This window comes from Schistocerca serialis, chromosome 11, assembly GCF_023864345.2.
Source record: "Schistocerca serialis cubense isolate TAMUIC-IGC-003099 chromosome 11, iqSchSeri2.2, whole genome shotgun sequence".
Taxonomy (NCBI): domain Eukaryota; kingdom Metazoa; phylum Arthropoda; class Insecta; order Orthoptera; family Acrididae; genus Schistocerca; species Schistocerca serialis.
In genome coordinates, this window is record NC_064648.1 from 190,727,538 (window position 1) to 191,015,895 (window position 288,358).

Consider the following 288,358-nt stretch of genomic DNA (forward strand, 5'->3'; position numbering starts at 1 on the left):
GCTCGGATAGCCTAATGGCAAGGCGGCCACTCGCGACGAGTGGGACGTCCGGGTTCGAGTCCCGGTCCGGCACAAACTTTCACTGTCATCATTCCACTCCACAGCTTATGGTTGTCCATATTCGCAATTTCGAATTGATATAAAGCACAAAGGGCGTTATAAAGTATTGCACAGTCGTCTCTTTTTTTTATTTTTTGAAGGAGGAGAATGAAATTTTTTGTGAACATACTTGGAACATTTAGCTCTACATTGAGCCTACACTGTGTAGCCTCCATCAGCTGTGACGCATCTGGCCCAACGTTCTTACTATGCACTTTTGTAAAATTCTGGGGATTGACTATTAACCATCGCGTGACACAGGAAATAAGTCCCACTATCAAATGTTTTACCGCGCAGGCGGGCCTTCTGACGATCAAAGAGGTAAAAATCCGCACTGTAGGGAGGATGAGGATCAATTTTCCAACCCATTGTCCTCATTTTTTTCTGAGGCATAAGAACTGTATGGGGTTTGCCATTGTCACGGTGTAGTCTGAAGAACTGACGTTGAAGCTGTGGTCTGTGGGTCTTGATGGCACGTCGCAGCTTGTCCATTGACAAACAGTAATGGTCCCGATTAACTGTGGAGCTAGGTTCCAAAAAGTCAATGAAAACGACACCACACTGATCCCGGAAGAACGAGGTCATCACCTTTCACCCTCTTGTTCGTGAACGTCTTTTTTTCTTCTCCCGAGGGAAACCCGGACGGCGCCGCTCCATGGATTGTACTTTGTTCTCAGGTTCGGACAAAAACAAGCATGTTTAATCCTATGTAATGATGCCGTCAAGACACTGTTTCCACTCTTCGGTAAAGGTCTTCATGAGACCCTAGCACACATTCTTCCTCATCGGTTTCATTTCGCTTGTCAGTAATCTAGGCACCCAACGTGCAGAGACTTTTCTGTACCCTAGTGACTGTACCAGTGATACCACACTACCCAATGACAAACGAGTCATTTCACCAATCTGTCGTGTCGTCACACATCTGTCTTTTGGATGATTTGGTCAATGGTCTCCTTATTCACATCACTCACTGCCATGGATGGTCTACCGCATCGTGGATTTCCCAGTAAAGAGAAATCAACTTCTTTAAACCTCTGCAACCACCGCTGGATACTGCTGCGATTCACAGTATCCTCCCCATTAACAGGGAGAAACTTCCTCTGAATCAATGTGGCAGAGTCATCGCCTGTCTTGAAAGGGGAACTCCATCATCGACCGTAGTCGCCACCTGACATCTACTTCACGGTCCATTATGGCTCACCTGTAAATGAAAGGAAATACTTTTATATACCAAGTTATAGCTGAATGTTCCAAGTACGTTCACAAAAAATTTAACTCTCCTCCTGCAAAAAATAAAAAAATTAGCGACCACTGTGCAAAACTTTTTGAACGCTCTTTGCAGATCTACAATGAAGCGGGAAAGAAACTGTTATGGGCATGCATATTCAAATACAGAGATATGTAAATAAGCAGAACGCGGCGCTGCGGTCGGCAGCTCCCATGTAAGACAACAAGTGTCTGGCGCAATCATTATATTGGTTATTGCAGCTACAGTGGCAGGTTATCAACATTTAAGTGAGTTTGTCGGCGTACGAGCGATGGAACACAGCATCTCCAAGGTAGATAGGAAGTGAGGAGTTTTCCCCGTACGATCATATCGCGAGTGTACCGTGAATATCAGCAATCGGGTAAAACATCAAATCTCCGACATCGCTGCGGCCGACAAAACATCCTGCAAGAACGGTACCAACGACGACTGAAGAGAATAGTTTAACGTGACAGAAGTGCAACACTTATGCAAATTGCTGCAGATTTCAGTGCTGCACCATCAACAAGTATCGGCGTGCGAACCATTCAACAAAACATGATCGATATGGTCTTTTGGAACCAAAGGCCTACTCGTCTACCCTTGATGACGGCACAACACAAAGCTTTACTCCTCGCCAGGGCCCGTCAACAGAGACGTTGGGCTGTTGATGGCTGGAAACATGTTACCTGGACGGACGAGTGTCGTTTCAAGTTCTAGCGACGGATGGATGTGTGCAGGTATGGAGACAACCTCATGAATCCCTGCGTGTCAGTAGCGAGGGTTCAAGCTGCTGGAGGCTCTGTAAGGATGTGGGGCATGTGTACTTGGAGTGATATGGGACCTCTGATACGTCTATATACGACACTGACAGGTGACACGTACGTAAGCACCTTGCCTGATGACCTGCATCCATTCATGTCCATTTTCCATTCCGACGGACTCGGGCAATTCCAGCAGGACAATGCGACGTCCCACACGTCGAGAATTACTACAGAGTGGCTTCGGGAACACATTTATGGGTTTAAACACCTCCGCTGGCCACCAAACTCCCCAGACATGAACATCACTGACCACATCTGGTATGTGCTGCAACGTGCTACCCAGAAGATATCTCCACTCCCTCTTGCGGACTTATGGTGTTCATTCCTTCCAGCACTGCTTCAGACATTAGTCGAGTGTATGCGGCACTTCTGCGTGTTCGCTGGTGCCTTACATGATGTTAGGCAGGTGTACCAGTTTCTTTGGCACTTGAATATGCATCAGTTCCCAATTCATTATTAAAGACTGGCACGTCATGAGATTTTTGTGTCGGAATAGTAAATCAGTACGCCTGGACATCTGCTACAAGTCTCTTAGTGTAACTCGATGTCGTCCTAAGTCCACGTTGCAGGCGTATTTGTGAATCAAATACTCTTTTGTGACGAATGCGTGTCCGCAGTTGATGTCTGATAAAGTAAAGGGAAAAATGAGCGAGTCACGGGTGGGAGACGTCACGCTTCCTGCGGTTTAACCTTCCTGCGGAAACACTTCCGCTGCACGTAGCGCACACTCAGTCAGTGCTCCCTGCGGTACGCACCGCCTGTGTTCGTTCGCACCTCTGCGTGAGTAGCTGACAATGGACCCAGCGGGCGTAGCTACGTCGCTGCTGGTTTTGCTGGCAGCAAATAACACCTCGGTGCTCGACTGTGTCTGTAACCACGTCGCCAGCGTCACCGACGAAATGAGTTACGGCGATGGACTGATGTGGGAGACGTACTGCCAAGACCTCGGTGAGTACATCTTCGTACAGCGTCGATTCACTCGACGTTACGCAGTTGCACAGTTATGTACTCAAACAGGCGGCTTGACTTGCACATAGTGCTGTGAAACAAGGTAAAACGTTCACAGGCCACCAGTGAAGGACTACCTGTACGTCTATATCTATATGATCACTCTACAATTCATATTTAAGCAGTTCATCGAACTACATTGTACCTTCAAGTTACGTGGCTAGTGTTCCACTCTCAAACAGCCTGCGGGAGAAATGAACATTTAAATCTTTCCATGTGAACCCTGATTTCTCTTCGTCTTCTCTGTGTAGGTGGGCGCCAAAAAAGATATTCCCACACTCTGAGGAGAAAGCTGGTGATTGCAGTTTCATGAGAAGAACCTGCCTTAACGTGAAAGGTCTTTTTTTTTTTTCATGGCAGCCACCCCAATTCCTGTATTATATCCGTTCAAGTGATTCAAATGTCTCTGAGCACTATGGGAGTTCTTAGAACTACTTAAACCTAAGTAACTTAAGGACATCACACATACCCATGCCCGAGACAGGATTCGAACCTGCGACCATAGCGGTCGCGCGGTTCCAGACTGTAGCGCCTAGAACCGCTCGGCCACCCCGGCCGGCTATTATATCCGTGGCACACTCTCCCCTATTTCGTGCTAATACAGAACGAGTGCCCTTCTTTGGACATTTACGATGTCCGTCAATTCTACCTGGTAAGAATCCCACTCAATACAGCAATATTGCGGAAAAGGGCGGACAAGTGTAGTGCAGGCAGTCTCTCTAGTGGACCTGCTGCAGCTTTATAATCTTCTGCCAATAAATAGACGCCTTTGGTTAGCCTTCCCACACACATTACCTATGTGACATTTCCAATTTAATTTACTCATAATCCTAATCTCTAATTGTGTAACTCAATTAGATTTCCGCAATTTATCGTGTTACTGAAATTTCGCGGACATATTTTACTGCTCATGTTAATGACTTCACACTTTCCATTATTTAGAGTCAGTTGCCACTTTTCAAATCACACAAATATCTTGACTAAATCATTTTGAAATTTTTTTTGATCATCTGATGACTTTACGACAATAATAAATTAAAGCATCAGCAGCAAGTGGCTTGTAGTGAAATAGCGTGCTGACGGAATATCGTTTCAATTATGCGACTGGATTCGTGATTTCCTGTCAGAGAGGTCGCAATTCGTAGTAACTGACGGAAAGTCATCGAGTAAAATGAAGTGATTTCTAGCGTTCCCCAAGGTACTGTTATCGGCCCTTTGCTGTTCCTCATCTACGTAAACTATTTGGGAGACAGTCTGAGCGCCGGCGCCGTGCGGTTCTAGGCGCTTCAATCTGGAACCGCGTGACCGCTACGGTGACAGGTTCGAAACCTGCCTCGTGCATGGATGTGTGTGATGTCCTTAGGTTAGTTAGGTTTAATTAGTTCTAAGTTCTAGGGGACTGATGACCTCAGAAGTTAAGTCGCATAGTGCTCAGAGCCACAGTCTGAGCAGCCGCCTTGGCTTTGTTTCCAGATGATGTTTATCGATTAATAAGGTCATCAGAAGATCCAAACGAATTGTAAAACGATTTAGAAAAAATATCGGTACAGTGCGAAAATTGGTAATTGTCGCTAAATAATGAAAAGTGTGAGATCATCGACATGAGTGCTATAAAGAATTCGTTAAACTTCGGTTACACGATAAATCAGTCAAATCTAAGCACCGCTAACTTCCACTATATAACTAGGAATCACAATAACCAACAATTTAAATTTGAAGGAACACATAGAAAATATTGTGAGGAAGGCTAACCGAAGACTGCGTTTCATTGGCAACACACTTAGAACATGTAACAGGTCTACTCAAAAGACTGCGTGCACTACGTTTGTCCGTCATCTTTTAGGATACTGCTGCGCGGTGTGGGATCCTTACCAGATAGGATTGACAGAGTACATCGAAAAAGTTCAAAGAAGGGCAGCACGTTTTGTATAATCGCGAAATATGGGAGAGGGTGTCACTGAAATGAACAGGATTTGGGCTGGACATCATTAAAACAAAGGCGTTTTTCGTTGCTACGGAATCTTCTCACGAGATTTCAATCAGCAACTTTCTCCTCAGAATGTGAAAATATTTTGCTTACGCTGACCTACGATAACCATAAGAAAATAAGGGAAATTAGAATTCGCACTGAAAGATATAGGTGTGCGTTTCCTCCGCGCTGTACGAGATTGGAATAATACACAATTATTGTGAAAGTGGTTCGATGAACCTTCTGCCAAGCACTTAAATGTGATTTACCCGTGTGGATGTAGATGCAGATGAAAAATCTTTGTGGGCTGTTCAGATTGTCTCCTAAATGATTCATGTAGATGAGGAACAACAGAGGTCCTATAAATATTCCTTTGGAATTACTCGAAGAGTTTCCGTCGATTACTACGAACTATGACCTTTCCGACATGAAATCACGAATCCACTCGCACAACTGAGACACACGTAATTTGATAACATTCCGTCTGTGGGGAACAGTGTCAAAAGCCTTCTGAAAACATAAAAGTATTAAATCAATTTGACATCCCCTTTCGATATCACTTATTACTTCGTGAGGATAAAGAGCGTGTTGTTTCTTCACAAGAACAATATTTACTGAATATGTGTTAGTTATCTCTCGATAAAACGCCTTCTTCCAGGTGATTCATGATGTTCGAACACAGAGCATCTTCAAAATCATACTGCAAATCGTCGCTACTAATGTGGATCTGCAATGCACAGGATTACTCCTGCTTCCGTTCTTAGTATTGGTGTGACTCGTGCAACTTTCCAGTCTTCGGGTACGGATCTTTCGTGGAGCGGGCGGTTGTACGCGACTTCTAAGTACGGAGCTGTTGCATCAGCATACTTTGTAAGGAACCTGGCTGGTATACAGTCGGGACTAGAAGAGTTCCGTTTCTTAATAGATTTGAGCTGCTTCGCTACAGCGAGGACAACTACTTCTAAGTTACTCATGTTGACAGTTGTTCTTTATTCGAATTCTGGTATATTTACCTCGACTTCTTCGGTGAACGAATGTCGGGAAACGATGTTTAGTAACTCTTATTTACTGGCACTGTCATCACTAACATCACCATTGTTAACGCGCAGTGGAGGTATTGATTGCGTCTTGCTGCTACTGTACTTTACATACACTCCTGGAAATGGAAAAAAGAACACATTGACACCGGTGTGTCAGACCCACCATACTTGCTCCGGACACTGCGAGAGGGCTGTACAAGCAATGATCACACGCACGGCACAGCGGACACACCAGGAACCGCGGTGTTGGCCGTCGAATGGCGCTAGCTGCGCAGCATTTCTGCACCGCCGCCGTCAGTGTCAGCCAGTTTGCCGTGGCATACGGAGCTCCATCGCAGTCTTTAACACTGGTAACATGCCGCGACAGCGTGGACGTGAACCGTATGTGCAGTTGACGGACTTTGAGCGAGGGCGTATAGTGGGCATGCGGGAGGCCGGGTGGACGTACCGCCGAATTGCTCAACACGTGGGGCGTGAGGTCTCCACAGTACATCGATGTTGTCGCCAGTGGTCGGCGGAAGGTGCACGTGCCCGTCGACCTGGGACCGGACCGCAGCGACGCACGGATGCACGCCAAGACCGTAGGATCCTACGCAGTGCCGTAGGGGACCGCACCGCCACATCCCAGCAAATTAGGGACACTGTTGCTCCTGGGGTATCGGCGAGGACCATTCGCAACCGTCTCCATGAAGCTGGGCTACGGTCCTGCACACCGTTAGGCCGTCTTCCGCTCACGCCCCAACATCGTGCAGCCCGCCTCCAGTGGTGTCGCGACAGGCGTGAATGGAGGGACGAATGGAGACGTGTCGTCTTCAGCGATGAGAGTCGCTTCTGCCTTGGTGCCAATGATGGTCGTATGCGTGTTTGGCGCCGTGCAGGTGAGCGCCACAATCAGGACTGCATACGACCGAGGCACACAGGGCCAACACCCGACATCATGGTGTGGGGAGCGACCTCCTACACTGGCCGTACACCACTGGTGATCGTCGAGGGGACACTGAATAGTGCACGGTACATCCAAACCGTCATCGAACCCATCGTTCTACCATTCCTAGACCGGCAAGGGAACTTGCTGTCCCAACAGGACAATGCACGTCCGCATGTATCCCGTGCCACCCAACGTGCTCCAGAAGGTGTAAGTCAACTACCCTGGCCAGCAAGATCTCCGGATCTGTCCCCCATTGAGCATGTTTGGGACTGGATGAAGCGTCGTCTCACGCTGTCTGCACGTCCAGCACGAACGCTGGTCCAACTGAGGCGCCAGGTGGAAATGGCATGGCAAGCCGTTCCACAGGACTACATCCAGCATCTCTACGATCGTCTCCATGGGAGAATAGCAGCCTGCATTGCTGCGAAAGGTGGATATACACTGTACTAGTGCCGACATTGTGCATGCTCTGTTGCCTGTGTCTATGTGCCTGTGGTTCTGTCAGTGTGATCATGTGATGTATCTGACCCCAGGAATGTGTCAATAAAGTTTCCCCTTCCTGGGACAATGAATTCACGGTGTTCCTATTTCAATTTCCAGGAGTGTATGATCGGAATCTCTCAGTTTTCATTCAGATTTTTAGAAAACTATTCAAGACATGTTCCATCGAAGTTCCCGCTAAATTTCGAGCTTCTGTATAACTTTGACGATCTAGGTGTTCTTTCGTTCTTTTAAAAATTTGTGTGCTTTTTTCTGTTGCTTCTGCTACACCGTTCTGATATGTTTTGTGTATCGTGGGGAATCTGTTTGATACGCATCTCTCAACTGCGGTCGATGCCATTTCCTGGCATTCAAACTCCGTCTTGTCTGTATTTAGATATTGCGATCGAAAAGAGTGGAAATTGCGTGAAGCGGATTTTTATCTGCTTGTTTAAGTAGATGTATTTTGCATGTACACTATGTGCTCAAAAGCATCCGGACATGCCAAAAACATGCGTGTTTCATATTTGATGCATTGTGCTCCCACCTACTGCCAGGTACTCCATATCAGCGACGTCAGTAGTCATTAGACATCGTGAGAGAGCAGAATGGGGCGCCTTGCGAAACTCACCGACCTTAAACGTGGTCAGGTGATTGGGTGTCACTTGTGTCATACGTCTGTACGCGAGATTTCCACACTCCTAAACGTCCCTAGGTCCACTGTTTCCGATGCGATAGTAAAGTGGAAACGTGAAGGGGCACGCACAGCACACAAGCGTACAGCCCGACCTCGTCTGTTGACTGACAGAGACCGCTGACAGTTGAAGAGGGTCGTAACGTGTAATGGGCAGGCATCTATCCAACCATCACACAGGAATTCCAAACTGCATCAGGATCCACTGCAGGTACTGTGGCAGTTCGGCGGGAGGTGCGAAAACTTGGAGTTCGTGCTCGAGCGGCAGCTCATAAGACACACATCAGACCGGTAAATACAAAACGACGCGTCGCTTGGTGTAGGGAGCGTAAACATTGGACGACTGAACAGTGGGAAAACGTTGTGTGGAGTGACGAATCACGGTACACAATGTGGCGATCCGATGGCAGGGTGTGGGTATGGCGAACGCCCAGTGAAAGTCATCTGCCAGCGTGTGTAGTGCCAACAGTAAAATTCGGAGGCGGTGGTGTTATGGTCTGATCGTGTTGTTCATGAAGGGGGCTTGAACTCCTTGTTGTTTTTCGTGGCACTGTCACAGCACAGGCCAACACTGATGTTTTAAGCATCTTCAAAAATGGTTCAAATGGCTCTGAGCACTATGGGACTTAACTTCTAAGGTCATCAGTCCTCTAGTACTAAGAACTACTTAAACCTAACTATCCTAAGGCTATCACACACATCCACGCCCGAGGCAGGATTCGAACCTGCGACCGTAGCCGTCGCGCGGTTCCAGACTGTAGCGCCTAGAACCGCTCGGCCACTCCGGCCGGCTCTAAGCATCTTTGTAGTTCCCACTGTTGAAGAGAAATTGGGGGAATGGTGATTTACGCTTAAAACACGATCGAGCACCTGTTCATAATGCACGGCCTGTGGCGGAGTGGCTACACGACAATAGCATCCTTGTAATGGACTGGGCTGCACAGAGTCATGACCTGAATCCTACAGAATACCTTTAGGATGTCTTGGAACACCGACTTCTTGCCCAGCCTCACCGACTAACATCGATACCTTTCCTTAATGTAGCACTCCGTGAAGAATAGGCTGCCACTCCCCAAGAAAACTTTCAGCACCTGACTGAACGTACGCCTGCGAGAGTGGAAGCTGTCATCAAGGCTGAGGGTGGATTCCAGCATTACCACGAACTTGTAAGTCGTTTTCAGCCAAGTGTCCAGATACTTCTGATAACATGGCATATTTTTGGTGGGTTTAGGTGTTACGGTATTCAGTCTCACTACAACAGCCTTGTAGTCACTAATCTGTGTATCCGCTATTGTGCTCTCTATTGGTTCACCTTTATTTGCTGCTAAGAGTTAAAATATAGTTTCTAAACCATTAACACTTCGAGTGCGCTCCTGAACTAACAGTTCGAAATAGTTTTCTAAGAAAGCATTCAGTGGTATTTCGAAATAAGTTTCTTGCATGCCACCGACTCTAAACATTCATGAGGTTGTCTCCATACTCGTACACGTTCATCCACTCGATACAATTTGAAACGGGAGTCGCCCGACCAGAAAACACGTTTCCAGTCATCAACGGCTCCAGTGTATATTCTCTGCAATTCCTGTCGGTATGTACTGGTGTGCATTGAACAGCTACAGCCGTTTCCAGTCGCTATATTAGTTTTCCAGTGCCCTCTGTTATTTCGAGCAGTGGTTTGTAGAGCTACCAGTGTTTTCCAATGGCCGGTGAACGTGCTTAGCTGACATGGCGAGCCAGACTGCGTGGTGCTTACAGCAGGCCGTAGCTGTGAGGGGTGGAGCGGTACTTGAGAAGACCTCCTGCCTGCATACAGTCATGTAGATCGCGGATCACCCAGAGAAGGGGCGGCAAACATCATAGTTATAATAATCTATACACACACACACACACACACACACACATATATATATATATATATATATATATATATATATATATATATATATATATATTGTGGATCATAATTACTAGTGTAAACGTATGTAGTTCAAAGTACACGACACTAGAAGTAAAAAAGTCTCAGTAAACATAGCGTCGTAAATGTATACCTTAAGAGCTACGAGCAATTCTCCATCTTCGATACTGTGAAGCAGGTCTCACCTACTGCAGGCTCTTTGCTTTCCACATTTTGGGAAGTATGTCTAGTAACATTTGCTATAAAATGCAAACCTGTAAAGTTATAAGCAATTGTTCATTAGAAGAGTTGTGTTTCCAAGTAGCGAAGAGGAGCACGTGTTCATAGCTCTTAAGGTGTGCATTTTAGAGCCAATGTTTACTGGACACTTTTTCTTGTTTTGGTCCCTACTACTACTTCCCAAAATGTGGAAAGCAAAGAGCTTGCAGTAGAAGAAATTTGCTTCATAGTATCGAAGATGAAAAACTGCTCGTAGTTCTTAAGGTATCCATTATCGACCCCATGTTTCCTGAGACTTTTTTGCTTCTAGTATCGTGTACTTTCAACTGTATGTGTTTACACTATTTATTATGATACACGGTGTATAGTGTTCGTTTCATTGTAATTCATACAAATCTACAGTATTATTCCGATCTTCATGAAATTTTGCACACTTTACCTTCAAGGGAAGAGGAAGGTCACTGTCTGCATAATATTTCGTAATCTGACTTTAAATATATGTGTTTGTGGTACATATAGAGGAAAGGTTTTTGCGAAATAACTCTAAAAGTTCTTCGCCGATCTACTTCAAATTTCTACATGATGCCATAGTGAAAATTTGGGAGGACGTAGGCTACATATATTTTTATCAAGAGCTGGTATTGTCATTTGGAGAGCGAAACCGGTAGATACATAATACTAACTGCGACCTGTGGCTCTTTTCAGAAACTTGTACACATACCTACACACGAGCAGTGGCGGATACAGGAAAACCTCAAGGAGGGGCGCTAAAGCTATCTTGAGCTATCTTTACTTTTAGCTTAATATTAAATAATCGCCGGCCGGAGTTGCCGAGCGGTTCTAGGCGCTACAGTCTGGAACCGCGCGACCGCTACGGCCGCAGGTTCGAATCCTGCCTCGGGCATTGATGTGTGTGATGTGCTTAGGTTAGTTAGGTTCAAGCAGTTGCAAGTTCTAGGGGACTGATGACCTCAGAAGTTAAGTCCCATAGTGTTCTGAGCCATTTGAACAATTAAATAATCAAGTCACACGGAAAGTTTAAGAAAGTATCATTTGAACTGATTTATACGCATATACAACAGCATGCCATCTTACGATATAAAAAAGTTACAAATGTGGTTCTCTTCCTCAAATGAAGAATTGTATGCGCAAATTGATTAATTCGCATAACATACATTACTGGGCAACTGAAAATCCATGTTGGCTGCGGCAAGTTGCACACCAAAAACCGTGGTCGGTTACTGTACGGTGTGGGATTCTGGACAGAATTACAGGCCCCTATTTCATCGAATGAAATCCTAATGTTAGGAAGTACACCATGTTACTGGAAGAAACATTAGGTCTGTTATTGGAAGAAATACCTTTAGGAACAGAATGTAGTATCGACACTTTGCGTGTCCGACACATTTTTCGCTGATGGCCAGAAATGAGTTGCAGAGACAATTCCCAGATGGTTGGATTGGACGCGGAGGAGACGAGTCGTGGGCGGCTCGTTCGCCAGACTCGACACCCTGGAGTTTTTCTTGTGGGGATTCATAAAGGACATTGTTTATAAAGACGTTCTACTACAGCTGAAGATATGCGAGAGAGAATTGTCAGAGCATGTGGTTCGACAAGTGCCGAAGTGAGAAGGAATACCACTCAATCCATGATAAGAAGATTGCAGCACTGACTTGATACCAATGGTCATCAGTTCGAACACCTTCTGTACATGGACGTTCGTGCCGCGTTTTTGACCTTCGTTGATCTTCAAAGACCTTACTGTTACACGTCATTCGATTCGTCTCGATAGCCGCTGTGAGCTAATAAGTGCCAAACTATAGCATCCCATTTAAGAAAACGAAGTTGTCCTTCATATCTCTGACGCGACACCACCTAGCAACAAAACACCAACGTCGTATTATGGCCGCCGTTGTCCCATGCAACATCTGCCCCACAAACTTTTCAGCTACTATCATACTTTCGGAGTTATTCTTGGTGGCAATAGTTGGTGACTCACCCTGTATATTCGTATGCGACTCTCATTTTCGATTCATCTGTATCTGTAATTTAATTAATTACTAAATCAACTTCCTGTATTTTGACTTACACAGCTGTCGATCTGTCTTTTATTGCAACTGCTTTTGTAATACTTTTCTAAAATTTTTCCTCTCATGTGACTGAAGCCCGGCAAATAGTATCCCCTGACGATCCAACCAAAGCCCATACGTCGGGGTGGGGGGGGGGGGGGGGAGGAGGGGGAAGCAACAGTAAGGAAGAAAAAAAGTTGATTGCTGTTTCCCAAGCGCGGTTGCTTTCGCTGTGGGTATCAACAAGTCACAGGGCCAATCAATTTCTTGACAGATATTAAACATTTTGGGCAACGTCGGGAATTACTTACTTACAAGTATTAATGATTAATTATGTTGTAAAAAATGTCAGGCAATGTCTTTCAGCCACTGTGACGCTACTCCGATCCAGTAAACTTCCAGCCTTCTCCAAACAAATGACGAGGACATTGATCAGACGAGAGGCCACGCAGTCGTACCAAACTACACAGTGGGCTGTGCTGCGTGCGAAGTGGATTCGCTGGCTCTTGGACACAATGCAGCCAAGATCTGTGTGTCGATTAGGACCTCGAAGCTTTCTGCATTTACAAGTTTATTAATATCTCATGCACATTACTGTAAAGCTCGCACTGATTATCTGCAATGTACACACTATGATGGCATCCCGATGTTTCGGCTGTTGATGATAGCTGCCTATCAGAGGCCTCGCTTCGTTAGTTTACTTCACGACAGTGCTACCGACTGCGAGGAACATCGCAACGAACAGTAACACGGAGCAGGTACGAAACAGCTTAAATGTTCTCTCGCGAGATTATCTCTCAACCGAGATAAACTTTATCGGAAGGCTCCGAGGTCGCTTCTCACGGGCTCAGCGTTGTTTGCTTACAGAGACATTAAATCTTCTCCTGTATTTCTTAATCTAGGGCTCTTATTGCTCTTTCTCGGTGCTTTTCCTAAAGGGGACTTGAGTCGCCCTTTTAAAATATTCTCCTATCCTTCGTAACGGAACTAGCGGGGAGAATGTCTTTTGCGTGGTAGAATAATCTGACCATAAATTTTTAGGCAGATGAAAATAATTTTTTTCTTTTTTTTTTATTTACTGTGGGTCCACTTGCTGCCATTCAGTGCTCTGACTGCTGCTTCATTTCCGGCGTGTACTCATTTGTCAGCCACACTACTACACATAAAGGCAGATCCTGTTGGATTATTGTTTTAACCGATCCGAAGACTGTTGAGTAATCAGCTATCGTATTAGCTTACTGTCAAATGTGTAAGTGTAGGTGGAAAAACACTGTAACACTCTGACTCTCTTACACGAGTAAAAAACAAGGAATGGCGGCAGATCGTCAAGTAAATATACGTGACGAGATATTCAACGTATGCAGCTCAGAGGCGTATCACTGAAATTAAAACCACTACACTAGGGGCGTTCAATAAGTAATGCAACACAATTTTTCTCGGAAAATTTTGATTGAAAAAATACGGACTTTTGTATGCTACATATTGGAATATTCCCGCCTATTGTCTCATGGAGCTCCGATAGGTGGTGGGGGATAATACGTAGCCTTTAAAATGGCGTCTGTAACAGAGGTGCGTTCCAAGCAGAGAGAATTTATAATTTCTACTGGCGGAACACCAGAGCGTCGCAGACACTGACAGGCGCGTGCAGAATGTCTACGGTGACGTGGCAGTGTGTGACCTCCCCACAGTAGAATAATATGAATAAGATTCACATTTAGTGTAACCTCTCAACAGTAAAAGTTCCGAAACCTCGCAACAGTAAAAAATGTAACCATAACATTGACATTTAGCGTAACCTACCAACAGATAAATTCCGTAACCTACCAATAATAAAAATGTGACTAATCTCTCAATAAAATTGTCGCTCATTTATAACCTTTCAATAACGACTGTGAATTTAAACTGGTAAATTTTGGACGTCAGCAGTGCTGCGTCATGGCCCTGAAAATTCATTCTGAATAAATTGAAAAATCTTACCTTAATTAGGTCGCCGGATAACGCGTATATATCTGCTCCTATAAGAAATTTTTCTGGCGCAGCCAAGTGCAATTCTGGCCGATACATTTGTCATGTATAAAAAGAAAGAAATGATTTTTCTTTTCAATAATCGGGATGACCAAGGATTGGAGAAATTAGTAAATTCTTTAAATTGAAATGAATGATTGTCAAAGTTACTTTTTATGAGAAAGATTATTATTAAGAGATTTTTTTTAAACATTTACATGGGACTTGATATAACAATACTACAAATGCGCGAGGCTGCTTTTACCTTATACTACAACGCTCAGGCTCCGCCATCGCTCCACCACGACCGGCCCAGCCAACACGATACACCAGACCAGACTGCTCGCTAGCAACTACTTACTCCTACTGCTACACAGTTCCTACTGCAGTCAACACTGCTCTTTGGTCTGAGATTCTCCTATAGCTTACATATCGCAGGCAGCGCGAGCAATCCATCGAAATTACATCTGCTCGAGTGCGCCAGCAACAAATTCCTTAATCGTGGACCTCTTACAAGTAAACGAAAGCACGGGGAGTCGTTGGGCGAGGCATCTAACGTCATCGCAACAAGGTCGCACAAGACCTTCGGATCTGCCGCGTGCCGGCCGTCCACACACAGCTGTGACTCCTGCAGTGTTGAAACGTGCGGACACTCTCATTCGAGATGATGGACGGATCACACTCAGACATCTCGCTGCAGAACTGGACGTCCGTGTTGTTAGCGCTGACACACTCGTCCACCAGGTGAACTACTCAAAGATGTGCGCCTCCTGGCTTCCTCGTCGCCTAACAGAAAGAGTGTTCTAGCAGCAGTGGACACGGGAAGATCCTGAAGAAGATCCCAGCAGAGGGGTCGAAACGTCGATTATTTTAGAGGAAATATGAAGTGGCCTAATAGCCCAGAAGATTTTAACTTCATGGAAGGACCGTCTGTGCGGAAATGCTTGCACATTACGTAACTGATAGTTACAATTTTTTGTCGGACATCGGCACATGCTATGAAACTTGGATTCATCACTTCGAAACGAAGAAAAAACGGCAATCCATGGAGTGGCGCCACACAACCCCACTTCTGAAGAAAAAACTGAAAGCCATACCGTCAGTTGGTAAAGTAACGGCGTCCGTCTTGTCGGATTCTGAAGGGGTTATTCTGTTTGATCTCCTCCCTCATGGGGCGAAGGTCAAATCTGAAGCGTACTGCGCTACATTCAGTGAACTGAAGAAACGACTTCTGCATGTTTGCCGTCACAAAAATCTACATCTACATCTACATGGATCCTCTGCAGATCACATTTAAGTGCCTGTCAGAGGGTTCATCGAACCACCTACACAATTCTCTATTATTCCAATCTCGTGTAGCGCGCGAAAAGAACGAATACCTATCCGTATGAACTCTGATTTCCCTTATTTTGTCGTGGTGACCGTTTTTCCCTATGTAGGTCGGTCTCAATAAAATATTTTCGCATTTGGAAGAGAAAGTTGGTGACTGGAATTTCGTGAGAAGACTCCGTCGGAACGGAAAACGACTTTGTTTTAATGATGTCCAGCCCAAATCCTGTACCATTTCAGTAACACTTCCCCATATTTCGCTATGATAAAAAACGTGCTGTCCTTTTTTCAGCTTCTTCGATGTACTCCGCCAATTCTATCTGGTAAGGATCCCAGACAGCGCAGCAGTATTCTAAAAGAGGACGGACAAGTGTAGTGTAATCAGTCTCCTTAGTGAATCTGTTACATTTTCTAAGTGTCCTGCCAATGAATCGCTGTCTTTGGTTAGGCTTCCCCCACGACATTTTCTATGAGTTTCTTACAATTCAAGTTCTTCGTAATTGTAATTCCTAGGTTTTTAGTTGAATTTACGGCCTTTAGATTTGACTGATTTATCGTGTAACCGAAGTTTAACGGATTCGTATCAGCACTCATGTGGGTGACCTCACACTTTTCGTTATTTAGGGTCAATTGCCAATATTCACACCAATCAGATATCTTTTCTGAATCGTTTTGTAATTTCTTTTGATATTCTGATGACTTTATTAGTCGATAAACGACAGCGACATATGCAAACAACCTAAGACGGCTGGTCATATTGTCTCCCAAATCGTTTATATAGATATAACACTAACTTGGGAACGCCAGAAATCACTTCTGTTTTACTCGATGACTTTCCGTCAATTACTGAGATCTCTCTGACATGAAATCATGAATCCAGTTACATAACTGAGATGATATTCCATAGGCACGCAATTTCACTACAAGCCGCTTGTGTGGTACAGTGTCAAAAACCTTTCGGAAATCCAGAAATACGGAATCAATCTGAAATACCTTGTCAATAGCACTCAACATTTCGGGCGAGTAAACATCTAGTTCTGTTTCACAAGAACGATCTTTTCTAAGTCCATGTCGACTGTGTGTCAATAGGCCGTTTTCTTCGAAGTAATTCATAATGTTAGAACACAACAGGCTATATGTTCCAAAATCCTGCTCCATATCGACGTTAACGATATGGGCCTGTAATTTAGTGGATTACTCCTACTACCTTTCTTGAATATTGGTGTGACCTGTGCAACTTTCCAGTCCTTAGGTACGGATCTTTCGTCGAGAGAACGATTTTATATGATTGTTAAGTATGGAGCTAATGCATCAGCATACTCCGAAAGGAACCTAATTGGTGTACAGTCTGGACCAGAAGACTTGCTTTTATTAAGTGATTCAAGTTGCTTTACTACTCCGAGGATATTTACTTCTACGTTACTCATGTTGGCAACTGTTCTTGATACGAATTCTGCGATATTAACTTCGTCTTCTTTTGTGAAGGGATTTCGGAAGACTATGTTTAGTAACTCTGCTTTGGCAGCACTGCCTTCGATAGTATCTCCGTTGCTATCGCGCAGAGAAGGCATTGATTGTTTCTTGCCATTAACATAATTCAAAAAACTGGTTCAAATGGCTCTGAGCACTATGGGACTTAACAGCTGAGGTCATCAGTCCCCTAGAACTTAGAACTACTTAAACCTAACTAACCTAAGAACATCACACACATCCATGCCCAAGGCAGGATTCGAACCTGCGACCGTAGCGGTCTCACGCTTCCAGACTGACGCGCCTAGAACCGCACGGCCACACCGGCCGGCAATATAATTCACATACGACCAGAATCTCTTTGGATTTTCTGCCAGGTTTCGAGACAAGGTTTCGTTGTGGAAACTATTGCAAGTATCTCGCATTGAAGTCCGCGCTAAATTTCGAGCTTTTGTAAAAGATCGCCAATCTTGGTGATTTTGCGTCTGTTTAAATTTTGCATGTTTGTTTCGTTGTTTCTGCAACAGTCTCCTCACCTGTTTTGTGTACCAAGGAGGATCAGCTCCGTCGTTTGTTAATTTACTTGGTACAACTCTCTCAGTTGCTGCCGATACTATTTCTTTGAATTCAAGCTACATCTGGTCTACACGGATATTATTAATTTGGAATGAGTGGATATTGCCTGTGAGGAAGGTGTCAAATGAATTTTTATCTGCTTTTTTGAATAGGTATATTTTTCGTTTATATTTGGAAGATTTGGGTGTTACAATATTCTGTCTCGCTACGACAACCCTGTGTTCAGTAATCCGTGTATCCGTTATGATGCTCGTTATTAACTCAGGATTATTTGCTGCTAAGAGATCACGTGTGTTTTCACAGCCGTTTACTATTCGTGTGGGCTCACGAACCAACTGCTCGAAATAGTTTTCAGGGAATGCGTTTAGCACAATTTCGGATGATGTTTTATGCGTACCTCCGGAATTGAACATGTATTTTCGCCAACATATCGAGGCTAAATTAAAGTCACCACCAACTATAATCGTATTAGTCGGGTTGGTGTTTGAAATCAAACTCAAGTTTTCTTTGAACCTTTCAACAACTGAATCATCTGAATTGGGAGGTCGATTAAAGGATCCAATTATGATTGTATACCGGTTGCCAACAATGACCTCCGCCCACACTAGCTCACAGGTAGTATCTACTTCAGTTTGGCGGCAAGTTGAACTACTTCTGACAGCAACAAACACGCCGCCGTTGTTATCCATGATTGTGTAAGGCCTTAGACAATTCTACACACCCGAAATGAGCTCACAGACCATCATGGGACTGTTCTTCCTCGTGCATACTACATCACGGAACTCACACATTCCGATTGCCATCTGTTTGTCCCAATGAAGGATAACCACTACAGGAAGCAGTGCGTGGATGACGGGGAAATTATCGATGCAGCAGGAGGCTGGCTCCGTCATCACCCAGTAGAGTGGTGCCATGAGGCCCTCCCAATGAGGCGGCGTAAGGGTGTCGCACTGAACCGACGTTGTGTTCAGAAATAGAGTTTAGGAGCCAGAGAACTGGGGAATAGTATGGTGTCTTGGTAACCTGAATAAAACATAACTGTTGGCAGAGAAAAAGTGTTGCGTTACTTACTGAACACCCGTCGTATGTCCATTATAATGATGGGGATTTTTGTTTTCCTGTATAAATGTGGGCAGACAGGCCATGGTGGGGGATGTAAAGAGGGTGTCATTCCGGGAGGTGAGAGCGTGTTGGAAGGCAGGCGGGAAGTCGACGGCAAAGGCTGCAAGTCTGCAGAGCAGGCCGGACTGAAGCTCTGGAGTTGGCAGCACCCACCCCCGCTGGCCGCCAGCGTACAGACGAGCCAAGTCTTGGGGCTCCTGTGAGCGGCAGTTCAGGTGCCACAGGTGCAGTCCAGTGTCTCTCATGAAGCCTTGAACAGACCTCTCGCTCACTGACGTACCGGTATCTCATCTCTATCGTTCTGAAAAGTTTCCCATCGGCGCGTGCATACATCTGCCTAGCCAGCTCGAATTCTCCAAATTGCCAATGAAATCAGTGAACAATAGCTACGTTTTCGATTTGGACAACACACTCTGTGCTCGCGTTAGATATTGCACTAGTACGAGATATTTCGGATAACGCTGCAATTCTGATAGACACCATATTATCGTGTATAGACAGCCAGTCGAAATTCTCCTGCTCCGTGCCATCTGAATCCATTACGACAGTGGGTATTAAAATTATCTGTTTAACACTGTCCTGTATTTAGTGCATACTTTCTCGAAACGTCTATCAATATTTAATGCGTGTTGTCAGCCTGGCTTCATACGTGGTGAAACCAGAGTGAAACCACACCCAGAGGTTGGGCAGCCACCCCTCATTACCGGTGTCGGACATCGTAGGCTGGGCAGCGAACTGTGGCGGAACTAGCGTCAAACTTCCATGTTGGGTAGAAAATATATAGATACAGCAATGAGGAAGAGCTCAGTGGGCAGTACAGTTGAAGAGGAATGGACGTCCCTAAAAAGGGCGACAACAAAAGCTGGGAAGGAAAATACAGGTACAAAGAAGGTAACTGCGAAGAAACGGAGGGTAACAGAAAAAATATTTCAATTGATCGATGAAAGGAGGAAATACAAAAATGTTTTGGGAAACTAGGGAATACAGAAATACAAGTCGCTGAGGAACGAAATAAATAGGAAGTGTAGGGAAGCTAAGACGAAAGGGGTGCATGAAAAATGTTAAAGAATCAAAAAAGAAATGATTGTTGGCAGGACTGACGCAGCATACCTGAAAGTCAAAAGAACCTTCGGTGACATTAAAAGCAAGGGTGATAACATTAAGAGTGCAACGGGAATTCCACTGTTAAATGCAGAGGAGAGAGCGGATAGGCGGAGAGAATACAATGAAAGTCTCTGTGAGGGGGAAGATTTGTCTGATGTGATAGAAGAAGAAACAGGAGTCGATTTAGAAGAGGTAGGGGACCCAGTATTAGAGTCGGAATTTAAAGGAGCTTTGGAGGACTTAAGATCAAATAAGGCAGAAGGGCTGGATAACATCTCATCAGAATTATTAAAAACGATGAGGGAAGTGGCAACAAAACGACTATTTACGTTGGTGTGTAGAATGTCATCCACACAATTCCGAAAACGTCAAGAGTTGACAAGAGCGAGAATATCGCACAATCAGCTTAGCAGCTCATGGATCCAACTTGCTGACAAGGATAATATACAGAAGAATGGAAAAGAAAATTGAGGATGTGCTAGATGACGATCAGTTTTGCTTTAGAAAAGGTAAAGGCACGAGAGAGGCAACTATGACATTGCCGTTAATAATGGACGCAGACTAAAGAAAAATCAAGACACGTTCACAGGATTTGTCGACCTGGAGAAAGCGTTCGACAATGTAAAATTGTGCAAGATGTTCAAAATTCTGAGAGAAATAGGGGTAAGCTACAGGGAGACATGGGTCATATACAATACGTGAACCAGCCAAAAGGGAATAATAAGAGTGGACGACCAAAAACGAAGCGCTCTTACCAAAAAGGGTGTAAGACAAGGATGTAGTCTTGCACCCCTAGTGTTCAATCTGAACATCGAGGAACCAATGATGGAAATAAGGTTCAGGAGTGGAATTAAAATTCAAGGTGAAAGGATATCAATGATACTACTCGCTGATGACATTGCTATCCTGAGTGAAAGTCAAGAAGAATTACATGCTCTACGGAATGGAATGAACTGTTTGATGAGTACAGAGTATGGACTGAGAGTAAATCGAAGAAAGACAGAGGTAATGAGAAGTAGTAGAAATGAGGAGAGAAACTTAACATCAGGATTCTTGGTCACGAAGTAGACGAAGTTAAGGAATTCTGCTACCTAGGCAGTAAAATAACGAGTGACGGACGGAGCAAGGAGGACATCAAAAGCAGACCAGTAATGGCAAAATGGGAATTCCTGGCCAATAGAAGTCTACCAATATCAAATATCGACCTTAATTTGAGGAAAAAATTTCTGAGAATGTACGTCTGCAGTATAGCACTGTATGGTAGTGAAACATGGACTGTGGGAAAACAGGAACATAAGAGAATTGAAGCATTTGAGAAGTGGTGCTACAGAGGAATGTTGAAAATTAGGTGGACAGATAAGGTGAGGAATGAGGAACTTCTGTGCTGAATCGGAATGGAATATGTGGTAAAAAAGTGGTAAGGAGAAGGGACAGGATGATAGGACATGTGTTAAGACATGAGGGAATGACGTCCATTGTACTAGAGGAACTGTAGAAGGCAAAAACTCTATAGGAAGACAGCAAATAACTGAGGACATAGGTTGCAAGTGCTCCTCTGAGATCAAGAAGTTAGCACAGCAGAGGAATTCGTGGCGGGCTGTATCAAACCAGCCAGAAGACTATTAATATTTTCTGATGGGTAATCAACATATAGTTTGTACAGTAAGGCTCGTGGTAATGTTCCCTAAAGATCATACTGTTTATGCAGTGAATTTCTTTACGTCAACCAGCAAAGAATCTGAAATATGTGGGACGTGCATGAACAGACTAATCTTTATATATGTGTCAACTCAAAGGCTATGACCCAGGATATCAGGTAGCGTATTTACTTATCTTAAAATATATTTGAGTAGTCATCAAACCAAAATATATTAAAAAGAGTACCGTGATGGGGTTTCATTCAGGCTGCAATAACGCAGCTAGGACTGAGACGAATTCGACAGATGCAGAGGTAATCACAGCGAACTACACTACAAAATAAATACGACGCACCAAGAATTATGTGAATGGGACGGAAATCGGTAGATGTGATGTAGATGGACCGACAAACATGTAATTGTAGTTTAAGAAAAATCGGATGATTTATTGAAAAAAAAATAACTTCACAAGTTGAGCAAGTCTGTAAAACGTTGATCAACCTCTGGCCTTATGCAAGCAGCTGTTTGGCTTATCTTACCACTGTCTGGGGCGCCTCCAGACACCTCTCCACTGGCCATCGGGGCTCAGTTCGAAGCAGAATTCATCAGTGAAGACGATTCTACTCCAATGACTGAGCTCTCAGACCAAAGACGTGTCTACAGAAGTCCCGCGCAATGGCGGGACACCAACCAGAATGTCGCCCGCCGCGTGGCGCGGCACCCAGGAGTGGTCTGGGGCGACGTTTCTTTTCTCTTCGTAGCAGGAACTCTTTGGTAGGCATCTGCACCGCCTTTACTGCACAGTAGTACGTCGACGATTTTCTACGCCCACTTTTGTCGCCTTTCATGGAAGACCATCCTGGGCTTATATTTCAGCACGATAATGCTCTCCCGCAGACGGCGAGGATTTCTGCTGCTCGTATTCCTGCTTGCCAAACTCCACCTTGGGCAGCAATGTCGCCGGATCTCTCCCCAATAAAGAACGTAAGGAGCATTGTGGAAAGAGCCCCCCCACAATCTCGCGGCTTTGGCGATCTAATTTGCCAGCTGAGCAGAATTTCGCACGATGTCCCTCAGCAGCCCATCCAACAACTCTGTCAGTCAGTGCTAAGCCGAATATCTGCCAGCATGAGGACCAGAGGTGTACAGCACGTTACTGACTTGCTCAGTTTGTGAAGCTCTTTCTCTTGAAAAAACTATCAGTTTTTTTTCTTCACTTGTCGTCACTTGTTTGTTTATATCTGTACACCACATCTACCGATTCAGATAATTTCTTCGTGGTGCGTCGTTTCTTCTTTGTGTTAGAGTGCACTTTGAGAAATTTATGTTCGTATTGAATGTTGATTACGCAGTGGAAAATATTGATATTAACCTCCCATGGCGCAGTTATCTATAATGAAGTGCTACCCGAAAGAACCGGCACAAACATCTAACCATATGTTGAAAATCGATATGATTTCAAACTGGCACAAAGAATGGCAACTTGCATTAAACGTTCAGAAGTATAAAATCGTGCACTTCACACATAGCAATCACTCATCTCGTAGAAATAACTGGGTGTTACAACTTGTAAACATATCGGAATGATCACATGTGCTCAGTCATATGCCAAGGCGGTGGTGGACAACGGTTAACTGGTACGGTACAGGGAACGTACAACCCATACATATATTACAGATGTAAAACTAACTCTGTATATTACATTGTCATGACTAAATCGCTGAACCAATTTGGATAAAATCTGGTATGGAGATAGCTTGGAACCCGAAGGAAAACGTGGTAAACTCAGGGAAGAAGAAAAAAAATCGTGTTAAATTGTGTAGCTGTTGAGCACCTAATGTTTCTTTGCTTCTCTAACACTATCTTTTTTTTCAGCTTCTAAAATGTTTTCAATATTATCTATTTGTAGAACATCCTTTCCATCTTTTTTTAAGCTGCGTAGTTGTATTATCTTTAGGAGTATTATTCACATTTTTAAACATGGTATACGTTAGTATCACGCAGACGACACTCCTGCAGATGTCGACGACTACAAGTGTTTATAGATTAAACCGTTACAGTGCGAAACCGAGGTCTGCTCATGCGTGCGGTTTCTGCAGTTTTAAAAATAACTGCTACACCACCTGGTGAAGCCATACGATTTTTACGGCGTAATATTGTGGTGATGCAATGATAAAATGCTAATGTAAGCCCGAGAACCATGTTTAAAACTATTACACCGGTTCAAATGGCTCTGAGCACTATGGGACTTAACATCTGAGGTCTTCAGTCCCTTAGACGTAGAACTACTTAAACCTAACTAACCTAACGACATCACACACATCCACGCCCGAGGCAGGATTCGAACCCTCGACCGTAGCGGTCGCGCGGTTCCAGACTGAAACGCCTAGAACCGCTCGGCCACCCCGCCCGGCTATTACGCTGCGAAAGCTATGAGAAACATACCACTAGCAGTGGAAAAATGGCTCCTATCGGAGCACAAAAAAATCATTTCCATAAAAGGCTCTCATTCAAAAGTGGGTTAGCAGCTACTGTCTTTGCACCTGTAAAATTTTACCCAAAAATATAGGCATGCGAACATATTCGCTCTTTTTTTTTTATTGACATGCAGACTTCAACAAGTTCCACTACCTGTAACTCGCTCACATCCAGTAGTCCTCCCCTGTAAACGGCTAATATCCACTTCCAGATGTCCTCCGTCACCCACCCATTCAGCCCATCTCATCGCTGTTATAACTTTGTGTATCTCTGTCATTCTCTCCTCCCTCACAGCCACACTCCCCTTCATTCTGTCCTACTACTACACCCTTCTGTCACTGTCTCCCTCTTGATCTTTCTTATTGCTAATATACTATTTCTTCCTCCCCACTGCTTGTGTCTCTTCTTCTTTGTCATTGTCATACACTTCATTCTGTCTGTCTCTTAATATCGCTGGCTCTCATCCACTTCCCCCCCCCCCCCGCCCCACCACCCTGGGACTGTCTCCTTCACTCATTTCAAAGAACTGTTCTGTCACTCTCATTTCTGCTCTACTGGCTCTGAGCTTCTCTGTTCCCCCCACACTGCCACTGTCTCGTTTGAATTTTCTATAGCACAACCACTTTCTACCATCCTTCAGTATTTATTACTTTTCTGTCTCTTCGCCACTGTCACTTTCTGCTTCTCTCTCAGAATAAAAGAGCGTGAGTATGTATGCATGTCAACATCTTTAGAGGGGCTGAGGAACGTAGAGTGGCCAGATAGCACTCAGTTTTCAGTCAAGAGACTTTTAATTAAACAGGGACATATTCGCATTTTTTCTATCGGATACGAACATTTCTCAGTTGTTTTCTTTCCTTTCCCTGCTGCAACAGGGCATGTAACTTATATGAAAATAAAGTTATTGGCCAATAAAATATAGATACTTCACTTACACTACGTGATCAAAAGTATCGGGACACCCGGAAACCATACGTTTTTCATATTAGGTGCATTGTGCTGCCATCTACCACCAGGTACTCCATATCAGCGACCTCAGTAGTCATTAGACATCGTGAGAGAGCAGAATGGGGCCCTCTGCGGGACTCACGGACTTTGAACGTGGTCAGGTGATTGGGGGTCACTTGTGTCATGAATCTGTACGCGAGATTTCCACACTCTTAACGTCCCTAGGTCTACTGTTTCCGATGTGCTAGTGAAGTGGAAACGGGAAGGGATACGTACAGCACAAAATCGTACAGGCCGACCTCGTCTGTTGACCGACAAAGACCGCTGACAGTTGAAGAGGCTCGTAACGTATAACAGGCAGACATCTATCCAGACCCTTACACAGGGATTCCAAACTGCATCAGGATCCACTGCAAGTACTACGAGAGTTAGGCGGGAGGATTTCATGGTCGAGAGGCTGCTCATAAACCACTCATGAGGCCGGTAAATGCCAAACGATCCTTGGATTGGTGTAAGGAGCGTAAACACTGGACGACTAAACAGCGGAAAAACGTTGTGTTTAGTGACGAATGACAGTACACAATGTGGCGACCCGATGGCAGAGCGTGGGAATGGCGAATGCCCGGTGAATGTCACCTGCCAGCGTGTGTAGTGCCGATAGGAAAATTCGGAGGCGGTGGTGTTGTGGTGCGGTCGTGTTTTTCATGAAGGGGGCTGGCACCCCTTGTTGTTTTGGGTGGCACTGTCACAGCACAGGACTACATTGATGTTTTAAGCACCTTCTTGGTTCCCACTGTTGAAATGTAATTCGGGAATGGCGATTGCATCTTTCAACACGATCGAGCACCTGTTCATAATGCACTGCCTGTGGCGGAGTGGTTACACGAGAATGGCATCTCTGTAATAGACTGGCCTGCACAGAGTCCTGACGTGAATCCTATAGAACACCTTTGGGGTGTTTTGGGACGCCGACTTCGTGGCAGTCCTCACCGACATCAATACCTCTCCTCAGTGCAGCACTCCGTGAAGAATGGGCTGCCATTCCCAAAGGCCCCTGATTAAAATTATGCCTGCGAGACTGCAAGCTGCATCAAGGCTAAGGGTGGGCCGATACCATATTGAATTCCAGCATTACCGATGGAGGGCGCGACGAACCTGTAAGTCATTTTCAACCAGGTGTCCGGATACTTTTGTCCACATAGAGTATGTGAAACTGAAATAACGCAAAACTGAGTTTCGCCTTCAGACCTGATTTTTAGGAGCAAATGGATTTTAGTTTTACAACATGAAGTTCCCAGATGATAACGGAGACACCTCACAGCATATTTCTTCTTGTTACGTCACTTTATGTACCATGATTTCGTCTCAAACCTGATTATAGGTGCGTATTTTGCGTGTACAAGTAGGATATCTTTTAACCTCTCTGTATCTCGGAATGTAAAAAGTTATGAAAACAATTTTCAAGGTTGTTCGAGGCCGGGATCTTTGGGATATTTGCTGTGCATCGCTGTCTTCGAATCCTCGGCTGGGTTCTGGTCAGCCAGTGCAGGCGAAAATATAGTAAAAAGCCTTTTTTGTATGGTTTTCCAAGGAACCGCATATAAACTAACGGTGCCTCTGTCAGTTTCATCAAACACATTATAAACACTCCGTCTTCAGGCCACAACTGCCCCATCGCTACCATCCGACCGCCGTGTCATCCTCAGCTGAGGTTGCGAATAGGAAGGGCGTGTGGTCAGCACACCGCTCTCCCGGTCGTTCTCGATGGTTTTATTTGACCGGAGCCGCTTCTATTCGGTCGAGTAGCTCCTCGATTGGCATCACGAGGCTGAGTGCACCCCGAAAAATGGCAACAGCGCATGGCGGCTGGATGGTCACCCATCCAAGTGCCGGCTACGCCCGACAGTGCTTAACTTCGGTTGAAACGTCCCCTTTGGACAATTATACGTGACTGTGCTTAAACTGATACACAATATTTTTAGCGCAACGCAATCTGACTTTCAAAAATCCCTGCAAAAGAATGGCCCTGACTAACATTAACCTATACATTTCACAAATCACTTACCTCACAAAAATCTTCGTTACTCGAACTACTGCAATACAGCGAGCGCCACTACTACCAGCTAAATAAAAGATTCAAACTACTGAAGGCACTAACTACTGATAGGCATAGTTAGCAAATGAAAGATTTTAATAGAGAACAAACAATGTATTTACCTTAATAGTCATAATATATATAGCAGTTCATGACATCCAGTCTTACAAATTTCAAAACTCCGCCATCTCTCTCCCCACATCCACCACTGCTGGCGGCTCACCCCTAAATGTGCAACGCTACGCGATGTTCGCATCCAGCTGCCCAACAGTACAATGGCATACAACAATGCAAACTAGCCACAGACTGCACACAGCACAGCCAGTGATTTTGATACAGAGCGCTACGTAACGTTGGCAATAAGAAAACATAAACAGCCTACTTACACGGTGATGTGACGGGAACCGGTGTATCCACTGCGGCAAGGCCGTTGCCCAAACACATTATAGACCACGTCAAATGCAAAAAGAGCCAACCGATTTGCTCCATTTGCCTAAGCAGGATGAAGTGTGTACTATTCGTACTTTGATCCTGTACTGTAGGATAGTGGCACTGAGAGGAACCTTCTGCTGGGTATGCAAATGGCCTCTAGCCCAAGGTCCATCCACAACACTAGGCCCTACCTTTTTATCATTAACATAATCTCAGGTACGAGAACATTAAAGGTCCTGTTTTTATACGCAGAGTTCTGGAGTATATTAGGTTCGCGTGCTGCAAGATGCGCACTGATTATCGTTTATTTCATGCTACGCTTCGTAAACATAAGTGTGATTTAGAGTATTTTCTAAGATAGCTATGTCTGCGAAAGTTTCTCGAACTCATCAAGCCTCGAAGCAGTCTCAGAGCCGCCGGACCTTACATGCAGAACATCACGCGGCAGTAACAGCTGCAGAGGCAGACCAGTCACTGACACGCTGCATTTTAGACCCTGAGTGTCGCAGGTGTCTTACAGCTTCCGAGACGCTTGAACGCTCTGAGCGACGGCGTTATTTAAATGCGATATAAGAAACAGAGAGACTGCGTACCTTTACATGTAAAATGTGAGAAGCATTTAGTGAGCTGCATTTAATTATGAATCATTTAACTGACTACGTTAATCATCGATTGGTCATCTTAGCGAAGGATACATCAAAAATGTAAACATCGTAACGCGTTGAAATCGTAGGAAGAAATAGTTGGTCTGATTTGCTCTGGACACGAGCTCTCACTTACATTCCTAGGAAAGCCAGAGGAACCCCTAAAAACTGCACTTTTGACGGAATGTAATTAATCAATGTGTTGTTAAAATATAATTGGGAAATGCAATGCATGGTTTGAGACGACTTCATTTGATACGGGTACGGAGGAAAAAATGCTAGGATTCACCTACTCTTACGATTCAAGGTGAAATTTACCATAATTGCCTCTTTGCGTCCTCCACTTAACCATCAACATCAGTCGCTACAGACAGACATAGTGGGGAATGGAACCAATGAAGCAGCCTGTAGGGATAAATGCGAGGCGTGGAAAAAAGAGAATGTTGCGTGAATACAATCACCTAATTACCAATTTTAAAACTGCATTGGGGAAAATGCTAGGAGGAGATTACAAAGAAGTGATTCACCCTGTCCATGCACCGAGGGCCGAACTGTAAGGTCGGTATACTGCTCCGTTACTCATCACAACATAACCACGGGTATGGGAGTACAGCTGTGTCTAACGACTAATTAGTCTATACGGGAGCTTCCTTACAAAACGGTCGTGCAACCCAGCCCTGCTTACTGGTCAAATAAATGGGATGCATACCAAAAAGGATTAAGTGGGGATACAGAAGGTAGGCGAAGAGAGCAAAGGAAGTTATAAGATGAACATCAACAAAAGGAAAACGACGATAATGGAATGTAGTCGAATTAGATGGTGCCGAGGGAATTAGATTAGGAAATGAGGCACTTGAATACTAAACTAGAAATTAGTTTTGCTGTTTGGGAAGCAAAATAACTGATGATGGTCGAAGTAGGGAGGATATGAAATGCAGCCTGGCTATGGCAAGAAAAGCGTTTCTGAAGAAGAGAAATTTGTTAACATCGAGTATAGAATTAAAAGTCAGGAAGTCCTTTCTGAAAGTATTTGAATGGAGTGTAGCCATCTATGCAAGTGAAAAATGGCTGGTAAATAGTTTAGACAAGAAAGGAATAGAAGCTTTTGAAATGTGGTGTTACAGAAGAATGCTGAAGATTAGATGGGTAAATCATGTATCTAATGAGGAGGTACTGAATAGAAAGGGGAGAACAGAGATTTGTGATACAGTTTGACCTAAAAAAGGGATCGGTTGGTAGGACACATTCTGAGATATCAAGCGATCACCAATTTAGTACTGTAGGAAAGCATGTGGTGTAAAAACCGTAGAGGGAGATCAAGAGATGAATACAGTAAGCAGATTCAGAGGGATGTAGGTTGCAGTAGTTACTCGGAGATGAAGAGGTTTCCACAGGATAGAGTAGCATGGAGAGCTCCGTCAAAACAGTCTCAGGACTGAAGACCACAATAACAACAACAACGAAGAGAGCAATTCGAATGGCCACAGGCTTCTCTGAGTCGCATAAGAGCATCAGGGGAACGCTGTAAAGGCCAAACTAGTCTCAGCTATTACTCGAAATCCTATCTATATAGGGTGACGATCCAGTAAAAAGTTTGGAATCAGAGATTAAACTAGAGCCACCTACGTATTTCATTCTTCCCGTGTACAATACGCAAAGCATTGAGGAACCCCTCGTGTGTAGTTCAAGGGAAAGCAGCCTGTAACAAGCATTCCATCTACATCTACGTACGTAATGCCCAGGCCAATACACGGTGAATGCAGGAGGGTTCAGTCCGCCACTATTAGTCAGTTCCATTCCACTCGTGAATTTCCTCAACAGGTTTTCGCGAACAGAACATCGTCTTCCCTCCACGAATTCCCGTTTGACGTCACCAAGTATCTTAGTAGCACTCGCGTGTCTATCGAACCTACCGGTAACAACTCCAGGAGCACTCCTGTGATTTGCCTCGACATCTTCCTACAGTTCGACTTGGCGGACGTACCACACACGCGACCAGTACTCAAGAATGGACCGCACAATTCTTCTATACGCGGCCTCCTTTGCAGGTGAGCTACACTTTCCTGTAACCGAAGTCGACCATTCGCCTTACCTGTTACCGTCCTTACGAGCTCCCTCCATTGCTCATCGCTTTGCAGCGCTACTTCTAGGAATTTCACTGATCAGTTCTTCCGTTACTGCTTCAACATGGATACAGGTTCTCTCTCCCAAAATGTTAGCTAACCACACACATAACAATGTAGATTACAAACAGACGTTACGAAAATTAACATGGAAAATACCGCCAACAGTTCCCTATCCACAACAATGCCAACCACAACATCTCATTTCTTTTACACTTAAGAGACGAAGAAACTGGTACACCTGCCTAATATCGTGTAGGGCCCACGCGAGCACACAGAAGTGCCGCAACATGACGTCGTATGGACTCGACTAATGTCTGAAGGTGTGCTGAAGGGAACTGACACCATGAATCCTGCAGGGCTGTCCATAAATCCGAAAGAGTACTACGGCGTAAAGATCTCTTCTGAACAGCAATCGTATCATCTAGACGTATCAGGGGTCCCATATCACTCCAATTGCACGCGCCCCACATTACAGGGCCTCCACCAGCTTGAACAGTCCCCTACTGACAAGCAAAGGTCCGTGGATTCATGAGCTTGTCTGCACACCCGTACACGTCCATCCGATCGATACAATTTGAAACGAGGCGCGTCCGATCAGCCAACATGTTCCCAGTCATCAACAGTCCAGTGCAGGTGTTGACAGGACCAGGCGAGGCGTCAAGGTTTGTATCGTGCGGTGACGAGGGTACACGAATGGGCGCTCTGCTCCGAATGCCCATACCGATGACGTTTCGTTGAATGATTCGCACACTGACACTTGTTGATGGCCCAGAACTCAAATCTGCAGCAATTTGCAGAAGGTTGGGGCTTTTGTCGCGTTGAGCTATTCTCTTCATTCGTCGTTGGTCCCATTCTTCCAGGATCTTTTATCGTTCGCAGCGGTGTCGGAGATTTGACTTTTACCAGATTCCAGATATTCACGGGACACTAGTGAAATGGTCGTACGGAAAAATCCCCACTTCATCGCTATCTCGGAGATGCTGTGTCCCATCGCTCGCGCGCCGACTGTAACGCCACATTCAAACTCGTCTTGATTAACTGTCATTGTAGCGGCAGTAACCGACCTAACAACTGCGCCAGACACTTTTTGTTTATATAGCCGACCACAGCGCCGTATTCTGCCTGTTTACATATCTCTGCATTTGAATACGCATACCTATACCAGTTTCTTTGGCGCTTAAGTGTATAATGCTTCACTAAGCTGAAGCGTTATGTGTCGGAGATAAAAGGTATGATACTGAACGTATCGTTAGAACCGACACTGAAGTGTTTTAACGAATGATGACATTTGAGACTGTTCTTGAAAATGCTGCAGTATTGAACAAGAATTTTGTTTAAAAAAGACGGGTAATTCATGTCACACCTCAAAATCTGCAGAAAATGTGCAAAATCAGAAAACTGGATGAAGGAGTGCTAATCCCGTAAGTTTCGCAGGAAAACTTCTATGAAGTACTGGCAGAGGTAAAGCTATGAGGAGGGGTCGTGAGTCGTACTTGGGTGGCTCTGTCCGGAGAGCAAAAAGTAAAGTTCCAGAGTTCGAGTCCCGGTCCGGCTCGCAGTATCATTCCTTCAGAAAATTCCACATAGCTGGTTTGCTGTACACCAAAGTCGTCGCTAAATTATGGATGTAGAAGCCCACATTTGGTTACTAGATTCGTAACAGCAGAAAGTACAGAAAATAACTAAATTGTACTTTCTGTGTGTATTTAGAATACAGGCAGATTATATGATTGCGTTGTTAGCTGATTGATGACTATACAAGCTGTAGTACACAGAGCCTCCAGTTGTGCCATCAACAGTGGCTGTGATCTGACTGAACACTGAGTCGAACTAAAGCTTAGATGACAGGTATAGTTACATTCTACCCTTCTTCAACTCTGTACCAGAGCTCAATGCCTGGTGAGTTTTGACGTGCCCGTTTCTTAGCAACACGTGACAAGGTGCTCTCAATGGGTGAGAGGTCTGCAGGACGTGCTGGACGTAACAGCCCAAAACTCTCTGTATTGATGTACGTTGGGACAGCATGGGAAACATAGAATGAGATTTTCACTCTGCAGTGGAGCGTGCTCTGATATGAAACTTCCTGGCAGATTGAAACTGTGTGCCTGACTGAGACTCGAACTCTGGACCCGAAACTTCCTTGCAGATAAAATCGGTGTGACCGACTGGGACTCGAACTCGGTACCTTTGGCTTTCGTGGGCAAGTGCTCTACCAATCGAGGATTTGCCCGCGAATTCAAAGGTCCCGAGTTCGAGTCTCCGTCCGGCACACGATTTTCATCTGCCAGGAACTTAATATTTTGCTGGAGACAGAATGATGGAGATCTCGAAGATAGAGAACTCTGACTGGTCTTAACATGTCAGAAATTTAACGATTGTTGTGAAACTTGCCAGCCATTTACTCTGTAGCAAATGGCTCCGCGTACGATGACGCCAGGTGCCAGGCATAAATGAGTGCGACCAGTTCAACCTGGCAACCTTCGGTCTCGGTGGAGTCAAATTTTTGTGTTGAAATTTCAATGGCTGCCAGTGACTGTCTAGACCAGGGATTCCCAGAGTGGTCGATATAGACCCCTTGGGGTCGATGTCGGGTTCCTAGGGGTCGACATAAACGAAAACTGATTTTGGGGGTCGACGAGGTCGAAAAATCGACCCCTATTAAATTAACACAAGTTCTTATTTAAAACTTTCAAGGTAGGCAGGTACTGTATTGCTTATGTTGTGTTACGTGTACTAAGAATAATTAATATATTTGTAGGAAATAGCATTGTTGTAGTAATGTAAAGTCTCAAGTTCGTACAAGATGAAGAACTCGGCAAGTCTGTGTGGACAAGTTTGTGCAAGATAATGAGTTGGAGCGTACGTCTTTTTATTTTTTTTTAATTTTGATGAGAAAATGAAGTCAACTTTACTCACTTAACCAAGTGCAAAGTTTTCCAATTGGTACCTTAGTACCTAGGTATTTTGTATCAATAGGAAACAACTAAAGATAGCTCCCCTTATTCATAATAGTCTGCTAACTTGAAGCATTGCTAATTCTCACTCTCTCTTCTTCTATTGACCTAAGTCAGAATGAAAAATAACACTCTGTAGCAGCTGTTTTAAGTTAGCGCACCATTATGAATAAGGGGGTTGATCTTAAAAGCAGGTAATTTGGCCATGGGGGTCTGAGGTAACAGTTCATTTTGGAAAAGGGGTCACTTGTCCAAAATAGTTTGGGGATCCCTGGTCTACACAGTACTAGTCAACAAGAACCTGTCTGATCTGTCAGTGTGCCAGCCTAATGGGTACTGGAAATCGCTTCGCAGGAAATTACTATCTGTTCGAAACGTGCGAGAACCTGGAGGCGCCGTCCGTCGCGGTGCCGGCCGCCACACGGCTGGTGCCGCGCAGAGGCCACGAGCCGCCGCCCGCGGAGGACGAGGAGTGCGGCAGCGCCCTCGCGGAGGTCCGCCACCTCACGGAGGACAGCTCCAGGGAGCTCACCAGGGGCCTCATCCGCGGCGTCGCTGCCGACTGCATTCGCTCTTGCTCCGTACAAGGGTACGTACGCCACTGAAAGAACCAACCCCTCTTCTCCAGTTCTCATATTTGTTCTCTAAGCTACTACCTCTATTTTCCGAGACTAACATTAGATATTCAGCAGACGGGACGAAACACTGGTCATCTAGGAGACATCAAGGTAACACCTTGTGACACCGCCTGAGGACTTGATAATGACCTCTGGAGTTCATAAGACTCTTCAGGTTTTTCATATGGAGCTGAACTCCCCTTAAATTTACCAGTTGAGCAGGTGGGACAGGGGAATGGCAAAGGGAGATGAGAAGAAAAACAGTAGTAAAGGCATTGATGAAACAGAAGGCTGTGTAGATCTGAAGTGGGAGCAGGAAGGAGGTGCGAGTGTGGAGCAAAGGCTGGGCCAGGGGGCTTATGGGAAGGTAAGATAACTGCAGGAGAGTTCCCACCTCCTCAGTTAGGGAAAAGCTGGTGCTGTTAGTAAGGATCCAGATGGCCCAGGCTGTGAAGCAGTCACCGAACTGAGGTCCAATGTATTGGGCAGCGTAATCAGCAACTGGGTGTCCAGCTGCCTCTTGGTCACAGTTTGTCATGCGGACTGACATCTTGTTTTTTGTCCTGTCCCCATCATTTTCCTGCGTGTTCCCACAAGCGACACTGCACCCTCCCCCACCGCTTCCTTGCTATCCTTCCTCCTTCCCCACCCTCCTCCTTACCACCAGCACTCACAGATTGCTTCTCCCATCAGACACAGTGGTAGTCATATGTGTGTAGATGAGTTTACAGTTCTACCCTGCAACAATACTTCTGTACTGAGTGGTCCACCGAATGGGACTTAAAAGACCACAAAGTCCACATGATTTTGGATCTGCTGGCAAGTAATAACATGAGACAAACTGATTTAAGCCTGTCATCGTGACCAAGAGGCCACTCACGATGATATAGTCACAACATTGACCCAGTCGACAACTTGGCACCCTACATCGTCCCACTTACCATTTAGAGTTGGGGTGATGATGTATTCCACTGCGTTAGCTTTGCTCATTATGCCTCATCTTTTAAGTCTGTGTAGATTGTCACAAAACAAAATATACTTCATCAATGTCAAACAGACTCACTTCCTATGAAACTGTATTTGATGGCAGTTTGTTAACTGGGAATGAGCAAGAAAAGCTTGTTATGCCATAGAGGTGCACCACCAATTTTTTGCCTGTCCAGTTTCTTCCAACACCTGGCGCCTTCTCACTGAAGAACTGGTTGCCAACCTCTCTGCTCACATTTTTTGGCTGCAGTGACGTCATACAGTTCAGTGTAGGACAAATAATGCTTTTCATACTATAATGGCCTAATTCGATGGCCCCACTGAAACACTCTCCTGACCATCCATTAAATAATTTTTTATACCTCCCATCGCTGACAACGTGCAATTCTATGAGGGACTATTTTTCCTTTCAGTTCTACACTGCCTGTGACTGTTTCACCTGTTAGCACCTCAGGAGGTGTCTGTCTCTGCAAACTACACAGTATTTTTTCTCCTGACGCCACATTACAAACTACTGCCATGTTGACTTGGGACTTTTGTGGGCACTGTCTTCCAACTGCGCTTCACTGAATTCTTGTAGCTGTCGCATTCTGAAAATTAAGCAGTTAGTAACAAAATTCTAATCCCTCGTGATTCCAGGTTTGGATCATGATGTACTTTTCGCTAACCTCTATTTAATAAAAGTTTACACCCATCTACATACACTATGTGATCAAAAGTATCCGGACAAACCCCAAAAACATACGTTTTTCATGTTAGGTGCATTATGCTGCCAGGTACTCCATATGAGCAAACTCAGTAGTAATTAGACAGCGTGAGAGAGAAGAATGGAGCGCTCTGCGAAACTCAGGGATTTGGAACTTGGTCAGGTCGTTGGGTGTCACTTGTGTCATACGTCTGTACGTAAGATTTACACACTCCTAAACATCTCTAGGACCACTGTTTGCAATCTTATAGTGAAGTGGGAATGTGAAGGGACACGTACAGCACAAAAGCGTACAGGCCGACCTCTTCTTCTGACTGACAGAGACTGCCGACAATTGAAGAGGATCGTAGTGTGTAATAGGCAGACATCTATCCAGACCATCACACAGGAATTCCAAACTGCATCAAGATCCACTGCAAGTACTATGACAGTTTGGCAGGAGGTGAGAAAACTTGGATTTCATGGTCGAGAGACTGCTCATAAGCCACACATCACACCAGTAAATGCCAAACGACGCCTCGCTTGGTCTAAGGAGCGTAAACATTGGACAGATGAACAGTGGGGAGTGACAAACCACGGTACACAATGTGGCGACCGATGGCAGGGTGTGGGTATGGCGAATGCCCAGTGAACGTCATCTGCCAGCGTGTGTAGTGCCAACAGTAAAATTCGGAGGCGTTGGTGTTATGGTGTGGTCGTGTTTTTCATGGAGGAGGCTTGCACCGTTTGGTGTTTTGCTTGGCACAATCACAACACAGGCGTACACTGATGTTTTAAGCACCTTCTCGCTTCCCACTGTTGAAGAGCTATTCGGTGGTGGCTACTGCATCTTTCAACACGATCGAGCATCTGTTCATAATGCACTGCCTGTGGCGGAGTGCTTAAACGACAATAACATCCCTGTAAAGGACTGGCCTGCACAGAGTCCTGACCTGAATCCTATAGAACACCTCTGGGATATTTTGGAACGCTGACTTCGTGCCAGGCCTCTCCGACCGACATCGATACCTCTTCTCAGTGCAGCACTCCATGAAGAATGGGCTGCCATTCCCCAAGAAACCTTCCAGCACCTCATTGAACGCATGCCTGCGAGAGTGGAAGCTGTCATCAAGGTTGGGCCAACACCATATTGAATTACAGCGTTACTGATGGAGGGCGCCACGAACTTGTAAGTAATTTTCAGGCAGTTTTAGTGATTGCCACTCCGATTCACGTATCATATCTGTGGTACTATCTCTCCAATTTCGCCATAATACAAAACGAGCTGCCCTTCTTTGAACGATTTAGATGTCATCCGTCAGTCCCACCTGATGCGGACCCCACACCGCACAGCAATACTGCAGAATAGGGCGGACAAGCTGGTGTAAGCAGTCTCTTTAGTAGACCTGTCGCACTTTCTAAGTGATCTGCCAATGAATCGCCGTCTTTGGTTTGCTCTACCCACAACATTATCTATGTGATAGTTCCAATTTATGTTATTTGCAATTGTGATCCCTAAGTATTTAGTTGAATTTACAGCCTTCAGTTTTGTGTGACTTACTGCGTAATCGAAATTTATCTAAATTCTTTTATTGCTCATGTGAATGACTTCAAACTTCTCTTTATTCAGAGACAATTGCCACTTTTCGCACCATACGGATATCTTATCTAAATCATTTTGCGAGTCGTTTTGATCATCTGATGACTTTACAAGACGGTAAATGACCGGGTCATCTCCAAACACCCTAAGAAGGCTACTCAGATTGTCTCCTATGTCGTTAATACAGATCAGGAACAACAGAGGGCCTATAGCACTTCCTTGGGGAACGCTGGATTTTACTTCTGTTTTACTCGATGACTTCCCGTCTGTTACTACTAACTGACCTTTCTGACAGGAAATCACAAATCCAGTTGTGTTTCACAAGAACGATATTTTCTGAAGCCATGCTGACTATGTGTCAATAAATCGTTTTCTTCGAGGTAATTCGTAATGTTCTAATATAGTATATGTTCCAAAACTCAACTTCAGATCGACGTTAGTGATAAGGGCCTGTAACTGAGCTGATTACTCCTATTTCCCTTTTTGGATATTGTTGCGACTTGAGCAATTTTCCAGTCTTTAGGTACGGATCTTCCTGTGAGCTAAATGTGGGGCTATTGTATCAGCTTACTCTACAAGGAACCTGACTGGTATACAATCTGGACCGGAGGCCTTCCCTTTATTAAGCGACTTAAGCTGCTTTGCTGCTGCGAGGATATCTACTTCTACGTTTCTCATCTCGGCAGTTGCTCTTGATTGGAACTCAGGAACATTTAGTTCGACTTCTTTGATGAAGGAGTTCCGGAAACTGTGCTTTGGCAGCACTGTCATCAGTGACTTCCCTGTTGTTATCGCACAGTGAAGGTATTGATTGCGTCTTCCCACTGGTGTGCTTTATGTATTACCAGAATTTCTTCGGGTTTTCTGCCGGATTCCGAGACAGAGTTTCGTTGTCGAAATTATTAAAAGCATCTCACATTGACGTACGCGCTATATTTCTAACTTCTGTAAAACTTTACCAGTCTTTTGGATTTTGCGTTCTTTTGAATTTGGCATGCTTTTTTCATTGCTTCTGCAACAGCCATTTGACCCGTTTTGTGTACCATGGGGGTCAGTACTATCACTTATTAATTTATGTGTTATATATCTCTCACTTGCCATCGATACTATGTTTGATATCATTCCACATCTTTTCTACGCTTACATGATCAGATGGGAAGGACTGGAGACTGTCTCTTCAAAAGGCATTAAGAGCTCTTTTATCAGCTTTTTTAAATAGGTATACATCGCGTTTCTTTTTGATCGTTGTAGGTGTTACGGTATTCAGCCTAGCAGCAACTACCTTGTGGTCGCTAATCCCTGTATTCGTCATGATACTATTTGTGCAGGATTTGTTGCTAACAGGTCAAGTATGCTTTCGAAACAATTTACGTTTCGAGTGGGCTTATGAACTAATTGTTCAAAATTATTATCTGTGAAAGCATTCAGTACAATTTTGGATGACGTTTTATGCCTGCAGCAGGCTTTAATCGTATAATTTTTCCAGCATATCGAGGGTAGATTAAAGTCACCAACGAGTATAATTTTATGAGTGGGGTACTTATTGGAAATGAGACTCAAGTTTTCTTTGAACTGTTCAGTAAATATATCTTCTGAGTCGGGGGGTCGGTAAAACGAGCCTATTAATAGTTTAGTACGATTGTCAAGTACAACCTGTACCCATACAATTTCGCAGGAACTATCTACTTCAATTTCGCTACAAGGTAAACTACTCCTGACAGTGATAAATACTCCACTACCAACTGTGTTTAATGTATCCTTTTTGAAAGGTGCATTGAAAAATTTTCGGCTGAACTTATTTCCGGCTTTAGCCAGATTTCCGTACCTATAACTATTTCAGCTTCAACGCTTTCTATTAGGGCTTTCTGATTCTTTCCCAAAACAGCTACGACAATTTACAATACCGGCTGTTGCTACAATTGCCTCACTGTGTTTTACCTGCCCCCTTTTAGCAAACTCCTTTTCTGTTGTTTCCTGATACCCTCTAACCTAAAAAAGACCTTCTAACCTGAAAAGGAGGATGAAACAGGAATCAATATAGAAGAGATACGGGATCCAGTATTACTATCGGAATTTAAAGTGCTTTGGAAGACTTAAGATCAAATAAAGCAAAGGGGATGGATACCATTCCATCGAAATTTTTAAAATCATTTGGGAAGTCGAAAGTAAACGATTATTCACGTTGGTGTGTAGAATGTGTGAGTTTGAGGACATTCCATCTGAGTTTTAAAGAAGCATCATCAACATAATTCTGAAGATTGCAAGACCCGACAAGTGCGAGAATTATCGCACAATCATCTTAACATCTGACATATCCAAATTTCTGATAATAATAACATTCAGAAGAAACAAAATTAATATGGAGAATCAGTTAGATGACTATCACCTTGGCTTTAGGAAAGGTAAACCACTAGAGAGGCAATTCTGACGTTGCGGTCGATAATGGAAGCATGGAAGAAAAAAAGACACTTTCATTGGATTTGACGACCTGGAAAAAGCGTTCGATGGGGTCAAATGGTGTAAGATGTCCGAAATTCTGAGTAAAATAAGGGTAAGTTATAGTGAATAGCGGGTAGTATACGACATGTACAAGAATCAACAGGGTACAATGAGAGTGGAAGATCAAGAGTGAAGTGTTCGAATTAAAAAGATTGTAAGACTGGGATTTACTCTTTCGCCCCTAATGCTCAATCTGTTCTCCGTAAAAGCAGTGATGGAACTTAAAGGAAAGGTTCAAGAGTGGAATTAAAGTTCGAGGTGAAAGGATATCAATGATAACATTCGCTGATGACCTTGCTGTCTACAGTGGAAGTGATCAAGAATTACAGGATTTTCTGAGTGGAATGAACAGTCTAATGAGTGCAGAACATGGACTGAGAGTAAGAAAGACGAAAGTAGCACAAATTAGAACAGCAACGAACTTAACATCAGAACTGGTGGTCACGAAGTAGACGAAATTAAGGAATTCTGTTACCTAGGCAGCAAAATAACCCATGACAGACGGAGCAAAAAATGCAGCCTAGCATTGGCGAGAAGAGCATTTATGGCCAAGAGGAGTATGTCAGTATCAGACATAGGCCCTAATTTGTGAAAGAAATTTCTGAAAATTTACATTTGGAGCATAGGATTGTATGGTAAGTGAAATATGGACTTTCGGAAAACCGGAAAAGAAGAGTATCGAAGCATTTGAGATGTGGTGCTACAGAAGAATGCTGAAAATTAGGCTGACTGATGAGGTAAGGAATGGGGTGGTTCTCTGGTGAGTCAGTTAGGAGAGGAATATATTCGAGCACTGACAAGAAGAAGACACAAGACTGTAGGACATCTTTTAAGATATTGGGGGACATCTTCTATGGTACTAGAGGGAGCTGTCGAGGGCAGAAACCACAAAGAGAAGCAGAGATTGGAGTACATCCAGCAAATAATTGAAGACAAACGTTGGAAGTGCAACTCTGAAATGGAGAGATTAGCACAGGAGAGGAATTCATGGTGAGGTGCATCAAACTTGTCAGAAACCTGGTGGATTAAAAAAAAGTGCCTGTCGTTTAAGAATATAGTATACCACCAGACACGAGAACACACTGTGTCCTGATGCATTACTCACACCACCATTGTAGGAGTTGAACACCAGGAAGGACATATTCATTCACAAGAAAGTGCATGTACCTACTTTTATTTTATCAGCTATAAACGAAAAGCTACTTCCTCCAGAATATAATTTATTCAGCTCCTAATTCGAGTGTGTAAACATAGTGTCTATCCCCTCCACAAGAAAAACGTCTCCAGAGTCATCTGCTGAAGTTGCTACATTGTCATTAAGGTATATTAGAAAAAGAAACGGCTCTAGCATGTCAAGTTACTTAACAACGTGTTCCATAAATCATAGTCACGATAAATAAATAAATAAACGTTTTGATGGGAAGCGTCTCATTTGAAGAAAAATAGCACACAATTTTTAAACCAAAATATACTATTCACATGAATATGTGCTACTCAGTTGAAGAAATCCTCTGTGGAATAAAAGGAGTTGTTAAGGAGACACATCTTGAATCTACGTGGAAAAACTCTTCTATGATCTGAAATTTTTTCAGATGGTGTATATTGCAGTTTTTCTGTGACAAGGTTGCATGAAGGGCAAAGCAAATGTTTCTAGTGTTATGAATATCTCTGTTACTTTCAAACTCGGATTCACTGATTGTAACAAATTGTAAAGTTCATAAATGAATTATGAGGCTGTGATTAATATTCTCGGATTATTAGAGGGATACTTTCTGGATGTATGTGTGAGGACCACTCACATAATTGTAAGTAATTTCTTTGGGGAAATGATACTTTTTGCCTCTCTGAGGAGTTAGCCAAGAATATTTTCCATTAAGACATCAGTGAATGAAAATATGGAAAGCATATCAACTTACTGACTTCTATATCCCCAGAGTTGGAAATTATTCTCATTTCAACAGTAAACAAAGCTAAACATTTTAGCAAGTCTACTCAACGGGTTTTCCCGTTCAACTTTTCATCAGTATGGGCACTCAACAACTTAAAACTTCTACACTGTTAACTATTTCTGGTCTGTATTCTCGGTTAATCAGTGGTAGGATGCTTTTGACAGTACAAAATTAGTTGGTGTGTCTGTGTGTGAGTGTGTTTTCAAATTTTAAAGGCAGCCCATTAGAGGCTACAAGTCAGTAACTTTTCCAAAAGCACAATTTACTATTTTTTCTGCTCATGATTTTTTACTAGCCTTCACAATAATGCATGTATCACCTGTGAAAATCACTAATTCTGTCTGCTGATGCCAGTAAAATAATAGACGATTAACATGAAGCGAGGACAGCAGTGAGTACATTTATCAGTCAGTTAATTAGAGCAGAAATTGCTGTGTTCATGAGCATGGGTATGTACCGAGGAATAAAAATATCCAATAGATTGCTTAAGAAGACAAAAGAGACTAGAAACGAAAATATTTACAGATGCAGTTAATAACCACCTGTTAAACAGTAAGTTCTATACAGTGAAGTATTACTTGATAACACAGAGGTTTCCTAAGAATGTAACACAAGTAAATAATAATAACACACCACAGTCATCTGCATTTTGTTTTTGTGTAAAACTTCATCACAATGTTCTGTACTGGAAAATACTGACACACCTCTGAGCCCAATATCTCACTCATTGTGGAGGGATGTTAGCTCAGTATTTTCTGGCAAGCCAATGGGAAGTTATGGTACATGAAATTAAAACCTTACATCATCGTCATACTGTTGATTGCAGTTGATATTGTGTACATAGAGTATGCAGGTCTGTTTCTAAGGGATGAACGGACAGTACACCACCAGTCTGCTCTATTCACCACCCAGATATTCTAACTTCAGTATTCTGTTTCCCCTAAATCACTTCAGGCAAATGCCCATATGGTTTCTGCTCCTCCCCGGAATTTACGGGAATTGGGGATTTGTGTGTGCAGATGTAGTTCCAGCTACCTGCAGAGGCCTAGAAAGGGCTCACTGCTTCCATACCATGATAAGAATCTACTATTATCCATGCCAAACGTGAACATACAGGCTATAAGGTCATAATGTTCCGGCTGATAAATGAATTTCCAGTACTGAGACACATGGGTGCCTTTGTCATTTGCCATCATAAAGTATGCCACTGTGATCGTTTTGCCTGTTTTTGGACGTATCGTTAAGTCTTGTGTTGCGGCACATTCACAGGAGTTGTTCTTGTTACACCTCCATTTTCTCAGATTGGTATTGCAGTGTGTGATGGTAGTTCTTAAGTGGTGAAGCACCTGCCATGTCGGAAACAACAGATGATTCGCAGCAGCCAGTGGTTCTTCAGGCTTTATTAGCATCTGATCAGTACAGTTTTGCAATAATTTTTTTCTCCTATTTCAGGAGGCTCGTTTACAGAGTTAGTCCTTCGCATTAAACTCCACTGGGATACCAGTAGCCTGTGCTGTATTTCGTAATCGCATAAATGGTGCCGGTGATAATCGGACTGTAACTTACCTTCTGTTTATGGGTCGAGCTGTGTCGAAAGTTGAGTAAATTTGCCGAACTAGCGTTGATTTTAGGAGACAGACACTACGCGCTCTTTCTCATTGTTTGCCACGTCGGCATAAGTGGCAACTGCAGAATGGTACCAGGCATTTGTCGCATTCTCAGCTGCAGAGAAACATAGCACGATAGCCGATGTTCTCAGAATTTGAGGATGAACTCCCCATTTCGTGCCGCTGAATTTTTGGATGATGTTGTTATTCGCACACACTTTTCCCTTAACGTCCAAAATGTCACATTGTTGTCAAGTCGGATACCCAAATATTTCAGCGGTTCATCTGGTTTAGTTCTTGACACAGCCTCGCCACTTTAAATTGTGTATGTGCGTCTTTATTTGTAAAGTGAAAGTCACACATCAGAGTTCTAATGGGATTTGATGTGCGGAAGTGTTCTCCATAGTATGTCTTTGAGAATTCACACCACAAACGATTTTCCTTGTGAGCCCATGGCAATATCGTCGATATATATATATATGTATGTGTGTGTGTGCGTGTGTGTGTGTGTGTGTGTGTGTGTGTGTGTGTGTGTGTGTGTGTGTGTGTGTGTGTGTGTAGACCGGCCGAAGTGGCCGAGCCGTTCTTCGCGCTACAGTTTGGAACCGAATGACTGGTACAGTCGCAGGTTCGAATCCTGCCTCGGGCATGGATGTGTGTGATGTCCTCAGGTTAGTTAGATTTAAGTTGTTGTAAGTTCTAGGGGACTGATGACCTCAGAAGCTAAGTCCCTTAATGCTCTGAGCCATTTGAGCCAATTTTGTGTTTGTGTCATTTTTTCGCCTTCTCCTGTGCCTATTTCTTGTTTGTAGCGTCACATAAAAAGTCTATTTTGAAATAGACGTTCCCCTAATTTTGTCATTCGGAAGTCCTTGTTATAAAACTTAATGAGCAGCCGTTGGTGACTGACAGTATCATAGCCAGCCGAAAGATCTGTAAAAGCGAGTCCCATTATCTGTTTCTGTTGGAGGCCGTCCTCTATATGTTGAATGAGACTATTTTACCACAAACACCAGGCATAATTCCTACTGGTTCTGGTATGAATTTGGTCTCTAACGCTACAAAAAGTCTTTCAAAAAATATTCTTTCAATGGCCCCATAGAGATGACACGAATGTGAGAAAGGCGAGAAGTTTGAGTATCTGTAGGGTTTTTAGCACGGCTACCACTCTGGCTTTCCTCTAGAGTTTCGGAATGTGCATGCTAGTGATACAGCTATTCATTAACCGTACATTACATTTTAGTGCTGTAGTACCAAAATGCTTTATTCCTATATTGCAGATATCATCCAGGCCAGCACGCCTGTGTTCCCTCCATTTCTTGGTGTGGCAAAGACGTCTGTTTCATTATTCATATCTCGTTCGATTTTCAGTCTTTTTAATTTTATGCTTTCCCGTTTAATTGAGGGCGGTAAGATGATCTGTAGGGAGTTGCTCTGGTTTGATCAGGTGCTGGAGTTGTAGGATGTCAGGATGTGGTTTCGCCTTAGTGTCGCCTCGCATTGAAGACACTCCCGCAGCACTCCCGGAACATCCGTCGAGTCGTGCAGTTTCTGAAATGCTCGTGCCGAGCCTCTGCGCCATCACAATCCGCCCTTGGAGGAACTCAGATGGGCTGCGTGCCTTCCCATCCTACACACAGACAGCTCGCCCACTGATACCACATGGTGTGTGTGTGTGTGTGTGACTAGCACACGTTCCTCGCCAGGTAAAGCTGCTACAGTCTGGACAGTTTCATATCGATAGTAATTTGGTGGTCACAGTGCTTTGGTTGACCAGTGCGCTGACCCTGTCCAAACCCAAATAAAATAAAGATCATAGCGTTACATCTGCACAATAAAGAGGTTCGCAGCAAGTTCCAGATGCTACTAAATTAAATAAAAGTCTCCTTTAACTGCTTCCCGCAACACCTACTGTAGGTGTCTTCTTTTATCTATCTCTGTCATTTGTGCTGCACTTAACGAACCTGACAAAGTTTGGGTCAACAGTAAACCAATTTTCTGGAAACGACTGGGGATTAAATGCAGATATGCTACGCAATGCCACAGCATGAAAATGTAGTGACGATTATGCACAATGAGGCCTTGAGAACCGTTAATGGCACAGCCAGATCAAGTGCCACTCAATGGTTGCCTGTCCTATCCCACATTGCTCCTGCTTACCTGATATGTATAGTGACCGAGGTGCAAATTTTTGAAGCTCTGTATGAACTCAGTTCTAAATACCATATTCCATAAATCCACTGACTGCACACCTGAAGAAAGTCACACACGCCACTTTGTGTTTATTTGCGTATTTATCTTCGATGTCACCGAGATGTAGAAAGAATGTGGGAATGAACATCCACCCAAAAGGCGCAGCTTATTCAGAAACCAACGGTGAAGCGTCCAGAGTCTGATCTTCGTTGTGGTGAATGCTCATGACTCAGCTGCATCCGAGCGGTGCAAGGGAGATGTGGCCACCTCTTTATGAAGTGGTGGCTTTATAGTAAAAGTGTTGCATGTGGCTGTGCTGTGCAGGAACAGACACTTGTAGAGAACTGTCAACGGCATGTTTCGAATCTTAGCCTGAAAGACTTGCGTCAAGTGCTATGATCTGATTATGAAATTTGAACATTCACCAATCAACATAATGTATATGTTTGTATGTTCTATAAGGAGTACGTTAGTAATGATCTATCTGTACTAGAGTTTGTACTTGTTCTATCATAGTATTGGATGAATTTGTGCACAAGTATTCTTGTTAAAAAAATGGCTCTGAGCACTATGGGACTCAACTGCTGAGGTCATTAGTCCCCTAGAACTTAGAACTAGTTAAACCTAACTAACCTAAGGACATCACAAACATCCATGCCCCAGGCAGGATTCGAACCTGCGACCGTAGCGGTCTTGCGGTTCCAGACTGCAGCGCCTTTAACCGCACGGCCACTTCGGCCGGCTAAGTATTCTTGTATTTCAACAAAGACCGCTCACCTTACCATAACGTGTCAACAGACTCGCATACCATTCACAATTCACGCTGGAATAAGTCAGTCTAATATCTTGATTCATACCTAATGACCTGGATGTCAGTGTCGAAGGGCGACATAAAAACTTGAGAAGTGGCTGCCTGAGTTTGGTTTCATTGCTCTGTTCAAGAAAAGACGGTCTAGTACCAAAATGTCACTTGTTACATCAGGTGACCGCATTTCATTGTTTAAGGTTGGATAACATGGAATGGAACCTGGAGACACTGCAAAAGGATCAGCTGCGGAGTGCGACCCTCACCAAGTTACTGCACGCTGTACAGCAGATCACAAGAGCCATAAACCACAGGAATCGCCTTGTCTTGGATTATAATTGGGAATTTCTTCATAATGACCAGAACCTCAGCAAAACTGGTGAGTATCTCCTTTGAAAGTTTGTTATCTCTGTATATGAAGGGCCATGTCCTGAGTGACTGACTCGTCACGACCCAGCCTTAACCACCATGGACAGAAATTCGAAATTCGGAGAGGGTAAAGAAACAGTGTTTCAGCACTTTTGGGAATTGAACTCCTGTGGGGGGGAGAAATAGTGTGTGACTGTCTTTTCAAAAAAACCAATCGTTATTAAAGAACTATTGAAGTAATTATTGAAGCTACATCTATGTTAGTTGAATTTTTGCTTAGAAATAAAAAGAAACACGGTTTTCAACGTATTTGGAAATTCAACGCCTAAGGGGGTGAAATAGGCGGTGAAATGTTTTATGAATTTATTTCATTATTAAAGCATTTTTAATCTAAATTAATGAAAATTTGTATTTGGATTCTCGGTTAGAAACAAGAAATACGTCTTTTGGTGTTTTTTGGAAATTCAGTCCCTAAAGGGGTGAAACAGACGATGTAAATTTTTATGAAAGTATTTCATTAATCCTATTTGAAGCTAAGTTTAAGAAAATTTGTATTTGCGTTCTTGGTTGGAAATTAAAAAAAAAATGTGTTTCGGTGTTTCTGGAAATTCAGCCGATAAGGAGGTGCAATTGGGAATAAAAATGGTTCTGGAAATATTTGATTACGAAGGAATTTTTCAAATAAAATGTCTCAAAATTTGTATTTGGCTTCTTGGTTAGACGTAAAGAAATTCATGTTTAAACGTTTTCTGGAAATGCAACCTCTAAGGGGGTGAAATAAGGGACGAAAGTTTTATAAAAAATTCTTTATATTAAAACATATTTCAAGTTTAATCTATAAAATTGGTATTTGACTTGTAAGGCAATATGCGTTAGGCAATGAAAGTTTTGATGAAAGTAAATATCACCACAAGAACTCACAATGGTGGATTAACGAGGATCTCTGACTCCAGCTACCAGAATTGATTTCTGGTCGGAAGTAAATTCGGAAAAGACCATGCTTCTACGGCCTTAATTAGCGTGGAAAGCTTAGAAGATGTAGCGATTTTTGAACGGCGTAAAAATTCGATAAAGAAATAATCTGTTTAGACCATACACTCCACACAAGAGAAGCAGTGGGTGCTAAGATAATTGTTAAATGAAGCGGAATGTACCCTTTAAGTTATGTTAGGAAGTAAATCTGGTCTAAGATAGAGAACACATAGATTATGGGGCTGTGTTTACCGCACACTCCTCGAAGAGACACAAATGGCACACTAGTCCCTTGCCTACATGTGGGTGCTTCTATACCCGCGTCAGAGTCATGCTACACTGCAGATATCCTGTAGCAAGAGCTTTCAGATGGAAACTTTTTGATCGTCCCTTATATAACTGAGACATTATTTCTGGTTGTACTTGCCCTTTATTTGTCTCTACCACTTCTTGCCGCACTGCAGTTATCTGCGTTTTCCTGAGTCATTTTCGAGGAAACTTCTCCCTACTGCCCCATACCTCTTTTTCTCCTCAATATACACTACGTTTTATACTATTTTTATCCAATATATCTCCATACTTCATCATTATACTGACCCCTTTCAACGTAGAGGGGCGTCTACTTCATGCCACATCTTCAGTTCTTTTAAGTAATACCTAATAACTACACTTAGTGGCATCTTCAGGCTTTTATTAGCGTCATCTTCAATGCAACGAACATAGATCTGATTTAATATGGGTCTGTGCCTCCATACACGTCATATTCTCTACTATCTACATAAGATATAAATGTATATGCGACAGTAAAGTAATGAGACTGATTTTCTTTGCAAGATGTGGCAACCCTGCAGTATCTTTGACTTTGGTCTATGTTTCTAGTCCAAGTGGCATATCGATGCAACTGCTCAGTCGTGAGTTGTGCTGTAATAAGTTAACACGTGTTTGTGTCTCTCGTCACGGAAATGGAACCAGATAATATTGCGCAACGGTATGTCATTTCTTTTTGCATGAAATTGGGTGGGAACGCGTCGACAACTTACGGTAAGCTTCAGAAGGCTTTTAGAGAGGAGGTTATGTCAAGAGCTCAAGTTTTTCGTTGGCAAAAAATGTTGAGTGAAGGCAGAACCAATGTTGAAGATGAAGACTGCAATGGACGACCATCAACCTCAAGGACGTGTGTCAACTTGGCCAAGCTGCGTGAACTCGTACGATCTGATCGAAGATTATCTGTGAAAATGATTGCAGAAGAACTGAACATCAATCGAGAAACGGTTCGTCTAGTAATAACTGAAGATCTTGGTAGGAGAAAAATTCCTGCAAAATTGGTCCCCAAAAATCTCACACCACAACACCGAGAAACATGGAAAAATGTGGCAGCCGATCTGTTAGAGCAAACAGAAATGAATCCAGAATTGTTGGGCCGTGTTATCACTGGTGACGAAAGTTGGTTTTTTTCAGTACGGTCCAGAGACAAAAGGCCAAAGTTCGCAATGGTGCTCAAAGGGATCACTCAGACCAAAAAAGCTCGCATGTCCAAGTCAAAAGTGAAATGCACGCTTGTGTGCTTCTTTGATTCCAAGGGAATTGTTCATAAAGAGTGAGTGCTTCCTGGACAAACAGTTAACCGATATTACTACAAAGAAATTTTAGAAAGACTTTGCAAAAGAGTTGTTCGTGTCCGTGCCAACATTGCTAATAATTGGGTTCTGCATCACGATAATGCGCCATCCCATACTGCTCCGTCAGTACAGCAATTTTTTACCTCAAAACAAATTTCAGTACTACCACAGACACCTTATTCACCAGATATCGCTCCGTGCGACTTTTTTCTATTTCCAAGAGTCAAAACGGCGGTCGAGGTACACCATTTTCAAACAAAACAAGACGTCAAAAAGCTGTGACGAGGGTCTTGGAGAATATTACAGAAGATGAGTTCCAGAAATGTTACCATCAATGGCAGAAGCGCTGGAAAAAGTGTGTGCAATCAGATAGGAACTACTTTGAAGGAGACAACACTAAACTTGACTAAAACGGTAAGCAACATTTTTTTCACATCAGTAACATTACTTTATTGTTGCAACATGTATATTTGTTTACGTAGTTCTCAGATGCAAACTCTCTTTTCAGATTTCTGTCTTGATTCAGAGTGGTCAGTATCAGGTAACTGTTTCAGCTGCGCCATTCTAATCAATATAGTCAAAAATGAAGACAAATAACACGTAATTATCAAGAACGAAAGATGAATGGAGGTATGAAACTTGAATTTGAAAATAAAGTTCCATCTATATCAGATCTCACTGGTCGCCAAACTGGTAACTACCATGCAGAAACACCTTCCCAAAAAACTCTTAGTTACAGTTACTTATAATTTTTTCAGGGCTATAATGTTCCTGAGTTTCAATTCCTTCCAAATTTTCTGATATTCGAGAGACATTCATGTGGGGCTTCGTACAATTCTGAATGGTTGCTGATATACCTGCATATCCATTTTAGTTTGTGCTATTCTGCGTTTTTCATTACTAGTACCAGTTATCCCACTTTGAAACTAGAGGCAGGTGATAGATTTTACATCATATCACCATTTCGCATCTAACACTCTTTCCCCTATATTTACTCTTTCTTGTGCTTGATTGTTGCCTAATGAGATATCGAATAAAACAAGAAAAGTCAGTCAGCTCTGGTTCATGGTTACATATTAATTTGCATTCACATCTACATCTACATCCATACTCCGCAAGCCAACTGACGGTGTGAGGCGGAGGGTACCTTGAGTACCTCTATCGGTTCTCCCTTCTATTCCAGTCTCGTATTATTCGTGGAAAGAAGAATTGTCGGTAAGCCTCTGTGTGGTCTCTAATCTCTCTGATTTTATCCTCATGGTCTCTTCGCGAGATATACGTAGGCGGGAGCAATATACTGCTTGACTCCTCGGTGAAGGTATGTCCTCGAAACTTCCAAAAAAGCCCGTACCGAGCTACTGAGCGTCTCTCCTGCAGAGTCTTCCACTGGAGTCTATCTATCATCTCCGTAACGCTTTCGCTATTACTAAATGATCCTGTAACGAAGCGCGCTGCTCTCCGTTGGATCTTCTCTATCTCTTCTATCGACCCTATCTGGTACGGATCCCACACTGCTGAGCAGTATTCAAGCAGTGGGCGAACAAGTGTAATATAACCTACTTCCTTTGTTTTCGGATTGCATTTCCTTAGGATTCTTCCAATGAATCTCAGTCTGGCATCTGCTTTACCGACGATCAACTTTATATGATCATTCCTTTTTAAATCACTCGTAATGCGTACTCCCAGATAATTTATGGAATTAACTGCTATATTGTAGCTAAATGATATGGGATCTTTCTTTCTATGTATACGCAGCACATTACACTTATCTAGATTGAGATTCAATTGCCATTCCCTGCACCATGCGTCAATTCGCGTGGTGCAAATACTGTTGCATCATGCTTGTGGTTGTTAAGGATGCCTTCTAAATACCTAATATTATTACGCCATGTGGAATGTTTCCTCTACATCTCCTGCAAAGTCCCCTGTAACCCTACCGCTCATATTTATCCAAAGGAAACCCCTAAGATAATTATGTATCGTGTCCCGACAACATTTCATAAATTTTTTAGCACGAAACTGTTTACCATTATTCAACACAATACTCTCAGGCATACCTAAATCAACAAAATTGTTGTTACCCAGCTTTTCTGTAGGTTTTGTGGCATTAGCTCTTCTGTCTGGAAATAGCTTAATGTATTTACTGAATCCCCTGACGTAGACCAAAACAAACTCCTCTAGAACTACGTGTAGGTCGAAAATGATCTAATGCTAATAATTCCACTGTGTTAAAGGGATTGCATATTCCTTTGCACAATGATACTTACTAGTCTCTAACTCAAAACGCATATTTTCAAAAGTTACTGTGTCACTGAAGTTTGCAATACATTTCTTAGTCCCTTAATGCTCTTACTGTAAATACACATAGTCTATTAAAAGCGCAGTTTTTTGGAGGGGAAGCATAGTAGCCGTTCTGGCAAATCCATGTTCGTTCTCCTGAACCAAATTCCTTGATGGATGTAATATTGTGTTATCATGAGATAATTAGGGTCTCGCAAATGACATTTTTTAATCTCCGATGAACACCCTATTCCGTTCTCTTTCAGAGTACTGACATATTTTCTTCAAAGCATTTTCCACCTTGATTTAATTTATAGCTAAAGTGAGTACCGAATCGTTTTCAGTTAATGTAATTTCAGACGCCTTATATAGCTCAACATTTCTAGGCAACCTGTTGGACGCCAAAGTACACTTCCTTCATATGTTTTTAATTTCATGATCGAACTGTTGCAGGAACATAGCTCACCTTGCATGTTTCAACTTACAAGTTTACAAAAATGTTAATGCTTTAAGACCATTGCATATTATTACTTGGTGATTCAACACAGAATGCTCAAATTTCTGCATTCCAAATACGATGGCCACTGCGTCTAGATCTGATACTCCGTTATTATGCTCCACTGATTGTCCTGATTAAGTCTTAAAAACAATCATCTTATGCACTTCAATATCCCCTTCTTTTTTATTTTAAACACCTACACTCTTATACCATATGCATCAGAGCTCACTAAAATAAAAGAAGTCTTCTCAAAATCTGAGTGATTCAGCAGCGGGTTATTTAAGAAACAATTTATGAGCTTTCGAAATGTGGGCTGATATCCTTCAGTCTGAACCCAGGGGCTATCCTCTTTTAACAACTGATGTGTGTAAGGAGCGTAGAATGACTCCTTCCACAAAACGCCGATCAGACACAAACAGGCCAAACATGGCTTTACGTTGTTGCTTTTTCTTTGACGTTTCAAACAGCTCAGTCACTGCGAACCTGGATGGTTTCGTTAAAATACGTTCTCTGCTAAACACATGGAGCAAGAAATTCAATTGATTCTTAGTGCATGCCATACTTTCTTAATTCAGTTTTGTGCCACCTTTTCCTACTTCATCTCATACATTGTCATGAAAACTAAAATACTCTTCCCAAGTAGGACATGCAACTTCATGTTGTCTACGTAAAATGTCACTTTCCCTAATGGTTCCTGCCCCTGTAACAGCGCAATATCTCTTAAAATGGCAAAGACCGATATATTAAAGACAGACGGAAATACTCCATACCCACGAGAAAATCCATTATATATACGGAACACGTATTTTCTTCAGTCTTTTGTCAATGGAAAATTCGAGTAACCACAAATTATATCGAACCATTCATGTGAAACAAGTAGCTCCTCTGAATTATTGCAATAACTTTGTATATTTTGTGCGCTGACCCTCATTAAATTTTGTGTAAAGTATGAGCATCTAGTACCAGCCTTACAATTCTATAACAATTCAGTGCTACCGCCAGTGGATTTTTAAAAATATGTATTGCGTGTTACAATATCCCCCAATCTAACGTTCGTTGAATCGTTTCTTAATAGGTTCTTGGCAACTGGTCATCATTGGATATGGTTTCTTGAAAAATATTTCCAAAGTCTTACATTTAAAATGCATTAGTAATATGTTTCCATACATTTGAAAACGCAATGTTATGCTTGAGTAACACTTGCCTAAGCTTTTCTCTCTGTTTACATGAAACTAGATGTACGGATTGAGTTTTTATGTTCAGTACACAAGGGCTCCTAATATTTTTAATTCTATTATAGGGTGGCTCAACTTATTATGAACTACACTGAAGCGCCAAAGAAACTGGTATAGGCACACGTATTCAAAAATGGTTCAAATGGCTCTGAGCACTATGGGACTTAACTGCTGAGGTCATCAGTCCCCTAGAACTTAGAACTACTTAAACCTAACAAACCTAAGGACATCACACACATCCATGCCCGAGGCAGGATTCGAACCTGCGACCGTACCGGTCGCTCGGCTCCAGACTGTAGCGCCCAGAACCGCACGGCTACTCCGGCCGGCTAGCGCCTAGAACCGCTCGGCCACCCCGGCCAGCACACGTATTCAAATGCAGAGATATGTACACAAGCATATGTAAACAGCAGGTCTGTACTTGTAACTATGAAGTACATTGTGTTTTGTAACGGGTTATTTTCACTTTCTTAAGCTGGTTTTAATAATGAAACTAATACAATATTTAAAAATGTGGTCTCCGCCTCTTTTTGTTATACTCAAGCGACTGAGACGAAATCTTGGATGGACGAATCTTTTATTTGCTTTGAAAAATTTTGAAGTTCGAAATGGTTTCCATGTTTGTTTAGGACGTAATACACTTCAATCATGCACATACCCTCGATAGTGCATATGTTAATATCATATATGTTTTTGTACTAGGTAATAACAAAACAAGTTTTAATCTGGGCTTAAATTCGAAAGCTGTAGAAGTTTAAAAAGCTACTGAATAAGAGTGACGGAAAAAATTGCAACACAAAAACCTATTTAATGTAGAATAATTAAAATTCGGGAATATACATGTCTAGGTACCATATTTAGATGATTAGCGCTGGTAGATAACAGCTTAATGTAAGCATGGCGAAAGCCATTCCAAATGTGAAATGCTGGTACATTAATAAACGTGTAACTGCCGGAATTTAGAATGCAGGCATGCAAACGAGCATCCATTGTGTTATAGAGGTGCCTGATTTCAGTTTGTCGGATGGAGTTTCGTGCCTGTTGCACGTGCTCACTGAATGCAGGGATGGTTAAAGCTTGGTAAGGATGACGCTGGAATCGTCGTCTGATGATGTCTCATACGTGCTCGATCGGAAATCTGATGGTCGAACAGCCCAAGGCAACATGTCGACACTATGTAGAGCATGTTGGGGCCACTACAGCGAGCGTTATCCTGTTGGAAAACACTCCTTAGGACGCTGTTCGTGAATGGCAGCTCAATAGGTCGAGTCATCAGACTGACGTACAAATTTGCGTCAGAGGCATGTGATAACCACGAGGGTGTTCCTGCTACTATAGGAAATCGCACCTCCTACCATAACTCCAGATGTAGGCTGAATGCGTCTAGCACACAGACAAGCTGGCTGCAGGCCTCTGGGCTCCTCCTAACTGACACATGGCCGTCACTGGCACCGCGGCAGAACCAACTCTCATCAGAAAACACGACAGATCTCCACCCTGCCCCCAGCGAGCTCTCTCTTGACAGCACTGAAGTCGCAAATGGCGGTGGTTTGGGGTGAGGAGAATGCACAGTACAGGGAGTTTTGCTCGGAGCTGTCCTTGAAGTAACCAATTTGTAACAGTTCATTATGTTACTGTTGTTCCAACTGCTGCTCACTTTCCTTCAGCCATCTGCTGAACACGATGGTTTTCCCTCCCCATACAGCCACGTGGTCGTCTGGAGCCCAGCCTTCTCGAGACCGTGCATTCTCGTGCCCACCGTGGCCAGCAGTCATGTACAGTGGCTACCTACCTACCTGTCAAGTCTTTCTGCAATATCACAACGGAACATCCAGGTTCCCATAGCCCTGTTACAAACGCTGTGAAGTGTTGATAATAGCGTGTCTGTCGCCTTAAAGATATTCTTGACTAACGTCAATCTACCACATCCAGTCTCAAAGGCAACTGACCATCACAACCGTTACAGTGTGTATTTAAATAAATGTAATTTGTATCGTCATACGCGACTGGCGCGAAATTGGAATAGGCGTCATCATTAAGATATAGAAACACTCCTACTTTCGTTTATGTCACACAATTCTTTCTTGGCATTGCGTTTTCTTTCCCCGTCAGTTTATGTGGTCTGAGACCTTACCAATCCTCCAAAAAATGATTTTAGCTTCCAATTTTTTTACTTTCTTCAAGGAGATCTCCCATTTAGAGTCTTTTATGATGTAAGCCTACCTATTTGGTCCCCCTCCCCCCCCCCCCCCCCCCCTGGAATTTAGTGCTGGTGACGCCAGTGTTTAAAATGCTAAAAGTAAGCTGACATAGAGATGACATTTCCATCAACATATGATACAGGCACAGATATACTACTCGTGTACCGCTTCGGTCCGAAAAAGGTGTCCATACTGTAGTGTGACTGTAGTCTGACAGTGTATACATATTTAGTAAATTCTACCTTCATACCCTCTTTATCCTTGTGAATGCAGAAAGTGAATGTTGTGCTCGCATAGAAATCTGATTCACTGACCTCTTCACCACTTTGTCGTCCGTCTTCTTGTCCAGAATTCCAGGCCGAGATACCGGTCTTCCTGGAGCACCTCTCAGACTACTGGCGGGACTCGGCGCAGCTGCTCTCACTGGGTGTCAAACATTTCTCTCAGCTGCTCGTCCCCCTCGCTTTCGAGCAAATGGTAAGTGGAGATTCTTTTCGTGTTTTATGTTATATGTACGCGGGATGAGAAAGTGATACACACAGCCACGAGTACGTGGTCAGTCCTCTTAGTCTGTTTACTGGCTTACGTGGCTCACAGTGTCGCTGTTTCCGCCGCTCTGACTGCAATGTTAACTCACTGCAAGAGATCGGACCCCCTCTACCTTGTGCGGTTATCAGGCAAAGCAAGCACAGTCGGAACGGTTAAGGATAGCCAAGAAAATCATCCGTACCTTTCTTGTTCGTAGTTTCTCGTAACTTCCTAAACCAGCTGGAAAACTTCCTGTCAGATCTTACAGTACAAGCCTAAGCCTGGTGGCCACATATTTCTTAGGCAATGGTCCAGATGTTAATAAACCGTCCTTTATCTCACTATCTGAGAATCTGCTTATTTGGAGTCAATTACTCTGTAGGTAATACGCGGGAGAGAGGGGTCAGGGATTACGGTCTGCTATAAAGATCACCTTGCGTAATAGAATTTGACAGCCTATGTTGATTTTTTAAAGGCTTCATCGTTCGGAAATAACTTGGAGAATGTCTATCCACACATGAAGAATTTAATGGGCGCAAACTTAAGCTTATGCACCGTGGACATCATGACCAACCACTACCTACCTCACACTCCAGTATTCCTGCTCCTTCTGCGAAATTACACTGAGGTGACAAGGCACGGGGTAACGATGTGCTCACTTACTGACGGTGGTAATGTCGCGTGCACAATGTGTGGAAGGGCAGTGCACTGGCGCAGCTGCCAACTGTACTCAGGTGATTCATGTCTGACGTGGTTATGATCGTACCACGGTAATTAACACGCTTTGTGCGCGGAATAGTAGTTGGAGCTAGATGCGCGGGCAATTCCATTTCGGGAATCGTCAGAGAATTCAGTATCCTGCTGCCTACAGTATAAAGACTGTGCCGAGAATAGCAAATTTCAGGGATTTCCTCTCACCACGGACAATGCAGTGGCTGACACCCTTCACTTGATGATCGAGAGCAGCGGCGTTTGACTACAGCTGTCACTGCTAACAGACAACCAGCACTGCGTGAAATAACGGCAGAAAGCAGTGCGGGGCGTATGACGAACGTATCCATTAGATCCATTTATAATCTGTTTAGGGAAAGTTTATCTATAACTACCCATACACATCCATAGCTAGTATGTGTTAACGTCGAATGTAGGTGGTGGTCACATTAATTCGACTCCATTGTGTACAAATAAATGCAACTCTCTGAACTGACTTTGTAGCTTGAGAATCGTGTGTTTGATAAGACATCAATACAACCCACTTTGCATTAATGTTATAATATGTTGTACAAAACTGTATATTTAGTCATAAGCTGGCATTAACTTAAGCATTATGCAATAGTCGCACCTACACGTGTAACTTAAAGTTGGCTGCTAATTGTGAATATTGTAAGTAATTTGAACCTCCTTCTGTGTGTCTCAGGGTATCCACTCAAATGATCTGCAACGCCATGAATGGATTAACAGCATGAAACATCTGAGAGACATGCTGCACACGAGATTAAGCGGCTGGGTTCATGATGTGCAATCCGTCAGCGAGCAGATGGCGTACTACAAAGTGGAAGAACACAAGAACAGGCCTGGGACTTATATACTTAGGTAAAAGCGAGTATACTTTGTAACTTTTGTCGAACTAATTACGATTCATGAATTTTTATTCCATTCCTTCCCCTCGTACGTATTTTTTACAGTTACGTAAACAGCTGCGATAATTTAATTCAGGACTGAGCAGAAAATGTGACTAGTGGACAACAGTCAAATACCGTTGCTGCCAGATACTACATAAGTTTACATAATTTATGGAAACAGTGAGAACCTCTGAAAATTTGTGGTACTTGACACATAAACCTAGTATAGAGGTCAAACAGGGCTAAAACAATTTGTCTAATCGAGGAAAGTCATGCTAATAACGTGTATTTCCACGTCTAGCCTAGATGATGGCACCAGTTAGGGAAGGAAGAGCGTACAAAAGTTATATTAATCTAAGGGCTAACCAGCGATAACGATTAAACAAAAGATGAAGAGGTGTCGATAGGAGGGTGTGGGGTGGTAATTGGTCATAGTTTTCATGTCTTACACTGTGACGTGCGGTTTTAAATCCGCTCATAGCACAGTGCATAAATACTGGAAGATAGAAGTGAGAGGTACAACGTGTATGCCTCTCCACCACTGGGCATGTGGGGTCAGGGAGTGGCCAGCTTGGGATTGTCGAGGATGGTGAGTGTGTCTTGGAGGTGGAGGGCGACAAGTTTTACTATACTTACGACGACCCCATTGAGTGCGGGGTGGCAAAAGGCCAATGATGTTTGTGGCATTCGACTGCTCACATATTGTCTATCGTGCAACCACAATATTGACTGCCAATGGCAACAGGGGTGGAACTGGAGGTCTCCAGCTGCGAGCACAACATTAGGCTATGGAACATAACTGATCTGCTCAGTCAACGAGTAACTCGCAATAGTGTTACAATGCTAGTGGTGCTGATATGAATCAGAGCAATGGCAACAATAAAGAAACAAACATTGCAATATATCTACAACAACACTTCACGAAGTTGATGATTCGTCAGAAAGAAACACAGGGATTTTTGCAGAGTGAGAAAGAAGTGGCAGATGAAATATTAAGTCTTCTGCAAGATGATTCAGTGGGATGTGTGGCATCGTATATGTTTGACTGTACAGATGGTATAAATAACGAGTGCAATGATGATAATATGTGCTTAAGAAGTGAAACTGATACTGAAACGAGTCCCAGCTATGTAGTTCATCACACTTGTAGGGCAGGGAGCCAGAAATCTCGGCTCCATTGAAACGTAGTAAAGGCCAATCGTTGTCCAAGGAGCTGGTATTAAACATAATAACATACATGGAAGATCATCCGCAGGATAGGAATAACGCATCTGTGAATAGATTTCGAATAATTCCACAGCAGTATGACCGTGTTCTGCATAAGAAAAAGGACAAATATTCAGGGTAGAACAAGAAGGACTTTTTACAAAAAGTGATCTCCGCGCGTTTCAAGGTTTCTTGATAAAATTTATGGGATGTCCATGATAGTTACCTACTACGTTATGCACATCAAATTGTGTGTGACGTAGATTACAGTGATTTCAAGGGAAGTAGTAGACGGTAGCATAACTTGAAACAGTGCTATAGAATTGGAAGACATAAGATAACGACATTTCAAACGAAGTGTCCACGTGATATGCACTGCAAAATACGGAATCGACCCGAAAATTTGTAGATGATTATTCTATCCTTCAGTAAGGAATTTGTTTGAAGAAGAAATGCATTTAAAAGGAATCCAGGAAATTAGAGGTACTAAGAGAGTTGTGTCAAAGTCGAGTAAAATCAATGCCTCAATACATTAGTATACAATTATACCGATTGTTTAACTTGATGGTAAATCGGCTATAAAGTTATTTATTGTGCTGCGACAAGCTGAAGGTGCTCTGCTCCCTACGACTCTTTCTCGTGTGTGTGATCTTGCAAGGGCAGTAGGATATATTTATGTCACAGAAAGCAAGAATGGAATAGCGGCGTAAGAAAACAACAGCTATGGTAAGAGCAGTGGTTTGGGCCAATCGCTGGTCCATTTAACTTGCTTTTGCTTGATTCCTCGTCTCCAGATAAAAATCATGCTCCTTTAGAGCAAACTATTCCTCCCAAAAAATGTGTGACATTGCATTTCACACCACCTGGAACCACTGTGTAAATTCGACCTCTGGATGTCTGCTTTTTGCACGTCTATAAACCATATTATAGCACTTTCTGGAGCTATGTCTTCAAGGATATCAGTTTCACAACAAGCTCTTCGGCGTGCTGTTCTGCATTAGGCTGGATGAATCACATTCCATCTGTTTTCACCACCCTATTACACCAATATGATTCTGTATGCTTTCTTTAAGAGTGAATATGCAGTTGGACGTCCTTTTCGGTTTGTAACCCCAAAGAAGTTCGCCTTGGATCTTGATGTTTGGCACCTCTTTGACGACTATGACGCACTATTTTTCATTTGGTGTTCATAGTGCAATTTCATGGTTTGCTTTTAACATGTCTTGAACATCGACAATGTCTGTCTGTGAAGCATAATACATACGTGCCATAGAAGTATGACCTGTGCACCTCCTGGACACTTATTTTCTGTCACCCTCCTGATGCACATGGTGAGTCATTTGCAGCTAATGTTCTTCCTGTCAGAATTGTTAACACAACGCTTTGAAATTAGCTTTACTAAAGACTGAAGTTGTGATCTTGGACTCAAGAGGGTCCTTGTTAGACTGTCAGTCAGGGGTTGATTATTGAGAAAGAGAGGGTAATGTTGAGTGGATCATGGCTGGTAAGTCAATAGAAAGCTTGCCAGTACTTGAGTTTATAGTTGGTATACTCAGAGCTTGTCTGTCGTCAGTTCAGGCGTCTTTTTGTATGAAGTATATTGCTGTGGCATCTCTCTAATTCCTAGTGGCGAGTTAGTGTGTTCAAGACATTGGTGAGGAAGAAGGAACAGTAGTACCCATGAGATTCTTTGAATATTTCAAGAGGTCAAGGAGTAGGGAGAATTTAAATGGGACTGATAGCTGGGATGAGTGTGTGTGTATGTGTGTGTGTGTGTGTGTGTGTGTGTGTGTGTGTGTGTGATAGTGACTTTCGTTGAAATTTGCTGCAGGAAGGAATTTGTATCGGATATACCTTCAGGATATGGAGAGTGACAAGGTATTTTCTGATTTGAGTCTGTACAAGCTTCCAGTAAACGTCCTAGATTTTATGGTACTATTCTAGAATTATTTTACGTGGGTTATTGTGGGGTGGATATGAGATGGAGTGAGAATAAGGGTTGACTTTTGCATGAACTCGTGATCACTTTCAATCAGATGAAGGATATGTGCAGTTATGCGTCTGAGGAGGTAGACAGACGAATCATTTCAGTGATAGGGGAGTTGAGACATGAAAGGAAGTAGATCATTTGCCCTCAGCTACGTTCAACATGGTAACTGCTGTGGATATACAGGTCCACAACGATAATGTAGGTGTCGAAGGGTTAATCAAAGTGAGCAAGGAAATAGTGTACGACAACTCAGAAAGATATGGGTGGTGACTGTTAGGTAGGGTAGATCACATAACTAAAGACGAGGTACTGAACAGAAGTGGGGAGAAGAGGAGACTGTGGCACGACTAGAAGAAGGGATCGATTGGCAGGACATGTTCTGAGGCACAAAGGGATCACCAATTTAGTACTGGAAGGAAGCGTGATGGATAAAAATCATAGAGGGAGACTAAGGGATGAATTCAGCAAGCAGATTCAGAGCGGTGTAGGTTGCAGTCGTTACTCGGGCATGAAGAGGCTTGCAAAGGATAGAATAACATGGAGAGATGCGTCAAACCAGACTGAAGACCACAGCAACACCAACATGGGGAATGAGTCCTCCTACCCAATATCCTCTTACTAACTTGGGAGGTGGCGAGGCTTACCTGAACACCTACAAAATGAATTCGTTTTAAACAAGTGCCAGTTGTTTATATTACTGGATATTCTCTCACTTCCTTCCCCTTCACATATCTTATTAATCTGTAGTCCACTGCAAGGTGTTAACACTGTTTAGTGTTCTGTTACTTTCGACTCCTTTATACACTTTAATGACCGGAACTGCCTGCTCAGCTGGTTTCCTCCCAAGTCCTACTTTTTTGACTTATTAACGCAAATATCTACTATCCTTATAGTGTTATTCACTTACCTGTTCTTTGCCTTTTACCTTCTAATCCTTATTCTTTCACGTTTATTTCTGTATACTCATCAAACTTTAGTGTCAATTACGTCACCATAGGGGAGTAGTGATTTTTTAGGTGCTGCGTCGTTGATACTACAGGATATATTTTGCGTGTTTCTGAGTACATCTTATCCACCCATGTGACTTTTTATTTTCACATATATGCACCTGTCAAAGACTATCGTGTCACTTGATCTATTTTATGTTCATGATTTCTATGACTTCCATTTGTTTAGCATTTTTGTTATTAGGTATAGTTAAAAGAATTTAGGTTTATGCTTTAAAGATTGACACGATATTTGAAGAATGCATTGCCATACAAAAAACCTAAATGGAGAGATTACCAAACATGACCTTGAGCCCTTATGCTCCTTATCCGCATGTTCTGTATAGCTGCACAGCGCAGAGATTTTGTTTAATGCTGAGACTCAATCTATTACTCCATAATTGAGTGTCACACTTACTTCTACTTCAGTCCCATTAGATCCACGATTAAAGAGTACTCTTGATAGGAGAGTTGGCAGTAGTGCAGAATTGTGATATAAACTAGATAGCACCACCGTAGCTATGGGCCCTATAATGGCGAATTTCATAGCTGCAGAACAGTTGTGCGTCCCCTGAGGTTGCTTAGTATAGACTACAGGGATCGGTTTAAATTTTGTACTCATCACTAGTTTCTAATAAATACTTTTTCTCGTCAAATGTATCCATTTTCTCTTCATCAAGTATCAGATCGCTGTAGCTTCGACTTTACTTTTGTTTCTCGTTTGTCATTTCTTTATAATCTGATTTATACTTCTCCCTTCTCTCATAAATATCATTTTCTGAATTGCAAATGTTTAGCGACTTATCTTTCAGTGGATTCATTCTTGGCTTGTTGAAATATACCTCTTTTGCAACACAGTCACATGAGACAATACTAGTGTCCTCCCTGTCTTTAGCAGACTCCTTTATTCAATCCCCATACACGTATTTACGATGTCTATGTTCTCTTCACATGGGTGATTGGTTTCGTTTCCATATGCGTTAAACCATACTATTTTCTTGGGCCGTTTCTGTTTTACTCTCCTTGGTACCTTCAAGAATTTTACTTTGTGCAATCCCTTTGTCGTTAATGTACATGATCGGACTTCATACGAACCTGATACGTTACCCATCACCCTCCTGTCTCCATTTGTATTTCCATGTGGTGTGACGTGTGTAATTTTTGACTGAGTCAGATAAATTTAATTTCCGGTAATTGTACGTTATTCCATAAGTGCACAATGCTTCGCTTTTCAGGGTGCCTTAGATAGCTACCTAACGATGGCTGGCGAAAATAGCTATCAAATCCATATCTCTATTTCACCGCAATCTTAGATCAAAAGACAGTTCACCTGCAACCTCATTACATTTGATTTTAAATAGATCTCTTATACTAGAAAGAGATTTGCATACACTTTATCCAGTGAATCACTGCTGCTTATGTTAAATGTGACAATTCTCGTTTTTCATTTGTTTTTTAATTAACTGAACGTCATTAACTTCTAAAGCCACCAGTTTTTGGTCATTTCCTATGAAATGCTGATGCAGTGTCTACAAGACAAACTGAAATTTCTAAGTGAACTTCATTCGGTAACAACACCACATTAGATTTAAACAAGCTATTGTAGGCTTGTATGCCTCAAACACACTCTAATCTTACATAATATTTCGGGCATGTTGCACTGTCCTACTGGATTTGTCCAAGTCTGTCAGAATGCACAATGGACATGAATGGACACAGGTGAACAGACAAGCTACTTATGTATGTGTCACCTGTCAGAGTCGTATCTAGACTCATCAGGGATCCCACATCACTCCAACTGCACATGCCCCACACCATTACAGAGCCCCCACCAGCTTGAACAGCCCTTGCTGTCATACAGGGTCCATGGATTCATTAGGTTGTCTCAGTAGTTCCTTTCACGTTACATACATTTTTTTTAAAATCGAAATTTTCTGCCTACGTTCAATAGAGTATTCCCTCTTTAACCTACATTCACTTTAATCGACATTTACTAGCAAGAAGAACAACGAGTACTCCAGCAGCGACTCCCACGCCGCCTTGGTGCGTGCTAACAGCTACTGCCATGCACCACCGCCACTCCTTCAGTAATGGTTATTCTTCCCATCTTACTGGCCCTGCTAATTCATACCGATAAAACGTATGTCTCAACAGGTGCCCTAATGGGCGCATAAAACCCCTATTCTAAAATTGTTTTGAATGTAAAGGAAAATAAACAGACCTTTGGTGAAGTCACTGGGCATCTCATGATTGACATAACGATCAGCTACTTCGCTCCTCTCCTAAATGGATACTGTTACTGCCGCCTTACCCCAAAATATTCCATGCATTATGTGTATAATTTGAAGGGTGTGTTGATAAGGGTAAATGTTTGCATTGGAATTTGTACTCTGAAGAGACTAAAGTCATGGGATACCTAGTAATATCGTATCAGGTCTCCATTTGCCTGAAGTAGTGCAGCAGCTACATGCGGCATTGATTCATTGGAAATCCCCTGCAGAAATATTGAATCATGCTGCCTCTGTAACCATCCATAATAGCAAAAGTGTTTCCAGTGCACGATTTTGTGCAAAAACTGACCTCACAATTATGTTAAATTAGTGTTCCATGGCACTCATGTCCTTGATTGTCCAGAATGTCCTTTGAACCAGTTGCAAATAATTATTACCTCATGACATGAGTAGTGGGACAATGGGGGTGTGGGGCCATTTTGTTACTGCAGGTTGCTTCCATCAGGGGCAGGTATGCACTCAGAGGCAATCCTATTGTTCTCCTTTGATTGACGCATACTTAACCCAATGTCCCATTGAGCGGTTTTCCAAGTCACTGCAGATAACTTATTGTCCCCCCCCCCTCCCACTCCAACTCCCCTGCCCCTTTCACTGCTACAGGTACACTTTGAAGTCTGAATTACTGGAATATAAACTGTCACTACTATTTCACATGATGACACAAGTACAATTAGAGCTATGATGTCACAGACACACTGATTGACCTCCCATCGCAAATCCAAGATGGCTGCCGTGATGGCGCAAGTATCGTTACCCAAAATGGTCGTTGTGGGAAATTCAAAAAGTGCCATACCCCCTCACAGATGGCAAATTCAAATTTTGTCAGTTTTTCGAGAGGGTAATGCTCACCTAGATTTAGAATGAGTTTTTGTGAGTGCCATACCCACCTAGACTTTGAAGGAATTAGTTAAAGCCTCCACCACGATCTACAACTGACCACCACATCCTTGGTGGTCTAATGTGTTCTAACGTGCACTAACATGTACTAACGTGCACAGTGCATAGCGTCATCTGAGATGGCGGCTGTGACATCAGTTGATGATGCAAGTGCCACACCCCACTGGCGGGATGTTGAAATTTCGGTGGGAAGATAGGTCAACTGGGCTACCTCCCCTAACATAACCCCCCTCCCCTCACTCCAGGCCAGCCGCGGTGGCCGTGCGATTCTGGTGCTGCAGTCCGGAACTGCGGGACTGCTACGGTCGCAGGTTCGAATCCTGCCTCGGGCATGGATGTGTGTGCTGTCCTTAGGTTAGTTAGGTTTAAGTAGTTCTTAGTCTAGAGGACTGATGACCTTAGATGTTAAATCGATCTGTCACTAACTCTGTAAACAGCACTCCTGTCGGGCAAATATGTACACTGGGAATGCAGTATCACTAACTTAGTTATGACGCTGAAGTCTATATTTTACACCCAATATGCGGCAGGAGGATGGAGTACATCACATAAATCAAAGTTCATTTACTGGGATGTGTCACGTCTCATCACACATGAGATGGAAGTCCTCTGATGACAGACAGGTTTACTGTTAACGATCGGAAATGTTATGCTGCTGCTTGAATGTGAAGGTACCATGGCTTATGTTCTGACATACGTTTGTGGGACGTAATCAAACTACTATTCATGTATAAAGAAAAAAGATTGTGTATGTCTAGTCATAACAGAATGATGGATTGAACATGGTGAATTGTGATTTCAATGCATCGGGAAGTATATCCGAACATAGGTGGTGATAGATTCATTTCCTAAGCAGCTGCACAATATAGCAATTCAAGTGTTCATCTGGACCTGCTATAGTGTACAAACAGGACAGTCAATACAGCTGTTACAATACGTCCCCTCATCGGCACCCCGTAAGCGTACCCTAGTATTTTCCTTGTTGTCTGTCAGAAGTGATGTTGATTCAGTACGCCAACCCGTGTCTGTGACGCCTTTCTTAGCATTACATCCGCGGATGGGGTATTCATTACCACACAGTGCCAGGCGCCTGTCCTTCCTAACACTTGTTTGAAGAATCTCGGCAGGGTGCAGCACCTTCCAGAAGTGATGATTCGACGACTTTGTCGGGTAATTTCCTAGGACTGAGGAGAATCGAGACATATAGCCAGTGTGAGTGTGGGCCTTTTTTTGGATGCTGTGCAGATACAAACGATAACTGCACTGTTTGTGCAAAATGTGTATATACTGCATTGTAAAGTTACTGTGGTTTATGGTGTGGCATGACTAGAGAAGATAACTGTGTGTCCTATCGTGAGGAACGTAAATATTAGGGACATCGATAACCACAAGCGATTTTTTACATGGGAAATTACAGTATGTGCACTGTAGATAATGAGATTCGTTCCAGAGGAAACATTAGCTGCACATCTATCGGTGTCAGACTGCAGTTGAATCGTAATATTTAATTGTAGTTAGACTGTTAAATATTCTTGTGAGTCTTGTATGTATTTGACGATCTGTAGACAATTTTTGCAGGGTTTAACTGTCAGTGCAATGTAGCGATCTGTGCAAAATAATTTTGTCTCTGAAAGTCTCGTCTGCAGGAAACAGTGGCAGATGGTGCTCCCAGACGAGCAGTTTTACAGGTAAGTTCACTGGTGGACAGGATCTCCTGTTAGGAATGTGCCCTGGGAAGCATTGCAACATCTCTAGGTGGTGGACTGAACTGCAGCTATGTGTCATCACACCAGCAATGGTGCCTAGGTGAACACGTATTTCGGTAGGAATTTCTCAAGTGCAAAGTATGAAAGAGATGACAGCGTCTCATACTCACAGAGCCCAAACTATTGTGTCATAGCTTCGCTGGGAGTGCCAGTGCAGCGTCAGGTGTCAGGTGGTGGGATGTGTTTTTATTATTAGCAATCTTTTATTTAAACTATAGTCCATCTAAATATATACTCTGCTAGCCACCAAGCGGTGCGTGGTCGAGGGCACTATTCACACCAAAGTTATATTTCCCTCCTTCTGTTCCACTCTCAGTTTGAGTGTGGGAAAAACGTCTGTCTGATCACCTCAGTATGAGCTCCAATTTCCCTTATCTTTGAATGGTGATCATTGTTCGATATGAAAGTTGGTGGTAATAATATATGCTCTGCATCCTCGTCAAAGGTAGGATTTTGAATTTAGTGAGCAGCCCTTCCATTTAGTGCGTAGTCTATCTGCAAGTGTGTTCCACTTCAAATTTTCAATGAGATTTGTAACACTCTCGTGATGGTTAGAGGTACCAGTCACGAATCTTGCTGTTCTTCTCTGAACCTTCTCAATCTCTTGAATCAGAACCCTGGTAAGAACCCCCATACATAGAAACAATACTCAAAGACCAATAGGATGCCACAAATTACAAACAACTACACCATACATGTGAAGAATATCGATTTAATTAATTTGCATAAATTTTTTATGTCAATGTGGTATTAGCGGTACAGTAGTTAAGGGGAGGCAGTGTATGCGTGGGTGACATGGAGCAGAGCAGCAGGTTAATTGCAGCACACTAAGTTAATTTGAATACTTTTTATGTGAAACGCAGTTCAATAGTTTAAGGGGATGGGGATGACAATGAAAACCATTTAACAGAACAACAGGTTAAGTGCCGACAAAGGGCCAAACATTAGGTTAAGCAACCAGAGTACAGTGCTGAACATTACGTTACACAACATGTTTTCCCCATGTAATTGATTATTACAAGACCTAGATGTTTCTAAACAGCAGAGAATGATGAGCCAGAGAAATCCAACCCCCACAAACTGAATTTCTTATAAATAAACAATATACCTTTTCCATATATTCCATAAATTTTCTTAATTGTTTAAACAATATTCCATACAGAGCAATCAAATACCCTCCAAATGATCGATCAACTGAGTCTTTTTCCTACCAATTCCTAGAAAGAGGTGTTGGTTGGGTGAATTAGGTCAGTGCAGGTGCTCTTTTTTCCTGCCATTTTCTTAGGTATGTTGCATTATCCTGTTGCAATTTGAACTTCCCACCATTTTTTTGTGGGAAGAGGAGGGGTGTTAGGTTAGCAGAGGTAGCCCAATTGACCTATCTTCCCGTCGAAATTCCAACTTCCCACCAGGTGGTGTGTGGCACATCCGTCATCAACTAATATCACAGACGCCATCTTAGATGACATCATGCGCTGTGTACTTTAGTACACGTTAGTGCACGTTAGTACCTGTTAGCCTGCTAACATGGGTTGGTAATGGGATGTGGCAGTTGGTTGAGGTTCGTGGTGGAGACTTTAACTATTTCCTTGCAAGTCCAAGTGAGCGTGGCCCTCGAGAAAAAATGACAAAATTTGAGTTTCCCACCTGCAAGGGGGGAATGGCACTTTTTGAATTTCCGCCGCCGCCATCTTAGGTAACGGTACGTGCGCCATGATGGCCCCCATCGTGAATTTGCGATGGGAGCCCCATCAGTATGTCTGTGACGTCACAGGTCTAATGGTACTTGTGTCATCATGTGAAATAGTAGTGACAGGGGCTATTCCAATAACTCAGACCTCAAAGTGTACCTGTAGCAGTGAGGGGGTGGGGGAGTTAGTGTGGGTGGGGAGGGGGACAATAGGTTAACTGCAGTGACATGGAAAACCACTTAACAGGACAATAGGTTAAGTACCTGTCAATCAAAGGAGAACAATAGGATTGCCTCTGAATGCATACTGCCCACGATGTAGGTAACCTGCACTAACAAAATGCGTCAGCATCCCCTTCCTGAGGGGGAAGGGGAGTGGGAGGGGCTGGAAGGGACAATAGGTTAAGTGCCGCAACATGGCAAAGCATTTAGCAGAATAATATGTTAAGTACCTGTCAAACAAAGGAGAACAATAGGTTTCCCCCTGAGTGCATACCTGCCTCTGATGTAGACAACCTGACTACCCCTCTGTCCCGCTACTGACATGGTGCATGGTGCTCTATAAAATTTCCAACTTTGTTTGGGAACATTACTGCATGAACGACTGCAAATGGTCTCCAAGTAGCCGAACGAGACCGTTTCCAGTCATTTATCAGTCCAGATGGACCAGAGGACCCTGTTCATTCCATTACGGAGCCACCATCAGCTTGCACACTGCCTTGTTGGGAACTTGGGTTCACGGCTTTATGGTGTGTGGTCTACACTCAGACCCTACCATCAGCTCCTACACAATGAAATCGGGAAACATCTGAAAAGGCCACAGTTTCCCTTACTCTAGGGCGCAACCAATACGGTCACTAGCGCAGGAGCAGTAGCAGCATCTTCTACTATCGTTCCCCATTGACAACAAATTGCATTGCACTTTCCTAACGGATACGTTCGTCTTACGTCCAACACTGATTTCTGTGGTTGTTTCACACAGAATTGCTTGCCTGTTAGCACTGACAACTCTACGCAAACAGTGCTGCTCTCGGTGGTTGAGACCATCGGCCACTGTGTTGTCCGTAATGAGAAGTAATGCCGGATATTTGGTATTTTTGGCACACTCTCTTGGAACTGTCAATCTCGGAATATTGAATTCTCTAACGATTTCCAAAATGCCTATGCGTCCAGATCCAACTAGCATTCCGTGTTCAGAGTCTGGTGATACCTGTCATGCGATCGTAATCGCGTAGAAACCCTTCTCACGTGAACTGCCTGATTACAAATGACAGCTCCACCAAAGCACTCCCCTTTTAAACTTCGTGTACGTGATACTGTTGCCGTTTGTGCATGTGCATATCGCTACCCCCAGACTTTTGTCACCTCCATGTATAACACTGTAATTCATCGTAATTCATCACAATAAACGACTTTTATTTGAGCAAAATGTTCTAGTGACAGACCGACACACAATTTTAATTTGCCGTGAAGTTTCATACCAGTGCACCCTCCAGTGCTGAAAGTAAATACTTTGCGGATACCTCTACATCACACGTGAGCTGCACATGATCTGGCACGCTGAATTAACTTGTTTTTAACTTTTAACGTCGCAACTTTTTTTGTTACAGACGACCTCTGTTGAATCATGACCTACTGTCCTACCACGAACGGTTCCTCTCCTTCAGGGACGACTTTACTGCGCTGTGCGTCGCTCGACATCGACGGGCGTCACAAATGTTTGGTCTCGCCGACGCACTGTATTCCTTCTATTATTACAACTGGTTCTTCGACCTACAGTTTGTAGGTGACATCGAGAGTTTAGGTAAGAATAATTTTCTCAGTCAGCCACTTCATTTTTGTGCACTGGTGACTCCCTACTGTATTCCAGGTCGAGGACTGAGCCTCGTAAACAGCTAATGATGTGTGGTTTCACATTTTCCGTAATTTCCCATGTGACCTGCGTTAACTACTGGTGTGCTTTTCATTGCTGGTTCCTCGACTGGTTGGCAACTCTCCCCCTAGTTCTATTGCAAGCTGATTACTCCAGTTCGACGTATCTATAGACTCCTGCCCAATAGGATGTAAAAACCTACATATAGCAAATATTACAGTGTTTGGAAGAGATAAAAAGAATCACTTTAAATGTTACAGAAACGTCACTGGAGCGTCGGTTCCCCACTAGGCGTCCGTGAATTTCGCGACGCTGGTGATATTCACAGACGTTGTTAACACTGCTGCTTGACTAGTATGGTTTTAGAGACGTTGCTGAAAACGTCGCGCAATTACATTTACCCATTGCTGCCATCGCCATAGCAATGCCCAATTCCATCAAAACAACCAACTGACTCGTGTTCACTAATGCGCCAAAGGAACTGGCATAGGTATGTGTATTCAAATGCAGAGATATGTAAACAGGCAGAATACGGCGCTGTGGTCGGGAACGCCTATATAAGACTACAAGTGTCTGGAGAAGTTGTTAGATCGGTTACTTGTGCTGCAATGACAGATTATCAAGATTTAAGTGAGTTTTAAAGTGGTGTTACAGTCGGAACAATGGACACAGCATTTCCAAGGTAGGGCTCAAGAGAGGATTTTCCGATACGAGCATTTCAGTGTACCGTGAATATTAGGAATCTTGTAAAACATCAAATCTCCGACATAGCTGCGGCCCAAAAAGATCCTGCAAGAACGTACCAACATCGACTGAAGACAATCGTTCAACGTGACGGAAGTGCAACCCTTCCGCAATTTGCTACATATTTCAATGCTGGGCCATCACCAAGTGCCAGCGTGCGTACCATTCAATGAAACCTCATCGATACCGGCTTTCAGAGCTGAGGCCCCAATCATGTACCCTTGATGAATGCACGACACAAAGCTTTATGCCTAGCCTAGGCCTGTCTATACCGACATTTGAGTCTTGATGACTGCAAATATGTCGCCTGGTCAGACGAGCGGATGGACGTGTACGGGTATGGTGAGAACCTCATGAATCGGTGGACACTGCATGGTCGCAGCGGTCTGTTGAAGCTGGTGTAGGCTCTGTAATTGTGTGGAGCGTGTGCAGTTGGAGTGATGTGGGACCCCTGATACGTCTAGATTCATTAACCAAATGAAAAATCAACTCTTCTGGAGTGTCTATCGTTGCCCCATACACCGAAGGCTTCATGTCCCTCAGTACGAGATCAGCAGCATCCTGAAAACAATATTCATCACACAGCCATCTGAACATGGTCTCTGAACACAGATTACGTCAAAACTTCATGGACAGCTAGCGGGATAACGGTACGTCTGTGAGAGTTCTGTCACATGAGAGAAACTTTTCTTATCATCTTCGCTGAACAGTGTAAAGCTTTGCATACACAGTTCTTTTGAGACCGAACAAAAGGCTGGTTTTAAATATGTTTGTTTTCTGTAGCTCAACAGCTACAGATATAAATTTTTTGCTAAGCACTGAACTGCTGTGGACGAGCTAAATCGTCGTGTTCCGCTGCACCACAGTTACTGAGTGTGGAGTCTTGTACCGCAAGGAAGCAAGGGAGCAGACGTTGTTATGGATGGTTGGTATCCTCTTTCTACACTACAAATGCACACGTGGACTAATATGGTTCTTTATTTACATGAACAGACTTTTACTTAATTTCGATAGAGTTCATGTGTTTTGGTACAAGTTCATCAGTAATAGTCCTCTTGCACGCAATATCGGTAACCTTGATATTACAAACTTTAGTGTCATTGCTAGTCCCACTATAGTTAACAATCTGGTCACAATGTACTGTCATAGGCTGTGATGTGCTCTGCAAATGTACTGACAGATGCCAAACAGGAGTTTGAGTTTGTGAGTGAGGCCTAGAGGGCATTGGCGACATCTTGCTTGTGGGTGTGCCTTTGGCCTCTCTCGTGACAGGCGCGCTTGATTCAGCGTGCGGGCGTTCTCAATAAAAATGTGATAATGTGAATGGATGGCCCTCAACTATGTACCCTACGACAGAGTTGCAATATGAAAAGTTTTGGCTGGTTTCGTTGTCTAGGAGCTGGGATACGTAGTTGTCGCATTACAGGCCAAATACAGCTGAGTCTACAGTATACAATATGGATGTACACATGAATCGAATGGTCGAAGCTTCCTATGACTCAACAACTGCGAATTTAGGACGTAAAAAAAACGTTTATAAATGAAGCATTGCAATTAAATAAATCTGCAGATTATCTTAACGACTTTAAATGATGAGTACGACAGTAGAAGTTCTTTTGACAGTGTGGTATATATTTCTGGAGAACACTTATTGGTGTCGATGGTCCAATAATTAAATAAAATATAAGTTGAATAACAGGAAAACAATAGATTCCTACTGCACGTAATTAGTTATGAACGACAACATAGCTCGTGAGATATTCACTTCTACAGGCACACTACGTCTTCACTGTAGAAGCCACGGAAATCTCACAAGTGCAAACGTCGGCATTCCGAAGCATTTCTATCTGTGGCGACCAGGCGCAAACCGCTGCCCACTCTCCAAGTCTCTGCCTCGACTGCCGCGTCAAGCACCTCCCCCGTGTCCTCTGCCGTACCCCTCTCCCACTTCCATCGAGTCTCCCCATTCACGAGCGCTGTGATTGGCTAGAGCGCTCCCGCCATGTCTTCAAGCCAAAGTACGCTCACAAACATCAAACACTCTCGAAATACTGGATTTACATCTAAATAACTTGAAATTAAATAAATATTCCTACGGCTGGACTATAAACAAGCTCTAACATCCATTATTAAATACGTCAACAAATTATATAAACATATATCAAAGGAATAGCGAGCCAAAGTAACCCAGTAGCCTAATGTCTCCGTGCTTTCTAAAACACGGTAAATAATTGACCATTTTCTTCACGAATAGCATATATCGGATTTAAACAAAGACATAGATGAATAAATATATTTATAAGCATGCTGTGGAGTACTTATGGCCTGCACTATCTATAGTAATCGGCTATTTTTACCTCCAATAACTCATGTACTATTGACTTTAGATGCCTGTAATTCATGGGACTTTAGGTTTAATCTAGTAGCTTTCTAAAGACACGTCGATCGACGAAATCGAATGAAGGGTTTAAATTTTGGAAATTCACTGCTGGGTGTTACTTGTACAATTTACCCGCAGATACTAAACTTTAAACTAATAAAGATATTGAAAATCTAATTACAGCGTCAGAATCGTCGTGCAAATGATAGTAATTTACATGTTTCTTTTTGGGGTATCATGATTCATCTGGCTACTATTAATATCTATACAAACTGCGAAATGTCTCCCATGATGGTTTCACAAAGTCCGCCACCTTTGGCACTCTCGGCGTGCAAGCCTCTTTCACTGACGCAGCCTCACCGTGGAACTGCCAGCCTCGTGGCCGGGCTGCACCCCTCTTGCTTCGGCCAACGTCCGGCACAACGTGGTCGGCCTGCCGAGCGGTCCACGCGACCATGCCAACTCCGAACTTGGAATACTTTCAGGGCGCCACAATCCGCCTTTTAGAGGCGTCTACTATTGAACTTTGCATATCATCTTTGCCAATTGCTGTGCTGGCGACAGCTTACACCAGCACACTGAGGGCACGTGTAAGTGCGCTCCCTGGGATTTCCTAAAGCACTGTTGACGTATTTATGTGTCCCACTCTGCCGACCTCTCCCTGCTCCATAGCAGTTACTTCATCTCGATTAACAGAAAAGTTTCGATTATTCATCATACAAACAATGTACGTCTTTGAGTTCTGTCGTTTGCGTAAACCTTGTTTCACTATCTCGAACGGTTTATGAAATATTATGTTGATTACGATCACATCACTATGATGCACAGGGACGGAAATGAACGCATTTCACGGAAGTGTCCAACAGATATTAAAATCAATAACTGGAGGACGGAATGAGATAACGATCTGTTCTAAGTTTGAAATCAAATTTCCATATTTTATCTACATTTCCTATAATGCAACGAATGAAGTGAAATTAAACATACACACGGTTAATGCAATGTGTTATTAGTTATGGAAACTCTTCCATATTTCGTGCAATGTTTTACTTAATTTGACGTAGTGAAATATGACAAGAAGGAAATGAAATTCTGTACCTTATGGAGATGAGATGTCAAACGGTAGCATGTGCAAAGACGAAACTTCTTCACGCAATACTTTTCCAAAGATCGGATGATAAGTATTTCATGACAGCACAGGTATAATAATTTGGCCAGCAGTATCCACATTACACCCAGCACGTCTGAGACAGTAAAGTGTTAATATTGTAAATGCTGCAGTTATTTTAACGTTTCGTATATGATCTAAGTATAATATTTCTTATAATTTTCTATTTTTCATTAATGATTAATATTTTGATTTAAAATTGAATAGTTAATTATGGAATATAAATTGTTAATAATTTTCTTATAAATGTTGATTCTGTGAATCCTAATAATACTGAGAAAACTTTGTATGAATGATGTGTATAAACAGTAGTGTTGGTTGAAAAAATCATTTTAAAAGGTCAGTGTTGCTGCATTCTGCGCAAGGAAAGTACTGGATTGTACAGTATGATATGTTCATGATGAAAGAGGTGTTATGGTCGTTCTGACCGTTAGAAACTTAGTACCAGACAAGGGTTGCATGTATAACTAACTGATCACTGGCCTAAGGAGGAAGTGCAGTCGGATGTAGGTATGCCAATTCATACATGACTAGCTGCAAACTTTGCTGTGACATTCTGCTAATGCAGCACCTGCATAGTACCTCTAGGACAGTGATAAACATGAGTAATCATCAATATTAATATTGATATAATATACCTACAAAATATGTATAAGCCAATATTACCACCTAACTAGTGTATATGAAATCATATCAAAAGTGCTATCCTGACAGGGACACAAAATAAGACATAACTATTACTTTCACTTTACTGGAAATGAGATTTCTTGACAGGATCCAACTGCCTATCAAAAGATTCTGGCAGTGTCAATTAAATAAAATGTAAGGACTTACTGGAGACAGACCTGAGTGCCTGCCAAAACGTTGTACCAAGGTTTATCAAATAAAACGTAACCATTGAACTGAATGACTCGGTTTATGAACTATGACAATAAGAGATTTTCGAGCATTATCAGTTATATCCAACATGCTGGTTGCGGTGACCCAAATGCAAGTTCACTAGCATTGTAATGGGACACCATTAATGAGATTAATGCTCAATGGATTTAAAAGCGGCAATGGGAAACAATTTACCCACTGACTTCTTGTAGACAAGGGTAATCAAAATGAGTACCTTTGGTCTCCACTGGCCAACACCAGCTGAAGTAATATTCTTTTCAAACAATGCATAGCAATTAGGATCAGTATTTAAAGTAAAATCTTGATACTGATAGCTGTAGGAGTAGATTTCTAAGGAATTTCACACAAGATCATCTCAGTTGTCTACTTTTGAAACCTGAAGTTAAGCAAGTAATTACGAGATCACAAAACTTTAGAGTGAAGAAGTTCAATTACTGGGAGGTTTTCACAAAGCTACACTTACATCCTCTTCAACTTTACCAAAATCTACATTACTTTTAGGTAACCTATTTCACTCAATTTTGAACAAATTTTACTAGTTAATCGTCTTTCTTTTTTTTATAATCATTTCTAACAATCTGGACACTCAGAAATCATTGTTCAAACAGAGAGGATCCTGAGAGATATTTAGGTGAGGAACAGAATCAAGTTATGTACATAAATTTTGGTATGAGTTAACTTGTATTTGCACATACTAAATGTGCTGATCCATCACTTCATAATTCCTCTTCTCTGTTAATGTGATTGCCCAATATTGGTGGCGAGTATATGATGGCAGAGGGACTTGCCATTCGAATCGAATACTCTGTTATTTCTTCATGGAGGTCATCAGGTTATATAATACTTACAGGCCACAGAGCATTATATTAAATCCATTCATCCACCCAAGGCTTTGGCATAACAAATCCAAGCACTAAAAGCGTAACTCGACACCTGCACAGTTCACTTCCCGACCACTAGCTGCCAACTGTACAGTAGCTATCCTCCAACTGACTCTCATGTCCATCTTTTCACTCACACAAATCACATTTTGTACATGCTAAATAACTTCTGTTTAGAGGGGAACCACTCCATATTTTACCATAACATGGACCAAGAGAGCTAACTTTGGATCAGCAGTTACAAATATCAAGTTGTAGTGTACCCTTCTCCTCGGGGTTCTGCCGTGAAAAATATAAAATAGAAAATCTGATTGGGTTTGGAATTTTGGTGGTTTCAGTTACGGATAAGGGGAACTTCGTATTATTGATTGAGATCGTGCTGTAATTTGACCGTGCATGGCAGACCGGGTCGGCAACACTACAAAAAACGACTGTACGGAAATAGCATCAGAAACTAATTGAAATTTACCTTATAATCTTGTTAGATACGCAGTATTAATTACAATGTAGTCTTCATGGCTGCCCTCCTAATTTCTCTTGTAGGACGACCCATCTTTCACTTTTCTCCGTCTGTTGAAAACTTCTTCAAGTTGTCGCTGTCATGATCAATTTACAAATTTGATGATAACCACCTCGAGTCACTATTGAAACAACCTCGCTTTGTAATGTAATTTTAATTTCCACCCAAAAGCACATTCAACACATCGCCGAAAAATACACGTCTTTAGTATGAAGACAAGAGAGAGAGTCTAATCAATTAGTTGTTAAAAACAAAAACCTACGCAAAAGTAAAAAAAAAAGAACAAAATTATTTATAAAAATCGGTCGCTAGCGCAGCGCTCTTCTGCGTGCGCGATCATAAATTATATCTTTGTATTGACGGAGGCGCGGTAGTCAAAGTACCATTACAAAGTAAACATTTTTAAGTAAACATTGCATTTACCTGTATTAACAAATCAATACAAAATTACTTAACCAAAATCATCCATTTCCAAATACAACCAAAGCTATTAGTCAATGAAGAGAAAACATAGTACAACATATCAAGAGCACATACTAAAGAAAACACACTTTATGTAAAGCATAATAATCAGAAGAACAACATTACATAAGATCTTACTATGGTGTTACACATGCCCCATGTTTCATTGAGGTTTCCCAAACATCTATACCACTCAAGTAGTACTGGCTGAAAAAAAATTATTCCATCCAACTTTCGTTGGGTAAGAGAAAACATGTGACATACATACAGTAAATACACTAAGAAGAATCAAACATTTCTTCCAAAAGATTGTTCAAAAAGAAGCATATATATCATTTACTTTATGAATAACAGGTTTATCGTAAAACAGGACATCATTAACCATTATCATCTTATACAGAGACTGTCCAAATATTTTCTTTACTACAGAGAAAGTCATTTTAACATTATTATAAACAGACAAAAAAAATCCATCGTTAAACAGGACATCCTTAACCATATATTATCCATTAACAGACAACCAGTTCATAAAATAACCTACACATTTATGAAACAAGTATAGCATTCTGGAGAAAAGCAAATATACATATACTAAGACATACATTAACCAAACACAAAAGCATCCTACATTGCACATTTAATTAATAGCAATTCAAAACTTTTGTTCTAGAGAAGCACATAAACACTCTAATATATTTATTTAGAACCTAGCCTTAATTTCCACTGCCCTCATGTTACAACCAGACAGTCCATTTTTGGTTGATTGCACAGACATACCTATAGTTACATCAGATTTAATATTGTTTTTCACTGACTTCTATAGAAATAGTCAGTCCATTTCTGCAACTCATAATTAAAACATACACAACATTAATCCAGAAAATTCAGCTTATTTTGTTGCCTGCAATAACACTCGGCAAACCATGTCTGTAAACATTTAGGTACACAGAAACACGTACAAGTTTTCTTTAAAAAGGAAATATTTTAACTGCATTCTTGCCCCTGGTTGGCAAGTCTTTGTTATTGCCTGCTGCAATTGGCAGTCCTCTGTAATTAACTGTATTGTATTCTCTTTACTATTTTGGTTTGTTGCCCGACAACACATTTTTGGCATTTTATTTTATTTTATACTGCAGAAATTTTATCCTTGCAGTCCCCATTACATCATCTCCAGTATATATTACACATTTGGTTCAATATATCTTTTTATATTATACAGAATGTGAAACTTAAACACATATATTAGACACTGGTAACAAAAAACATTTCTTTTCAAATGACTACATCAGGTAGCGTAAACATCATAAACCTGTGAATTTAAATGTCATATGCGGGATTAAGTCAAGAATGAGATTTTTTCTATTCATTTGTCATTGCTTTTTCACACGCTTCTAGGTCATTACACATATCAACTCAGGAAATCATCTTATATTTTATTGCAAGTGATTTCTGTCAATTCCTGTGGTTTAGAAAAAGGAACATCTCACTTCTAACTCATACACATATAGTAGATACTTTTCCCTTGTTTTTGACAAACATTTTTCATCACCATTTTTATACAAAAACTTTTAGACATTAATCATACTAGAGTATCCATTGAAACTCTACTTTTACTTATTCCTGTACACCTTTCTTCCAAGAACTTTAGTCATTCATTTCCATTGCGTGCTTCTATTTCCTATTACAGTACCCACTTTACTTACAACATGTTTAGTCATTTTCTAGTGCATGTGTATTACTTATTTACTTCTTTATCCACAAACAATTACTGTATTTTGCATTTCTTTATCACATCCCTTTTGCATACACACATCTATTTATTCTGATATTTATTCTGATAGGGAAGAAGGAAAGATGATAGTAGAAGTTCTGAATGCTAGAAGAGGAAGATTGACAACAGGAAAAGAAAAGGAAATAGTATTGTCAATAACTTGAGTACCTGGTGTTTGCCAGACACCTAGCATTGCATAGAGTGCAGTGCCCTCTGAGGGTTTTGATTTCATTCATTATTTGTTTCTGTGGACATACTATTTTAGGTTAACAATGTTTGTAACTCCCAAAAGTTTTCTTGATCTAGGGTACAGAAGAAAATTAGCTCTGGGATGTGGAGTTCCTTGCACTTCAAATGGCCCATTGTAAATGTATTTAAATTTAGAAATTTCATCATTAATTTCACTAGATTTTTCATGTGTTTTCACCAGAACGTAGTCACCAAGTTTAAATTTAGTTGTTTTGAGGCACTTATTATGCCTTTTAGATCTAACAGCCACTTTCTCTTTCATTCTCCTCCTAACTAGTTCTTTTTGCTCATGCAAATTAATCCCTAAAACAGGTGGAAATTTCAAGATCTCTTCAATAACACTTTTGCTTTTATGGTTCAACAGAATTTATTTGGGTGTAAACCCCATTGTCTCATGGTAGAGAGTGTTCATGGCGTTTTCAAAATCTGTCACAAATCTGCCCCAGGCCTTGTGATTATGGTGGCAATAGGTTCTACCTAATCTTCCTAATTCCCACACATACCTTTCGACAGGGTTACTTGCAGGGTGGTAGGTAAAAATATATTTCACTTGTATACCATGTTATCTCATACCTTCTTTCCATATTTTAGAAATAAACTGAGGTCCATTATCAGATAGGACTGCTGTGGGTTTACCAATGGTGTTAAAATATTCATTCATTTTACTAAAGATTGCTTTTGCAGTAGCTTTTCTGATAGGGTATAACTTAATAAATTTAGAGAAAACTCCTAGAAATACCACAATATAAGACCTACTTCCTTATGTTTTAGGGAGAGAACCATACAAATCTACTGATAACAATTCCAAGGTGTCTTTTGGCACTGTGTTTTGCATATACCCTGGTTGGTCTGGATAGCAACTTGTGCCCTATGACACACATCACAAGATTTAATTCTGTCAGCAATTTGCTCGGTGGCACCCACATTAATCACAATTACATCACTTAATTTCTCAATACACTTTTTAGACCACAGTGCCCTAAGGCAAAATGGAAATAATCAATAACTTCATTTTCAAACTGCATAGGCCAATAAACTTTCCATTCCTGAGTACTTGCATCTTCCTCCTATACAATATTCCATTAAAGATCTTAAAAAATTTACTGATTTGTGGGAAGTTGGGGTTAATGAAATTTGTTTTAACAGATTTCCAGACCGCATACTTTTACAAATCTGTTCAGTTCTTTTTCTACCTGGAACGTCTTTGATACATCTCATGTGAAACTTACCATCTTTATTACATTCTTTCAGTAGGTTATTCATATCCTCTGGCAATGGAGATAAAGCATTGGCCACACGACTTTCAGTGCCTTGATATACAAAATTTCATAATCAAACTGTTGTAAGTACAGAGCTCATTAACTTAACCTGCCAGTAAATAATCGACAGTCTTTCAAAAAAGTTAAAGCTCTATGGTCATTATGAATAATAGTTTTGTGCCCCATAAGTAATTTCTAAATTTCTTTAAGCCCCAAATTATGGTTAAAGCTTCTTTCTTTGAAATAGTGTTATTTTTCTCATATTTAGTTAGAGCTCTACTAGCAAAAGCTATAGTTCTATGTTTTGCTTCCGCAAATTCTGTGCTTTCTTGAAAGATTTCAATACTAATCCCCTATGCGCTACTGTCTGTCATCATGTGGAATGGTTCACTTAAAATAGGATGATGTAAAATAGTTTCTCTTATTAACACAGTTTTCAAGTCTCTGAAGTCTTTCTGACATTCTGACGTCCAATTATATGCACTGTTTTTCTTTAGCAATCTGTTCAAATGTGTGCTATTAGAAGCTTACCCCTTCGCAAATTTGCGATAAAAACCACAAAGACCAAGAAATGCTTTCAGTTGTTTTCTGTTCTTAGGTGGAGAACACTTTTCAATTGCATTTAGCTTCTCTGGGTCCTTGCCAATCCCAGCTGTAGTTACGATGTGTCCTAAAAACTTAATCTCCTGTTTTACAAATTCACATCTCTTCAACTTCAAAGTCATTCCTCCTGCTTGAAGAGCAACGAGAGTTTTGTTCAATAGTTCACAATGTTCTTCCCAACTTTTAGTAGCAATCAACAAATCATCTATACAAACAGTTAATCTGGCACAAAGTTCTTTTTCTAACACAGTATCTAATGCTCTTATAAAAACTGAAACAGAAGTATTTAAACCAAAAGGTACAACTTTATACTGATAGCATTTCCCTGCAAACACAAATGCTGTGTGTTTCTGGGAATCTTTGTGTAATGATTATTTGCCAATATCCCGCAGTGAGGTCAAGACTAGTTATGTACATTACATTATGGAATTTTTGCAACAGATCACCCACGTTTTCTGGCCTGTCTACCTCTCTCCTGACAATCTTGTTCAGTGTTCATGCATGAATAACAACTTGCATGCCACTGTATTCCTTATTTACTATAATAAGTGGACTATTATATTTACTGTTGCTTCTTTCAATCACTCCCCATTCTAACATTCTGTGAATTTCGGCCTGTACCACTTCTTTCTTAGCTATTGGCACTGGATAGGGTCTTACACAGAACGGTTCATGTTCAACAGCATCGATATGGTATTCAAAGTTCGTGACAACACCTGGTTTATCAGAGAATACTTCCCTGTTGTTATTTAAAACAGCAAATAGTTCATCTTTCTGTTCACACAAGAGTTCTTGGATAGCATCAACAATTTCCTTAAAATTGTCAATTTTTTATTCATTCAGTATTAAATTTTTCACATGGTAGATTTCATATAAGTGGGACAAACCATCATTTTCAAATTCTATCTCTAGCATTATGGATTCTACTTTAGCACCATGTACATTGTCATTTTCTGTAAATTTAATTTCTAATGTATTAGGCTCCCTATTAATTTTAACAATTCCATTACGACAATCTAAAAACACTTTTTCTTTGTCCAGTCAATCAATACCCGAAATCATCTCAGCACTTAATTCAGGTACCACTAAAATGTCATGTTCAAATTTCTGTCCTTGCATTTTAAATTCAATCAGTACATTTTTCCAAATGGGTTTACTGGACTTGCCAGCAGCTCCTACAATCTTCACTCCACTCACAGACATTATTACTAACCCTGGCTTACTTGAAATATGTTCAAAAAATGATTCTGATACAGCACAAATTTGTAATCCTATACCCAAAAATACTTGCAACTCAATATTATAAACATTACTGGGGATAATGGTTTTGTTTGACAGTTCTAGAATCTTTCACCTCCTGTTCTTCCCACAATAAATTATGTTCAACCATTATGTCCTTCCAGGAAATGTTACCTACTTATTTCTGTTGTATACTGGGTGGCTTTTTACGTTTCTTGATCTCTATATCTCTAGCGATCTTTAACAGTTCTCGTCCCTCTATGATTTCATCAGGTAGTTCTTCTGGTTCCTGCAATTCAAATTCTTTCATGAGATTAATTAAAGCATGCCCCAGCATAGTATCACCAGTGGCTCCTTCGGTTTTGCTTCACATTCTGGATTCTGTTTGGAAAGGATGTCACTCATTCTTTTGTATCGTCTTTCGGTAAATGTGTACTCACTTTCCTCTACCTCCGAGAATTCATTCCCATCTAAATCTATTCATTTCTAGTTTCTTGTCCATTTTAGTTAATATTATATTCAGATATCTTTCACTTTCAATCTTAGATAACTTTCTGCTATTTACTCTTTCAAATTGGCTGCAAGTTCGTGCCGCTGGACGTTTTATGCTCACTTTACTTTTGTAAAACACGTAATACTGCAAAGCTGTAAAATCAACAACGTCCTGCCACAGGGGGCCACATATAACATTAACTGCCTACTCGTGTGCCATCTATTTACCAAATTTGGTTTACTATACCCTATCCATTTGCACACTGAGACTGTCACAGACCTTATGAAAGAGCCCTTCCAATCATTCTTCCTACTTGGAGACTTTAATGTCCTAAAAATCCTGTGCAGATCAATCTCTACTTGTCCTCTCCGTCGCGTTTCGGAGAGCTTTCTGATGTCTCACGAGCTGCAGATCTACAACACAGGCACTCCCACTCCTTTCTGTGCTGCCACTGGGTCACTGTGAGCCAGCGACCTCTCTTTCTGCTCTCCAGGCTTCGCAGACCAGGTTCAGTGGGAAGTCACTGACGATCTTCACTCAGTGACCGCATCACAGTCTGCTTTCATCTACTGGATGGAGCATTACCTGCACAGAAGCCACCAAAATTGTTGGTCAGTAGGGCTAACTGGATGCTTTTCGTCCATCTGGCTGTGTCTGAAGACTGCAACAGTGTCAACGAATAGGTGGACCACATCACACGATAGATCCATCACACCACTGACTTATCAATCCTAAGGTCCTGTTGCTTGTTGGACTGGTGTGTGTCGCTCAGCAATCCAGGACGGGCGTACAGTTAGCTCTTCAACGATTTACGTACAGCCCAGCAGCAAACAATCTCACAGCCTATCAGGTCACGAGAGCCAATACTTGACACATCATTAAGGAGAGCAAGAAAACGGCGTACCAAGCGTTTCTGGACTTTGTCAACCATTCCACTTCTTCTGCAAAAGTACTGGAACCCATTGAGGGTTTCTGGCAAACACAGTCGTCTACCAATAACACCAGTGCTGAAAAAGAAGTGTCTCCAAGCTATACCCAGAAACATCACTCAAACTCTGGCAGATCATTTTGCAGCGACTACTGCTGATGCCAGCCTTCACAAGCTGTGAAGGGAAGACCCTCGAGCGAATAGTTAACCGTCGTTTGGTCTGGCTGTTAGAAACCAGGCAACTGCTTAGCCACTCTCAGTGTGGATTCTGGAGGTTTCGATCCACTGTTGTCAACCTGACTCTACTAGAGGTGGCTATTCAGCAGGCCTTACTATGTAGACAGCACTGTCTTGGCATATTCTCCGATATCGGCAAGGTGTACAACACTACATGGAGATAAAGTATTCTCGTGCAACTCCACGAATGGGGCTTTCATGGTCATCTCACCATCTTCATATGGTCCCTCATGTCTAAGCGCTTTTTTAGGTCTTGATTTCGTAACACGCTGTTGGAATGTTTTGAGCAAGGGAATGGTGTTCCTAGAGGAATGTTTTGAGATTTAACCTCTTTTTTTTTTTAGCGATAAACAGTATCACATATACAGAAAGGAGCCTTGTACAGTGCTTCTTAACTGTGGACAATTTTGCTGTTTCATGTTCCTCCTCCAGAAGTGCTACGGCGACCCACCAGTTGCACTTAGAGTGCGGAAGTTAGGGAGGTGGGCTGCAAAGACAGGTTTTCAGTTTTCTGTAGATAAGAATTTTAATTATTCTCATTGTAATTTTAATTTACCTGACTTGCATGTGAGGGATACAAGTCGACATTTTTAAGACTCAATCAAGTTTCTGGGCCTCAGTTTTAACTCCAAATTTTCGTGGTTGCCACACCTGTGAGACCTGAAAGCCAGAACCCAGAAGGCACTGAATATTGTAAAGTGCCTTAACCAAAGGTCTAGGGTGTGAGACAGGGTGTGTCTGCTCCAGTTTTATAGGACTGTTGCGTGTTCGTGGCTATACTATGGATGCACAGTGCACAGGTCAATGAGGTCTTTTTACCTGAAGATTATTGACGCATAAGGATATTAGGATGGCCAGATGCGCTTACAGAACCAGCCCCATACCCAGTCTCTGTGCTAAGGTTGGGAAACCGCCACTCACCATCTAGCGACACCTCCTCATGGTGAATCAGGCATGAAAGTTTCTTGTAGCTCCAACTTCACATGCGTACGATACCATTGCTCCTCCACCTCTGGAATGCCTTTTCTCCATGAGCAACATGGACATCTGGACACTAGGTAGGGCATGTGCTATAGTCACCTGGTGTGGAGCAAGTGCAACCCGAAATCCAGGGTTTTAACAGTCTGCTACCCTGATTACTGTAGAGGTCCAGAGTAACTTTAGATTTAGTGTTAGTATAGCAGATGTAGCACTCCAAAGGACTTTGTTAATGGTCACCAAACCATTATAACTGTCTTTATGGACGGGTCGAAACAGGGGGACACTGTTGGTTGCACTATTGTTTTCTCTGTTTGTGTACTCAATGTCTGACTGCCTTGCAAGTTTTTTTGTCTTTGATGCAGATTGACATGCGACCTTGCAGGCACTGTAGCAGACGAGATGTGCTTAACGTCATAAATTTCTTGTCTTGTCTGATTCGCTGAGTGTTCTTCACTCTCTACAACGTTTGTACCCAGTAGCTAAAGTAGTGCACAATATCCAGGACGTCCTCCTCCTACTACAACGGCAGTGGAAGGAGAAGTCAGTCTGCTGAGTGCCAGGGCATGTGGATATTGCTGGAAACGATAGGGCAGGTCTAGCAAGCAGGGAGGCGTGCCGCGCTGCTGAGTTGGCGCGGTGTGCCATCCACCTGCCTGCTGTCTCCTTGCTTTTGGGTCGGTGGGAGGATGAGCGGCTGCCCAGTCGTCTTCACACAGGCCACAGCCCTGTGACACGTGGCTTCCTGCTCCGGTGAGGACTCCGTCCATTGTGTAGTACTTGTGGCATACAGATCATGGTGCGCCAGATTTTATCACACTGTGTTTTATTCTCCGACCAGTGGGCAGCGACTGATTTACTGATAGATCTGCCCTCCGTTTTAATTAACGTTCAAACGAATGTGATGAGAGTCTTATGGTTTTGTAATTTGTCAACTATGTTTCCGAAAATTTTAGGGAGATGATTTTAACGTATTAATTGTGTGCCCAGCTAACCCATCTTTTTCGTATGTGGTCAGCCAATCAGATTTCTTAGAGTCTCTTTTTTTAGCTCACCTGTCGTTTTATTTCCGTTTTAATCCCAGATATAGCACCTTTCACCCTTTATCCGTTGTCTTAACTGGTGCGAGACAGAGTGCTTGTGTGGTCAACGCGAGTGAGGTAGGAGAGAGAGGATGAGCGTCACTCTAAAGCTTTCCTCCTCACTGTGTGATACCATTTTCTTAGTTTTATCCACATTTGTTTCTTTTAATGTGAGTAAGGGTGCTGATAATCTCGCTGTTGACCGACCGTAAGCTCCAGACACACACACACACACCTGCAGCAGTTACTGAGATTAGCGTTCACATATAGACAGATAAACGTGCCATGGTAATCGCATGGTTTTCACTCAGGCAAGGGCTTTAATTTATCAATGCTCAGGAAGTTTGCACTAAAAATTTACAGATGATATACAAAAACCTATTTCGTGAACCTGTCTCTCTGTTAGTGGAAATTGCGCCAAAATCTCTACAGTAGAGCCTGAGATTAGGCTTCGCTTCAGACTCCAAAATGCGGCTAGAGACTATAAAAAATAACACTTGTTGTTAACACTCTTGGGCGAGAGACGGCAGGTCGCAACTAGTCGCTCCAAGCAGCAGTCAGATTCTTTATTCATTAACTTCGGCCTAAATCCTTTCATTATCAAATATTTTTTAATGTGGTCATATGTTGGTGACCACAATGTTTGAATGTGAGCAACTCTTTTGCGAAAGGATTTCATTCCAGATTTGATATATTATTAGTTCTCTGAAATTCATGTTACAACGCGCATTAACATCGACAAAGGGCAACATTGATATCAAACGCTCACTCTCACAACATCATCATCATCATTTAAGACTGATTATGCCTTTCAGCGTTCAGTCTGGAGCATAGCCCCCCTTATAAAATTCCTCCTGATCCCCTATTCAGTGCTAACATTGGTGCCTCTTCTGATGTTAAACCTGTTACTTCAAATTCGTTCTTAACCGAATCCAGGTACCTACTCCTTGGTCTGCCCCGACTCCTCCTACCCTCTACTGCTGAACCCACGAGTCTCTTATGTAACCTTGCTTCTCCCATGCGTGTAACATGACCCCACCATCTAAGCCTGTTCGCCCTGACTGCTACATCTATAGAGTTCATTCCCAGTTTTTCTTTGATTTCCTCATTGTGGACACCCTCCTGCCATTGTTCCCATCTACTAGTACCTGCAATCATCCTAGCTACTTTCATATACGTAACCTCAACCTTGTTGATAAGGTAACCTGAATCCACCCAGCTTTCGCTCCCATACAACAAAGTTGGTCGAAAGATTGAACGGTGCACAGATAACTTAGTCTTGGTACTGACTTCCTTCTTGCAGAAGAGAGTAGATCGTAGCTGAGCGCTCACTGCATCAGCTTTGCTACACATCGCTTCCAGTTCTTTCACTATGTTGCCATCCTGTGAGAATACGCATCCTAAGTACTGGAAACCGTCCACCTGTTCTAACTTCGTTCCTCTTATTTGGCACTCAATCCGTTTATATTTTTTTCCCACTGACATTACTTTCGTTTTCGAGATGCTAATCTTCATACCATAGTCCTTACATTTCTTATCTAGCTCTGAAATATTACTTTGCAAACTTTCAATCGAATCTGCCATCACAACTAAGTCATCCGCAAATGCAAGACTGCTTATTTTGTGTTCACATATCTTGATCTCACCCAGCCAGTCTATTGTTTTAAACATATGATCCATAAATACCATGAACAACAGTGGAGACAGCCTTGTCTTACCTCTGAAACTACTCTGAACCATGAACTCAATTTACCGTCAACTCTAACTGCTGCCTGACTATCCATGTAAAGACCTTTAATTGCTTGCAAAAGTTTGCCTCCTATTCCATAATCTCGTAGAACAGACAATAACTTCCTCCCAGAAACCCGGTCATATGCCTTTTCTAGATCTATAAAGCATAGATACAATTCTCTGTTCCACTCATAACACTTCTCCATTATTTGCCGTGAGCTAAAGATCTGGTCCTGACAACCTCTAAGAGGCCTAAACCCACACTGATTTTCATCCAATTGGTCCTCAACTAATACTCGCACTTTCCTTTCAACAATACCTGAGAAGATTTTACCCACAACGCTGATTAAAGAGATACCTCTGTAGTTGTTACAATCTTTTCTGTTTCCATGTTTAAAGATTGGTGTGATTACTGCTTTTGTCCAGTCTGATGGAACCTGTCCCGACTCCCAGGCCATTTCAATTATCCTGTGTAGCCATTTAAGACCTGACATTCCACTGTATTTGATGAGTTCCGACTTAATTTCATCCACCCCAGCTGCTTTATTGCACTGCAATCTATTGACCATTTTCTCCACTTCCTCAAATGTGATCATATTTCCATCATCATTCCTATCCCATTCTACCTCGAAATCTGAAACATTGCTGATCGCATTTTCACCTACATTGAGCAACTCTTCAAAATATTCCCTCCATCTGCCCAAGGCATCCACAGGATTCACCAACAGTTTTCCTGACCTGTCCAAAATACTGGTCATTTCCTTCTTACCTCCCTTTCGAAGACTGCTAATTACACTCCAGAATGGTTTTCCAGCAGCTTGACCCATAGTCTCCAACCTGTTTCCAAAGTCTTCCCAAGATTTCTTCTTGGATGCTGCAATTATCTGTTTGGCTTTGTTTCTTTCTTCAACATAACTTTCTCTGTCTACTTGAGTTCTAGTATGTAGCCATTTTTGATACGCTTTCTTTTTCCTTTTACAGGCTTCCTTGACTGTGTCATTCCACCAAGCTGTTTGCTTCGTCCTACCTTTACACACTACTGTTCCAAGACATTCTTTAGCCACTTCTAGTACTGTGTCCCTGTACCTTGTCCATTCCTTTTCCAATGACTGTAATTGACTACATTCAACTAACTGGTACCTTTCTGAGATCGCTGTTATGTACTTGTGCCTGATTTCCTTATCCTGAAGTTTCTCCTCTCTTATCCTCCTACATATGGACCTGACCTCCTGCACTTTCGGCCTCACAATCCCAATTTCACTGCAGATTAAATAATTATCAGTGTCATCAAAGAATCCCCTGAATACACGTGTGTCCCTCACAGTCTTCCTGAATTCCTGATCTGTTATTATATAGTCAATGACAGATCTGGTTCCCCTGCCTTCCCAAGTATACCGGTGAATGTTCTTATGTTTAGAAAAGGAGTTTGTGATTACTAAGCCCATACTGGCACAGAAATCCAAGAGTTGTTTCCCGTTCCTGTTGGCCTCCATATCCTCTCCAAACTTACCCATAACCTTTTCGTACCCTTCTGTTTGATTTCCAATCCTGGCATTAAAATCACCCATGAGCAGAACACTGTCCTTGTCCTTTACTCTAACAACTACATCACTGAGTGCCTCATAAAAACTATCCATCTTATCTTGATCTGTCCCTTCACAATGCGAATATACTGACACAATCCTAATTTTCTTGCTAGACACTTTCAAATCTATCCACATCAGTCGTTCATTTACATACCTTACTGCTACTACGCTGGGTTCCATTTCTTTCCTGATGTAAAGCCCTACACCCCATTGTGCTATTCCTGCTTTGACTCCTGACGGGTAGACCTTGTATTCTCCCACTTCCTCTTCTTTCTCACCCCTTACCCGAATGTCACTAACAGCTAAAACGTACAGCCCCATCTTACTTGCAGCCTCTGCCAGCTCTACCTTCTTCCCAGAGTAGCCCCCATTGATATTAATAGCTCCCCATCTCATTACCATTTGTTTGCCAAGTCGTATCTTAGGAGTCCCTGGTTTGTCAGTTAGAGGTGGGACTCCGTCACCTCCAAAGGTCCGAGGCATTTTGCTCTGATTGTTGCCAGCATCGTATTTAAAGTACCAGGGAAGCAGGTTGCTAGCCTTACTTGCCCCGAGTCCCATTGGGTTTTACCCCTAACGGCTGAGGGACTAGCCGGTGGATTTGGTAGTCTTTGCCGTATGAGCACAAAGGTGACCACGACTCAGAATATGTCCGAGATGCCCAGCCTTATTCCAAAGTAACTGGTATCCCGACTGTCGGGACCACTTACTTGGCCACTCACACGTTGCCCGTGGTTCATGAACTAGGACATGACTACAGGAAGCCACACCATGGACCACTCACTCTCACAAATGTTAGAAAAATAATTAATAGACATGAAAAATCCCTTGCAGTGAAAATTAAACCCTCTTTAATGAAAAATCTCAATTTACTTGATATGGCTGTCTAATTGAACAATGAATGTAGCTACGCACGACTGCAGTGCCACAAAATAAAAAAATGTTACCTTCATTCCCCTTCATACTCTCTTCTAATATCCTTGCATCTCACTTCATTCTACATCATTGATCGAATCTTTCTCCACTGTTTCACAACATTCAGATACAAATCACTTTACTTAAACACAGGTGCACTTAACTTTACGTCTACACTGCCCAGAGTCCCCTGCTCGCCGTCTAACACACAACTACCTTCCTAACGCTGGAACTCCTGCGCCCACGCTCCCCAGCAGCGATGACGAAAACGAGCACACCTTCCAGCGCCACAGTAGCTCTGAGCAAAGACGGCGAGCGAATAGTAAGCGATTCAGAAGTGTCTCTTAGCGTCTGAGACATACGTAGTACGTACAAAATCCAGAAGTGCAAATAACAGACTCCCAGTAGACCTGTCCAGTGACAGGTTTGTCCTCCTGCTCTTTCTCGGCAGGTTAAGCTGTATGTTCTGGCTGCCACCATTTACTCTGCCACCTGCTGGGTTTTAACTCCAAATAAAGATGAGCTACTGGAAAACTGGCACTGAGATGCAGTCAATGAGAACTTCCTTCTTTCATTCGTAAGTAATTACATTTGAGTAACGATTTCAATATTATATTCTGCAACTTCGAATGCTGTCTACAGAGTCCTATATGAAATGTATCACTGGGTTAATGAGCGTCTTATGGGTGCCGCCATTTACTCTGCTGTCGACTACGTTTTATTTTCAATGGGAACACGCCCTGCTTCAGAGGAGGCTTCTAAATGTAGACAAATGACTACTTCCGTCTAGCGTTGGATAAGTAATAACATCTGGTTAACGATTTTTAATAATACATTCTGCTACGTCAAAGGCTATCTACAGATTCCTATTTGGAATGTAATAACACGGTGCTTCTCCTCTACTTCATCAAAGCAGGTTAACGAGCGTGTTTTGGTTGCTACCATTCACCCTACCATCGACTGGATGTTTCCTTTAAAGGAAAGCTCATGGCTTTGAAATGTAAAGAAATGATTATGTCTTTTTTCATTTGAAAAGTAATTACAACCTATTAACATTTTAAACATTACATTATGCTCCTTGAAATGTTGCCTACAGATTCCCATATGAAATGAAGTAGTAGGGCTATTCTCCTGTTCTTTATCAGCATGTTAACAGACGTCTTTTGGTTTACTCTGCCGATGACGGCATTTTATCTGCAAGTGGAAGATGCACTACTCGAAAACTGGCTTTGAGAAGTAGGGAACATGAGTACCTCTTACTTTCATCTGATATGTAATTACATCTGGCAACTACCTGAAACATTACATTCTCCTACTTCAAATATATCTGAGCATTGTACATGAAATACGGTAATACCGGTGTTCTCCAGTCTTCTATCAGCAGGTTATTGAACATCCTATGAGTGCTGCCATTTACTCTGTCGATTATTGTAATTTACCTGCAAGCGGAGAATGCGTCACATGAAAGCCGGCTTTGGAACATAGGAAACAGCAAAGTAAATGCAAATATAAGTGCAAATCCCAAGTTATAAGATATGAAAAGACAAATAGGCTGTCCGGTAGTAACCCAGATCACAGTGTGTGTTGTCTGTAAAGCTGTGTATGTGTGTCCTATTCATAGAATTCTGTGCAAGTTACAAAATCAGGGAAAATCGAACATTATAAAACAATAAATAAAGTAGGCTGTGGTCATAAAAATCACACAGTAAAAAAATTCTCGGTGTAGGTACGTTGTCTATAAAGCTGTGTGTGTGTGTCCTGTTCGTGAAATTCTTTGACATTCATAATGTGGTGTACACCCATTCTACGTCTGGTTCACAGACTTCCCGCTTCCAAAGCATTCGGATGACAGATATGAGGAATTCTGTATGGTCCATCATTGAGAAGAAAGAATTTTCTAAACAAGCGTTTTCCTTTATGAGACCATCTACAAGTCTGCAGCTCGTTTGATATTGCGAAAAGCTGTTTCCTCAGTTTCGTCATGTGGTAAGCAACGTGACTTAGGTAACGGTACAAGTTCTTTGTTTCTGTCAGGTGGCAGTTTGTTTTTCAGTACAAGGTGCAGAGAAAGTAAGGTAGAAAAGTTGGGAATAGAGTTGATAACATCTTGAAATGTGTAAATGTATTTGTCCCAATCTTTGTGTTTCTTGTGGCAGTACAATCTGCATAGTTCACTTATCTCTTTCATAATGCGTACAGCTGGATTTGAAGAAGCATGATAGCGGAAAAGTTTGATTTTCCTGCTTGAGAGAGTGCGGGTCCAGTAACTTGACCTAAATTGCGGACCCTTGTCTGAAATGACCTTGTCAGCGTGACCAACTTCAGTTAAAAAATTCATTACGCAAAGGCGTGACACAAATTTCGACATGAGCTCTACAGCTACGAAAATATAAGAGGAGCCTTGTCTGCTGGTAACAACAGCACCGTATAAGTCAACGGCTGCTAGATGAAGTAATATCACAGGAATGATGGGATACAACTGAACATGAAAGGAAGATGTTGTTGTCTAGGCTTCCTGGCATAGTTTGCACTTCATAAGAACACGACGAATGAGTTTCTCCGTATTAAAGAAATAAGACGTTTGACGAAGAATGTAAAAACTTTTGCGGGCTCCATAATGAGCGTAAATGAGATGCATGTACCATATAATTATATTAACTAGATGCCTGGGAATGCAGACAAGCCAGGTTGTACTGTCAGGTGTTAACCGTTTAAACCAGATGTTGTTCCGAACGAGATAGTAGAGTCTGATAGAAGGTTTGGTTTTGTCGCGCCATTGCCGGTTGATGTCTTTCCAGATAGGATGCTTGTCTTGCTCTTTAGCAATGTCGGTCATGGCCGAAGAAATAAAGTTTTCGAAAGCTACCTGTTCAATGTATAACACACTGAAATTGGCGTGACGAAATTCTGTTGAAGAACCAGACGGAGTAACACCTAGTGAGCGAGATAATGCATCAGCGACAATATTTTCAACACCGAGAATGTACATGAGCGTACAGCGAAGTTCTTGTAAATACATAGCCCAACGAAGTAAACGATCGTGAGAAAGTTCTGGTGACATATAAAACTGCAACGGTCTGTGATCAGTATAAATCTTGGTATGCCTAACAAATAAGAAGTGACGGAATTTGAAAAGGCCCTCACGACTCCTAAACATTCAAGTTCTGTTGTAGAATAGTTACGTTCAGCTGGAGACAGAACGCGGCTAGCGAAACCAATGCTTTTCTTCACAACAATGCCGTCTTCTTCGATCTCTTGAAACACACCAATGGCCGTTTTAGAACTGTCAGTGGCCAAACAGAAGTCATGTGAAAAATCGGGATGAGAAAGTAGAGGAGCGTTCAATAAAGCTTGTTTTAAATTGACAAATTCTTGTTGAGCTCGGTCGTTCCAGAACCAGCTGGAGTTTTTGCCGTCAAGTTGGCACAAAGGTGCGGGATCGAGAGCCTTATAGCGCACAAAAAGCCGGAAAAAAATGACCAAACCGAGAAAACATCTGACTCGACGTTTGGAAGTAGGTGTGATGATGTCACAGACAGCTTGCAACTCATTCGGCTCGGGTTCAATGGCAGAGACACATATCACGTGATCTAAAAATTTTATGTTAGATTTGTCGAATTTAGATTTGCTGAGGTTCACTGTAACACAATGGTCGGAAAAGACTTGTAATAAAGAATTGAAGGTATCATTGTTCTCATCCCAGGTCTTTTCGGATATGAGAATATCATCGACATAAGTGGTAATCTTATTTTTCAAATGCTCTCGTAAAATAGAATTTAAACCTCTGATGAATGCTGCAGACGAAATGTTTAATCCAAAAGGAAGTTTACAGAATTGACAGGATATTCCAAAACAGAGAAAGGCCGTATGTTTGTGGCAATTAGGGTGCATTTCAATCTGCCAGAAACCAGCATCAAGGGAGGAGAAAACTGGGACGCCATTACATTTCTGAAGAATCTCTTCCAAGGTTTGCGATCTATCGATTTCCGTATTAATAATTTTGTTAATTTGTCTCGAATCGAGAACGAGCCTCAGTGAACCATCTTTCTCTCGCACAATATGAAGCGGGCTGTTATAATGGCCCGTCTGCCGGCTCAGTAATACCTTGTTGAAGCATGGAATTAGTTTCTTCTTTAACTTTCTGACGATAAACAAAAGAAATGGGGTAGTGTCGTCCAACAAAAGTATTGTGTGGCTCAACTTAAAATTCATAAAGAACACCACGAATAGTGTCAGGTACATTATCAAAAACGTGGGCATGAGTTTGTAAGATTTTCTGTAATTGTTGGTTATGTAAATCAGAGGTGGCTTCACAGTTGTCAACTTTGTCCTGAATCGTGTCGAAAATGTCAACCAGAGTGCCGACAACGGTGTGCTCACAGTACGGGTCAGCAGAATCAAATTGTGTGGTGTACCAGTCGACGTTTCTATTTGAAGAAAGGAAATGCTGGTGGTTGATATTTTGTCCCTCGCTAGATAGGCTCTGATGAAAATGTTAAGATATATTGTCGTCGTTTTGTAACGTAATACGAAAATTGTTAAAATCCAGCACTGCTTTACGTTTGTTTAAGAAATCGATGTTTAGAATGACTTCAGTGGTTAATAGTGGAACGATAAGAAAGTTGGCGAAAATCGTGTGACCTTGAGTAGAAAATTGTAAATGAGTTTTGAGATTTGACTGCAACCCTTTTACCAGGTGCAGCACTATTTATTTCGATTTTGTTGGGAGGCAACATCGGACAAGAATCACCAGAATAGCAGCGGTCGAATGCTGCGTCACTCATGACAGTATCGGGAGAAACAGAACCCAGAACTGCTTTTAGCACGTGTTTGCCTACTTCAGTGGTGACAACAGGATGATAAAGATGCTTCAGAGGCAGTTCAGTTTCACATAACACTGAATCCCTGGTATCATCTACTAAGCGGATCGTTATGCTCTACAATGTTTGCAGAATACGACGTGACCCGTGACCCGCCGGCGTCATCTGACGCCTGACCCGACAGTCATTGTTGCGTAGCGTCTGCACCGTTCTGTGAACAGTGCGCTGGGGTTGTGAAGGACTTCGATTACCTTGATGCCTATGAAAATGTGAGTCTGGTTCATTTAAGCATAAAGACTGGTTGTTATTAAAATGCCTTTTAGTCCTGAAATTATGATTAAAATTTCTACTTCCCTGCTTATTTCCATTGTGACCCTGAAAATGCTGGTGATTGCCACAAGAGGTTTGCTGGTATGGCTGTTGCCTGTAATTACGGAAAGTGTTCGTGTGAATAAAATTATTACTAGAATCGTTTTGCGACAACGATTGCTGAGTAGTCTGTTGAAAATTGTGATTTTTGCTGTTGATAGTTATTAGGACGACTTCGGTTCTGCTGCAAATGTGGTTGCTGTTTACCATTGAAATTCTGGATGCTGTTGTCAAAATTCCTGTTACGTCTTTCATTTGCAAAGTAGTCACTATTTTTGTGACTGAAAAACGTATTAGAATGACCACCGTTGTGTCTGTAGTGAAAATTGCGGTTGTTGTTGGAAAAGTTATTATAATTATTTTGCTGTGAAAATGACTGATCAATCTCAAGTGATTGTAAAACGTCACGAAAAGCATGTTATGTTAGATGACTGTTGAAGTGCTCTTAACGCACATTTAAAATTTCCTGGAAGTTCCGAAATACAGAGGTGCATCAAACCTAACGGGCTGAATGGCTCAAGCAAATGCTGGTTTTGTTGCACCACGCATTCAAAGTTCGGTGTTAACGTTTCAAAAAATCGGCGTCGATTTGTCTTTTACAGCAGGCTGTGTCGTCTCAGACCAGTACGCTGCGAGGAAAGTGCTTCGAAATTCTTCAACTGAAAAACACTGGAGTGCAACAGGTCGCATTCTCGTCGACGGTTTCCCTTCCTAGAAGCTACAAATAAATTCTAATTTATGAGGAACAGGCCAATTTGGAGGTAAAGGAAACGTAAATTGCTGAATGCATTCCAAGGGATGCAAACAATTAGGACCATTACGAAATACTTTGAATTTTCTGACAGATAAAAAATGCTTGTAGTCAAATCCATCGTTTCTAAAATTATCAAAAGAATGTTGTGGACTGAGAAAAGTGCGAGACTTGTTATGTGAGTGTCAAAAAGTCTCTTTCTCTGACCAGTAGAATGTTCTCTATCCTGATCGATACAATGTGTGGCAAAGTTATATGAGCAGTCCTGAGAAATGGCACCGAGCTTATTGTCAGACAAGCGAGCATTACGTTTATTGAGTACCTGTTTGATTTGACGATTGATTTGCATCTGCCCCTGTCGAAAGTTTTCAAGTGATTGAAATTCTTCAGTGCCAGCGAAGTGTGCCGGTAGTGTACTTTCAGAGTGACTGCCATGATTTAATCTTAATCGTGCTACTGTGTCGTCGAGTTCATCACATTCAGCTTTCAGATTGTCGTACTGGTCGTGAATTTTTGCAGTATTATCTTTAAGTGATTATAACTTTACAGCATGATTACGCGTTTTCTTTTGCAGAGTAACAACAATTTCACTGGATTCCAACTTTCTAATTTTGGCGAAAAGTAGGACTTTCTCTCGCCGCTGAGTTTCAGCAATGGTATTAAGTTGTTCATCAACGGCTACTTTCCTGTCCGACACAGGGTAGTTAAGGTTGTCATAAGCTGTAGTTAGCTCGCTTAAACGAGATGTGACATTGATGTCCTCTGTTGTTATATCATTTATACGGTCTGTTAAGGTTATTTGGCTGTCTTTTAAGTCGTCAAGGGTGCTTTTTGACCGTCAGGGAGCGCATCTAAGGATTCTTTTACGATATTCGAATTCCAAATGAGTAGCCTGTGCATCAAAACTTTCTGTAAGACATTCATGATTTTTAGTGCATTTGTCATTAAGTTCTTGAAATTGCATTGTAAGGGACTCGTTGCTGTTTTTAAGGTCCTCAAAACGTTTCGTAAGTGTGTTGTTGCTTTCTCTGAGCTCCTCAGCAAAACGAGCGGATTGTTCCTCAAAACATTTTGTCCCTTGTTGTCTTCTTTAAGTTCGTTATTGCTGTTTTTAAGTTCGTCAAAACGAGTGAATTGTTCATCAAAACGTTGATTATTCTGTTTTTGCATTTCACCTAAGAACTGAAACAAACAATCGAACTGAGGTTGTGGCAGGAAATTCATACCGAGTATAGTCAAATGAAGCTGTTGCGTAACAGTAGTGTCGGAAAAATTCCGAAAAGGCTGGGTGTCGGATTTTCGCAAAGGTAGTGAATCTTCCGTAGTAATATGTGTGATATTAGTATTCTCAGAAAATAAAATATCAGAATCACCACAAACTTTGTTATCTGAATGCTGAGTCTTGTCAGTACAAAGAGCGTCTACAATGTTCGTGACTTGACTATCCTGTTGCAAAGACACACCATCTCGCATTATTATGTCAGAAATATGGTTAGTACTGTGTACTGTGTATCAAACCGGGGACCTGGAAACGACGGAGGGGCTTCGTCCCCGCCGTAGCCCTCAGCGGTTCACAACGGGCCACAGCAGTCCACCCACCCCGCTGCCGCCCCACACCGAACCCAGGGTTATTGTGCGGTTCGGCCACGTGCCCTTAGCGAGCAAACGTTAAAACCTGCGAAGATCCCAGCGAGGATCCCCCCCACTCTACCTCCCTGCCACACTCACCCCGCACTGAGCTCGCCCACGACGGGTCCTCACCCCACCCCCATACCTCGCTCACGAGCGGGACTTCACCCCACCCCCTATAGTTCCCTCACAACGGAAGACCGGAAACAGTACCTGCATTTGCGTCTCGAAAATACGACTGTCTTCATAACGTTTTTGTTATCAGTATGATTTTTATATTCTTCATTTCTTTAGGTCTAAAGAGTCAAGCTATATTTTATAAACATAAAAATATTGAGTCAAGTGAGGATATTCTAAACAAGTAGGCCTGTCTATTCTTATTAGATTATTGCTTCTATTCCGTAGCAGAATATTTTGGATGTTTGAAATACAGAGACTAGAAACAAGATAGTGAAGCAAATGCAAATAGTGCAAGCTTTTTGATGGCTAAAGCTTACATTTATGTCTCTACTGACATAACACAGTATTTTTACTCTGCTGTTTTGGTTTGTGTTTGTTCTGTGTCTTATAATCTGGAAAGATTTTTTTGGATGAATAAAAGAAATAAACTCTGTTGCCATCTGCGGCATCGTAAGCTTTTATTACCGACATACGTAACATTTCCAACCACATTATTTGCGAAGTGTAGTTTTCCCGAAATATCACGTTATATTAAGCGATTAATTTGATGATAATTGTCTCACATTGTAATTAACAGACAGCACGTTTGTACTTCGCTTTCATTTATTACTTTAAATCATTCGTGATTTTTTGTTCCGCTTGTTGTAAATACCATTAGGTACCGGAAATCCGTTTTAAGTTATAGACACTTCTACTTCATCAATAACACACAGTGATAATCGTAGTCGTGTCTGTAAACGTTTACATTAATACCTGAAACTTAAAGTCTTTGCATTATACGTTGGAAATTGTTCATTTTCTAGTTCTCGTTCTAGGAGTAACATATCTGCGACGATGTGTATCGTTTTGCTCCGGTTGGGCGGAGCATCTTGCTGATCAGGGGTGGAGCTTAAGTGGGGTGGGCGGGGACTATGTGTCGGGATCTTCGCAGGTTTTAAGCTCATGTCCCTTAGCGCTAGGATTTCACCCGGAACAAGTCCCGCCCATTCACCCCCCTCCATGCCTATCCGTAGTGTAAGGCCCTCCCCTAAACAGCCGCCAGTTCCGCGAACTGGAAGCTACAGCGAAGTTGCTATCGTCTCAGTCCAACACACGTTAGACTGCGATGAAATTCAGCAATCATAAGAAATTTAAGTTTTTCTGGATAGTAATATAATATGAATGTGTATTAATAAAGAAATAAAAATATTTATAGAGAATTGAAAGCATCACCAGCAAGAGAAAACAAAAAAATAACGTGATGTTATTTAAGGGCAATAATGACAAATTTTCATTAACTAACTCACTTATTATAATACGTCCATTTGAGGGATACAGCAGAGCAAACATACGATGCGAAAACAATGGTCTTCAATCTGTTATGTTGGTAGTAAAACTACGGAAGCAGTCGAATAACTCTACTGACTAAAGTCAACATTATACAGATATAAGTCAAAGTCGTTTTGTTTATGTAGGCCCTCATAGTAGCTCACGAACATTAAAGAATATAAGAATACCGTAAAGTAGATATGCTTAATGAAAGCAGTAAGATATTTGCTTAAATGTCACATTTCGTTAGTATTTGTATGGGTAATGGGTGAATTTTAACTTGTAAATTCTTTCAATGCCATCCCTGCGCATTATAAACGAGGTTATAAAGAATTGTGGCTGTTTCTGTGTGATTAGTGTCCTATATGCAGTTGAAAACGTTTCAGGAAAATAATCTGTCGTTATTCTCTGCCCTGTCTGTTTTTAACCAACAGATTTATTAATTTCGTAAATGTCATTCAAACCATTTTTACAAATAATAATGATGATGATATGTTTGTTTGTCATGGAGTAGCTATGGAGGAAATACATGCTGCAGTGTTTCACATATGTAAAACGTCCTTCATGCGGTGCAAAGTAATTTTGATGCCCTTTGGAAGTATAGTGAACATTGGTGCTTGTTTCACATATATTGTCTGAGTTCTGAAACTGAAGTGTCAAGTATACTGTGATTCCACTTACTCCAAGCAATTTATTCTTTTAAGGTAGGTTTTTCCAGTTTTAGTTTTGGGTGCTTTTTTTCGCATAGAAGCATGTTTGTTCATAGGCTATTCATGTGAATACTGAGTTCTCGTATTTAAAGAATTCATTGCTAACTTGTTTTCTCTTACGTTTGCTGTGGAAGTAGCTGGCACAGCTGAGACCAATTGTGGACGTTTTTTGTAACATGCCTTCTAACTATCTGGCAAAATTTAACACCTAAGAAGATATTAATTTAACATTCACTCCAAAAAGTCTGAACATTATGTCTGTTTGCATAATCTATTGTAAATCTATTGTAATTTCACAATTGTGCCTTGAAATCAATTTTTAATGTACTGGAAAAACTTTTGAACTGTACATATATACTTCGGCACAATATGAATAAAGAAGCACTTCTGATTTTTAATTGTTTGTTTTTATATGTTAACGAGTACCTGCATCATTGTATGTTCTACAACTTAAATTAATTTCAATGGCAAAGTGCTGATAATAGGGTGTGAGGGAGAGATAGGTTGTATACTATAAATTTTTTTAAACATCTGTGGACAGTTCCATCCTTACAGACATAACATTTGTACAATTGAAAGTGAAGGAATAACATGAAAATAGAATCCATATGCTACTTAGTTTTGTATGGAGATACCTCAATATGAACAACATACAACCAAGATCTTATCAAGCACTCCACACACTTCGTTTCTCCTAAAAAAAATAAAAGTTAGTGTTAATATGGAATGAGGGAATTTAATAATTCTACTGGCTCTGTGTTGGGCTTGTGGAACTCGGTATATGAAATGTTGCAGATGCAACATGTTTAGTATAACTTATTGTGAAAGACTGGATTATATACTTGAAATGTTAAAATAATTGTGCAGTTTAAGGTTTATGACCAAATGAAGAGCATTAAAATAACAGATTTAATAGGAAAGATTTAATTTCGGTACTGAAAAATTTAATCTTTCTCTATATTGTGTGATAGGTTCTTGTCAACTTGTATCATCCTCTTTTGGCCATACAAATTATTTCCCCTTTCTGTCAGGCGATTTAACTAAATTTTTTTCACATTGTTCCTTGGCATGTTGTCCAACAAATTAGTGCTAATGTCCTCATTCAGAATCTGGTTTAATAATAACCCACTGCACATTAAACAATGACAATTTTTCACTAATGTAACACACAATGAAAGAATTTAGGAATGTTTCTTCTTGATTACTCTGGTTGCTGTTAGGTATGAACTGGAAGTCTGTGCCATTTCCAAACAACAATCTCATTTACTGTTCATTTCCTGATGGTACAAAGACTGTGCACTTGAGTGCTTGGGAGAGACCTGGTGTTATTCCGGTGCAGCTGTATCTGGTCAGCTCAGGTTTTCACCTTCACCACTGGAACTTACGTTATTACAACTTTTATGTAGGGAGTTTGTACACTGCACAGAAGACGTGCAGTCAGTAGTGAGAGTTTGTCTAGCTTTCACACGAAGCCAAACCTGATGATCTGTTTCCATCACAGAATATTCCCATCACTTTAAGATAATAAGTTTTTTTTCATGAAGTACTCTTTTCTGATTAATAGCATGAACACCTAGCTTATCATCTTGTAGACAATCAGATACAATGGCATATGAAATTGGACTGACAGCTGTGTAAATAGTGATTTGTTCATTACTTCAGCGTGTACTCCTTGCCTCATTCTGATGACCAATATGATCTCGCTTAAATCAGTCTGGAGAGCACAATAATGTTTCCCTCAAACACTCTGAATGCTGCATGCACAGTGATGGATGTTTCACCACCATGCTGGCAAGCACACAGCATCAGCCTCTGTTGTGGGAACCTGCAGCCATAGTGTTAAATATAAAATTATGGCAGTAAATGAGTTAAAAGAACTACTTTATTGTATCATTTCTAAAATATAATAAGGTGTTTCCAAATATTGTATGAAATTTTTTGGTGGTCTCTAAATGATTTACTAAAACAATGAAATAGCAAAGTAACATTTTATACCAAATGCAGTGTACCAAAAGTCATGGTTTTTATCCATTTTCAGTAAATCATCATCTGCCCATTTTCTATAAAAATATAAATTATACCTCTTTATAGTGTTAAGTATTGTATAATTTCAGAAATTGTACATTATTACTTTTGAACTGATGCACAGGAAGACAAGCTTTTTTATTTGACTTTTTGTGGAATTACAAACCACCCGAATGGATTGCTGTATCATCTATGCATTTAAGAAAATAAACTGATTAAAAAGGCAATTATTTATTTTCAAATGGTTGAAATGGCTCTGATCATTATTGGACTTAACATCTTAGGTCATCAGTCCCACAGAACTTAGAACTACTTAAACCTTACTAACCTAAGGACATCACACACATCCATGCCAGAGGTAGGATTTGAACCTGTGACCGTAGAGGTCCACGGTTCCAGACTGAAGGGCCTAGAACTGCTCACCCACACTGGTCAGCTATTTATTTTACTGATGAAAATGGAAGTGAAAGATATCATACACTCCTGCATGTTATTCAATTAAAGGAAACCACAGAAGAACAAATTGAAATTAACAGAGGTGCACCACACCCGTGGCCATTTTTATTCTTAGCCAATAAAAATCTGTAGTAGGGAGGGACATAGTGAAGGGTAACTGGAGTAAGTGAATCCATGTATAAAACCATGCAAATTTATTTTTCAGTAATAGAATTTCCATTGCTGCACGTGTGTTAGAATAATAATTATAGTCATTTATCTTGAGATGTCTTAATTTGTTTCCAAACTTGTAAATTTCCACAGAGTTGCCATATACTTCTACAGATTGTTAGTTTTTCATCACTAACCATGATCATTGAACGCAGCAAGTGTGAAAGAAATCAGATATTTTAGTTGAAAATGTTTACCTTTTGTGTTGTTTTCATCGAGTGAATCATTAATGAATGTGATCATGACATTTGTCAGGCAATTGACCAAATACACAGTTCCAACCCATCTGATATAAAATGATCTTCTGGAAGTGAAGTATGTTGTCAATATTTGCTCTCATAGAAGCTGCCACTTTTGGAACAGCTGCAGTCAAGGTATTAATGAATTGTTGATACCAGTAAATGCACAAGTAGGTACATACAAAAGAAATTTATTCTTTCTCTGATATGTAGCCTACATAGTAACTCTGGATTAACATAGTCTTTTACAGATCCATAACTTTAAATGGTGATTACTGAGTTATGCAGTTAGCTTGGTTTTAAATTTATGTTGGTTCAAAACTCTAACTTTCACATGTGTTGTAAGTATATTGTAACACAACAAAAGCACTTCCCTAGAATTTGAATATGGGTGGGAAGCCCACGTGTATTGCATATTGTAACTTGTAATGATTATATATTTCATGATTTATCTAAAATTTATTGTAACTAACAGAGACAAATATCACTAGTATTGCCACTTCTCTTCAAAGGCCTTCTGCATAGTGCTCCAAGTGTCAAAAAATTGCTTGTTCATGTCAAAGTGAAAGGTTTGGTTATTTTAGTAAATAATAAAGTTTTTTGAGCTAGTAAAATATTTTGAGAATATGAAAATTTTTGTTATTCCAGATTACATCCAGTCACACCTAAACCATATAAACAGGCTCTTGTGTAGCACTTTCATTTCTCTGTAGCTAATGAGACCACTTGCCATACTTCAGGTGCATAAGTGCAAACTTGTTACAAAGATCATCTGAAAAAGTCAGCTAGTAAGAAATGGTTATGAAGTTATTTGTCATCCAAAATAACAATACTACTCCAAATGAAGGGGTCTTCAACTACTAGTGTCTTTTATGCAGAACAAAATCACAAAGCTATTACATTATTGTGAAGTTTCAGCAGCACCACTTCAGATCTCCCACACAATTACTAGCTTGGAACTATGTGAAATGAGCAAGGAAATAAAAAAAAGCACAAATTCTAATACGACATACTTTTATTGCCTCAGTAAAATTTTTATAACAACTTAATACATCAGAATCAAACAAATGTGGAAACAAAGTGTAAGTGACATACAAGTGGACATCTGATAGGTCAAATAGTCAGTTGGCTTTGGTAGTGTGATATGCACAACAGTAATGCAGAAGCTCAACAGTCAGAAATAATTTTGGTGTGTAAACTCTATTATAAATGATTAAAAGATTTTCAGTGCTTACTACAGTGAAACAACTCTGAACATTTCCAAAGGGACAGAAGCATGTGTTGCAGCTTCACCCAAAATAATAATCTTTCTTGAATGTTTTGAAATAACTCAGAACACCAATTAAATTATGATTACTGTTTATTGAGGGAGCCAAATATCATTACTGGCTCACTTCCCATTTTCCAAAAATACTCTGAGACTTAAGCAATGAAGACAATACTGATGAGTCTAATTATATAAAACGACAAATAACTCCCAAAGGTCATTTAATAAAAAAAAGTAACAGACACAAATAAAAAATAAATAGTGTATACATTAAACTATATCCTACAGTGTGCCAAAATGTAGTAAATGACGATATGTCCTTATATGGACATTACACAATCAAACAAAAATACTGGGCACCAATAACATAGCAAATCTAGAATGAGATTGCCAAATTACACTGATCAAAATGTGAGAACTGAGAGATGTCATAATATTTTTCATTTACACAGAAACATACATTCATACAAACTCACAGTGAGAACATACATGATACATCTATTTACAAAAGAATAAATATGCTAATACATCATCCACAGATTCTATGTGAAGTGGTTTTCATGGACATGAAGTAAATAAATAAGTCCTAAACATATCATCATTTAAGAAGTAATAATAAACTTTAAAGACAATATGTAAATCCACAATATACTGGAGTACAAAACATTCTTAACCTTTTGTAGACACGCACCATCAAACAGAAAATCAGAGTCCACTCTTACTTATGCAGAATATATTACTCATTCGAACATGTACAGAGGTAAAATTTTCCAAACAGTTTGTGTTATTTGGTAGACTTGGTACATCAGTTAGTTCTACAAATAAATTTGTGAATGGAGTTGAGGAAGTTAGCCACCAGTAACCCATTTAACCTTCCCTTAAATTGAATGTATTACTAGTTACATGTTTTGAAGAGACAAATTATTTAAGTGGTGTGTTCTTGAACAATGAAAACCTTCAACACCAAAGTAACTACATTTGCATCTTTACTGTAGATTACTCTTATTTCTAGTAATGAACCATGAACTAAGCTGTTGATTTAAGCCAGCCGGAGAGGCCAAGCGGTTCTAGGCGCTACAGTCTGGAACCGCATGGCCGCTACGGTTGTTCGTTCGAATCCAGCCTCAGGCATGGATGTGTGTGATGTCCTTAGGTTAGTTAGGTTTAAGTAGTTCTAAGTGTAGGGGACTGATGACCTCAGAAGTTAAGTCCCATAGTGCTCAGAGCCATTTGAACCATTTTGTTGATTTAAAGAGATACTGTACATTGTGGCTGCTTTTACCACTTGTAGCTGTATGTTGTAATAGTGTTTAATAATGAGTTCTTTTAAGTGTGAAGTTTGCGGCAACGAGTACAGTTACCGCAAGACTCTGAAGAGGCATATGTCCACAGCCCATCCACAGAAGCTCAGCGAAATGATGCCTCCTGTTACAGATAAGCAGCCTTCGTGTACATACCAACGCTACATATGCGACAAGGATTTTACTTGTAAAGGTAGTTTAAAACGCCACCAACAAAATATTCATGGCCAACCGCAACAGCAAGAGTTTAAGTGTACAATGTGTGCATTTGAAACCGATTCAAAAAAGTGCTGGATCGATCATTTCCAGTCTACACACGGATTATGTGTGAAACCAGAAGTCCTGGAATTCTCCAGTGAAGAAGAATTTTTAAAATGGAAAGAAGAAATGGAATGTGCTACACATTCCAAATTCATTAAAAGCTGTGGCACTAAATTTTACGATGAGGGCCCCACATGTTATTACGTTTTCCATCGCTCAGGTCAGTTTACCTCCAAAGGTGATGGGAGAAGACATCTGAAATTGACAGGAAGCAGCAAAATTAATGGCAAGTGCCCTGCAGAGATTAAAGTGCAATACAAAGAAGGAAAATGCCACGTTACTGTTGTGTCCACTCACGTTGGTCACGATCTGGACCTAAGTCATCTCAACCTGACGGAAAAAGAACGGATGAAGATAGCTGAAGACATTGCTGCAGGAATCCCATTTCCTACCGTCCTCCAAAAAATTCAAGAAACAGTGCAGAGTTCGAATTTGGAGAGAGTGCATCTTACAACGATGCAGGATTTGCATAATATTGCAGCTGCGTATAACCTGTCTTCAAAGTCAGTCAGACATTCAAATGATGCGATCAGCGTTGTAGCTTGGGTGCAAGAAGTGCAGCAAAGTGACAATCCATGTGTATTGTTCTATAAGCCTCAAGAAACAATTAATGATCTGTACCCTGAACTGAAAAGTGAAGACTTTGCATTAATTATAATGAACAACGCACAAGGCGAAATATTAACAAAATATGGAGGTGACTGTATTTGTGTTGATGGAACTCATGGCCTAAATGGCTCTGATTTTGAAGTTACAACATTACTTGTACTGGATGATATGAGGCAAGGATTTCCATGTGCTTTCCTCATATTTAACAGGAATGACTCAGATGTTTTGAGTATATTTTTCAATTGTGTTAAGTCTCAGGTTGGACAAATTTCCCCAAAAGTATTCATGACGGACCTGGCAGAATCGTATAGTATCGCTTGGAACAAAACAATGGGACATCCTGAAATGAGACTTTTCTGTACCTGGCACGTCGATAGAGCCTGGAGGGTCAATATTAAGAGCAAAATTAGAAGTTTGGACAAGAGAAACGAGGTGTACAAACTTGTTAAATCGTTAATGCAGGTAAGAGATGTTGCTGTGTTTCAAGAATCGTTGGTAAAAGCATTGCAGAAACTCAACAGCGATTCAGAGACTTCAGAATTTGGTCACTATTTCAAGACGTATTATGAAAAAAATGTGAAGTGTTGAGCATATTGTCATAGGATGCGATCCGGACTCAACACAAACATGCACCTGGAGAGCATGCATAAGACATTGAAATATATACATGCTAATGCAAAGCAGGTAAAACGTTTGGACAAAGGTATATCAGCTTTGATGTCGCTTGTAACAGCAAAGCTGTTTGACAGGCTCATTGTCAACGTGAAAGGGAAGCTAACAAGTAAAATGAAAAACATTCGCCATAAACACAAATGCAGCATTCTGATGAATAAGAACTCAATTAGGAAGGTAGGCAGAGGTTGGGAAGTACCAGCCACAAAATCACATGAAGTTTACCTTGTAGAAGAAAATAATATCTTCTGTAACTGTAAATTAGTGTGCATTCATAGGTATTCCTGCACGTGTATTGATTATAGCATTAAGTTAAATATGTGCAAGCATATACATAATGTTTGCCAGCTAGACAGTACAGAACCAAATCCTTTTGAAATTTCTGAATTACAACATGCAGTAGCTACAGATGTTGGAGATATGTCTTGCATTAATGAGAAAGAAGTGATTTTGAAGCAAGTAAGTGGAAATGCTAATTCCTGCACCCCAGAAGCATTGGCAGAAGAGAAGAGAAAAATTATTTCTAGGTTTTCAGAAATTGTTTCTGCCATGTCAGCTACTGAAGTTCAGCTGGCTAACAAAATGGTGACTTCGGTGAAGGTTAATGTAGGTGCTGTTCGCACCAGTAGTGGTATCTCTTTCATTAGCCCACAAAGAAGTCTCAAGAGGAAACTTTTGCCCCAGAGGAGGCTGTTTTCAACAAAGAAGACAAGTTCCTCAAAACGCATATCCATGGCAGTTCCTAATGCAGAAGAAACCAACAAAATCCTGAGAACACTTCTGGATGAAGATTTATAGCACATTAGCTAGCATGTTGGTCTCGTATTGTGGAACATGTTGGTTCTCTTCTGTGTCCTGCCATCCAGATTTAGGTTTTTTATTATTTCCCTAAATCACTTAAGGCAAATTCTGGGATGGTTCCTTTGAAAGGCCAAGGCAGATTTTCTTCTCTGTCCTTGAAAGTGCCACAGCTTGTGCTCTGTTTCTGATGACTTCACTGTTGACAGGATATCAAACATCAATCTTCCTTACTTCTTCACCAGCCTCTGGTATGGCAGTTCTGCTGATGTGTGGGATATTATGCACTGCCAGGAACTGATGCTTCTTTTGCCACCAGCCTAGAATGGTAGCATTGCTAGGTCACTCCACTCCCAAGCTGAGCTGGGCAGTGATGGCTGTGATTCAGGCTCAGTGTAATACCTGTTGATGACTATGCATTTGTCACCCATCCCTAAATTAAAACAGGGTAAGTTACAATCATCAACTTGTAATATATATTTATTTTTTATCCAGCTAGATGAGTAACACACATACAACTGTTAAACAGGTTAAATATTTTCTTATTCTAGCTGGGAATATATCTACATCTGATTGTTCACAATCAATTTTCCTGATAATGTAACTCATTTACCTAAAAATAAATTTCATAAATAAATATTATTTCATGATCAGTATAAACACATGGAGGTGGAATTAGGAATCAGCGGATAAGTCATTCTGATATACAACTCAGCTGAAAGCCTTTTTGATTCCACTTTGTAGTATATATTTTACTTTTTTTAAAATCCCCTATTTCAAAAGTTATCTGTAACCAAATTTCTCATATTCCAGAATGTTTTATTTTTAACTGGTTGTTATTTCCATAATACTGGCACGTAGTTTGTACCCCTAATTTATCAGGGAACAAAAATGCCTTTTGTATTTGGAAACAAGTAATAATTTCAAACTTGTCATTAATCCAAGTAACATCCTGACACAGATGCTAACAGAGCAGATACTAAGTCTCACTGGTTGTCTGCTGGATGCAGATATTGATTGATTGTTTGAATGGGGAGAGGGATCAAATGGTGATGCCATCAGTCCCAAGTTCCAAAATGTCAGAGGCTGTGGGAGCAAAAAACCAACAGCACAGTCTAGTCGATGGCAAAAGGAAACAGTCAAAGATGCAGAAGGAACCCTGGGCTTGCAGGAAGAATAAAGAACAGGAGTAGGGGGAGATCATAATGTGCCTCACTCATGCTATGTACAATAGGGTGCTGGAATCACTGCAAACGCACGCCGGTCCCCACATCATACCACGACTGTGACACAATCGGGACAACACCAGGGGAAGATGACACAAGAAGGGGGGGTGGGGAGGAAACAGCACAAAATTCCAAACAAAATGGAGAGAAATGGGGGAGGGAAACCTGGCTGGAATGAAGGCAATGATGAAGGCCTCCAGTTATGGAAGAAAATTCAGGTACTTAAATATAGGGGACAAACCACTCTTAGGATGATAAGCTAAGACAGATGTAACTACGCAAGGTCGTCTGCTAACGTCTGTAACAATGAAGAGTGGAAGAGCATGTTTAATGCGAAAGGCCAAAAGATGGGGGAGTCTAGTAAAATATGGATTACAGTGAGGGGTGGGGGGAGGGGCAGATCATTATGGAGTAAGAGGCTTGAGTCAACCTGGTATGACCAATACAAAGATAGCAGAGGATGGTAGATCCGCAGTAGGCCATGCGGTACGAGTCCCCTTATTGCAAGAAGTTTATTGGGAAGGTGGTGGACTCAAAGAGTCAGCCCAAGACTGAGCAAAAAGGAATCTGATGTGAAGCAATACGGTTTCACATCACACTGATAAACCATAACCTTGACACCCGAATAAAGTGGTCATTATCAATGTGGTTGTCCTTACAGCCTTTCTGAACAAAATGAATGCCTTGCCATTCCAGACTGCCCTGCAGTTCACCAGTTTGGAAGATGAGGTCACTATGAGAAATGACACCCTGAAACATATTCAAAGGCTATTGAGGAGTAATGGACATCAAAATGCACTACTCAGCCACACCAATGGCCACCTGGAATAGGAGCTGTTGCTGAGAGTTCCAATGCTCCAGAACGACAAGCCACTACTCCTAGGCATACACGGGGTGGTAGCAGCTCAAGTATCAGAACTGTGATCCCTGTGTTGTCAGAGGACTCAAGCAAAAGAGTACATAACACCCCAAGCACATGAAATGGGTACCATGCTAGCTGTAGAGCATGAAAAGGACAATGGCTTCAGGTAAAAAATGGAAGAGCTGGTAAGGCCACATGCCAAAGACTTCATGTATGGTGGTGTTCCCCTTGTGGCTCACACCATGGAGACCAAATGTAGAGGAGTTCAAACTCCAAAGAGGGACCAAACACTCCAAATAGGAAAGTGAAAAGCAAGAAGAATAAAACTGTAAGAGATAGCAAAAAACCAGGATAGCCAGGCCAGTGTAAGCAAGGAAACAGAGATATAAAGAAAGGGAAGAGGGAAAGAAGTGAGGACAGGGATGGATGAGCACAGGAGAGTTAATGCAGCCTGGAAAAGTAGAAAGGATTCAATTACTAGGAGCCTCATGTGCTCCATGCACAAACTCACAAAATAGTTATGACCCCTCTCACTGGGGAATGGGGACGGGGGATGGAAGGATGGATGCAGATATGGAAACATGATCCTGTGATGTTAAAGATAAATAAATAAACTTTTAAATACCTGAGTGTTAGTGGATTTGCTCCAAATATCCACTGGCCAAACTGCAAACCTGAGGTACAGAGGTCCGACTGGCCAACCTGACAAGTCTATTTCTCATGTACCACCATCCATTGGAGCAGACAAACTATCCAACACTGTTGACACCATTATAGTGGCATGCTGTATTGCCATGCTAGGTGTCAGTCATGACAAAGCATCATAGTGTACACAGCTACTCACTGCTTACTCTACAGTCCTGCAAATAAATATTAAATTTACTAAGCATATATGAATTCTGAGATAACTCACAACTCATCTCAAAAATGTGCATAACATAGAATCAGTCTCTTACCTAGAGTGAAACGAAATGACCGTATAGCATTTCTGTCTGGGAGATCCTATGCAGAACCATTCGGCTGCCTACTGCAAGTCTTCACCAGATGATGCCACTTTGGTGATTTGCATTTGAAAAAAAGGTAAAATGGTGATAATGGCAACACACAACCCAGCCCCCAAGAGGCCTGACTCTCCGACATGGACAGGAATTGCCCCTGAGACCCTGCGTACCTATCAGTCTCTCTAACCACACAGCTACAGGGACAGACATAGCTAGCTAAGGTGGCATGTTGGATGTGTTGCTGCCATTTTCAGTGACACTTGCTGTGTCACACAGACAAACCGACAGGCCCTGAAAGTAAATATTAAACCAGAGTGCAGACATAGTGCATTGGAACAGAAAAGTAACATTGAGCATATGTGAATTTAGGGATGACTCACCGGGCATTTCTGTATAGTGCATAACACTGAATTAATCTCATACCTGGTGTACTGTGTGGAAGCTCTTGCTTTCATGGTTTATCGAAAGCACCGTTCTAAACTCATTCACTGACAGGTCCTGTAAGTAAACATTAAATCACAATGCAGGCATTAAGTATTGGAACAGGAAAGAAATATTGGACATACATAAATATAAGGATGACCCATGAGGCATTTCAGTATTGTGCGTAACACAGAATTAATCTCATACCTGGTGTGGTGTGTGGAAGCTCTTACTGCCATGGCATACCACAACCTTGCTCATCACACTCAGTGTCAGGTTCTGTAAGTAAACAATTAAACAGTAAATCACAATGCAGGCATTGTATATTGGAACAGGGAAGTAACATTGGGCATACATGAATATAGAGCTGTCTCACAAGGCATTTCAGTATTGTGCCTAACACAGAATTAATCTCATACCTGGTGTGGTGTGTGGAAGCTCTTGCTGCCATGGCATACCACAACCTTGCTCATCACACTCAGTGTCAGGTTCTGTAAGTAAACAATTAAACAGTAAATCACAATGCAGGCATTGTATATTGGAACAGGGAAGTAACATTGGGCATACATGAATATAGAGATGTGTCACAAGGCATTTCAGTATTGTGTGTAACACAGAATTTATCTAATACCTGGTGTGCTATTTTGGACCTGTTGCTGCATTGGTTGACTCAAAGTTTGCTGCACATACGAACTGACAGGTACAGGATTATAAATCATGTTCCATACATAGAACAGAAAAATTGCACTGGAGATGTGTGAAATAGAAGATATATCACATGCAGTGTGGTCCATTTCATGGAATTACCATCACATACCAGGTGATGCTTGTTGCATGTCTCACTGCTGTGTGTGCCACTGTGTTTTCACTCAGTAATTCTAATGGTATACTTAATCTGCCATACAGAGAAAGCACGTTATTCTCCAAGCGTTTACTCAATGCGGCATATTAAATTTTCATCAGTGTTATAGGAGCCTATTACTTGTGAGTCATCTGTGTAGAGGATGGTATCAGACTGAACAAAGCATGACATATCATTGTGTACTCTAAGTTCAAACTTATTTGCAGGTTCCAGCAATACTGATAGAATGACTGATTGGAAATACAGCAGCACACCACAGCAAATAAAAAATAATTTAACTGTGCTAACCCAGGAATTGTTCACTTCACCACAAAAAAAGGCTGTGGAATGTTTATGTGAAATACACTATTTGATAAAAACAAATGTGTCAAAAAGATATGTCTACCAGTAATTAAAACGATATTGTGGAGTTAACAATGCAGGATACTAAGTAACAAAACAAAATCATGAACACCATAAATAATATCACTGATTAAATTTTAAAAAAATATATCTTGTGCATATTTTATTTCAATCATCACCTAATGTATTATTTTTTGGGGTTCTCAGAAAACTAATGTCCTTAATGCTTTTAGACTACAAAAAATACTATCCGAGCCATAGTGGGAGCTGAAGCATAACCCACAGGTTTTTCAGTGAGAGTGATTGAGTCACAGACTAAAACTACATGAAAAAACTCTACATCACATGAACATGAAATTTATAAATAAAATTTGAAAGGGGAAGTATAACAAAATAGTAATAATAATACTGAAGCACACATGGTAAGATATCTGAAGGATATTGATACTATATCATACTGTAGAAAATGTACCGAATGATAATAATGTCAAGTAACAGCCCTATCCCTCTAAAGAAGTAACACCATATGCACTACCACAATAGATTATTGCCTTCGGTGATAACCATGTATTGTCTACCTGAAGGAGTAACTACATATGTATTATAACCTAGATTATGGTTATCAGTTTGTATAAAGAGGTGGAATTGATAGGGAACTTATGTCACTATCTTCATTTGTATGAGGCATGTTATGTAATGATAAAATTTTGAAGTGATTTTCATGTCAGAATGTTCATACTACATCCCAATGTAGAACTAATCACAACAGATTTGGGCACATGAACATTTAAAATATTTTAATATTAAATGCAAATAGTTGCAAATTAATGGTACAGACCTCCATCCAGAAGTGTTCTCAGGATGTTGTTTGTTTCTTCTGCATTAGGAACTGCCATGGATATGCGTTTTGAGGAACTTGTCTTCTTTTGAAAACAGCCTCCTCTGGGGCAAAAGTTTCCTCTTGAGACTTCTTTGTGGGCTAATGAAAGAGATACCACTACTGGTGCGAACAGCACCTACATTAACCTTCACCGAAGTCACCATTTTGTTAGCCAGCTGAACTTCAGTAGCTGACATGCCAGAAACAATTTCTGAAAACCTAGAAATAATTTTTCTCTTCTCTTCTGCCAATGCTTCTGGGGTGCAGGAATTAGCATTTCCACTTACTTGCTTCAAAATCACTTCTTTCTCATTAATGCAAGACATATCTCCAACATCTGTAGCTACTGCATGTTGTAATTCAGAAATTTCAAAAGGATTTGGTTCTGTACTGTCTAGCTGGCAAACATTATGTATATGCTTGCACATATTTAACTTAATGCTATAATCAATACACGTGCAGGAATACCTATGAATGCACACTTTACAGTCAGTGCACACTAATTTACAGTTACAGAAGATATTATTTTCTTCTACAAGGTAAACTTAATGTGATTTTGTGGCTGGTACTTCCCAACCTCTGCCTACCTTCCTAATTGAGTTCTTATTCATCAGAATGCTGCATTTGTGTTTATGGCGAATGTTTTTCATTTTACTTGTTAGCTTCCCTTTGACGTTGACAATGAGCCTGTCAAACAGCTTTGCTGTTACAAGCGACATCGTTGTGGGTTGGAGCTGCATGCCTGCTGCACCAGCTCGGTCAGTGCAGGGGCGGTTGACGCTATCTGTGGATAACGCCGCCGTCGGATCCCGCAGGTGTAGGTCCGGTGTGTGGAGCACGCAGACGAGCTGGTCGGAGGTGCTCGACTGGCCGCCTCCCAAGCAGCACCCAGCCGCCAGCAGCGCAGAGGCAGAGCCAGCCGTCATAGGGAAACGGAACAGTCCTCCATCTTGCTCTCGCTCCAGGCCCCTGAAGTCGCAAATGGCGGTGGTTTGTGGAACGTGCCCTACAGGGCGTCTGGCTCGGAGCTGTCCTCGAAGTAGCCGACGTCTGGCAGTCAGGCTGGCCGCAAGGTGAGGCGCAGGCCCGTGAGGTGACGCAGGGCGACTCACGGTGAGTTTCTGCGAACCGCACAGCTGAGTGGTGCTGCCCCCGCACGTTGGAGCGCAGCGTGACGTGGCGCAGTTGCTGCGCTTTGAGGTGACCCTGCGCAGTTCCTCTCGGTGGTTCTGGCTGTTGGTAGTTCGAAATGGAGGAAAAGCTAACTGAAGCCGTACGTGTTCGCAAAGTTCTGTACGACACAAGCCGTGAAGATTACTTGAAAACGAAGCAGAAAGAAAGCTGAGAAGTGGGAGGAAGTGGCCAAGGAAACGGACACACGAAATGGCAAGTTGCATTGTAATTCGTTGTTAACATTCTACATTGACATTGTTAAAAGTCTGTAGCAAATTTTCGTGATGTGCTCTGTCCTGGTTAAATGTTTATCAAAAAAAAAGAAATGCCTAGGTTCCTTACAATATCATTCCTTACTAGCGTGTAGCCCTCCATATCTACCAGTGAAAACGGAATAGATGGATTTAACCACGTCTTTGATCTTTGATATCAATGTAGAATCGAAACTGTGGTCCGAGTACATTTCTATATATATATATATATATATATATATATATATATATATATATATATATATATATATATAAATTTTATAATGGGAAAACATAGTTACGAAAAATTGTCAAAAATTACATGTATATAGGTTGTATATAATATATTACAGAAATAGGTACCTAAAAAGCATCCTGTATTAGAATGCAACGTTGTGTCAAAATTTCAAAGCAATCGGTCAATAGCTTTCGGAGGTTAGTGCCTATACACAAACTGACAAAACGTTTTTATATATAGAGATACATGTTCATCATAATAGCTTACCTTAAAAACCCATCTAGTTTCTCCTTGGTTCCAATGGACCTTGTAGCGTTGCATCCCTGTCTGTCAATTTCATGCACTTCTTGGAATTGATCACGGTTTAATCTAAAATAGTTCGTGAATTTTTCATCATCAAATTCCTTGGTTAAAGTGAATTCCCCATGACCTAGTCTTCTTTTCATGTACGCACTTTTTTCTGCGTTTTGTTCCATCAATACGATGTAACACACCGGAATCCGAGTCTGAAGTTACATCTATTAACACAGCAGAAGTAGTCGCCATCTCTGCCGGAGCCAAAGTCCCTCAGCAAACTGCGTATTGGGACTGCGATCCAGCTTGCGGTGACTGTCGCCGTGAGGGATTTGGCGTGAGCCCCCAGAATATACGGCCGCCCGGAGCGCCGTCTTACTTTCAGCCGCACATTCCCGTGGCCGCCGCTGCCAGCAGTCAGCCACGCACAGCGGCTGCATCCCCGCCACGTTTTTCTGCGGCATCGCAGCTTCTCGCCGTCCTCTTACGAGACCTCGTACAAACTCACTGACGTGTCGATACTGGCGCCTTTATAGCCTTAAAAGCATTCTTGTCTGACATCGACCCACCACCTCTTGTATGGACGACACTAAACCAAACCTGAGTCAAATCCTCACAGTGGGCTACTACCGCCCATCTTATGTGACTGGCGTGGAATCTGAACAGACGTCATCTTTCAAATGTAGAAACACTCACACTAACTTTCCTTTCTGTCCCACAACTCCTTCTCGGCGTTGGGACTTTTTCCTTCTGTGTACAGTAATTTCGCAGTAAGAAAGCAGTTTGCAGCACACATGCGTGACTCGCCGTCGCCAACGTCGCGCTCTGAACTCCACACTTGTTCTGCTGGAGAAGACCTTCCGGCACTTTTATTACGACGTACAGTTTCATTCGTCCCAGTACAAGTTCCAATCGACGCATTACTGGACATTGCTTTATTAAGAAAAATGTTTAACTCCGCGCCGTCTGTTATTTCAGAAAACTATAAGTAGCTGTCACGATACACCTTGCCTAACGTTCTATCTATATATATAAAACAAAGTCGGGTTTGTTACAACACTTATAACTCGAGATCTGCTGGACCAATTTTCATGGTTTTTGATTTGTTGGAGGTGTCTCCGCCCCGAATAGCAGAATACATCTTAAAAATAATGAAAAATTGACGAATACTTGAAAAATGCGTTATTTTCCCTAAAAGTTCTTTAGTTTCGGAGCTGTCAAATTTTTTTGTCAAAATCTGTAAGTAATGATTGACATTTACGCATGCGTTCATAAACTATTTAAAATGGATGAATAAATTATTATGTGTATTTTTTTAAAAAAAAGATTGAAAAATATTACGCGTGCATTCAGAAATGTGTAATGAATACTTAATCATTTCAATAAATGCTCATTTGTTTATTACATGTCAAACATTTGTTGTCCAATCCTGTCAAATACTGTAACAACTATTTATGTGTGCGTTCAGAAATTTATTTTGTGTAAAATATCTCCAAAGTTCAGGTAGGTACTGTCATATTTGTTTGTTTTAGACATTAATTTGTGTAAATTATTTATTAAATTAATTAAAGATTTATTCTACAGGTTAACAAAAGTGTAAATGTCTATTCATAGGTTGTCTATGATTTTTCTTCATAAGCTGTTGTCTATGTCTCGATTGTTTTATGTGGTTTTGTGCGAGTGCATATTCAGTATTACTATTAATAAAAATGCCGCGTCCTAGAAGATCTAATATTTCCCAGCGGAGTCGTAATGCAATTAGGCAACGGAATATCGCGAGTCAATTATCTGACGAAGAACGAGAAATTGCCCGAGAAGAGCGCCGCGTTAGGATGGAGCAAAGAAGGGCCTTAATTCGTGCTTCTCAAACACAAGAGCAAAGAGAGGCAGCCCGTGAAACGGCTAGATTAGAAACGAGAAATCGTCGAGCTTATCGTACAGATAAAAAAAATTTGGAATGTAGTTTGTTAGATTTCTGTATTTGTCTCTAAAATAAAAATGGTATGTTATTATTTGAAAAAAAAAGTGTTTGTAAATCTAACTACGTATAACTATGGCTTTGAATTTACAGATTCAAGGCCAGATTTGCCATCGCATTGGATCATTGCAACCTATTGAAGGTGCACAGCACAAATTCTTGCAAATATACTTCATGGGCAATACGGAAGAACAACTTGACTGGCGTCAAGGGATCAACACAGCTACGAAAAGAGCAATTCTCCAAGATTTGCAGCAAATGCTTCATGAACATCATGCATTGGTCAGGCTGTTCAAGACTGCTTTAGAGCGCATGCCAAGTGATGACTATAAAGTTGTAATCAGAGCAGATAAAAGACCAGCTGGAACACATGAACGCACATTTAATGCTCCAACAATCGATGAAGTGGCAATCCTGATTGTTGGTGAAAACTTGGAAACACGTGGTATTGTGCTTACACGACGCAATACTGGGCAACTACAAAGAATATATGAAACACACCGTTCATATGACGCGTTACAATACCTGCTGATGTTTTGGCAAGGAGACGATGGATATCACTTTAATATCAAAATGATTAATCCATTGAATGGTAAGATCAATATCATTGTTTTCATTTTAACTTGATATGCATTTTATTCTGTTTGCTTTTGGTACACAAAAAAAGTTGTCACTCCTAATTTAGTAGAGAGTGGCTGTAAGAGTCGTTAACCTATTAGGGGTTCTAAAATACAATTTTTACTGTATTTGTTTCAGGTGAGGAAACTACCAAGAAGGTTAGTTCGATGAATTATTACGCATATCGTTTGATGATTCGTGAAAATTCTGACAATTATTTGTTGCGATTTCGTCGACTGCTTCAACAATACTGCGTTGACATGTACGTTAAAATCGAAACGGAGCGCCTAACTTTCATCCGGTTGAATCAAGCTAAATTGCGTTCGGAAGAGTATATTCATTTACGCGATGCAATAAGCACAGAAGGAGATTCAGAAAATGTTGGTCGATTGACTATTTTACCAGCGACATACACAGGTAGCCCGCGTCATATGCATGAATATGCGCAAGATGCAATGACATATGTTCGTCATTATGGTCGGCCAGATCTATTCATTACATTTACATGTAATCCGAAATGGATGGAAATTATTCAATTGCTGCTTCTCGGACAAACATCAAGTGATCGACACGACATCACCGCACGGGTTTTCAAGCAAAAAATTCGGTCACTAATAAATTACATTGTTAAGCAACACGTCTTTGGGATTACTCGATGCTGGATGTATTCAGTCGAATGGCAAAAACGAGGCCCACCGCATGCTCACATTCTAATTTGGTTAGTAGACAGAATTCGGCCAGATCAAATAGATGACATCATATGTGCGGAGATTCCTGCTCCTGAAACCGATCCAGACCTACGTGATGTTGTAATCACGAATATGATTCATGGACCATGTGGCACTATCAACCGCCAATCACCGTGCATGGTCGACGGCAAGTGTTCCAAACGGTATCCGCGAAAATTCACGGCAGAGACCATTACAGGCAGCGATGGTTATCCATTGTATCGGCGTCGATCGCCCGATGGTAATGGTAGAACTATCACAACTAAAGTGAAAGGAAACGATTTCATAGTTGACAACAGTTGGATTGTTCCATATTCGCCACTTCTTTCCAAAACATTCAAGGCACATTGTAATGTTGAGTAGTGCAATTCGGTCAAATCTATTAAATACATTTGCAAATATGTCACGAAAGGGAGCGACATGGCGGTTTTTGGTATCCAAACATCCAATATCAACGATGAAATCACGAGCTATCAAGTTGGTAGATATGTGAACTGCAATGAAGCAATTTGGCGTATATTCTCATTCCCTATTCACGAACGTTATCCCACTGTTGCACATTTGGGGGTGCACCTAGAGAACGATCAGAGAGTATATTTCACAGCGTGGAATGCTGCTCAACGTGCCGAAACACCTCCAGCGACAACACTGACCAGTTTTTTTGCGATTTGTCAAAACGATCCGTTCGCACGAACGTTGCTGTACTCGGAAATGCCACGTTATTACACTTGGAACGCTACATCGAAGAAATTTCAACGTCGGAAGCAAGGCGATGCAGTTCCTGGTCATCCAGATATGCGTTCTGCTGATGCTCTTGGTCGTATTTACACAGTTCATCCGAAGAATGATGAATGTTTCTATTTGCGGTTGTTACTGGTACATGTTCGAGGGCCAACAACATTTGAATCACTACGAACTGTTAATGGTATAGTGTGCCCCGCATTTCGTGCAGCATGTCAAGAGCTGAATTTGCTTGAAAACGATACTCATTGGGACACGACAATCGCTGAAGCAATTATTTCTGCATCTCCAAGTCAGATACGCATATTATTTGCTATCATCATTTCGACATGCTTCCCATCAAACCCACGTGATCTGTGGAACAAATACAAAGATAACATGTCAGAAGACATTTTATATCGAATTCGTGTCAGCTCAAGAAATCCCGAACTTGAGGCGAACGAGGAGATGCATAACCAGGCTTTCCTCTTGATCGAAGATATGTGTTACCTCATGTGCGGCAGCTTGTTAGTTAGGTTAGGAATGCCAGCGCCAGATCGCGGAATGAATGACGCATTTAATAGAGAATTGGAACGTGAACGTGAATATGATCCACATGAACTAATCCAATCAGTTCAAACGAATGTACCACTGTTGAATCCTAAGCAGAAGGAGGTCTGAGATACACTGATTAATGCAATTGATGATGGAAATGGTGGCTTATTTTTTTGGATGCCCCCGGTGGAACTGGGAAGACATTCCTCATGTCATTGATTTTGGCCACTGTACGTGCGAGATCCGAAATTGCGGTAGCAATTGCTTCTTCTGGAATAGCGGCCACATTGTTAGACGGATGCCGTACGGCTCACTCATCGTTAAAATTGCCATTAAACCTTGAAACTACTGAACAACCGACATATAACATTTCGAAACACTCCGCAATGGCCAAAGTTTTAGTAGCATCAAAAATCATGAAATGGGACGAATGCACAATGGCGCACAAACGCGCATTGGAAGCACTAGACCGAACATTAAAAGATCTGCGCAATGACTCGAGATCTTTTGGTGGTTCAATGATTTTATTATCTGGCGATTTCCGACAAACACTACCAGTAATTCCAAGATCTACTGCTGCCGACGAAATAAACGCTTGCCTCAAAGCATCAAATCTGTGGCGATATGTAAACAAACTTCAACTGTCTGTAAATATGAGAGTTGCATTGTTGAACGATCTATGTGCTGATGATTTCTCGAAGCAATTGCTGACTATCGGTAATGGCCGTGTTCCTGTTGACGAATCGAGCGGTTTGATTTCATTTCCTCCAAATTTTTGCAATTTCGTCTCATCAAAAGACGAGCTTATCAACAAAGTATTTCCGGATATCATTGCTAACCACAAAAATACTAAATGGTTAAGTGAGCGAGCAATTTTGGCGGCTAAAAATAAAGATGTAGATGACCTCAATTTTATAATTCAAAATCAAATCATAGGTACTCTGTATTCATTCAAATCTATCGACTGTGTAACAAACGAAGAAGAAGCCACTAATTATCCAACTGAATTTTTGAACTCCTTGGATGTGCCTGGTTTACCACCGCACAATTTACAACTGAAGGTTGGCTCGGTAGTCATCATGCTTAGAAATTTAAACCAACCAAAACTGTGCAATGGAACGCGTTTGGTGATAAGAAAACTGATGAGCAATGTGATTCACGCGTCGATACTTAAAGGAAAGTTTAAAGATGAGGAAGTTCTTATTCCAAGGATTCCGATGATCCCAACAGATATGCCCTTTGAGTTTAAACGAATTCAATTCCCGATTCGTCTTGCCTTCGCCATGACGATCAACAAATCACAGGGCCAATCCTTGACTATTTGTGGCCTCAATCTAGAAAATGCGTGTTTTTCTCATGGTCAATTGTACGTGACATGCTCACGTGTCGGCAAACCATCCGCATTATTTGTTCTTGCGCCTGACCAAAAAACAAAGAATGTCGTTTACCACAAGGTGCTTGAATGAAAATCCGATTAATGAATTAATAAGAGTATATCCCAACCTGCACAACATAGTTTTCAATGATTTTTTTCTGACATGCGTTTGAAATACTTAATTATTATTATTTTTTTAATTTTTATTCTCATTCTGTATGTATTCATCATCATCATTCATCAAAATAAAATACTATCTATATTAATATTATTTTGTATCATTGTATTACGTTCATCAAAGCCTAAATTAGTTCAGCTAAAAGGTAACACGACATTCATTGACTGTTAGGCGGTACGAAGTTCGCCGGGTCAGCAAGTTGTATATAAATATACAGACAGGACCGAAAGATCGATCTCTCTACCGTAACTGATAGAGGCAAATACGCTATTCAAGTTCCGTTACATCTATCTTGACTGGTATTGTTACAAGGGGGCATCGTGCATGCCGATACCTTTGGCCTCGTGCGGGCCAGTGTTCATATCTCGATCAGCGTCGGCAACCTACAACAGTTAAGTTTGTCATCGTTTTGGATCCGATAGGGCATACATCGGATGCACAGTGTAGCGTGATGTTGGCGGTTTGTTTGTGCGTCAGTGGGCGAGCTCGTCGGTTTGCCTGCCATGGACTGTCGGTCGGCTCTGAAGGCAGCTGGCGGTTTCCAGTCAACGTCACTGAGACGCAGGGGCTAGCCGATGTTCGTCGCTTGTGGGTGTATGTTAGCTTGCCGTAGGTGGTCATGCCCTAGCTGGTAGTGTCTTTGGCCGCTTATGCTCCCACCTATGGTTGTGATCGTAGTTTCCCAGAGTAAGGTCAAAGGATTCTTCGAGTGTCTCGATTTCCCGTATAGTCATGAGGCATGTTTTTTGAATACTTTCAAGGCGGCATTCATTGTGAAGGTTCACGGTGTGTGCGTAGTGTGGAGTGTTGCTAATGAATTGCAGCACTTTCTTCTGTATGATCTGCAGGTGGCGCAGTCGTGTAGGAGCTGCGTATCCCCAGATGGGAGCTGTGTACGTCATCAGAGGTCTAATCAGTGTCACGTATATGGACCTCGACACCCTGCTATTCAGTGTGCTTTCCCCTGTCGAGCATTGGGTAGAGTTTTTTGAGCCTCGCGTGTGCTCTGTTGGCAACATATTCTCTGCGGTCCCCCCGTGTAAGTTTCCGGTCCAGCCAGACACCGAGATATCTGACTTTCTCTTGGAAACGTGTTGGGTGTGTATGTAGCGTTATCTGTCTACTGTGTTGATGTTTGCACAGTACTTTTGGTCTGCTCGTAAACACAACTGCTCCGCACTTGTCGACATTTACTCTGATACGCCACCATTACACCCGAGGCTCGGCAGTTCTGAGTGCCGTCTGTATCCGTGAATTAATGTTCGACGGTTTCCAGTCTCGCACGAGGATGGCTGCGTCATCTGCGTAGATGGCTAACGTAGTGTTTTGTGTTGCTGGGAAGTCGTTAATGTACAGGTTGAACAAGATGGGTCTTAGGATGCTTCCCTGGGGTACTCCAGCTCGGATACCGTCTCGTGTGGATTGTTTGCCCTGCACGTCAGTGATGAAACATGTGTTTGTGAGACACGAGTGTACGAGACGTACGAGTCTGTCTGGGAAATCAGCTTTGCTCAGTTTGCGTACAAGGCCGTCGTGTCCCGTACCACCACACTTATAACATTTTATACCCACTGTAAACACTGTTTGTCTGTCACGCACCCCTGTTGCCACATCTGTTTCCTCACATTGGATTGCCAGATCAATGGACGAATACATTCTTACAGAGTCCCTTCACTCAGTTTCCGCCACATATGCACTGGTAACCCCTTGAAAAGGCGTCAAGTGCCATTTGCTCTGCCTCCTGCAACAGAACACCATTCGTTTCATCGCTCTGACCCAACTCGTCAGTATACTCAGTAATTTCCCTTATCCTGTCCGCAAGTTTCTCTACCGTCTCCCCCTGTGTGTTCGTCATTGTACTCGACCTCTCCCTAAAGCACCGAGCGCTATTCTGTTTCTTGTACCTCTGTAAAAGCCCCTCCTTCAACTGCTTAAACTGCCCTGCCTTCCTCAACTCCTCACAACACCTGTTAATCTAATCTCGGCCACACGTTACAACTGTTCACGAGACCGACCACTCGTCGCAGCTGAAGTTTCCGAGTCCTCCACAAACGAATGCACATCCTCAGATGCCTTGCCACAAAACGGAATAATCGAAATTTCGGTAGCTGGATCAATCTCCAGCTGCGGCATTCTAGGCAACGAGGACTGATCAGAAGCGGTTTCCCGCTCACTTCTAGCGGTTAATTCACTCCTCAACTGCATATTGTCCGCTGTCAACTGTGCTACCTTTTCCAACAAAATCTGTACTGCTTCTGGTTCTGACACACCTCACATTCCTGACTCTGCCATTGTGTTGCTTTTGTTCCCCGTTAATCCCTAAACAGAACAATTAAGTACAAAAATAACCCGACACCCTACAGCTCAGTATCATTATAGTGATATCGTGCTCAAACCAATACAAAAGCAATTAAATACCACGAAAACAAAATTTTACGGCCCCAAATACACTGACACTTCCTCTGACAACAAAAAATACCGTTCCCACGCAAAACATCTGCAATGGCCTGCCACGAGTCATACTCAAAAACACAAAAAAGAAAGAAAACGTCCAACACTCAAAAGAAAACTGGTCAAAGTCACCACATCTCGTGACTGTAATGCCGGCGGTGGGCTCAAACGTCGTGCCTTACAGACGATGTCCGCTACTCTGACACCGAATGCTGTCGCACCTGCTGACACCGAATGTGACGGGAACACCAAATGTAGCGGGAAGAGGTAGGTGGCCCGTGTTAAGACTCGTCCGAGCTTTACGAGTGACGTATCGTTCCCAACTACACCGCCGGATTACCGTCGGTCTGCGTCACAGGGTCCCAAAATGCTGAGGACGCCACCTCAGCTACCCTGTGCAGTGCTCTGCTAATGTGTCGGCCCTGTACGGCCGCAGTGATATGCCGGCCGGTGTGGCCGAGTGGTTCTAGGCGCTGCAGTCCGGAACGGCGAGACCGCTGTGGTCGCAGGTTCGAATCCTACCTCGGGCGTGGATGTGCGTGACGTCCTTAGGTTAGTTAGGTTTAAGTAGTTCCAAGTTCTAGCGGACTGGTGACCTCAGATGTTGAGTCCCGCAGTGCTCAGAGCCATTTTTTTGCCGTGATATGACGCCATCAGGGCTGCGCCTGCAGCAGACTCAGCAGCCTCCATCCTGCACTGACAGATGCAGGGTGGATCGCACTGCGCTTCCTCGCCCGCGGTACTGAGCTGTGTAGTGGCCCGTCACTGGCTGGCTACAGAGGGTCGAACCGGCGACCTGCCGTGGACTGGAAGTCTGGTGCCCCATCTGCTGCCGTGTGTAGCCGGTGCTGGGACGTGCTCGACCGTCCGGGAGAGCTGCCACACTCGAATGCTCTGTCAGTGAACTGGCACCTAGCTACACGCAGCTGTGCGCCCGTTTTGCTAAATGCACCCCTCCGCCTCACGTACCCCTAACACTCAGGTCGGCCAGTGGGCCCCTTCTGCCTGTCGCTTACGCCATGTAAACCGCTGCGTGTACTTTTCCTCGCGGTTCTTCGCCCCTGTGGCCTCCATTTTGCTTCTCAACTGCTGGTGAGCGTAACTCACTGTAAACAGGCCCGTGCCTGGCTGTAACTTCTGCACTCAGAAACATTCCACCAAAACTGACTTTTCCTGTCCCACACGGTACGTACTTTATGTCTACCGTCTGTTTTCTCTGGCCCACATTTATTTCTTTTTCAATACGCATCTTTGTCGTTAAATGTCCGCAGTACATCACCTTTGGTAACTTCTGATGTTATTGGCCAAAGCTGACGGGTTGTATGCCATTCTTCAGTAGTCCCGATTATCGCTCCTGACAACCGTAACACTCACGACGTTAAAAGTTGTAACCTGGTTTTATACCTTTGAAAATCGTACTGCTCAAAGACTTGGAATGGTAGGCATCTTATTCGAATTTGCACACAGCCGATACTGTGTTTATCAATACTAGACCAGAGACTGGTATGTGGCACTTGGTCTACTGTTGTAAAACTACAATTTGTATTGTGGTTTGTGGATTTGTGATGCAAAATTGAAAATCAAACGTTGGCGAAGTGGCACTTGGTCTTTTTCAATATTTTACGGCAACTGTTGCTGCGATGAGAATGGTGATTTGTTTTCCAAACAGACTATGTTGTTTCCCAACAGAATGTGCTCATAGCAGAACCTTTGGTCTAATTATTCGTAACACAGTCCAATAACATTCATTCCTTGGAATGTCATTTCCGTTAAGCTTCATTTGTAGCGACATTTATTACACGTGTTCCACCTACTACTTGTTCTTCAGATTATTTATTTTGATGGGCTATTGTAGAAACAGTTGTAAAATATCAAGAAATTGAAAAATCGTCTATGCTGTTAAGTTTGCTGTCCTTCTACGTTCGTCTTATTTTGTTCCAGTCAGTCGCAGTTCACCCCTGCATCGGCCCCACACGCCAAAACCTATGCAGTCTACTGCCTTCCCAGCCCACACATCTCCTCCATTACATTCTTTCATTCTCTCATATTCCGATTTTGGATTCCTGAATCCTAAAACACTTTCCCTTGAAATAAAAAAGAACCTCCCAGATATCAATATATCACAACTCACACCCTGGAAAGACTGTGTAATCATCAAATCCTCTGATTCTCAAACCCACGTTTTGCAGTGCCCACCTCTCACTACCTTTGATCCACATCCCTCCCTCCTCAAAAACGCTCGAGCACAACCCAGATGACTCCAGTGCCACACCTCCTGTCAACTTCTATTGTCGACTTACGGGGTTTGACCCCGACATCACAGTGGGGGAAGTTGATTGCGAGCCAAATTACAATCCTGACATGCAGAAGCAAAAAGGCCTTTCAATTCATCACAATTCGTCCCTATAGTCCCCATTTGCACCTTTTCTGAAAATTCCACAATCTTCAGACTGCAGTGTTCATCTATTACCAGGAACACAAGTAGAGCCTCCCTAATCCCTAGTCCGAGACTAACATTGCCACAAATTCCTCCTCTACAGTGATGGTTGAATGCCCAACTGCAAAAACCCTCCCACCTCCACCCACTGCAGAGCTGGCCGCCTCTACCGGCACTGTTCCCATACTTAGCCCCCATCCACCTGCAACTAATCCCACTCCAGTTACTCCTATACGTGTGCAGCCAAACCTGCTCCCACCAAGCATGACCTGACCGTCTGAATCTGCCCTACTGACACACCACTTCACCCAAACAACTCGCTACTTCCTACTTGTACTGCCAAAAGAGTATCCACATTCCCTCCTTCAGGTCACATTGGCAGTTCGTTCTGTATTCCATTTATATGCCACTGCTACATATTCCCAATCACACTTCCAGTTCCTCTTTTAGCGAGTAAGGATCCTCACCTAATATTAGCATTTAACAGCGTAGGCCTACTGTTTTGGCGAACATTGCAACAAATGAAAATAAAAGCATAGTTAAATTGCAACTTGAATCACAACAGTACAATATATTTTTAATTACTTCTTGTACACTCACCACACTCAGATACAAATACTAGGTAGGCCTACAATATGTGATGTTACACAGCAAACCTAAACGTAATGAAAATTAAACTTGAATGAATATACATTACGTAAAAGATGTTAGTTTTCTCGTATAAAATAAATTTTTTTTCAATTAGTTTGCAGGTGGAAGCTGAGAGAATGATAAGTGTTACAGTGTTTCTGTATAGCTGCTGTACCTAATTCATAGGCCTCTGCGCTCCTTGCACTGTATGTAGTTATGCATAATGTGCGCTCAGTTCTGTTGATATCGCTGATTCATATATTTTATATTACAAACTATAGTTACAGTGTATAGTTTTGAAACTTTTATATCAATTAAATAATGATGTTTGTAATTAAATTGGCTGATAGAACTGTTTCTGTTTACCTGAATCACTTCACTCCAGACCAGTTTCAAGTCAATACAGCTGATGGAGTGGAAAAACTTAAACCAAATGCTGTACCAGCCATTTTTGTCATCGAAAGCCACCAGTGGTACGTAAAGCTCATACCGAGAGGAAATCTGTGCGCCTACTAGAGAAACGTACTGAGGGTACAGGTAACTGGAAGACAACCTTCACTGCTTCAGTAGCTTTTAGCATACGTCATGCTATCGCTTGCTGCTGAATTGTGATGACACTCTGAAAATCTCGTGTGACTGCTAACAGCTCACATTTGTTGTTTCGATCAGTAGGACACACAAAACATCCCTTCACAGCATTATGCTTGCAGACAGCAGGCTCACTTGTATCGTAGAAGTTGTCATAGGACATAACTTGTGAATTGAGTACAATAAGCATATACATTTAAAAGATATTGTAAATATGCAGTGTAGAGTCTCTTCTTCCAAAATATTATTTCATACGTTCGTTTTAATCCTCAGTTGCGTAGAGAAACAGACACAAACATTTTGTCTACAACAGCTGTATATACCACATCTCTCACATACACAGTCCACTTGTATTGGTATCTGATCAAATAAACAGTAATGTCTTTTCTCATACCTTTCTGCTATTTCGTTTCTACTGCTTGCCATTGGATAATGCCTATACTGTATTCCCGGTTTACAATTCAACATTATACCTAAGTGAGAAAATGGATGCTTTGATTTGTTACCACAGCTGGTTAAAGTTTACTTAAAAGCCTGTTGCCTTTCCCTTAACATTTATGTTTTTAAAACTTTGTATACAGAGCTTTGCGTTCATTGGCAATATGTGGCACAATAGGTGCTAAGATATCTAATGTTGTGTTCAGGTTTGGTGCCGATTATTTAGTCGTTCTTTGCAAATAGTATTTACTTGCACGTAACTGTAATCCCCGCCACAACCCACATCAGAAGGTACCACTGGTCTCACAGCTCTTATATTTGAAGTATTCAAACCTCAGATGATTGAAGTGTTGCGAATTCAATGTAATTGGTCACCAATTTCAGTTTAGTATATGGCATTACTTTCCATTACAACGTAGTAAGAGGACACCTAGAATATTACCACTCAGATTTTCATAATTTGCTTCTGTCCTTCGAAACTAAGTTTTGGCACCTTATGAATCTTCAAGTCATATACCACAGCCTACTGAGAATCAATTACTGGCTACTTAAAAACATATTATAGTATTAAATGCTTTTTATTTTTGAAGATTGCAATATTGCAGATTTATGTTCCAGATGTTGGACAGCCTTCAAATGTGCCCAATGACATCAGTCCTGCAGAGAACTTGGACACAACAGAAGATGAAGTCAGCATCCTGAAGAACCCAGCACAACAGCTTCAGGCTGGAATTGAAGCTTTAAAGAGAAAACTCATCCTCTCTCAGAAAAGGGAGAGAGGAGTGTGTTTAGAAAAAGACAACCTCCTCGCCAGTGTGCATGGTTTATTCGGTGCAGAACAGTTTGCAGTATGAACAAAGGGGACACGTAAAGGTAGCAAATGGTCAGTGGAAACAAAGCAGAAAGGGCTAAATATTAGACTAGCTTGTGGTAGTATGGGGTACTAAGTCCTGCTGGAAAATAAATTTCCATTTCCTTCAGACAGAACCCTGAGAAGTTCACTACTGAATGTAAAATTTAGACCTGGTGTGCTGAAGGAGCTAATGAGTTCCCTGAAAGTACAGCTTGCCCTCATGTTACCAGTGGAGAAACATCGTGCTCCCACGATGGATGAAGTTAGTATCACTCCATCATTCGAATACGATTGAAGCAATGGCTGCTTCATTGGTAATGATATGACACACCTCCATCAAATCTTGCCCTTGCAACTACTATAGCTTCTCATGTATTAGTTTTTATGCTGGGTGGTATCACCTCAAGATGGAAACAAATCATAGGTTACCATTACCTCAGATGTTAGGTCACACAGTGCTTAGAGCCATTTTACCATTACACATGGCCATCTTTTTTCCAGTTCTCATGTCAAAGACATCACTATAAACATTATTAGAGAATCTCGGGCACTCGAACAATGTTCACTGCATCGTGTCAGATACAGCAGGGCAAAATTGAGCTGAGTGGCGAGAATTTGGAATTGTTGTCGAAAGGTTTTCAAAATTAGTTTCTACCAGTATCCTTTTTTTTGAACTGTTGAATTGGAAGATCCCTGATATCTTGTGATATGGCATTAAAAAATTTTATGGACTTGTAACTATAAAAAGCACAAAAGTGCTTCTTATACAAGTCCATCAAAATTTTTAATGCCATACCCCAACATATCAGGGATCTTCCAATTCAACAATTCAAAAAAAAAAAGTAAAAGAATTTCTTCTTGAGCTCAGCATTTATGAAACTGATGAATTTTTAAGGGAGGCAAAGAATATAGTCTGACTACACATTGTGATCAGTTTTTATATGCTTCTATATATGAGTAAGTTTGTCATTGGCTAAATTTACTGTGCAATATCAGTTTGTACCAGAAGTTTCTCTGTTTTGTATTTGTGTGAAGGTACCATAATTATTTGTGTAATATTTATATTGTGTAATATTTTTCTTGTTTTTGTAATTATTTGTGTAACATTTATACTGTGTACTATTGACTTTTGTAATGCCTCAGATGATCTCTGAGGTCTCTACAACAATAAAAATCAATCAATGATAATAGGAAACTAATTTTCCTCGCAGATACACCACACATTTTGAAAAACATGAGGAACCACTTATTCAATGGGCAATGAGTCTTCCTTTGACAAAATGTTGTCGAGGAACGTGATCTGCCTCGTAATGAGGTACAAATAAATCGTGTAGAACAGTTGCTTGAGGTGGACAGTGGTTTAAGTCTTTAACTGGCACCACAACTGCGTGAGAAGCGTTTGATTCCAAACCATTACGAGAAAATGAAAGTTGGCTCGTCTACTGCCCTAATTAACAGCCAGACTGCAGCAGCCAGTGAGTATGGTGTCACGACAGAGAAACTGCAGAAAAATACTTTAACCACAGCACGGTTTCTAAAGCATGTTCATAAGTGGTTGTGCCTCGTAACATACAGAGCTTTAAGTATGATTCCGAGTCGTTCTGATGAACAAACATGCGGCGAGGCTCTCTGTCATCTTAAGGACACTCTGTATTTATTTCAAAACTTGAAAATTGGGCTGAAGGGTGCCTGGTGTAGTTTTGACAAAAATGGCTCTGAGCACTATGGGATTTAACTTCTGAGGTCATCAATCACCTAGAACTACTTAAACCTAACTAACCTAAGGACACGACACACATCCGTGCCCGAGGCAGGATTCGAAACTGCGACCGTGGCGGTCGCGCAGTTCCAGACCCCAGCGCCTAGAACCGCTCGGCCACCCCGGCTGGCGTAGTTTTGACAGCTGGAGGTATTTTGGAGTCGCAGGACACATTCCTGAATGAGAAGAAATTTAAATTTCTGCTGACAAGATGGCTTAGAAAATCTGTTTTCAATTGTCCGCTACAAACATCCAGTACCAACACCACGAGAATAGAAATCAGCACTGAGGGTTATTACTCTTTCTCAGTTCTTTAACACTGCCACTGATAATTATGGAAATGAAAGCAGTAATTTCCAGGCAGAACTACTGGGGGAATCTGTAAGAGAAGATGATGACAAGTGTGCTGAGGAAGTTGGTGAGCCACTTTGTAACATGGTGTGTGATGGTGAGCACCAGTCTCTATACTATTTACCTGGCCACACTGTTAGGCAAGTTATGAAGCGTCACGCACTTTGCAAATTTTGCGAGGAGCGACTAATAGCGTGCAAAGAAAATCTCTGTATGTGTGTGAACGTGCTTTTGCGTCTGAAGTCCTTCACAGATACCTCACTTATTGAGCCATCAAGTGAGGTTTTCAGTGTGTTGCAAAAGGCAGAGATGTGTTTGAGAAGCAACAAGAAGAAATTACTCTCAGGTGAATTGTTGCTCTGTGATGTAGCCACTGCCGTGCCTGCATCAGTGAAGGAGAAAGTAGTTTTCCCAGCCTGCCACAGTGTACAGGAGAAAATAATTCAGTTTCCTGGCAACAAGAATTCATCTGGTTCCAAGGGAGGGAAATAAAAGATATCAGGGTGTAGTGACACAAGGCAGTAGAAGCAGGCCATGAGAAAGTTACTGCAGAAACTGTGATTTCCAAAATCACTCTTTAGTAAATGATTTGAAAAATTGACATCCAAACTTCATTTGGTTGCCATTTTCTCTTCAAGTGGTCACATTTTTGTTTAAATCACAGTCGTTTTTATAAATTTTTGTTCTATGTTTCTTTCTAGGTATGGAGTCTTTTTATTAATTCGTATATTATTTGCAAGTAAACTATGTCGCTCTCCAGGTTTCAGATTGATGCATATATAAATAAAAACTTCACCCTTCCGACCTGTGTACATATTTGACTTCTGTGCTTTGCCACCAACTTTGTTTCTTCCTTGTGCTTCATTTATGTCGTTTATTTTTTTCTCTGGATTTTAATAGGTTTTTATACATACAATGTACCTATATTTTATATAATATTGTAGAGAGGAAAAAAGTATACATTCACTCAGTAAGAACATTAGCTTGTACTCTATACTCTTTTCTAGCTCAGAATGAAATAGCACATATGCAAAATCTGCTGAAGAATACTTTTTGAAGAATACTTGTTTCCAATCACAGTAAAAAGTAAATGTCATTACAAGTAAATGTCGTGCATATTTTGTATTGTAACTGCTATTTTTATTTATTATCAAAATTTAGCATTTTGTGTTGAAGACCGGGAATATGTGAATGGAAATGCAGTCAACTGGGGGAACTTTGCCCACTTTAGACCATTTTTTGAAAATACTGCCCACAAAAGATGTTACTTGTTGCAACACATGTTGTAGTTACAGTTACTGATCATTTTTTATAGTAAAAATATAGACAAATTGACTGTTTGCTGTTATATTTTAATATTTATAAAAGTTGCTCTGCTATTCCGGCTAAGTTTATGTCAGTCTTGGACAACACATTATTTTACCTACATAAAATACTCTGGGTAATTTTAAGCCATTCCAAAAGTAAATCGGTGGTTAATAAGAAGCCTAAATAAATTGTTCTATTTCAGTAACACAGGTTTACTTTGAAATTTAAAGATATTTATATAGACCTGTTATTAACAGTTTTTAGGCTCAGGGGTTGTAAATGTAAAAATAACACATTCGTTAAGGATATTTTTGATAACACGTGTTACAAATAATAGTGCACACATTGTCTTCAAAGTAGAACAACACTAAGTAATACCATATATTAAATACATTCCGTCAAACATTTTCAGATATTTAGCGTAGATGTTCACTGCTATTATGGACCACGCCCCTTTCTGTTAACAGGTATTGGGCGAGATTCAGCTTTTCTGTTAATACACTGTCTTTACAGTACAAGACTCCACCTTAGCTTTGAAGCCAAAACCTATTTCTTTTCCCCTTTCTTGATCCTGCAATTGCAACTTATTTTAAACAAGATATACTTGCATTACGTATCTGCTACAGTGACATTTCCTGCGTATGATTTACCTTCATACAGTGTAATGACATATTTATGTGAAAGCCATACTCAAAGATAAACGTAAATTTAGTGAAGAATTCTATCAGCAAGCCTAGAACAATGTTCCCTTATTGGTAGTGACAGAAATGATGTTTATAAGTTCCCTGTGAGACTGCTGTTTACACCTAATTCAGCTAATTTCATGCTACTGTCAGGAGCATCTCCAGGCTCAGTATTTCAATTTCAATGTCTGAACACTGCAGCTAGAGTTTTTATACATTTTCTTGGTTTTGGGTTTATCTTGGTCCCAATGGGAAAGATTGCAGGAACTCGACTTAACCATTCAGTTAATTTTAGTCATTTCTGGCCTTTTGTCTTCTTTTACATTTCTGTTACTTGCTTTCCAATCCATTTGAACAGCAAAGAAAAGTCAGAAGAGGTAATAGGATGGTTTAATAATAATTTAAAAACAAAATAGAAGTCTTAGAGACAAAATTGCCTCTGCTAGCAGATAAAACAAAAATAGTGAGTGGGACCGTACAAAGTCGTAATGACTGGTAAAAATTTAACCTGACTGACTGTAGATTGTTGTTTAAACGTACATTTAGGATGCTCACAGCAATAAATTGTACTTTCTTCAACACAATATAAAGTAAAAAAAAAAAAAAAAAAATTATGCAAGATGCAAGTACAACCTTACATTCAGTGAACATTAACGTTACTGGGAGAGTATTATTTGTGGTGCAACGTTGCCGAAGATCTGTAGTATACTAATAAGAGTAGAGTTGTTACTGTTTCCTACAGCCAACTTTTAATCATAGGACTAGTTTTATTTGAACACATTTTAAACATATTGTATTCTCTGATACTTTCGTAATCATTCTCCTAATGCCATGAAGAATATGCAGAAAATATTTTGTGAGGCAGGCATGCGTAATATGCAATGCCTTATTTCGTATAACAAAAGAGACATTGGGCGAATTTTCGTACTACGGAGTAGCAGGAACAAGAAGTAAGTTGATATAGAGCTTTAAATAAGCGATTGATTTTACCCTGCACTTGCGACCTAATATTGGTTCCCTTTTGTCCCGACTGTTGGATAGGACCAATTTAACGCTAATTACGAAAACAGGTGTTAAAACTCGATACCGGATCACGAACTGCGAAATCTGCATTCGCTATTAATAAAGAATAGCAGGCAAAAAAAGCTGTTATGCTCACCACAACAAATGCTTTTCGACTCATTTAGCTTTAATTTGTTGAGATTTTTTGTTGCAAAATATCCGACATGTTCCGTTTGAAGCCACTGATCAGTTTTAGCACTGCATTAGAGAGCTAAGTGTACTTCTTTAATAAACACGGGCCACGGCTAAACACTCTGCAGCAGTCAATGTATTAGCAGGCGGCCATACTTTCCCAATACGGAGATTCAAGCTCTGAGGCTCGCGCCTACCATCTGTCGGTGGCAGTCTGTGCTACGCGGGTCCGGCTACTGTGCTGCTCTCTCGCGTCAATCCTGTACACTACGTGCAGCTGGACGGGTTCGAATCTCCGCCATTACACCTCCTGCCGTCTTCTGCTTGCTTGGATTTCCAAAGTATCCATTTTGTTTCCCATTTTTCATTCGAGTTGTACATTTTTTCTTTAATTTACTATATGATACACTTATTTCAATTCGTTTAAATTTCACAACTCATACACGTATCTTTGGGACTGTTACCAAAAGTACTCTGTGAATAATTTGTCACAGTTTACAATTGTCTTTATTTCTGTTTTCTTTAAGGGATTTCGATTCTGTATAATATGGCCTGCACTCACAATTACATTTATGTTCATGTATTGTTGTAAAGATGTTATTTGCAGTGTTAATAAATAAATAAATTACAAAAAAAGCGCGACCTTCTGGCTCACAATTTTTGAAAGTCGCGATGGCGTTCACGCTAACCTAAAAAAAAAAAAAAATGCTGAGCGCAATGAACAGTCTGAAGCCCTAGGCGAACGAAAAAATAGACATATCAATAATGGAGAGAAGAACCGAAAAGTTATGCGTACGGCAATTCCACTGCTGTAACTAATGTCACCCCGTGCGTTGCTTTTGATGCACGGGGACCTCCATGACGCTAACGATTGAATTAAACCAACTGGCTCCGATATGATCATCAGAGCCGTCCAAAAATTTACCGCCACTAAAGTGGCGACAAGGACTTCCGTTAAACACATACGCTTTTTTTTTTTTTTTTTTACTTTATTGTTATTTTAAAACCTGTACAACTCAGGTAGGCTGGCAGCGGCACACTACGCCGCTCTTCAGCCATAGCGTGTTACATGAGTATAAAGCATGGTGAATGACAAAGAACAAAGTGACGGGCAAAAGAGAGAGGTCACAGAGACAGAAAAAACACGGAGTCGTTCACATGTGACGATAACAACACGGAAAACACGTCGGCACGGCGCACAAAACACTGATGAGTCCGACGTCACAAGTGAACGTAGGAGTGGGACGGCGGACACCAAAAGCACTATACGACGTCACACACACGAGACACAAAAGGCGACGATCTCCGGCGCGCGAATGTTCACTATACGTGTGCGAGTCCGGGGACCTGCCAAGAGAGGAGGAGGAGGAAGGGGAGTGGGAGAGCGAGAGGGGAGAGCAGAGATGCCACGGGCAGGGGAGATAGGGGGGAGGGAGGAAGGGGGAGAGGAAGCCCGGGGGAAGAGGGGGAAGGGAGGGGACAGGGAGACGGAAAAAGAAGGGAAGAGAAGAGAAGGGAGGGAGGGTGCCGAAAGGAAAGGACACGGGAAGTGGGGGGCGGGGCAGGGTCAAAGTTGATAGGAGGGGTAGATGGAGGGGACGAGGACATCATCAGGGAGAGGGAGCTGGCGGAAGCCACCTTGGGAGAGGGTATGGAGGGTGGAGAGATGGAGACCGGGTGGGACGTGAGAATACAGGCGCGGCAGCGGGCGGGGGTGGGAGAGGATCGGGGAAATGAGCGGGTGAGGAGGATCAAGTTTACGTGAGGTGTACAGGATACGTATCCTTTCAAGGAAAAGGAGGAGGTGGGGGAAGGGGATGAGATCATACAGGATCCGCGTGGGGGAGGGGAGACGGATGCGATAGGCAAGGCAGAGAGCATGGCGTTCAAGGATTTGGAGGGATTTATAGAAGGTAGGGGGGGCGGAGAGCCAGGCTGGATGGGCGTAACAAAGGATAGGGTGGATGAGAGATTTATAGGTGTGGAGGATTGTGGAGGGGTCCAGACCCCACGTGCGGCTGGAAAGGAGCTTGAGGAGACGGAGTCGGGAACGTGCCTTGGCTTGGATCGTCTGAAGATGGGGAGTCCAGGAGAGGCGACGGTCGAGGGTGACGCCAAGGTACTTAAGGGTGGGAGTGAGGGCGATAGGACGGCCATAGACGGTGAGATAGAAATCAAGGAGGCGGAAGGAAGGGGTGGTTTTGCCTACAATGATCGCCTGGGTTTTGGAGGGATTGACCTTGAGCAACCACTGGTTGCACCAAGTGGTGAACCGGTCAAGATGGGATTGGAGAAGGCGTTGGGAGCGTTGCAGGGTGGGGGCAAGGGCGAGGAAGGCGGTGTCATCGGCAAACTGGAGGAGGTGGACGGGGGGCGACGGCGGCGGCATGTCCGCCGTGTACAAAAGGTACAGAAGGGGGGAGAGGACGGAGCCTTGGGGCACACCGGTGGAGGGGAAAAAGGTGTAGGAATCGGTGTTATGGATGGTGACATAGGAAGGACGGCGGGAGAGAAAGGAACCGATCAGACGGACGTAGTTAATGGGAAGGGCAAAGGTTTGGCGCTTGAAGAGGAGACCGGAATGCCAGACGCGGTCATAAGCGCGTTCGAGGTCAAGTGAGAGGAAGATGGCGGAGCGACGGGAATTAAGCTGTTCGGAAAGGAGATGAGTGAGGTGAAGGAGAAGATCGTCGGAAGAGAAGGATGGCCGAAAGCCACACTGGGTGACGGGAAGGAGGCGGTGCTGGCGGAGATGCTGGTGGATGCGGCAGGTGAGGATAGATTCTAGGACCTTGCTGAAGACCGAGGTAAGGCTGATGGGACGGTAGGAGGAGACGGCGGACGGCGGTTTGCCAGGTTTAAGGAACATGAGGATACGGGAGGTTTTCCACAGGTCGGGGTAGTAACCGGTGGACAGGACTACATTGTAGAGCCTGGCCAGGGTGGAGAGGAAAGAGACAGGAGCTTCACGAAGGTGACGGTAGGTGGCACGATCGTGACCAGGAGCGGTGTTGCGTTTTGTGCGGAGGGTAGCAATGAGATCCTGTGCAGTGATAGGGGCATTGAGTTCCGTGTGTGTAATGTTGTCCAAGTACTGGAAGCCAGGAGCGAGGGGAGGGGAAGAGGTGTCAGTTCGATCGCGGATATCCGGGAAGAGGGAGTAATCGAACTGGGGATCATCGGGGACGGAAAATACATCGGAGAGGTAGGAGGCAAAGTGATTGGCCTTACTAAGGGAGTCAGGGAAAGGGTGATCATCATGGAGAAGAGGATAATAGGGGGAGGGTTTAGTTCCGGTAAGGCGACGGAAGGCCGACCAGAACTTGGACGAGTTGATTGGTAGGGTTGCATTTAAACGGGTGCATGTCTGTCGCCAGTCCCGGCGTTTCTTAGCCGCGAGCAGATTACGAATGTGTCGCTGGAGTTGCCGGTGGCGTCGTAGTGTGTGCGGGTCACGCGTGCGGAGGAAGGCACGGTAGAGACGACGGGATTCACGGAGGAGGAGAACGGCCTGTGGGGGTAAGGTAGGACGGTGGGGGTGGACGGCGACAGTAGGAACGTGGGCCTCCACGGCCTCAGACAAGGTCCGCTGGAGAAAGGAGGCGGCATGGGTGACATTGTCAGGGTGGTGGTAGGTGAGAGGGTGGCTATCGACCTGGGTGGAAAGGGTATCCCGGTTGGCATTCCAGTTGGCTCGGGAATAGTCGTGGACATACTTAGGGGGAGGGTCAGTACGAGGGTCGGGGCGAGGACGACGACCGTCTGAAACGGTGAGGAGGACAGGGAGATGGTCGCTACCAATAGGCTCCAGGACATCCACCGTTATGCGGCCAAGGAGGTTGGGGGAGGAGAGGATAACATCAGGAGTGGAGTTGGATTCAGGACGGGTATGCCGGGGGATGGGGACGAGGTCACCTTGAAGGGTGGAGAGGAACCGATGCCATCGCCGTAACTGGGCAGCGGAACGACTATGGATGTTGAGGTCGGCGGCGATCACGTAGGAGGAAAAGGTACGATCGACGTGGGAGAGGAAGTCGAAGGGAATAGGAGCGTTGGGGCGGACATAGATGGTGGCGCAGGTAACGGTAAGGCCGGGGAAGAAGAGACTAAGGATCAGGTGTTCGGTGGGGTCGGGAAGGAGAGGTTGGAGCCGAACGGGGATCTGGCGGTGGTGACCAATGGCAACTCCGCCACGCGCAATCGGGAGGGGATTATCGGAGCGGTGGAGGAGGTAGGGCGAAGTGTGGACTGTGTGGTGGGGTTGCAGGAAGCTTTCATTGAGGAGGAAGGCATCCACGTGGTGGGTGGCAAGGGTGTGCAGGAACAGGTTTTTGTTGGCGGGAAGGGAGCGGATGTTGTTGAAAAGGATACGTTGCTGTCGCGCCATGACTGGGATTTAAACGAGGGTGTCAAGACGGGAGAAGGTGAAATGGGCCTGGTTGTTGGAGTAGGTGGCGTACATCTTGAGTTGGAAGATGGAACGGGCAGCAAGGGAGATCTGCTGGAGGGTGTGAGGGCGCTGAAAGGGATGAACATTCTGGAGGACGATGGTGAGGAACCTGATGATGTCCTCAGCGGTGGGTGGGGGACGAAGGGAATTGCCAGGAGGGGTGGGGGCGTCCAGAGCACGGACAGGTACGGTGAGTTCAGGAGTGGTTGGAGGGGGTCGTGCTTTACACTTTTGGGAGTAGGTGGGATGAGGGAGATTGCAGGTATTACAGGAGGGAGGGGATTGGAGGTTAGGGCACTGCCGGAGGAAGTGCGCCTGCCGACAATGCGGGCAGGTGGGGGCCTCGCGGCACTCAGCTGTGGGGTGCGCATTATAGCGCAGACACCTCTGGCAGCGCAGGGATTGAGGAGGGGAACGGGAAGGGTCGACCTTGTACCGCTGGTGGAAGAGGAGGGCACCCTGCTTCAGGAGACGGTCAATGGAGGGGGCGTCCTCAGAGAAAACCCGCATAAGGCGGGTGGGGCCGGCCGAGTTGAAAATGCGGCGGACCGCCCGCACCGCCAGCGTGGGATGGGCCTGGAGCTCCGCCAACACCTCCTCCTCCGTGATCGACGGACTGAGCCGCGTGATCACGGTGGTGAGGGTCGGCGGGCGACGCGGGGGTTGGGGTTGGCGGGTAGGAGATGGAGAAGGAGCAGGGGTAAGGGAGGCATTGGGACCAAAACGGGTGATGGGGAGACGGGAGAGGATGTCAGTATGGAGGGTTGGGCTGGGGGTGGAGATGAGAACAGAAGCTCGGCGAGGAGTGAGGAGGGAGATGGGGGCACCAGGACAATGCTGGCGAAGGAAGAGGGTGAGGTTCCGGGCTTCAAGGAGAGAGGGATCAGGACGGGAGAGGAGGTAGCGGTAGGAGGAAGGGGGAGAGGAGGAGGATGAGGGGGCAGGGACAGGCGGGGAGACTTCCATGGCATCATGGGTGGGGGAAGGAGGACGAGGCGCAGCCTTTTTGGAAGCAGAGGAAGCAGGGGTGCCACCGGGGCGCTTGACGGCGGTGGAGGAGGTGTGGGGGATGGGAACAACGGGAATGTGGCGGGGAGGGGCAGGTCCCGGGGCCGGAGTCGGCGCCGGAGATGGTGACGGTGACGGTGAAGGCGACGGCGACGATGCCGATGACGGTGGCAGTGGCGGCGGCGATGGCGAAGGTGACGGGGAGAGCTGGGCGTGGGCAGTGGCCCGACGGGCCATCACCCGAGCTGGAGCTGCAGTGACAGGCTGGGGGAGTGGGGGGAAGGGATCAGAACGAGAGGAGCGGGAGGAAGAAGCGGGAGAGGGGGCGACAAAGATAGAGGGTGAAGGGAGAGCGAGGAGAGGTGGAATGGAAGGAGGGGGGTGGGACGGGGCACACCAAGTTATAGTGGTGGAGGCGGCGGAAGGGGAGGTATAGACAATGGCGGTGGTGGTAGTAGTGACAGTGGTGGTGGGGGTGGACATGACGGGAGAGAGAAACAACAACGAACAGAACGAAGAGGAGAGGACAGAAACTGGGGACAGACAAAGACGAAGACGGATGAAGACGAAGACGGCCGTAGACCAGGGTCAGGACGGTGGCACCGGACGGCGGCGGCGGGCACCGGACGGCGGCGGCGGCGGCGGCGGGCACCGGCGGCGGCGGCGGCGAGCCCCGGCAGGCGGCGGCGGCGGCGGCGGCGGCGGCGGCGGCGGCGAGCACCAGCAGGCGGCGACCAGGCGGGGGCGGCGAGCCCCAGCAGGCGGCGACGGCTGCGGCGGCTGCAAGGACCGGAAGGCGGCGACCAAGCGGCGGCGGCGGCGGCGGCGGCGGCGGCGGTGACGGCAAGCAGACGACACGGCAGGGATCTGCCACGTCGAAGGCGCAACCTGAGAGTAGCCCAGGCAGTGAAACTCTTCGATGAAGAAGAGAGGGAATTTAACCCTCGAATGCCACACATACGAGAGTAGCCCAGGCAGTGAAACTCTTCGATGAAGAAGAGAGGGAATTTAACCCTCGAATGCCACACATACGTTTTTTTTTTTTTTACTTTATTGTTATTTTAAAGCCTGGACAGCAGGCAGGCTGTCAGCAGCATACTACGCTGCTCTTCAGCCATAGAAGGTACAATCAGCAAAAACAGGAGAAAAACATAAAAGTTACAAAACGGTGGGCAATAAAACAGGAGACACAGAGAAACAAACACGGAGCCGTTCACACTCGACGATAAGCCACACTGCAAACTGTTGAGACGACGCACAAACACTGAAGGAGACGATGGCACTGGTGAACGATGGAGTGTGACGGTAAACACTGAACACTAAACATGACGACACACACGATACACTGATGGCGGTGATCTCCGGCGCGCGAATGTCCACTGAGCGTGTGCGAGTCCGGGGACCTGCCAAGAGGGCAACAGGGATGAGGAGGGGGAGAGGGGAGGAAAAGAGGATGCCATGGCTTAGGAGACGGGGACAGGAGGATAGGGACAGGGGAGGGGGGGGCCCGGGGGACGAGGGACGAGAAAAGGAGGAGGGAGGGAAAAGGGAGAGAAGGGAGGGAGGGTGCCCCGAGGAGCAAGCACAGGAGGAGGGTGGGAGGATCAAAGTTGGTAGGAGGGGTAGATGGAGGGGAGGAGGGCATCATCAGGGAGGGGGAGCTGGCGGAAGCCACCTTGGGAGAGGGTAAGGAGGGTGGAGAGATGGAGACCGGGTGGGACGTGGGAGTACAGGCGTGGCAGCGGGCGGGGGTGGGAGAGGATCGGGGAGACGAGCGGGTGAGGAGGATCGAGTTTACGGGAGGTGTATAGGATGCGTATCCTTTCGAGGAAGAGGAGGAGGTGGGGGAAGGGGATAAGGTCATACAGGATCCGCGTGGGGGAAGGGAGACGGATGCGATAGGCAAGGCGGATGCGATAGGCAAGGCGGAGAGCATGGCGTTCAAGGATTTGGAGGGATTTATAAAAGGAAGTGGGGGCGGAGATCCAGGCGGGATGGGCGTAACAGAGGATAGGGCGGATGAGGGACTTATAGGTGTGGAGGATGGTGGAGGGGTCCAGACCCCACGTTCGGCCGGAAAGGAGCTTGAGGAGACGGAGTCGGGAACGTGCCTTGGCTTGGATTGTCTGGAGATGGGGAGTCCAGGAGAGGCGACGGTCGAGGGTGACGCCAAGGTGCTTAAGGGTGGGGGTGAGCCACACATACGCGCAAGTTACCTTATCTAAAGCACGCCCTACCAAGTAACTTTGTGGGTATGAAGTATATTGTTCACAGATAATAAAAATACGTGGGCGCTTATTGCTATTTTGTTAGCAAACTACAAACAAGCAAGTGATATACCTGCAAAAATGTATGTTAATTCCAATGTTTTCGTGTTAAACTTGTCGAATCGATGTAAAATATGTAGCGCTTCAATACTGTAGTGTTGTTCGGTGTTGCCAACAGATGGCAGCCCAAGACGCTGCCTCAGATAATGTGGCGATCCTTTCAGCCCCGTCTCTTCTCGCCGTCTACGGTTCGTGATTGGCCGAAAACGAGTTATTGGCGGCGTACGGTTTTAGGTACACCCAGCGACAGTATGATGGCCGTTCGCAACACTTCCCAAAAAACACACAACACGGAACACTCACTGTAAAACACTGCACGAAAAGGGCGGCACAAAGATGACACTCCCGAGCCAAAGGCATATGCGGGGTGGGGGGACCTGGAGGAGGGGGAAGAACAAGGAGGGAGGAAGGGAAAAAAACGAAAAGGGGGGGGGGAACCAAGGAGGGAGAGAACTAATAAAGGAGGGGAGGGGCAGGACAGACGCGAGAGGGAATGAGAGGAGGCAGAGGAGGGAAATGCAAAAGGACTCGGGGGAGAGAAGAAGGGGGCAGAGAGAAGGGAGGTGGGGACGAAAGAGGATGTAAGGGGGGGAGAGGCGGGAAAAGGACAGAGGAAAGGAGGGGGAGTGAGGATCAGAGTTGATAGGAGGGATAAATGGAGGGAGAGAGGACATCACCCAGGAGTGGTAGTTGATGGGAGCCACATTGGGAAAGGAGATGAAGGGTGTAGAGATGGAGGGTTGGGGGGACACAACAGTGAAGACGTGGCAGGGGGCGGGGATGGGAGAGGAGAGGAGCAACCAGGGGTGAGGGGGATCAAGGTGGCGGGAGGTTTAGAGGATGCGGATATGTTCGAGGAACAGGAGCAGATGGGGGAAAGGAATGAGGTCATAGAGGATCCTCGTGGGGGACGGGAGGCGTATACAGAAGGCGAGGCGCAGTGCGTGACGCTCAAGGATCTGGAGGGACTTATAGAATTTGGAGGGGGGGGGGGCGATATCCAGGCAGGACTGGCATAACAGACGATGGGACGGATTAAGGATTTGTAGGTGTGGAGGATGGTAGAGGCGGGCAAACCCCATGTCCGGCCAGAGAGGAGTTTGAGGAGTCGGAGGCGGTCCCGCCCATCCAGTCGATAGTCATTATCTTCAAATCCCACAAATGAAAGAACTCATCCTTAGGTTCAATGAGTTTTATTTGTTTGTTGCTTGTGCATAACTGTAGAGTTGCTCTATTTGAATCTGAAGCACATTTTGATGTGTAATTGATTTGGGAAACAGTTCTAACAATCAATATCCTTTAATTGGTCTTATGATAAGTTAATCTTCCGAATTTGGTACGTTGCGGGACCAGGTCTGGAGAAGACGGCACGAGGTGTAATGGCGGAAAAGACACTTGGCTGGCTGCACGTAGTGTACCGGAGAGGGCAGGAGTTGCCGGCCGCAGTACCAACTGCCGCAGTCAGATGGCAGGTCGAGTCCCTGCCAGCAAAAGTATGGCCGTCATCACATCTGCACAGGTTACAGCTGACTGCAGTTCGTGACATGTTCGTTTAAAGTAGGAGATATTGGGTATTTTCGTCTTGACTGCCTTGTCCAAAATTCTTGAAAAAGTAATGTATTGTAGAGTAGTCTACCGTATCTTCCTTCGTCGTCGGCGTTGTCATTGTTACTGTGAGGCACCGTTACACCAAGTGGAAAGGCGCGCCGATCTTAGAGCATGAGATATGGTAACCTTAAGTCACTGACAACACACAACGGTCACGGTAGCACCTGATTCCAGAATAGCTGCAGTAATTAGGATCTACCAACTACCCGCTCTTGACCAGGTCTCCAAAATTTAACTTGTAACGAGATTGTCATAAAGATCATCCATAAAGGCTTCGAACAACGATGAGAAATGTTACAGTTTATGGAATAATAACATATACGACCAAACTGTCTTGTGTCTTCTGTTTTATTTAACGTAACTTTGTTCACAGTTTTATTTCGCATTCACCACTCGTTCACACTCTGATGCGGATTATATGCGAGTGCCTGAACCCTAACTCCCGAGTTCCATCGAAACCCTTTGAGGAACAGTTTTGGTTGCTCGACACAACAGTCCATGATAATGATACAGTATTTTGTAATTGACTCTTCTAGTTAAGCCACCGCCTCCACGAATGTTTGTTGGGGGTAAGACAATTACACACTTCTCTTTCCGATCTGCAATTATTAAGAGTTCGCGTAAAAGTTGACGTTTTTGTCCTTTTCATAAATTGGAGCCCGCTCTCCGCAATATATTTTTTTTTAAAAAAAAAAGGTCTCAATACCGGCGTCCCTCCTGGGATGCGAATAGATTTATCCCGGAATTGACCACCCTGTAGGTGTACTCAATTTAATGATCACACTTCACTATCCGCGATTTCGTGTAACTAAATGCCCTTTTGTTACTCTGATTGTATACCGTAGTTATTTTAAACTCGTCCCTACATTTTTTCACTACGCAGAATTAGCACTTCTTGACTTGTTTATTTCTAAGAGTAAACCAAAAAAATGACGCCGTATCATCGGCTTTGTCGATATAGAGCAAAACAGCTCAATATGCCCAATTTTACCTCTTCTTATAGGATCGGCTACCTTACTCATTAATTTACTACATATTATTTCCAATAACACCAAACAGGTATCGCCGTTATATTTTAATTGTATTCAAAAGCATGTTATTATTATTATGACCGACCAAATCGTAACAAATCGCGTTTTTAACGATAGCTTTACACTCGCCCATCCTCTATTCATGCAGTATATTATGTAAATATAGAGACAGGACTGAAAGATCGATCTCTCTACCGCAACCGATTGGGGCAAATACGCTATTCAAGTTCCATTACATCTATCTTGACCCGTACTGTTACAAGGGGGCATCGTGCATGCCGATACCTTCGGCCTCGTGTGGGCCGGTGTTGATATATCGATCAGCGTCGGCAACCTACAACAGTTAGGTTTGTCATCGTTTTGGATCCGATAGGGCATATATCGGATGCACAGTGTAGGGTGATGTTGGCGATTGGTTTGTGCGTCAGTGGGCGAGCTCGTCGGTTTGCTTGCCATGGACTGTCAGACGGCTCTGAAGGCAGCTGGTAATTTCCAGTCAACGTCGCTGAGACGCAGGGGCTTGCCGACGTTTGTCGCTTGTGGGTGTATGTTAGCTTTCCGTAGGTGGTCATGCCCTAGCTGGTAGTGTGTTTGGCCGCTTATGCTCCCACCTATGGTTGTGATCGTAGTTTCCCAGAGTAAGAATGAAAGGATTGTTCGAGTGTCTCGATTTCCTGTATAGTCATGATACATGTTTTTTGAATACTTAATGATTTGCAGCACTTTCTTCTGTATGATCTGCAGGTGGCGCAGTCGTGTAGGAGCTGCATATCCCCAGATGGGAGCTGTGTACGTCAACAGAGGTCTAATGTGTCACATATACGGACCTCGACACCGTCCTATTCAGTGTGCTTTCCCCTGTCGAGCATTGGGTAGAGTTTTTTGAGCCTCGCGTGTGCTCTGCTGGCAACATATTCGATGTGGTCCCCCCGTGTAAGTTTCCGGTCCAGCCAGACACCGTGATATCTGACTTTCTCTTGGAAACGCATTGGGTGTGTATGTAGTGTTATCTGTCTACTGTGTTGATGTTAGCACTGTACTTTTGGTCCGCTCGTAAACACAACTGCTTCCCACTTGTCGACATTTACTTTAATATGCCACCATTCCACCCGAGGCTCAACAGTTCTGAGTGCCGTCTGTATTCGTGAATTAATGTTCGACGGTTTGTTCCAGTCAGCCACCACCACTGCCATCATCTACACAACCCCTTCCGCCGCCGCCGCCACTATCACGTGGTGTGCCGCATCACTCCCCCCTCAGTCCATCCCCCCACTCCTCACTCTCCCATCTCCCTCACTTTTTGTCCCCCCATCCCCGGCTCCTCCCTCCCATGACCCCTCTGATCCCACCCCTCCACTCCCTCCCTCTGCTCCTTCCGTTTCTGCGGCCCCCGCAAGGGTGGTCGCCCGGTGGGCTACGGCCCGTGCTCCACTCTCCCCTTCGCCCTCATCGTCATCTACGTCATCATCATCACCATCGCCTTCCCCCTTACCATATCCGGCGCCGACTCCAGCACCGGGACCTGCCACTCCACGCCACCTTCCAGTTGCTCCAGGCCCCACACCGCCTCTGCCGCCGTCAAACGCCCCAGTGCCACCCCTGTCTCCTCTGCACCTAAAAAGGCTCCGCCCTGTCCCCGTCCCGAGCCCTTGATGCCATGCGTGTCTGCCCACCTGTCCCTGCCCCCTCCTCCTCCTCCTCCTCTTCTACCCCCTCCTCCTACCACTATCTCCTCTCCCGTCCTGATCCCTCCCTTCTTGTGGCCCGGAACCTCACCCTATTCATTCGCCAACATTTTCTTGGTGCCCCCATCTCCCTCCTCACTCCTCACCGTGACTCGGTCCTTATCTCCTCCTCCAGCTCTACCCTTCACACCGATATCCTTTCCCGCATCCCCGTCACCCGCTTTGGCCCTAATGCCTCCCTCACCCCTGCCCCTTCCCCACCTCACTCCCGCCGACCCTCACCGCCGTGATCACTCGGCTCCGTCCGACGATCACAGAGGAGGAGATGTTCGTGGAGCTCGAGGCGCATCCCCATGTGGATGTGGGTGCACTTCGGCGCATTCACAAATCCGCTGGCCCCACATGCCTTATGCAGGTTTTTTCCAATCACGCCCCCTCCATAGACCATCTCCTGAAGGAGGGTGCTCTCCTCTTTAACCAACATTACAAAGTTGGCCCCTCCTGTTCCACTCCTCGATCCCTCTGCTGCCAGAGGTGCTTGTGGTATAATGCACAACCGACATCTGAGTGCCGCCATGCCCCCACCTGCCTGCACTGTAAGCAAGCACACTTCCTACGGCAGTGCCCTAACCTTCAGTCCCCTCCCTCCCGTAACACCCCTAACCTCCCTCATCCTACGTACTCCCAAATATGTAAGGCCCGACCCCCTCCTGCCACTCCTGAACTCACAGTCCCTGTATGCCCTCTGGACGCCCTCACCCCTCCTGGCAATTCCCTTCACTCCCCCCCCCCCCTACCTCTGAGGACATCATCAGATTCCTTACCATCGTCCTCCAAAATGTTCACCCTTTCCAGCACCCCCACACCCTCCAACAGATATCCCTTGCAGCCTGTTCCGTCTTCCACCTAAAAATGTATGCCACCTACTCCCACAACCAGGCCCATTTCACCTTTTCCCGTCACGACACCCTCGTTTAAATCCTTGTCATAGCGTGACAGCACCGTCTCCTGTTCGACAACATCCGCTCCCTTCCTCCCAACAAGAACCTCTTCCTGCACACCCTTGCCACCCACCACGTGGATGCCTTCCCCCTAAATGAATCCTTCCTCCAACCCCACCACACCATCCACACTTCGCCCTACCTCCTACAATGCTCCGATAATCCCCTCCCGATTGCGCGTGGCGGAGTTGCCATTGGTCACCACCGTCAGATCCCCGTTCGGCTCCAACCTCTCCTTCCCGACCCCACCGAACACCTGATCCTTAGTCTCTTCTTCCCCGGCCTTACCGTCACCTGTGCCACCATCTATGTCCGCCCTAACGCCCCTATTTCTTTCGACTTCCTCTCCCACATTGACCGTACCTTCTCCTCCTACGTGATCGCCGCTGACCTCAACATCCATAGTCGTTCCACCGCCCAGTTACGGCGGTGGCATCAGTTCCTCTCCTCCCTCCAAGGCGACGTCATCTCCATTCCCCAAAACACCCGCCCCAAATCCAACTCCAATCCTCCCCTAACCTCCTTGGCCGCATAGCGGTGGATGTCCTGGACCCCATTGGTAGTGACCATCTCCCAGTCCTCCTCACCTTTTCAGACGCTCGTCGCCCCCACCCCGACCCTCGTAATGACCCTCCCCCGAAGTTCGTCAATGATTATTCCCGTGCCGACTGTAATGTCTGCCGGGATACCCTCTCCACCCAGGTCGAAAACCACCCTTTCACCTACCACCACCCTGACGACGTTACCGATGCTGCCTCCTTTCTCCAGCAGACCTTGTCTGAGGCCATGGAGGCCCACGTCCCTACTGTCCCCATCCACCCCCACCGTCCTACCTTACCCCCACAGGCCGTCCTCCTCCTCCGTGAATCCCGCCATCTCTACCATGCCTTCGGCCACACACGTGACCCGGACACACTACGCAGCCACCGGCAACTCCAGCGACACATCCGAACTTGCTCGCGGCTAAGAAATGCCGGGACTGGCGACAGACATCCACCTGTTTAAATGCTACCCTTCCTATAAACTCGTGCGAGTTCTGGTCAGCCTTCCGTCGCCTTACCGGAAATAAACCCTCCCCCTACTATCCTCTTCTCCATGATGATCACACCTTCCCTGACTCCCTTAGTAAGGCCAATCACTTTGCCTCCTACCTCCCCGAAGTTTTTTCCATTCCCGATGATTCCCAGTTCGATTACAACCACTTACCAGGTGTCCGCGATCGAAGTGACACCTGTGTCCCTCCCCTTGCACCTGGTTTCCAGTACTTGGACAACATTGCACACACGGAACTCAATGCCCCTATCACTACACAGGATCTCATTGCTACACTCCGCACAAAATGCAACACCACTCCTGGTCACGGTCGTGTCACCTTCCTCCACCTTCGTGAAGCTCCTGTCTCTTTCCTCTCCACCCTGGCCAGGCTCTACAATGTACTCCTTACTCCTGTCCACCGGTTACTACCCCGACCTGTGGAAAACCTCCTGTATCCTGATGTTCCTTAAACCTGGAAAACCGCCGTCCGCCATCTCCTCCTACCGTCCCATCAGCCTTACCTCGGTCTTCAGCAAGGTCCTGGAATCTATCCTCACCCGACACATCCACCAGCATCTCCGCCAGTACCGCCTGCTTCCCATTACCCAGTGTGGCTTTCGGCCGTCCTTTTCTTCCGATGACCTTCTCCTTCACCTCACTCGTCTCCTTTCCGAACAGCTTAATTCCCGTCGCTCCACAATCTTCCTCTCCCTGGACCTCGAACGTGCCTTTGACCGCGTATGGCATTCCAGTCTCCTCTTCAAGCTCCAACCCTTCGCCCTTCCCATTAACTATGTCCGTCTGATCAACTCCTTTCTCTCCCACTGTCCTTCCTATGTCACCATCCATAACACATATTCCTACACCTTTTCTCCCTCTGCTGGTGTGCCCCAAGGCTCCGTCCTCTCCCCCCTTCTGTACCTTTTGTATATGGCGGACATGCCGCCGCCAACACCCCCCCTACACCTTCTCCAGTTTGCCGATGAAACCGCCTTCCTTGCCCTCGACCCCACATTGCAGTGTTTCAACAACCCAGTGGTTGCGTAAGGCCAATCCCTCCAAATCCCAGGCGATCATTGTAGGCAAAACCACCCCTTCCTTCCGCCTGCTCGGTTTATATCTAACCATCTATGGCGGTCGTATGGCCCTCACCCCCACCCTTAAGTACCTTGGCGTCACCCTCGACCGTCGCCTCTCCTGGACCCCCCATCTCTGGGCAATCCATGCCAAGGCACGCTCCCGACTCCGTCTCCTCAAGCTCCTTTCCGGCCATACGTGGGGTCTGGACCCCTCCACCATCCTCCACACCTATAAATCGCCCTATCCTCTGTTACGCCCACCCGGCCTGGATCTCCACCCCCCTACCTGTTACAAATCCCTTCAGATCCTTGAACACCATGCTCTCCGCCTTGCCTATCGCATCCGTCTCCCCTCCCTCACACGGATCCTGTACGACCTAATTCCATTCCCCTACCTCCTCCTTTTCCTCTAACGGATACAGATCCTCCACCCCTCTTCGCTCGGGCTTCCCCTCCCCCTTCCTCCCTTACTTCCTCCCCCCCATCTCCGCTGCCCTTCGCATCTCTGCTCTCCCCTCCCCCTCTCCCACCCCCATCTCCTCTCTTGGCAGGTCCCCGGACTCGTACACGCTCAGTGGACATTCGCGCGCCGTAGATCATCTCGTTTGTGTGCCTTTGTGTTTGCGTTTAGTGTCCTTTCGCCGTCACGCCACCACCGTTCACCTGTGCCGTCGCAGTCGTCTGTGTTTCGTGCGCCGTGTCAACAGGTTTTAGTGTGTTTTCTTGTCTAGTGTGAATGGCTTCGAGTATATTGTTTTCCGTGTCTACAGCTTTTGTCCGCCATTTTTATTGTATTATCTGTACCTCCTTTATGTCATATATAGTATCACTCACGCCTGAAGAGCAGCGTACTATGCTGCTGACAACCCACCTTTGTACAAGGTGTTTAAAATAACAATTAAGAAAAAAAGAATTCTTTGTTGCAAAATATGTTGCATGTTCCGTATGAAGCCACTGATCAGTTTTAGCAGTGCATTAGACGGTTGAGTGTACTTCTTTATTAGACACGGTAAATGTACAGCGGAAGTCAATGCATTATCAGCTCGCAGTGGGCCGAAATTTGGATTTACTCTACCTACACAGAGATTTATTCTCTGCAGCTCTCGCCTGCCATCTGTCAGCGACAATCCCTACTACTCGGGTCCGGCTTTTCTCCATAGCAGGCGGCTGCTGCTCTCTCGCGTCACTCCTCTACACTACGTGCAGCTGGCCGAGTTAGAATCACAGTCTTCTGCCTGGCTGGATTTCCAAAGCTGAGCTCAACGAACAGACTGGCGCCGTAGGCGAAAGAAAAAATTGTCATTTCAGTACAGGAGCGAGGGAGGACTAGTACGGACCCAGTTGGTACGAAAGCTGATATTCTTGGCATTTCCGCGGAATTTTGAGTCATAATTCGATAGTTGCACTGGATGAGACGAAACGCGGGAATAATTTTTGAGTGATGGAGATGCATTGCAAGAAGGATATGTATGTGTAGCCAAGCCGTGGTCGATAGATCGACCTAGAAAGTTCCTGGCTGTAGTTGAAAATACGGAAAACTATGAGTACATCTCTCCACGCTGTGTACTTCACCCGCAATGACTCAGATGGCGAAACTATTCGTATTGACCAATTCTTAGGCACGAATTAATGTATCCGAGCCCTCCAAAAATTATACGCTAAGACCGTGAGTGCCGCTATAGCAACTAGACGTTTTTCTTTTTTTTTTTCTTTATTGTGATTTTAACACCTTATACAAAGGCGGGCTGGCAGCAGCACAATACGCCGCTCTTCAGCCTTGAGTGTTACAACAAGTAGTACAGAAAGGTGGCACAGAGTAGACAGTAATAACGGTGGGCAAAAAAAAATGTAGACACTAAAAATCGAAAAAACATGTAGCCGTTCACGCTGGACGAGAAACATCACTAACACTGGGCGACACGATGCACAGAACATGGATGATGGCGACGGCACGTGAACGGTGGGGGCGTGACGGCGAACAACACTACACACAAACGAAGGCACACACACGAAACACTGACGGCGATGATCTCCGGCGCGCGAATGTGCACTGAGCGTGTACGAGTCCGGGGACCTGCCAAGAGAGGAGGTGGAGGAGGAGGAGGAGGAGGAGGAATGGGAAGGGGAATGGGAGAGGGGGGAGCAGAGATGCCATGGGCAAAGGAGAGAGGGGGGGGAGGAAGGGGGAGGGGAAGCCCGGTGGAGAGGGGAGGAGGGAGGGGGGATAGGAAGGAGGAGGGAAGGGAAGGGGCAACTAGACTTTTTTTTTTTTTACTTTATTGTTATTTTAAAACCTGTACAACTCAGGTAGGCTGGCAGCGGCACACTACGCCACTCTTCAGCCATAGCGTTTTACAAGAGTATAAAACATGGTGAATGACAATGAACAAAGTGACGGGCAAAAGAGAGAGGTCACAGAGACATAAAAAACACGGAGTCGTTCACATGTGACGATAACAACACTGAAAACACGTTGGCACGGCGCACAAAACACTGATGAGTCCGACGGCACAAGTGAATGTAGGAGTGGGACGGCGGACACCAAAAACACTATACGACGTCACACACACGAGACACAAAAGGCGACGATCTCCGGCGCGCGAATGTTCACTATACGTGTGCGAGTCCGGGGACCTGCCAAGAGAGGAGGAGGAGGAAGGGGAGTGGGAGAGCGAGAGGGGAGAGCAGAGATGCCACAGGCAGGGGAGATAGGGGGGAGGGAGGAAGGGGGAGAGGAAGCCCGGGGGAAGAGGGGGAAGGGAGGGGACAGGGAGATGGAAAAAGAAGGGAAGAGAAGAGAAGGGAGGGAGGGTGCCGAAAGGAAAGGACACGGGAAGTGGGGGGCGGGGCAGGGTCAAAGTTGATAGGAGGGGTAGATGGAGGGGACGAGGACATCATCAGGGAGAGGGAGCTGGCGGAAGCCACCTTGGGAGAGGGTATGGAGGGTGGAGAGATGGAGACCGGAGAATACAGGCGCGGCAGCGGGCGGGGGTGGGAGAGGATCGGGGAAATGAGTGGGTGAGGAGGATCAAGTTTACGTGAGGTGTACAGGATACGTATCCTTTCAAGGAAAAGGAGGAGGTGGGGGAAGGGGATGAGACCATACAGGATCCGCGTGGGGGAGGGGAGACGGATGCGATAGGCAAGGCAGAGAGCATGGCGTTCAAGGATTTGGAGGGATGTATAGAGGGTAGGGGGGGGCGGAGATCCAGGCTGGATGGGCGTAACAAAGGATAGGGCGGATGAGGGATTTATAGGTGTGGAGGATTGTGGAGGGGTCCAGACCCCACGTGCGGCCGGAAAGGAGCTTGAGGAGACGGAGTTGGGAACGTGCCTTGGCTTGGATTGTCTGGAGATGGGGAGTCCAGGAGAGGCGACGGTCGAGGGTGACGTCAAGGTACTTAAGGGTGGGAGTGAGGGCGATAGGACGGCCATAGATGGTGAGATAGAAATCAAGGAGGCGGAAGGAAGGGGTGGTGTTGCCTACAATGATCGCCTGGGTTTTGGAGGGATTGACCTTGAGCAACCACTGGTTGCACCAAGCGGTGAACCGGTCAAGATGGGATTGGAGAAGGCGTTGGGAGCGTTGCAGGGTGGGGGCAAGGGCGAGGAAGGCGGTGTCATCGGCAAACTGGAGGAGGTGGATGGGGGGCGACGGCGGCGGCATGTCCGCCGTGTACAAAAGGTACAGAAGGGGGGAGAGGACGGAGCCTTGGGGCACACCGGCGGAGGGGAAAAAGGTGTAGGAATCGGTGTTATGGATGGTGACATAGGAAGGACGGCGGGAGAGAAAGGAACCGATCAGACGGACGTAGTTAATGGGAAGGGCAAAGGTTTGGAGCTTGATGAGGAGACCGGAATGCCAGACGCGGTCATAAGCGCGTTCGAGGTCAAGTGAGAGGAAGATGGCGGAGCGACGGGAATTAAGCTGTTCGGAAAGGAGATGAGTGAGGTGAAGGAGAAGATCGTCGGAAGAGAAGGATGGCCGAAAGCCACACTGGGTGACGGGAAGGAGGCGGTGCTGGCGGAGATGCTGGTGGATGCGGCAGGTGAGGATAGATTCTAGGACCTTGCTGAAGACCGAGGTAAGGCTGATGGGACGGTAGGAGGAGACGGCGGACGGCGGTTTGCCAGGTTTAAGGAACATGAGGATACGGGAGGTTTTCCACAGGTCGGGGTAGTAACCGGTGGACAGGACTACATTGTAGAGCCTGGCCAGGGTGGAGAGGAAAGAGACAGGAGCTTCACGAAGGTGACGGTAGGTGGCACGATCGTGACCAGGAGCGGTGTTGCGTTTTGTGCGGAGTGTATCAATGAGATCCTGTGTAGTGATAGGGGCATTGAGTTCCGTGTGTGTAATGTTGTCCAAGTACTGGAAGCCAGGAGCGAGGGGAGGGGAAAAGGTGTCAGTTCGATCGCGGATATCTGGGAAGAGGGAGTAATCGAACTGGGGATCATCGGGGACGGAAAATACATCGGAGAGGTAGGAGGCAAAGTGATTGGCCTCACTAAGGGAGTCAGGGAAAGGGTGGTCATCATGGAGAAGAGGATAATAGGGGGAGGGTTTAGTTCCAGTAAGGCGACGGAAGGCCGACCAGAACTTGGACGAGTTGATTGGTAGGGTTGCATTTAAACGGGTGCATGTCTGTCGCCAGTCCCGGCGTTTCTTAGCCGCGAGCAAATTACGAACGTGTCGCTGGAGTTGCCGGTGGCGTCGTAGTGTGTCCGGGTCAGGCATGCGGAGGAAGGCACGGTAGAGACGACGGGATTCACAGAGGAGGAGAACGGCCTGTGGGGGTAAGGTAGGACGGTGGGGGTGGATGGCGACAGTAGGAACGTGGGCCTCCACGGCCTCAGACAAGGTCCGCTGGAGAAAGGAGGCGGCATGGGTGACATCGTCAGGGTGGTGGTAGGTGAGAGGGTGGCTATCGACCTGGGTGGAAAGGGTATCCCGGTAGGCATTCCAGTCGGCTCGGGAATAGTCGTGGACATACTTAGGGGGAGGGTCAGTACGAGGGTCGGGGCGAGGGCGACGACCGTCTGAAACGGTGAGGAGGACAGGGAGATGGTCGCTACCAATAGGCTCCAGGACATCCACCGTTATGCGGCCAAGGAGGTTGGGGGAGGAGAGGATAACATCAGGAGTGGAGTTGGATTCAGGACGGGTATGCCGGGGGATGGGGACGTGGTCACCTTGAAGGGTGGAGAGGAACCGATGCCATCGCCGTAACTGGGCAGCGGAACGACTATGGATGTTGAGGTCGGCGGCGATCACGTAGGAGGAAAAGGTACGATCGACGTGGGAGAGGAAGTCGAAGGGAATAGGAGCGTTGGGGCGGACATAGATGGTGGCGCAGGTAACGGTAAGGCCGGGGAAGAAGAGACTAAGGATCAGGTGTTCGGTGGGATCGGGGAGGAGAGGTTGGAGCCGAACGGGGATCTGGCGGTGGTGACCAATGGCAACTCCGCCACGCGCAATCGGGAGGGGATTATCGGAGCGGTGGAGGAGGTAGGGCGAAGTGTGAATGGTGTGGTGGGGTTGGAGGAAGGTTTCATTAAGGAGGAAGGCATCCACGCGGTGGGTGGCAAGGGTGTGCAGGAAGAGGGTCCTGTTGGCGGGGAGGGAGCGGATGTTGTTGAAAAGGATACGTTGCTGTCGCGCCATGATAGGGATTTAGACGAGGGTGTCGAGGCGGGAGAAGGTGAAATGGGCCTGGTTGTTGGAGTAGGTGGCGTACATCTTGAGTTGGAATATGGAACAGGCGGCGAGGGAGATCTGTTGGAGGGTGTGTGGGCGCTGAAAGGGATGAACATTCTGGAGGACGATGGTAAGGAACCTGATGATGTCCTCAGCGGTGGGGGGGGGGGGGACGAAGGGAATTGCCAGGAGGGGTGGGGGCGTCCAGGGGACGGACAGGGGCGGTGAGTTTAGGAGTGGTTGGAGGGGGTCGGGCCTTACACTTTTGGGAGTAGGTGGGATGGGGGAGATTGCAGGTATTGCAGGAAGGAGGGGATTGGAGGTTGGGGCACTGCCTGAGGAAGTGCGCTTGCCGACAATGCGGGCAGGTGGGGGCCTCACGGCACTCAGCTGTGGGGTGCGCGTTATAGCGTAGACACCTCTGGCAGCGCAGGGATTGAGGAGGGGAGCGGGAGGGGTCGACCTTGTACCGCTGGTTAAAAAGGAGGGCACCCTCCTTCAGGAGACGGTCAATGGAGGGGGCGTGCTCAGAAAAAACCCGCATAAGGCGGGTGGGGCCGGCAGCGTTATGTATGCGGCGAACCGCACGCACCTCCAAATGGGGATGCGCCTGGAGCTCCGCCAACACCTCCTCCTCCATGATCACTGGACTAAGCCGAGTGATCACGGCGGTGAGAGTCGGCGGGCGACGCGGAGGTTGGGGTTGGCGGGAGGGAGGTGGTGAAGGAGCAGGGGTGAGAGAGGCATGAGGGCCAAAGCGGGTGACAGGGATGCGGGAAAGGAGGTAGGTGTGGAGGGTTGGGCTGGGGGAGGAGATGAGGAACGAATCTCGGCGAGGAGTGAGGAGGGAGATGGGGGCACCAGGACAATGCTGGCGAAGGAAGAGGGTGAGGTTCCGGGCTTCAAGGAGAGAGGGATCAGGACGGGAGAGGAGGTAGCGGTAGGAGGAAGGGGGAGAGGAGGAGGATGAGGGGGCAGAGACAGGCGGGGAGACTTCCATGGCATCATGGGTGGGGGAAGGAGGACGAGGCGCAGCCTTTTTGGAAGCAGAGGAAGCAGGAGTGCCACCGGGGGGCTTGACGGCGGTGGAGGAGGTGTGGGGGATGGGAACAACGGGAATGTGGCGGGGAGGGGCAGGTCCCGGGGCTGGAGTCGGCGCCGGAGATGGTGACGATGACGGTGGCAGTGGCGGCGGTGATGGCGAAGGTGACGGGGAGAGCTGGGCATGGGCAGTGGCCCGACGGGCCACCACCCGAGCCGGAGCTGCAGTGACAGGCTGGGGGAGTGGGGGGAAGGGATCAGAACGAGAGGAGCGGGAGGAAGAAGCGGGAGAGGGGGCGACAAAGATAGAGGGTGAAGGGAGAGTGAGGAGAGGTGGAATGGAAGGAGAGGGGTGGGACTGAGCACACCAAGTTATAGTGGTGGAGGCGCGGAAGGGGAGGTATAACCAATGGCGGTGATGGTAGTAGTGACAGTGGTGGTGGGGGCGGACATGACGGGAGAGAGAAACAAGAACGAACAGAACGAAGAGGAGAGGACAGAAACTGGGGACAGACAAAGACGAACACGGATGAAGACGAAGACGGCCGTAGACCAGGGTCAGGACGGCGGCGACGGCGGCGACCAGGCGGCACCGGATGGCGGCGGCGGCGGCGGCGGTGTCGGCGGCGAGCCCCGGCAGGCGGCGACGGCGGCGGCGGCGTCAGCGGCGATCAGCAGGCGGCGGCGGCGGCGGCGTCGGCGGCGGCGAGCACCGGCAGGCGGCGACCAGGCGGGGGCGGCGAGCCCCGGCAGGCGGCGGCGGCGGCGGCGGCGACCGGAAGGCGGCGACGGCACCAGCAGGCAGTATGGACGGCAAGCAGACGACACGGCAGGAATCTTCCACGTCGAAGGCGCACCCTGAGAGTAGCCCAGGCAGTGAAACTCTTCGATGAAGAAGAGAGAGAATCCAACCCTCGAATGAATGGCAACTAGACGTTTTTTTTTTTTTTTTTTCTTTATTGTTATTTTCAAACCCGTACAAACAAGCAGGCTGTCAGCAGCACAGTACGCCGCTCTTCAGCCGTAGAGGAGATAAAGAAAGAACAGAAAGAATACACAAATGTGACATAACGGTGGGTAATAAAACAGTAGACATATAAAGACAAACACGGAGCCGTTCACACTCGACGAGAATTCACTACAAACTGTTGTCACGACGCACTAACACTGAAGATGGCGACGGCACAGGTGAACGATGGAGTATGACGGGAACACTGAACACGAAACACGACGGCACTCACGATACACTGATGGCGATGATCTCTGGCACGCGAATGTCCACTCAGCGTGTACGAGTCCGGGGACCTGCCAAGAGAGGAGGTGGAGGAGGAGGAAGGGGAAATGGGAGAGGGGAGAGCAGAGATGCCATGGGCAAAGGAGAGAGGGGAGGGAGGAAGGGGGAGGGGAAGCCCGGGGGAGAGGGTAGGAGGGAGGGGGGAAAAGAAAAAGAAGGGAAGGGAAAAGGGGGGAGGGAGGGTGCCTAAAGGAAAGGACACAGGAGGTGGGGGGGGAGGATCAAAGTTGATAGGAGGGGTAGATGCTGGGGAGGAGGACACCATCAGGGAGGGGGAGCTGGTGGAAGCCACCTTGGGAGAGGGTAAGGAGGGTTGAGAGATGGAGACCGGGTGGGACATGCGAATACAGGTGCGGCAGCGGGCGGGGGTGGGTGAGGATCGGGGAGACGAGCGGGTGAGGAGGGTCGAGTTTACGGGAGGTGTACAGGATCCGTATCCTTTCAAGGAAAAGGAGAAGCTGGGGGAAGGGGATGAGATAATACAGGATCCATGTGGGGGAGGGGAGACGAATGCGATAGGCGAGGCAGAGAGCATGGCGTTCAAGGATTTGGAGGGATTTATAAAAGGGAGGGGGGGCGGAGAGCCAAGCCGGATGGGCATAAGAAAGGATAGGGCGGATGAGGGATTTATAAGTGTGGAGGATGGTGGAGGGGTCCAGACCCCACGTACGGCCGGAGAGGAGCTTGAGGAGACTGAGTCAGGAGCGTGCCTTGGCTTGGATTGTCCGGAGGTGGGGAGTCCAGGAGAGGCGACGGTCGAGGGTGACACCAAGGTACTTAAGGGTGGGAGTGAGGGCGATAGGACACCCATAGATGGTGATGTATAAATCAAGGAGGTGGAACGAAGGGGTGGTTTTGCCTACAATGATCGCCTGGGTTTTGGAGGGATTGACCTTGAGCAACCACTGGTTGCACCAAGCGGTGAACCGGTCAAGATGGGATTGGAGAAGGTGTTGGGAGCGCTGTAGGGTGGGGGCAAGGGCAAGGAAGGCGGTGTCATCGGCAAACTGGAGAAGGTGGACGGGGGCTGACGGCGGCGGCATGTCCGCCGTGTACAAAAGGTACAGAAGGGGGGAGAGGACAGAGCCTTGGGGCACACCGGCAGAGGGGAAAAAGGTGTAGGAATCTGTGTTATGGACGGTGACATAGGAAGGACGGCGGGAGAGAAAGGAGCCGATCAGACGGACGTAGTTAATGGGAAGGGCGAAGGTTTGGAGTTTGAAGAGGAGACCGGAATGCCATACGCGGTCATAGGCACGTTCGAGGTCCAGGGAGAGGAAGATTGCGGAGCGACGGGAATTAAGCTGTTCGGAAAGGAGATGAGTTAGGTGAAGGAGAAGGTCATCGGAAGAAAAGGACGGCCGAAAGCCACACTGGGTAATGGGAAGCAGGCGGTGCTGGCGGAGATGCTGGTTGATGCGGCGGGTGAGGATAGATTCTAGGACCTTGCTGAAGACTGAGGTAAGGCTGATGGGTCGGTAGGAGGAGACGGCGGACGGCGGTTTGCCGGGTTTAAGGAACATGAGGATACGGGAGGTTTTCCACAGGTCGGGGTAGTAACCGGTGGACAGGACTACATTGTAGAGCCTGGTCAGGGTGGAGAGGAAAGAGACAGGAGCTTCACGAAGGTGACGGTAGGTGACACGATCGTGACCAGGAGCGGTGTTGCGTTTTGTGCGGAGTGTATCAATGAGATCCTGTGTAGTGATAGGGGCATTGAGTTCCGTGTGTGCAATGTTGTCCAAGTACTGGAAACCAGGAGCGAGGGGAGGGGCAGAGGTGTCAGTTCGATCGCGGATATCCGGGAAGATGGAGTAATCGAACTGGGGATCATCGGGGATGGAAAATAGATTGGAGAGGTAGGAGGCAAAGTGATTGGCCTTACTAAGGGAGTCAGGGAAAGGGTGATCATCATGGAGAAGAGGATATAAGGGGGAGGGTTTAGTTCCGGTAAGGTTACGGAAGGCCGACCAGAACTTGGACGAGTTGATTGGTAGGGTAGCATTTAAACGGGTGCATGTCTGTCGCCAGTCCCGGCGTTTCTTAGCCGCGAGCAAATTACGAATGTGTCGCTGGAGTTGCCGGTGGCGTCGTAGTGTGTCCGGGTCACGCGTGCGGAGGAAGGCACGGTAGAGACGACGGGATTCACGGAGGAGGAGGATGGCCTGTGGGGGTAAGGTAGGACGGTGAGAGTGGACAGCGACAGTAGGGACGTGGGCCTCCACGGCCTCAGACAAGGTCTGCTGGAGAAAGGAGGCACCATGGGTGACATCGTCAGGGTGGTGGTAGGTGAAGGGGTGGCTATCGGCCTGGGCAGAGAGGGATCCCGGTAGGCATTCCAGTTGGCACAGGAATAGTCATGGACGTACTTGGGGGGAGGGTATTGACGGGGGTCGGGGCGGGGGCGACGACCGTCTGAAATGGTGAGGAGGACAGGGAGATGGTCGCTACCAATAGGCTCCAGGACATCCACCGTTATGCGGCCAAGGAGGTTGGGGGAGGAGAGGATAACATCGGGAGTGGAGTCGGATTCGGGACGGGTGTGCTGGGGGATGGGAATGAGGTCGCCGTGAAGGGAGGAGAGGAACCGATGCCACCGCCGTAACTGGGCAGTGAAACGACTATGGATGTTGAGGTCGGCGGCGATCACATAGGAGGAGAAGGTACAGTCGACGTGGGAGAGGAAGTCGAAGGGAATAGGGGCGTTGGGGCGGACATAGATGGTGGCGCAGGTAACGGTAAGGCCAGGGAAGAAGAGACTCAGGATCAGGTGTTCGGTGGGGTCGGGAAGGAGAGGTTGGAGCCAAACAGGGAACTGGCGATGGTGCCCAATGGCAACTCCGCCACGCGCAATTGGGAGGGAATTATCGGAGCGGAGGAGGAGGTAGGGTGAAGTGTGGACGGTGTGGTGGGGTTGGAGGAAGGTTTCATTGAGGAGGAAGGCGTCCACGTGGTGGGTGGCAAGGGTATGGAGGAAGAGGTTCTTGTTGGCGGAAAGGGAGCGGATGTTGTTGAAAAGGATACGTTGCTGTCGCGCCATGACAGGGATTTAAACGAGGGTGTCAAGACGGGAGAAGGTGAAATGGGCCTGGTTGTTGGAGTAGGTGGCGTACATTTTGAGGTGGAAAACGGATCGGGCGGCGAGGGAGATCTGTTGGAGGGTGTGTGGGCCCTGAAAAGGATGGACATTCTTCAGGACAATGGTGAGGAATCGGATGATGTCCTCAGCGGTAGGGGGTGGGCGAAGGGAGTTGCTGGGAGGGGTGGGGGCGTCCAGAGGGCGGACAGGAACGGTGAGTTCAGGAGTGGTAGGAGGGGGTCGGGCCTTACACTTCTGCTAGTAGGTGGGATGAGGGAGGTTACAGGTATTACAGGAGGGGGGGGACTGGAGATTGGGGCACTGCCGTAAAAAGTTGGCTTGCCTACAGTGCGGGCAGGTTGGGGCCTCGCGCCACTCAGATGTTGGGTGCGCATTATATCGCAAGCACCTTTGGCAGCGGAGGGATTGAGGAGGGGAATGGGAGGGGTCAACTTTATAACGCTGGTTAAAAGGGAGGGCACCCTCCTTCAGGAGACGGTCTATGAAGGGGGCGTGCTCAGAAAAAACGCGCATAAGGCGGGTGGGGCCGGCAGCGTTACGGATCCGGCGAACCGCACGCACCTCCAGATGGGGATGGGCCTGAAGCTCCGCCAACACCTCCTCCTCCGTGATCACTGGACTGAGCCGAGTGATCACGGCGGTGAGGGTCGGCGGGCGACGCGGATGTTGCGGTTGGCGTGAGGGAGGTGGCGAGGGAGCAGGGGTGAGAGAGGCATGAGGGCCAAAGCGGGTGATAGGGATGCGGGAAAGGAGGTAGGTGTGGAGGGTTGGGCTGGGGGAGGAGATGAGAACAGAATCATGGCGAGGAGTGAGGAGGGAGATGGGGGCACCAGGACAATTCTGGCGAAGGAAGAGGGTGAGGTTCCGGGCTTCAAGAAGGGAGGGATCCGGACGGGAGAGGAGGTAGCGGTAGGAGGAGGGGGTAGAGGAGGAGGAGGAGGGGGCAGGGACGGGCGTGGAGACTTCCATGGAATCAGGGGTGGGGGAAGGGGGACGAGGCGGAGCCTTTTTTGGAGCAGAGGAGACAGGGGCGCCACTGGGGCGCTTGACGGACACGGTTCTGGCAGGCAGGTGCTAAAGAGGTCCAAAACACACAAAATTCTCACAACAGGAACATAAATAATGATGTTACCATATTTAACCAAAATATTGGTAGAGTAAAGAAAAAAGCAGATTCTCACAAAAGTAAAGTAAACAGTAATGTTACCATTTTTCACCAAAATAATATGCCCAATTTTGCCTCTTCTTATAGGATCGGCTACGTTACTCATTAATTTACTACAATTATTTCCAATAACATTAAACAGGTATCGCCATTGTATATTAATTGTATTCAAAAGCATGTTATTATTATTATGACCGATAAAATCGTAACAAATCGCGCAGCGTGCGTTTTTAACGATAGCTTTACACTCGCCCAGCCTTTATTCGTGCAATATTATATATAAATATATAGACAGGACTCGAAATGTTACACAGCCCCCCAGACTGTGATGTCTTGAAGAGGTTTCCAGACACAACAGGCTTATTTTTTGTGTACTGTGACAGGAGAGGGTATTTGTTTCGGCGAATCCACTCACTCTCAGATTCACTCAACAAGTCAGTACATACATTGTACAATATTTAAGTTGAGTTAATGGACCTAGACAAAATGCCCTTAACTAAATTCCACATTTGTTTATAGGTTGTCTTAGAAACACTTCACACTAATCGCTTCATATTCACACATTTTTTTTCTTGGATGAAGCCCTCAGTTCTTCAACTGACTGTGCAAGGCAGGGATCACAGCCGGGTTCGACGATTGGCATCCTCGGTCATGTTTAACCAGAGAGGATTTGGTCCTTTTCTTTTCCTCTTAATTCCACTTTTAAACCATCCATCCTCGTTGTTCGGTGAGAGGATAAATCGTTTTTCAGCGTCGTCTCTGTTGTTGATACCAAGAAGGTATCTCATGGAAATCTTCGGTACTTTCTTTAATTTTCTTTGTAAGTTAATATAAGTATGTATTTATCCACTGGTGCTTTTATTTAGTCCACTCTGAGTGTAGTCTTGGTATCATTCAGTGTTTCTTGAATTTATATTTCGCTAATTATTGATAATACTTCTTCAGGTCTTTGTGAGGGAACAAGCCCTTAATTACATCAGTATCACAATCTGCCAGAAGGTAGCTCCCTTCATGAGGTATTTTCATTATTTTGTATGGACCTGTATATAAATATTGCCATTTCTTATTCAGTCTTTTCCTGGCTGATGCTTTTGGGTGATTTCTCAATAAAATTTCTTCCCCTACATCATATGTGACTACTTTCTTCACGTTTTTATCAAACCGGGTTTTTCTCAATTGTGCTTGATGCTTGAGGTTTTTGTAGACCTTCTTCACCTTATTTTTTTTCTTGATAATCTTTTGTTCTATCGCAGGTAATTTCTTTATCCATTCTGGCACAATACTTTCACCAAATACTATTTGATTAGGTGAATAACCTGTCGATAAGTGTGGTAAGTCATTATACACTTTCTCAAATTCATAAATCCAATCGATCCATTTATAATGTTGTTTGGGTATGTACGTCCGTAAAAATCAGTTCAACTTTCGGAAGATTCTCCCAACCGGATTTCCACAAGGGTAAAATCTTGAGATGTAAATGTGCTGGATTCCTTGATCTTTCATAGTGTCTCTCCATACTTTGCTTGTATAATAAGCAGCGTTGTCTGTCAAAATCATTATAGGTTTGCCAAGCTCAGTTATATAGTTGTTGATAAATTTGCGTAACATGGGTCAAACGTGGATATAATTTCACATATTTTGAAAAGAGATCATAAATAGACAAAACATATTTGAACCGTCCACATGTCATGGGACATGGCCCACAGACATCACATGACACCAACATTAAAGGTTGTTGTGGCATGATAGGATGTAATTCTATCTTCTGACAATAGTTTATGGGTTTTGCCTTCAGACATATTTTGCAATGTAAGGATGTAGAGGCTTATCTCACTAGGCTCTGAGCACTATGGGACTTAACATCTGTGGTCATCAGTCCCCATCTCACTAGGGGTAAGATTGATACTGGCTACAGGAAAATTAGAGAGACCTTTGGAGGTAAGAGAACCACTTGTATGAACATCAAGAGCTCAGATGGAAACCCAGTTCTAAGGAAAGAAGGGAAAGCAGAAAGGTGGAAGGAGTATATAGAGGGTCTATACAAGGGCGATGTACTTGAGGACAACATTATGGAAATGGAAGAGGATGTAGATGAAGATGAGATGGGAGATACGATACTGCATGAAGAGTTTGACAGAGCACTGAAAGACCTGAGTCGAAACAAGTCCCCAGGAGTAGACAACATTCCATTGGAACTACTGACGGCCTTGGGAGAGCCAGTCCTGAAAATACTATACCATTTGGTGAGCAAGATGTATGAAACAGGCGAAATACCCTCGACTTCAAGAAGAATATAATAATTCCCATCCCAAAGAAAGCGTGTGTTGACAGATGTGAAAATTACCGAACAATCAGTTTAATAAGCCACAGCTGCAAAATACTAACACGAATTCTTTACAGACGAATGGAAAAACTAGAAGAAGCCGATCTCGGGGAAGATCATTTTGGATTCCGTAGAAATACTGGAACACGTGAGGCAATACTGACCTTACGACTTATCTTAGAAGAAAGATTAAGGAAAGGCAAACCTACGTCTCTAGCATTTGTAGACTTAGAGAAAGCTTTTGACAATGTTGACTGGAATACTCTCTTTCAAATTCTAAAGGTGGGAGGGGTAAAATACAGGGAGCGAAAGGCCATTTACAATTTGTACAGAAACCAGATGGCAGTTATAAGAATCGAGGGACATGAAAGGGAAGCAGTTGTTGGGAAGGGAGTGAGACAGGGTTGTAGCCTCTCCCCGATGCTATTCAATCTGTATATTGAGCAAGCAGTAAAGGAAACGAAAGAAAAATTCGGAGTAGGTATTAAAATCCATGGAGAAGAAATAAAAACTTTGAGGTTCGCCGACGACATTGTAATTCTGTCAGTGACAGCAAAGGACTTGGAAGAGCAGTTGAATGGAATGGATAGCGTCTTGAAAGGATTATATAAGATGAACATCAAGAAAAGCAAAACGAGGATAATGGAATGTAGTCGAATTAAGTCGGGTGATGCTGAGGGAATTAGATTAGGAAATGAGACACTTAAAGTAGTGAAGGAGTTTTGCTATTTGGGGAGCAAAATAACTGATGATGGTCGAAGTAGAGAGGACATAAAATGTAGACTGGCAATGACAAGAAAAGCGTTTCTGAAGAAGAGAAATTTGTTAACATCGAGTATAGATTTAAGTGTCAGGAAGTCATTTCTGAAACTATTTTTATGGAGTGTAGCCATGTATGGATGTGAAACATGGACGATAAATAGTTTGGACAAGAAGAGAATAGAAGCTCTCGAAATGTGGTGCTACAGAAGAATGCTGAAGATTAGATGGGTAGATCATATAACTAATGAGGAAGTATTGAATAGGATTGGGGAGAAGAGAAGTTTGTGGCACAACTTGACCAGAAGAAGGGATCGGTTGGTAGGACATGTTCTGAGGCATCAAGGAATCACCAATGTAGTATTGGAGGGCAGCGTGGAGGGTAAAAATCGTAGAGGGAGACCAAGAGATGAACACACTAAGCAGATTCAGAAGGATGTAGGCTGCAGTAGATACTGGTAGATGAAGAAGCTTGCACAGGATAGAGTAGCACGGAGAGCTGCATCAAACCAGTCTCAGGACTGAAGACCACAACAACAACAACAACAACAAGAATATTTGTAGCTGGACGTCCCAAATTTGGATGATAGCAGTATTTTGCTATTTTGGCTGTACATTTAGCGGCACCAAAATGATCTCAATTCAAGTGAGTGATTCTAAATATTTATTTGGAACACAAACTTTCCAAACATCTTCTTCATCCTTCCTCCAATACAATATTCCGGATTTTAATTGATACTGTTCTTGAGAGTGACTTAGCGTTTTGCTTTCAACAGCACGTCTAATGGCTTTCCACAACTTATCATCTTCTTGCAGTTGTGGGAGACCTCGACATAGCTGTGAAATCTGCCTCTCACAGTATTGCCTTGATAAATTCATGACTTTAAAGTCAATAGTCCGTTCTTCACACTCGTCGTCATTCTTTCTTTTCGGTAGTCTTGAAAGAGCATCGGCTATGATGTTGTCTTTCCCTCTGATGTATTTGAGCGTAATATCATATTCTTGCAATAGCAAGGCCCACCGGGTTAAACGTGAATGGAACATCATTCCCGTTAAAATAAAAGATAAAGCTTTGTGGTCGCAGAATACAATGATCTTCTTTCCATATACAAAATAGCGATACTTTCTAAGGGACCAGACCACGGCCAGTACTTCCAATTCAGTAGTACAATATGCACGTTCACAGCTAGAGAGTGTTCTGCTGGCAAACCCAATTATTTTGATGGTACTGGTATCTTCTGGATTGTCCATCTAGAAAAGAGTGGCATCCAATCTTGTTTCAGAAGCATCCGCAGCAATATAAAACTCTTGATCGAGTCTCGGATGATGTAACAGTGGAGCATTAGTCAAAGCATTGCGGATGTTATCAAAAGCTTGCGTGCATTCAGTATTGCACTCCCACATGACATTTTTTCTTAACAGCCGTACAAGCAGTCTTGGCTTCCTAACTGATTTGGTAAAAATCGTCGAAAAAAAGAAACTAAGGCGATAAACGACTTTAATTCCGTTCTATTGTTTGGATAAGTACGTCTGTTAATTGCATCCATCTTTTTAGGATTTGGTTTTATCCCTTCAGGAGTAATTATATGCCAAGAAATTTCAATTGGTTATGAGCAAACTTGTACTCAAATTTACAGTAACTCTGTATTCCAAAAAATTCGCAAAACCTCTTCCTAATAAGTCCAAATGTTCCCCCCCCAAGTTTTTAGAAGCAATTATCAAATAAACCACATATAAAGTAACTTCATTCAAAACGTCTCTGCCCAGTACGGTATCTAATCCCGATATGAAAACACCACCGCTTATTTTCAACCCAAATGGCATGACGGTTTGGCCTAGAAAAACGTATGCAGTATAATTTCGAGATTCTTTCGATATTCTAGTTTGCCAATATGAACTACGCATATCCAAAGAAGTTAAGAAGCGGGCTCCATAAAACGATTGTACTAACTGTTCTAGGTTCTCCGGTCGCGTTTGCACAGGTATAATGATCTTATTGATCTCTCTGGCATCCAACACCAATCTGATGTCACCATTGGGTTTAATTACCGCCACAAGAGGGTTACAATATTCGGAATCTGGGGGCTCAATAATACCCCATTCTAACATTTTATTGATTTCCTTTCTAACTACTTCTTTCTTTGTCCATGGGATAGAATAGGAAGTACGACAAAAGGGTTTATGCTCGTACGTCTTTACATGGTATTCGAAGTCTTTTATTATACCCGGACGTTTACTAAAAATCGACTGATATGCTTCCAACAAGTAGTACAATTCGTCCCTTCGGATAACATATAAATATTCTGATTCTAACACCTTTTCCTGCAATGACATTTTATCCATCATTTCTTCAGAACATTCAATAAGGCAGATATCATACACAATTTCATCATCAATACTGACATATTTTGCCATTAGATTCATACACAGTTGATTTGGAATTACTCGGCTCTTTCTCATGGTGGCTGTCAAAACATTACCATTGGAATTAAATATTCCGTCACCTTTCTCTAAATTAATGATTGCACCGGTCTCACATAAAAAAATCCAAACCGCAGATACATGGTACTGTGATTTTAGGAACAACCAGGAATGTACTTTCTATTTGAGCCCCCTGTATTGTAATGTCGACACGTACCTGTTTCACAACTCTTTGCATTTTTGCGCTGAACACGTCAGACACGGTACATCCTGTAATAGGAAAAGTGGGCATTTTTACCCCTCAGCTTATCTGTTTTAAACAGTCCAGCGTCATGACACTAATAGTCGCTCCAGTATCAATTAATATTTCAACATCAACATCATTTATCCTTGTTGGAATTATTGCCTTAAAATTTGTCCGCATTTATTAGAAACTTCAGGTTTTTCTTCAATTAATTCATTCCTTATATCCTGATCATTATTGTACCTTAATACTCTCAGTTCAAATTGATGCCTGCCTTCCTTCTCCATTCCAGTCATCCTAGGAAGGCATTTGGTGACTGGTATTAGTTCAATCTATCTCGTTGAGTCATCGGTAGGGGTTCATGAACTTCCACAATCCGTACAGTATGATCCGAGCTATGGTATTCACCCCGTCGCACATTGGAGGCTCCTTCGCCCATTGGTATAACTCCTTGTGCTGGATGAGGACTCGAGGCATTTGTTCCATCCTGCCGATGAACATTATGCTTCGAATTATCTTCCCAAGGTCGAATACAATTGGGTTCATCACCTGGGTACCTGTTACTCTTATTAATATCACTACTATGCACATTCGCGTCACCATATCGATGTTTACGATTAAGTTGTACAGCATTAATCTGATTTACTGGGTTGACTTTATCCCCATAATTACCTCTAGCGCAGTATCTCTTCTATATTTATTATAATCATTGTTTTTATAGTAACCATAGGACGAAGATTGTCCACACTCCTGTGATGCAGGTTTCACCTGGTTTTCGGTATTATTATTATCAGAAGTGAAATTATTATTGTAATTATTCGTATTACTATGAGTGTGAGTCTGTGGGGCAGCGGGTGGAATAATAGAATAATGTTCCTATTATTTATTTAATGCTGTTGTTTGCCGTTCTCAACACTGGCTCTCTAACTACAATATTGGCAACCAGGGGTTAGCAAAACGTGAAGCCTGTAATTAGAATTCCTAGTGCCCACTTCATCTGAGAAATACATTTATAGCTACAGCTTATAGCTCTGAGGAATTAGGAGATTGTCTGGGATTCATAATCAAAAACCATTCTCTCTAAAATGTTTACTATATTCTGAAAGTCACATACCAAAAAGGATCCACACAATCCAACAACAAGAGTAGTTCAGAGTCTAATGCGCTGATGCAACTATAACTGTTCAAATTAAATGTTTAAGTGAATGCTCGCCATAATTTGATGATAATGTTCATCAAACGCCACGCTAATAATGGTAGAATGTCTGTCCTGCGGCGGCACGTGAAAATACGACATACACAAACTAAAGATAGTTCATTAACGTCATCCCAAAATTAACACTTCACTCGAAAACGATTTCACGGTTACGCGTATCCCGAGTAACTTATTACTGCATCCGAGGCTGTTTATATCAACGATACCGACGCGACGCGACTCCCGGCACAGGTGGTGCGCTAATCAGCCTCTGGACAGAACTGGGGCCTGCCTTTCTTTCTCGCACAGCGTTCATACATATAAAGCGGCGGTGCGGACGGCTAAGGGAATGCCTGATCAAATCCGCTCTACCGACTAGCTGCTGGGCTAGTAATGCACCACTTTAAGTTATTGAAGAAATAATTGCTTCCTTTGCTGATGGCCGATGAAGCTTTCAATTTAGTTGTGCAATCAGCACACAAGTAAGTAATCATAATAAAAGTCTGACATGGCGAAGTCAAATATTTTGGGCGAGAGAATTAATTTAATTACACTACACGCAGTAGACGAGCTCTGAAATTGCTCTTTGGAGATACGCTATAGCTATAGTTTTATAGTTATTCTGTTGAAACTTCTCACATTTTTATGATTATAGCGGATCTCCCTTCTACTTAAATTTAAACATCCTAGCTTTATTTATTCGTCTACTTAATCTATCTGTGGCAATGGCCTTGCCACAGTGGATACACCGGTTCCCGTGAGATCACCGAAGTTAAGCGCTGTCGGGCCTGGCCGGCGCTTGGATGGGTGACCATCCAGCCGCCTTGCGCTGTTGCCATTTGTCGGGGTGCACTCAGCCTCGTGATGCCAATTGAGGAGCTGCTCGACCGAATAGTAGTGGTTTCGGTCAAGAATACCATCATAACGACCGGGAGAGTGGTGTGCTGAACCCACGCCCCTCCTATCCGCATCCTCCTCTGAGGATGACACGGCGGTCGGATGGTCCCGATGGGCCACTTGTGGCCTGAAGACGGAGTGCTTTACTTAATCTGTCTCACTTTCTTAATTTCTAAGACAAAAACCAGAATATCATGAATTTCAACTAAAATTTTAATTTGTGAGATCCAGAATACTGTTTCTACTAAATTATTATGCAAAAGGAATCTAAATATAAATTTTTAGGTTTCTAGCTCTTTTCTGTTGCGCCAATGATTTTTACAGAAAAAAATGCAAATTTCGAAAATGGTTAAAGTTATTGAAGTGATATCCAACACATATTGATTTTGTATTACTCCTTACATGCTAGAAACGTTTCAGGTTATTTACTTCATTTTAAAGTACTGCGCAATATTTATGACGTCAGAGCTAGTTACAGCGGACTAGGCTGGCACACAATGGAAAGACTGATGTGAATTTTATAAGGCCTGAGTATGCTGCTTCCCTACAAGTCGACATTTGATTACTACTCATTTGTCTTGCGTCTTCCATAATTATATCTATAGAGTCAATCACCGGCAAGAATTGTTCTACATCGTGGTCAGGATCATTTATTAACTTTTCATGTATATTTATGGGCAACCTTCCCTTCAAAATTCTGATCACTTCCTTGTGAGAAATCGGATCAATCCAATAACGTGTCTTCTTTATGTACTTTTCAAAATATTGCCTTAAAGTACTCCTTTTACTGTTAAAATACTCAGGTTGATAAACCTCTTTTCTTAATTTCTCTTGTTTACTCGATGACCAGTATTTAGCCAAAAAAAGGTGTTCAAACTCAGCACAAGTATGGCAACTTTCACTTACTTCGGCGGCCCATAATGCGGCTTCTCCGGTAATATTCGATACTATAAACTGAAGTCGGTCGTGTTCAGACCAGCTACGTGGAAACATTCTTTTGAAATTATTGATAAAGATTTTCGGATGCAGGTTGTTCTTTTCAGTGGAGAATGTTGGGAATTGTCTACATTTAAAAATGCTATTCTCCACCTTTAAAGAAGACAAATATCCTCGCCGACCAAAAGAATCATCATCTTTACCAACCGAATCATCAACTTCCCAATGCAAATTTTCACCACAATTGTACTTTGTATTATCACATGTTCGGTTGGTTTTCGTCCTATTCTCCGAACGTTCGTCCTCAGTCAACAAATTTTGTGATGACTTTCGTTCTAACTCCGCCAATTTATGATTGGTTTCCTTTTGCCATTTAGGGAACTCATCAACTATTTTGTCTTTTATTTTCTGAATTTCGCTAGTGAACAGCTTAATTAATTCATCATTTCTACTTAGGTGAGCATTGATATTTTCATTTGGCTGGGATCCAATAGTAGTCTTAACCTTGTCTACAATTTCATTTCCTTTTATTTCTATCCATTCAGATAGATCTTCGTCAAGTCTTTTAGTTTGGCCTACCAAATACTTGTCAATCCCCTTACGAGCATCGGACTCAAACTCGACTATTTGTTTCGAAAGCTCTTCTATCTGTGGGCTAGCACTGAAACAGCTGCTTTCACACTTAACCATCCTATTGGACAGGCCATCATAACTATTCGAAACTACCTCATATTTCTTTTCTACGTCACGAAGTTTTCCCATTCAATTATTATGTTGCCTTTCTAAGGTGTTCGAAAACTCTACGTCTAGTCCTCCAAATTCCGCATTTAATGGAGTCTCCCAGTCCACCTTTAATTCTTTCTTAGTATTTTCCAGTTTATGATCAAAGGTGTTCAGTTTGCTTTCCAAAGAAACCATTTTATCTTCTAATGAACCAAATTTGGCCTCAAATTTTTCATTCAACTTTCACGGTGTGTGCGTAGCGTGGAGTGTTGCTAATGATTTGCAGCACCTTGTGCTGTATGATCTGCAGGTGGCGCAGTCGTGTAGGAGCTGCGTATCCCCAGATGGTCGCTGCGTACGTCATCAGAGGTCTAATCAGTGTCACGTATGCGGACCTCGACACCCTCCTATTCCGTGTGCTTTCCCCTGTCGAGCATTGGGTAGAGTTTTTTGAGCCTCGCGTGTGCTCTGTTGGCAACATATTCGATGTGGTCCCCCCGTGTAAGTTTCCAGTCCAGCCAGACACCGAGATATCTGACTTTCTCTTGGAAACGTATTGGGTGTGTTATCTGTCTACTGTGTTGATGTTTGCACAGTACTTTTGGTCCGCTCGTAAACACAACTGCTTCCCACTTGTCGACATTTACTTTAATACGCCACCATTCCACCCGAGGCTCGGCAGTTCTGAGTGCCGTCTGTATTCGTGAATTAATGTTCGACGGTTTCCAATCTCGCACGAGGATGGCTGCGTCATCTGCGTAGACGGCTATCGTATTGTTTTGTGTTGCTGGGGAGTCGTTAATGTACAGGTTGAACAAGGTGGGCCCTAGGATGCTTCCATGGGGTACTCCAGCTCGGATACCGTGTCGTGTCGATTGTTTGCCCTGCACGTCAGGGTTGAAACATCTGTTTGTGCGACACGAGTGTACGAGACGTACGAGTCTGTCCGGGAAATCAGCTTTGCTCAGTTTGCGTACAAGGCCGTCGTGTCCCGTACCACCACACTTATAACATTTTATACCCACTGTAAACGCTGTTTGTCTGTCACGCACCCCTGTTGCCACATCTGTTTCCTCACATCGGATTGCCAGCTGAATGGCCGAATACAAGTCTTGCAGAGTCCCTTCACTGAGTTTCCGCCACATATGCGCTGGTAACCCCTCATAAATGCATCGAGTGCCATTTGCTCTGCCTCCTGCAACAGTACACCATTCGCTTCATCGCTCTGACCCAACTCGTAAGCATACTCGTTAATTTCCCTTATCCTGTTCGCAAGTTTCTCTACCGTCTCCCCCTGTCTCTTCGTCATTGTACTCGACCTCTCCCTAAAGTACCGAGCGCTATTCTGTTTCTTGTACCTCTGTAAAAGCCCCTCCTTCAACTGCTTAAACCACCCTGCCTTCCTTAACTCCTCAGAACACCTGTTAATCTAATCTCGGCTACATGTTACAACTGTTCACGAGACCGACCACTCGTCGCAGCCGAAGTTTCCGAGTCCTCCACAAATGAATGCACATCCTCAGATGGCTTGCCACAAAACGGAATAATCGAATTTGCGGTAGCTGGATCTGTCTCCAGCTCCGGCATTCTAGGCAACAAGGACTGGTCAGAAGCGGTTTCCCGCTCACTTCTAGCGGTTAATTCACTCCTCAACTGCATATTGTCCGCTGTCAACTGTGCTACCTTTTCCAACAAAATCTGTACTGCTTCTGGTTCTGACACACCTCACATTCCTGACTCTGCCATTGTGTTGCTTTTGTTCCCCGTTAATCCCTAAACAGAACAATTAAGTACAAAAATAACCCGACACGCTACACCTCAGTATCATTATAGTAATATCGTGCTCAAACCAATACAAAAGTAATTAAATACCACAAAAAAAATTTTTACGGCCCCAAATACACTGACACTTCCTCTGACAACAAAAAATACCGTTCCCACGCAAAACATCTGCAATGGCCTGCCACGAGTCATACTCAAAAACACAAAAAAGAAAGAAAACGTCCAACACTCAAAAGAAAACTGGTCAAACTCACCACATCTCGTGACTGTAATGCCGGCGGTGGGCTCGAACGTCGTGCCTTACAGACGATGTCCGCTACTCTGACACCGAATGCTGTCGCACCTGCTGACACCGAATGTGACGGGAACACCAAATGTAGCGGGAAGAGGTAGGTGGCCCGTGTTAAGACTCGTCCGAGCTTTACGAGTGACGTATCGTTCCCAACTACACCGCCGGATTACCGTCGTTCTGCGTCACAGGGTCCCAAAATGCTGAGGGCGCCACCTCAGCTACCCTGTGCAGTGCTCTGCTAATGTGTCGGCCCTGTACGGCCGCAGTGATATGCCGGCCGGTGTGGCCGAGCGGTTCTAGGCGCTGCAGTCCGGAACGGTGAGACTGCTGTGGTCGCAGGTTCGAATCCTACCTCGGGCGTGGATGTGCGTGACGTCCTTAGGTTAGTTAGGTTTAAGTAGTTCCAAGTTCTAGCGGACTGGTGACCTCAGATGTTGAGTCCCACAGTGCTCAGAGCCATTTTTTTGCCGTGATATGACGCCATCAGGGCTGCGCCTGCAGCAGACTCAGCAGCCTCCATCCTGCACTGACATATGCAGGGTGGATCGCACTGCGCTTCCTCGCCCGCGGTACTGAGCTGTGTAGTGGCCCGTCACTGGCTGGCTACAGAGGGTCGAACCGGCGACCTGCCGTGGACTGGAAGTCTGGTGCCCCGTCTGCTGCCGTGTGTAGCCGGTGCTGGGACGTGCTCGACCGTCCGGGAGAGCTGCCACACTCGAATGCTCTGTCAGGGAACTGGCACCCAGCTACACGCAGCTGTGCGCCCGTTTTGCTAAATGCACCCCTCCGCCTCACGTACCCCTAACACTCAGGTCGGCCAGTGGGCCCCTTCTGCCTGTCACTTACGCCATGTAAACCGCTGCGTGTACTTTTCCTCGCGGTTCTTCGCCCCTGTGGCCTCCATTTTGCTTCTCAACTGCTGGTGAGCGTAACTCACTGTAAACAGGCCCGTGCCTGGCTGTAACTTCTGCACTCGGAAACATTGCACCAAAACTGACTTTTCCTGTCCCACACGGTACGTACTTTATGTCTACCGTCTGTTTTCTCTGGCCCACATTTATTTCTTTTTCAATACGCATCTTTGTCGTTAAATATCCGCAGTACATCACCTTTGGTAACTTCTGATGTTATTGGCCAAAGCTGACGGGTTGTATGCCATTCTTCAGTTGTCCCGATTATCGCACCTGGCAACTGTAACACTCACGACGTTAAAACTCGTAACCTGGTTTTATACCTTTGAAAATCGTACTGCTCAAAGACCTGGAACGGAAGGCATCTTATTCGAATTTGCACACAGCAGATACTGTCTTTATCAATACTAGACCGGAGACTGGTAAGTGGCACTTGGTCTACTGTTGTAAAACTACAATTTGTATTGTGGTTTGTGGATTTGTGATGCAAAATTGAAAATCAAACGTTGGCGAAGTGGCACTTGGTCTTTTTCAATACTTTACGGCAACTGTTGCTGCGATGACAATGGTGATTTGTTTTCCAAACAGACTGTGTTGTTTCCCAACAGAATGTGCTCATAGCAGAACGTTTGGTCTAATTATTCGTAACACTGTCCAACAATATTCATTCCTTGGCATATCATTTCCGTTAGCTTCATTTGTAGCGACATTTATAACATGTGTTCCACCTACTATTTGTTCTTGAGATTATTTATTTTGATGAACTATTGTAGAAACAGCTGTCAAATATCAAGAAATTGAAAAATCGTCTATACTGTTAAGTTTGCAGTCCTTCTACATTCGTCTTATTTTGTTCCAGTCAGTCACTTCCTGTAGCAAAACAGTTCTGCCAAGAACTACCTGACAAAGGACTTAGGGAATACCCTCCGGCTCTTACAGCTAAACACAGAGGGAACAAGCAGAGCAAAAGGTGAGTATCTTACTCAAATATTGACTGAAAACAAGGTGGACGTTGTTCTACTACAGGAAACCCACTGCTCAGACGAAACCCAACTTCATTCCAGGTGTAAGCTCCCTGGCTACACGTTAGCTGCTGCGACATACCATGCAAGTTACGGATCTGCAACATATATCAAGAATGATGTTGAAGAGGTAACAGATGTCCAAACAAAAGCGGAAAATAACATCCATACCATCAGGCTGAAAGTCGCCAACACAGAGATTGTGAACATCTATAAGCCCCGAGCACAACCATGGGTAAATGAAGCTGCTCAAAATATCCCACATCCAGGAATAGTAATTGGAGACTTCAACAGCCATAACACACAATGGGGCTACAGAACCACGAATGAAGATGGTGAGAAAGTATCAGTATGGGCTGAAATGGAACGCCTTTTCTTACTATTTGACGGGAAGGACAAAGGGAAATTCCGCTGAGCTAGATGGGCTCAGGACTACACTCCCGATCTCTGTTTTGCTACCACCAACAACAAAGGACTACCCTTGCAGAGCAGCAGGAAGGTGCTCAGTGATTTCCCTAGAAGCCAACACCGACCGACCTGTACTGGTGAAAATTGGACTCGAAATCCCAGTAGTGAAGTCTATACCAAAGCCACGATGGAACTTCCAAAAAGCCAAATGGGAAAAATTCTCTGAAGAGGTTGATCATATTATTCAGTTTATTCCACCTAAAGTTAGGCACTGCGACCACTTTGTTAGACTAATTCATTCCATTGCCAGAAAACATATTCCAAGAGGCTACAGAGAGAACTGCATTCCTGGATGGAGCCCTAGATGTCAAGAATTGTACGACGAATTTAAAACGACTCGAGACACCGAGGTAGCAGATGAATTGATTTCGGCCCTAGATTCAGCTAGGCAAAAGAAATGGATGGAACTAACTGAAAACATGTCTTTCTGACACTCGAGTAAGAAAGCTTGGAATTTATTAAGAAAGCTTGGCACTGCCACAAAAGGTAATATCTTATCAGTCAAATTAAATCCTAACAAAATAGCAGCCAGGATTGTTAATATAACAAGAACACCAAGCAACAACAACAAACAGAAACCCAAAGAAATAAAACATGAGCTAAAGTCTAAAATGTCTCAAGCACAGCCTTCCGAATTTGCACAGAAAATCTCTGCATCCGAAGTTGTTTCAGCCCTAGATACTCTGAAATCTGGTAAAGCGGCTGGTTGTGATGGTATATACCCAGAGTTCCTTAAACATGCTGGCCAAGGTGCAGTGCAGTGGCTAACTGCACTGTTTAATGAAATTCTCGCAACAGGAAGACTGCCAAAGCTTTTTAAGAAAACTAAAACAATTGCCATCCTGAAACCGTCAAAATCTGGTAACAATCCTGAAGACTATAGACCCATTGCACTTCTAAGTGTCTGCTATAAACTGCTGGAGAGAGTACTCTATAACAGAATTGCACCAACTATCCTGAAACACATTCCTGTAGAACAGGCTGGCTTCAGACAAGACCGCAGTTGTAGCGACCAAGTGCTAGCGTTGGCAACATACATAGAGGAGGCCTTCGGAGACCTGAAGAAAACAATGGCCGTGTTGATTGACCTAACATCAGCATATGATACAGTGTGGCGGAAATGCATGCTTCTTAAGTTCTTAAGAATAATTCCATGTAAAATAATTGCACAACTACTCAATAACATGCTGTCCAACAGGAAATTCCAAGTTCACCTAAAAGGTCAAGTAAGCAAGGTATACAATTTAAATGATGGACTACCACAAGCATCAGTATTGGCCCCCCTACTTTTCAATTTATATGTCGCTGACTTGCTAGAAACGAAAGTGGGACACGCTTCTACGTCTCCTACTGGCACGGAACGCCACTTACTGCCGGGATCGTGTAGTGTCCCCACGGCAGAGGTGGCAGCCGTTAACGGGGCCCCCCATTTTATTACTCGGGCTTCCCTCCCCGGCGTTTCGGTACGTACCGACACGGCGAGCGGCCCACGGGCTGTCGACCGGTGCTACTCCCGTCACCCTTCGTCTCTGCTATCCGCGACCACCTCTCTGCCCTCGGTCGTCTTTCTCTGGGTCCCGAGTCGTGTGGGCGTCCCGGGGAATCAACTGGCTGACCGTTTTGCTAGAGAAGCGTGTATTTACCGACTGTTCGCTTCCGTGATTCCGGGTGCAGATGTGGGGATCCAGATCGAATCTCTCTTTGCTCGAAAGTAGAACGACAGCCGGTGCGCTACTGCTTTCGGTAACGAACTTTGTACAGTCGAGGCACCTACTGCAGTTAGGCGCTCTCCGTTCCCTCCTCTCGGGAGTAGTCGGACGTCTTTTGCCGTCTACGCGTCGGCCTTACCGGACTCGCCCGTCTTTTTCCCTCGTGTGACGGGCCACCCCCACAGTGTAGCTGTGGAGCCGGACTGACGGTGTCCGATATATTGGAGGAATGTCCCCTCCTTTTGGCCCCCTGTACTAAGTATAGCGTCATAGATTCTTTCGTACACAATTCGGGGACAGTCGAACTGGTCCTCAGTTTCCTACACGAAAGTGATTTTTATTTTCAGTTATAACTTTTTGCTTTACTCGTGGAGTAGGGGTAGGTTGATTGTGGTTGGGGCCTCTCTTCGTGCTTTTCTCAGTCTGGGACCTGTGTCCACTCCCCCCCTCCTCTGTAAAGACCTCTTTTTTATCCCTCTGTTTCTCCAGTTTTCAGATTTGGTGTACCTTTTTATGCCTTCTACTGTGTGTCTGTTTTAACTTCCTTTCTTTATAGTTCGACCCCTCTGACTGGATCCACCCACTTTTAGCACACCCTTACACAAGTAACTTTTGAATCTCAGGACTGATGACCTAACCCCCGCGGCCCCCCAATCGATCGGTCGACTGTCACAGTATCACTACCTCGAGAGGAATGTTGCAGTTGTGCGTTGTATTTTTCAGACTTCATCCCCTAGGCCACTGGTTCCCAGCAGGTGGTCCGTGGACCCCCGGGGGTCCGCGAGCTGTGCCGGAGGGGTACGCAAGATGTTATTAGAATAAAAAATATATTAAATATATTTCGTACGATAACAGATTATTTGTCTTGGCCGCTTCCTGCACGAGCAGAGCTTTAGCGAACGCTATCTTCTGCGTCTAGTGTCTTCCTAGAGCCGACTAGCACTAGCACACTCTAGCGCAAAACTAGAATTAGATAGAGGCAAAAATTACAGACTTCCGGGCATCGGCACGCGAGGACTACGAGAAACTAGCCAATGAAAAAGATCCGTGTGCAACCACTTATCGGTGTAAGCGAGAATTTTCTTCCTCGTGTTTTGTGAAAAACTAATATAGGAAGCGGCTCGACATGCGGTCGGATTTCAGAGTGAAAGTTTCGAGTTTGGAACCTAATACATCAGAAATAATGGACTCAAAGGTCAGATCGAACTCATCTCACTAAGAACTGAAAGTTAAAACTAATTATATACTGATGGAGTTCTATGTTGTAACTGTATTTTTCAAATACATAATACCTTGTATGAAATTAGTGTTTTCATATTTTTCACACGTGTCTACTCAATGCAATCCCAAGTGTAGTACACTTGAAAGACCAATACATTCAGTTTTAATTTTTTCCTGTCATTTTCAGTTCATACTCAATTTTTTATTTTTTACGGAATTTGTTATACTAAACACCCAGGTATGAAGACAAAGATTTTGAGCAAAAATCAAAATTTAACGATAACAATGATGGTTAAATTGAAAAAATTTTAAGCTCAATATTTTTTAAATAATGAATATGTCAATGTTTTTTAAGCACCAAGAATAGAAAACGTATAAAAAGACTTTCAATTTAGCTTTTTTAGGTGCTCGATACTGTGATACGACGAGGTACCGATCGTGCTCGATTAGTGGGTCCTCTAGAAAATTTTGTTGGGAACCGCTGCCCTAGGCAAACTGAGTAACGTGAGAAGCATGTTCAAAAAGGAACAGGAATTTGTTAATTTCACGGGGTCTATATGTCTAATTTTCAAGCTTTTGTTTATCTTGTTGATTCACACGTTCTTGATGTATGTTTGCATTTTCTGCTGTTTTGAAGATTTATTTCATTTTTGACGTATGAAAATGTTATATCTGCTCTCGAGTGCTCTGGATGCTGTGGCACATAAATTACTGATGGCACTGTGGAACAAATAAAGAAAATGGTCCAGGAAAATTGTCAAATCACCATCAGAGAGGTTGCTAATGATGTCGGCATACCCTCGGGCTCTAGCCGAACAATTTGTTTTAGATGTTTCGGGCGTGAAGAGTGTAGCAGCAAAGTAAGTTTCGAAATTGATGAACGAATTTGACAATCGTCCAGAACTTCTAAGGAAAATTATAACAGGTGACAAAACGTGGGTACACGATATGGCGTCGAAACTGAGGCCCGGTGGTCCCAGTGGAAACTGCGCGAAAAGCCGAGGCTGGAAAACGTACAATGTGAAGACTCTTCCCACTCTTTACTTCTATTTGCAATGGAATAGTGCATCGTGTGTTCCTGCCTTACGGTCATAAGGTCAGTAACAAATCTGGAAGTTACGTGCCATTTGCACGAAGCTGTCCAAAGAAAGCAACCAGAAATGTGGCAAAACCACTTGTGGAAAACGCATCACGATCATCTGCTCACTCACGTCTCAATGCAAAAAAAAAAAAAAAAAAAAAAAAAAAAAAAAAAAAAAAAAAAAAAAAAAAATCGTGAACCTCAGCCACCGTATTCGCCGAACACGGCTTGTTCCTTTTCTGTTTCCGAGGCTGAAGAGGACTTCATCGTGCCACCATTGGTGACATAAAAGCAGAATCGCTGAACACCTGTCAGAAAGTGAGTTCCGGAAGTGCTTCTGAGATTGGAAAAAGCAGTGGCACAAGTGTATTGCATCTGAGGGAGTTACTTTGAAGGGAACAAAGTTGATGTTGATGAATAAATAAAGATTCTTCGAGAACAACAAATATTTCCATTCCTCTTGATCACACCATGTATATAGTAAACAGTTGCCAAGATACTGGGCCAACAACCTGTACCCGAAAGTAAATAAATTGAGTTTTCTGCCAGTGATACAGCATTTGGTCAAATCGAGATCGAGCTTTTGGGAGAAAGAGAGCGAGGGTTTTAAAAATTGCAAAGGTGGCATTGTAGCGTAACTCGCAGCAGTCCACAAATTTCTGAATAAATATGTATACGTATTCTTGAAGAATGTTATGGTCTCTCCGGGATTACCCACTGGGAGACCAGAATTACTGTGTATCTGTCACCACTGCGCCCCAATATAGAACATTCTCGAGATCAGATCTCCTCAAGTGGGATGTTTTCTTCTTACTTGCTCGGGTGGAACGTGTCGAGTTGTGCCTCTACACGGAAAAAGCCGTAATTGCCTATCCCTCTCCCCCGTATATGTGGAATGTGGTCCTATTTGAAATTAATTACTTAGACTAACAGTAAGCTACAGTAATTGTATTCGTTCATCTGAGTTTTTAGTAGAGTAACAGGTTGCAGTCTAATAGTGAGGAAGAATAAAAATATTTCCAGTAACTTACACTGTATTCTAGTTTTCAGTCAGTTACAAATGTTTCTTTTTGTTACAGTTGCAATAGTCTTTCTGAATCTTAGCTCTCTTTATATCATCATTCAATACTGAAAAAACCCATTTAATGACTATTCACAAAAGGTCTCTCTATCGTACTTCAGGAAAGAAACGGCCAAAACAGTATCTTATATCTCTCAATCACAGAATTTAATCATAATCCCATTATTACATATTGAAGACAAAGAACATAAATTTTTATTAATTGTAGTTACACCGCTGGCACCTCATATTTAAACCCCATTTGTCCATTTAAGTAATAAATGGACAATGGGGTTTAAACACATGGGCTGAAAACGCAGCTGCAGTCTGTAAGACTTTCCCTTTTTCTGATACCAAACAAGGCTTCAGAAGTGCTAAACAAATCAATATCATTCTTACCCCCCATGAACCAAGGGCCTTGTGATGGCCGTACCGTAGGTACAACCACAGCGGAGGGGTATCTGTTGAGAGGCCAGACAAACGTGTGGTTCCTGAAGAGGGGCAGCAGCCTTTTCAGTAGTTGCAGGGTCAACAGTCTGGATGATTGACTGATCTGGCTTTGAAACAGTAACCAAAACAGCCTTGCTGTGTTGGTACTGCGAACGGCTGAAAGCAAGGGGAAACTACAGCCGTAATTTTTCCCGAGGGCACGCAGCTTTACTGTATGATTAAATGATGATGGCGTCCTCTTGGGTAAAATATTCCGCAGGTAAAATAGTCCCCCATTCGGATCTCCGGGCGGGGACTACTCAGTAGGACGTCGTTATCGGGAGAAAGAAAACTGGCATTCTACGGATCGGAGCGTGGAATGTCAGATCCCTTAATCGGGCAGGTAGGTTAGAAAATTTAAAACGGGAAATGGATAGGTTAAAGTTACATATAGTGGGAATTAGTGAAGTTCGGTGGCAGGAGGAACAAGACTTTTGGTCAGGTGATTACGGGGTTATAAATACAAAATCAAATATAGGTAATGCAGGAGTAGGTTTAATAATGAATAAAAAATAGGAGTGCGGGTTAGCTACTACAAACAGCATAGTGAATGCATTCTTGTGGCCAAGATAGACACAAAGTCCCTGCCTACTACAGTAGTACAAGTTTATATGCCAACTAGCTCTGTAGATGATGAAGAAATTGATGAAATGTATGATGAGATAAAAGAAATTATTCAGGTAGTGAAGGGAGACAAAAATTTAACAGTTCTGGGTGACTGGAATTCGAGAGTAGGAAAAGGGAGAGAAGGAAACATAGTGGGTGAATATGGATTAGGGCAGAGAAATGAAAGAGGAAGCCGTCTGGTAGAATTTTGCACAGAGCATAACTTAATCATAGCTAACACTTGGTTTAAGAATCATGAAAGAAGGTTGTATACATGGAACAATCTTGGAGATACTAAAAGGTATCAGATAGATTATATAATGGTAAGACAGATTTAGGAACCAGGTTTTACATTCTAGGACATTTCCAGGGGCAGATCTGGACTCTGACCACAATCTATTGGTTATGAACTGTAGATTAAAATTGAAGAAACTGCAAAAAGGTGGGAATTTAAGGAGATGGGACCTGGATAAACTGTCTAAACCAGAGGTTGTACAGAGTTTCAGGGAGAGCATAAGGGAACAATTGATAGGAATGGGGGAAAGAAATACAGTAGAAGAAGAATGGGTAGCTCTGAGGGATGAAGTAGTGAAGGCAGCAGAGGATCAAGTAGGTAAAAAGACGAGGGCTAGTAGAAATCCTTGGGTAACAGAAGAAATATTGAATTTAATTGATGAAAGGAGAAAATATAAAAATGCAATAAATGAAGCAGGCAAAAAGGAATACAAACGCCTCAAAAATGAGATCAACAGGAAGTGCAAAATGGCTAAGCATGGATGGCTAGAGGACAAATGTAAGGATGTAGAGACTTCTCTCACTAGGGCTAAGATAAATACTGCCTACAGGAAAATTTAAGAGACCTTTGGAGAAAAGAGAACCACTTGTATGAATATCAAGAGCTGAGATGGAAACCCAGTTCTAAGGAAAGAAAGGAAAGCAGAAAGGTGGAAGGAGTATATAGAGGGTCTATACAAGGGCGTTGTACTTGAAGACAACATTATGGAAATAGAAGAGGATGTAGATGAAGATGAAATGGGAGATGTGATACTGCGTGAAGAGTTTGACAGAGCACTGAAAGACCTGAGTCGAAACAAGGCCCTGGGAGTAGACAACATTCCATTGGAACTACTGACAGCCTTGGGAGAGCCAGTCCTGACAAAACTCTACCATCTGGTGAGCAAGATGTATGAGACAGGCGAAATACCCTCAGACTTCAAGAAGAATATAATAATTCCAATCCCAAAGAAATTGGGTGTTGACAGATGTGTAAATTACCGAACTATCAGTTTAATAAGTCACTGCTGCAAAATACTAACACGAATTCTTTACAGACGAATGGAAAAAACTGGTAGAAGCTCACATCGGGGAAGATCAGTTTGGATTCCGTAGAAATATTGGAACACGTGAGCAATACTGACCTTAAGACTTATCTTAGAAGAAAGATTAAGGAAAGGCAAACCTACGTTTCTAGCATTTGTAGACTTAGAGAAAGCTATTGACAATGTTGACTGGCATACTCTCTTCCAATTTCTGAAGGTGGCAGGGGTAAAATACAGGGAGCGAAAGGCTATTTACAGTTTGTACTGAAACCAGATGGCAGTTGTAAGAGTCGAGGGACATGAAAGGGAAGCAGTGGTTGGGAAGGGAGTAAGACAGGGTTGTAGCCTCTCCCCGATGTTATTCAATCTGTATATTGAGCAAGCAGTAAAGGAAACAAAAGAAAAATTCGGAGTAGGTATAAAAATCCATGGAGAAGAAATAAAAACTTTGAGGTTCGCCGATGACATTGTAATTGTGTCAGAGACAGCAAAGGACTTGGAAGAGCAGTCGAACGGAATGGACAGCGTCTTGAAGGGAGGATATAAGATGAACATCAACAAAAGCAAAACGAGAATAATGGAATGTAGTCGAATTAAGTCGGGTGATGCTACGGGAATTAGATTAGAATATGAGACACTTAAAGTAGTAAAAGAGTTTTGCTATTTGGGGAGCAAAATAACTGATGATGGTCGAAGTAGAGAGGATATAAAATGTAGACTGGCAACGGCAAGGAAAGCGTTTCTCAAGAAGAGAAATTTGTTAACATAGAGTATAGATTTAAGTGTCAGGAAGTAGTTTCTGAAAGTATTTGTATGTAGTGTAGCCATGTATGGAGGTGAAACATGGGCGATAAATAGTTTGGACAAGAAGAGAATAGAAGCTTTGGAAATGTGGTGCTACAGAAGAATGCTGAAGATTAGATGGGTAGATCAAATAACTAATGAGGAGGTATTGAATAGAATTGGGGATCGGTTGGTAGGACATGTTCTGAGACATCAAGGGATCACCAATTTAGTACTGGAGGGCAGCATGTTGGGTAAAAATCGAAGAGGGAGACCAAGAGATGAATACACTAAGCAGATTCAGAAGGATGTAGGTTGCAGTAAGTACTGGGAGATGAAGAAGCTTGCACAGGATAGGGTAGCATGGAGAGCTGCATCAAACCAGTCTGAGGACTGAAGACCACAACAACAGCAACAACAACCTAATCCTTTATTAATTTTTTGGAGACGATGATGCTACGAGATTTTTTCAGTACCTGTCGGTTCAATGAATTCTCCAAGGTGTTTAACATGTGGGACCCTGATTTTTATCATATTTTGTTTTCGAGCTTGTAATATGTTTTTGAACAAAAGAGTTCAGTTTTGTCAAATGAAAGTTGTAAACCTACCTATTCTTCACATTCTTTGAGTATTTGTAGCTGTTTGACTGCAGTCTGCTCATCCTCTGTTATTATCACCAGGCAAATTATTAATATTGTTGTTGTTTCTTCTTATGTAATATTTCTTGAATCCGTTGTTGCTGGTCATATGCAAGAGAGGGCCTAATCTGGTAAGGCTCAACAAGCAACCAATGAATGAGAATTGTTGTTTGGACAGCAAAATAACTGATGATTGCCTAAGCAGAGAGGATATAAAATGCAGACTGGCTATGACAAGTAAAGAATTGCTGAAAAAGAGATTTTTTTTAACAGATAATACGGTGTTGCCTTGTACAGAAGTGAAACATACACAATAAGCAGTTCAGACAAGCTTCTGAAATGTGGTGCTACAGGAGAATGCTGAAGCTTAGACGGGTAGACTGAGTAACCAGCGAGGAGAGGTACTGAATCGATTCGGAGAGAAAAGATGTTTAGGCATGACCAAAAGAACGGATCAGGTGATAGGAAGAATCTTCAGGCATCAAGTATAACTTTGGTATTTCAGGGAGAGGCGAGGTGGGGGGAAGAGAGAGAGAGAGAGAGAGAGAGAGAGAGAGAGAGAGAGAGAGAGAGAGAGAGGGTGGGTGTGTGGAGATATAAATTATAGATGTAGGCGAGGCTAGGCTACAGTAAGCAGTTCCTAGTGGGTGTCGGCAGCAAGAGGTGGAGAGGGGCTCGCACAGGGTAGAGTAGGGTGGAGAGCCGTAGCATGCGAATCTTCAGGCTGAAGGCAGCAAGAAGAAAATTTTGTTTGGGGTGTAGGTTCTTCTGGCATACTGATCTGTAGTGTAGCCCAAGATTCAGATTATGTCGGAAGGTGTTAGTCGAGATGAGTGTTTGTGAAGCCCAATATATGCAGAGTTGTGGGGAGCATTATAGGTAGTAAACAGTTACAGTATTCACTCCGAATTCAGTTTCTGATCACAGGTGATCCGTATTTCGTATTACTTTCGATTGTGACATTAGCTGTGTGTGTTCTTCAGAATTAAATTTCCTGTTCTGTCCCCTGCACCAGTAAGCTGTAATACTACGATCGCCCGCCTGTTGGCATTCTGATCCGTTGTCGGAATGTTGTGCAGCAGTGGTTCCACGAGTCCGTGCTACATTTCCAGAGCCGTGTAGTAGCAGTGTCACAGCTCTCGTAATTTACGAGAAGGTGTTTTGTCTGTGCAGAGCTGGTGCGCAATAGGCTCCTAGGTGTGCTCCGTCGGGCTCAATTCGGGTCGTACAATGAAGTCTTTCACGACCGGATGGTACTGTAGTTGATAAATCTTCCGGGTTATATGGCCGTGGTCCGTGGATTTCTTCTATTCCTAACGTTTCGTCCGATACTTCGTCGGACATCTTCAGAGGTATAGCTGGTCCTGCCGAGTCCTGCCGGCTGACGAGTCGGGCGCCGGAGAGCGGCCTAAATACGGAGGAAAGTGGGCGTGGTCTAGCTTGCACATAGTAGCAGAGAGAAAACTAGTCAAAGATAAAATGTAACTATCCATAATAGTCCGTCATGGATAAAAATCACTTATCGATTCTGTAACGCCACTGTCCATATCTCGCTTAATTTCTAGACCTCTTCTTTTCTATTAAAATTATCTTCACGTTTATAAATTTCGATAGCCTCCCTATACAGTCGTGGATAATAGTTAGTGGTAGCACTTAAAACTGTAGTCTCAGAAAACTTGACTACACGGTCACCGGACTGAAGTACACGTCCCGCAATGGCGCGAGCCCACTGCCGTGCTCCTCGAAACACTCGCTCTGTCCGGCCTCGCGACACGGGCTGTCACCGTGCCGGAAGATACCACTGCCGTCGGGGAAGGCGTCGAGGGCGAAACAGTGCCGGGCGGCCCGCAGCAGTGTCCACGAAGGCCGCAGCTGTTACAGTGCCGTCGATTACTGGCGCAGGTCCCGTGCAAACTCTGGCGGACGACCCACGTAGAATAATACCGAACCCGTGGCACAGTGCCGTTTCCCCGGATGACGGCACAGGTGGATGCGACTGTCGACGCGGTGCGGCGAGAAGCGTCATTCGTTCGATCGGGCGATACGTCTTCACCGGTCGACGGCGCGATATCGACGGTCCGGTGCCCGCGGCAGACCTAATTGGTGACGTCACTGGGCCGAGTGGGAACGCGTGGTGTTATGTGCCGCAGGTCTCCGCGATCGGTAAGGTGTACCGACTTTGCGGTCTGAAACGTTTGTGCCCGTGTCAGTATTGCACTCTCGTCACCACATTTGCCACAGATCACCTCTGGTCCCGCTTTACCGGACGTGCGAGTTTCCGATCCGGACGTCTCGTGACATTATGTGCGTGTCGCACGAGTAGCACGCGACTGACCGGCTTCACCGTTTCGGACACACTCGTTCCGACGCGGCCTGCCGTTTGTCGAAGTCGCTCGTGTCGCGGATTTCCACACTTACGGTCCGTGTCGTTGCTGTAACACTACCCCACTATTCTCGGCTCTGCCTACACGCTCTCCTCACCACGACTCGAGCTCGCGACACCGCCGGTCGACACTCGGAGTTGTGGCGGGCGGCGTTCGTAATGCCGGGGCTCGTCACTGTATTTAATCGCCGCTTTTTAATTTGGAGGCTTCTTTGTCTTTTATTGGTCATATATTGTTCCCTCTTATACTTCTAGTTTTTACAATTGACAATTCTCTCGAATATAAGCATTGAGCTTTCACCACTGTGCCGTACTGTGTTAATTCAATTTTGTTTTCGTTATCTTCTTATCTTCAGGTTGGCGAACGGGCAAAGTCCACTAGTAAACTCTACGGGGAGCTGTCTCGGAGGAGGGTGTGAGCGGCTGTTGACGGTGAAGTATATTTGTGTGTCTCGATCCGGAACTGACGGGGACGTCGATTCTCGAATGTCTGTGTCGGAATTTATCTGTAATATTCCCGAACGGACACGTCGTTAGGGTGGCTCGTAGCGTGCAGTGTGTTTATTGGCTGATGCATTCTTAACAGGTACGGCACGAGTGGATTGTCTGTATATTGTAGAAAATGAGGTTTCCTGTCCGTTGTGTGTCAATATTTTTGTTAAGAGCTGCAATAAAAGGTTGTGTGTGAGAGAAGAGTGTGCTAGTACTGTTTCTTTATTTCTGTGTCTCCCTTTTGCAGCCAGACTCCTGTCGCAGGGGTCGGTCACGAGTAGCGTTCCTGCTGCCTCAGTTTCTCCACAACTATTATTTGAGAGATTGTTCTAGTGGCTCCAAACGTATTTTAGGAAGAGCAAATTCTCATATCCTCGTCTTTAGTAAAGTGCCTTTTGTTTTTGATTTTTCAGCTAATCGTATTACCTTATAGGATGCTTTCTTTCAGAACAGTGAGGTCACGACTTCCCTTGCGTTATTTCGTTCGTTGTGCGGATCTGACGAATTACGGCATTGCACTCCCTTCTCCGAGAAAAGCTGTGTCAGTCCTAGAGTCTGACGGACTGTAATATCTATTTCGCCGGAAGTTCGTAAGAGTTGCCGTCGTGAACGTAATTTGTCATGAACAGATTTTGACAGTGACCTGATGTAGTGGTATGCTTGTTTATGTATATTGTCACATGTCAGTTAGATACGTATTTGGTTTCAGTACTAGTGATTTGGTGTTGTAATATTTCCTATATTTGTAATGAGGAAATGTCACTGTCAAATAAATAGTAAATTATTTTGAGACTTTTTCTTACTCGTTAAGGACGAGGAGAGGATTTTGACTGTGGTACAAAATTGAGCCACGGACAGGGAGGACACCCAGACATTATAAATTTTCTGTTCACTTGCTGCCACAATCCTGCAGTATTTTAGAAATAAGTTTACATCTGGCTTTTTGTTAAAATGTATTTATTCACAATCGTGATCTCAGCTGTTCTGCCATTCTCGTTGTGGTGTTACCTTTTTATTATCTTCTCCTCATTAGCTATTGAAACAACATCGCTTTGTAATGTAATTTTAATTTTCACCAAAAGCACATTCAACACATCGCGGAAAAATACACGTCTTTCGTATCAAGACAAGAGAGAGAGACCTCCATTCGTTCTTAAAAAACAAAAAAACTTCGCGAAAGTAAAAAAAAAAGAACAAAATCATTTATAAAATCGGTCGCTGGCGCAGCGCTCTTCTGCGTGCGCGATCGTAAATTATAACTTTGTGGAAGTCAAAGTACCATTACAATGCCTCCTCTACTGACACGCTCCGCAAGCGAGCGTGGCAGTATAGAAAATTTACATAGATACATACATATATGAGAAAATAAGAAATTTACATATTACAAAAAAAATATTTCTGAGCACAATGCTCTTTGCATATCAGTCTTTGTATACAGTCTTTTTGGTGTGTATCTTCTTTAGGAGTCGTAACATTAATGTCTTTGAATTGCAGCGTATTATCGTTGCTTAGCACAGCGTTTGAATTCAGTTCACATGATTCTTGTTTACAATGGAATTAATTTGAACAATAAATGTTTCTATTATATTGCTCCAATGTCTTTAAACGTAGTATCGGATTCTGAGTGTGTGTGTACTGCCTGGATCTCTTGCGTGTGACTTGAAGAAAATCCAAAGTTTGTTCAATGTGTCAACACGAAATTGTGATCTCCAGCAGTCGAATTTTGGTGGCGTCTACCGGGGTATAAATGGTCAATGTGTGCACAGGAAACACCTCACTGCCTACGACAGGTGATGAGCTTGTCTTTTACACCAACCTGAAGACCTGCCGGCTTCCACAACACCATACACTTCAAAGCATATTGACACTACGTAAATATTGCTTGACCAGTGTTCCATCATGTTGGTTTCTTCTTTGCATTTTCAGTTCCATTTATATGAATCATGTGCTACATGCACAAGTCCTTTGCAGCTCATTAACATCTCCTTAAAATACATTTCTTGTTACAGTAAGTACATAAATATACAAATATTTACAACTTATCATTACATGAGATACATCGTTGTCATATAGTACATATACAGAATTAAATGAAAAATGTAGTCAATTTTTTTTACGTTACATTCAATATCATTGTGCTGACATGTGAATTACATTACATTCAGATTGAAATATACATTTTTTTTTTTTTGTTACACTTGCAACATTTGAAGATAATTGTGGCAACTCACTAGAATATTCAACTTAAAATTCATCTTGCCTCCTGGAATAAAATTTACACATATTTCAAGCTTCAAGACAGCCCTCTGTAGGAGGATAGGTTCATGGGATGGTTGCTGACTACTTCATAAATACTAGTAAAGTCACCCCCTACAGTGGACTACACAAAATAAAATATGATAAATAAAATACATGTTAACTTAATATAACGTAAAAGTTCCTATACCTAATACCGTTTCTGAGTGTGGTGTCCCCACTATTGCTGTTTCTAAGAGTGGTACCCCTCTATTACCGTTTCTAAGAGTGGTGCCCCTCTAAATATCTTAGGATCCTACAAGTATGTGCATCAGTGTGGTCAGTGTATATATATATATATATATATATATATATATATATATATATATATATATATATATATATATAGTTCAAGTCAATCATGTTCCTATAAAGTTTGTGTAGTTCATCTCCTTCCTTTCATGAGTATCAAGCAATATAAATAAATGTTTTACTTAATAAATAAATAAATCTTCTTAGATAATTGCTGCTGCGTTCCATGCTGTATATCCATTCTGTATTTACCTTGTGGTACCTGTAAAATTCTATTCATAAATAAATATTTGTGTATGTCTCTCCATACTGTCAGATAATCATGAATTATATAATGTCCAATATTTCATCAACATGTATAAATTTTTTTAAGTGAGGGATGAGAGTATGAGCCACAACAGAGGACTGACGTTTTGTTTTCTCCTTATTCTCCTTTCTATTTAATGGTGCATTAGTTCAGTTCAGTAGACGAGCTTTAATTATGTCATTAGATGAATGCTAAATATGTTCTCTTAAATAATTCTTCCAATCTGAAGTGTCAAGCCTACATAACTCCAAAAATTTCATTACAAGTTCCCATTAGATTAGTGTTAAAGTGTTATAGATTTAAGTCTTCTGGTATATTTCCAACAGTGGCTGCTGTAAATAATTCTTTCCACATAAATCTATACGTTCACCTTTAGTTATAAGAATATATAAGACATCACACAAGTTATTATCTCAGGCATACCAATCTTTCAATAAATAATATTCTTTCCACTACTTTCATTCTGTATTCCATGAGTACATGTGATATAGCGTTCAAATCTAGTTTCTCCCCTCTCAACATATTCTCAATTACTCATACCATTCTCACCTATCCATTATTCATTCTTCACAAAATAACATATACTTATTCCTCAGCATTTTATATATATATATATATATATATATATATTTTTTCTTATTCATTATCGTTTACTTTTTTACTTCAACAATAATAATAATAATATTATAATACCCTTTTCTCATCTTATATTTCATTTACCTCTCTCCGTATTACTATTTGTCCTCTTATTAAACTAAAATTACATTCACTCATCTCATTCAGTCACGCACATCACTCATATCAACATTACTATTATCACATGCCTCCTAAAGAAAATAATTCTGTTTAGTTCTCTGCCTCCTCTAATGTGTATATATGCCTCCTCTAATGTGTATATGCCTCAATAGCAACTCCTCTTATAACCAAATATCTTATTAGCTATTGGATGGTTCACATTGCTTTCTAGGCTTACCTGCATTCATTAGATTGTAAGTATCTGTATAACTTAAATGTAGGCTCATCATAACTGTATATCATATTAATTATCTTCTCCTCAGTAGCTAACATTTTACTGTATGTATTTTTTCAAATGTCTGTGTGGATGTAGACCTCTGGGTTTATGTGTTAATGGATATTCTAATGAATAACAGCCAGGGTGTGGAATATTTGCAATTCGGTATGGTCCAGAGTATAAGATCTGCCATTTCCTGTTTAAATGTTTCAGTTTTGTGGGTTTAGGATGTGTTCTTAGTAAAACTAACTCATCAACTTGAAATGTTTGTGCTTTCTTTCCTTAGCTTTGTCACATAATGTTGTGTAAGCTTGTCTTACCTTTTCTTCTAAACTAACATGATTTGTTGTTGCTGTAAATTTAGGTAGAGGGTCTGTCCATTCATTTCTTTCTGTTTTATCCATAATTAATTCAGTTGGTGTGTATCCAGTAGAAATGTGAGTTAAATTGTTCACTATTTGTTCAAATGGTGCTAGGTATTCTACCCATTTTGTGTGCTTCTCTGGTGTGTGTGTTCTCATAAACTGTCCAAATTCTCGAAATGTTCTTTCTACCGGGTTTCCTGCTGCGTGAAATCTTGAAATTAAAATATGTTTAACATTCTGTTCTTCAATAAATGTCTTCCATTTTAAACTGGTAAAACATGCTGCATTATCGTGATCATAACTTCAGGTTTTCCTATTCTTACAAAATAATCTGTTAATAGACGTCTGGTAATAGCAGTGGTAGAAACTGAACGTAAAGCATATAATTTTAAATACTTTGTGAAAACATCTAACACAGCAAGGATGTATTTCATTCCTCCACGTGCTTGTGGATAGGGTCCTGCAATATCTAAAGAAATTAGCTGTAATGGCCTCTTAGGTATGATTGGGTGCAATTCATTCATGCTTGTGCGATTAGAATATTTGGCTTTCTGACATATGATGCATTTCCTAATATTACTCAATACTCTTCGCCTTAAATTTGGAAAATAGCAATATTGTATAATCTTATCTGTACATTTGGTTACACCATAGTGTCCCCAAGTTCTGTGTGTAAATAAAATAAAATCGTCAACATGAGCTTCAGGTAAGCAAACACACCAATGCTGTGATTCAGGGTTTCGTCGGTGAAATAATACTTCTTTGTGTAACGTGTAATATTTTTCAAGATGTGGGTCTGTTCCTGCACGTAATTTATTCTTTATCTGGATCCACCTGGGATCATTGTCCTGCAATATGGCTAACTTCCTGCACATGTTTTTGTAGTAAGGTGCAAATGTACCGTCATACATGAGTAAAATTTTGAAATCTGATGTTTGTTCTGTCACATCTGAAAATTCTTGTAGGCCTTGTGGCAAACGAGATAGAGTATCAGCTATAATGTTGGATTCTCCTTTTATATATATAATATCAAAATCATATTCTTGTAGTGATGCACACCAGCGTGCAAGACGTGGATGTAATAACTTGCATGATAGCAGGAAAGAAAGAGCTTGATGATCAGTATAAAGCTTAGTACGTTTTCCCCATAGAAAGTAGCGAAACTTGCGAAAAGCCCATACTATGGCAAGTGTTTCGCGCTCGGTCACTGAATATGACTTTTCGCATTCAGTGAGCGTGCGGCTAGCAAAACTTATAGGTTTGATGACTGACTGTTCATCTTCTACATGAATTTGGAATAAAAATGCTCCGAGCCCATAGGAACTTGCATCTGTTACTAGGCAAAAGTCTGACGTCATGTCAGGATGACATAACAACGGTGCATTAACTAAAGCATTCTTAATTGCTTCAAAATCTGTCTGACAGAACTCTGTCCATTTCCAAATATTATTTCTTTTGAGTAAAGATAGAAGATGTGGACTGTTAAGAAGGTGGTAGGGTACAAATTTCCTGAAGAATGAAGATAGACCAAGAAAGGCTTTGAGTTGTTTACGATTCTGTGGGGATGGAAAATTCTTTATTGCATCAATTTTTCTTGAGTCTGGATAAATGCCTTCAGTTGATATGATGTGACCAAGGAATTTGATTTCTCTCCTCCCTAATTTTGTCTTTGATAAATTGATAGTGACACCTGCGTCAGAAAACTTTATGGGTTTTGGTATCACTGATGAACTTGGTATTACATTCTCTTTAAGTTTACGTACCTCTTTCTGAATATTATCTGTCTCTCCCTTTACTTGTTGCTTTGTCTTTTCTAAAATGATCTGTGTCATTGTCTCAAACTTCTCATCTAAATAATCATCACGTAATTTGCATTCATGAACAAGTTTTTCTGCTAGAGTTGTGTCATTCTTTAAAGATGCTACATCTGCTCTGTCTTCAAGCTTTTCTAACTTTTCCTGTAAGGACTTCTGCTCCAATGTTACATCATTTAATCTGTCTGAAAGGTCAGTAATCGTCAGGTCTAAGTGTTTTTGGTTTGTTTTTACGGAATTGTGTGACTGTCGTAATTCGTCAACTTGGGTACTGGTTTTCTGTTGTTCAAAAACTACTGTTAACAATTTCTCATTACATCGTTGTAAGGCAATTTTTGTCTCGTCACTGAATTCCACAAATACCTTTTCTTGTCTCGTAACCTTGTCTGATAAGTCAGTAAATTTCCTTCCAAGACTACTGGTGGTTTCTGTCAAGTCGGCAATTTGTCTCGATTGTTTTTCAAAATTTTGTTTTATGTCCTGTGTCAGTTCATCGAATTTAGTGTCAAATTTCCCAATGTCACGTTTTAAATTGTCGTCTAAAGCGTCAAATCTTTTGTCTAAAGTGTCAAATTTTCTGTTTTGGTCACCAAGTAACCTCAGAATCTGGTTGAGCACCTCAGAGTCCTGTGTCTTAGTTTCGTCATTTTTTCGTGTCTGATTGATGTCTGGTTCTGAAGTTGACGTTGTCAATGTCACGTTTTGTTGCGTAGCACTCTCTCCATTCGCCTGTATATCTGTTTAAATATAGGGGTTGTTGTCTTAATCGATCCGGTAAAATTATGTCTTGAACATCCTCCCTATTAAGTTCAATATTCATTTGACTGTCGGACATGTTTTGCAATGTGTCACTTTCACTAAGCTCGTCCGCGGAAACAATTTCTACGCGTCTAGCGTCCATCTTGCGATTTTCATAATTAATTGCAAATAAAACTTTCCAATGGAAAAAAGAATTTTTTTTTAAAAATATGATATGTTGAAATCTGAAATTTCTCTTATGGAAATGGATATTTCTATATGATTTCTAATTAGAAATTGAATTATTAAATTGGCACTGAAATTTCCCTCTCACAAATAAATGACTGTGAATATGCTCTTCACTTACCATTTCCAATAATAGTAGTAAATCAATTTTAACTACAATTTGAAAAAATAATTTCGAAATAAATGGATCGGAATAAAGGAAGTACAGATGGCTGCTTGAAACTGGAAAAAATGTAAATTTCTGTACTCACCAATTTTTTTTCAGTCTTATGTTGCAAATGTAGCGTCAAATATACAGTTTTCAATCCAAAATTTTTCTTTCGCGTCCGTGCAAATTATTTTATGGAACGTTATCCTTTTCCCTTTTTTTTTACCAAATTAATTTCCTCAGCATGAAAATGAAAATTAACACAAATTAATAACAGGGAAAACAATATTGTTGTAAATTTCATGCACGTAAAATTACAATTGAAATGAATGAGACTTAGTCCAAATTCATTTTCTGATGCTATTAAGTGGTTAAAGTTAGACAAAATGTCCAAAATTTATAATAACTGCACTTGTATCAAATCCAAACTGCACTTGTATCAAATCCAAACGGCACTTGTATCAAATCCGAAGATTGCAAGTCCTGTCACTAGGACGCCAATTGTGGTGTTACCTTTTCATTATCTTCTCCTCATTAGCTATTGAAACAACATCGCTTTGTAATGTAATTTTAATTTTCACCAAAAGCACATTCAACACATCGCGGAAAAATACACGTCTTTCGTATCAAGACAAGAGAGAGAGAGACCTCCATTCGTTCTTAAAAAACAAAAAAACTTCGCGAAAGTAAAAAAAAAAAGAACAAAATTATTTATAAAATCGGTCGCTGGCGCAGCGCTCTTCTGCGTGCGCGATCGTAAATTATAACTTTGCGGAAGTCAAAGTACCATTACATCGTGTCGTAAGTAAATAATTTGCCCTGCTTTCAAACGTTTGTAAATGTCATTTTATTTATTTATATTTAATTTTTATGCCAGTTCGTGCCTCACTGTGGAGCTGCCAAATGTCACATGTAGTGTGGAAATTAAGACTGCAGGACGACACGAATTTAGTAGGTATTGTTGCACAAAGTAAAGTGTTTGTAATATGTCGAGTGAATTGGTGCTTATATATGTCATTTGACACAGTCTTCTCATTGTGCGTAAGTACTACACCCTTTTATATAGATGACGAAATCCTGTCTTATTAGGCACAACCCTTTCCCATTAACACAGTGATGCACACGAGTGCTCTTTAATGGGTCTGATCTCGTACAGCCTGCTCTCCTGCTCTGCCCCTCAGACTAGAGAATGAAAAGTGGAAAAATAAATAAGCAAAAGTCTTACTGTTGTCAAAGGGACAGCACGGAGACAGACTGTCTGGTGTTTTCAGACAACCTAGCTGTTTCATTCAGGCTCAGTGGAAACAGCTACTATACAGATAGAAGTGCTGAAAGAGCAATCTGGAAAAGCTGGCTTACAATTCTCCTTTGCGAAAACTAAATTTATGACAAAACATTAAGGCCACCCTCGAGGTAATGAAAACTACATACGGAAAAGTGGGAGTAATATCAAATTCGAGTATTGAGGACGAGTAATTGAACGAGACATTTTGGAGACGGAAGCCTTTAACGTTAGAGGAAATAACGGGGTGTACATCGAAGGAGTTGCCGGTTTCAAAATTAAATATCTCAAAAACTAAGATGAATTGAGGGGTGTAAGAATTCTATACAGAAATTTTTAAATGATTTGAAAAGCTGCTAACAGATGGAACTGTCATTGCAATATGTAGTGCCTATAAATAGTGCACTGCTGTTCATAGTGATCAGTTCCATTGTTGAAATGTGAGAAAGCTTAATGTTCCGCTGGAGGAGATTGAAATCTTACACTTGGTTGAGCAGTGTGTTTTTCCGGCACTGAATACCAAAGGTCAGAACACAGTCCTACGGAAACAGTCTGTAATTTTCAAACACAATTTAATGTTCCAAAAGGACTCGAGTGGAAAAATCATTCGTAAGCTCTTTGGCGGACTCTTAACAGTCAGGCAGCACAGCACAGGATCTAGTGCGGAATGTCCGGCCACCGTTAAATTGTAATTACTTCCGAAGATGCCTGTACGATTTCTGGAATTATTCGGCAAAATCTGAGGAGATCTGGTTTGATGCGTTCCGTCACACACAAAATACTGTGTCAGACCCTACACGTTTCCATTTAGGATTCGTGAGAAAGAGCTGACTTTGTGAACCGGACTCTCACAGTTAGTGATGGAGGACTCGGTGGTGGCTGCATTTGGCTCATAGGTGAAGCACGCTTCCATCTGAATGGAGTCTGGAACGGGGGGGGGGGGGGGGGGGGGAAACCTGCCAGTCTGCAAATTCAAACGTGAGGTTGGTTTACAAAATAATGTGCCCAGACTTAAAAATGCATAACTACTTCAGCAGACAAAACAGTTTCAGACAAGGAAGGTGAGCTGTTTAACTGGCAAACCACACTGCGGTACTCGGCCAGTGTTTGCACCCCCGATACAGTGGAAATGCTATTCGGCCAGAAGTTTTCTTGTTCTCAGACTAAAACAAAATAGACTGTCACGGATGCAGCTGCCCCGTTTGCTATGGAACCGTCGATCTGTGATCACAAAGCAGTACGGTTTATTTCAGTAATTACTGATTCTTCCAGCCGTGTAGATTTCCAGTTCGTTGCTGTACTTTTTGATTGTCCAGATGAAGGTATTGTAGTTCGTTGTAAGAGTCCACTCCGCCAGCTGTGGTACAAAACTTGTGATTCTTATGTTGTTACCTAAGTCGTGTGCTCAGGAACGTCCTTGTAACTTAGTACATTGTTGTAAATGAAAATTTGATCGTGTCCCGATTTTACTCACTTGACTGGAGTTTCTTTCTGTAGTATTTTCAAAATTACCTCGGTTTGTCGTAATAGATTTTGGGAACCCTAGCCACAAGCTGTACGATGCGGAAAGTGAAACTGTAAACTCGGTGAGTTCTTAACGGAAATTCTACCAGATATAGAAATCTCTCGCATATTTAGTCACGAAAGTTGTCTGAGGCATTTAAGAAGAAAAATATTCGAGAGGGTCCTGTCCTGCTTTTATCTTGTGCGGTTGGTGAAGCAGCTACACCCCCACAAAAACAGTCCGGTCAGTACGAGTAAATGAACGTTGTCAGTGCACGACTTCAGTGGTCGGAGGGTTGCACTGTGGACACACGAAAAAATAGTTTCGTTTGACTGACATCGTAGTAAAAATGTATAAGTAACACTGGCGTGATGTGCATAAAAGACTGTTATCTTGTTGAGGGTGGTAAGTGCAAATCTTACAACAGAAATTTTATTAATTAATTTTTTTGACTCTCATTCTGTAGGTGACCTGACTCAAATGCAAGGTAACCGTAATGTATTTTTTTTTTAATGTCGACTCGCTCGTTCCAATTTCCGCTTCAGTGCTATGCTCCGAACTCTGTAAACGGAACGTCACCTGGAAAGTATGTAGAATCACTGTCTCCACTCCGAATACTGAGAGGTAAAATTTGATAGTACCTCGAGTGACAGACGACACTGCATACACGCCAGACAAAAGGTGAGCACCGTCAACAATCCCGACTCCGAACTGACAGACACCACGCGGGCGGACGCGCCTCTGTCTTCTCCACAGACCCACCATCTGCCGTGAGGTGCGCCGCTCCGGTCCGCAGGAACTGAGTCGACGTGGGTCTCCATGAGACTCACTGCGTAGTCACTGGCAGCCGACACAATCTGTCCGCTCGCAGGTGTAGTGCTTAAGACAGAAAGACCGAAAAGGAGCGGCGAGAAACAGATCCGAGGCATCCCCCGTTCGGAACTCGCCCTCCGCGACTAAAATCCGCAAAAAGCTTCTCCGTTACAGAAGCGCCGATTCCGACTCGTACGTAAGTCCGCCAAACTGAGGTGCAGAGTATCTCCGACACCGAAAGAGGAGCTACCGTCGGGCTCCCGTCTCCGGATTCGGGAGATACTCGGCAGGTCGAGGGCGCACGATCCGCGGGACCGCTCCGAACGAGTGAGTGTAGGACGGGGCGAGGTTCTGAACACTCGTCAGTCTGCAGCAAGTTAAAAGAGCCTCGAGACGCGGAAGACTCGTTCGCGGCGAACGACCGTACCGTTCTCGCTGCCGAACGTCGGACTCACAAAACGGGAAATTCCTCGATCGTTAAAACGTATGAGATTGAAGTTTTAGCATTATAGTGTCTTTCAGTGTTCTTTTTGGTCTCTGATAAAAACAGGAAAACAGAGATTCTGGTGACAAAATTATCTGACACTTTGAATTAACTACGTTCAAAGCTATACCTTTTAAGATAATAGCTTGGCATCACTATTATATTGAGTAAAAATAATTTTTCCTCCTCTCTGGAAGAAGAGAATAAGGTTTGGAAACTGCAGTCTGACTGCAATGACCTGATCTGTATCACTCCACGTATGTTTGTCACATCCTGCTGACGAGAAGCGTGTGGAAGCTTTAGAAATGTGGTGGTGCAGAAAAATGCTGAAGATTAGATGTGTACATCGAATAACTAATGAGGAGGTACTGGGCAGTTTCCAGTAGACGTAGGGCGCACCGGGGGACCGCAGAGGGTAGACCGGCACGGAGAGCAGCACTGGGCCGTTCTTCAGACTGACGACGACGACGACGACGACAGACAATTTGCTCGGCATCGTAAAATGTGTTTACAGTGTGTGAGTTAACTGAAGGCAGTGAAAATTCGGTTTATTCAATAATTTGAGCTACACGCGATTTTCCGACGAATTTTCCACATTGAAGCGAGCGATAGAAATTGAGTCACTTTAAATGCTCAGGTACAATGCTTAGTGACTGCGAGTACGGTGTCGGCTGCATAACACACGTATTCGCCACTTGTAAACTTAGCAGTATGTCGATTACTTGCAGCAAGTGGAGCACCGAGATGTGCTACTGAGCATTTGTCTTCCTTCTTGGACATTATTAAATGCTTATGCCATAGTGTTCGCAACATTATAATTGATAAACAAAAATAAAGTAGCCTCCCAAATGCTAGTTTACCACTTTAATTTCTGGAAGATAAAGGGAGTGGGGCGTGGGGGGGGGGGGGGGGAGGAGAGATGAAGTCCTGTTATGGCATGCAAACTAAAGATGTGCCCACTGATGCACAAAGAGTAATAAAATCTCAGGTCACTAAAAATCTGGTGAACTGTCCGGCAGCAGGAAAGTGCTTTCTTGTGTCGCCGATCAGAAACCGTTTCTACGTTCACACTCGGCGAGTCTCCTAACGGTGTGTGGTGGAGGGTAGTTTGCTACCTCTGTCACCACCCTTGTTCTGCTCCAAACGCAGATAGAGTGTGGGAAGAACCGCAGCTCTGCACAGTCGAGGTGGCCCCGCGTCACAAACAGCACATCTAATCCGAACATCTCCTTTCCCGTAGTATGAAAACTTTCTTTCACAAAAGAAACGCTCTGCATCATTATCATTTGGCACAAAGTCCAATCCCGGTGACACGTATGAGTGAAAAGATTTATGACTTTCATTGGAATCGTCCTTGAGAACAAACTTTAATTTCTCATTTAATTTAGATTTTTCATCAATTTGTAACACTCTTTTCCTTTTTCATTTGCTCGTGCTCCCAGATCCAGTGTCGGTGCACGTTGTCTTTACTTTTCTGTAAACGAGCTGTCGCTTATCGTATTTGAAGCCCGGCTTTCCTTTACTGTCGGCTTCCGGCTGCGTTTTTGTAAGCTGATCCAATAAGTATGGCAGATGTTCCCAGATTTCGTCCCCCGGTGGATTCTGCTTTAGACGGTGGTCGTGAAAAATAGAAAGAATATAGCTTACGTCCACCAAAGAGGCAATAACTGCTTCGGTACTGCATCCGTCGACGTCTGAAGAAGGGGTTTAATATCTACCTCTGTCGAACTCCTGTGGACAGGTTTGAAATTGGTGCTCTTTGCTGTCTCTGTAACAGTTGGTGCAGTTCCGTGGGAATTTTGGGATCCTCAGAGAGGCCTTTCTCGCGTGTCTGTTGTGAATACTCGGGATCGAGACCGAACGAGGAGGCAACGAAATCGTCAGTGCCGAAAACGTGCCTGTTAACAGGAAAAATCCTAGTCACTCCGAAGCCATTTACAGCAATGTCACCACGCCGAATGTTTCCCCGGGCTCGACCGACGGGTTCCGTCGTGTCCGATACGGTCGGAGGATGCGAACTGTGTCTCGAAAGAGGTCTCACTTCCTCGCTGCGACGAGAGGGGATGTCGACATCAGATCCGAAGGCTGCACTTGGTACGAGCAGTGAGGTAGTAAGCGAGCAGTGGCGACGTGTTTCTCTCCGGCTAACGGTATGGTGTCGGGAACGAACGACAGTGGCGTAGGCTGTCTCTAATCGGAAAGATTCCCGACAATTAGTAATAAAACGATGTTTATTATATACGAAGAAATACTCGAATGACGATGCTTCTTGTGAATGTCCGGCACAATTAGATGTTTGAAAGTATTAAGAGTCCTCTAAAATATTAAAGTCCCGTTACTGTACCTCCGAGTGACACCTACGTGAAGTCCAGAAGTGGCCACGCCTACAGAGTCCGTAAGTCTCGGAGATGACGGACGAACACTGCGTCTCGTAGAGGCCGCGCACCAATTGGCGCACCGAAGGGAACTGTCGGCCGTCGCTCGGTGCTCCGATATTTAACGGGGCGTCGAGCGATCGCTGTCGACACGTCACACCCAGAGGTCGGCAGCTGTGGCCCCTGGCAGACCTCTGTCCTGCTCGTAATGCCGACCCGTACACTGCTGCACGACGACTGTTTCGAGCGTGGCTCCTCGACAGTGGTGCGGTACTCTGTGGCTCGAGAGTACAGTCACCGCGTATACCGTCTGTGCCTAGTAGGGCCGTCGAGTGCGAGCAGATACCTTTGGTGGATCGGTGGTGCCCGAACCGTCCAGTAAAAGCGTTACTCCGAAGCCGTCCGGACGAGTGGCACCGAGTGGTAACACTCGGAGGAACACCTCGGGGAGTTACTCTTTCGTGTTTTTCGCGAGGAAAACATTGCGAGAGGAGGAAGGAGATCACCTCCGGTGCTCGTACGGGCAGTGACAGTCAAAGCTGACCCACTTGCTGCCGATGTTAAAGATGCTACCTGCCTCTTGCCTACGAGACCAGTAACGAGGAATTTTACTTTGTAAGACTGAAAATCTAGTTTTGTCCACGTTGTAGGTGAGATTAGCTGGGTATTTGTGTTTTCTAAACAAACCTTCCAGAATTTCAAAGAAATTATTAACTTACTCTAACGGAAGTATACGGCTCCAGACACCTTTCCGAGCCTCGAACATCTACGATTTTGTGCAGACTGAAGCGACGACTGATAATTAGTACCGAGGCTGGGATTCGAACCTGGTTCTGCAGTCCCGCTCACCGGGAAGACACGTTAACCACTGTGCCACCCTGCACTGTGGCTGAATTTATTTTATGAACCCCCTTGCTCTCGAAAAAGAACTTCCTTCAGGTGTGCAGAGAGGTTTGATTGATTGATTGATTTCTTTATTAATCCATGTAACAATTTACATTGTGTGGATTTTGTCAGCAAAATCATATACAATATATCTACAATTATACACATAAAATTAGTATTTACACACGTTTTTGAGGTATCTTAAATTAGTTTTATATCCTTATGGAATTTGTAATTTTCTTATAGTACTATACAACTCTGGATTTCATATTATAATTATTTCCTCATGTATTACAATGCAGGCTACATTAATTACACTACGTTTTAATTCAGATAGTCCATTATTGCGTAATAACTTTTATTTAATAAAAAAAATTTTAGTTTTGTTTTGAACTGTCCAATAGTGTCAATATCTTTTATTTTTAGGGGTAATTTATTATATAATTTAACGGCATTGTACAACAAGCTCTTCTGAGTTTTAACTTTATTTTTCCTCTCTAGATGCAGATTGTATTGGTTTCTAGTTTCATAGCTGTGTACTAAAGAATTTTTCATATAGCAGTCAATATTTTTTTTTTTTTTTACAAACATAATACTGAACTGAAGCTGTAATGAAATGTGCTGCTCTTCTGTTGATCTTCAGCGTCCCCTCTTTCAATGCTACCAGGTACAGATCTCGAGAAACGGCACAGTGACGATCTCTGGGCAATTCAAATAAAAATCGGACAGACTAGAAACACATTTTATTACCAATACCATTACAATAATATCAAGTACTCCTCTACATCTACAGCTGCACGGCTACTCTGCAAATCAGTCGAGTGCCCGGTAGAGAGTTCGTCAAACCACCTTCGCAATAATTGTTTATTATTCTGCTCTCGGACAGTGCACAGAAGAAACGAACACTCGTATCTTCGTTTCACTCGTCGTATTACTGTGACCGTTTCTCTCTACGTAGGTCAGCATTGACAAAATATTTTCGCATACGGGGGAGAAAGTCGGTAGCTGAAATTTCGTGAGAAGATCCTGCCACGGTGAAAAATGCCTCCGTTTTAATGACTTCTGCACCGAACTGACACCGGTGTCTCGGCCACCGAATTTGCCTACGGCTCGTCGTGTAGCACGCGCGACGAGCAGCCGTCCACCTCGATGTGGTGCGTCTGGACACGATCGTCGACCTCGTGCAATGAGAAATACGTTTCCGTCAGTCTGGCAACTCGTCTCCCCTGATCGACAGACCACACTTGACAATCTCGTGACCATCACAGTTATAAGTGACGACATATAATATTACTGATATGTAAAAAAAAAGATGAAACTGTTTTGCCAGCCCCCCCCCCCCCCCCCAAACACACACGTACATAAAGGTGTAATGATTCCATAATTACTTTCTTTGGGTGGACTGGCAGTAGGGATTGTGAGCGTAAGACTTACATAAAACTGGACAATATAACATACGTATGAGATATAACTCCTCTTGCAATTAAGAAATTTCTTTTACTGCAGTTGTATTAACATGTCGTACTAAAAAGTCACGATCATTAGAACAGTAACTGCAACACACGGGATAGAACTGTTATCCAATTCAGTAAATATTTTATGACAGTGAATTTTCACAGTGGAGTATAAATCATTTCATTTTCTTAAAGTGCGTCTTCTGCTGATAGTGCCGTAACATTAATATGTTACCAGACACGTGAATCTGGCACAGACTGTAAAATAAAAAATGATTTTGGGTATGGCCCGTGGCCTGTCCTTAGTAACCATCCCAGAATATACAGGTTTGTGGCAGGGAACATTTGGTTGTGTAATCCTGTAGTGGTTCTGGATTTGTGATGTGTTTCTGAAAATAAATCAATGTTACACTGAATGAAGTGTTGAATATTTTCTGATTGAACCTGGGAATAAGAGAGAGAATAAAGATAAGTAGAATCATGTCAGTACATGTCAAATTAGAAAAGATTAAAATGGGTAGTTATAACTAGCACATATTTTGTACATAGCATACACCACTGCATCGCTGATGAAAGGTGCGAATCGATCTCGAATGAAGTACCGAGGAGTAAAACCTCCTGCATTTGAGAAAATATTATGTTGTCTACTGGCGAAGTACATAATCGACTAATCTGATGAGGTATTCCTCTCACACTGTAAGTAGGCAGCTGAAGACAGTGTGCTAGTGTTTACCAACAGTCACTTTATTTCAAGGCATTAAGGGGACACTGTACGTGAAATTCGTCGATATTTGACATTTTCGGTTTTCTACTCCGTAATGCACTTTGGACTTTCCTGAAGATTTTGGTATATAATACATTAAAATCGGACAATTGCGAGACCTTCAAATAATATTTTCAATGTTCCTGTGTAACTGTCAAATTTCGCGGCTGTGCCACAGCTGAGCAATCCTACCTCGGGACCTACACGGTCTAGAAAGCTGTGACTCGCTTTGTTTACCGAGCGAGGTGGTGCAGTGGTTAGTACACTGGACTCGCAATGTGGATGACGGCTGTTCAATCCTGCGTCCGGCCGTCGCAATTTAGGTTTTCCGTGATTTCCCTAAATCGCTCCAGGCAAACGGCGGGACGGTTCCTTCGAAAGGGCACGGCCGATTTCCTTCCCCGTCCTTCCCTATTCCGACGAGACCGGTGACCTCGCCGTTTGGTCTCTTCCCCCAAACGACCTGACCCGCTTGCTTTGTTTTGTGCCTACTGCTGCATCTCAGAAGTTGGCATTATGAATAAACAAATCAATCCTTTGTTTCTGATACTATTTTTCATTGAATGTAGTGTCATTATTGGCTATTTCTGTAGTAAGCTAACTTCTATTGCTTTTTATACGTAAAGAAAATGACTAGGCATAAAAGTAACTTCAAGAAACGCAAATTTGCGGGTAACAGATCTGTGAGACCTGCATTTTCTTCTGAAGTACTTGGAAACAAGTGTGCTAGCAGTGAAGGAAACCGTGTCATGCTTTGTGTCCACCTCCACCAAACACTTGGTGTATATATAGGCAAGTTGAATTTTCTGGCACCCTGCATGAATTTACATATATACATTCTCTTCCTGTGGCAGCAATGGAGGCAATCAAACCTATTTGCAAATCCTGAACTACTAAACAAGTGTTTACATGGGAAGGCACAGAATGTGAATGAGTCCTTCAATAATGTTGTGTGGTGCAGTACGCCTGAAAATGTATTTGTTGGCCTTGTGACTCTAAAGTTAGCAGTATCTGATGCTGTAATAACTTTTAATGGCAGTAACAATGAAAGACTTAAGGTTCTTTGTATCACTGTCATCAGATTGTACTTATTTACTGCACGTTTGCAGCATTGTCAGAGTCCTGCATCTACGGCCAGATGTGAACTGTACACAATTCTCACCACATTCGACACGTGTGTTTTATTTTTACATCCTGCCATAGCTACGTGACCCCACAACACTCCAAACATTGCAGTAGATATGTACCATCTGACGATAGTGACTCAAAACCAGTCGTGGTAAACAAAAATTGAAAAATAAAACAAAATCAGAATGTACAAGGACTAGGCAACAAAGTGTGTGAGCTGGAAGTAATTTTAAACTGTAACCTTAAGAAGGTTTCTGTGCTGTGTGTCAGTGAGCACTGGCTTTGGGACACTCAGGTCTGTGCAGCAAATATACCAGACTTTGATTTAGTAAGTAGTTTTTGCAGGGAAACTTATAAATGTGGAGGTGTATGCATCTATGTTGGAAGTGATGTCATATCTAAGGAGGTAAAACTTAGCAAGGTGAACTGCACAGAAAAAGATTTTGAATGTTGTATTTGTGAACTTAGAGACTGTCAAACTATCATTGCTTGCATCTATAGCTCCCCATCAGGTGACTTTACCCAATTCTTATATTATATAGGTGATCTTTTAAATGAATTGAGAGGCAGGTCGAAATACGCAATAGTTCTCGGTGACTTTAACATTAATTTTAACGAAAGTAATAAGAACGAGGTACAGTTATTAAATCTGTTTAACACGTACAACGTGCAGCCTACAGTGCAGCAAATTACCAGATATGGGGATGAGTCTGAAACAACACTTGATCAAATATTTACCAACAAACAAAGCTGTGAGTACAGTGTTGAAGTAACAGATACAGACTTTTCTGACCATACGGCTTTAAAAATGATGGTAAGGAATGAGAACAATAAGAAATACAGTCACAGTAAAATATGTACAAAGAAGACTTATTAATGCAAACAACATAAGGGTATTTAATAGTATGCTAAAAAGGGTGCATTGGGGCATAGAACAAACTGATGACGTAGACAAAAAGTATGACAGTTTCCTCACTGATCAGAAATATTGCTACGATGTAGCATTCCCGTTAAAAAGAATTAAAGTCAGTGAGAAGACAAACACGTGGGTAACACGAGGGATTAAAAAATCGGCAACCACCCTTAGAAACCTAAGCAAACGTGCTAAAATAAATACGACAATAAAACTGTACTATAGGAAATTTAGGAGGGTCTATAGGAAAGTTTTACAGGCAGCAAAAAGGCTAAGCAATGATTCGTACATTAATAATGGAAGCAATAAATCAAAATTGATTTGGAAGGTTATAAAGAATAGCATAGGAAAATGTAAAACCGAGACCCATAATTTCAAAATTAAAAGTGAGGGTAAAGTGATTGAAGATGCTCAGCAGGTAGCCAATATATTCAATGAATATTACGTGAACATAGCACCGAACCTAATTAAAAGTCTGTACAATTCAAACAACAAAAACATAAAAGTGCCAACTTGTGAAAAGACAATGTTTCTGTACCCAGTAACAGAATGTGAAGTTAGAAATGCTATTAATAAACTAAAAAATTAAATGTCTTGTGGTATTGATGGAATTCTAGACAATGTAACCAAACATAGTTCAATCAGTATAGAGACTCACCTAACTGACATTATTAATACTTCTTTCAGGACAGGTGTGTTCCCATCGAAACTAAAACTCTCCATAATAAAGCCACTTGACAAAAAGGACAGTACAGCTGACAAATAACTGTAGGCCAGTGTCATTATTCTACCAGGTTTCTCTAAAGTAATTGAAAGAGTAATGTATGAAAGGCTACCTGACTTCCTGAATAAAAATAAAATACTGGCTAATGCTCAAAATGGGGTTAGAAAGAACAGATCCACAGAAACGGCAGTCTTCCAACTCGTGAAAATGGTTCTAAATGCCTTGGACAAGAACTAACTAAGCTGTGGAATATTTGTAGATTTATCTAAAGCATTTGATTTAATCAGCCGTGACTTATTGCTTATGAAACTAGAATGTTATGGGGTCCGGGGACTTGCCTTCAAATGGATCAAGTCTTATCTCTCTGATAGACAACAGAAAGCACAAATATGTCATAAAAGCAAAGAGTATCTTTCAGATTTTCAAAAAACCCTAGCTATGGAGTGCCCCAGGGTTCCGTGTTAGGGCCTTTGTTGTTCTCGGTGCACATAAACGATTTGCCAAACAATCGACAGTTGAGAAACGGCGATGTTCGCTGATGACGCTAGCATTTCTATAAAAGGATTCACTGAGGATGATCTACAGCAGAGTCTCTTTAGGACAATAAATGAGACAGGAAAATGGTTTAGTGATAATGCTTTGATCATAAATATGGATAACGGTATTGATGAATTTCAGTAATATTAAAAGTAGAGCTAGAAGAAGAGTAAAAGCTGAGTTAGGGAACTATGTTATTGCACAAGCTCCGTATACAAAATTCCTCGGTATATGGGTGGATAAGCACTTGAGATGGGAAAAGCATCTAGAAGTTTTTAGTAAAAAATTAAGTAAATGCTGCTATGTGCTAAGAATGCTTCGGGAATGCTGCAACACTGAACCATTGCTGTGTGCCTATTATGCTTACACGAACAGTTTGCTTAGATATGGTGTGATCTTCTGGGGGAATACAGGTACGGCAAAACAAGCTTTCAAACTTCAAAAAAAGGGCTGTTAGAATAATGAAATGGGTTCCCTGCGGAGTGCCGTACAGGGAAATATTTAAAGAATTTAAAATAATGACTCTTCCTAGCTTATACATCTGTGAGTGCATATGCTTTCTGAAAACTCACCAGGAATTTCCGACGTTAAATAATAAGGTTCATAATCACGAAACAAGGAACAGGGACGATTTTCACAAAGACACACACAAAGAAGCACTCTACCAAAAAAGTGTAAACTACCAGCCCAAAATACTTTTTAGTGCATTGCCTTCTACAATAAAGAAAATTAAAGAATTTCATAAATTCAAGGTAGTTCTTAAAGAATTTATACTAACACACAGTTTTTACAGCATTGAAGAATATCTGAATATGGAAAAGTAATATTATTTATTTATACTGATATAAAATATTTGTATTTATTATCCAAGTTTTTGAAACAAATTAAAGCTAAGAAGCTATATTGTAATTGACTACATCCATACAATGTATATTGTTAATGGATGAATAAAGAGATAGATTGATTATGTTTCAAGCAATCTGATATGAAGACATACTGCAGATGTTTTAGTTTTCCCTCCCATTTATAATATATGATGAAAGGATGCAGTGTAACTTGGGTGGTAGTCCAGTGGAATGATTGTGTTTCACCTTGTACTACGAAAGAGTAGTTTTCTGCAAAATCACAGTTGACTACTACGTGACCTTCACTTAAATTGTCCTTGATTTTGCTGCAGTATTCTTTCTGCTGACTAGCTATAAATGAATGAGTTTTTACCTTCGTTAGAGAGTCCAAAAACTCATCCATAAAGTCATCAGTACTTTTTACTACAGTTTCCGTCAAACACCTATCTACAATTACCCACTTTTTTGTAGGTAGCTTCAATCAATCATATCGTCAGTGAACTTTGCATTCAATAGATCTTTAAGTCTAAATATCCATAAAACATTGTTGCGATGGGGGATTGCACGTCATCTTGGCTAGCTAGGAATGGTAAGATTTCAAACCAGTTTTATGTTCATCCAAAACAAAATTTTGCACCTTAGTACCATTCATCATTAGCTACGTGTTTTGGTGTAAGGTACACACACAAACAGTATGTGTGCCACTTCTTCTAGCCAGGATACATTTCCTTGGTCTTAATTCGCAAAACTTGGAAAAACCAATTTTGTTTGCAGGGATCTTTTCCTTAAATAATTGGTATATTTCTTGCAAATTTGCCAACACTATCCTCTTTTGAACCCGGATCTTTCCATCTTTATTTCTTATGGTCACACAATCTTTTTTCCCCGGCATCATTCTACTAACGTCGTCAGAATTGAAGTAGTCTTTTACACAGTCAACAATATTCTCATTTAGAGTTCTTCCAGGTTTAGGATTAGGATTTGACAAAATTCCTTTTTCTTTTACTAACAGTTTTAATGCACGAGCCATGTAGTTTGTCAGTCCAAATTATTCTTCTACATTCTGACAGCTCCAACTCATAGGTAAGATAGACAAAATCATCATGTTTTCACTTCTTTTTGTTGTTTGAGCAAACTTTTCTTTTAACTGTTGAATAATCTCTGACTCATCTTCAGAGTGTTCAGGGCTCGATTCTGGTAGTAAGTTCTTTTCTAAGTTAGACTTTATTTTATCAAGTTTTCTCTTTGTTTAGGTAGGCACAGCAAACTTTTTCTACTTTAGTGGTGACTCGCCAATGAGTTCTAGTGACTTGTTCAAATAGTCTATGGAAGATTGAGGATCAATAAAAGAATCATCTACATTTTCTCTACTGCAAGGTAAAACTACTTGTTCTGTTTTGTGTTTGTCACTAACTTTTTTCCTACATACATCACATATTTTCATGCCACTGATGATTCCTAAGTCTACAGTGCACATCCAGTCTGTTACGTTTCTTAGTGATAGTACACGGACTTTCTTACGCTGTGCTACTGTAAAAGGGTTTCAACATTTAGCAGCAATAATTGCCCAATCCTTCTGAGATGCCATTTATGTAAGGTAACAAATTCTACTATCAAAAAGTTAAAATATGTATATATACAACTTAAATAACTACATTTCTATTATTTGGAACATTCTATAAAAAATAAATATAGTAAATAATAGTATTTTATAATGTTTGATATATTACCACATACATGGCACGGCGTACACCGAGACTACACCGCTCTGTACGTGTGTTGCTTAAAGAAAAACACTACATAACTTCTGCAACACAGATCTTTTCATTAAATGGTTAGATTAAATTAGATTAGATTTACTTTCATTCCAATTGATCTGTAGTGAGGAGGTCCTCCAGGATGTGGAATATGTCAGAAGAACAACAATATATGACAAATATTTACAACTCAAACAAATAAGCTAATGTACCATTCCACAGGTCCCAAGTGGAATGATCGTCATTTTTTAATGAACACTATATGAAAGAGTCATTTTACAAATAGTACAGCACTGAATTTAAAATAAAAAAGGTTTTTTTTATATTTATTTATAAGGTAATAAACGTGTAATACAACTACTATAATACTTATTTACAATGAACACATTACTGCACTGAAATTGTGCAGAAGTTACACACACACACACACACACACACACACACACACACACACACACACACACACACACACACACACACACACACACACACACACACACACACACATCAGTTGGTTCTACTGAGAAACTCATCAATGGAATAGGAGTTGGCCACCAGTAAATCTTTTAGGCTTCTCTTAAACCGAATTTCGTTTGTTGTTAAGCTTTTTATGGCTGCTGGCAAGTTATTGAAAATGTGTGTTCCTGAATAATGCACATCTTTTTGGACAAGACTAAGTGACTTTTAATCCTTGTGAAGATTATTCTTATTTCTAGTATTGATTATATGAATTGAGCTGTTGGTTTGAAAAAGTGATATATTTTTAATGACAAATTTCATTAAGGAATAAATATAGTGGGAAGCAGTAGTTTGTATCCCTAGTTCCCTAAACAGGCTTCTGCAGGATGTTCTTGAGTTCACACCACATATAACTGTTACTGCACGTTTTTGTGCCTGGAAAACTTTAGCTTGGCTTGATGAATTACCCCAAAAAATAATCCCATATGACATTATGGAATGAAAGTAAGCATAGTATGCCAGCTTTTTCATTTTTATATCTCCTATGTCTGACACAATTCGCATTGCAAACAGAGATTTGTTAAGACGCTTCAGCAGTTCTGTGGTGTTCTCCTCCCAGTTGAATTTATTATCAAGCTGTAATCCCAAGAATTTAACACTGTCCACTTCTTCTATCTTCTTGTCATCATATGTTAGACGTATACTCTTGGGACACCCCTTACAAGTTCTGAACTGCATGTAGTGTGTTTTTTCAAAGTTTAGTGACAAAGAATTGGCTAGGAACCAGTGATTAATGTCCACAAATATTTTATTGGCTGATCTTTCTAAGACTACACTTGATTTGCTATTTACTGCAATGTTTGTATCATCGGCAAACAAAACAAACCTGGCATCTGGTAATGATACTGATGAAAGGTCATTGATATACACAAGAAAAAGTAAGGGCCCCAAAATGGAACCTTGTGGGACCCCACATGTAATTAGTTCCCAGCTGGATGAGGCCTGATAGCTTGATACATGTCTCTTTCCTAAAAACACCCTTTGTTTCCTGCCTGAGGTATAAGATTTGAACCATTTTGCAGCATTACCTGTTACACTGTAATATTCTGATTTACTTAAAAGGATATTGTGATTTACACAGTCAAATGACTTCGACAGATCACAAAATATACCAGTTGCCTGCAATTTTTTATTTAATGAATTAAGCACATTTTCACTGTAAGTGTGGATAGCCTTCTTAATATCAGAACCCTTTAGAAATCCAAACTGTGACTTTGACAGTATGTTATTTGAGATAAGATGGTTATAAAGCCGACTGTACATTACTTTTTCTAAAATTGTTGAAAATCCTGGCAAAAGTGAAATTGGACGGAAATTTGATGCTATTTCTTTATCTCCCTTCTTAAACAGTGGCTTAACTTCAGCATACTTTAACCATTCAGGAAATATTCCACTGATAAACGACTGGTTAGACAGATAGCTTAATATGTTACTTAGCTCAGAATCACATTCTTTAATTAACTTTGCTGATATTTCATCATATGCACTAGATGTTTTTGATTTTAAAGATTTTATGATGGACATTATTTCTGCTGGGGTAGTGAGGCTCAAATTCATATTGTGGAAGTTACTTGAAATGTCTGGCCTGAGGTATTCCATAGCAGCATCTACCGAACCTGTTGAAAACACAAAATGTGATAATTATATTGCTAAGAATGGCATAGTTATAGATAAATAACAATTCGGTTTGGGATTCAGAGATAGAGGATGAAAGGAGTGACAGAAGAAGAGCGAAATATTGGTCGTCCCAGAGCAATGGGTTTGCTAGGCTTCCATCTGTTGCATGTTATAGCCAACTATATTGACAATGATCCAAACTGTATTGTCATTTTAAGTAGATCTAATGAGTACTGGGAGTATGCTAGTCAAATGTTCATTTAGAAAAGATTAATGAAACACAAATTACAAAATTCATGGTAAATATTAAGTGGAGGATAAGGGTTGTGTATGTCATGACAAAACTCTACCATCTGGTGAGCACGATGTATGAGACAGGTGAAATACCCTCAGACTTCAAGAAGAATATAATAATTCCAATCCCAAAGAAAGCAGGTGTTGACAGATGTGAAAATTACCGAAACTATCAGTTTAATAAGTCACAGCTGCAAAATACTAACGCGAATTCTTTACAGACGAATGGAAAAACTGGTAGAAGCCGACCTCGGGGGAAGATCAGTTTGGATTCCGTAGAAATGTTGGAACACGTGAGGCAATACTGACCTTACGACTTATCTTGGAAGAAAGATTAAGAAAAGGCAAACCTACATTTCTAGCTTTTGTAGACTTAGAGAAAGCTTTTGACAATGTTGACTGGAATACTCTTTCAAATTCTGAAGGTGGCAGGGGTAAAATACAGGGAGCGAAAGGCTATTTACAATTTGTACAGAAACCAGATGGCAGTTATAAGAGTCGAGGGACATGAAAGGGAAGCAGTGGTTGGGAAGGGAGTAAGACAGGGTTGTAGCCTCTCCCCGATGTTATTCAATCTGTATATTGAGCAAGCAGTAAAGGAAACAAAAGAAAAATTCGGAGTAGGTATTAAAATTCATGGAGAAGAAATGAAAACTTTGAGGTTCGCCGATGACATTGTAATTCTGTCAGAGACAGCAAAGGACTTGGAAGAGCAGTTGAATGGAATGGACAGTGTCTTGAAAGGAGGATATAAGATGAACATCAACAAAAGCAAAACAAGGATAATGGAATGTAGTCTAATTAAGTTGGGTGATGCAGAGGGAATTAGATTAGGAAATGAGGCACTTAAAGTAGTAAAGGAGTTTTGCTATTTGGGGAGCAAAATTACTGATGATGGTCGAAGTAGAGAGGATATAAAATGTAGACTGGCAATGGCAAGGAAAGCGTTTCTCAAGAAGAGAAATTTGTTAACATCGAATATAGATTTAAGTGTCAGGAAGTCGCTTCTGAAAGTATTTGTATGGAGTGTAGCCACGTATGGAAGTGAGACATGGACGATAACTAGTTTGGACAAGAAGAGAATAGAAGCTTTCGAAATGTGGTGGTACAGAAGAATGCTGAAGATAAGGTGGGTAGATCACGTAACTAATGAGGAGGTATTGAATAGGATTGGGGAGAAGAGAAGTTTGTGGCACAACTTGACTAGAAGAAGGGATTGGTTGGTAGGACATGTTCTGAGGCATCGAGGGATCACAAATTTAGCATTGGAGGGCAGCGTGGAGGGTAAAAATCGTAGAGGGAGACCAAGAGATAAATACACTAAGCAGATTCAGATGGATGTAGGTTGCAGTAGGTACTGCGAGATGAAGAAGCTTGCACAGGATAGAGTAGCATGGGGAGCTGCATCAAACCAGTCTCAGGACTGAAGACCACAACAACAATGTGTGTATGAGAAAGAAAGAGAGAGAGAGAGAGAGAGAGATTGGACATGTGCATTGCAAATCTAATGGTGCACGCTGCTGTTAAGACCAGAGATGACAAACGCTTTGGTATATGTTGTCAATTAGGATGGACTCAGTCTGTTTTCTTTGACATTTGTACATCTGCGGTGGTTCAAGGATGTACAATTTTCTGCCCAATCACGTTACATGTGACAAAATACGTGTTTATGCCTTTATGTATCACGACATTGGCAATCTGATATGAAATACTACCCACAAATGGTACGGTATAGGTGGTCTTATTTTATGTTTGTTTTGTGTGCTGTGATTCTTTTGCAACTATTTGTGTTTTTCAGGGATTCTGCTACACTGGTGTTTATTTCAATCTCTTGTTTACATTTATCTTCAGAGTGTTGCAGTTGGGTTGCTGTTCCTCTTGACAACATACCAGAATGCTGCCATTTTGGGGCTGTGGGATGACAAGAGGAGTTGTGGATGGCGGAATGTTGTTGTAGGCTTCCAATAAATTTCAATTTTATGTCTACTACTTGTTATTGTAATGGTCAGGTCTAGTAAGTTTACAATGGTGCCTACTTTGTCCTCAACTGTGAACTTTATACCTTTATGTGGGGTGCTGAACAATTAGATAACTCATTGCTAGTTAATTGTGATGTATATGGCACAGAAAGGAGACCACGACCACTGGAGGTACTACATTTTAGTTATTTTATTTACATATTTGGATTTATGTTCAAGTCTTAGTGACCTCCACACAGCCGTTTTCTAAATAGTGGTCTGTTTCTTTACACACAGTGCCTCAGGTTACCCTAAAATCCTGACACAATGTACACCTGTATTAATACAAATAAATCAACCTGATGACTGAAATATTTGTCTGACTGTAGCCTTATATGGAACTGAATCGTGAGCAATAAACAGCATAGACAAGAGGAGAATAGAAGCTGTTTCAATGTCGTGCTGCAGAAGAATGCTAAAGATTAGGTGGGTAGACCGAACCACCAATTAAGAGGAACTGTTTTTGAACAACGTCCCACACGTACACTCTATCGTTTTATTCTACGAATTTCACGTTTGTGACTAGTTTTGCCAACTGCGACCAGTGGCGATGCCTCATTCCAGATGGATAATGTGGCGGATCCCAAAATTAATCACAAAGACTGGAACATCAAGTAATAAAATAAAAACAATGTATTATGGCCGTGGAACTTCTACGCTATCATAAACAGTTTATCACTTGCTGACCCACGAAGTTCTCCAATGACAGTAATGGAGAAGATCATGATAGATAATGATAATGGAGAAGATCATGATAGACAAACAGGTACATAATCTGGGAGGATAGAAATTTATGGCACCCCGTGCCTATAAGTGCAGTCACGTTAACATGAAACATTGTGATGCAAAAAGTAACGGTTAATTGGGATGTGCTGGCAGTAAAAATTTTAGAGAGAGACAAAGCCTCGAATACTGTAGGTGAGTTCAAATGGACGTAGGTTGCAGTAGTCATTCGGAGATTAAGAAGCTTGCACATGACGGACTAGATTGGAGATGTGATGAAGTCGGTCTAAGGAGTGATGACCATAATATTTAATCAGCAGTAATGCAGGTACGAAAAGCAGTTAGGCTGATCGAAGGCAAGAAAACCCGCATGCTGGCTGACCCTCATAGAATTCCAAACAGGCTTGGAGACGAGATACTGGCAGAAGTAAAGCTGTGAGTAGTGGGCGTGAGTCGTGCTTCGGGAGCTCAGATGGTAGAGCACTTGCCCGCGAAAGGCAAAGGTCCCGAGTTCGAGTCTCGGTCGGGCACACAGTTTTAATCTGCCAGGAAGTTTCAGGCTTGTTTGTTCTTCCCTCGTTTGTCTCTTGTTTTCCGTTTCTCATCATCAGTAAAGAGTCCAACTGCAGCCTTTGGTACACAAAATTTGTGTACATCTATTCTGCCTGAAAATTTCAACAACTGTTACAGTCCTTCAAATAACAAAACTTATACACAAAGTCTGGAATGAGTTTTGGACTCGTTTCACTTAAATAGTACTGTCAAGTTACAGCAGAGTACAGAAGCTGATCTGGAGAAAATACAAGCAGTAACAGTGCACTCTGGTGTGGAAGTATTGCAGCACCACGACCGGCCGCGAGTTAACAGCACTGTCAGCCGTGTAACCGGGGTGCCGAATGAACTGCCGTCTGTTGGAACAATGTCTCACACGTGTGCTGTTACTGTCGCTCCAACTTGCAGATGTGGACATGCTGACTATCGCCTTGCATCTGAATAGGGTGGCTAGGGAGAGGTACTAGATGAGCATCTGGCAGGATGCGTGAGGCAACACATCTTTTGGCTAGAATCAGATTACAGACAGACAGCTTTGATAGGAATTACAACTGCGTAGAACCATCAAATATGGAATAGTTACCAGAAAATATAAATTAGTTTGTTAAAACATTAAGATGCTGAATGAATAGGTAGATGAGCTTCTTTTATGTCAGGAAGGTGTATGAAATTCAAATGTGTCTTTTTTGCCTCTCTCAACACCATGTACTCTCAGTGATGGAGAAATTAAATATAAGGGATTACAGGCTAGCATCATGTGTGTGTACAGTTTACTTGGAAAAAGGAGGAGTATTAACACAAAAGTGAAAATATAGAAGCAAGAGGTTTTTGTGTAGATCACAATGTAAAAGCATGTGCTTGTCAGGTGTTACTACAGAATCATACACTTCTAATTATAACACTCCTCAGGGGTCTAGCAGACTATCAGTGATTTAGGAGAAATCTAGATGAACTGTTGAGCTTTCTGCCAAACAAGTTGAATCAGTCATTAGTTTTTGAGGATTTTAATGCACTTTTCTTAGAAGATTCTGACAGGTAAAAAGTGCTAGAACCATTATTTGGGTGTTTCAATCTGATTCTGGTAGTGAATTTAGCAACTTGTGAGCAGGAAGACAACAGGACTCGAAATCAAAATATTTATTTACACAGCTCAGGCTGAACAAGTGATGTGCAAGAAATTGTTAATGGAAAAGGGAAATTTATTTGAAGCCTATAATAGTATAAGTTCTTATTCAACAAAACCACTAGATTGTAATGAGTTTCTAAAATATTTGCAGAAATATACATATTCTGACAAATTAATAATGCAGACATCTTTAGCATATTTCTGCAGGCTAATGTATTATGGAACAATTGCTTGCTTAAGTTAATAGCAAAGAGGTGAACTATTCATGCATCAATTTTTCTACTGAATGTACACCACGTTTCTCATTTTTTGAAGTATTGCAAGCATTTCTACAGCTATCAAAGTTTCACAATCACTAATTTTCATGGCTATTTGTATGGGACTGGATGAATTATTTTATACTTTTTGCAGCATTTGAAAAATACAGTACAATAAAAAATCATTTTTATTTAAATAGTTACTGAAGCTAGTTTTCACACCATGGCATACACCAGATAATTGCACTCACTTCTTTTATTGGAATACTTAACTATCTTGTAGTGGTCAATTTATGATCACCACACTGGTTGTGCAGAATGTTTAACATCCTATTAATTAAACCATAAAATCATAAGTATTCCTATAGTACGTCAGGCAGTTGTGATTCAGCAGCAAACGATAGTATGAATACGATGTGCAAGATACTGAAGATATAAAACAAATTTTTCCATGCTAACTGTCTCCTATGGGCATATTTCAAAAACATCTTCCTCTCGGCACTGACCTTGCGTACCATTAGTATTTTACTATGACAGAAAGAGTTTTCTGCATCGCTGGTTTAAGGTCATTGCAAATTTTTGTGATAAACATCTTAGTAAATTAGCTTACTACGCCTATTTTCACTCATTGCTTTCATATGGCATCATATTTTGGGGTAATTCATCACTGAGGAATAAAGTATTTATTGCACAAAAGCGTGTAATCAGAATAATAGCTGGAGTCCACCCAAGATCATCCTGCAGACATTTATTTAAGGATCTAGGGATATTCACAGTAGCTTCTCAGTATATATACTCTCTTATGAAATTTGTTATTAACAACCAAACCCAATTCAAAAGTAATAGCAGTGTGCATAACTACAATACTAGGAGAAAGGATGATCTTCACTATTCAAGATTAAATCTAACTTTGGCACAGAAAGGGGTGAATTATACTGCCACTAAAATCTTTGGTCACTTACCAAATAGTATCAAAAGTCTGACAGATAACCAACAAGTATTTAAGAAGAAATTAAAAGAATTTCTGAATGACAACTCCTTCTACTCCATAGAGGAATTTTTAGATATAAATTAAGAAAAAAAAATATTAAAAAAAAATAAAGAAAAAAAAAACATAAAAAAATAAAGTTGTTATATTAACTTAAGTATGTTGTTAAATTAACCTAATTATGTCATGTATTGGAAAATTTGACTCGTTCCACATCATTACGAAGTATCGTATTCATGATCCATGGAACTAGTATTAATCTAATCTAATCTAATCTCTAAGAATAAAACGATTCAATTAATTACTGAAACTATAATCGGCTGATCTCATTAGATCTGGTGTGTATTAAAGGTGAACAAAAATTCGTAACTGTCCATTACAGTTATATTTGGAAATGGAAAAGATGTTCATCTGCAAAACAACAAAACTTTACAAATATTACTGTTAATGACAACACAGAAAGTGCACATACTGGAGCAACACACGTGACGCCTCATACATGGCATTCCACTTACTGAACTGCTCGAAAGCAATTTAATTTTTAATATAAAAATTTAACATCTCCTCTTATGTAACGTTCATTCCTTGGTACTTGATTTCCATTAAGCTTAATGTATAGCAACATTTTACACACATGTTGAAGCTCTATTTGCACTTGAGATCGTTTACAGCCGTAACCTCTTATACAAACAGTTGTAAAATAAAGAGAAATTAAGAAATCAATTATGCTGTTATTGCATTTGCTTTCTTTTTACGTTTATTATTTTGATTCGTTTCAATTTGTCGCTTCCTGAGATGATGGACTAAACACAAGTAAAAAAATTAGAAGAACGTGCTTCAGGATTTGCACACCACAAATTGAAACGAGACTCTGTCTTGGGGCTCACCTACTTGTGACATTTTTCTGTATGTTTCCAACAAGTGTACACATGTGAAAGCACCGATACTGTAGGCCTATGTCTGAATTTAACCTCAACATTCTGCTGCTAGTTATGTCATGAACTTGAACAAGTTAAAATACTGCAGGGCTCTGCTACGTGATATACTCGACGGGGAATCTTAAATTTTCTAATCTACGTTAATGCGTGAAAATTCCACTTACCGAAATACAGAAGCAACCGATTCCACCCGTCTGCTTTGACCCATGACTTCACAAATATGGCGGAAACGACGGTAAACCACGAATCCAATATGGCGCCTATGATGTCATTATGTAAACATTATAAAGACGAAAATACGTCGAAAAACAAACACACACACATTCCACAAAAAGCCTAATGACACTAATGGGACAAGCAACGGAAATTTGGGGTTTCTGGGTAGGGGCAAACTAAATATAAAAAAATTTAGACACACACCCCCATACAAAACCTCACAAAACGACGAAAAAAACCGACAACACAAAACTCCCTAAATTCCACTAAACACAATATCATCGGGGATCTGACACTTCCATAGACCTACGTAGCTCAACAGCAGCTCCCGATCCCACAAATTGGAATCGAATACTTCCCTTGACCTATACAGCTAAACAGCATCTCCCAATCCCATAAATTGGGATCGAACACTTCCCTTGACCTATATAGCTCAATAGCTGCTCCCGATACCACAAGTTAGAATCTACCCCTTCCCTTGACCTGTGTACCTAAACAGCAACTCTTGATCCCATAAATTGGAATCGAACACTTCCCTAGACCCCAACACAGCTATTAAACTAAATCTGCCGTTTGTAACATTCATGAGTACGACACTACACGTGCAGTTTTGAGTACATATGTCACAGTATTAAATAAATGCTATACATCTATATTCTATGGGAAAATACAATATTCTAACCACAATCATTTTAACCAGTCAGCTTGTTTGCCTCCCAGAATGCGAATGTATATTATGTTCCCTGTTTTCTCTCCAACAATTTTGTGTTCCGCTTTTCGTCACTTAGAAATCACAACACCACAAAGCCTATTACAGAGTTACTACGAAAGTTCCACGCAGCATCTACCACTTCGAAGAAAACAATAACAAACACAGATCTTTCTGCCCGTCAAAAATTTCGTCTTCAAAGTTAATACTCGCAATGCCTTCAACGTCTAGTCTCTGTTCCACAGAAGACTATACACTCTGGTACATAATTTGACAGTTTATTTGTGAGCTGGCGAAGCCAATGAATTTGGAAGCAGAAAATCTGGTTGAGGTGACAGACTAATCTGTAGCTTAGCTCGTTTGAAATGCATTACTGTCGCCATATTAATTATGGCATTTGTCACTTGGTTCCTATGTCACTACTCAAAGCCAGCTAGTGGGATCGAATATTCCTCTTTATACCTTCTATTTAGTTTGAGCCTGTTTGCTCTGTTCATCACATTCCTACTCCAAAGAGATGAGTTGAGCATCTTAATGATGAATGTCGCTTCAGGTAGCAAAAACGAACCATCTGATTTTCCCCCTCATTATATAGTTCACTAGTAAAATATTGTTTTTTTAATAATTAATCTACAAACTCAAATTTATACCTCTATAACTAGCTGATTACATACGTAATTTGCATCCTCCCTGTCCTGTGCTATGACAACTTGGCCATCAGCGGATAGTAGATGGTGAATGTGTATTCGATCTGCAATGTGTAACCTCATACTCTTGCATTTCTGAGACCATTTTTTGAGACTAATACCCACGAATATTTTGGATTGCACTGGTTGCATGGGGCAGCCTTGTAATAGCCCTTTGCTTGTTCTAAACTTTTCTGTGAAAGGGTATTGCCAGTTTTTATTTGGCATATGTTATCGTTGATTAAAGAATCCTCTATGCCTGTCATGTGCAGTGCTTTCCTTAGCAGTGTCCTGCTTTTGCAGAATCTATTTTCAAAATTATTATTAATGTGCTTGTAATAAAAATTTCTTTCTATTTCAAACACATATTGTAACTCCTTTCTTAAATATGGCAGTAATTTAACCAAACTCCATTTCTTTGGGTATTACATCTCCATGTAAAATTGTGTTGATTAACTGTGTTAATAGTTTCACAACCTTATTCCCATATTTCAAAAACTCCAGGTTGATAACACCTGTTTCAAGTTGTCAGTTCTTAATTTGCCAAGTATTTCCCTGTCTGAAATTTGGATCCTCATCTTTGTTTTTCTTTCAGTTATTATTCCTTCCTCCAGATATTTTCTACCTTCATTTAATAACGTATTTCGAATATTCTGCCAATCCCCTTTGTGTTATCAACTGGAGATTGGCTTTGGCTTTCGTTTCTCGTCAGGGTCTTTTGAATACTGACCATCCTTCTTTTGCTCTCGCAATCTTAATTTGCTCTTAGTGCTGGTGCATAATCTATCACATGTTTTGTATTAATTATAGTTTCCTGTATTTCTGTAAATAATGCTGTAAACAGTGTTCATCTACTATGTTCTAACCTGAATTGAAAGACCAGTAGGATCCAGGATTATGGTTGTTTGATTAAGGGGATAAATCAAAATGAATGTATTCTAGTTTTATAATAATAATTTTGAATTTTGTACCTGTTGTTTTGAAGACTTGGTGACAGACTGTTAAGTTTGGTAATCAGAAATTATGTTATGAAAGTTAAAGGTTGGCAACTGTTTTTGATAAGATTTTGATGCAACAATTCAACTTTTTGTAGTTTTGTCCAGTTAGTTGTTCGTATATTTACTTGCTGTCAGGATGCTAGTTATGCTATTTACGCCCAATGTCACTACTGCGTAATTCGATCAATCAGTTTGGCACTGTATTGTATACTCGGCAAATCTGCTCCACAGCTTTATAAGACCCCGGTAGCACATCGCGGTTGCTGTGGCATTTTGAGAGGCTCCCGGTGGCCGTCGGACTCCTTACACCTGTTACGGTGAACTTGCGGCACCTCGGGACTGCAGACAGATTAGAGCTCAACTCTCCCCGGATAAACCCGGGTCCTACGGGCAAGTACAGGCCCTTCAGCGATGGCCAAAATCGAAAAGAGGAATACGTATCACGTGTGCACTTATCGATAGTGACATCGATACTTGTGCAACCGCAAGCAGTATGTATCATTAGGAAACTCGTACCAATCAGAAACCAAATCCATCAAATATGGAGTGCCGCAGGGTTCGGTAATGGGGCCATTGTTATTTAATGTATTTGTTAATGATATAGGTGTTGAGGAGGAAGAAAAAAAAATTGTATGCTGATGACATGACAATACTAAATAGTGACCAAAATATGGAACAGCTTGAGAGAAGAGCATACATATCTGCAAATGTCACAGTTCAATGGCTGTTGGAAAATGAACTGGTTATAAATCTAAAAAAAAAGACTATGTATGCAGTGTTTAAAAACAAGGAAAAGACTGTAGACATGGATTTAGAGGTTGATGGAACAAGGCTGGAAGAAGTAGAATCTGCTAGATTCTTAGGTATTCTTGTGGATAATGAACTGAAATGGAAAAAACATATTAACAATGTCTGTAAGAAACTGAGCTCTGTCATATTCTTAATGATGCAGCTATCACAGTATTCAGACAAGAACCTTCTGTGTACAGTGTATCATGGACTTTTCAAACCATACTTACAGTATGGAGTGACGGTGTGGGGAAACTCAAACAAAGAAGAGACAAAACGAGTGTTCACATTACAAAAAAAAAGCAATTAGGACCATTTTAAGAAGAAAGACCTCTGAAACATGCAGAAACTGTTTCAAGAATTTAGGTATCTTAACTTTTTCATCGTTGTATATATACAAAACAATAGTGTATATCACAAAAGGTAGTGAGTACTGGATTACAAATGCTAGTGTACACACCCACAATACAAGAAAGAAGAATGAAGTACGGAGCATACCCCACCGACTGGCAATGCTAGAAAAAGGACCCCAGTACTCTGGTATCAGACTACTAAGAAGTCTGCCCAAAACCCTGCAAGATAGTGTACTTCACAATGACTTTACAAAGAAACTTAAAGACTATCTCATTGAAAAGGAGTTTTACAGTGTTGCAGAATACTTATGCCATTAAATTTGTATATGTTGTTACTCGTTATCAGTGATGTAAAAATGTAAGCTAAAGGTGTAGAAAAATAAGTGATAAAGAATTTTAATACTTTGACGTGTCCTATATTACACGTACATTTACTGTACACAATGTAATCTTACAGGATCAAATAAAATTCAATTCAATTCAATTCAATCGAGGGGCGGTGATCTAATTTCAGGATGGGATGTGCCAGAAGATCTCTTTTGTGGTGTTCGGCCACACGTGAAGTGGTAGTCGGCTGGAGTGGTGCGGAGCTGGAAGTGCGGCGGGCGAGATTTGGCTGGTGAGCTGAGAGAGCTGGAAATGGACAAATGGTTTGCTCGGTGCCCTGCTCGAGCCGTGTTGTTGTGTACGTATCAGTGCTCGATCGCAATGCGTGATAACTGCATTTGTGGAAATGCAAGGGCATAATGAAGCCGACTTTTGAATTAAGGTACGATTGTATTGTGCCTATGCTGAGAGTTTACCGAACAAGTCTCTCGGAACTGTTCGCCTTTGTTGTGACGGTCTACCTCTTTTGAAATACCAAGTCTTATTTGTGGTTCAAAGATAAGGTGTTGACTTTAGCAGCGGCAAATCCTTTACGACGAGTCGTGTGTATTTTATAAGGAACACAAAGGTGCCCGAGTAATGGGTGGGTGTTTCCTGTGCTTGTTGTTTTCCCCACTTCGTTTTTTTCTTCTTTGTAGAGTGGCATTATTTCTGCTCGTTCATCATCCACCCACTGAATGATTGCTTTTCTTTTTTCTTTCGTTGCTATCTCAGTTTCTCCCAACCAATGTTCTGCTGTATATTTGGAGTTTAGCTGTATGTGCAGAACCTCAGCTGCCGTTTTTAAAATTGGTCTTTATGTATACGTACACTTCTTCTCTATTTTGTTCAAACAATTCGCCCAGTATCTTCTCCAGCCTATTGCTAATAATATTCTTATACTTTCAACTAATATGTCTTCGGTAATAATATCGATCCTCACTTCAGTTCATTTTTGTAGTACAATTATTATTTTTCCTTGGTGTTTTCCACTGCTGGCAAATTTCATTTTTAGTAAAAATAAGCTGTAAGCACTTTAATTGACTATGTTGAGAGTACTTATTTGTCTAATAGCACAAGAATCTATTACAGGCTGAAGTTCTTTGGTATTGTGCTGCAAAGTATATCTGTGAATGTCTTTGTGTTCATAAAATATGTTGATAATTTTTAGATCAAATATGCCACAAATTTCAATCAGTCACTCTCCATTATCATTTTAAACTGCTTCTCTGTTTTTCCCCTCTGCACCACAGTATGTGATTACCTAGTTCGTCCTCTTGCAGTCGTGTCTCCCATAATGAGGAATTCCTTCTTGGGACTTTTTCTGTGTGTTCTTGGAGAGTTGTCCATAAAACATCTTTCTGCTGCCCTTTTCTATTATTTGTTGGTGAATGTATTCCAATAATTAAAATATCTGTGGAAAATCATGTCGACTAGAACAATAAATTCACTGATAAATTTCTATTTTTTGATCCTTTTCTTCCCTATTTCCTTAATCTTCCAATATTATTTTACTTCATTCTGTGCCTAAAAAGTGCATAGTAAAATGTTGGTGAAGTATTGTTGCCTAAAATTCTGAGAAGATACAGGGTCGCCAGAATAAAATTAGACTGGAAAATGTTTGGGGATGACACAAAATATATTGCCCTTGTTAATGAATGGAACTGCTCTGCAGAGTACACGACAGAAATTGCTACTGTTCATGTTGTGCAAATGTAATCAAATTTGTCACCAAATCCCGGTCTCAGGACATATTTGGCTTGGCCACCCTGTACTAATTAGGTATTGTTACTACCTCAGCTTTGCTCACCTGTTGTACTAAATATACATACTAAATATATATACTGTATACTGTAGACTATGTACTAAATGGCAAACTAAGTATGTGAGTACCACAAATTGTGCATTGGAATGAAACTGACGATTTATGAGTTAACGTGTTTTGTCTTCTTCTTATGAAAGTAACAGCCGTGGCAGCCATACTGACAACAGACGAAATTAAATATGCTACTCCTGTCTGATGTGTGTGTGTCTCATTACATACTGTTGTTTAGCCAGTTTTAATACGCAGATTTCACCTGGCTCATTGTACAGACACAAACACATTGGTGCTGTCTGGATCTCTTACACATTTAAAGTAAAAATAGAAATACAGTTTAGTTTCACGAAAGATACATTATCTGTATACTTGATTTAAAGTGACTGCCTCTGTCGTCTTCGATGAACTCCAGTAAGCTTCATACCTTGCAGCAGTAACGCATTTTGTTAACTCTTCAGGCCATTTGCTGTCACCCAGCCTTTGTCCTGACAGAATTACGTAAACAGTGAAACACTAAGTATAGGCAGTAGTGTTTGTTTAGTGATACGTCTGTAGTTTTATTAGTTACAGTTAAAATAGCGGAGCATGTGATGTTCCAAATTATTTTGGATGTTGTGAGAGATTCCATCCATTTCAAGGAAGGAGAGAGACTGCACATTCTTACTCGGAAGGACCTCCACAGTATCAAAAAAGAATTTGGAAGTGGTGTCAAACAATACCATGCCAGTGATGAAATTGGTGTCATCGTTTTTCTTTTTTAGAAAGAATTGGACTGTTTTGTAACTTATGAACAAGACGATGATGACACGGACAATCTCTTGGTGAAGACACAATGACAGTGTTAACAGATCTGCAATATGAATTGCTCAGAATTTTTTTTTCCAGTACTATTTGTGTGGACTAGACACATGGTAAAAATTTGCAGATTATTAGTGACCACATTCTTGGTTATAGGTGGGTTTAAAGGTGGTATCCAGGCATTATTTTGCATTTCAAACGAAGAAAGCACTGATATAAAGACACAGTTTTTAACTTCAGTCACGAAGAAAGTTGGAGTAATTAAAGTATTTGAATTTATCTGATAACACTAACACTTTCTTATGTGCAATGACATGTGTAATAGGCATGTCAGAAAATAATTTGCATCATGGTACAACTTTACATAACTGCTAGAAGAAGCAGACATATAAAAGTCTGGTGAGCTGCTACAGTGGTTTAAGAGAGAACAAAAAGAGGATGATGACATTAGAGAATATACTTCACCGATGAGGACGGGGGATGGTCTCGGCATTGGGCATATTGTTATTAGATGGATCTGCCTTTGATTTATGTGCGCATCACAGTTTACAGGCCTACTGGGGAACACACCAAGTTAAAAAAATGAGTAATGTACACGCTTAGCGCATCTGTGGTGATGTACAAGTATTATTAATAACGAAAATAATTCAGTGTGTACCTGTTCCTGTTGATTCCATTATCCTGCTAGAGATAATTAACAAAATTCAACTCAAATGTCCAGCTGATTCTTTAAACATCATTTGGACTGTGTGTGTAATTTACAACGACTACACTGCACTGCACAGGTAAAGTATGAGTATTCACCAAAGTCCTCCAGTATGCACTTTCAGTAGTCAGTTGTGGCAAAAGAATTCATTGAATCAAAAAGCAAAATTAGCTTGGCGAACGTATGTGAAAATTGCTTATTCTGTTACTATTTTGTTATTGTGTTACAATATTCCCATAAAGTTTATTTTGCTTGCTTTCTTAGTCTTAATTTTTACAATGTTGGAAAGGAATCGCTTTTAGGGGTCTTGGAAACAAAGTATGTTCATATATAACAGCCTTGGCCAAACACACACACACACACACACACACACACACACACAATATTAAACTGGTGTGAAAGTTTTTGTCCGTGTACTCATGAATTATGAGATATATGTATATTGCACCTGAAGTTTACTGCTATGAAGAATTAAATATTTGCTTTCCAAATACTCATCCCCATGGTAGTCTCATTAGCTATAACCCATGGTAGTCTCATTAGCTACGAGGAAATGGAAGTGCTACATAAGAACCTGTTGGTATGGTCTTGGTGGTGCTTGATGTAATCCGGGCTACTAACCTTTTGGATATTCTCGAAATATTTTAATAACTGCAAATATTCTAGTATTTTTATTTATTTACTGCCCTTATTATCACATTCATGATATTGGACTTGTCAAAGTAGAGAACAGTATAAAATATTACATGTTTGCAAAAACATTATTCTGCTTGATTCGATTAAAAGATTTTATATGTGCATATAGATAACATAAAAGCTAGTTAAACAATGTGGTTGATTTCACAAAAACTATTAAATACCGGTACTTTAGTTAACTAGGCATAGTAACTTATGGCACAAAAGTCAGGTACATAATTAGATACATGCATAGATAAAAGAAATTTGGTTTTATCTAGGAAATGCTTGATAATAATCAATTTCTGTTTCGAGAGGTTTGAAGCAGACCTACAGATTTGAGCAAAATTTCAGGTATTCATTAATGCTGTAGAAGCTGTTGTATATTGGTAGATTTTTTGGTTATTTTTTGAATGTTTGGCATGTTTTGATGCTATCTGGCGATGCACTGTAAGGAATTTTAGGTTTGTAAACAACACTGTCCTGATATATTGATTTTCTGTGCACATCCCTATGAGAGTCATCGCTGTTTCTTGTTTGGTAATTGTGGATCTCACTATTCAAAGCTGAAACTTGATGGTTTTTAATGAAGCAGAAACTTCAAAATATAAATATAAATGGTAAGGTCATGATTTTTAATTCCTTGAAGATACCTCTTCGTGATGCTCTGTAAGCTGTATTACTTATTAATGTTACAGCTTTCTTTTGGTGCTCTAAGTCTGCTTTGCAAAAGAGGTATTTCCCCAGAACACTATACCATACTTCAGTAGACTATGCATCTATGAGTAATGAGCACGTAACACTGTGTCGGTATTGCAGCAATCTTTAAGCATTCTTAATATATAACAGTACTTGCTTAATATTTTGTCAAGCATCTCTTCATGTTTTTCCCATCTTAGATGCTCATCCACCCATAATCCTAAAAATTTTATGTGATTCACTTTCTGAAGTTGGCTATTCGATAGAAATTATTATGAATAACAGACTTATGGGTTATTTTAATAAATGGTAACTTGGGTGCAAAGAACAATTTGGCTTGAGGTCTGGAGAGTGAACAGTAGAAGCTATAGCAAAATTTACAAAAGTAGTTTTAGTATCTCTAGGTAAAGGAGAACAAGTAACAGATATTTTCCTAGACCTCAGTGAAGCATTTGACACGATTAATCATGAAATACTTAAAGGTAAAATTGAAACACTAGTGATTAATGAATGATTTGGTCTTACCTAGCAGACAGAGTACAGAGATATCCCAGATTTCAAGTGGCCCTAATTATATTGTGAAACATCTTTCAGATCACCAATATGTCAACAACAGAGTGTGTCAGGCCAAACACTGTTTCTCATTTCCATTATGACTTCCCACTGTTGGTCACACCAGGATAAACTGTGTTACTTGCTGCTGATAGCATTATAGTAATTACAGATAGGACACAAGAAATATTAGAAGTAAAAAATGAAAAGGAATTAAGTCGTTGTGTAACTGGTCAGATAACAATAAACTTCTACACAAACACAAAAGATAATATAACAAAACTTAAAGAATGTGGTGAAACCATAGACTGTGTAGCTGGCACATAATTCTGAGGTATCCACGTCGATCAACTATTAAAATGGTGTTAACACATCAGCATACTTGGACAAAGAATTCGCACAGCATGGAATGCCTTCTGAATATTAACCACAGTGTGTAATGGCTCACGCCTAAAAGTTTAGTGTTAAAAATTCGTTTATTCGTTTTCCGTGAAGCAGCCGTGTTGCCAGCACAGTGAGTTGAGATGCTCTCCGCCCTGCGGCGCTGCGTTTGCGGTGTGTTTACCAGGGCAGCATGCCGGTGTGCCATCTATCGGCGGCGATGAGCAACAGAGCACTCGGGAGCATCACTCGTATTTCTTCACCTCATTTCCAATTTAGAACTTTGACAGGAAACTCTTAGAGGTAATAAATAATTGCTTGGTGTGTCCTAATGTTTAGTTATAGCTTTTTTACTAATAAAACTGCTGTACGTGCCCCTGTCTGTACAAGGTTTGTGGCGAGAATTTCTTACACCCAGGTACAAGTTTGGTAGTGTATTCTACATATTCGGTCAACTCCAATAATGTTCGTATACCCAACATTATTGTTCTAATTCAAATTTTTGAAAGGCGTGGTCTATGAAACCGCGTCAAACGATGTAGTCGAAACTTGGCACACTGCACTCAGTAGTACAATGCAGATGTGTTTGTGAATGCGCGAAACATCTAGCTTATTGGGTTTGTATGTGCAGCTGTGCGTAATTCCTGCAGCTCCCTGTCTTAGTACAGCAGCTGACAGTGCGCATCTCCACATTGCTGTGGGACCAACTTTCAGCTCCTCACCAGTTCTCGCAGTTAACGTTGACCGGCATATCTCGATACTAAAAGTCATAAGCGGTAATCGTAGTGCCTCCTAACTTACTTTTCCGTACAAATCGGAGGCTCAGTATATTCGATTAGTGATGGAAACACTGCCGAGTAGGCCAGGTTATTTTCGCTCTCCTATTTATTTCGTTCCCCACGCATATTTTTTTTTTTCCTTTATTGATTTTCAATTCCTCCCGAAGGGGGTGGGCTGGCAGCAGCATAGTACGCTGCTCTACAGACTTTTATTTTAAAAAATGGAAGAAGAAAAGAAACAAGAAAAACAACGCGATAAAACGGTGACATAAAGTATAAAATGGCGGAAAAATGAGCAAAGTTAAAACAGAAAGCAAAAGGGGGTGGCAATGTTAATAAAAGACACAGGAATCAGACAAGTAACTTAGTACATACGCAATAAAAAAAAAAAAAAACACGACGACAGTCTGGTTTCTGTTCGCAAGAGATAAAAGGCACACCCAGCGACAGTATGATGGCCGTTCGCAACACTTCCCAAAAAAAACACAACAGGGAACACTCACTGTAAAACACTGCACGAAAAGGGCGGCACAAAGATGACACTCCCGAGCCAAAGGCAGATGGGGGGGGGGACCTGGAGGAGGGGGAAGAACAAGGAGGGAGGAAGGAAAAAAACGAAAAGGGGGGAAACCAAGGAGGGAGGGGACTATTAAAGGGAGGGGAGGGGCAGGGCAGACGCGAGAAGGAATGAGAGGAGGCAGAGGAGAAAAATGCAAAAAGACTCGGGGGAGAGAAGAAGGGGGCAGAGAGAAGGGAGGTGGGGAAGAAAGAGGATGGAAGGGGGGGAGAGGGAGCCCGGGAAAAGGACAGAGTAGGGGGCGAAGGATCAGAGTTGATAGGAGGGATAAATGGAGGGAGAGAGGGCATCATCCAGGAGGGGTAGTTGATGGAAGCCACCTTGGGAAAGGAGATGAAGGGTGTAAATATGGAGGGTAGGGGCGACACAACAGTGAAGACGTGGCAGGGGGCGGGGGTGGGAGAGGAGAGGAGCAACCAGGGGGTGAGGGGATCGAGGCGGCGGGAGGTGTAGAGGATGCGGATATGTTCGAGGAATAGGAGCAGATGGGGGAAAGGAATGAGGTCATAGAGGATCCTCGTGGGGACGGGAGGCGTATACAGAAGGCGAGGCGCAGTGCGTGACGCTCAAGGATCTGGAGGGACTTATAGAATTTGGGGGGGGGCAGATATCCAGGCAGGACTGGCATAACAGAGGATGGGACGGATTAAGGATTTGTAGGTGTGGAGGATGGTAGAGGTGGGCAACCCCCATGTCCGGCCAGAGAGGAGTTTGAGGAGTCGGAGGCGGTCCCGCCCATCCAGTCGATAGTCATTATCTTCAAATCCCACAAATGAAAGAACTCATCCTTAGGTTCAATGAGTTTTATTAGTTTGTTGCTTGTGCATAACTGTAGAGTTGCTCTATGCACATTTTGATGTGTAATTGATTTGGGAAACAGTTCTAACAATCAACATCCTTTAATTGGTCTTATGATAAGTTAATCTTCCGAATTTGGTACGTTGTGGGACCAGGTCTGGAGAAGATGGAACGAGGTGTAATGGCGGAAAAGACACTTGGCCGGCTGCACGTAGTGTACCGGAGAGGCGCGAGAGGGCAGGAGTTGCCGGCCGCAGTACCAACTGCCGCAGACAGATGGCAGGTCGAGTCCCTGCCAGCAAAAGTATGGCCGTCATCACATCTGCACAGGTTACAGCTGACTGCAGTTCGTGACACGTTCCTTTAAAGTAGGAGGTATTGGGTATTTTCGTCTTGAATGAACCGACAATGCTGTGCTTTTAGTTGTACTTTTGAAGGCAAGAAGAGAGGGATGCAGCATGAAGAATAATACGGCTGATGAACATCTGCAGAGCAAACTGGCAGAATAGAAAAGCAACTGCTTTTATGTAAAGTAAGTGCAATTTTCAAGCATTAACGTGGATTAGAAAATTTAATATTCCGCAACGAGTATTGGCGGTTTCATTGGGGAAATTGTAGCGGCGTGGGAATTGGGGAAGCAAACGAGACTCTTCCATTCTTTTGCTGCGTTTGCTCAAGAGATAGGATTATAGCTGAACAGGAGGAGAAAATTAGAGCCCTTCAGGCTGATTTGGACAGAGCGAGGGGGGAACTGAAGAGGTTAAGGGGGGAGGAGGGTAAACAGCAGTGGGAAGTGGTAGCTGGGAACAGGGTCTACAGAAAGAGGAGAGTGTCTGACAGTTTCCCAATTGGCACAACCGATAGATTTGCCTTGCTGCCACAGTTAAGTAAGGAAGAGGCTCCAGTAGAAGTAGATGTAGTTAGGATGCAACAGAATCTCACTAGGAAACTAACTGTTTCAAAAAAAGTAGAAAGTAAGAGGAAAGTTCTGTTGCTAGGTAGCAGCCTTGGAAGAGGCGTGGGCCAGATTTTGCAGGAAAAATTAGGTGACAGATACCAGGTCACAAACTTTTTCAAGCCAAGTGTAAGTCTTAGCCAGGTGGTAGAGGATATAGGTTTCTTGTGCAAGGGATTCACAACGCAGGATCGTGTGATGATAGTGGGTGGAGTGGGAAACAGTGTCGATGGGGATCAGGGCTGCAGTATCGAGTGTGATCTGGTGAAAACAGCCTCGGCAACGACCCGTACCAATGTTGGGCCGGTGGCTGCTTATGTTCGGCACGATCGGCCCCAGTGGGACCGCTCTGCCAGGAGGGTAAATATGGAGTCGAATCAGTTGCGTAGGGCAGCCACTCTGTCAGACATCGGATCGGTTCCTGTCGAGGCTATCGATAAGGGGGGATTTCTCGAGGCATGGCCTACACCTCAATAGGAAAGGGAAGGGTAAACTGGCAGGTTGTTTGCGAAATCCTTGAGGGGGGACACTAGTACTCATGGATCTACCTCTTTTTTAGACTAATATCAGTGTCCAATGAGAAGTTCTGGCAGGCAGGTGCTAAAGAGGTCGAAAACACACAAAATTCTCACAACAGGAACATAAATAATGATGTTACCATATTTAACCAAAATATTGGTAGAGTAAAGAAAAAAGTAGATTCTCACAAAAGTAAAGTAAACAATAATGTTACCATTTTTCACGAAAATAACCCGGGATTGAAGAATAAAGTAGATGAGCTCCTGGTTTGTTGAGACGACATTCGATCTGATAATGTAATAGATATACAATGCCTGTCTGAGCATCATATTGTGTCTGATATGGAAAAGGTAAATATCAGTGGTTGTAAACTAGCTGCACATATCAGTAGGGAGAACCAGGTGCGAGGAGGGTTGGCCACGTATGTCAAAAATTATCACTGTGTAGAAAGCTTGGATGCAAAAAAGTTTTGTCTAGAGCAACATATAGAAGCACGTGCCTGTCAACTTAAACTGAAGGAGGGCTCTTTTATAGTTGTAACAGTATATAGGTCCCATTCAGGAAACTTTCATTTATTCCTGGAAAACTTGGATGCCTTGTCGTGCTATCAATCAGGTACGGGAAAGTAAATTATTATTTGTGGGGACTTCAATGTTGATTCACTGAAAGAGTGTAATAGGAAGAATGACCTGGTAGTCTTGCTCGGTTCTTTCAATTTGACATCTGTCATTAATTTTTCCACTCGGGTAGTAAAGGACAGCAGCACATTGATAGATAACAATTTTATAGACCAAGATATGTTTAAAAACATAAATTATTGTCGTGTTGAGAATGGCCTTTCTGATCTTGATGCTCAGCTAGTTACAGTATATGACACAGCACCATTCAGTAATTCAAAACTACCCTCCAAAGTTGTGTGTTCAATGAATGACTCAACAATTAGAAATTTCAGACAAAATCTTCAGCAGTTAGACTGGGATGAGGTGTACAAGGAACCTGATGCTAATTTAAAATATAACTTATTTCATGATACACTTGTAAGAGGATTTGAAAACTGTTTCCCCAAGGAAGTAGTTAAATGTAATTATAAGAAACCATGCAAAAAACCTTGGCTTACTAAAGGAATAAAAATATCTTGTAACCACAAAAGGGAACTGTATCTAACAACAAGAAAGAGTAATGACCCAGAAACAGCCAAATACTATAAAAACTACTGTGCTACATCAAGAAAGGTTATTAAAAAGTACAGAGGCACGTGCTTCATGTCTGAGATTAATACCTCTGATAACAAAATCAAAAAAATTTGGAATATTATTACAAGGGAGACAGGACAACCAAGAGTACAGGATGACGGCATCACCACCAAAGAGAATGGAAACTTGATAAACAACAAGCTGGAAGCCGAAAACATTTTGAATATTCATTTTTTAAATATTGTAGAGAAAAGAGGTCTTACCCACACCATTTGATACAATTGAAATTAAACCAACCTCTCCTTCTGAAATTAGGGAGATAATAAACTTTCTCAGGAACAAAAGCTCACATGGAATTGATGGCATTTCTGGCAGGATAATAAAAGCTTGTTCCCAAGAAATAAGTGGGATTCTTAGCAACATATGTAACAGCTCTCTGAAGCAGGGTATTTTCCCAGATAGACTGAGATATGCGACTGCATAAAAAAAAGGAGCTACGTCTGATGTCAACAACTACCGCCCAATCTATCTTCTGACTGCCTTATCCAAAATTCTTCAAAAAGTAATGTACTGTAGAGTAGTCTACCGTATCTTCCTTCTTCGTCGGCGTTGTCATTGTTACTGTGAGGCACCGTTACACCAAGTGGAAAGGAGCGTCGATCTTAGAGCACGCTATGCCCGAATTCGTACGGGACTTGGTAGATTAATCTGCCACGAGTAATGAGTATGATGGGCAAACATCTATTAGGCGCACTACGAATGTAGTGTTGTGGACATGTTGGGAATGTGGATCTCACGGGGAGCGTGCAAGGGATAAGTCTGCAGATGCACAATCCTCTGTGCCCGCGGTGGCTCCGATGGATAGAGCGTCTGCCATGTAAGCAGGAGATCCCGGGTTCGAGTCCCGGTCGGGGCACACATTTTCAACATGTCCCCAACGAAGTGTATCAACGCCTGCTTGCAGCTAGGGTGTCTATTTAATTATCATTTCATTTCTAGCAAAGCTGCATGGTCATATATAGTTAAATAACTTCTTTACTTGTTTATTTCTAAGAGTAAACCAAAAAAATGACGCCGTATCATCGGCTTCGTCGATATAGAGCAAAACAGCTCAATATGCCCAATTTTGCCTCTTCTTATAGGATCGGCTACGTTACTCATTAATTTACTACAATTATTTCCAATAACATTAAACAGGTATCGCCGTTGTATTTTAATTGTATTCAAAAGCATGTTATTTTTATTATGACCGACCACATCGTAACAAATCACGCGGCGTGCGTTTTTAACGATAGCTTTACACTCGCCCAGCCTTTATTCGTGCAATATTATATATAAATATACAGACAGGACCGAAAGATCGATCTCTCTACCGTAAGCCAAAAGAGGCGAATACGCTATTCAAGTTCCGTTACAGTATCTTGACTCGTAATGTTACACGGCCCCCCAGACTGTGATGTCTTGAAGAGGTTTCCAGACACAACAGGCTTATTTTTTGTGTACTGTGACAGGAGAGGGTATTTGTTTCGGCGAATCCACTCACTCTCAGATTCACTCAACAAGTCAGTACATACATTGTACAATATTTAAGTTGAGTTAATGGGCCTAGACAAAATGCCCTTAACTAAATTCCACATTTGTTTATAGGTTGTCTTAGAAACACTTCGCACTAATCACTTCATATTCACACCACATTTTTTTTTTCTTGGATGAAGTCCTCAGTTCTTCAACCGACTGTGCAAGGCAGAGATCACAGCCGGGTTAGACGATTGGCGTCCTCGGTCATGTTTAACCAGAGAGGATTTGGTCCTTTTCTTTTCCTCTTAATTCCACTTTTAAACCATCCATCCTCGTTGTTCGGTGAGAGGATAAATCGTTTTTCAGCGTCGTCTCTGTTGTTGATACCAAGAAGGTATCTCATGGAAATCTTCGGTACTTTCTTTAATTTTCTTTGTAAGTTAATATAAGTATGTATTTATTCACTGGTGCTTTTATTTAGTCCACTCTGAGTGTAGTCTTGGTATCATTCAGTGTTTCTTGAATTTATATTTCGCTAATTATTGATAATACTTCTTCAGGTCTTTGTGAGGGAACAAGCCCTTAATTACATCAGTATCACAATCTGCCAGAAGGTAGCTCCCTTCATGAGGTATTTTCATTATTTTGTATGGACCTGTATATAAATATTGCCATTTCTTATTCAGTCTTTTCCTGGCTGATGCTTTTGGGTGATTTCTCAATAAAATTTCTTCCCCTACATCATATGTGACTACTTTCTTCACGTTTTTATCAAACCGGGTTTTTCTCAATTGTGCTTGATGCTTGAGGTTTTTGTAGACCTTCTTCACCTTATTTTTTTTCTTGATAATCTTTTGTTCTATCGCAGGTAATTTCTTCATCCATTCTGGCACAATACTTTCACCAAATACTATTTGATTAGGTGAATAACCTGTCGATAAGTGTGGTAAGTCATTATACACTTTCTCAAATTCATAAATCCAATCGATCCATTTATAATGTTGTTTGGGTATGTACGTCCGTAAAAATCAGTTCAACTTTCGGAAGATTCTGCCAACCGGATTTCCGCAAGGGTAAAATCTTGAGATGTAAATGTGCTGGATTCCTTGATCTTTCATAGTGTCTCTCCATACTTTGCTTGTATAATAAGCAGCGTTGTCTGTCAAAATCATTATAGGTTTGCCAAGCTCAGTTATATAGTTGTTGATAAATTTGCGTAACGTGGGTCAAACGTGGATATAAGTTCACATATTTTGAAAAAAGATCATAAAAAGCCAAAACATATTTGAACCGTCCACATGTCATGGGACATGGCCCACAGACATCACATGACACCAACATTAAAGGTTGTTGTGGCATGATAGGATGTAATTCTATCTTCTGACAATAGTTTATGGGTTTTGCCTTCTGACATATTTTGCAATGTAAGGATGTAGAGGCTTATCTCAGTAGGGGTAAGATAGATACTTCCTACAGGAAAATTAGAGAGACCTTTGGAGATAAGAGAACCACTTGTATGAACATCAAGAGCTCAGATGGAAACCCAGTTCTAAGCAAAGAAGGGAAAGCAGAAAGGTGGAAGGAGTATATAGAGGGTCTATACAAGGGCGATGTACTTGAGGACAACATTATGGAAATGGAAGAGGATGTAGATGAAGATGAAATGGGAGATACGATACTGCGTGAACAGTTTGACAGAGCACTGAAAGACCTGAGTCGAAACAAGGCCCCAGGAGTAGACAACATTCCATTGGAACTACTGACGGCCTTGGGAGAGCCAGTCCTGAAAATACTATACCATTTGGTGAGCAAGATGTATGAAACAGGCGAAATACCCTCAGACTTCAAGAAGAATATAATAATTCCAATCCCAAAGAAAGCGTGTGTTGACAGATGTGAAAATTACCGAACAATCAGTTTAATAAGCCACAGCTGCAAAATACTAACACGAATTCTTTACAGACGAATGGAAAAACTAGTAGAAGCCGATCTCGGGGAAGATCAGTTTGGATTCCGTAGAAATACTGGAACACGTGAGGCAATACTGACCTTACGACTTTATCTTAGAAGAAAGATTAAGGAAAGGCAAACCTACGTTTCTAGCGTTTGTAGACTTAGAGAAAGCTTTTGACAATGTTGACTGGAATACTCTCTTTCAAATTCTAAAGGTGGCAGGGGTAAAATACAGGGAGCGAAAGGCCATTTACAATTTGTACAGAAACCAGATGGCAGTTATAAGAATCGAGGGACATGAAAGGGAAGCAGTGGTTGGGAAGGGAGTGAGACAGGGTTGTAGCCTCTCCCCGATGTTATTCAATCTGTATATTGAGCAAGCAGTAAAGGAAACAAAAGAAAAATTCGGAGTAGGTATTAAAATCCATGGAGAAGAAATAAAAACTTTGAGGTTCGCCGACGACATTGTAATTCTGTCAGTGACAGCAAAGGACTTGGAAGAGCAGTTGAATGGAATGGATAGCGTCTTGATAGGATTATATAAGATGAACAACAAGAAAAGCAAAACGAGGATAATGGAATGTAGTCGAATTAAGTCGGGTGATGCTGAGGGAATTAGATTAGGAAATGAGACACTTAAAGTAGTGAAGGAGTTTTGCTATTTGGGGAGCAAAATAACTGATGATGGTCGAAGTAGAGAGGACATAAAATGTAGACTGGCAATGGCAAGAAAAGCGTTTCTGAAGAAGAGAAATTTGTTTACATCGAGTATAGATTTAAGTGTCAGGAAGTCATTTCTGAAAATATTTTTATGGAGTGTAGCCATGTATGGATGTGAAACATGGACGATAAATACTTTGGACAAGAAGAGAATAGAAGCTCTCGAAATGTGGTGCTACAGAAGAATGCTGAAGATTAGATGGGTAGATCATATAACTAATGAGGAAGTATTGAATAGGATTGGGGAGAAGAGACGTTTGTGGCACAACTTGACCAGAAGAAGGGATCGGTTGGTAGGACATGTTCTGAGGCATCAAGGGATCACCAATGTAGTATTGGAGGGCAGCGTGGAGGGTAGAAATCGTAGAGGGAGACCAAGAGATGAACACACTAAGCAGATTCAGAAGGATGTAGGCTGCAGTAGATACTGGTAGATGAAGAAGCTTGCACAGGATAGAGTAGCACGGAGAGCTGCATCAAACCAGTCTCAGGACTGAAGACCACAACAACAACAACAACAACAACAAGAATATGTGTAGCTGGACGTCCCAAATTTGGATGATAGCAGTATTTTGCTATTTTGGCTGTACATTTAGCGGCACCAAAATGATCTCAATTCAAGTGAGTGATTCTAAATATTTATTTGGAACACAAACTTTCCAAACATCTTCATCCTTCCTCCAATACAATATTCCGGATTTTAATTGATACTGTTCTTGAGAGTGACTTAGCGTTTTGCTTTCAACAGCACGTCTAATGGCTTTCCACAACTTATCATCTTCTTGCAGTTGTGGGAGACCTCGACATAGCTGTGAAATCTGCCTCTCACAATATTGCCTTGATAAATTCATGACTTTAAAGTCAATAGTCCGTTCTTCACACTCGTCGTCATTCTTTCTTTTCGGTAGTCTTGAAAGAGCATCGGCTATGATGTTGTCTTTCCCTCTGATGTATTTGAGCGTAATATCATATTCTTGCAATAACAAGGCCCACCGGGTTAAACGTGAATGGAACATCCTTCCCGTTAAAATAAAAGATAAAGCTTTGTGGTCGCAGAATACAATGATCTTCTTTCCATATACAAAATAGCGAAACTTTTTAAGGGACCAGAACACGGCCAGTACTTCCAATTCAGTAGTACAATACGCACGTTCACAGCTAGAGAGTGTTCTGCTGGCAAACCCAATTATTTTGATGGTACTGATATCTTCTGGATTGTCCATCTAGAAAAGAGTGGCACCCAATCTTGTTTCAGAAGCATCCGCAGCAATATAAAACTCTTGATCGAGTCTCGGATGATGTAACAGTGGAGCATTAGTCAAAGCATTGCGGATGTTATCAAAAGCTTGCGTGCATTCAGTATTGCACTCCCACATGACATTTTTTCTTAACAACCGTACAAGCAGTCTTGGCTTCCTAACTGATTTGGTAAAAATCGTCGAAAAAAAGAAACTAAGGCGATAAACGACTTTAATTCCGTTCTATTGTTTGGATAAGCACGTCTGGTAATTGCATCCATCTTTTTAGGATTTGGTTTTATCCCTTCAGGAGTAATTATATGCCAAGAAATTTCAATTGGTTATGAGCAAACTTGGATTTACTCAAATTTACAGTAACTCTGTATTCCAAAAATTTCGCAAAACCTCTTCCTAATAAGTCCAAATGTTCCTCCCCAAGTTTCAGAAGCAATTATCAAATAAACCACATATAAAGTAACTTCATTCAAAACGTCTCTGCCCAGTACGGTATCTAATGCCGATATGAAAACACCACCGCTTATTTTCAACCCAAATGGCATGACGGTTTGGCCTAGAAAAACGTATGCAGTATAATTCCGAGATTCTTTCGATATTCTAGTTTGCCAATATGAACTATGCATATCCAAAGAAGTTAAGAAGCGGCCACCATAAAACGCTTGTACTAACTGTTCTAGGTTCTCCGGTCGCGTTTGTACAGGTATAATGATCTTATTGATCTCTCTGGCATCCAACACCAATCTGATGTCACCATTGGGTTTAATTACCGCCACAAGAGGGTTACAATATTCGGAATCTGGGGATCCAATAATACCCCATTCTAACATTTTATTGATTTCCTTTCTGACTACTTCTTTCTTTGTCCATGGGATAGAATAGGAAGTACGACAAAAGGGTTTATGCTCGTACGTCTTTATATGGTATTCAAAGTCTTTTATTATACCCGGACGTTTACTAAAAGTCGACTGATATGCTTCCAACAAGTAGTACAATTCGTCCCTTTGGATAACATATAAATATTCTGATTCTAACACCTTTTCCTGCAATGACATTTTATCCATCATTTCTTTAGAACATTCAATAAGGCAGATATCATACACAATTTCATCATCAATACTGACATATTTTACCATTAGATTCATACACAGTTGATTTGGAATTACTCGGCTCTTTCTCATGGTGGCTGTCAAAACCTTTCTCTAAATTAATGATTGCACTGGTCTCACATAAAAAATCCAAACCGCAGATACATGGTGCTGTCATTTTAGGAACAACCAGGAATGTACTTTCTATTTGAGCCCCCCGTATTGTAACGTCGACACGTACCTGTTTCACAACTCTTTGCATTTTGGCGCTGAACGCGCCAGACACGGTACATCCTGTGATAGGAAAAGTGGGCATTTTTACCCCTTGGCTTATCTGTTTTAAACAGTCCAGGGTCATGACACTAATAGTCGCTCCAGTATCAATTAATATTTCAACATCATTATTTATACTTGTTGGAATTATTGCCTGGAAAATTTGTCCGCATTTATTAGAAACTTCAGGTTTTTCTTCAATTAATTCATTCCTTATATCCTGATCATTATTGTACCTTAATACTCCCAGTTCAAATTGATGCCTGCCTTCCTTCTCCATTCCAGTCATCCTAGGAAGGCATTTGGTGACTGGTATTAGTTCAATCTATCTCGTTGAGTCATCGGTGGGGGTTCATGAACTTCCACAATCCGTACAGTATGATCCGAGCTATGGTATTCACCCCGTCGCACATTGGAGGCTCCTTCACCCATTGGTATAACTGGATAAGGACTCGAGGCATTTGTTCCATCCTGCCGATGTACATTATGCTTCGAATTATCTTCCCAAGGTCGAATACAATTGGGTTCATCACTTGGGTACCTGTTACTCTTATTAATATCACTACTATGCACATTCGCGTCGCCATATCGATGTTTACGATTAAGTTGTACAGCATTAATCTGATTTACTGGGTTGACTTTACCCCCATAATTACCTCTAGTGCAGTAAGTATCTCTTCTATATTTATTATAATCATTGTTTTTATTGTAACCATAGGACGAAGGTTGTCCACGCTCCTGTGATGCGGGTTTGACCTGGTTTTCAGTATTATTATTATCAGAAGTTAAATTATTATTGTAATTATTCGTGTTACTATGAGTGTGAGTCTGTGGGGCGGTGGGTGGAATAATAGAATAATGTTCCTATTATTTATTTAATGCTGTTGTTTGCCGTTCTCAACACTGGCTCTCTAACTACAATATTGGCAACCAGGGGTTAGCAAAACGTGAAGCCTGTAATTAGAATTCCTAGTGCCCACTTCATCTGGGAAATACATTTATAGCTACAGCTTATAGCTCTGAGGAATTAGGAGATTGTCTGGGATTCCTAATCAAAAGCCATTCTCTCTAAAATGTTCACTATATTCTGAAAGTCACAGACGAAAAAGGATCCACACAATCCAACTACAAGAGCAGTTCTGAGTCTAATGCGCTGAAGCAACTATAACTGTTCAAATTAAATGTTTAAGTGAATGCTCGTCATAATTTGATGATAATGTTCATCAAACGGCACGCTAATAATGGTAGAATGTCTGTCCTGCGGCGGCACGTGAAAATACGACATACGCAAACTAAAGATAGATCATTAACGTCATCCTAAAATTAACACTTCACTCGAAAACGATTTCATGGTTACGCATATCCCCAGTAACTTATTACTGCATCCGAGGCTGTTTATATCAACGGTACCGACGCGACGCGACTCCCGGCACAGGTGGTGCGCTAATCAGCGTCTGGAGAGAACTGGGGCCTTCCTTCTCGCGCAGCGTTCTTACATATAAAGCCGCGGTGCGGACGGCTAGGGGAACGCCTGATCAAATCTGCTCTCCCGACTAGCCGCTGGGCTAGTAATGCACCACTTTAAGTTATCGAATAAATCATTGCTTCCTTTGCTGATGGCTGATGAAGCTTTCAATTTAATTGCGCAATCAGCACACAAGTAAGTAATCATAAGAAAAGTCTGACGTGGCGAAGTCAAATATTTTGGGCGAGAGAATTAATTTAATTACACTACACGCAGTAGACGAGCTCTGAAATTGCTTTTTGGAGATACGCTGTAGCTGTAGTTTTATAGTTATTCTGTTGAAACTTCTCACATTTTTATAATTATAGCGGATCTCTCTTCTACTTAAATTTAAACATCCTAGCTTTATTTATTCGCCTACTTAATCTACATTGCTTCCTTAATTTCTAAGACAAAAACCAGAAAATCATGAATTTCAACTAAAATTTTAATTTGTGAGATCCAGAATATTGTTTCTACTAAATTATTATGCAAAAGGAATCTAAATATAAATTTTTAGGTTTCTAGCTCTTTTCTGTTGCGCCAATGATTTTTACAGAAAAACGTGCAAATTTCGAAAATGGTTAAAGTTATTGAATTGATATCCAACACATATTGATTTTGTATTACTCCTTACATGCTAGAAACGTTTCAGGTTATTTACTTCATTTTAAAGTACTGCGCAATATTTATGACGTCAGAGCTATAGTGGACTAGGCTGTCACACAATGGAAAGACTGATGTGAATTTTATAAGGCGTGAGTATGCTGCGTCCCTACAAGTCGACATTTGATTACTACTCATTTGTCTTGCGTCTTCCATAATCATATCTATAGAGTCAATCAGCGGCAGGAATTGTTCTACAACGTGGTCGGGAACATTTATTAACTTTTCACGTATATTTATGGGCAACCTTCCCTTCAAAATTCTGATTACTTCCTTGTGAGAAATCGGATCAATCCAATAACGTGTCTTCTTTATGTACTTTTCAAAATATTGCCTTAAAGTACTCCTTTTACTGTTAAAATACTCGGGTTGGTAAACCTCTTTTCTTAATTTCTCTTGTTTACTCGACGACCAGTATTTAGCCAAAAAAAGTTGTTGAAACTCAGCGCAAGTATGGCATCTTTCACTTACTTCGGCGGCCCATAATGCGGCTTCTCCGGTAATATTCGATACTATAAATTGAAGTCGGTCGTGTTCAGACCAGCTACGTGGAAACATTCTTTTGAAATTATTGATAAAGATTTTCGGATGCAGGTTGTTCTTTTCAGTGGAGAATGTTGGGAATTGTCTACTTTTTCACACACATCAGAGGCTCAGTATATTCGCTTAGTGATGGAAACACTGCCAAGTAGGCCATGTTATTTTCGCTCTCCTGTTTATTTCGTTCCCCGCCCAGATATTTTTTTCCTTTATTGATTTTCAATTCCCCCCCGAAGGGGGTGGGCTGGCAGCAGCTTAGTACGCTGCTCTACAGCCTACAGACTTTTATTTTAAAAAATGGAAGAAGAAAAGAAACAAGAAAAACAGGCGATAAAACGGTGATATAAAGTATAAAATGGTGGAAAAATGCGGAAAGTTAAAACAGAAAGCAAAAGGGGTTGGCAATGTTAATAAAAGACACAGGAATCAGACAAGTAATATAGTACATACGCAATTAAAAAAAAAAAGAAACACAGTGACAGTCTGGTTTCCGTTCGCAAGAGATAAAAAGCACACCCAGTGACAGTATGATGGTCGTTCGCAACACTTCCCAAAAAAAACACAACAGGGAACACTCACTGTAAAACACTGCACGAAAAGGGCGGCACAAAGATGACACTCCCGAGCCAAAGGCAGATGGGGGGGGGGGACCTGGAAGAGGGGGAAGAACAAGGAGGGAGGAAGGAAAAAAACGAAAAGGGGGGGAACCAAGGAGGGAGGGGACTATTAAAGGGAGGGGAGGGGCAGGGCAGATGCAAGAGGGAATGAGAGGAGGCAGAGGAGGGAAATGCAAAAGGACTCGGGGGAGAGAAGAAGGGGGCAGAGAGAAGGGAGGTGGGGAAGAAAGAGGATGGAAGGGGGGGGAGAGGGAGCTCGGGAAAAGGACAGAGTAGGGGGCGAAGGATCAGAGTTGATAGGAGGGATAAAAGGAGGGAGAGGGGACATCATCCAGGAGGGGTAGTTGATGGAAGCCACCTTGGGAAAGGAGATGAAGGGTGTAAATATGGAGGGTAGGGGCGACACAACAGTGAAGACGTGGCAGGGGGCGGGCGTGGGAGAGGAGAGGAGCAACCAGGGGGTGAGGGGATCGAGGCGGCGGGAGGTGTAGAGGATGCGGATATGTTCGAGGAATAGGAGCAGATGGGGGAAAGGAATGATGTCATAGAGGATCCTCGTGGGGACGGGAGACGTATATGGAAGGCGAGGCGGAGTGCATGACGCTCAAGGATCTGGAGGGACTTATAGAATTTGGGGGGGGGGGGCAGATATCCAGGCAGGACTGGCATAACAGAGGATGGGACGGATTAAGGATTTGTAGGTGTGGAGGATGGTAGAGGCGGGCAACCCCCATGTCTGGCCAGAGAGGAGTTTGAGGAGTCGGAGGCGGTCCCGCCCATCCAGTCGATAGTCATTATCTTCAAATCCCACAAATGAAAAAACACATCCTTAGGTTTATTTGTTTGTTGCTTGTGGATAACTGTAGAGTTGCTCTATTTGAATCTGAAGCACATTTTGATGTGTAATTGATTTGGGAAACAGTTCTAACAATCAACATCCTTTAATTGGTGTTATGATAAGTTAATCTTCCGAATTTGGTACGTTGTGGGACCAGGTCTGGAGAAGACGGCACGAGGTGTAATGGCGGAAAAGACACTTGGCCGGCTGTACGTAATGTACCGGAGAGGCGCGAGAGGGCAGGAGTTGCCGGCCGCAGTACCAACTGCCGCAGACAGATGGCAGGTCGAGTCCCTGCCAGTAAAAGTATGGCCGTCATCACATCTGCACAGGTTACAGCTGACTGCAGTTCGTGACACGTTCCTTTAAAGTAGGAGATATTGGGTATTTTCGTCTTGAATGAACCGACAATGCTGTGCTTTTAGTTGTACTTTTGAAGGCAAGAAGAGAGGGATGCAGCATGAAGAATAATACGGCTGATGAACATCTGCAGAGCAAACTAGCAGAATAGAAAAGCAACTGCTTTTATGTAAAGTAAGTGCAATTTTCAAGCATTAATGTGGATTAGAAAATTTAATATCCCGCACCGAGTATTGGTGGTTTCATTGGGGAAATTGTAGCGGCGTGGGAATTGGGGAAGCAAACGAGACTCTTCCATTCTTTTTCAGCGTTTGCTCAAGAGATAGGAATATAGCTGAACAGGAGGAGAAAATTAGAGCCCTTCAGGCTGATTTGGACAGAGCGAGGGCTGGAACTGAAGAGGCTAAGGGGGGAGGAGGGTAAACAGCGGTGGGGAGTGGTAGCTGGGAACAGGGGCTACAGAAAGAGGAGAGTGTCTGACAGTTTCCCAATTGGCACAACCGATAGATTTGCCTTGCTGCCACAGTTAAGTAAGGAAGAGGCTGCAGTAGAAGTAGATGTAGTTAGGATGCAACAGAATCTCACTAGGAAACTAACTGTTTCAAAAAAAGTAGAAAGTAATAGGAAAGTTCTGTTGCTAGGTAGCAGCCTTGGAAGAGGTGTGGGCCAGATTTTTCAGGAAAAATTAGGTGACAGATACCAGGTCACAAACTTTTTCAAGCCAAGTGTAAGTCTTAGCCAGGTGGTAGAGGATATAGGTTCCTTGTGCAAGGGATTCACAAAGCAGGATCGTGTGATGATAGTGGGTGGAGTGGGAAACAGTGTCGATGGGGATCAGAGCTACAGTATCGAGTGTGACCTGGTGAAAACAGCCTCGGCAACGACCCGTACCAATGTTGCGCTGGTGCCTGCTTTTGTGCGGCACGATCGGCCCCAGTTGAACCGCTCCGTCAGGAGGGTAAATATGGAGTCGGATCAGTTGCGTAGGGCGGCCACTCTGTCAGACATCGGATCGGTTACTGTCGAGGCTATCGATAAGGGGGGATTTCTCGAGGCATGGCCTACACCTCAATAGGAAAGGGAAGGGTAAACTGGCAGGTTGTTTGCGAAATGCATGAGGGGGGACTCTAGTACTCACGGATGTACCTCTGTTTTAGACTAATATCAGTGTCCAATGAGAAGTTCTGGCAGGCAGATGCTATAGAGGCCCAAAACTCACAAAATTCTCACAACAGGAACATAAATAATGATGTTACCATATTTAACCAAAATATTGGTAGAGTAAAGAAAAAAGTAGATTCTCACAAAAGTAAAGTAAACAGTAACGTTACCACTCTTCACGAAAATAGCCCGGGATTGAAGAATAAAGTAGATGGGCTTCTGGTTTGTTGAGACGACATTCGATCTGATAATGTAATAGATATACAATGCCTGTCTGAGCATCACATTGTGTCTGATATGGAAAAGGTAAATATCAGTGGTTGTAAACTAGCTGCACATATCAGTAGGGAGAACCAGGTGCGAGGAGGGTTGGCCACATATGTCAAAAGTTATCACTGTGTAAAAAGCTTGGATGCAAAAAAGTTTTGTCTAGAGCAACATATAGAAGCACGTGCCTGTCAACTTAAACTGAAGGAGGGCTCTTTTATAATTGTAACAGTATAGAGATCCCATTCACGAAACTTTCATTTATTCCTGGAAAACTTGGATGCCTTGTCGTGCTATCGATCAGGTACGGGAAAGTAAATTATTATTTGTGGGGACTTCAATGTTGATTCACTGAAAGAGTGTAATAGGAAGAATGACCTGGTAGTCTTGCTTGCTTCTTTCAATTTGACATCTGTCATTAATTTTTCCACTCGGGTAGTAAAGGACAGCAGCACATTGATAGATAACAATTTTATAGACCAAGATATGTTTAAAAACATAAATTATTGTCGTGTTGAGAATGGCTTTTGTGATCTTGATGCTCAGCTAGTTACAGTATATGACATAGCTCCATTCAGTAATTCAAAACTACCCTCCAAAGTTGCGCGTTCAATGAATGACTCAACAATTAGAAATTTCAGACAAAATCTTCAGCAGTCAGACTGGGATGAGGTGTACAAGGAACCTGATGCTAATTTAAAATATAACGTATTTCATGATACACTTGTAAGAGGATTTGAAAACTGTTTCCCCAAGGAAGTAGTTAAATGTAATTATAAGAAACCATGCAAAAAACCTTGGCTTACTAAAGGAATAAAAATATCTTGTAACCACAAAAGGGAACTGTATCTAACAACAAGAAAGAGTAATGACCCAGAAACAGCCTAATGTTATAAAAACTACTGTGCTACTTCAAGAAAGGTTATTGAAAAGTACAGAAGCATGTGCTTCATGTCTGAGATTAATACCTCTGATAACAAAATCAAAAAAATTTGGAATATTATTACAAGGGAGACAGGGCAACCAAGAGTACAGGATGATGGCATCACCATCAAAGAGAATGGAAACTTGATAAACAACAAGCTGGAAGCCGAAAACATTTTGAATATTCATTTTTTAAATGTTGTAGAGAAAAGAGGTCTTACCCACACCATTTGATACAATTGAAATTAAACCAACCTCTCCTTCTGAAATTAGGAAGATAAACTTTCTCAGGAATAAAAGCTCACATGGAATTGATGGCATTTCCAGCAGGATAATAAAAGCTCGTTCCCAAGAAATAAGTGGGATTCTTAGCCACATATGTAACAGCTCTCTGAAGCAGGGTATTTTCCCAGATAGACTGAAGTATGCGACTGCATAAAAAAAAGGGGGCTATGTCTGATGTCAACAACTACCGCCTAATCTCTCTTCTGACTGCCTTGTCCAAAATTCTTGAAAAAGTAATGTATTGTAGAGTAGTCTACCGTATCTTCCTTCGTCGTCGGCGTTGTCATTGTTACTGTGAGGCACCGTTACACCAAGTGGAAAGGCGCGCCGATCTTAGAGCACGAGATATGGTAACCTTAAGTCACTGACAACACACAACGGTCACGGTAGCACCTGATTCCAGAATAGCTGCAGTAATTAGGATCTACCAACTACCCGCTCTTAACCAGGTCTCCAAAACTTAACTTGTAACGAGATTGTCATAAAGATCATCCATAAAGGCTTCGAACAATGATGAGAAATGTTACAGTTTATGGAATAATAACAGATACGACCAAACTGTCTTGTGTCTTCTGTTTTATTTAACGTAACTTTGTTCACAGTTTTATTTCGCATTCACCACTTGTTCACACTCTGATGCGGACTATATCCGAGTGCCTGAACCCTAACTCCCGAGTTCCATGGAAACCCTTTGATGAACAGCGTTGGTTGCTCGTCACCAACAGTCAATGATAATGATACAGTATTTTGTAATTGACTCTTCTAGTTAAGCCACCGCCTCCACGAATGTTTGTTGGGCGTAAGACAATTACACACTTCTCTTTCCGATCTGCAATTATTAAGAGGTCGCGTAAAAGTTGACGTTTTTGTCCTTTTCATAAATTGGAGCCTGCTCTCCGCGATATATTTTTTTAAAAAAAAGGTCTTAATACCGGCGTCCCTCGTGGGATGCGAATAGATTTATCCCAGAATTGACCGCCCTGTAGGTGTACTCAATTTAATGACCACACTTCGCTATCCGCAATTTCGTGTAACTAAATGACCTTTTGTTACTCTGATTGTATACCATAGTTATTTTAAACTCGTCCCTACATTTTTTCACTACGCAGAATTAGCACTTCTTTACTTGTTTATTTCTAAGAGTAAACCAAAAAAATGACGCCGTATCATCGGCTTCGTCGATATAGAGCAAAACAGCTCAAAATGCCCAATTTTACCTCTTCTTATAGGATCGGCTACCTTACTCATTAATTTACTACATATTATTTCCAATAACACCAAACAGGTATCGCCGTTATATTTTAATTGTATTCAAAAGCATGTTATTATTATTATGACCGACCAAATCGTAACAAATCGCGTTTTTAACGATAGCGTTACACTCGCCCATCCTCTATTCATGCAGTATATTATGTAAATATAGAGACAGGACTGAAAGATCGATCTCTCTACCGCAACCGATTGAGGCAAATACGCTATTCAAGTTCCATTACATCTATCTTGACCCGTACTGTTACGAGGGGGCATCGTGCATGCCGATACCTTCGGCCTCGTGCGGGCTGGTGTTGATATCTCGATCATCGTCGGCAACCTACAACAGTTAGGTTTGTCATCGTTTTGGATCCGATAGGGCATACATCGGATGCACAGTGTAGGGTGATGTTGGCGATTGGTTTGTGCGTCAGTGGGCGAGCTCGTCGGTTTGCCTGCCATGGCCTGTCGGTCGGCTCTGAAGGCAGCTGGTAATTTCCAGTCAACGTCGCTGAGACGCAGGGGCTTGCCGACGTTTGTCGCTTGTCGGTGTATGTTAGCTTGCCGTAGGTGGTCATGCCCTAGCTGGTAGCGTGTTTGGCCGCTTATGCTCCCACCTATGGTTGTGATCGTTGTTTCCCAGAGTAAGAATGAAAGGATTGTTCGAGTGTCTCGATTTCCTGTATAGTCATGAGGCATGTTTTTTGAATACTTCCTTGAGGGTTTCAAGGCGGTATTCATTGTGAAGGTTCACGGTGTGTGTAGCGTGGAGTGTTGCTAATGATTTGCAGCACTTTCTTCTGTATGATCTGCAGGTGGCGCAGTCGTGTAGGAGCTGCATATCCCCAGATGGGAGCTGTGTACGTCATCAGAGGTCTAATGTGTCACATATACGGACCTCGATACCCTCCTATTCAGTGTGCTTTCCCCTGTCGAGCATTGGGTACAGTTTTTTTGAGCCTCGCTCTGTTGGCAACATATTCGATGTGGTCCCCCCGTGTAAGTTTCCGGTCCAGCCAGACACCGAGATATCTGACTTACTCTCGGAAACGTATTGGGTGTGTATGTAGTGTTATCTGTCTACTGTGTTGATGTTTGCACAGTACTTTTGGTCTGCTCGTAAACACAACTGCTTCGCACTTGTCGACATTTACTTTAATACGCCACCATTCCACCCAAGGCTCGGCAGTTCTAAGTGCTGTCTGTATTCGTGAATTAATGTTCGACAGTTTCCAATCTTGCACGAGGATGGCTGCATCGTCTGCTTAGATGGCTATTGTAGTGTTTTGTGTTGCTGGGAAGTCGTTAATGTACAGGTCGAACAACATGGGCCCTAGCATGCTTCCCTGGGGTACTCCAGCTCGGATACCGTGTCGTATCGATTGTTTGCCCTGCAACCAAGAATATAACAATGGTCCCAATACCGAGCCCTGGGGCACCCCATAATTTACTCTTTTATATTCAGAATGGTACACATTACCATCCCGAGAAACGTGTACTCTTCGTTTCCTATCAGTTACTTATGACTTGAACCACTCATAGGAAACAGCAGGGGTACCATAATCATATACACTCCTGGAAATTGAAATAAGAACACCGTGAATTCATTGTCCCAGGAAGGGGAAACTTTATTGACACATTCCTGGGGTCAGATACATCACATGATCACACTGACAGAACCACAGGCACATAGACACAGGCAACAGAGCATGCACAATGTCGGCACTAGTACAGTGTATATCCACCTTTCGCAGCAATGCAGGCTGCTATTCTCCCATGGAGACGATCGTAGAGATGCTGGATGTAGTCCTGTGGAACGGCTTGCCATGCCATTTCCACCTGGCGCCTCAGTTGGACCAGCGTTCGTGCTGGACGTGCAGACCGCGTGAGACGACGCTTCATCCAGTCCCAAACATGCTCAATGGGGGACAGATCCGGAGATCTTGCTGGCCAGGGTAGTTGACTTACACCTTCTAGAGCACGTTGGGTGGCACGGGATACATGCGGACGTGCATTGTCCTGTTGGAACAGCAAGTTCCCTTGCCGGTCTAGGAATGGTAAAACGATGGGTTCGAGGATGGTTTGGATGTACCGTGCACTATTCAGTGTCCCCTCGACGATCACCAGTGGTGTACGGCCAGTGTAGGAGATCGCTCCCCACACCATGATGCCGGGTGTTGGCCCTGTGTGCCTCGGTCGTATGCAGTCCTGATTGTGGCGCTCACCTGCACGGCGCCAAACACGCATACGACCATCATTGGCACCGAGGCAGAAGCGACTCTCATCGCTGAAGACGACACGTCTCCATTCGTCCCTCCATTCACTCCTGTCGCGACACCACTGGAGGCAGGCTGCACGATGTTGGGGCGTGAGCGGAAGACGGCCTAACGGTGTACGGGACCGTAGCCCAGCTTCATGGAGACAGTTGCGAATGGTCCTCGCCGATACCCCAGGAGCAACAGTGTCCCTAATTTGCTGGAAAGTGGCGGTGCGGTCCCCTACGGCACTGCGTAGGATCCTACGGTCTTGGCGTGCATCTGTGCGTCGCTGCGGTCCGGTCCCAGGTCGACGGGCACGTGCACCTTCCGCCGACCACTGGCGACAACATTGATGTACTGTGGAGACCTCACGCCCCACGTGTTGAGCAATTCGGCGGTACGTCCACCCGGCCTCCCGCATGCCCACTATACGCCCTCACTCAAAGTCCGTCAACTGCACATACAGTTCACGTCCACGCTGTCGTGGCATGCTACCAGTGTTAAAGACTGCGATGGAGCTCCGTATGCCACGGCAAACTGGCTGACACTGACGGCGGCGGTGCACAAATGCTGCGAAGCTAGCGCCATTCGACGGCCAACACCGCGGTTCCTGGTGTGTCCGCTGTGCCGTGCGTGTGATCATTGCATGTACAGCCCTCTCGCAGTGTCCGGAGCAAGTATGGTGGGTCTGACACACCGGTGTCAATGTGTTCTTTTTTCCATTTCCAGGAGTGTAGTTTTAACAGCAATAGATTATGAGTTATAAGATCATGTGCTTTGGAAGTCTCCATAAACAACCCACAGATCAGTTTCTTGTCCTCAACAGCTTTGTAAACAAGTTTTAGAAAATTGAAGAGAGCCGTTTGTGTATATTTGCCTTTTCTGATACCATTCTGTGCATTTACAAGAATGTACTAAAATATACAAACCTTTTACTTTGGCACTAAAAGGCAATACTCTGTCGGCACTTGGAAGATCGTGAAGAAGTCCTTTGAAGGTTGGTGGCAATACTTGTGATGTTTGTATCTGGTAGCTACAGTAAATTTCAATAAATTGTTATATATATAATGATGACAGATTACTATATGTGTTTCACATAGACTTCCCACTCATATTCAAATTCCTGAATGGTATTTGTATTGTGTCGCAATAAACTTGCAGCACACACAAATATTAGATTTTTGAATCTACATACATTTAAAACAAAGCTAAAGTCGTAAATTGGCAACCACTCTTTGAAGTTATCGGTCTGTGTAAGACACTTTTAACCCCCCAGTTGCAATGTGCATATTAGAGGAAGGGTTTATTCCTTTTGTATGTATTCACTCGTGCATTTACTGGTGCATGTATATCACGACAGAGAACCTTCCAATAATTCATTAACACCTTGAAAGTCAGCAGCTATTCCAAGTGGTAGATTCAATGAGAGCAAATGTTGAAACAACTTATTTAAGTTCCAGAAAACTATTTCAGATCAGACGCGTTGGAAGTGGGTATTTGGTCAGTTCTGTGAGGGATGTGATGAACACACATGTCAATGATTAATTCTAAATAAACAAGACAAAAGTTATACATTTTCAATTGAAACATCTGATTTCTTTCACATTTGCTACACTCAGTGATGATGGTTAGAGATGACAAACCAAAAGACTGTAGAGGAAACTTACAAGTCTGCAACGTCTGGAAACATATTAACACATCTCAGGATAATTAACTATTATTATTCTAACCTGTGCACAGCAATGGTACTTCTACTAGAAAAATAAGTTTGCAGGGCTTTATACATGGCCTCACCTTGTCCAGTTTTCCCTCCCTGCTCACACCGTTACCAGTCAACAATCGAGTTGGCCAAGGGTGCAGTGGAAGCTGTGTTAATTCCAGTTTCTTGTCCTCTGGTTTCCTTTAACAGAATGACATGTAAGAGTGCGTGTACATTTCTCTTCCATTTTCATCAGTACAGTAAATAATTGTCTTTTCATTAATTTATTTTCTTAAATATATAAACGATACAGCTACCCATTAGTGTGGTTTCAATGTTAATTTGCACATGTAGTCCCATGAAAATTCAAATCAAAATGCTGAATTTTGAAATGCAATAGACCTTGTCTTCTTGTATATCAATGCAAAAGTCATAATGTACAATTTCTGACGCTGTAAAACATTTCACATCATAATGACATATAATTTATATTTTCATTGAAAATGGACTGATGAAGGTTTACCCAGAGTGGATAACAAACCACGACTGTTGGTACATTGTATTTGGTACGAAATGTTAGCTTGCTATTTCGCTGTTTCAGTGAATCATTTAGAGACCTGCAAAACATTTCATACAATATTTGGAAACATCTCTTTACATTTTAGACACAATAGAATGAAGTACTTCATTTAACTTGTTTACTCCCATAATTTTATATTTAACACTCTGACTGCCAACGGCCACAGCAGAGCGTGATGCTGCTTGCCCGCCAGTGTGGTGGTGAAAACCCATCGATGCACATTTTGCATTCAGTGTGTTATGAAAGAAACATTACTATTCTCTCCAGATGAATTTCAGTGAGATTTTTATTGTTTGTCAGGGTGAGGTGAGGAGTGCACACCGAAGCAAAGTACAAATCGCTCATCACACAGCAGTTACCACTCCGTTTTCAGTATCTGATTAACATAATCATAACGAGGTGGAAATGTTCTGATGGAACCAAAATATCATGTTTGACAGTAAGTGAAAGCTAGAAAAACTCTCATTACTGATTGCTCATCTTTTCTATAATATACAAAATCCCTCACTGAAAATTACTGTAACAGATGCTCCAGTGCAGGAAGTGACAATGCCTAGCTGTCATGGTACAGCTGTGCTGGAGTAACACCAGATCCCTTCAAACATTCAAGTTCACATTCTCTACATCGTTGAGGAATATCCAGCTTAAATAATATTGTTGCATGGAAATAGCACACACTTCCAGTTTGTACATAATTCAAACCAGAGAAGCAACAATCAAATTCTTTCATTGTCTGTTGCAGTAGTGAAACTTTTCACTTTTTAATGAGCAGTAGGTCCTCTGTCTCTGTTTTCTGTAGTGCTTTAATGATTCTAAGAAAATATGTATTTTCTTTTTACTGTATTGCTACTCAAACAAAAGGTTTTAACACAAACTTTTAATTTGTTTGATGGAAAATGAATACAGGCTGCTTCATCAAATCTTGATTGTATTTTGTTCACATTAAGGTCTGTCCTAGAAAAATTAGTAGCTTCAAGATTTTATTTTCGAGTTAATCCCTCTCTTTCAATTTTACATATCTTATGTCCATAAAAACAAATATATACATACACTCGCCCACATACACATATCCATCCGCACATACACAGACACAAGCAGGCATTTGTAAAGGCAAAGAGTTTGGACAGAGATCTCTGCATATGTGTGTGTGTGTGTGTGTGCGCGTGAGTGTATACCTGTCCTTTTTTGTGTATACCTGTCCTTTTTTCCCCATAAGGTAAGTCTTTCCACTCCTGGGATTGGAATGACTCCTTACCCTCTCCCTTAAAACCCACATCCTTTCGTCTTTCCCTCTCCTTCCCTCTTTCCTGATGAAGCAACGGTTGATTGCGAAAGCTTGAATTTTGTGTGTGTGTTTGTGTTTGTTTGTGTGTCTATCAACCTGCCAGCGCTTTCGTTTGGTAAGTCACATCATCTTTGTTTTTGTGTATATATACTGTAGTAATTTAAAATAATACCACCTAATTCCCCCTCACACCCTGTCATCAGCACTTGGTCCATGAAACTAATTTAATGTTTAAGTTGTGGAATATCCAATGACAGAAGACACAGAGGCAATGGCTAACATATTACAACAAACAATAAAAATTACAATACATTTAAAAGCAATGCGAGTGTACAGAAGCATTTTAATACTTTTTGGAGTGAATGTTTGATTAGTATCTAGGCTGGTGTTAAATTTTGCTACAAATTTGCAAGACACATTACTAAGCACCTGCTGAATTGGTCTCAGCTGTGCTGTGTGCTTCCACAGCGTAGCACTGAATTCTTTACTCAGTATTTAGGTGAATATCCTATGAAGAAACAGACTTCAGAGTGAGAAATGTCACCCAAAGGTAAAACCAAAAAGCGTACCCTCAGAGAATAATTTGAACTCTGAGAAAGTGGAACCACAGCATAGTTGAAACCTAAGTTCAGAATTCAAACAGTATGTGTGAAACAAATACCGTATTACTCTGTTGTTGCTAGATCAATACAAACTGTTTTTGTATGTTATTCAGTGAGCAGTTCTGTTGAGGAGTTAAAAGGGGGGGGGGGGGGGGGGAGGGGCGGTTAGGAGTAGTTTACGTTGGAGAACATACATTACACTTATGAAACAGTGTAGCGCTTATTTCGTGCAAGCCCACACTGGGACAAGCAAACAACGGGTTTGAATGTCAGTTATTGCATATAGTTCCTGGTTGACAACAGACACTACAAATTATGACAGAAGACTATTTCCCTGAGGTGCTTGGGTCAGCACATAGGATACTAACATATCACGCAGCAACAGCCATAATTCTTTGTAGTCCCTAAATTAATCTCATCTATAATGTGCAGGGACGAGATTGGAAGAATTTACAAGTTAAAATTCATCCATTTCACGTGCAAATAGTAACGAAGTAACTCACAAGAGCATAGTTGATTCGATTAAAGAAGTCACCCCCACAAGTAATAGACTAATGACAATGTGCATACAGGGTGCAAACAAAAAATATACACTAATTAATGTACATGAAACCACGAACATTGAAAATAAGAGATCTGCAGAAGGTAAAGCAGTTTTAGTGTAAATTGGAGAAGATTATAGGAATAGTCCCCAAAGAAGACACAAAGATGAAACTTCCTGCCAGATTAAAACTACGTGCCGGACCGAGACTCGAACTCGGGACCTTTGCCTTTCGCAGGTAAGTGCTCTACCAAATGAGCTACCCAAGCACGACTCATGTCCCCTCTTCACAGCTTTACTTCTGCCAGTACCTCGTCCCCTACCTTCCAAACTTTACAGAAGCTCTCCTGCGAGTAAAGCTGTGAGGACGGGTGTGAGTCGAACTTGGGTAGCTCAGTTGGCAGAGCACAGTTTTAATCTGCCAGGAAGTTTCATATCGGCGCACACTCTGCTGCAGAGTGAAAATCTCATTCTGAACACACAAACATATTACTAGGCGACTTCAGTGCCCAGATTGGCAGAGAAAAGGAATACCAAAAGACTGCAGGCAATTTCCTGGCCCATAAATTCGTCAACAACAATGGCATGAGACTCATTAAACATTGCCAACAGAAGAATCCGAAAATAATATCCACCTCCCTCAGGAAACATCCTCGAAAACCGAACACTCGGATTTGATTTCATTTGATTTATTTCGTGTTCCATAGGTCCAACTGTGTTGGGTTCACAAGGACGTGGAACGAGTCAGTTTTTCACAAGTACAGTATGATAATCTTATAGCATATACAGACATTTGAGTACATGATTATATGAAAATTTATACAGTGAATTCTTTGAGCAGCAATACAGTAAAAAGAAAATACATAAAAGTACTACAGAAAACAGATACAGAGCTCAAGTTAAATAACATTCTTAGTGGCATTATGTCGACTTGTATTATATAATAGTAAAATTTTACAATTTATTTAGTTAAAAATTTATCTAGACTGTAAAAAGCTTTTTCTAGCAGAAATATTTTTAGTGCTTTCTTAAACTTACTCTTGTTATGAATCGTGATAATTGCTGTTTGGTTGAAATATCTCTATATTTTTACAAAGAAAACACATGAGAGAAAAAATATATTTGCATGTAGTTGTGTATATTTAAATTTCCTAAAGCTGTCTCTAAACGAGTCTCTTGGGCGCAATCCACATATAATTCTTAAAGCTCGCTTCTGTGCAATGAACACTTTCCTTGCTAACGGCTGGTTGCCCCAAAAAATAACGCAATATTCAATGAGTGAGTGAAAATAGCCATAGTATGCCACCTTTGCAGTTTTAGGTTCAACACATGTAGTGACAATCCATAGCAGAGCTGAGCCTTTTAGAGAGATCTATAATATGTGAAGACCAGTTCATTTTCTTGCCAATGTGCACTCCAAGAAATTTCGTTGTCTCCATTCTTTCTATTGGCTGATTACCACATGTCACTCTTATCTCTCTCACTTTTTCTGTTCTTATGCAGAATTGAATAAAGCTGGTCTTACTGGAATTTAATGAGAGACCGTTCACCTTGAACCATTTAACCACATCTGAGAGTATGTGATTAATGAGTTCCTCAAGATTACTGTATGTTCTACTGCCCATAAAAATTGTGGTATCATCAGTAAATAATGTAAATTTACACGGCAGACTTGTACGTGATGGTAGATCATTTATAAAAATCAGGAATAATAGTGGCAAAAGAGCTGAGCCCTGAGGCACTCCGCATGTAATGGAACTCCACTCAGAATGTGAGGAAACGTCACATACTCCACCCGAGCTATTCGAGACAACTTTTTGTTTCCTGTCTCGGAGGTATTACTGTAGCCAATTGGCTGCAACACCACTTATTCCTACTAATTTTGCTTTTTGCAAGAGAATCTGGTGATCAACAAGGTCAAACTCTTTGGACAAATCACAGAAGACACCAAGTGCAAGTATTTTTCCATTAAGGGTTTCTAGGACTTCATTTACAAGTGCAAAGACTGCGCCATTTTGAGAGCCAAATTGGCTCTTGCTGAGAACTCCATTCTTCATGAGATGATCAGTAATTCTTACATGTATTAGCTTTTCTAGAATTTTGTAGAAGTCTGTCAGCAAAGAGATAGGTCGATAATTAGTTAGTTCAGCTTTATCGCCCTTTTGGCACAGGGGCTTCACAATGGCTTACTTAAGTCTACTAGGAACAACACCTTTCTGAAGGGAAGCATTGAAAATATAACAGAGAATGTCCCTTATCCACACAGAAGAATATTTCAATAAAATACTAGATATATTGTCAACCACTGCAGAGTTCTTACTTTTTAGAGACATGACCATTTTTTGAATTTCTTCTACAGTGACAGGATTACGGTGAATTTTTGAAATTGTGTTTCAGTATACTGCTTGACAAAGAGTTAAAGCCTCATAAACATTGGGCTTTCAACGAATCTGTTGAGTTACTGATAGGAAGTGTTTATTAATAATGTCAGCCACAGTTTTGGGTTATCTACTAGGGGTACCTTCATATCTGATTTTATTTACATCTTCTTTGCTTGTTGTATCTCTTCCTGTTTCTTTTTTTACAATGCTCGAAATTGTTTTTATTTTATTATTAGAATTATCTATTTGTTTCTCATGATATAGAGCTTTTGATTTCCAGAGATGTAGCTCTGCTGTAGAGTCTTTCAGATAATATCAGATCGACCACGTGGCCATCACACACCCTTCACTGAAGGAAATTCAGGACGTGCAAGTCCGAAGTGGAGCCGACATTCACTCTGACCACTATCTAGGGCGGATCAAAGTGTAATTTATTCTGAAAAGAATCCACCACAAAAAAACTTATCTTCAAAAATTCGACACCAAAAAGATCAAAGAAAGCAACATAAAAGAAGAATTGGAAAATGAAAAGCCAGGCAGTAGATAATCAAGAGAGCCAAAGAGGCAGTACCGTTGAAGAAGAATACAAAACACCTGTGGTGGGACTCGGCATCTGAAGAAGTACTGGAAAAACGAAAGAGTGCTTTCCAGAAATATAACCCTAAGAAGTCACTGGAGACTCAACAACATTATCTTCAGACCAGAAAGGAAGTCCCGAAAATTATCAGACAAACAAAGAGGACGCACACGAAGGACCAGTTGGACTCGATAGAAAAACACTTCCGAGGTCACAATACTCGAGACTTTTACAGGACGTTTGCAGGGAGGATTTGAGGATCCACCCCTCAGAACTTATGTTTCCGAAAACCAGACAGCAAACTCGCACCGACCAACCGAGATAATTGTAGAGAATTGGCTCGATATTTCTCAGAGGTAGTCAGTTGCCAGGAGCCCACATCGAGGTGGCCCAAAGAGATTCCCGCACAAGTAAACCCCGAGTCTTTATCACCTACTAAAGAAAAAATAAGTAGACACATCTTCTGACTCAAGAATAATAGGACATCTGGAGAAGACGGTACAGTTGCAGAACTAGTGAAGAGCACAGCCCCAAATACACTTGAGGAGCTCACACAAATCATCATAGATATCTGGAAAACGGAAAAGGTACCTGAAGAATGGAAATATGCACTCATCCATCCGTTACACAAGAAAGGTGACAGAAGAGATTTCAATAACCACGTAGGTATTTCTCTCCTTGAAGTCACCTACAGAAGTCTATCCATGTGCCTTCTTCAAAGACCACAAAAACAGCTTGAAAACAAACCTGGTGACTATCAAGCCAGTTCCCGACCAGGGTGTTCTTGTGTCGAACAAATTTTTAATTCGAAGATGCTATCGAAACATGGAGCAACCCGAAGCTCTCCAATCACCTGTACGTTCGTCGACTTCGAGAAGGCGTACGATTCAGCTGATCGACAGACCGTCTGTAACATCTTGGAAGAACGAGGACTTGATCAAAAGACATTAAGACTCATCAAGGAAAGACATACTGATTTTACAGAAGAGAGGACCATTATTAAGGGCTTGTGGCCACCCCGCTCTCCCGACTTGTCACCGTGTGACTTCTACCTCTGGTGGTTTCTAAAGGCTAGAGCCTACTGCAACAGTCCCAGAACACTTGACACATTAAAAAATGACATATGTGAAGAAATTTCGAACATTCTTCAAAGACTACTGAAAAGTGTTTTCCTTAACACACTTTGACGTGCACAACTTGCTCGGATGTTGGAGGAGAACGTTTTGAACACAGACTTTAAATTCCTTTCTAAAATATGTTTATTGTACTAATAAAATTAAATCTGTTACTTATACTGTTAATTACATAGTTAATAACGAAACTATATAATAAAAATGTAAGAAAGCGATGATGTACGTTGATTTTTTCCATTCGTATTCCTTCCAGCGTAGGGGCCAGTTTTATGTGTGCCACCCTGTATCTCAGATCTATTAAGGAAAATAAGAGTGATCCAGCGTTCTTACAGTTCTTTCTGAGATATGAAAGGACATACAGAAAACTGCTGCAGGGACCAAACGAATCCAACATGATAAGACGCTACACAACTCAACCAATAAAAGGAAAGCAATTTGGAATGTAGCAAACCAAGAAATTTGTATCACAAAGCGAAATCAGAGGAACATAAAACTTCAGCTATATAGCAACCAGACTGCAAGAGAAGCTAACAAAAATGCAACATACAGCAACAAATAATTACTTGCCATACACGGTGCCACTGGGGAGGAAGTCGGTACGATTGTACAGACATTTAAGAATAAAGTTTCCGCAGATGTTGATCACCTTCCAATGTGTCTACTAAGGAACTGCATTGTTGTTGTTGTGGTCTTCAGTCCTGAGACTGGTTTGATGCAGCTCTCCATGCTACTCTATCCTGTGCAAGCTTCTTCATCTCCCAGTACCTACTGCAACCTACAACCTTCTGAATCTGCTAAGTGTATTCATCTCTTGGTCTCCCCCTAGAAGCACAAAAACACCCTTAACAGACATCATAAATGAGTTCTCATCAGGTTGTCTCGCCGATTGCCTGACGTAAGCAAAAGTCCTTCCCATGCATAAAAAACGTGATACAGAAAACACAGGTGACAACAGACCAGTTTTATTGCTGTCTTACTTTTCAAAAAAATGATAGAAATTATTATGAAAAACAGACTTACGGTTTATTCTAATAAATGGTAACTTGGGTGCAAAGAACAATTTGGCTTGAGGTCTGGAGAGTGAACAATAGAAGCTAAAGCAAAATTTACAAAAGTAGTTTTAGCAGCTCAAGGTAAAGGAGAACAAGTAACAGATATTTTCCTAGACCTCAGTGAAGCATTTGACACGATTGATCATGAAATACTTCAGGGTAAAATTGAAACACTAGTGATTAATGAATGATTTGGTCTTACCTAGCAGACAGAGTACAGAGATATCCCAGATTTCAAGTGGCCCTAATTATATGGTGAAACATCCTTCAGATCACCAATATGTCAACAACAGAGTGTGTCAGGCCAAACACTGTTTCTCATTTCCATTATGACTTCCCACTGTTGGTCACACTAGGATAAACTGTGTTACTTGCTGCTGATAGCATTATAGTAATTACAGATAGGACACCAGAAATACTAGAAGTAAAAAACGAAAAGGACTTGAGTCGTTGGGTAACTGGTCAGATAACAATAAACTTCTACACAAATACGAAAGATAATATAACAAAACTTAAAGAATGTGGTGAAACCATAGACTGTGTAGCTGGCACATAATTCTTAGGTATCCATGTCGAACAACTATTAAAATGGTGTTAACACATCCGCATACTTGGACCAAGAATTAGCACAGCATGCAACGCATTATGAATATTAACCACAGTGTGTAATGACTCACGCCTAATAGTTTAGTGTTAAAAAGCTCGTTTATTCGTTTTCCGTGAAGCAGCCGTGTTGCCAGCACAGTGAGTTGAGATGCTCTCCGCTCTGCGGCGCTGCGTTTGCGGTGTGTTTACCAGGGCAGCATGCCGGCGTGCCATCTATCGGCGACGATCAGCAACAGTGCACTCGGGAGCATCACTCGTATTTCTTCACCTCATTTCCAATTTAGAACTTTGACAGGAAACTCTTAGAGGTAATAAACAATTGCTTGGTGTGTCTTAATGTTTAGTTATAGCTTTTTTACTAATAAAAAGGCTGTACGTGCCCCTGTCTGTACAAGGTTTGTGGCGAGAATTTCTTACACCCAGGCATAAGATTGGTAGTGTATTCTACATATTCGGTCAACTCCAGTAACGTTTGTCTAGGATATTTTAATGTTCGTCACTTTTTGAACGACGTGGTTTATGAAATCGCGTCGAACGTTGTAGCCGAAACTTGGCATGCTGCACTTGGTAGGACAATGCAGATTTATTTGTGAATACGCGAAACATCTTGCTTATTGGATTAGGATGTGGAGCTGTGCGTAATTCCCGCAGTCCCCTGTCTTAATGCAGCAGCTGACAGTGCGCATTTCCACATTGCTGTGAGACCAACCTTCAGCTCCTGGCCAGTTAACGTTGACCAGCATACCTCGATACTAAAAGTCATAAGCGGTAATCGTAGTGCTTCCCAACTTACTTTTTCGCACAAATCGGAGGCTCAGTATACTCGCCTAGTGTTGGAAACACTACCGAGTAGGCCAGGTTATTTTCGCTCTCCTATTTATTTCGTTCCCCGCCCATATATTTTTTTCCTTTATTGATTCTCAATTCCCACCCAAAGGGGGTGGGCTGGCAGCAGCTTAGTACGCTGCTCTACAGACTTCTATTTTAAAAAATGGAAGAAGAAAAGAAACAAGAAAAACAGGCGATAAAACGGTGACATAAAGTGTAAAATGCGGAAAGTTAAAACAGAAACCAAAAGGGGTTGGCAATGTTAATAAAAGACACAGGAATCAGACAAGTAACATAGTACATACGCAATTAAAAAAAAAAAAAAGAAACACGGCGACAGTCTGGTTTCTGTTCGCAAGAGATAAAAAGCACACCCAGCGACAGTATGATGGCCGTTCGCAACACTTCCCAAAAAAAACACAACACGGAACACTCACTGTAAAACACTGCACGAAAAGGGCGGCACAAAGATGACACTCCCGAGCCAAAGGTAGATGGGAGGGGGGGACCTGGAGGAGGGGCAAGAACAAGGAGGGAGGAAGGAAAAAAACGAAAAGGGGTGGGGAACCAAGGAGGGTGAGGACTAATAAAGGGGGGGAGGGGCAGGGCAGACGCGAGAGGGAATGAGAGGAGGCAGAGGAGGGAAATGCAAAAGGACTCGGGGGAGAGAAGAAGGGGGCAGAGAGAAGGGAGATGGGGACGAAAGACGATGGAAGGGGGGGAGAGGGAGCCCGGGAAAAGGACAGAGGAAAGGAGGGGGAGTGAGGATCAGAGTTGATAGGAGGGATAAATGGAGGGAGAGAGGACATCATCCAGGAGGGGTAGTTGATGGGAGCCACGTTGGGATAGGAGATGAAGGGTGTAGAGATGGAGGGTAGGGGGGACACAACAGTGAAGACGTGGCAGGGGGCGGGGATGGGAGAGGAGAGGAGCAACCAGGGGGTGAGGGGGATCAAGGTGGCGGGAGTTTTAGAGGATGCGGATATGTTCGAGGAATAGGAGCAGATGGGGGAAAGGAATGATGTCATAGAGGATCCTCGTGGGGGGCAGGAGGTGTATACGGAAGGCAAGGCGGAGTGCATGACGCTCAAGGATCTGGAGGGACTTATAGAATTTGGGGGCGGGGGGGGGGGGCGTTATTCAGGCAGGACTGGCATAACAGAGGATGGGACGGATTAAGGATTTGTAGGTGTGGAGGATGGTAGAGGCGGGCAACCCCCATGTCCAGCCAGATTAGGAGTTTGAGGAGTCGGAGGCGGTCCCGCCCATCCAGTCGATAGTCATTATCTTCAAATCCCACAAATGAAAAAACACATCCTTAGGTTCAATGAGTTTTATTTGTTTGTTGCTTGTGCATAACTGTAGAGTTGCTCTATTTGAATCTGAAGCACATTTTGATGTGTAATTGATTTGGGAAACAGTTCTAACAATCAATATCCTTTAATTGGTCTTATGATAAGTTAATTTTCCGACTTTGGTACGTTGCGGGACCAGGTCTGGAGAAGACGGCACGAGGTGTAATGGCGGAAAAGACACTTGGCCGACTGCACGTAGTGTACCGGAGAGGCGCGAGAGGGCAGGAGTTGCCGGCCGCAGTACCAACTGCCACAGACAGATGGCAGGTCGAGTCCCTGCCAGCAAAAGTATGGCCGTCATCACATCTGCACAGGTTACAGCTGACTGCAGTTCGTGACATGTTCATTTAAAGTAGGAGATATTGGGTATTTTCGTCTTGAATGAACCAACAATGCTGTGCTTTTAGTTGTACTTTTGAAGGCAAGAAGAGAGGGATGCAGCATGAAGAATAACATGGCTGATGAACATCTGCAGAGCAAACTGGCAGAATAGAAAAGCAACTGCTTTTATGTGATGTAAGTGCAATTTTCAAGCATTAATGTGGATTAGAAAATTTAAGATTCCGCACTGAGTATTGGTGGTTTCATTTGGGAAATTGTAGCGGCATGGAGATTGGGGAAGCAAACGAGACTCTTCCATTCTTTTGCTGCGTTTGCTCAAGAGATAGGATTATAGCTGAAGAGGAGGAGAAAATTAGAGCCCTTCAGGCTGATTTGGACAGAGCGAGGGGGGAACTGAAGAGGTTAAGGGGGGAGGAGGGTAAACAGCGGTGGGAAGTGGTAGCTGGGAACAGGGGCTTCAGAAAGAGGAGAGTGTCTGACAGTTTCCCAATTGGCGCAACCGATAGATTTGCCTTGCTGCCACAGTTAAGTAAGGAAGAGGCTCCAGTAGAAGTAGATGTAGTTAGGATGCAACAGAATCTCACTAGGAAACTAACTGTTTCAAAAAAAGTAGAAAGTAAGAGGAAAGTTCTGTTGCTAGGTAGCAGCCTTGGAAGAGGTGTGGGCCAGCTTTTTCAGGAAAAATTAGGTGACAGGTACCAGGTCACAAACTTTTTCAAGCCAAGTGTAAGTCTTAGCCAGGTGGTAGAGGATGTAGGTTCCTTACGCAAGGGATTCACAAAGCAGGATCGTTTGATGATAGTGGGTGGAGTGGGAAACAGTGTCGATAGGGATCAGAGCTACAGTATCGAGTGTGACCTGGTGAAAACAGCCTCGGCAACGACCCGTACCAATGTTGGGCTGGTGCCTGCTTTTGTGCGGCACGATCGGCCCCAGTTGAACCGCTCCGTCAGGAGGGTAAATATGGAGTCGGATCAGTTGCGTAGGGCGGCCACTCTGTCAGACATTGGATCGGTTACTGTCGAGGCTATCGATAAGGGGGGATTTCTCGAGGCATGGCCGACACCTCAATAGGAAAGGGAAGGGTAAACTGGCAGGGTTGTTTGCGAAATCCATGAGGGGGGACACTAGTACTCATGGATGTACCTCTGTTTTAGACTAATATCAGTGTCCAATGAGAAGTTCTGGCAGGCAGGTGCAAAAGAGGTCCAAAACACACAAAATTCTCACAACAGTAAAGTAAATAATGATGTTACCATATTTAACCAAAATATTGGTAGATTAAAGAAAAAAGTAGATTCTCACAAAAGTAAAGTAAACAGTAATGTTACCATTTTTCACCAAAATAACCCGGGATTGAAGAATAAAGTAGATGAGCTCCTGGTTTGTTGAGACAACATTCGATCTGATAATGTAGTAGTTATACAATGCCTGTCTGAGCATCACATTGTGTCTGATATGGAAAAGGTAAATATCAGTGGTTGTAAACTAGCTGCACATATCAGTAGGGAGAACCAGGTGCGAGGAGGGTTGGCCACATATGTCAAAAGTTATCACTGTGTAGAAAGCTTAGATACAAAAAAGTTTTGTCTAGAGCAACATATAGAAGCATGTGCCTGTCAACTTAAACTGAAGGAGGGCTCTTTTATAATTGTAACAATATATAGGTCCCATTCAGGAAACTTTCATTTATTCCTGGAAAACTTGGATGCCTTGTCATGCTATCAATCAGGTACGGGAAAGTAAATTATTATTTGTGGGGACTTCAATGTTGATTCACTGAAAGAGTGTAATAGGAAGATTGACCTGGTAGTCTTGCTCGGTTCTTTCAATTTGACATCTGTCATTAATTTTTCCACTCGGGTAGTAAAGGACAGCAGCACATTGATAGATAACAATTTTATAGACCAAGATATTTTTAAAAACATAAATTATGTCGTGTTGAGAATGGCCTTTCTGATCTTGATGCTCAGCTAGCTACAGTATATGACATAGCTCCATTCAGTAATTCAAAACTACCCTCCAAAGTTGCGCGTTCAATGAATGACTCAACAATTAGAAATTTCAGACAAAATCTTCAGCAGTTAGACTGGGATGAGGTGTACAAGGAACCCGATGCTAATTTAAAATATAACTTATTTCATGATACGCTTGTAAGAGGATTTGAAAACTGTTTCCTCAAGTAAGTAGTTAAATGTAATTATAAGAAACCATGCAAAAAACCTTGGCTTACTAAAGGAATAAAAATATCTTGTAACCACAAAAGGGAACTGTATCTAACAACAAGAAGGAGTAATGACCCAGAAACAGCCTAATATTATAAAAACTACTGTTCTACATCAAGAAAGGTTATTGAAAAGTGCAGAAGCATGTGCTTCATGTCTGAGATTAATACCTCTGATAACAAAATCAAAAAAATTTGGAATATTATTACAAGGGAGACAGGGCAACCAAGAGTACAGGATGATGGCATCACCATCAAAGAGAATGGAAACTTGATAAACAACAATCTGGAAGCCGAAAACATTTTGAATATTCATTTTTTAAATGTTGTAGAGAAAAGAGGTCTTACCCACACCATTTGATACAATTGAAATTAAACCAACCTCTCCTTCTGAAATTAGGAAGATAATAAACTTTCTCAGGAATAAAAGTTCACATGGAATTGATGGCATTTCCAGCAGGATAATAAAAGCTCGTTCCCAAGAAATAAGTGGGATTCTTAGCCACATATGTAACAGCTCTCTGCAGCAGGGTATTTTCCCAGATAGACTGAAGTATGCGACTGCATAAAAAAAAGGGGGCTATGTCTGATGTCAACAACTACCGCCCAATCTCTCTTCTGACTGCCTTGTCCAAAATTCTTGAAAAAGTAATGTATTGTAGAGTAGTCTACCGTATCTTCCTTCTTCGTCGGCGTTGTCGTTGTTACTGTGAGGCACCGTTACACCAAGTGGAAAGGCGCGCCGATCTTAGAGCACGAGATATGGTAACCTTAAGTCACTAACAACACACAACGGTCACGGTAGCACCTGATTCCAGAATAGCTGCAGTAATTAGGATCTACCAACTACCCGCTCTTGACCAGGTCTCCAAAAATTAACTTGTAACGAGATTGTCATAAAGATCATCCATAAAGGCTTCGAACAACGATGAGAAATGTTACAGTTTATGGAATAATAACAGATACGACCAAACTGTCTTGTGTCTTCTGTTTTATTTAACGTAACTTTGTTCACAGTTTTATTTCGCATTCACCACTCATTCACACTCTGATGCCTGAACCCAAACTCCCGAGTTCCATGGAAACCCTTTGATGAACACCGCTGGTTGCTAGACACCAACAGTCAATGATAATGATACAGTATTTTGTAATTGACTCTTCTAGTTAAGCCACCGCCTCCACGAATGTTTGTTGGGCGTAAGACAATTACACACTTCTCTTTCCGATCTGCAATTATTAAGAGGTCGCGTAAAAGTTGACGTTTTTGTCCTTTTCATAAATTGGAGCCCGCTCTCCGCGATATATTTAAAAAAAAAAAAAGGTCTCAATACCGGCGTCCCTCCTGGGATGCGAATAGATTTATCCCAGAATTGACCGCCCTGTAGGTGTACTCAATTTAATGACCACACTTCGCTATCCGCAATTTCGTGTAACTAAATGACCTTTTGTTACTCTGATTGTATACCGTAATTATTTTAAACTCGTCCCTACATTTTTTCACTACGCAGAATTAGCACTTCTTTACTTGTTTATTTCTAAGAGTAAACCAAAAAAATGACGCCGTATCATCGGCTTCGTCGATATAGAGCAAAACAGCTCAAAATGCCCAATTTTACCTCTTCTTATAGGATCGGCTACCTTACTCATTAATTTACTACATATTATTTCCAATAACACCAAACAGGTATCGCCGTTATATTTTAATTGTATTCAAAAGCATGTTATTATTATTATGACCGACCAAATCGTAACAAATCGCGTTTTTAACGATAGCTTTACACTCGCCCATCCTCTATTCATGCAGTATATTATGTAAATATAGAGACAGGACTGAAGGATCGATCTCTCTACCGCAACCGATTGAGGCAAATACGGTATTCAAGTTCCATTACATCTATCTTGACCCATACTGTTACAAGGGGGCATCGTGCATGCCGATACCTTCGGCCTCGTGCGGGCCGGTGTTGATATCTCGATCAGCGTCGGCAACCTACAACAGTTAGGTTTGTCATCGTTTTGGATCCGATAGGGCATACATCGGATGCACAGTGTAGGGTGATGTTGGCGATTGGTTTGTGCGTCAGTGGGCGAGCTCGTCGGTTTGCCTGCCATGGACTGTCGGTCGGCTCTGAAGGCAGCTGGTAATTTCCAGTCAACGTCGCTGAGACGCAGGGGCTTGCCGACGTTTGTCGCTTGTCGGTGTATGTTAGCTTGCCGTAGGTGGTCATGCCCTAGCTGGTAGCGTGTTTGGCCGCTTATGCTCCCACCTATGGTTGTGATCGTTGTTTCCCAGAGTAAGAATGAAAGGATTGTTCGAGTGTCTCGATTTCCTGTATAGTCATGAGGCATGTTTTTTGAATACTTCCTTGAGGGTTTCAAGGCGGTATTCATTGTGAAGGTTCACGGTGTGTGTAGCGTGGAATGTTGCTAATGATTTGCAGCACTTTCTTCTGTATGATCTGCAGGTGGCGCAGTCGTGTAGGAGCTGCATATCCCCAGATGGGAGCTGTGTACGTCATCAGAGGTCTAATCAGTGTCAGGTATGCGGACCTCGACACCCTCCTGTTCAGTGTGCTTTCCCCTGTTGAGCATTGGGTAGAGTTTTTTGAGCCTCGCTCTGTTGGCAACATATTCGATGTGGTCCCCCCGTGTAAGTTTCCGGTCCAGCCAGACACCGAGATATCTGACTTACTCTCGGAAACGTATTGGGTGTGTATGTAGTGTTATCTGTCTACTGTGTTGATGTTTGCACAGTACTTTTGGTCTGCTCGTAAACACAACTGCTTCGCACTTGTCGACATTTACTTTAATACGCCACCATTCCACCCAAGGCTCGGCAGTTCTAAGTGCTGTCTGTATTCGTGAATTAATGTTCGACGGTTTCCAATCTTGCACGAGGATGGCTGCATCATCTGCTTAGATAGCTATTGTAGTGTTTTGTGTTGCTGGGAAGTCGTTAATGTACAGGTCGAACAACATGGGCCCTAGCATGCTTCCCTGGGGTACTCCAGCTCGGATACCGTGTCGTATCGATTGTTTGCCCTGCAACCAAGAATATAACAATGGTCCCAATACCGAGCCCTGGGGCACCCCATAATTTACTCTTTTATATTCAGAATGGTACACATTACTATCCCGAGAAATGTGTACTCTTCGTTTCCTATCAGTTACTTATGATTTGAACCACTCATAGGAAACAGCAGGGGTACCATAATCATATACACTCCTGGAAATTGAAATAAGAACACCGTGAATTCATTGTCCCAGGAAGGGGAAACTTTATTGACACATTCCTGGGGTCAGATACATCACATGATCACACTGACAGAACCACAGGCACATAGACACAGGCAACAGAGCATGCACAATGTCGGCACTAGTACAGTGTATATCCACCTTTCGCAGCAATGCAGGCTGCTATTCTCCCATGGAGACGATCGTAGAGATGCTGGATGTAGTCCTGTGGAACGGCTTGCCATGCCATTTCCACCTGGCGCCTCAGTTGGACCAGCGTTCGTGCTGGACGTGCAGACCGCGTGAGACGACGCTTCATCCAGTCCCAAACATGCTCAATGGGGGACAGATCCGGAGATCTTGCTGGCCAGGGTAGTTGACTTACACCTTCTAGAGCACGTTGGGTGGCACGGGATACATGCGGACGTGCATTGTCCTGTTGGAACAGCAAGTTCCCTTGCCGGTCTAGGAATGGTAGAACGATGGGTTCGATGACGGTTTGGATGTACCGTGCACTATTCAGTGTCCCCTCGACGATCACCAGTGGTGTACGCCCAGTGTAGGAGATCGCTCCCCACACCATGATGCCGGGTGTTGGCCCTGTGTGCCTCGGTCGTATGCAGTCCTGATTGTGGCGCTCACCTGCACGGCGCCAAACACGCACACGACCATCATTGGCACCGAGGCAGAAGCGACTCTCATCGCTGAAGACGACACGTCTCCATTCGTCCCTCCATTCACGCCTGTCACGACACCACTGGAGGCGGGCTGCACGATGTTGGGGCGTGAGCGGAAGACGGCCTAACGGTGTGCGGGACCGTAGCCCAGCTTCATGGAGACAGTTGCGAATGGTCCTCGCCGATACCCCAGGAGCACCAGTGTCCCTAATTTGCTGGAAAGTGGCGGTGCGGTCCCCTACGGCACTGCATAGGATCCTACGGTCTTGGCGTGCATCCGTGCGTCGCTGCGGTCCGGTCCCAGGTCGACGGGCACGTGCACCTTCCGCCGACCACTGGCGACAACATTGATGTACTGTGGAGACCTCACGCCCCACGTGTTGAGCAATTCGGCGGTACGTCCACCCGGCCTCCCACATGCCCACTATACGCCCTCTCTCAAAGTCCGTCAACTGCACATACAGTTCACGTCCACGCTGTCGCGGCATGCTACCAGTGTTAAAGACTGCGATGGAGCTCCGTATGCCACGGTAAACTGGCTGACACTGACGGCGGCGGTGCACAAATGCTGCGAAGCTAGCGCCATTCGACGGCCAACACCGCGGTTCCTGGTGTGTCCGCTGTGCCGTGCGTGTGATCATTGCATGTACAGCCCTCTCGCAGTGTCCGAAGCAAGTATGGTGCGTCTGACACACCGGTGTCAATGTGTTCTTTTTTCCATTTCCAGGAGTGTAGTTTTAACAGCAATAGATTATGAGTTATAAGATCATGTGCTTTGGAAGTCTCCATAAACAACCCACAGATCAGTTTCTTGTCCTCAACAGCTTTGTAAACAAGTTTTAGAAAATTGAAGAGAGCCGTTTGTGTATATTTGCCTTTTCTGATACCATTCTGTGCATTTACAAGAATGTACTAAAATATACAAACCTTTTACTTTGGCACTAAAAGGCAATACTCTGTCGGCACTTGGAAGATCGTGAAGAAGTCCTTTGAAGGTTGGTGGCAATACTTGTGATGTTTGTATCTGGTAGCTACAGTAAATTTCAATAAATTGTTATATATATAATGATGACAGATTACTATATGTGTTTCACATAGACTTCCCACTCATATTCAAATTCCTGAATGGTATTTGTATTGTGTCGCAATAAACTTGCAGCACACACAAATATTAGATTTTTGAATCTACATACATTTAAAACAAAGCTAAAGTCGTAAATTGGCAACCACTCTTTGAAGTTATCGGTCTGTGTAAGACACTTTTAACCCCCCAGTTGCAATGTGCATATTAGAGGAAGGGTTTATTCCTTTTGTATGTATTCACTCGTGCATTTACTGGTGCATGTATATCACGACAGAGAACCTTCCAATAATTCATTAACACCTTGAAAGTCAGCAGCTATTCCAAGTGGTAGATTCAATGAGAGCAAATGTTGAAACAACTTATTTAAGTTCCAGAAAACTATTTCAGATCAGACGCGTTGGAAGTGGGTATTTGGTCAGTTCTGTGAGGGATGTGATGAACACACATGTCAATGAATAATTCTAAATAAACAAGACAAAAGTTATACATTTTCAATTGAAACATCTGATTTCTTTCACATTTGCTACACTCAGTGATGATGGTTAGAGATGACAAACCAAAAGACTGTAGAGGAAACTTACAAGTCTGCAACGTCTGGAAACATATTAACACATCTCAGGATAATTGACTATTATTATTCTAACCTGTGCACAGCAATGGTACTTCTACTAGAAAAATAAGTTTGCAGGGCTTTATACATGGCCTCACCTTGTCCAGTTTTCCCTCCCTGCTCACACCGTTACCAGTCAACAATCGAGATGGCCAAGGGTGCAGTGGAAGCTGTGTTAATTCCAGTTTCTTGTCCTCTGGTTTCCTTTAACAGAATAACATGTAAGAGTGCGTGTACATTTCTCTTCCATTTTCATCAGTACAGTAAATAATTGTCTTTTCATTAATTTATTTTCTTAAATATATAAACGATACAGCTACCCTTTAGTGTGGTTTCAATGTTAATTTGCACATGTAGTCCCATGAAAATTCAAATCAAAATGCTGAATTTTGAAATGCAATAGACTTTGTCTTCTTGTATATCAATGCAAAAGTCATAATGTACAATTTCTGACGCTGTAAAACATTTCACATCATAATGACATATAATTTATATTTTCATTGAAAATGGACTGATGAAGGTTTACCCAGAGTGGATAACAAACCACGACTTTTGGTACATTGTATTTGGTACGAAATGTTAGCTTGCTATTTCGCTGTTTCAGCGAATCATTTAGAGACCTGCAAAACATTTCATACAATATTTGGAAACGTCTCTTTACATTTTAGACACAATAGAATGAAGTACTTCATTTAACTTGTTTACTCCCATAATTTTATATTTAACACTCTGACTGCCAACGGCCACAGCAGAGCGTGATGCTGCTTGCCCGCCAGTGTGGTGGTGAAAACCCATCGATGCACATTTTGCATTCAGTGTGTTATGAAAGAAACATTACTATTCTCTCCAGATGAATTTCAGTGAGATTTTTATTGTTTGTCAGGGTGAGGTGAGGAGTGCACACTGAAGCAAAGTACAAATCGCTCATCACACAGCAGTTACCACTCCGTTTTCAGTATCTGATTAACATAATCATAACGAGGTGGAAATGTTCTGATGGAACCAAAATATCATGTTTGGCAGTAAGTGAAAGCTAGAAAAACTCTCATTACTGATTGCTCATCTTTTCTATAATATACAAAATCCCTCACTGAAAATTACTGTAACAGATGCTCCAGTGCAGGAAGTGACAATGCCTAGCTGTCATGGTACAGCTGTGCTGGAGTAACACCAGATCCCTTCAAACATTCAAGTTCACATTCTCTACATCGTTGGGGAATATCCAGCTTAAATAATATTGTTGCATGGAAATAGCACACACTTCCAGTTTGTACATAATTCAAACCAGAGAAGCAACAATCAAATTCTTTCATTGTCTGTTGCAGTAGTGAAACTTTTCACTTTTTAATGAGCAGTAGGTCCTCTGTCTCTGTTTTCTGTAGTGCTTTAATGATTCTAAGAAAATATGTATTTTCTTTTTACTGTATTGCTACTCAAACAAAAGGTTTTAACACAAACTTTTAATTTGTTTGATGGAAAATGAATACAGGCTGCTTCATCAAATCTTGATTGTATTTTGTTCACATTAAGGTCTGTCCTAGAAAAATTAGTAGCTTCAAGATTTTATTTTCGAGTTAATCCCTCTCTTTCGATTTTACATATCTTATGTCCATAAAAACAAATGTATACATACACTCGCCCACATACACATATCCATCCGCACATACACAGACACAAGCAGGCATTTGTAAAGGCAAAGAGTTTGGACAGAGATCTCTGCATATGTGTGTGTGTGTGTGTGTGCGCGTGAGTGTTTACCTGTCCTTTTTTGTGTATACCTGTCCTTTTTTCCCCATAAGGTAAGTCTTTCCGCTCCTGGGATTGGAATGACTCCTTACCCTCTCCCTTAAAACCCACATCCTTTCGTCTTTCCCTCTCCTTCCCTCTTTCCTGATGAAGCAATGGTTGATTGCGAAAGCTTGAGTTTTGTGTGTGTGTTTGTGTTTGTTTGTGTGTCTATCAACCTGCCAGCGCTTTCGTTTGGTAAGTCACATCATCTTTGTTTTTGTATATATATACTGTAGTAATTTAAAATAATACCACCTAATTCCCCCTCACACCCTGTCATCAGCACTTGGTCCATGAAACTAATTTAATGTTTAAGTTGTGGAATATCCAATGACAGAAGACACAGAGGCAATGGCTAACATATTACAACAAACAATAAAAAATTACAATACATTTAAAAGCAATGCGAGTGTACAGAAGCATTTTAATACTTTTTGGAGTGAATGTTTGATTAGTATCTAGGCTGGTGTTAAATTTTGCTACAAATTTGCAAGACACATTACTAAGCACCTGCTGAATTGGTCTCAGCTGTGCTGTGTGCTTCCACAGCGTAGCACTGAATTCTTTACTCAGTATTTAGGTGAATATCCTATGAAGAAACAGACTTCAGAGTGAGAAATGTCACCCAAAGGTAAAACCAAAAAGCGTACCCTCAGAGAATAATTTGAAATCTGAGAAAGTGGAACCACAGCATAGTTGAAACCTAAGTTCAGAATTCAAACAGTATGTGTGAAACAAATACCGTATTACTCTGTTCTTGCTAGATCAATACAAACTGTTTTTGTATGTTATTCAGTGAGCAGTTCTGTTGAGGAGTTAAAAGGGGGGGGGGAGGGGCGGTTAGGAGTAGTTTACGTTGGAGAACATACATTACACTTATGAAACAGTGTAGCGCTTATTTCGTGCAAGCCCACACTGGGACAAGCAAACAACGGGTTTGAATGTCAGTTATTGCATATAGTTCCTGGTTGACAACAGACACTACAAATTATGACAGAAGACTATTTCCCTGAGGTGCTTGGGTCAGCACATAGGATACTAACATATCACGCAGCAACAGCCATAATTCTTTGTAGTCCCTAAATTAATCTCATCTATAATGTGCAGGGACGAGATTGGAAGAATTTACAAGTTAAAATTCATCCATTTCACGTGCAAATAGTAACGAAGTAACTCACAAGAGCATAGTTGATTCGATTAAAGAAGTCACCCCCACAAGTAATAGACTAATGACAATGTGCATACAGGGTGCAAACAAAAAATATACACTAATTAATGTACATGAAACCACGAACATTGAAAATAAGAGATCTGCAGAAGGTAAAGCAGTTTTAGTGTAAATTGGAGAAGATTATAGGAATAGTCCCCAAAGAAGACACAAAGATGAAACTTCCTGCCAGATTAAAACTACGTGCCGGACCGAGACTCGAACACGGGACCTTTGCCTTTCGCAGGTAAGTGCTCTACCAAATGAGCTACCCAAGCACGACTCATGTCCCCTCTTCACAGCTTTACTTCTGCCAGTACCTCGTCCCCTACCTTCCAAACTTTACAGAAGCTCTCCTGCGAGTAAAGCTGTGAGGACGGGTGTGAGTCGAACTTGGGTAGCTCAGTTGGCAGAGCACAGTTTTAATCTGCCAGGAAGTTTCATATCGGCGCACACTCTGCTGCAGAGTGAAAATCTCATTCTGAACACACAAACATATTACTAGGCGACTTCAGTGCCCAGATTGGCAGAGAAAAGGAATACCAAAAGACTGCAGGCAATTTCCTGGCCCATAAATTCGTCAACAACAATGGCATGAGACTCATTAAACATTGCCAACAGAAGAATCCGAAAATAATATCCACCTCCCTCAGGAAACATCCTCGAAAACCGAACACTCGGATTTGATTTGATTTGATTTATTTCGTGTTCCATAGGTCCAACTGTGTTGGGTTCACAAGGACGTGGAACGAGTCAGTTTTTCACAAGTACAGTATGATAATCTTATAGCATATACAGACATTTGAGTACATGATTATATGAAAATTTATACAGTGAATTCTTTGAGCAGCAATACAGTAAAAAGAAAATACATTAAAGTACTACAGAAAACAGATACAGAGCTCAAGTTAAATAACATTCTTAGTGGCATTATGTCGACTTGTATTATATAATAGTAAAATTTTACAATTTATTTAGTTAAAAATTTATCTAGACTGTAAAAAGCTTTTTCTAGCAGAAATATTTTTAGTGCTTTCTTAAACTTACTCTTGTTATGAATCGTGATAATTACTGTTTGGTTGAAATATCTCTATATTTTTACAAAGAAAACACATGAGAGAAAAAATATATTTGCATGTAGTTGTGTATATTTAAATTTCTTAAAGCTGTCTCTAAACGAGTCTCTTGGGCGCAATCCACATATAATTCTTAAAGCTCGCTTCTGTGCAATGAACACTTTCCTTGCTAACGGCTGGTTGCCCCAAAAAATAACACAATATTCAATGAGTGAGTGAAAATAGCCATAGTATGCCACCTTTGCAGTTTTAGGTTCAATACATGTAGTGACAATCCATAGCAGAGCTGAGCCTTTTAGAGAGATCTATAATATGTGAAGACCAGTTCATTTTCTTGCCAATGTGCACTCCAAGAAATTTCGTTGTCTCCATTCTTTCTATTGGCTGATTACCACATGTCACTCTTATCTCTCTCACTTTTTCTGTTCTTATGCAGAATTGAATAAAGCTGGTCTTACTGGAATTTAATGAGAGACCATTCACCTTGAACCATTTAACCACATCTGAGAGTATGTGATTAATGAGTTCCTCAAGATTACTGTATGTTCTACTGCCCATAAAAATTGTGGTATCGTCAGTAAATAATGTAAATTTACACGGCAGACTTGTACGTGATGGTAGATCATTTATAAAAATCAGGAATAATAGTGGCAAAAGAGCTGAGCCCTGAGGCACTCCGCATGTAATGGAACTCCACTCAGAATGTGAGGAAACGTCACATACTCCACCCGAGCTATTCGAGACAACTTTTTGTTTCCTGTCTCGGAGGTATTACTGTAGCCAATTGGCTGCAACACCACTTATTCCTACTAATTTTGCTTTTTGCAAGAGAATCTGGTGATCAACAAGGTCAAACTCTTTGGACAAATCACAGAAGACACCAAGTGCAAGTATTTTTCCATTAAGGGTTTCTAGGACTTCATTTACAAGTGCAAAGACTGCGCCATTTTGAGAGCCAAATTGGCTCTTGCTGAGAACTCCATTCTTCATGAGATGATCAGTAATTCTTACATGTATTAGCTTTTCTAGAATTTTGTAGAAGTCTGTCAGCAAAGAGATAGGTCGATAATTAGTTAGTTCAGCTTTATCGCCCTTTTGGTACAGGGGCTTCACAATGGCTTACTTAAGTCTACTGGGAACAACACCTTTCTGAAGGGAAGCATTGAAAATATAACAGAGAATGTCCCTTATCCACACAGAAGAATATTTCAATAAAATACTAGATATATTGTCAACCACTGCAGAGTTCTTACTTTTTAGAGACATGACCATTTTTTGAATTTCTTCTACAGTGACAGGATTACGGTGAATTTTTGAAATTGTGTTTCAGTATACTGCTTGACAAAGAGTTAAAGCCTCATAAACATTGGGCTTTCAACGAATCTGTTGAGTTACTGATAGGAAGTGTTTATTAATAATGTCAGCCACAGTTTTGGGTTATCTACTAGGGGTACCTTCATATCTGATTTTATTTACATCTTCTTTGCTTGTTGTATCTCTTCCTGTTTCTTTTTTTACAATGCTCGAAATTGTTTTTATTTTATTATTAGAATTATCTATTTGTTTCTCATGATATAGAGCTTTTGATTTCCAGAGATGTAGCTCTGCTGTAGAGTCTTTCAGATAATATCAGATCGACCACGTGGCCATCACACACCCTTCACTGAAGGAAATTCAGGATGTGCAAGTCCGAAGTGGAGCCGACATTCACTCTGACCACTATCTAGGGCGGATCAAAGTGTAATTTATTCTGAAAAGAATCCACCACAAAAAAACTTATCTTCAAAAATTCGACACCAAAAAGATCAAAGAAAGCAACATAAAAGAAGAACTGGAAAATGAAAAGCCAGGCAGTAGATAATCAAGAGAGCCAAAGAGGCAGTACCGTTGAAGAAGAATACAAAACACCTGTGGTGGGACTCGGCATCTGAAGAAGTACTGGAAAAACGAAAGAGTGCTTTCCAGAAATATAACCCTAAGAAGTCACTGGAGACTCAACAACATTGTCTTCAGACCAGAAAGGAAGTCTCGAAAATTATCAGACAAACAAAGAGGACGCACACGAAGGACCAGTTGGACTCGATAGAAAAACACTTCCGAGGTCACAATACTCGAGACTTTTAAAGGACGTTTGCAGGGAGGATTTGAGGATCCACCCCTCAGAACTTATGTTTCCGAAAACCAGACGGCAAACTCGCACCGACCAACCGAGATAATTGTAGAGAATTGGCTCGATATTTCTCAGAGGTAGTCAGTTGCCAGGAGCCCACATCGAGGTGGCCCAAAGAGATTCCCGCACAAGTAAACCCCGAGTCTTTATCACCTACTAAAGAAAAAATAAGAAGACACATCTTCTGACTCAAGAATAATAGGACATCTGGAGAAGATGGTACAGTTGCAGAACTAGTGAAGAGCACAGCCCCAAATACACTTGAGGAGCTCACACAAATCATCATAGATATCTGGAAAACGGAAAAGGTACCTGAAGAATGGAAATATGCACTCATCCATCCGTTACACAAGAAAGGTGACAGAAGAGATTTCAATAACCACGTAGGTGTTTCTCTCCTTGAAGTCACCTACACAAGTCTATCCATGTGCCTTCTTCAAAGACCACAAAAACAGCTTGAAAACAAACCTGGTGACTATCAAGCCAGTTCCCGACCAGGGTGTTCTTGTGTCGAACAAATTTTTAATTCGAAGATGCTATCGAAACATGGAGCAACCCGAAGCTCTCCAATCACCTGTACGTTCGTCGACTTCGAGAAGGCGTACGATTCAGCTGATCGACAGACCCTCTGTAACATCTTGGAAGAACGAGGACTTGATCAAAAGACATTAAGACTCATCAAGGAAAGACATACTGATTTTACAGAAGAGAGGACCATTAGTAAGGGCTTGTGGCCACCCCGCTCTCCCGACTTGTCACCGTGTGACTTCTACCTCTGGTGGTTTCTAAAGGCTAGAGCCTATTGCAACAGTCCCAGAACACTTGACACATTAAAAAATGACATATGTGAAGAAATTTCGAACATTCTTCAAAGACTACTGAAAAGTGTTTTCCTTAACACACTTTGACGTGCACAACTTGCTCGTTTTGAACACAGACTTTAAATTCCTTTCTAAAATATGTTTATTGTACTAATAAAATTAAATCTGTTACTTATACTGTTAATTACATAGTTAATAACGAAACTATATAATAAAAATGTAAGAAAGCGATGATGTACGTTGATTTTTTCCATTCGTATTCCTTCCAGCGTAGGGGCCAGTTTTATGTGTGCCACCCTGTATCTCAGATCTATTAAGGAAAATAAGAGTGATCCAGCGTTCTTACAGTTCTTTCTGAGATATGAAAGGACATACAGAAAACTGCTGCAGGGACCAAACGAATCCAACATGATAAGACGCTACACAACTCAACCAATAAAAGGAAAGCAATTTGGAATGTAGCAAACCAAGAAATTTGTATCACAAAGCGAAATCAGAGGAACATAAAACTTCAGCTATATAGCAGCCAGACTGCAAGAGAAGCTAACAAAAATGCAACATACAGCAACAAATAATTACTTGCCATACACAGTGCCACTGGGGAGGAAGTCGGTACGATTGTACAGACATTTAAGAATAAAGTATCCACAGATGTTGATCACCTTCCAATGTGTCTACTAAGGAACTGCATTGTTGTTGTTGTGGTCTTCAGTCCTGAGACTGGTTTGATGCAGCTCTCCATGCTACTCTATCCTGTGCAAGCTTCTTCATCTCCCAGTACCTACTGCAACCTACAACCTTCTGAATCTGCTTAGTGTATTCATCTCTTGGTCTCCCCCTAGAAGCACAAAAACACCCTTAACAGACATCATAAATGAGTTCTCATCAGGTTGTCTCGCCGATTGCCTGACGTAAGCAAAAGTCCTTCCCATGCATAAAAAACGTGATACAGAAAACACAGGTGACAACAGACCAGTTTTATTGCTGTCTTACTTTTCAAAAAAATGATAGAAATTATTATGAAAAACAGACTTACGGTTTATTCTAATAAATGGTAACTTGGGTGCAAAGAACAATTTGGCTTGAGGTCTGGAGAGTGAACAATAGAAGCTAAAGCAAAATTTACAAAAGTAGTTTTAGCAGCTCAAGGTAAAGGAGAACAAGTAACAGATATTTTCCTAGACCTCAGTGAAGCATTTGACACGATTGATCATGAAATACTTCAAGGTAAAATTGAAACACTAGTGATTAATGAATGATTTGGTCTTACCTAGCAGACAGAGTACAGAGATATCCCAGATTTCAAGTGGCCCTAATTATATGGTGAAACATCCTTCAGATCACCAATATGTCAACAACAGAGTGTGTCAGGCCAAACACTGTTTCTCATTTCCATTATGACTTCCCACTGTTGGTCACACTAGGATAAACTGTGTTACTTGCTGCTGATAGCATTATAGTAATTACAGATAGGACACCAGAAATACTAGAAGTAAAAAACGAAAAGGACTTGAGTCGTTGGGTAACTGGTCAGATAACAATAAACTTCTACACAAATACGAAAGATAATATAACAAAACTTAAAGAATGTGGTGAAACCATAGACTGTGTAGCTGGCAAATAATTGTTAGGTATCCATGTCGAACAACTATTAAAATGGTGTTAACACATCCGCATACTTGGACCAAGAATTAGCACAGCATGGAATGCCTTATGAATATTAACCACAGTGTGTAATGGCTCACGCCTAAAAGTTTCGTGTTAAAAATTCGTTTATTCGTTTTCCGTGAAGCAGCCGTGTTGCCAGCACAGTGAGTTGAGATGCTCTCCGCTCTGCGGCGCTGCGTTTGCGGTGTGTTTACCAGGGCAGCATGCCGGCGTGCCATCTATCGGCGACGATCAGCAACAGTGCACTCGGGAGCATCACTCGTATTTCTTCACCTCATTTCCAATTTAGAACTTTGACAGGAAACTCTTAGAGGTAATAAACAATTGCTTGGTGTGTCTTAATGTTTAGCTATAGCTTTTTTACTAATAAAAAGGCTGTACGTGCCCCTGTCTGTACAAGGTTTGTGGCGAGAATTTCTTACACCCAGGCATAAGTTTGGTAGTGTATTCTACATATTCGGTCAACTCCAGTAACTTTTGTCTAGGATATTTTAATGTTCGTCACTTTTTGAACGATGTGGTTTATGAAACCGCGTCAAACGTTGTAGCCGAAACTTGGCATGCTGCACTTGGTAGGACAATGCAGATTTATTTGTGAATACGCGAAACATCTTGCTTATTGGATTAGGATGTGGAGCTGTGCGTAATTCCCGCAGTCCCCTGTCTTAATGCAGCAGCTGACAGTGCGCATTTCCACATTGCTGTGAGACCAACCTTCAGCTCCTGGCCAGTTAACGTTGACCAGCATACCTCGATACTAAAAGTCATAAGCGGTAATCGTAGTGCTTCCCAACTTACTTTTTCGCACAAATCGGAGGCTCAGTATACTCGCCTAGTGTTGGAAACACTACCGAGTAGGCCAGGTTATTTTCGCTCTCCTATTTATTTCGTTCCCCGCCCATATATTTTTTTCCTTTATTGATTCTCAATTCCCACCCGAAGGGGGTGGGCTGGCAACAGCTTAGTACGCTGCTCTACAGACTTTTATTTTAAAAAATGGAAGAAGAAAAGAAACAAGAAAAACAGGCGATAAAACGGTGACATAAAGTGTAAAATGCGGAAAGTTAAAACAGAAACCAAAAGGGGTTGGCAATGTTAATAAAAGACACAGGAATCAGACAAGTAACATAGTACATACGCAATTAAAAAAAAAAAAAGAAACACGGCGACAGTCTGGTTTCTGTTCGCAAGAGATAAAAAGCACACCCAGCGGCAGTATGATGGCCGTTCGCAACACTTCCCAAAAAAAACACAACACGGAACACTCACTGTAAAACACTGCACGAAAAGGGCGGCACAAAGATGACACTCCCGAGCCTAAGGTAGATGGGAGGGGGGGACCTGGAGGAGGGGGAAGAACAAGGAGGGAGGAAGGAAAAAAAACGAAAAGGGGTGGGGAACCAAGGAGGGAGAGGACTAATAAAGGGGGGGAGGGGCAGGGCAGACGCGAGAGGGAATGAGAGGAGGCAGAGGAGGGAAATGCAAAAGGACTCGGGGGAGAGAAGAAGGGGGCAGAGAGAAGGGAGATGGGGACGAAAGACGATGGAAGGGGGGGAGAGGGAGCCCGGGAAAAGGACAGAGGAAAGGAGGGGGAGTGAGGATCAGAGTTGATAGGAGGGATAAATGGAGGGAGAGAGGACATCATCCAGGAGGGGTAGTTGATGGGAGCCACGTTGGGAAAGGAGATGAAGGGTGTAGAGATGGAGGGTAGGGGGGACACAACAGTGAAGACGTGGCAGGGGGCGGGGATGGGTGAGGAGAGGAGCAACCAGGGGGTGAGGGGGATCAAGGTGGCGGGAGGTTTAGAGGATGCGGATATGTTCGAGGAACAGGAGCAGATGGGGGAAAGGAATGATGTCATAGAGGATCCTCGTGGGGGGCGGGAGGCGTATACGGAAGGCAAGGCGGAGTGCATGACGCTCAAGGATCTGGAGGGACTTATAGAATTTGGGGGGGGGGGCGTTATCCAGGCAGGACTGGCATAACAGACGATGGGACGAATTAAGGATTTGTAGGTGTGAAGGATGGTAGAGGCGGGCAACCCCCATGTCCGGCCAGAGAGGAGTTTGAGGAGTCGGAGGCGGTCCCGCCCATCCAGTTGATAGTCATTATCTTCAAATCCCACAAATGAAAGAACTCATCCTTAGGTTCAATGAGTTTTATTTGTTTGTTGCTTGTGCATAACTGTAGAGTTGCTCTATTTGAATCTGAAGCACATTTTGATGTGTAATTGATTTGGGAAACAGTTCTAACAATCAATATCCTTTAATTGGTCTTATGATAAGTTAATCTTCCGACTTTGGTACGTTGCGGGACCAGGTCTGGAGAAGACGGCACGAGGTGTAATGGCGGAAAAGACACTTGGCCGGCTGCACGTAGTGTACCGGAGAGGCGCGAGAGGGCAGGAGTTGCCGGCCGCAGTACCAACTGCCGCAGACAGATGGCAGGTCGAGTCCCTGCCAGCAAAAGTATGGCCGTCATCACATCTGCACAGGTTAGAGCTGACTGCAGTTCGTGACATGTTCATTTAAAGTAGGAGATATTGGGAATTTTGTCTTGAATGAACCGACAATGCTGTGCTTTTAGTTGTACTTTTGAAGGCAAGAAGAGAGGGATGCAGCATGAAGAATAATACGGCTGATGAACATCTGCAGAGCAAACTGGCAGAATAGAAAAGCAACTGCTTTTATGTAAAGTAAGTGCAATTTTCAAGCATTAATGTGGATTAGAAAATTTAAGATTCCGCACCGAGTATTGGTGGTTTCATTTGGGAAATTGTAGCGGCATGGAAATTGGGGAAGCAAACGAGACTCTTCCATACTTTTGCTGCGTTTGCTCAAGAGATAGGATTATAGCTGAACAGGAGGAGAAAATTAGAGCCCTTCAGGCTGATTTGGACAGAGCGAGGGGGGAACTGAAGAGGTTAAGGGGGGAGGAGGGTAAACAGCGGTGGGGAGTGGTAGCTGGGAACAGGGGCTTCAGAAAGAGGAGAGTGTCTGACAGTTTCCCAATTGGCACAACCGATAGATTTGCCTTGCTGCCACAGTTAAGTAAGGAAGAGGCTCCAGTAGAAGTAGATGTAGTTAGGATGCAACAGAATCTCACTAGGAAACTAACTGTTTCAAAAAAAGTAGAAAGTAAGAGGAAAGTTCTGTTGCTAGGTAGCAGCCTTGGAAGAGGTGTGGGCCAGCTTTTTCAGGAAAAATTAGGTGACAGGTACCAGGTCACAAACTTTTTCAAGCCAAGTGTAAGTCTTAGCCAGGTGGTAGAGGATGTAGGTTCCTTACGCAAGGGATTCACAAAGCAGGATCGTGTGATGATAGTGGGTGGAGTGGGAAACAGTGTCGATGGGGATCAGAGCTACAGTATCGAGTGTGACCTGGTGAAAACAGCCTCGGCAACGACCCGTACCAATGTTGGGCTGGTGCCTGCTTTTGTGCGGCACGATCGGCCCCAGTTGAACCGCTCCGTCAGGAGGGTAAATATGGAGTCGGATCAGTTGCGTAGGGCGGCCACTCTGTCAGACATTGGATCGGTTACTGTCGAGGCTATCGATAAGGGGGGATTTCTCGAGGCATGGCCGACACCTCAATAGGAAAGGGAAGGGTAAACTGGCAGGGTTGTTTGCGAAATCCATGAGGGGGGACACTAGTACTCATGGAGGTACCTCTGTTTTAGACTAATATCAGTGTCCAATGAGAAGTTCTGGCAGGCAGGTGCAAAAGAGGTCCAAAACACACAAAATTCTCACAACAGTAAAGTAAATAATGATGTTACCATATTTAACCAAAATATTGGTAGATTAAAGAAAAAAGTAGATTCTCACAAAAGTAAAGTAAACAGTAATGTTACCATTTTTCACGAAAATAACCCAGGATTGAAGAATAAAGTAGATGAGCTCCTGGTTTGTTGAGACGACATTCGATCTGATAATGTAATAGATATACAATGCCTGTCTGAGCATCACATTGTGTCTGATATGGAAAAGGTAAATATCAGTGGTTGTAAACTAGCTACACATATGAGTAGAGAGAATCAGGTGGGAGGAGGATTGGCCACATTTGTCAAAAGTTATCACTGTGTAGAAAGCTTAGATACAAAAAAGTTTTGTCTAGAGCAACATATAGAAGGACGTGCCTGTCAACTTAAACTGAAGGAGGGCTCTTTTATAATTGTAACAGTATATAGGTCACATTCAGGAAACTTTCATTTATTCCTGGAAAACTTGGATGCCTTGTCGTGCTATCAATCAGGTACGGGAAAGTAAATTATTATTTGTGGAGACTTCAATGTTGATTCACAGAAAGAGTGTTCTAGGAAGAATGACCTGTTAGTCTTGCTCGGTTCTTTCAATTTGACATCTGTCATTGATATTCCCACTTGGATAGTAAAGGACAGCAGCACATTGATAGATAACAATTTTTTAGACCAAGATATGTTTAAAAACATAAATTATTGTCGTGTTGAGAATGGCCTTTCTGATCTTGATGCTCAGCTAGCTACAGTATATGACATAGCTCCATTCAGTAATTCAAAACTACCCTCCAAAATTGTGCGTTCAATGAATGACTCAACAATTAGAAATTTCAGACAAAATCTTCAGCAGTTAGACTGGGATGAGGTGTACAAGGAACCCGATGCTAATTTAAAATATAACTTATTTCATGATACACTTGTAAGAGGATTTGAAAACTGTTTCCCCAAGTAAGTAGTTAAATGTAATTATAAGAAACCATGCAAAAAACCTTGGCTTACTAAAGGAATAAAAATATCTTGTAACCACAAAAGGGAACTGTATCTAACAACAAGAAAGAGTAATGGCCCAGAAACAGCCAAATATTATAAAAACTACTGTGCTACATGAAGAAACGTTATTAAAAAGTCCAGAAGCATGTGCATCATGTCTGAGATTAATACCTCTGATAACAAAATCAAAAAAATTTGGAATATTATTACAAGGGAGACAGGGCAACCAAGAGTACAGGATGATGGCAGCACCATCAAAGAGAATGGAAACTTGATGAACAACAAGCTGGAAGTCGAAAACATTTTGAATATTCATTTTTTAAATGTTGTAGAGAAAAGAGGTCTTACCCACACCATTTGATACAATTGAAATTAAACCAACCTCTCCTTCTGAAATTAGGAAGATAATAAACTTTCTCAGGAATAAAAGCTCACATGGAATTGATGGCATTTCCAGCAGGATAATAAAAGATTGTTCCCAAGAAATAAGTGGGATTCTTAGCCACATATGTAACAGCTCTCTGAAGCAGGGTATTTTCCCAGATAGACTGCATAAAAAAAAAGGGGCTACGTCTGATGTCAACAACTACCACCCAATCTCTCTTCTGACTGCCTTATCCAAAATTCTTGAAAAAGTAATGTACTGTAGAGTAGTCTACCGTATCTTCCTTCGTCGTCGGCGTTGTTACTGTGAGGCACCGTTACACCAAGAGGAAGGCACGTGGATCTTAGAGCACGAGATATGGTAACCTTAAGTCACTGACAACACACAACGGTCACGGTAGCACCTGATTCCAGAATAGCTGCAGTAGTTAGGATCTGCCAACTACCCCCTCTTGACCAGGTCTCCAAAACGTAACTCGTAACGAGATTGTCATAACCCAGATAGCACAGTAAGCCGGTTTCAAACTTGTTTCCAGATGTAAAGTTCAAGTATATAAGCTTGATCAAAGCTGAAATATTCAGGCCTGTTTGTTGGATTCAAGCTTGAAACAAACATCAAAGTTGGCAGAGTTCAAGCTATATTTCAAGCTTGACTCATCAAGTTTGGCTCCAGCTGTATCTACACATGTGGAATACAGCCTGGTATTTACAGCTTGTTTTAAGCTATTTAATTATTAATCTGAATTTATTGAACCGAATTAATTAAATAAATATCAGAATGGAAATGGTGTGAAAAAATTATCAAGACATTTATGTTTAAAAATTTTTATTTTTAAAGTGTTTAAAATTGTTTTATTTCAAAATTTAATTATTCTGATGCCCCTCCGGTCCCAGCACGCAGACCAGAGCAGGATCAAATTTCGCTGACTTCTGCTGGTATAATGATCCTGTAACAGGTAAAAGAAAATGTTAGCCACACCTAAACATGACAAATGTAAAAAGTTGAAACTGATCAACCTAAATATGAAAAGTAATGTTACGCTTATTATGAATATGCTTAACTTTTGCCGAGCATGAGTCACAAGAAATTTTGTGTCCATCACCACAGAAAGAATTAACAGCTTCAATAAAATCTCTCAAGACTGATAGCATAATAACAGACTGCAACTCTGATTTTACTGTTGCCCCAACTTTAAGACTTCTTTGACTTGAATTTTTTGAGCATGTTTACTTTGTGAAAGAGTGTCATACTAACGGGAAGAAATTTCATATTACCGCAATTGAAGAGCAGTCAAAGCTACGTAAATATAAAAGACTGACACCTATGTAGTGACTGGTTCTTGATGTACTTTTTCCCATTCACCATGTCATTACTATTTGTATTCACAAAGAAACTTTTCGCACTTCACGATGAATGAATCATGGTGTGACACACGCGAGTACTTACAAGTAAACAAATGTAATAGGGCGATATATATATGAAAAGGCGAGATTTTAAAAAGGTAAAATAACATCAAGTTTTAATTTATTGGTGCCACGTACTAGAGAGCTAGTTTAAAATCTCTTTTTGCTGAACAACTTGTAATATGTATTCTTAGCTGGTAATCCATTTCACTTTCATCCAGGCTCAATTTTTCTACGTAAAAGAATATGATATTTCTTTATGTTACGTAATAGTATTTAACATTTGTAATATTAACGTACCACTAGAGAAAAATGCACCAACATACCTGTAATACACTATATATCCTCTTCAGACCCGGTGTAGCAGTAAGGCACGAGACGCCACACACTTACCGAACTATTTTCCAGTATAAAACAAGCTTCACAACAGTCAACAATCATTAACGCGCGTCACAAAGGTAAAATGGCCGTAAACCTAGCAGAGTCAGCGCAAGGCTTATAAACGCTTGTGGCGCTTCCCGTGGACATTTATGGAAGCTATGCTGCACGCGCATCTGCTGTACAGCCTTCCAGGGAAATTACAGTTTATTTCAAGCTTGGGAAAATTATTTTAATTCAAGCTAAATTTTTTCAGCTTGATGTAAACTGTGTAACAGGTTGATTTTTCAATCTTGAATTTTCAGCTGAACCTAAACTCAATATCCACCCTGAAATAAGCTGTGTAACAG

The 288,358-nt window shown here is 42.5% G+C and overlaps 1 protein-coding gene across 1 annotated transcript; it reads left to right on the forward strand.

Annotated features, from left to right (window-relative positions):
* The first annotated feature begins 2,963 nt into the window (after positions 1-2,963).
* LOC126426638 (uncharacterized) lies at positions 2,964-118,148 on the forward strand. Its single transcript, XM_050088525.1, has 8 exons — positions 2,964-3,117; positions 33,765-33,999; positions 46,553-46,731; positions 55,877-56,004; positions 57,473-57,648; positions 70,114-70,307; positions 95,455-95,591; positions 117,791-118,148. The coding sequence occupies exons 1-7, from the start codon at positions 2,964-2,966 to the stop codon at positions 95,496-95,498; spliced, it is 1,110 nt and encodes a 369-aa protein (XP_049944482.1). The 3' UTR covers positions 95,499-95,591; positions 117,791-118,148.
* Positions 118,149-288,358: the final 170,210 nt, after the last annotated feature.

Bases quoted from the DNA above. Each gene is read 5' to 3' on its own strand.
- LOC126426638 (XM_050088525.1), top strand. From the start codon at position 2,964: ATGGACCCAGCGGGCGTAGCTACGTCGCTGCTGGTTTTGCTGGCAGCA. The intron at 3,118-33,764 runs GTGAGTACATCT...ATCGCTTCGCAG, and splicing joins GACGTACTGCCAAGACCTCG to GAAATTACTATCTGTTCGAA. The intron at 46,732-55,876 runs GTGAGTATCTCC...CTTCTTGTCCAG, and splicing joins CCAGAACCTCAGCAAAACTG to AATTCCAGGCCGAGATACCG.